Consider the following 245,742-nt stretch of genomic DNA (forward strand, 5'->3'; position numbering starts at 1 on the left):
CAGCTTCCTGGGGGACCGGCAAGGGCACAGGTGGACAGAGACCCTTTGTGCCTCTGCAGCCATGCTCGGCATTCACTCTTGGGGGAACTCCGTCCTCAGGCTGCCTTACTCTGACCAGTGTGGCAAGAGGAAGGTGGCCCATTGTCCACGCGTTGTCCATACGGGCCACCAGAAGGTCACCTTTATCTAAAGCAGGAACCGGGGCGACGGCAGGGGGCCGGTGGCCCAGTCGGTGCCGAGGTGCACACGCATGCTCTCGGCTGGAAGAGCTTCGCTCTCTTCCCTCCAGCCCCGCCTGCGTGTGTGCTCCGCCGCACGGCCTGTGGCCTGGCCAGGGCCGGCCGCCCCGGGGGTGCGACCCTGGCCTGGACACGCCACGCTTCCAGGCAGGGTGAAAGGGGCCCCGGTTGCCAGCTCAGCCTAGTTTACCTTCTTGTCTTTAAAATTCATTAGACATTTAAATCAAGAGATTGCAAGAACCACGAGAAAGGGCACGTGTGCCACGACGGCCCAAGGCGCCCTGGACGGCGCTGGCAGGAACCCGAGCAGGAGCTGGGTCAGCCAGGCTTCCTGTCCGGCACCCCCGCCCCCACGGTGCAGTGGCCCAGAGGTGTAATTCTGGGGCGCTCTGCCGTGTCCTGCTGCCGGCTCGATGAGATGGGGAACTGTCCTTGCTTTCGAAGGGTCTGTGAGTCCCCGCGTCCAGAGAGAATGGGGTCCTGCGTGCTCCCCGTCCTTTGCCTGGAGCCCGAGGCAGCTCTCATTTGCTCCTGCAGGGCCTTTATACATCAGTTTTACAGCAGAGAGGAAGCCCAAGTCCCTTACTGCTTCGAGTTCGCTCTGCGACTGGCCCGGGCTGGACGCCGGGGTCTTCTGTGTCTGGCCACTCGTGCAGGCGTTGGGCAAAAGTGAAAGGGGACGCCAGGCGCCAGCACGGACAATGGGGCCCGGCCCCGTGGCCTGCAGCTGTGGGCAGAGGACCAGCACGAGGGCCAAGGGTAATTTTTAAATAACAGCTTTAATGCGCTATCCCTGACACACTCTCAAATCCGTCCGTTCAAGGGCACAGCTCAGTGTTTTCTAGTGAGTTCGCAGAGCTGTGCAGCCGCCCCCGCCCCCCACTGTCGCCAGCACGGTCTCCTCACCCCAAAAGAAACCCATGCCCGTCCTCGCCCCCTCCCCCTCAGCCCCTGGCAACCGCTAATCCACTTTCCGTCTCTATGGATTAGACAAGGATAATTTTGTAAAAAAGAAATTCTCCCAGTCTGGAAAGGAGTGTGTAAACGAGGAATGTGGGACCGAGGCCTGCAACGCTCTGTCTGTGGGCCGCCTCGTCCAGACGCAGAGGACGCGCTGCCAGGTAGCCGGGGGCAGCGGCCGGGCCGCCGGGAGCCACGGCCGCTGGTCCTCAGCCTGCCAGACGTTTCATCAGCAGAATTTATTATTATTATTATTATTATTTTTTGAGTTACAGCCCGGCTTTTAAAGTCGCCTCTGGCCCCCTCTTGTCCGTCTGTGTCTGGGGTGCAAGGTGGCTGCCCGCACGGTGGAGACCACAGCCTTCCTTCCCATCTAGTCCATTCGATTAGGCGCCGACCTCTGGGGCTGGCTTGGCACCCACAGTGGTCGCCGGGAAGGTCCCTCATGAACTTGAGGGCCGCCCTTGATGCTCAGGGCCGACTGGTCCCAGGGCCACGTCGAGTGAGGTTTGGACCGTAATGCATTTAGGAGGTGGCTCAGTTCAGAAAGTGTCATTTTTGTTCCCTGAACAAAAAATATTTTTGAATTTAGCCACTTTCAACAGCCACCCTTGCCATGATCCCCTCCCTTCCTACAAGCCACACTCCTCGCAATCACAGCACTGTTTCCAACGAGTATCTTCTTGATTTACAGCAGAAACGAGGCGTTATCAGCTAATAACCCAAGTCTAAAATTACAAGGGATAGAGAAAATAAACCAAATTGCAAAGATCAGCTCTTATTAAATAAAGTCATTGTGGAAACACATACAGCAACAGTCTCAGGCATCGGATCAACGGCTCGCCGCTCGCGGCTGTGTTACCGATGCCACTTAGCAGCGCCGAGCGCGGACCCTGCAAACGCTTATGGGCCGTTTGTTAATCAGCTCTCGCCAGAGCCCGTCCAGCTACTTTTGCCCAGAGAAACTGAGGCAGGGCCGAGAGGCGACAGGGACAAGCGTCTCGGGTACCCGCGTCCTCCCCGTCCTCCTCCCTCCTGCCCCTTGCAATTTGGGCCCGTCCGATCGCTCAGCTTGCTCCTGCCCAGTGATGTACAGCGGGGCGGGGGCGGGTGTGGGCAGCGGGGGTGCTGGCTGAACTGCTCTGAAGAAATCCACAAATAAAGGCCGTGCTCAGGAATCACATTTTGCAGCCTTCGTCTTCTTAGAGCTGGAGGTCAGTTATAGTCCACCCGCCGGGGAAAAAACGTGAGTATTCGGTCAGCAGAGCATGGCGACGGCGAGCCCAGAGCGGCAGGGTCTGTGGGGAGAGGCAGCAGGTTTATGAGAAATGACACACGGGTTTGAGTCATTAACATGAGCTGGAGCTTAAACTAGCATCGCTGTCGATGGCGGCTCAGGTGGCCGAGGAGACGTTTAAGTTTAACTTCGGTCATTGCAGGTTTCCTTGTTCTGCGCCCCCAGACAACATGGGGGGTCCCAGGCCCTGGTAGGCGCACGAGAGACGGCTCTTTGTGGCTTGCTGTTGTCCTCAGAAGAGAGTGCTTTCATTCCTGAGACACCCACAGCCGCGGACAGGAGAGTGAGCCTGGGGGACCGGCAGGGAGGATGGGCGCCGGCCTGGGGGGTCCCTGCTGAGCCCGACAGCCCCCAGCGTCCCCGGCTGACCCGCAGATCCCCGCTGCCCTCCCCGGCTCTGCAGCCACGCCCCATGCTCCACCACGCCATTAAGAGTGGCCCGTGCTCAGAGGAGGGCCCTCAAGAGACAATCCCTCCATCTCGACCGGTCTGATCAGTGGCCAAGTGGCCGACTCGACTCTTGGGACGGGTCAGGAACAGGGACAGTGCGGCCGGCAGGGCTGTGGGGTGGAGGGCCAGTCACTGCCTGGGAAGAGGCCCCTGGAGTCCCGCGTGTCCCGGGGCACAGGGCCGGTGCGGCCCCGCTCGGGCGGCCGTCGTGACTGGGAGGCAGTGGAGCCAGCGGCAGCCCCGGGCCGATGGGCACTCGGCTTGTCTGTGCAGAAGCGCAGCTCGGGCTGAGGCGAGGGCGCCCGTCCCGGCGGCTCCCGACTCATGGAGGGTGCCCTCCCCGCTGAGCGGCTCTCCCTGGCGGGCGAGGACTACAGGCTTGAAGACAAAGAGACGGTGACGCCACACCTCCCAACAGGCGGACACGGGGGCAGGACGCGGGACCAAGGCCCAGGCGCCCAGGGCTGGAGCCACGGCCGATGGGGGAGGCGGGCAGAGGCCCGGAGGCGGTCTGCGCCGGGGGCCAGGGGCCGAGGTCAGGGGCCGAGGTCAGGGGCGCGGGCTGGGGGCGAGCAGGCCCGCGTGCTGCCCCTCAAGGGCGGGTAGGTGGTGACAACCAGCGCCGCCGCGGTGCTTGCCGGCGGGGCCCAGGGGTCCGCGCCGGGTGGGGACCGGACCGCCCTCCGCCCGGCCCACGCGAGGCGCCAGCCAGGCAGCGACGCCCCTTGGAACCAGCGGTCTTGACCTCGTGCCAGCGCCTGCAGCCGAGGGCTCGGGACACAGGGGAACGGGGGGGGTTCCGCGCCGGCGGCTGAGGAGGCTGCACGCCTGGGACCAGCTTCAGCGAGGTGGGGCTGGGGTCCCGGGGCCCAGGGGGGCGGGAGCAGGGCTCAGGTGTGCCCAGCTCTCCTGGGGACTCCCACCAAAGGGAGGGACGAGGTCGGCCAGACCCCGTGCGGGCGGGACGCGGTCCTGTGGCTTGCACGGGGACACTGTTCTGTCTGTGCTCAGGAAGAGCACGAGTGCCCCCCACAGCTGCCCAGAGTGGCCGAGTGACGCCGGCTCCGGGACGCTGCTGACAGCCACCAGGGCGGCGCCGAGGCCCTGTGGGCCCGGTCCAGGGTCGGGGCTGCTGGTCCCCTTCGCCAGCAGAGACGAGACACATGGCCCCGGCATCTGCCGGAGCCCAGGCCCCCGGGTCTCGCCGTTCGCGGCCACACGCCACTAACTCTCTGCTTCCCTTTAAGGCTACTTGGACTAGAACGGCTTCCTAAGTCGCCTCATCCTGAGACCAAAGCTGTGCAGCCCCGAGTCCCGCGTGGCCGTCGCGTGTCCTCGTGCACGCTGAGGTGAATGCAGTCGCGAACACGGACGCGCTGGTGCGTGCTCCCTGCGCTCGGCCCGCGCGCAGGACCCTGCCCTGAAGGACGCAGCGTGGCGTCTGCAGGAGCGAGCCGCCCTTCCGGGGGCCGCCACGCCCGAGGGGGCGGGAGCACCCCTGCGCCCTGCACCCGCCGCCTGCGGGTCGGAGGCTGCAGGACCAACCGAGTCCCCGCCGGCAGGGCGCGGTCGGGGCTGCCCCCCCAGAGGGCGGTCTCAGCTGGACCTGGGCACCCAGCTTCTCAAGTCTAGAAAAGAGGGCGCGTGGCCGGCCCTGGAGACACAGTGCCTGGCGACACGGGCCGGTCCCAGGTGACGCACACTGAGCGGTCCCACTTCTACGAGGACCTAGCGCGGCAGAGTCAGAGACGGGGAGGGGCTGGGGGCAGGGGATGCTTCGTGGGGACGCGGGGACGGGGGGATGGGGGGACGCGGGGACGGGGGGACAGGGGGGGACCCAGGGACGGGGGCTGCTTCGTGGGGACACAGCGACGCGGGGTCGCGGGCTCAATGTGGGAAGGGGACTTCTAGGAGGGCTGTGGAGACCCTGCGCTGCAGGGCCAGAGGGCCGCTGGCCCCGAGCTGTGCACCTGCAGGTGGCTGGCCTGGGAACCTTCACGCCGTGTTTCCCACAGTGACGAAAAGCCAGCGGGGGGAGGGGGGTGAGCCGGTGGCGGCGCCCGCCGCCGTGCAGGCTCCCCGGGGCACAGTGGACCCGCTCCACACCAAGCTGCGAGAGATGCCTCGGCCCTCAGGGGCAGCCAACCTCGTCCTTCTCTCTAGAGAAGACAGCGCCTCCGGGGACAGGTCTCAACGCCCACTGAGCTACTGCAGGTCTGTGCAGCCCCGTGAAGTCCACACAGGGGACCCTGCCGATGCGTTTTTAGGGCTTTCTTCCCTTCCTTCCATCCCAACGCATTTCATTCTGAATTAGCCCTTCGCAGGGGCCGGAGCTCGCCCCTCACCCTGGAGAGGCAGCGAAGCCAGTCCAGGAGGGCTCAGGACGCCCCTCTGAGGCAAGTGACAGTGCCCCGGGGACACAGGTCCCTGCTGCGCCCTCCCCGCCACAGCTCGGTGGGATGACTGCTCAGCCTCGCCTGGACAGAGGGATGCGGGGGCACGTGGCTGCAGCTGGGCCCGCTTGGGGAGGCTCCCTCTGTTGGCCCTGGTTCCACCGTGTTTCACCCCCAAGGGGCTGTGACCTTCTAGCACAGCAGAACGCTGGTTCCTGGCACCGTTTAAATTCCAGTTCAGGCATTTGGCGAAGAAAGCCGGCTAAATGAAAACCAAGCAAACCGCCTCTCTCTTGTCTGCTTTCATTCCCAGAATTCCCACACCTTTTAGAAAAGGCCTGGCCGATAGCCCCGCTGACCCCCCGGGCCAGATCCACTGGTGCTGGCGCCCTGGGCTCGATGCGCCACCCCCAGGCTCAGCAGCCCGACCCCTGAAGAAGGTGCCTCTCCTGGACGGTCCACCGCACCCAGAATTCCTCACTCGCCTTGAAGACAAGACTGAGGAGAACCTGGGCAGGCCCCGGGCAGGGGACAGGTAGGACTGCCTGACCTGGAACATGAGGTCTGTGCTTTCCTGGGGTGGGGTAGTGGCTCCCTTCATCCTCCAGCTTCCTGTCACAGGTCTGAAGGAAACACCGGCTGGAGAAAGGACGTCTTGCGACCGGGCGCGCACGCCTGCCAGAGCCGGAGGCCTGGCCCATGCCGCGGGGTCCTCCTGAAGCTCCCCCACCTGCCTGTGTCCTCTGGGGGCCGATCGGTGCGTTTCTGACACTCGTTAGTTGTCTCCCAACTTTTTTTGTACTGCATGAAAATATCTGAATAATTAAAAAGAAGCCAGCAAATACAGAGCATTAATGAGACACGCGAGACAGCCCCCGAGGCTCCGCGTGGGACGAGGCGCGTGTTGTGGGGCCGGCCTCGCTCCCGCCGGCCGGAGCGCTGGCCGGGGCCTGCGCCCCTTCATCCGAGCTCCACAGTCCCTAGCCTCGCCGTTTTATTAATTTTTTTTTTATCTACAATTCCAAACTACTATTTCATTTATTAGAACAATAGGGAAGCTTATTGAGGTTGTATTTTTATTAAAATTTCTATTAACTTTTGCTATCAGTGCAGTTGTAGATTAATTAATTTTTACTACTTTTCTAAAGCAAAAAATATTAGAGCTGATCCCAAAGTATTTCAGATGTGAAAGACGCCAAATCAGAAAAAGAACAGCTCGGCCCCAGCTGCAGACACGCGTGGGACCAGGGAGAGGGCGACAGGGGGCGGGGCTCGCGAGGGGCGGGGCCTCGAGGGGCGGGGCCTCGAGGGGGCGGGGCAGGGCCCCGCAAGAACGCTGGGCGGTCTGGGCGGCTGCTCAGGGCCTTGCTCGGCTTCCTCTTCCTTTCCAACCAGAAAGGAAACCCCAGCACTGCGGAGCAGGGGCCAGTGGAGGGGGTGGGGAGGCACCTGCAGCCAGGCCGGCAGGGGGACGCTGGCGCCGGAGGGGTCTGTGACGTGCTCTCGGCCAGCGGAGCAGAGGACTAGGGCCGCCCGCCTTGCCTCCGAACCTCCCTAACCTGTTAGGGAGCTGGTCCAGCACAGACCCCAGAAGGGATGGCACAGACGCCCCGTGGGCCCCGAGCCACCAAGTGGCCCGCGCTTCCTGTCCCACCCCGGCCAGCAGCACCCCTGGTTGTGGCAGGCTGGCCGGCCCGTGGCTCCTTGCTGTCCTCTGCCCGGCCGTGGCACGGCGGTCTCAGACGCGTCTGAGCGCACTGACCGGCTGCATCGCCCTCAGCGAGCTGTAACGGAGGGAGCCAGGCACCTGAGTCAGTGCCTGGTCTGGTGCTGCGCTGGCCACGAGCCGTCAGGCAGGAAGGGGTGCAGGGGGCCTGGAGGTGGGGGTGGGGGAGAGAGCAGCAGAGAGGAACCGGGGCTGCGGCTGCCCGTCCTAGGTGCTCCCCAAGGAACAACATGGTGTCGTCGCCTCACTAGATAACAGCAAAGGCACAGAAACTTCTGCCTGAAACTCCGGCTGGGCGTCCCGCCTCCTCCCTGTCGGCCTGCCTGTCAGCTCACGCTGGAACTTTCGGGAGAAAGGGCTGGGAGGCTCCGAGCCGACGTCTCTGGCACTCGGAAGGCAAGTTTATTGGCTAAGTAGAACATGTGGAAACAGGGGTGCCCAGATCCCATGGAAACCCCAAACCAATGGGAGGTGGTGGCTTCCTTAGGGACACGGTAGAGAGAGGCCTTCCTTCAGTCTGGGGACATTCCCACGCTCCAGGACACCCTTCCGGGGATCGGAGGGCTGGGACATGGCCATGGGGGGTGGGGGGTGCCATGCTCCCCTCGGCTTTCACAGACAGCCAGCACCCACCCTTCCCCGCCGCCGTACGGACGTCAGAAAGGGCGCCATATGCCGCCTCTGCACTTCCCCCTGGAGACGGAGCCGAGCCAGCCTGAGAGGCTCGGCTAGGGGGGAGCTGGCTGCGGAGAGCAGGCCCAGCCTGCCAGATGGCCGGCCCCTCCTTCGCGCAGGAGCGGGGTGGAGACGGGGACACCGGGGACCCAGGGCAATGACCTGCCTGTCGAGGCTTGGAAGCGTAAATGCAGTTATCAAAATAAGCACCGGCTCCCATGCATGGGACCGAAAATAAATCAGGACAGGCCGAAAAGACATCAGGCTGGCCGCCAATTGGAAACGCAGGTGGCCTCAAAGAGAAGTCCATAAACGTGACCCGACCTGCCTTCACGGGGTTCGCGGGGGAAACGTTTTCCAGTGGGACTCTGTATGTCTGTTCCTGACGGTTCTTAAAGCTAAGTCGACGAACGCCTCTTGGCCCCGCTCAGCAAGCCGGGCCTTGTAGCTGCTGTGATGGGGGCCGGCGAGGGGTAAAGCGGACAAGGAAGGAAACGGGGGTGACGACGCTTCGCAGGTACGGGACCGAAGGGAGGCAGGGAGAGGAGGGCCGCGTGCCCTGGGAGGCGGGCGCAGGACGACACAGGACGGGGCCCGACGCGCACCTCACGGGCAGGCGGGGGCGGCAGGGGGACAGGGCCGAGGCGGTGTGCAGAGTGTGCCTGAGAGCGTCACAGAGCTGATTCAAGACGGACCTTAGACTCAGAAAATGTAAGTCCCGAGCAGGCTGCATGAGAAGAAATCGCGTCCAAACACGTCTAGCGAAAACCACGGGTGACCAAAGACGCGGGGACAACCTTGCAAGCTGTCGGCGAGAAGAAGCCCGGTTACCTACAGACAAGTGACAGTGACAGCTGACTTCTCACCTGCAGAGTAGGACCAGAGAGACGATGGAGCGAGCCCTTCAAAGTGGTGAGAGGAAGCAGATTCTAGAAGAAGTGACAAGCAAGACGCATGGGCTGAGGTAGGAAAGAAAGGCAAACATGCTGAAACCTCACTAAGCACCGACTCTGCGTCATAAATAAGAACTCATCTGGGGGCTTAAACAAAGTCCTGGGTGAACAGGACGTGGCGCACCGGCAGCGCTGACCGCGGTGGACACGATCCAAGGCCCTGTCTCGGGAGGAGGGTCCGTTCTGACTGATTTCAGACTCTCTAAGTTCAAGTGCGTGTGTTAAAACGTAGGAGTGCTCCTGCGAGACGTGACAAACAGTTTCACTGCAAACACGTTTCCGTCAGCCAACAAGCCGACCGGTTCAGAGGAGAAGCGGCTGGGGGCGGCCGCAGGGCGGGTGACCGGAGGGCGCGGCAGCAGCGCGACGGTGGCACGTCAGGCCGGAATTTGGGAAACGCTGCCGCGAGGCGGGGGTGGCGCTGACGAAGCCTTTGTCCGAGTGCTGGGGACTTTTTCCTGCACAGCCCCAGGCCCCTGAATCAACTGATGCCGAGAGCCCCAAACTCCCTGTCAAATCTCCAAGTAACGCTGACACCCGTGGGTGGTGTTTAAAATGAAGCTACTGTTTGGTGCCCCGGAGACCGGCTCATTTCCTTACACCAGAAGGCACGGCTGAGCGCTTCCCTTCTGTGCCGCTCTTACAGACGCTGCAGGTCCTTGTCTTAAATGAGCACGGGCCACGAGGGCCTGAAACCCGGGCTGTGGCCCGGCCCAGCGGAGCGCCACAGTGCCCAGGAATTCACGGGGACACCTGACGCTCCTGAATTTGCCAAAGCAAATACTGAGCTCTTCACACGGCCCAGGAACACCCTGCTCCCCGGCTACAAGCGTGCGCCTCTCCATTAGGATCCGAGTGAGGGGACCACACCTTTCATGATGAGCTCAGCCGAGGACATCTCTCTCACGCACACACACACGCGCACATACATGCATACACCTGCACACACACGTGTACACATGCATGCACGCACACACATGCACACACATGCACACATGCACAGACACACATGTACATGCACACACACAGAGTTCTGGCGAAGCCCAGTGGCCGCCACGCAGAGGTGTGGCCATATGCACGTGCTGTCCCTGAGCCATGCGTCCAGCCGCCCGGCCGCCCCGCCTGCGAAGGCCGGGGGTCTGCAGCGGACACGGCGAGTGTCCACTCAGGGCCGGCACAGCCTGTCCCCGGGCCTCTGGCCAGCCCGAGGCCCCCGCCAGCACACTCACATCCGCTCCTGGAGTTCAGAACGAATGCCTTGACTAGTCTGCAGAGTGAAGCGACATTGTTAAGGGTCGAGCTGCCTGGACGCCATGGGGGTGCGGCCCCCCGCACTCCTGCTCCCTCTGCGTCACCAGACGGTGTGCACAGTGCCGCTGCCGTCTGAGCTGGGCGGCTTTCCCAGGTCTGCCCGGGTCTGGTGCGGACCCCTCCAGGCCGGGAGAGGCCGAGCTGCGGCCCTGCAGGTTACATGCACCTGCACGAGGTGGCCGACGTGTGCACAGGCCGGTGCTCAGCGGCTGCAGGCCGCAGCCCACGCCCCTCCCCGCTGTCCCGCTGTCCCCCGACCTGCCAGAGAAGGTCTCCGCTCCCTCGTCACGGCTGAGGACAGGGAGACGGGGCTCCATGGAACTGCGGTCCCCACAGTGCCGCGGCGGCAGTCGGGGGGCAGGAGGCGAAGACTGTATTGGGTTCCAGCAGCCAGAGCAGGCTTACACGCCACCCCGCACACGCCACCTCTGCACACGTGACCGTAATGCGAGGGGCCAGGGCGCCGTGATGGCAGTGGTGGCAAAGTGGTCACCAAGAACACGCACCGAGTCCCGGGCCGTGGTGCACGCCACCAGCGACAAACAGGGACGTAGAGAAGCCGCCGTGTGGGCCCTGCGACCTTTGCTCCCCGAGGCCTCCCGTCTCTCGCTTTTGCGCGAGTAAAGACGCCGCCCGGGGTGGTGGATGCGGCTTCCAGACCAGGGTGGCAAGTGCTGGCCTGGCCCGCATGGCCATCGAGCTGCCGCCTCCGCTCCCGCCAGCAGCCGCCGCGAGTCTCCGGCTTCGTCTCCGCGTCTGCGCACGGAGGGCTTCTGCTCTCCGTCGGCCGACGTTAAAGACCGATCTTAAAACCAACAGAACAAAACTGGGCCGCAGAGCGCATTCTCCTTGTGCGTCTCCCACGCGTCACGTCACGACGTCCCCATCTGGGCGGGGCCTCCCTGGGAACGGGAGACTGGCAGATTGGGAGCGCGGTGGGACAGGCCCACTTTGCATCTTTACCTTAATTGCTTCCCTGTGCCATATGTATCTGGAACGCGGTAGAAACAACAACCCGAAACAGCAGGAGGGAAGGCTGCGCTTTCGCGGGGGCTCCTTGCGAGTGGGAGCAGCGCCAGCGGGACGCAGGCGCCCAGCGCTCAGGCCTCCGGGGCTCCGGGCCAAGCGCGGGCCAGGGGCCAGGATGGGGCGCGCAGGCGCACACAGCTCGCAACAGGAGCCCCCTCTCCGTGGGAGACAACACGGTACAAGAATTTGGGGGGAGGGGTGAGTGTCCTCTGAGCTCTTCAATGCAGACAGTTTTGGTAGGTGAGAAATTTAGAAGAAGAAAAGCCCCGTGACCCAAACTTTAGTTTAGAAATACGACTATTCCTCGTGCAAAATAAACGCAGCACTCGCGTCTCCGGGTCGGGACATCCGTGCGCAGCCCGGTCTCTGCGGCAGATGCCCTGTGCCTTGCGCCCGAGAAGCTGCTGCTCCTCCATAAATATTTATGGGTCGCCGTAATCCCCCACATTACAAGGATTTCTGTGCTCATTTTACTACCCCAGCCGGCGTGTGAGTTTGGGTTAGAAGTCATTAAACCCGAGAGCGTTTCTGACGCTGGAGAAGCCTCCCCCGCCCGAGGAGAGCAGACAGCCGCCGGCAGCGCTGCCCCGCACGGTCCGTCGGTCCCCTGCCCGACTCGAAGGTACCTGGCAGCCTTCGTCGGCGAGATTTTCATGAGGAAGTTTGGGGTTTCTAGCTCCACCCAACTGGCCGCAGACCTAAGACTGCAGGAAAAATCAAGCGGCCGGTACAGTCTGCCTGTGCCTCGGAGGCGTTTGCGCACGCGCAGCCACCGAGGCCGCGTCTTTAAAGCTGTCACGTGTGGTCCTGTCTTCGTCAGCTGTGTGGTCTTCCCCACATTTTTCGTTCATTGGTCTGAGACCAGCTACTTTAATAGTTAATTCGACAGCTTACTATTGGCTGGAGAAAGAGGACAGCGTTTCTGACCACGTGGAACTTCCGTTTTAGGGAAGACGGACAGGAAGTAAAACAGTCGTGTGAATAGAAAGGCAAATACCGACCGGTACGAAGTGCGAAGAAAATTAAGGCGGGGCGTTCTGACTGCAAACGGGAGGAAGCGAGTGGCGCCTCGCTGGGTGGGGGGGCTCGCAGGCGACCTCTGCGACGGAGGGAGCCTGCGGCCCGGCGCTGCTGACAGAGGGAGCAGCGGGGCCGGTGGCCGGGGCTCCCTTCCGAAGGTCGCAGGTGTGGCCGGTGACGTGCTGCATGGGCTCCGCTCCCCTGCCCCGCCGTGCCCTTCCTCATCCTCCAGACGTGAATGGGAAGGTGGACCGGGAAGTGTCACCCAGTCTACACCCCTCGGAGCGGGCGGCACACAGCAGGGGACATGAGGCCGGCCGGGTCCTGCTGTGCACCGCGGGACGTGACCTCCCTGCCGGGTACCCGGAGGCCGGGCGGGCCTCCAGGTGGCAGTGGGCGCCGGGACCTACCTGGGCTGCCCGGCCTCTGCCGACCTTGGCGGCGCTGCGCACTGGGGTCCTGGCTCGGTATGGACTGAGGTGACACCGTGAGGACATTTTCAGCAGTTAAGTGACGTGATCTCGTGTCTGACGTGGGCGGCCGCCATAAGGAAAGACTTCACCAGGGTAAGAGGAGACGCGGGAAGTCCAGTGAGGAGCCTTGGGAGAGAGGACGGAGGCGTGGACGAGAGATGGGGACAGCCAACAGGTCTGGGACATTGTCGACAGGACACGCCGAGGGACAGAATGGGAGGGTTAGTGAGGAAACGCAGGTGCGAGCCGGAGCGGCGAGCCGCACACGGCTGGGGGGCGCGAGGGACGGAGGGCGCGGTCCCCGCGCGCACGGGCGGCGCCCGGCTGGCAGGGAAGCAGCTGGACGGTCCCCTGCGCAGGAAGGCTGGCGCAGGAGGCGACGCTCCCCGCTCTGCCCGGCCGCGAGCGGAGCCCCGAGTGCGGGCGGAGCAGGGACCCTGGGCCGGTGGCGCCCCCAGTGCGGGCGGAACAGGGACCCCGGGCCGGCGGCGGCCCCGACGAGCGGGCTCTGAAACCAGCGTCACAGCCTCTTGCTGGCACTGCCAGGTGTGATGTCACCGAGACGTCTGGTCCCGGAGAGCTACGCTTTGCAGAGCTAGGGGGCGGGGCACGGCGCTCGCCCACAGCCCTCCGCACGCGGCACGCGGCCGCACGGGCTCCCTGGGCGGCGGGCGGCGGGCGGCGGGTCCCCGTCCTCGTGCTCCGCGTGAATCTGCGGCTCCGTCCCCGAGTGCACGAGCAGACAGGCCGCCCTCAAGGAGCGAGCCTCCCGGGAGAGCCAGGAATCGTCTGGGCTCCACCAGCAGCACCCTCGAGCGTCCCAGGCTCGGGTGGCCAGCGCAGCACCAGCCCCTCCTCCTCCCTCCTCCCTCCTCCCTCCTCCCTCCCCCATGGGTCAGGCAGGGACAGTGCTCCGACCCTTGACCTACACGGCACCCCCCTGAACACTCAAACGCAGCAGCGCGAAGCCAGGAGCAGGAGCCACGGCCACAGACCACAGCAGTGGCAAAGCTGGAGGGTGGGCACGGGGCCCTGGCAGGGAGCCCCAGAAATGTCGAGGGGTAAGCAACGGCAGCCTCGGCCACCGACAGGGCTAACGGCCCGCGAAGGCGCTTCCCGGGGTCTGCCGGCTGCCACGTGCGCGGCGCCCCCGCATCTGCGCACGCACAGGACAGCCGCCGCGGACCGAGCCCCAGGTCCCCCAAGAGCGCTGCAGGACTCCCGGCCCTTCGCCTGGGACGGCCGGCGTGGGGCCAGAGCCTGGACGCTGGGGAGATTTCTCCCATTTTCCTTAAGTTAAACTTTTACTGTGAGACAATTCCAGACACATTCAAGTCTAAGAAATCACACTGAGAGACCCCACGCCCCATTTTCTCAGTTTCTCCTGAGAAACTGCAAAATGACATCTTGCAAACTATAGTGCAGCGTCGCAGCCGGGGCAGACACGTGACGTCGATGCTGGGTGGTGACAGTGACGTCCCCACCGGATTCAAGCTCCCGTTCCACATCTGCTCGTGCGCGCGCGCGCGTTTAAATCCGGACTTCGTCACGCGCGTCGGTCAGCGTGCCGGCCGCCCCCGCCCCTCCCGCAAGCCCCTCGCCCCCCGCAACCGAGAGTTACCCTGTTGAAGTCTGAGGCGCTCGAATGAGAAGAAACCCTGTACACCCCCAGAATCTTCAAAATCTCATAAAACGATACTTGCTTATTGTGTCTTCTTAAGAAACTAAGTCATCATGCAAAACTTCGGCTGAGCTTATCACCTCTTATTTTACTGCAATTAAATAATCTCTCCCCCAATACATTAAAAGTCACAGAAGTCACCTTTATTATTTCTCTTTAGAGTTATTTATGCACAGAATATAACTTACACCTTATTTTTATTTTATTTCCCTTTTCCCTGGGCTAAAATGCTGCTCATTTGTCTCTTCTATTGGCTTGTTTTTTATTGTGCTACTGGTATAATATATGGTCTTTAGTTTATTAGTTTATCCTTGTATTAAATTGTGTTCGTAAAAGGTTTGCAAGAAAAATGGCTTTTCAGTTTACTTGGGAATTTGGTGACTTAATTTTCGGAGGTTGATTCTCAAGAAAGAAACGAGTCTGAAAGGCGAAGTGTCAGAACCAAAGGATAGTCCCCGAGAATGCAAGCCCGACGCCAGGGACCATGTGGCCTCGGGGACCGTGTGGCCTCGCTGGTTCTCAAAGGTTTGAAGGCCCCGGGGACTTCGTTCTCATAGAGGGACAGGGCTGAGGCTGCCAGCAGGGGGAACCCACGGGGAGGGGCGGGCAGGGACGCAGGGCCCCCACAGTCTCCGAGTGTCCCTGAGGACCTCTGCATGGCCTCCTGGGGGGGTCTGCTGCTGGCTCAGCCCCACTAACAACTGCAATTCCGAGTGTCACTGCCCATCCCTGCGGGGGAGCGTCTGAGCCACTGCCCTCCCCTGTGTGGGGGGGGGCGTCTGAGCCGACTCCCCCCCCACTCCCCCCCCCCCACGCCCCAGGCCTGAGAACCTAACTGTCCTGCCCCGCCTCGTGGGGCCGCGGGAGGGCCCACCCGGCTCGCAGACTGGCCTCCTGGCTCAGGCGCCACCTGTCAGCCAGGCTGCGCTGCTGGAGGCTGCAGGTGGGACGGGCAGAGTCCAGGCCGCAAGGCCCCCACGCTCAGAACCGCCTCCCTCCCCCGCCCCGCAGCGCACCAGCCAGCAAAACCGCAGAGGGCGCCACCGCGGCACAGGTCACCGCGCTGGGCCGCGCTGTCGTGCTCCACGGCAGCCGGGACACTGCGGCAGAGAGGGGCGCGCAGCGAGGCGACGGCCGCGGGGCCTCCAGTGTCCACCTGCTGCTCCCGCGGCGGCTCCTGGCGGACGTGCGTGAGGGCGGGAACTCTGTCCCCCAGGACGGGGCCTCGTGCTCAGCGTACCCCCAGGAAATACTGTGGCGCGCGAGCCCAAGTGCCGCTGGCCTCAAACCACAGGCCGCAGCCTGCCCGGGGGACAGGCACGCGGGTGACTGCCGGCCGGCGGCGGCTGGAGTGCGGGACTCGCGTGGCCGGCAGCCGGGCGGCCGACACCCCCAGCGGCACGGGGCGCGGCACACAGCGACGAGGCGGACACACGGCGTGCGCACACCGCGCCCGGCGACGGCCCGGCTGCGTGAGGTCCAGGGCGGGCAGCGCCAGCAGAGCCGCGGCCCGGGCGCCGGGGGAGCCTTTGGGCCTCACGAGGGCTGGGGCGGGATCTCGCGGAAGGATCCCGTGTCGAAATCCACTAAGCTGCACGTTCAGACGCGCGCACTGCGCCGTGTGCCGCTTACACCTGAGTTCCAGGCAGTCGTGTGTTTCGGGGCGTCATGCCGACGGGGACCCTCCAGACGAGAGGACGCGCAGGTGAACGTTTTCTGTGCCTCTGCGACAGCCGGGGTCTCCGGAAACCTCCCTTGGGTTGTCTGGGGACGTTCTGTTTATCAGGGTCGTGGGTTTGTGAGCCGTTTTGTCGACTCAAAAGCCTAACAGAGTAGCCAGCAGCGGTCCCCTCCATCACAGGCTGGAGGGCGGGTGGTGACTGTGACCCGAAGGTCCTAGCAGGCTGTCCCGGAGACTTGACACGCCACACCATGGCAGGCCCTGTGACAAGAGGCGGTGCCTGAGCCCGCTGGCCACACTGTGGCAACATGGGTGCCGAGCCCTTCGAGGGGGACCCTGGGCTAGAGCAGGGCTTTTGAGGCTAAAACCAAAGCAACTGGAAAGCTTCAAACAAAAAGAGCTTTCTGGAAGGTGTGTGGCCTCCCTCAGGAGCTGCACACTAGGGCTGACTTCTGTGTTTCCGTAAGCTTCACATCAGGCAGTCACGCTCCTCTGTGTCACAAGAAAAGCCACATGTGGTCTCGATCGAAGGACCCTGGAAAGAGCAGGGGAAGTTCCGTCGGGTTCGTGAGACAGGCGTGGTCCTGTGTGAGAAGCTCATTAGCTGACGTTAGAGGCAGCCAACATCACGATGGCTTTCCACGTCCATCAGCCACGCGATGCGATGTCACTCAGCCACCAAAAGGAACGAGGTGCTGACGCGCACCACACCGCGGAGGGGCCTGGGAAACAGGATGCTCGGCGAGAAGCCAGGTGCAGAAGGACTCATGGCATGAGCCGCCTTCCGCGAAACGTCCAGAACTGGCACCTCCCTGGGGACAGACAGTGGCTTAGGCGTCGCCAGGGGCTGTAGAGGTGGGCGACGGGGACCGGCTCCTAACGGGAGTGGGGGTCTGCCAGTGGCTGAGACGACCTCTAGCCAGCCCAAGGCAGGCTCCCCCCTGGGCTTTGAGATGTCCTGGGCAGAAGGGCACACACACCACTCTCTGAAGAGGATGTGGTGGCCTCCCTCATCTGGGGGCCGGTCCCAGTGCGGACTGCTGTCATGCCTGCCTCTTACCGCTTGGTGGCAGGAGTAAAGAGGGTTTGACTTCCAGGTGTGCTGGCTAGATTGGGATCTGCTTCCCCAGGGCCTTCCAGGAGCGAACCAGAACGGAAAATTGAGCCTCGTAAAAGACAACTAGGGAGGGCAGCCTCCGAGAATGAGGAGCAGCCCCTGAGGGTCCCTGAGCATCGCGCGGGCGGCAGGCCGGACCCGCCTCTGAAGCAGCACCGTGGCCCCGTGCTGGGCACCCGGGTACCGCGGGTCCGAGCCTGGGAAGGTGAGCGGAGGTGAAGGCGGCTGCGCTGGGCAGAAGGCGGCGAGCAGAGGCGCGCGGGGGAGGGGGAGACGTGCGGAGGCGCAGAGAAACGACGTGCGGAGGCGCGCCGCGTGGACGGACCTTGACGACAGTGAGAGGAGCCTTGTGACGGAGCCGGGGTCCCGTTCATATGGCTCTCGGGGCACGGGAGGCAGACCCGCGGTTGCCTGGGGGGAGGGCAGGGGGACATGGGGGGTGAGTGGGGGCTTTCTTTTCGAGATAATGAAAATGTTCTGGAATTAGACACTGGCGACGGCAAGTATGCTAAAGTCATTGAATCGCGTACTTTGAATAGGGGGGTTGCACGACATGTGACACAGTTGTCTTTATAAATGACTATCTATCGAGCATTTCCATGTGCGGGTGTGTTTCATGGGCTGGGGACAGGCACAACACGGCCACCCAGCTCCGTCCCCACCTTCCAGGGGACGACGTCCGGCGTGTGGGATTGGTCAGCGAGAGGGGGCCCGGGAGACCGTGTGCGGTGCTGGGGATGAACGGGAAGGGGTGCAGGGGCTGTGGGCGCAGATTCTACACAGGGAGTCGCGGGAGGTCGGCCCTGAGAAAGCAGGTTGTTTTTTTAAGTCATAAACTGCACGCAACGTGAGGTTTCCCGTCTCAGCCGTTACGGGGTCTGCAGCTCGGCGGCGCCTCGGTGGACGAAGCCGGCTTTCCTCCTCCTCGTTTCCTTTTCTTGTCTCGCGGCGGCAGCGAGGACTTCCAGGACGGTCCTGAACGGAGTTGTGAAGGGGACATTCTTCTCTGGTCCTGGTCGTGGCTCACTCGGGCGACACGCATCTCTTCTGCGGCCGTCCACTCCCGACAGCTGGGCCGCCTGCCCGTGCTCGCTGGGAGACCCGGGTCTGCCCCGGGGCCCACGCGCCCCCCGCCCCCGCTGGGGGCCGTGGAGCACTGGGCGTGCCGGCCGGAGGACCTCCCCCCACGCCTGCCTTCTTGGCAGTGCTGCCCTCAGGTCCTGACTTGGGACTCCTGACCACCTGCCGAGTGTCCCGCACCCTGACAACCCAGATCCCTAGTGGCGGTCCCCATGTGCCCACAGGACCACAGTCCCGCCTCCTCCCCCTCGCCCTGCTCCCTGGGATCTTCGCACGCTCCCAAGTGGAGGTTCCCACCAGCCACCAGTGGCTCCGTGTGCCCAGGGGACGTCCAGCAGCCGTCTCTCCAGAGGACCTGCTCCCCGGGCTAAGTCTTCAGCAAGGACTCTGCAAAGCTCCGTATCCGTCACGGGAAGAAGTCCTTACGCTTTCCGTTAAGAGGACGAGTAAGGAGAACATTTCAGCAGCATGTAGCGGTCAGTCCTTACTGCTCAGACTTCCTGTTTGAACAGGTACTGCTGAAAAGAGATTAATCCATGTGCGCGGGCCCCTGTGAACGAACAGACGCGCCCCCGCCCTGTGCTAGGCTCCCCGCGCGGCGCCGGGGACAAGGAATGAACGGGTGTCACGTCGCCCCCAGCGGAGCTGGCAGGGACATCGGCACGAAGGGGCGGTGCTTGGGAAATGCAGTATTTCTCTTCTCATTTTTCCCCTTCTCACCTTCAGAACGAATCTTTAAGTAGAGAGCCATCAAGCTATCCGCAGGCGCAGGCTGCACCGAGCGTCCTCATGGTCATAAATATAACATCTCTGAAAATCTCCAGCGCGACTCGTGGGCATGTTTCCTCTCGGCTGCCTGTCTCAGATCAGATTCTGCTTTTCAAGCAATTTTATATCCAAATCCTCCCACATAATTTGTAATAGTAGTAGTTTCTTTACAAAGAACATGAAGCTAACTATGATCCTTTACTGACTTATACAGCACCCACCACTCTCCTGTTTTTAGAATCCTTATCCTTTTCAAGTGGAATTCTAAAAATATCGGTTAAGCCCCCGACTAATTTCTAATCCTTGCTTCTATTAATATTGACGGATGGGCAGCTCGTCTCCCAGCCTTTGTCCTTGCTTGATTAAGTAGTTCTAAGCTCTTCCTGACACTCTGACGGCTGGCAACATGACCGAGCCTGACTGGAACGATGGGCAAGAAGGCAGCCTGCACGTGTCGGTGCGGGGACAGCTTAGCCCGCGAAGGCCCTCGGGGAAGTCTCCTCTGTCCCCCCGCCCACTCCTTCTTGGAGCAAGGGACCGCAGTCCTGTGCCAGGTGCTGGGTTAGGTCTTTGCATCACAGATCGGTTTTAAATTCTGCGCCGTCAGCATCCTGCAGAACGTGGAGAAGGGCCTCGGGAGAGGTGCAGGGGTGACCACGCAGCCTTGGGCCTCGCCCACAAATGGAGGTGGCTTCTCTGACCAGTGGCTACCGCTCAGGTTCGAAGGACCGCGTGGCAGTGCCGTGGTGCACTGTCTAGGACCCTTCGAGGTAAGGTGCCCTCTGCCCTCGGCTGTGTCGCTCTCCAGGGGGTCCCCGGGGCTGCAGGGGACACGTTACTCAGGTCACGCCCCTTCTCCAGGCAGGTGGCAGGGGCAGGCAGCAGCGTGGAGCAGCCGGTTGCAGGCAGGGCACCTGGCCCCGCCCCTTCCTCTCTGCCGCAGCTCCTGGAGCCTCAGGTCCCGCTGCCACTCGCTGCCCCCCAACACACGCGGCTCGTGGGTGCACCCCGCAGTGAGACCAGCGCTCAATGCTTCGCCTCGGAGCTCGTTTCCGGGCAAGGGCAGTGGGCGTCAGGCACGAGCCCAGAAGTAAACAGAACGGGGCTCTGAGCTGGGTCGCTGGCCCGCGGGCGGCGAGGCTGGTAGGCAGGACCCTGCAGGGAGGCTGCAGGCTGAGCTCTGATCATCCTCGACATGTGATGTCGTTAAGGCTTCCATGTCCTCTGACTTCGAAACTTGCCATGGCGCCACAGCAGTCACGGCGCGCCATTAGCAAAAGAACAGACACACAGGCGGGTGGGTCGAGAGCAGAAGCCCGAACGCAGGCCCCCATGCAGGCCTGCACGTGCGCGGGCCCGCACACAGAGACCCACACACACGCACACGCGCAGACCCGCACACAGAGACCCACACACACGCACACACGCAGACGCGCACACGCGCAGACCTGCACACGCGCAGACCCGCACGCAGACCCGCACAGGCGCGGCCCACTGCCCTGTGACAAGGAGCAAGTGCAATTCATCGGGGGACGAAGAGTGTTTTAAACAAATGGCGCTGGAACAACTGGGCATCCACATCCGAAAAACTATGAATCTAGACACAAACTTTACACCTTTCACAAAAACTGACACAAAATGGATCACACGGGGAGTCTGTACTGTCTGCTCACGCTTTCTGTAAATTTGAAGCTGTTTTAGAAAATAAAATCTATAAACTATAAACAAATTTTTGAGGGGCCAACTGGGTGGACACCAGTGGGAGGAACTTGTCAGCTGCTGTGGTGCTTTGGGGGTTGGGGAGGTGGGGGCCGTACCCACAAGGACAGGGTGGTGGCTGCGGGGACCACCGGGAAAGGCCCAGGCTGGCTCGTCGCCAGCTTTAGGTGCAGCGTGTCCCCCAGTCCCGGCCCGGCCTCCTGTGGCAGCGCGGGACAGACCTCGTGTCTTGCAGGAGGAACAGAGTCAGGCCCAGGGCTCAGTGATGACAGCAGGGCCCCAGAGAGGATGAGCACCCCGGCCCGGCACGGCCCGCGCCCCAGGTCAGGGCCCCCCTGGGAGCAGGCCGGGAGCCCTGATGGAAACAGCCGGGCTGACGCGCTCGGGCGCCCTGACGCCCTGGGCCTGCGGCCGCGCCTCGCCTCCTCCCTGCACCCGGCTCCTGTGTGGCGGGCGGACCTGGGCGGGCCTGGGCCCTCCTCGCCGCGGGGGACCCTCGCGGACAATCGCACCGCACCCGCCCTCCTCTCGGCACCGGGTCCGGCTCTGCTGCCCGGGGCTAGACCGCTTTCCCTGAGGCCCAGGGCCACGTGTCTACGCCCATCCGCCAACTTTTATCTCACAGCTGATACGCCCTGAATTGAAACAATTTTTCCCACCGATTAGTAGGAATGATTTTAGCTCCAAAGAGGAAAACAACAAAAAACGCCCTCGACAATGAGGATAAGTGTTGCCCTGCCCTGCGTCGCGAGAAGCCCGGAGGCGGGGCACCCGGCCGTCATCGACAGCCCGGCTTCTGCCCCGGCTTCTGTCCTTAGCCCTTCCTGTTGGCAAGAAGGCTATTTCCAAGTGTCACGAAAGTACCTTCTAGAAGAGGGCTACGTACTAACAGGTGTCTGTTTTTTTTTTTATCAGGGAGGAAATGTGTCCCAGAAGGCTCTCCGCCCCCGAAAGACAGGACCCCACGCTCGGCCCCGCCCGCGAGGGAAGCTCGAAGGTGAGCAGGGGCCCCGCGCCTCTCGCTGCTCCCCTGGCTCCTGCCTCTCGGTCTGTCCTCCACATCCTGCAGCCAGACGAGTGTTTTAAAGCGCCCCGTGTGCGGTGAGCACAGTGTCACGGCACTTCCTCTCCGTGACTCGGGGGCTTCCCACCATCGCGACTAGGCCGTGAGGCGATCCACGCCGCTGCGTGCACGGGGAGAGCAGAGGGGTCTGCCTGGACCAAAGGAGTCACTGCTCGGTTTTGAGTTTTAAACCTAAATGTTTAAGAGCTCATAGCAAGCCACAGGCTTACAGCAAAGCTTCCAGGACTGAGGAGAGAGAAAGGGGAACCATGAACGGAAGCTCAGATTTACCTGAGGGCGAGAAACCCAAAGGAAGATGCCGGAGAGGAGAAGTTTCCTCGGCATGGGAAGAAGTGAGCCCCGGGGCTGGGGAGGAGTCCGGAGAGCTTCGGAAGGGGGGCACCTGGGCGATGCTGATGCCTCGGTTCCCCAGGAGGTGCCCGCGGCTCCCCTACCATCCCCAGTTGCAGGACTTGAGATGATGAGCATTTGAGAGCAGAGGGGGCCTCGCCTGGTTCCCATCCGCGCCCCCGGGAGGCGCAGGGCTCCCTACGCAGGCAGAGCGCGCAGCTCATGGGGGGGGGGCGCATGCTCAGGCACGGACAGGACCTGCGGTGCTGCCCCGGAGCCACGAGCTCTAGGAGACCCCAAATCCCCAGGGGCCCTGACACGGAAGGCCGAGCGGGTCTCTGATCCGAAACGGATGCAGCCTGTGGTCGGGACGGGCTCACACCGCATGTGAGGGAAGCAGGACCCAGAGGAAGACGCCTTGAAACGACCGAGATCTGAGCCAGACGGTGACTGAGGTCACGAGATGAACCCGACTTGATCGAACAGAAAAGGAAGCTCCAGAGCAGACTGGACACACCCCACGGGACAGAACACGTCGTCTGCCTATGGCAGTCTGGCTGCTCCAAAGGGAAGATGAGTCGAACTTCAGAAAACAGAGAACGTTGCAATTCTTTTCGGTACAGTTGTGTAAAGTACATTATATAGATTTTGTTCCCTGCCTATCCCTCAAGGTCATGCTTAAAACTTCTCAGCAACACCCTTCTGCACTCTATTAAGTCCAAGCCTTTTCACGCCGTGAGCTGGCCCCGGCAGCAGCCGTGGACAGTCAAGAATGTGGACTCGGAGCGGGGTTCAGATGCCGACTCTCCTCTCGGGCATGCTTCTTAACACCTCTGTGCCTCGGCTTCCTTGTGTGTAGAATGAGGATCACAAAAGCGACCTGCTGGCGAAGAACACTGATCCCTCGATAGAAAATCAGCGTGTCACTGGACACGCACGGTGGCCTCTCCAGGTTGACTTCCTGAGGCTTGCTAAGTCTCCAAGTTCTGTCGCGCTTCCCCCGCACAGCCACGACAAGGTCCTTCCTCGCCTGCTGACCACAAGGCAGTTCTCAGGATATTTAAGGAAGCCCGTAATCGGTGGCGTTTGTGTCCACTGAAGGCCTAGAAGCGATAACACCCTGGTGGCAATAAGCCCGCCACACAGTCAAACCCTGGCTTCTGAATCCCATCCCCCACTGAAAAGAAACAGCGCTCTGGGGGGCGCAGGAAGAATAGAAACGAACCTGGAATGTCTTGCGCCAAAGGCAGGGGACAGAGGGATGGAGCGTGTCCAAAGAACTCAGGAGCCAGCTGGATGGGGCTCACACTGACCAAACTTGGACAATGTGAACTTCAAAATAGATAATGATAGCAACAGAATAGTACCCATTGAATGAAACAGAAATCCATGAGTCCGTACTGACACAAACAAATAAGGAAACAGAGCAGGGCAATCTTTTCCCTGTATCGGAATGCCAACTAATAGATGTAGAACAAATAACGTAAATTTTAAAAAGCACCACTTGGCAGTGACCACAGTGAATCAGGCAAAAGTCACTGACGAAGGCTAAGGTTTTCAGACAGGGGCTGGTGAAGAACAAGGTAACAGTAGAATCTCAGAATAGCTAGCTCCGTATGAAATACCATCAACTTATACATGAAAAACATGCAGAAAACGAGTGGATATCAAGGTGACTGGCTCATCAGCATTGGTATTCCCCGTGGTAGGGATGGGGAGCAATCTTGGGCCCCCGATAAGCACAGTACCATTTGGTGGTGTTCCCACCAAGGAAACACGAACCAGTCTGGTCCTGAGGGACCATCGGTGGGCCCTGAGACTCATCCTGTGTTATGTGCTGTTGAGTCCACTCCGATTCCCACGGACTCTGAGCGATGTCCGCAAGGTCCCGTCCTCGGCAGCCCTGCTCACACCTGCAGACTCCTGCCTGTGACTCCTCTCACGGAGTCAGTCCAGCTCGTTTGGTCTTTCTCTTTCCCTATCGCTTCATATTTTCCCCAGCATTACTGTCTTTTCCAAAGAACCCTGCCTTCTGATATGTATGAAGTCTGTAATCTTTAATAAAAACTGAAACACCGTTAGGGACAGAGTGACCAAGGACCTGTCCCAGCTTGGAGGAGAGTGACCATGATTGTGGATGAGACCCTGGAGCAGGAAGGGAAAAATGGACATCGTTGACACACAGCTGGCGTGATCTAAATGGGGCCTGGGAATCAGTCCTTAATCTTTTTCAATAGTGACTTCCTCCCGCGGACGGCTGGAGGGCGGTTACGTAGGAGTGTCTGCTTTTGGGAAATACACGAAGTGTTTGGGGGTGCTGGGCAGATCATGTCCAGAGCATGCTCTCAAGGGGTTCAATAAAAAGACTAAGGAAAATGAGCATACACGGGTATACACACACAGTCGATCTGCATTTGTAGCTTCTGCCTACTTGCTAAAATTAATTCGTAATTCCCAAATCAATACATGTGCGGAGTGGTGAAACCCTGAGTTGCCTGATGAACACACTTCCGGCTGAGGTCGAACAAGATGACGCCTGCCTTCTTGTTCCAGCTCTGATACTGTAAAGAAGTGTCTTTTTCGCTGCCTATTTGGTGTGTTTTATTTGCGTGCTTTTTGTTTGTGGCTTGGCTGTTTAAAATGGCCCCCAAGGTGGTGCTTGAGCGCTGTCCGGTTTCCTGAGCCCATGTCAGATAAGACACTCATGTCATAAGCAGAGTTCAGGCACAAATTACAGTGCTGTCGGCCGTTCCAATAACAAATAAACAATACATATTAGATGAGGGATCTTTAAACAGAAACACACACAAAACACAATTAAGGCTTGATCACTTGACAAACACTGGGCCAGGGGCTCCCTGGGAGCCAGCCCAGTATTCCCCTAGGACCGCTCCCCTAGGAGCATTTGCTACTTGTGTCCGATGGGTCTCTATAAACAGCACGAGCGCCAACTCGAGGCAGCTCTGGTCCAGCAGGTCCTCAAACAAGGCGTTAGCTTTCCTGGGACGTCGACGCGGTGCCCGAGAACTGAACTGTTGTCAATCAGCTTGCGGTGACACTGGTTTTCTCCGACGGCCTCTGGCTTTAAGTCCGGAGCCCACACACCTTAAGCGAGGGCTTCCAGTACATACACGTGCGGGGGTGGGTGACGAGCGGCAAATAGGGGGCACATTCATGATCGGGAAATCTGGGAGACGCCGAGAGGGAATTTTTCGGTAAATTCTTGCAATGTTTAAGTACGTTTGAAATTACTACACGTTCTTTCTAGAAAGAAGGGGTTTCTCTTACTCTTCGGGGCGGCCCGTGCTCCCCTCAGGTCCCAGTAGGGAAAAGGGCCCGCACGACTCGGCCGGGCGCTCCTCGGACCCCAGCGACCCTCGGACAGGGCCGCCCCCGAGCCTCGCTTGCCCTCCCGGACGCGGGTAACAAACAGACGCGGCCCGCAGCTCCGGCCGTGACAGCTCCATACCTCGCTGCGGCCCCCCAGCCCCCGCCCTGACTCAGCTTTCCCGCGCCTCCGGGCGGCCCGAGTGCGCCTGCGCACAGCCGCCTCACCGTGACTCGGCAGCTCCGAGAAGCTGCGAGATTGTTGGAGAAGGGAGGCGGGGAGGCGAGGAGTGGGCGGGCCGCCGGGGCCCTGGCGGGGCGGGATTGGCCGGCCCGCCGATGACGTTTTAGGGCGCGCCAGGCACGCCGGGCCGCGGCGGGATGGGATTGGCCTGCGGGCGGTGACGTCATCCTGGTGCGCCGGGAACGCCCCGGCAGCGGTGGCCTATTGACGCCTGTTGGCTGCGAATAAATGGCCGGGAAGTCGGAGCGGCGCGATGCTGTGCTCGCCTGTGGGCTCGGACGGGTCTCGGCCGCCGCTCGGGTCCAGTTTTCCTCGTCCTTTCGGCCTTGTCCGCCGCGGTGACCACGGAAGGGAGAACCAGCTTCCCGTCACCGCCATTTTTCGCTCGCCTCCGCGGCTGCCCGGGCCTCCGACGAGAGCCAGGTGAGGGGTGGGGCCGGGCCGGCAGCCTGCCCAGGGGTCAGGGTCGGAGCGGGCCGGGGCGCAGGGGCCGGTGCACGCATCTTGGAGCGCGGTGCCCGGGTCAGATGCGGTCGTAAACCCCGCCGGCCACGCGAGCCCGGGCTTGTGTTAGCGGACGGCGCATTACTGCCCTTGCCGAAGGACCCATCCAAGATTAGGAGGCCCGCTGCTGTAGTGTCAAGGACTGAGGTCCGATTCTCGTCAGTCCCTTCAAAGAGAGATTTCGGAACACCTCGGTTTCACGCGCGTGTGATACAGCGGTGGGCAAACCCCACGTGGCCCCTGCACTCCGCAGAGCTGATCGTAAAGGAAGGATGTGCAATTGCAAGTGGACTGCGCGGGGGCAGAGAAAGGAATTACAGACTCCTTTAAGAGTAGAGGCTCTGTGGCCTAGGCGGGGCGCGGTGGGGGTGGTAGCAAAGGCCCTTTTGAGGAAGTGACGCTAAAGCGAGGCGAGGGGATGAGTACGTGTTAGCTGAGGCCTGAGTTTTCCAAGTTAGGGACAGCAGTGGCGACGCTCCCGGGACTGACTGGAGAGAGCTGATGGGAAGGGCTTAAAAGGCCCTCGGGAATTAAGTTATGGTAGGGACAAAATTTCGCGAGGTTGGGTGGATACCAGGTCATGAGGGGGGGCCCTTGTGCGGTGTGCTGTGGACCTTAGTCTTCTCTCAAGTGCAGTAGCTGCACCAGTTGTCTGCCTGTTTTCCACTGTGAGTTAACAGCTTGCCTTCTCCCTCATAACTCCAGGTTGATTGTCATTAAGGAATAAGTTCTCAGCAGAACTCAATGCATAAGGGAGTTAAAGAGTGCAGCGCGGGAGAGAGTTGAATCTCTTAGGGACAGTGTAGCCAACTAATGTGATTTAGCACCTGGTAACAGAATTTTGTTTGTGTCAATAAGTATATCCAGTAGATGAAATCGTGACTTAAACTTCAGCTTTCACAGCCAGCTGTGTAAATGGTCACTGTGAGTCAAAATTTGGTTTAATGAAAATCTGGATTCAGGGAGAGCTTCATAAATTAGGAATTAAAAGGATTGAAGAACAGTCCACCTCAATGGGGTCGATTCCAAATGAGCCGGTGCTAGTGCTGACTCCCATTTTTCTCTTTGCTGAAAGAAGAATTTGTGACGCTTTAGTCCCCCACAGAGGCCAGATTAACTTGGACGTTTAGTGCTCTTTACAGAACATGTTTGTTTACTTTCTTTAGCTGTAAGTTCTGAATCTTGGTGACTGCAATTAGGGCTGTCAATGCTTTCCTCCTAACTAGTCTAATTCTTGTAGGTGATATTGCATCTGCCAGCTGTGTTTTGGACACTGTCTCATAATGGAGTTCCCTGATTTGGGGAAGCATTGTTCAGAACAAACTTGCAAGCAGCTAGGTAAGTACTCTCAAGAGAATATGAATAGAAAATGGGGGTTTTTTTTTGGCTCTTTTGGGCGGGGGGTGAGGAGGGGGGAGGAGAACTGGCCATTAGATTAGTTGACAGGGCCAAATGATAGAAATGTGCTACTTACATAACTTGTGACAGCGCGTGAGATGGAACCACCTTTGAGGAGATAGCTTTGTGGATGCTTCAGCATTGCTGGCATTGTGAGATTCATGACCCACAATTTTTTCTCTCATGCGTGATACCTCAAAGATGTATTTGATAGGCACGAAGGACTTCGTGTAGGTAAATACCTGTTGGACATGATCTAGAATTTTCTTGTTGTAGTCTTTAAAAAAAAACTACTTTTTTGTTTTTGTTTTAGATTTTCTTCCATTTAAATGCGATGTCTGCAAACAAGATTTCTGTAAAGAGCATTTTACCTGTGCTGCACATAACTGTCCCTTTGCATTCAAGAAGGTAATCATACTTCACTCAAAAAACTAATTTTCACTCTAAAGCTGCGTTCTCCGAAATACTAGCTGCATGTAGCTAATAACAATTAAACTTACTGTCAGTTTCTCTGCCTCCCAGCCACATTTCAGGTGTTTGGAACCATGTGTGACGGTTAGTGCCGTATTAGACCGTGTGGGTACAGGACATATCCACCGTCGCAGGAGGTTCTGGACGGCACAGCTCTTAATAAATAAACAGATTTTATTTTCAGGGACTCAGGGAGTCAAATTGTTGCTGTGTTCAAACCTTCACAGTTTGCTTTACATGTTAAAATACTTAGTTCCTTTGATCCAAGGGAATACATAGCTATGTCTGCATAGCGTAGAGAAAGGGTTTAATACTTGGTGTGCAATCTAATTGGGAAGCTATTAAAATGGTTATGTATCTGGGTAACTTTGCAGCCTAAATGTCAGATTTAAGTGGTTCAAACAGTGCAGGATGGAAGCTGGAAGATGACTTTAAGAAAACTGACTTGCGTGGGCCAGAGGTGTAAGACTTGCGGACTTCGCAGGTGGCTCCCGGCCTGTGCCTCCAGGGGACTCGGAGATTATTCTCCTGAGCGCTGCGTCAGCACTGCTGCTTCCCCGCCAGGCAGTGGGAAGCGTGAACGGCTCAGCGTCACGTGCTTCGGCCAGCGTTTGCCTGGGGTCTGCCCTCCAGTGTTTTCCAGGTTATCACGGGGGCAGGAAAGGGTGACTCACACGTGTTACTCATAATTGCCAGGCATCGATGACTAGGCCAGCCTGTCTGGTTTATTTGTTGACGTGACCTCCCCATGTCCCTGGACAGGGAGAGTCTGTCTAGAGGTCATTTAGTGATGCTTTTTGGCAGACTTACCAACTGAAGGAGCACTCTGGGGTGACTTTCTAGCTCAGCCCCCAGACACTAGGCCCCCATGATTCTGCAATTACCTGTCACCTGTCTAGATACAGTTGTCGCGTCAGTGTTCTGATGTGTCTTCAGCTCCTGCCTGGCTCAGAGGCTGTCCTAACCGTGCAGGGCATTCAGCTGCTGGGTGCTCCGTTGTCCCCTCCAAAGCCCCTGGGGCTTGGGCTTGGACGATCTCATTGTCCCCGAGAGCTCAGCCTGGCTGACAAGTGAGCCTCCCTGTGGCGGGAGCCGTAGAAGGGTCAGAAAGGCTCCTGGCAGTCGAAGGGGCTGGAGGATTATGTGTAGCGCTTTCTTCTGTCAACTCCACTCTGCAGGTGTTTGGGCAGGTCCGCCTCTCACCTGATGGTGCCGGACAGACGGCCCTCTCCTGACACCCTCTCCTGACACGTCAGAGGGGTTTCACCAGCTTCCTTCCTGGCTGCCTTCTCCTGGCTGAGGGTCATTTCTGCATGTGGTTAACAGCTCATTATGTTTAAGTCCCATTAGAGGCCATGCAAGGCAACCTGATGCTCAGGTCCTGGGTGCCTCAGTGTTGATCCGTGAAACGAGGGCGCCTTCTCAGGAGTGGCCAGAGGGCAGCGTCTGCTGTGAAGTGCCCTGTACCATTGCACCTTTTTCTTTTGTGACTGTCGATTGTCTGGCTCTGGAACGTCATCTGATATCCATTGTTTTTAGGATGTTCAGGTCCCAGTTTGCCCGCTTTGCAACAAGCCAGTTCCGATAAGGAAGGGAGAGATACCGGATGCGGTGGTTGGTGAGCACATGGACAGAGACTGTAAATACCGTCCTGGGAAGAGAGAGAAGGTGAGGCCAAAAGGTCAAGTTCTGTGTCAGCTCTGGGGTCTGGCTGGTTTCCCTCGGGAAAAGGGGTGTGTGGGGGGAGGGGCTTATCTAACAGAAGATCGGTCCTAATAATTTCTGTGCAAAACAAAGCTCTAATGATATATTCGGTCTTCATGTTGTGGGTGGCTCGGGTTTTTACAGTTACATAATCAAAGTCTCTGAGTATTTGGGTTTACATTAGGATCTGCTTTCTTTGTGGGAATTTCATGCTTTTCTCCCAAGATGGAGAGTTAATTGTGGTTTTTGGGAGCCATTCTGCTAGTATGCACTTTTATCCTAAGCACCTCCTAGGGAAAGGTGGAAAGAGGAAACGCAAACAGGCGCTGTTCTTGGCAGCTAGTGCTGGTATTTTTATCAGAGGTCTGTGCATTTGGGGTGCAGCATGTTAGGAAGGCAGCAGGCCCCTGCTCCCCACAGCAGCTGCTTTCGGCCTCAGCCAGTTGGGTTCGTTTGGGGTGTCTCCTTTTTCTCCAAGTGCAAGATCGTCATGAGTTTGGGCATCACCTGTTTACCACAGAATGAGCTGAGCACTGAGCTGCTGCCTCCATCCTGACACTTAAACATCCTCTTCCCATCTCCCGCCCTCCCAGCCGATGGGGAGTGTGCCTTTGGGGGGGTGGTCCAGGCTCTGTAGCCTCGAGGACAGAGCCGAGAGGTCCCCTCCGCGTTTCTCTCTTGATGGATCCTAGTTTCCTGCATCTCCCTCGCGGCCCCTGGTTTCCTGCGTCCTGTGTTTTCTTTGTTTATTCCTTTGTTTTGGAGGGGGGCGTGCCCTCCACTGCGTTCCTGGGGGGAGGATGGCAGTTACATTGACATGTGTTTTGGGCTCTTGATTCTCGGAGTGTGCCGGGCTGGCTGGCTGCCTGCAGGAGCGGCCCCTCAAGGCTTCCCTCAGTGTCTGCAGTCAGATCTCCGCAGGGCGAAGGCCTCAGGTGCTCGCAGGCCCCCTCCCCCCCCCCTCCCTGGGCTCCTGCCCGCTGCAGAGCACAAGTCTGCTGCTGGCCTTGGGCAGGGCGTGCGGGTCACAGCCATCTCTCCTGTTGTGGCCCCACATCACCTGAGCTTCCGGCTCTGCCATTTTCTGATTTTGGGGGGCTTCATTTCATCAGTTAGGTCTTCTCTTGAGCTCCCCTACTAGCTCGTATCTGGCTTTCTCATATCCACTGAATGCACGACTGCCGGTTCCTGTGCTTTTTTCCCTAAAATCTAAAACATGTGGTTGTTGTCATTTTACTCTTTGCCCTCAGGGGTTTATCTCTTTTCAGAAAACCTTTTCTGTGATTTTCCTGGTTTCAGGAGAAGACAGAGCCAGTACCTGGGTCCGTCTCCGCCCTTAACCAGAGGTCCCGGGAGACTGGGCTGAACTGTCCTCTCCCCCGGCACGGTTTCCAGCCTCATGCCTTCCCCAGGGCACCTCCCCGGGGGCCGCTGATTTGTTGGGTTGTTTGCGTCAGCCGGCTGCTGCTGGAGACACCCCGTCCTCGCTGTCCTCCGCTCTCGGGAGTGGCAGAGCTCGTCCTCGTGCGGGGGCGGGGAGGGGGTCGGCTCTTGTCTGGCTTCAGCTCTCTCATCGTGAACCTTTGTGCAGTAGTTGTCAAGTGTCTTAACACGTCACATTAACTGCAGTATAGCTGCAGAGCACACGGATGAGGCCGTTCGCTCGGCTCTGTTTCCAGCCTCAGTGGAGACGGTGCGGTCCGCAGGCCTTAGGCACCGTGCTCGCCCTGTGCGGGCTGCTCCCGCAGCCCCTGCTGACCCTGTCGTCTGGCCCCCGGCTCCTGCTGGGCACCACACGCCCTGCCCCCGGCTGTCCGGATGCTCCCTCCGGACCTCCCCGCCTTCCTCCCAGGTGGACACGGTCCTCCTTGGTCTTCTCAGCCACCCAAGTCCTTCTCCCGGCCCAGCCCCTCGCCTGGTACCCTCCTCTGTCCTTCTGGAGGGCTTTGCTCCTGCTCCCTGCAGCAGACTCCCCGTGTTCTGCCGGCACCCACGACCCTGTGCTGTCGCACAGTCTCAGGTCACTCAGGCAGCTGCACCCCCCAGCCTTGCCTGAGGGCTGTCCCCGGCTGCGGGACAGCCGCCCTCTCCACTGACCTTCTCACCTGCAGACTCCGAAGGGCCTGGGAGTTTATATCCGCCACCAGGGGCCCCTAAGTTGTGGGCGTAGGCCACAGGTAGCACTCCAGCCCCTTGCCCCTGGTAGGGGACCAGCCCCACCGTCCCCAGAGCCCGCCACCGTCCCCAGAGCCCGCCGCCCTCCGGGACTGCGCGTGATGCCGCGTGCTTGGCCTCCTTCCCACCCACGTCTCCAGTCCCCACTCCCCTGGGGTTTTTCCCCGCTGAGGAAACCCCGGCTCAGTGTGCTGTGCTGCTTCTGTGTTCACCCCTCATCAGACCTTCCTGCACCTGACTTCGCATCCGTCACCTTAGCTGATGGTGGGATTGAGTGGGACCTTGACCTCCGCATCCCGCGTGGCTAAGCACTGTTTCGGGTTTGGTCGTTAGCGGTTTTGCTGGGGACGTCGTAAGCAGGGGCTCGTCAAAGCCAATGGGATACTGAAGTAACTTCTGTTTCCTCAGATTTTTACGTACCGGTGCTCAAAAGCGGGATGTAAGAAGAAAGAGATGCTGCAGGTGGCTTGTGACCAGTGTCGCGGCAGTTTCTGTATCCAGCACAGGCACCCCCTGGATCACGGCTGCACGCGCGGGGGCCGGCCCGTCGGCACAGCCGGGTGAGAAGCCGCTCTGCCGCGCGCTGACCTGACGCCCGGCCCCCACGGCGGGGCCGGAGCAGCGCCAGGCCCTGTTCTCTGTGACCTCGACGTTTACTGGGGGAGTTTGGAGGGATACAATCCAAATTAAAGTCGGATTCTAAATTAAAGTCGGATTCTAGTCGTGTTGGTTCCTGGTTCCCAAACAAACTGCTTCCCACTGGGCGGCTAGGACAATGGGAGCCCTGCGTCTCCGGGTCGGAGGCTGACGTCCGAGGTCACAGCGTTGCAGGGCTGCTCCTCCTGCGGTCTCGGGGCGGGGCTGGCCCAGGCCTGTCCCCTCGCTGCTGTGGTGTCGGCAGTCCTGGGGCTTCCTGGGCCGGTGGACGCATCGCCCCACCTCTGCCTTCGTCACGTGGCCTTCTGCCTGTGCCCGTCTTTTATTTTAAGGACATGAGTTATATTGAATTGGGGACCGCCCCACTCCACCAGGAGCTCGTCTTAACCAGTCACATCTGCAGGGACCCTACTTTGAACGAGGCCACATCCTCAGGCGCGAGGGTTAGGGCTTCAGCCTGCTGTTCTCTGGGGACACAGTTTAACCCGTTCACTAGTGTTAAGCACCTTCCTCAAGTCCTTAGAGACATCTGCCTAAAGTGGCTGTTGAATGAAAAAGGAAGTGGCTTCTTAGCTCCATTCGGTCGCTTCTCTGCTGCCGTGCCCTGTGAGCTGTGAGGGAGCCGGCCGGACAGAGATCTCACCTTCCCGTGCAGGTGCTCAGCTGCGAGAGCCTCGGACTCCAGGCCGTCGGGCGCCTCGACCACTCTGGCTTCCAGTTGGCTGGCTCAGCGGTTCAGGTATTAGTCGGAACGGCGTGTGGCTGTCGTTTTTGTATCGGATGTGGCAGTTCCGAGTCCCAGTGGTGAATGTTGAAAAGCTGCTGTCGTGCAGTCGACAGCTGACCGTAGAACTCACATGTGCCGCGAGTTTACACGAGCAGCTTAGTCCCGCGGACGTCCGGGACTTGAACTTCAGTTTTCCCAAACCCCGGATTACAAACACAGTCCTTTCCGGCCCCGGCATGAGCCAGCAGCGGCGTTTTATAGCTGAGGGGCTGTGTTTGGCTTGGCTCTTTTATGTGACCAAGCACTTCTGGTTAGTCATGACGACGCTAAAACATGAGATATCCTTCTGTTCTCTTTCAGGTCAAAAGTAAAGAGATGACGTGGCGTCTGCTCTCGCCGGCACGTCCGCGCGCTCGCGGTAGCTCCACGGGCAGCTCGTGCTCTGGTGCCTCCACGCTTCTCACAGCAGAGGCCCGGGACCCTTCACGGCTCTTCCAAAAAATGTGCAAATCCTTTGGGCGAAATAAACAGAAGGGTGTTAATGTTCTAAGGTGGGTTAAGCTACTATAACATTCTCCCCATGCAGCCCCCACACCCCAAATAAAGTGGGTTAAAGAGCAGGGGATCTGCGTGTGCTAGATCGGGGCGTGGCTCTGCCCTGGGCTCGTCGGCCAAGGACCCAGTCTTCCAGAAGCTTCACACTTAAACAGCAGACCGCTGGTGGCACTCTGTCCTCATCCTGCGGCTCCAGTAGTGATGTGGCCACTGAGCTCAGGACTTAGGCCCACCTTGTTAAGGGTCCTTGTCCAGAGGCGGCCCTCGCCTGCCACCCCCACCCCTGAGGGCAGCCCTGGACCGACTCCTCCAACGCTAGACTGAAACTGGCGGCCTTGGCACGTGTTGAGAGAGCTCTTGCTTCCTGGGGCCCTGGGTGTCAGGAAATGGGGGGGGGCAGAAGGCCCTCTGAGCGGGGGCCCGACCTTAACCCCAGTCCTGCCACACGCTCCAGATGTCCCGGTGGGCCTGGGTGAGCAGAAAGCCGGGCGACGACTCTCCTGGTGTCACAGCCGCGGAACTAGTGCAGGGAGGGCCCCCCCCCCCAGGCTCCCGCACCGCTGTCCGTGGTGCTGGTCCGGGCCGGGCGTCTCAAGCTTACGCGTGCAGCAGGGCCACAGCCTCTGATTCCGCGGGTCTGGGGGAGACCCTGCACGTCCAGTGGGTTCCCAGGCGGTGCCGGTGCTGCCGGTCAGGGGACCACACCTGGTCGGGCCACTTTTGTGGGTCTGCGCGGGCCGCTGTGGCGTCACCAGCCGTGTGTGCTGCAGAAGGTGAAGTGTCGCCAGTCAGCTGCGGGACTGGCCTTTGAGCTGTATTTATTTTAGTTTAAAAACGATTAACTTGATTCTGTTGGAAAACTTTTAGGTACGTTAGGACCTTGGGTATGCGAATCTATTTTTTAAATTGTAAATTTTATGAAAGCTAAATACAGAGGAGGTCTTCTTCAAGAAAATTAATGTCCAAATTGAGATGTATGTTGAGAATCTAAAACATTTGGCTTTGAAGATGATGCCAACAATTTAAAAAGAAAATTATCTCGTTAAAAATCTTATATGTTGAAATCAATATTTTGTATAGGATTGATTAAATAAAACATTAAAGTTAATTGTACCTGTTCATTTCCTTTGTAACTGGCTACGAGGAATTTTAGAGACGGGTAGGCGACTTGCACCGTGTCCATCAGGTGGTGCCATCCCTGGCCGGCAGGGGCCCACATTTTCCAGGAAGAACTGCCGGCCCCGGAGCCCGCTCCCGCTCCCAGGCCGGGCGGGGCCGGGTGGGACGCGTGTGTCTCGCGGGGAGCCTTCCCACGGCCCCACGCACCCAGGCTCCTCAAGTGCCGCGCTAGTGGCGTCACATGGCTCAAAAGGGTGTGACAGGTGAGGAGAGAGCAGTCCCCTCCTCCCGTCGCTCTGTGCAGAGCTAAGTCACCGCGGCGTTGTTTGCCTCCAGAAGCTTCTGTTGATCACAGACATCAAGGTCCAGGTCCACCTGCCACAGACCCTGCCTTCTGGCACCCCCGTGAGCCTCCTGCACCCAGGGCAAGGTCGCCGGCCTTCCAGGGCGCTGGTGCCTGGTGTTCGCATTGCCGGCCCCCGGGGGACGTGTGTTGTGCTTTGGATAGCAGGTGCCAAGTGCCATCCAGAAGGTCATACCGACCTCTTCGCCCTCAGTTTCCCCACGCCTTCCACTGTGTTCTCTTCTCGGTTAAATTTTCTCCTAATCTGGCGAAGCATGGTGTCACCTTGCTTTGAACTGAACATTTTCCTGAGAAAGGTTCATCCAGAGAATTCCAGTTGAGGGAGCCAGCTGGCACGGGAGCCACCGAGCAGCGCGCTGGGGGCTCGAGTTCATGGGTGGCAGAGCGCCAAGGGACGGGGAAGCCACGGCGCATTGCAAACTCATGGATTATGTAAGTTTTCACAAAATATTAAGATTAGCAGAAAGTTGGGAAAATTTTTAGTGTCAAAAGTCTGCATTCATTTTTGAGGAAAGACTTCGTACGTCTCGTGGGTCTTCGTCTGTCCAGGGTAGGAAGGGGTTCGCTTTGCTTCACTGCTGGGGTGCTTTGGTGGAATGTTCAAGAAGCACTAAGTAATGCAGGGAGTTGCAAAATACGGGATCAAGGCATGTCTCGAGCATTTGTTGAGTGAACGTGGGCGGGCAGAGTTGCCCGTTGGTCATAGTTTCTTTGTGTACAAGTGGCAGCCACAGGTACGACCGCCACGCGGGCTTCTCTGCCAGCAGACGTCGTAGGAAGCCCTGTGTCATGTTTACTGTGTCCCCAGCCATCGAGCATCTCCTCCCGGGGAGAAGCCTGCAAGCACTGGACTCCCAGACTGAGCCCCTGAAGCCTCCCTCGGGCACGGCACCCTGGTGTGCCCGCTCTGGCCCAGGGCGTCGCTGCCCGGCCCGTGAAGCACCCGTCCCCGCGGGATGAGCGGGTGCGAAGTCACCTCTGCGGGTGGCACCGTTTCTTTTGAGGGGCTTTTGGCCCTGTGGCCGAGGGGATGGCGAGCGAGAGCCCGTGCACGCCTGACCGCTCTCCCTCGCCGGCTGGTTCAGACTCGTCATCAGACGCCTCGAGGCTGCAGCTTTAATCCCCCCCTCCCCCCCAGCGAGCTCCACGCGGCGCCTCTCGCTGCTGAGGCTGCTCGTCTGCTTCTCCCGCACCGGGCTTGGGTGGCACCGGCCAGGCTGTCATTCTCCCGTGTCATTCTCCGTGTCCTGTGTCTAGTCTACAGCCCAGAAATGCTGCTCACTGCTGCCGTGCTGGTGTGCGGCTGCAGGATCAGACCCGCTCACAAGATGTCACCCAAAGGCCTTCCTGTGAGTCGGGAAGGGTGACCCGAGTGTTAGCTCCTGGGGAGAACCTGGTACTGGGTCACAGGAAGAACGGGTACAGCCACCCATCAGTCCTGAGTTGGGGTGCAGGTTACTCATATTAAGAGGGATGGGTTCTTTAAAAATATATTTTAGTTAACCTTCCAAATTCATTCTTTGCAATGAGCCGAAGACCAAACTTGAAAGATAGGCTCTGAAATGAGCTCCTGAAATAGGTGAGTGGCAGATGCCTCACTTTTCCAAGTTTTAAGCCGAGAATCAGGATCACCGACACCCAGACTAATGTCATGTGTGTGAAGGGTGGCACGTTCGGGGACGTAGTGGGAGGGAAATCGGTCTGGCCGTCTCTTCGGTCGGTTTGCGCTTTACCCGGTCAGTGTCGATTTGCTCTGGTTTATTTTGCTGAAAGAACAACGTACCATCACGGTTTGCTGGGCAAGGCGAACAGATCTCGCAGAGAGCAAAGAGGAGAGGTTTAGGCCACGATTTAGTTAAGTGTCTGTAAGGACTTATTTGCTGTTTGTTTTTAATTTCTTTTGTTTGGGTAGATCATCCTTCGGTTTCTCCCTTCATTAGGACGCTTGGGGGAGCTCTGCTAAAATCCACTTTTGTAGAATTTACACACTCCTGACCTACGCGATGAGATGTTCTCCTTAGAATGCATTAAGAGCTAAGATTTTCTTGCAATAAATACTACAAAAATGACTTTTTAAAATGGTCTTAAAATAAAACTATGCCAATAGCCAGAGAAGCTGCGTAGTTTTGTGTTCCAGAGACACTTTTTTCATTCTGCATTAAACTAAAGCTACGTTTGTAGATAGTTTTGCTTTGGCTCAATCTTAGAGGAGAAGAAGGCACAGTTAGAAAGGTGTCAATGTACCAATGCTTCTCTTTTCTGGTTCTACATAAACGTCCCCTGGAGAAACAAGAACAATTCGAAAGGCCACTGTAGCAATAGAATTCTAAAAAACACAGCTCTTTTCTGGAACTAGGCAAGTTGATGCTCAAGTTCACATGGAACACTAAACGTGAAAGCACAGCAAAGGAAACGCTGAAGAAAGCGAGGGGAGGGGCGAGCCCCCCCCCCCCCCGGAGAACCTCCGTGTCGAGCGGCGGCGTCTGCACGTGGAGAGGCGGACTGGGAGAACAGACCAGAAGTTCAGAAGCAGACCCAAGCGCTGCGGACACTTAGTACGTGACGAAAGACACATCTCAAGTCATTGGGGCCAAGAACTGGTGTGGGTTCAACTGCATAGCCATTCAGAAAGAGAGAAAATTGGATCCGTACCTTATGTCCCAGATGCAGAAGGACTCGCACCAGAAATCCGAATGTGAAAAATAAAACCAAATAAGTACTAGAAGAAAGTGTGGGTGAGTTTCTGTATAACGGGGCCTGGGGAGTGGCTTTCTCGCTGTGATTCTAAAGGCGGTGCCAACAAGCAAAGGGCTCGCAGCGCCCTGGGGGAGCGCTGGCAGGGCAGAGAGCGCAGAAGCAGGATCGAAGGACGGACAAGCGGGCAGGAAGTATTTGCAGCATGTATCACAGATACAGGTTGCTGTCTCTAACATGCAAGGAATGCAAACGTTGGGGGGGGAAATCGGAAACTGGATGGAGAAGTGGGTGAAGGGCATGAACTGAGACAGACATAAGCGTATCTGAGAGTGACCCTCTGAAACAAAGCGGTGTTCAACCTCGCGCATGTCAGGAGAGGTGCAAATCGAAGCCACACCTAGCTCCTGTTTCTCAGGTTAGATCAGCAAAACCGCAGCCGTGGACGGCATACGACGCTGGCGAAGCTGTGAGGTAGGCGGCCCCACTTCATTCTTTTGCAAGCCGAAGTCCGGTTGTCCCAGCACCATCCCTTGTCACTATCGTTTCTCTTGTTAGCACTTCCTAACCGGCCTAAGGAGACGCTCCAGGCTCGTCCTGTACTTTTCCAGCCCCGGCCCTGCAGCTGGCCGTTTGTCCCAGGAACCCTGGTTTACTTTCCCGGGGTTGCTATTGAGAAGACAAGGTCTCTTTGGGAGCGAGGAGTGCCCAGTGCTACTGAAGGCCATTGCTTCTAGGCCCTTTCACCATTCAGAGCTATTTTTAGTTTTCTGTATCCTCTCCCTATGACTTGAGGTGACTTTGAGGGGCTTGGACATGGTGGTAACCTTCAGAAAGTAAGCAGAGATGCCCAAACTGCCTTGCTAGGGCATATGGGAAGGTGCCCGGGTGCATGGGGAGATGGGCAAGTTAGAACACATTTACTGCAAGAGACCAGAGGACCCATCTCTAACTATACTCCCTGAGAAGGCCCACAGGACCTCCCTTTCACCAGAGTGATAAGGGACATGCTGCTGAGGGGACCTCAGCATTGTTGAGCTCAGTGATGGCTGTCCCCTGCAGACAGGATGCAGCAGGAGACACTGACATAGGACCGAGCACCCCAGTGTCAAGTGGGCACGTTAGATTTTGGAACAGCAGAGGCTAGGGCGTCACACCTTACTGTCAGAAGCACAGTGGATGAGATGCCATAATGGACAGCAAGGCCAGAGTGGCAACCAAGAGACGTGCTCCTACAGTGTAGTCTTGCAGGATTTCAACCCAAAATGGGACATTTACAAGAACCAGCCTTACTGGACCTAAAAGCTGTCAAAATTTCTGTTCAGATTCTCAGCCTTGCAGCTGCCTCTTTCAGAACTGACTAACTCCTAAGTGAATAATGGCTCTAAATGTAAGGTTTTCTCCTCTGAGTCAAATTAGTACTCTGCTATCAAACATTTTTAATGGTTATACTTTGATCAGCTTTTTCTGTTCTAAATGGGAGACTGATCTGAATCACCTATTCCTACATTACCAGAGCTAAAGATAAAAGCAAATCAACATATATTATTTGATTTTATATATCATTTAAGCTTATGTATGGATGAAAACTACTTTTTTCCAGCGGAGTTGTGAAGCCAGTAGGAGCAGTTTGAATAGTTTTTCCTGTAGTCATTGAAGTCAGACATGCTTTCCCAGTGGCCCAGAAATCCTACCCGAGTATGTGCTTTACAGAGACTCATATATGTGCATGAAAGACAGACGGAGTGTTTGCTCTAGAGTGTCTGTAATAGCACACAATTGGGAACAAGTTAGTTGTTCATGGATGGTGAAACCAGAGAGTGCTAGCCTGCTGTGCTGTCTCCCATCTCAGGGGCTCCCAGAGCGCGCATTCCCGCGCATTCCCGTCCAGCTGCCACCCCTTTCACTGTTCCCACCCTAGAAGCTAGCCACACACGCTACCTCCCTTCCTCCCATTCTCAAAGTGTCTAAGAACCGAACGAGGATACAACTCATGAACCTGCCACACCCGATGGTAAATTGTACCGGTTTTGCTCGGACACGGCGGTTAAGCTCAGCCCACTTCCATCCCGAGGTAGCCACTGATCCGACTTTGCAACGTTCTTGTAGGTACGGCTACTGCATTGGACAACTTCGCACATGTGTGATGTTGGTGACATTTAAACATCGTATAGTTTACAGCACTTGTAATTTGTATAAAATTACTATGTTTGAGACGAATCCTCGTGGATCCCGACAGGCGTCGGCCACCTGTTTAAGTCCAAGGGACCCCGCGCCCGGGGTCACCCAGACCCAGAACAGCCGCCCCCCGGGCCGGAAACCGGGGTGCCGAGCAGAACCCAGACAACACACAAGGGTGGGGTTGCCTGGCAACCGGCGGTTCTCCTCAACCCGCGGCGCGCAGAGATGACGCCACGGGCCCGCGCCCGGATCTGGCCCCGCCCCCTCGAGGCCGCCGCTTGCCATTGGGCGGCGAGGAGCCGGAGGCGGGCCTCGGCCGCTGGGCGGTGCCTCTGGGGGGCGGGGTCACGTTACCTGGGCGCCGCGCCTGCCGGAAGCCGACGTCGGCGGCCACGCGCAGGTAGGCGAGCGCGGCGGGCTCTGTGTCGCGGGGTGGCCCGCGTGTTGGGGCGCGGGCCTGGCGGGTGGCCCCGGGCGGGCGGCCGCGCGAGGTCGGCGGGGGGGGACACGTGGAGGGCCTCGGCGTCCTTCGCCTCGGGGCGGCCCTGCGGTCGCGGCGAGTGAGCCGCGGGCCGCCTCGCGCTTTCTGTCACGGCGCTCCGCGTGGCTCCCGCCGCCCCTTCCCGCGGCGGCACCCGGGGGTGGGCGTCCTCCTGCACGTCCGCAGGCCCCGGCCCGGGGCGCCAGCCGTGGAGAGGGCTGGCGAACTCGCATTCCGAAGGGAGGGACTGAATGAATCAAAGCGATGGCCGTGAGCGCCAGGGAGAAACAGCGGGCGGCGGGGCGCGGAGGGAGCTCGGCGGGCGCGCGGGTGGCGGAGCACGGGTGCGCGGGAACCGGACGCGAGCGCGGGGCGGCGGTCACGTGGGGCCCGCGGGCCTTGGCGAGGACCCTGACTGTCTCCCAGTGAAACGGGGGATCTTGGGAAGTGTTCCAGCAGGTGAGCCGTAATCCAACCTAGGTGTTTCAAAAGCCACGCAGGGCGCCGTGTTGTAAACGGGCCGGGGCGGGGTGCTGGGACCTGGGGGCCAGGCCGCGGCTGTTGAGAGATGCCGGGCCCCTATCTTCTGGTGTTGGCTGGATGCTTTAGGCCGCCTTGAGTTTCCTCAGGCAGGCAGCTTTTTAGGGGATTAAGGCCATCATAAGGATGGGGCCTCGAGTGGGTAGAAACTATGTTGGTGTTTTGTTCAAGTCTTTACAGGCCAGGCTGTAAAGAGGCCTAGTGGTGGCGACGGGTCCTTCTTGTTAGCACTCGCCGTGGTCGGTGCTCGTGGAGAGGGGCTGGAGTGGAAGCCTGATGGGAGAGGGGGCGGGGAGGAGGGCAGGAGAGCAGATAGAGACAGTGCAAATGCATTTTGCGGCAGCAGGTAGCAGAGACGGGTGAAGGGTACGTGGAATCGAAGGCGTTTTTAAGATATGGGAACTTGTGGTCAATTCAGTAGAAGGGAAGAATGAGTGAGGCAGGAGAGGGGAACTGCTTAGTGCAGGGGTCCCCACCCCCAGGCCGAGGACCTGTTTGGGCCTGTTAGGAACTGGGCCGCACAGCAGGAGGGGAGCAGCAGACTGTGAGCAAAGTGTCATCTGTGTGTCATCTGTGTTTGCAGCCACCCCCCAGAGCCAGCATCACCGCCTAAGCTCCACCTCAGAGCCTCAGGCACTAAATTCTCATAGGAGCGCTGGTCCCTGGTACCACAAAGGTTGGGGACGCTGGCTCAGAGCAGTGTCTGTCCTTGAGTAGGTGGTGGGAGCCGGGATGGTACCCAGCGTGATGGGTCTGGCCTTGACAGGCGCGTGGACAGTTTCCGTGTAAGGAGGGAGGAGGGGCAGGTGTGGGAACCCGTGGAAGCTGGCGACCAGGAGTGAGCTCGTCTGCCGAGAAAGGAGAGTGGAGGAGACGCTGGAGCTTGGGAGATGAGGCGAGGTGAGAGAATGGACCAGTCGTCTGGGCGAGTGGCTGGCATTGAGGGAAGTTGGTGGCATTACTGGGCAGCGCCAGGCCCCCTGAGGCTGGCGAGGGCTGGTCCTGGGTTTGCAGCCCGCAGGAGCCAGTGCCAGGCGACTGCCATGCAGGGAGCCGAGAGTGTGTGCAAGGGCGAGATTGTGACCATGGACCATGGACGTTACGCTGTGGAAGTGGAGCTCGAGAGGGGTGAGGGACATTGAAACGTGTAGGGACAGCGGATGGCAGGTGTTGGTGAGGTGAAGGACGATCGGACCCCCCGGTGCCAAAAGGCGGTGAGCTGGGAAGATGGGAGGTGGGCTCGCTGGACAGGGACATGGCGGCGTTGTCGTAGCAAGGTGGGAGGAGAGCAGGGTAGGCAGCGGAGGAGCAGAGGCTGGAGGCCATTCTTCTAAGTGGGCAGGTGAGAACGGGGAACAGTCCTGGGTCAGAGGGGACGGAGCGAAGCCGCCATCCCAGGGGTGGGCGCCAGGGCTGCACTCTTGGACCCTTGGACTGATTTGCTAGAGGGTTGTGGGCTGTGAGGGCCAGGACCTTCCTCGAGGGGGCTGTGCCCGGTGCGTCGGGCGGCGCCCTTCCCTACCAGCCGCCAGGACACCAGAAGTGACTTAGACACACTGGGCGACGGGACATCTGGGGCCGTGGGCGCTGTTTTCAGATTTTAAAAAATACTTTTTTCCTATAGGCGATTTATTTCTTTAAGGTCCCGTGGAGTTAGGTTTCAGCCTCGGACCCCTGGCAGCCTTGGCCTGTGGAGCCGGCCTGTCCTAACTGGGCCCAGCCCAGACTGGTAGCGGCCTTCTCGCGTCTGTCTGGTGGGCTTGTCCGCTTTCTGCTGATGGAGTGATTTGTTCGCTTCGCTGAACACTTTTGAGCTGGTATCTTAGACGAAGTGGTTTTCTTTTATTGTAGAAATTACAGAAAAGTATAACGGGAAAAAATAAACATTCTTATAATTCTATCCCCTAAAATGTTAACATTTTAATGTATGTCCAGAATCGTTTTTTCCCTTGTGCATATTTGTATAGAATTTTTCTTACCAAACGAGGGTCGTGTGGCATAGACCCCGTCTTTTCACTCTGGTGCTACGAGCACTTGCGCATGGCCGAAGGCCATCCCGTGGCCTCGAGAGGCCTCAGCGGTCTTGCCGTCGTCGGTTGATAGGTGTATAGATTGTTTCCGTGTTGCCACCTTTCGGACATCGTGACCCATGCGTCGCGGACATGCTGTGTGCACGTGCTGCTCGTTTTCTTGAGTGAACGTCTCGGAGTGGAACTGCTGGGTCACACACTGAGTTTAACTCCTGGAGGAACTGCCAGACTCTTCCGCCTTCTGTCCCACTGGCAGTGAACGAGGGGCGCGGGGGGCCCCGGTTTCCGCACATCCTCGCCAACATTTATTTTTATTGCCTGTCTTCGATGAGGCCATCCCAGGGGCGCGAAGTGCTATGTCGTTTGATTTGCACTTCGTTAGTGACGAATGACGTCGCGCATCTTTTCATGTGCTCGTTGGCCGTTCGTGTCTCTTCTTTGGAGAAACGTCTGTTCAGATCTGTTTAAATGGGGTCGTTCGGCTTGTGTTGAGCCGAACAGTCCATCGTACCGCTGCACAGAAGGCTTGCCAGACATGCGCCTTGCAGATATTTATTTTCCCCATTTCTGTAAGGATGTCCTTTTACGTTCTTGCTGATGTCTTTTGCAGCACAAACATTTTTAGTTTTGACGAGTCAAATTTATCTGTTTTTGTCTCGCTGCATACGTTTTTGGCATCATAGCTAATAAACCGTTGTCTGATACGAGGCCGCGAAGACTTACTGCTGTGCTTTCTTCTAAGACTTTCATGGTTTAGCTCTTAAATTTAGGTTTTTGATCCTTTTTGAGTTACATTTCGTATATTACATGAGGCAGGGCTCCAACTTCTTTCTTTTGCACGCGGTCATCCAGCTGTCCTAGGACCATTTGTTGAAAAGACTGTCCTTTCCCATGGAATGGTCTTGGCTCTCTTGTCGATAATCAATTGCCCATAAATGTTAAGGAAATGACATTCTCTATACAAACATTGTCGCAAAGTCATGAGTCACCATCTCTTGGAATTATTAAAAGAAACCTTTTTATAATCTGGAAAAGTCGCCCCACCCCCTTTTAGCAAATAGACCTAGTGATTAAACATTTTAATGATAATTTGCAGAGTGAATATAGATTTTAACTTTTATGGTAACTGGTGTGTAAACAAACATTTGTCAAACTTTTCTTACTTCTCCGACAAGGTAGTTGGCCGGCAGAGTCCTTCGTCTTTTCAAAGCCCCTGTGTCGACAGCATCTCCTTCTTTCAAGGTTTCTTATTACCCCGCTCATTGCAAGTCGTAGCCTTTGGCTTTGGCACTTTGTTTTAGACAAGGCTTAATTAAAGGACGTGAGCTTGGAATTTTCCGAGTCCACAGCAGTGATACCCTCCGGTGTGCCGTCGTCGGCCACAGCTCCAGGCGGGACAGAGGGCGGGCTTCATGCTGGCTCTGTGTCCTGGGCAGTGGCCTCCTTGGTTTTCAGCAGCTCCTCAGCCCCGGCTCATCTCCTGCTTTCCTGGCCCCAGACCTGGCATCCGAGGCAGCTCTGGCTCCTGTTTAGAGAGGCATTTGGAGCCCAGTGTGGGCGCTCGGCGGCATCGCTTCTGGGCCCTTTTCATTGTGACCGCCCTTTTTCAAGTCGCCGTTTCCATCATCTTTGCCTTTTTTTGCATAGCAGGTACTTCCTGCCGTAGGATGTTTACCCCATTAGACTGTGAGCTGCGGTTTCTGGACTGCCCGGTCCGGCCTAGAGCTGGACCAGCAGCTCCTGGCACAGGGCCAGCACTCTGCAGGTGGGGACCGGCAAGTGACACTATCCATGGAAGTGCACCTGGAGCGGGACTGCTGGGTGACAGCTGTACGCACGCTTAATCCCGCCAGCCGACAGCTGGGTGTAGTTTCCCTTCTGTCCCTGTGGAAACTAGTTTTGGGGAGTTCATGTCTCGGCGAGTCCGTCCACAGTGAGAAGGACGCCTAGGACGTGCTCAGGACACACCCCAGCCTTTGCACACCTTCGGTGGGCCTTTGTCCTTCACCTGCGCCCTCACTCCTCAGGACATCGCGTGGCCCGGGCCTCTGCCCCGCCCTTCCCACTGCGGCGTGTGCGTCCCTAGCTCGTCACGTGGCCGCCACCTCCGGCCTTCGCGGCTCTCAGAGAGGCGTCCCCGCCTCCCCGGCCACCCCCTCGCGTCTTTCTGTTCTGTTTTCGTAGTATCGCGCATCTCCGTGCGAAGTGTTTACTCATGTGCTCCAGCAATAGGGGTGTCATTCCCAGCAGAAGGGGCGCCCCCGGGACCAGGGCCATTCACTACAGCTGCCCCCTCAGAGCCGGGGGGCTCTCCACCGCGGCCACTTCTGGTCCCCTGTCACATGGGCCCACAAAGGAGATGGGTGTCGGGGTCGTGGATATTCCCGTTCTTGCAAGCGCAGTTGGGTACCACAGTACCGGTGACAGTGGCCGTAATCAGTTCCTCCTGGTGTCTGGGGCCGCATGTCCGCCCTTCCACACGGCCCCAGCCCTGCTGCTTCCACTGCCCTGAGAGGCCACCACAGACTCCTGTGTGGCCCACCAATGCCCTGGTGACATGGCGCGTGGCGGTCACTCGCAGCCTCCCTCGTTGGTGGGGAAGTAGAAGTTAGTCCATAGTAGCAGAAGATGAAAATAACCCAAAATACTCAGTAATTAGGGAACAGGGAAATCAATGTTCGTAATTTTCACTTTGGGGAAATTTTGATGCTGTCATCAGAAATGACATTTCTCTTCATCGTAAAAAGCTTCGTGTCCACGTTCGGTTAGAAATGCAGGCTACACGCACGGAAGCACTCAGGGCAGGAAGGGAGTTCGCCAGACTGTCACACTGCTGGTCTGGGCGTGACAGAGCCGGGAGACCTGCCGTTCTTGTAACTTTTATATAATTTCTGTATTTTCTAAAATACCCTCATATTTCACTCTGCGAGAGTATGAGACTATTGCATGGCTTAAGACCTTGTGTTTCCTGCGTATTTAGCGATTTCCTTTCTCTGTTGCAGGATGGCGAAACGGAAGAGAAAAGTCACTGAAGTGACAGGGAAGAAGAACAAGAAGTTGAAGAAGGTGTCAGCAGAGGAGAGAGTGCCGGCGCCGGAAGCCACGCGGGCCGCCGCGGGAGCACGCCCCGAGGTAGGCGCGCCGTCTCGCCGTCCTCACCTCGGTCCTTGCCCGGAGGCCCAGGCGGGTGGTGTCTGCGGGTGGCGCCGACGCTGGCACGGGCAACACGCGGACATACTCCGCGCCCTCTACAAGCAGTTGTAGGACAAAAGGAATTGCGGCGCGTTTTCGGACGGACTCCATGGCTGTCTTCGGCCACCAGACCTGCAGAGTCTGTGTCGGGTGCCACGTGTTAAAGCCTTCGATGGCTCCATAGAGGCTCCGGGGGCCGGGGCGGGGCCTGTGAGCGTTGCTCGGAGGAGCGGGTGGCGCGGCGTGCACAGCGGTCACGCGTGGAGCGTGGCCGGGAAGCTGTAGTTAAGAGCTCGCATCTAAAATGCTTGTATCTAGTGTAATGTAATCCGCCCCCCAAATGTGTACACGCACTTAGATTTGTTTTCTCCTGCCGCCTGGTTCCGAGTGGTACCTCTTTCTTCTGTACTGAGCTGTCGTTACAATCCCTAGCATGCCGTTGATCAAAACAGCATAAGGTGGTCCGCCGTGACAAATTATCGAGCATGACGTTTGCTTGGGCGCGCGTCACGGAGCTCTGCGGCGGGCGGGTGGACGGGACAGCGCCACGGGACAGGGTCGGAGGCGCTTCTGTTGCTGTTTCTCGACTCTCACCGTGAGCGCGGAGTGGCCGTGCTCACGGCAGTCGGCGAACGGGGTCGGAGGTGCTGCGGTGCGGCTCGTCCCTGCACTCAGGCTGTCCTGTGGTCCTGGCTCGTGCTGTCACATCTTGTTTGTAGAGCTCTCCCGTTGTGAAGCAGCCTGATTGGCCGCTGCAGTTTCTTTCCATGGGGAGAAGTGGAAACCGCCTGGCTGGCCAGGTCGTCACCGGCCCTCATGTCGCCGGCCTCCACGTCGGGATGTCAAGCTGAGCCGCTGGTCAGTGCCCCTGAGGCTTCGCCCAGGTGGGGCACCCCAGTCTGGTCCAGGGGCACTGGCGGCCATTCTTTCAGTCACGCAGAGGAGAGTGGCCTGTTCGGAGCCTCGTCGTGGAACTTCAGTGCAGCGTGGCATTGGGGCCCGGGAGCGTGTTCCCTGAGACCACCGTGCCTCGGATGCCTGGAGCCGTCCCCAGGGTGTGACAGCTGCTGGTCCAGACCACTCCAGGACTCCGGCCAGGCCAGCATCTCTGCGGCCGGCAGCAGGGCGCTGCGGGCGGGCGGGGCGGGTGTGTGCAGAGACAGCGGCCACCACGGGGGCGTGGGGAGGCCAGGCAGCACCCAGGACCCCGACTTGTGCCAGGCACCCCGTGCCCTGCGTGCTCTTGGCCAAGAACCCGCCAGGCCCAGGCTCCCTAGGGCAGAGGCGCGCCCCCCCCCCCGCCCTGTGCCGCTCTCCCTGGCCCCGCGGCTGTGCCAACACGGGCTCCCAGCGGGCCGCTTCCCTCTCCCCCTCCACCACCGGAGCCAGGGGCTCTCTCCCCGTCGGTCTCCTGATCCCAGACGGACGCTGGCTTTAGAGATCCACGCGAGCTCCCGTTCGGTGGCCCAGCCCACCCCGATCCCTCGGAAGCTCATGCGCTGTTTCTCCTGACACTGCCCTGCTTTCTAGGTCCCTGCAATTTCTTTATAATGAACGCCACACGATTACTTGGTGGTCTTTAATTTTGTCCTGACGCGTTTGTCCTGACGCGTCTAGCTTTCCTTCCGTAGTGACCTCTGCCTGCGGTGCCGGTCACTGTGGGGCCCACGGGACAGCGCAGGTTTCCGTTGAGCGCGGCACAGGTTCAGCTCTCTGCCTGGGCTCAGCAGTGTGTCCCTTCCGCGCAGAGTGTGGGTCGTTGCCCGTTGTTGACGTGCACGTCGCTCAGCATCGCGTGTTGGAATGCCGCGCTGTGTGACAATTTCCGCGGTTGCGAATGACTACACTTTGTAAACCACGTAGAACAGAATGCTATCAATAGCATCATGTGGTTTGTTTCCAAAGATGATCGATACACTAGAGCAATGCGAAAATAATAATAAAAGCGGGATTTTTGTGGCAAACTTTGAGGGTGAGGTTAGGCCCGTAATCCATGAGTTATGCGGGGTGAACGCCGCAGCCGTGAATAAGAAATGGGTTAAAAGAAATTCGGAAACCGAAAGAGAAAGGAAGCAAACACTTCGGTAAGTTTCTCTGCAGTCTCTTCTGCTGCCTAGGGGTTTGGCTTCTACCAGGGAACAGCGTTCCCCGTGCGGTCAAGTGCACTTCTGTTCAGTGCCCCGGCCACTAGGTGCTGAGGCCTGGAAGTGTGGGCGGGCCTTAACCTGCACCTGCTGCCTCTGCAGGGTTGTGAGTGTGGGAGGCCCGGCTGCGCCAGGCCCCAACTGGCCAGCAGGGGTCGCAGCCCCTCTGCCCAGAGCCACCAGCTGTCGACTCGCCCCGCAGGGGCTGGGGGGTGGGAGGTGGGGCAGGGAGGGTTTCTGCCAGTGTCCGTGGCTGGTGGCCGGGTGCCGGCTGGGGGGCTGGTGTCCTGAAGACCACGTCTCGTCTCACATGGCCTGCCTCCCTAGGTGGTGGCGATGGCTCTTCCTGGAGGATGTCCTGGTCTCTGCTAATAGAAATATTTCTTCACGCTCTTGTTCTCATGGGAAATTATGGAAAAGAGGTGCCCGGCATTTTTTGAGGAACAGAACATTGAGCGCTGCACCTAAGTTTGAGGAGGGCGGGTGAGCAGCTGGGCGGGAGAGCACGTCCTGTCACCCACCGGAAGGTGGAAAATACTGCGCCGCGCCAGCCACGGCGGAGGCCTGGCGGGAGCTCCGGACTCCAGCGGGGGGCCGAGGCGCCTCTGTCTCCGCTTGGGCCACTGTGTTGTCCTCTCGGGAATGTCCGTCCAGGGAGGCCTGCAGTTCCCCGTGCAGTCGCTTCCCATAGCACGAGCCTGTGTCAGGATGGCCGAGGTGTGCCCAAGTGACGTCACTTCAAGGACCCGGGTGGGGTGTCTCTGCAGGGCTGGGTCCCCGCTCCCCGGCCGGGCCGAGTGGCGCACACCCCGCTGCCGCTGTGCCTCGTCTGGGCACCTTTGTCTGGCACGACCGCGGCCACCCGTGCTGCGCGTGGGCAGCGAAGGGTGCCCGGTCGCCTCTCGCGCCTCTGTTCACTGGGCTCCCTGCCATGGAGCTGGCGGGCCCTGGGGGACAGTGCCGTGTGACACCCGGGGCAGGAGGGGCCTGCGGGGCCTTCCCGGACAGCCCCCCAAACCGCTGCATTTGCAGTCCTGCTGGAGTGGTCTGCGAGGTCCAGGGGGCCCGGAGCCCTCCTCTTCTGAGGCCGCTGCCCTCCACTGGGGGTCTTGGGGTCCCCCTGCCTCCCTAAGCATAGCTTCTTGAATCCGTGCCCTGTGAGCCGCGCTCCAGCCGCAGGGACCAGGGCCACCCACCCCCACATTCTTCGGGACTGGCTTCTGCTCGAGGCCGCGAGGACCCTGTTTCAGACCTCGTGTTGGGAGGAGAGAACCGCACGGGGGCCAGGGCGGCATGGGCACCCCGCGGCCCTGCCTTCCCCATCCCGTTCCCACGAGGGGACATGCTAGCTCAGTGGCCCCTCGCACGGCCACTCAAGCGCGTCCTTCGGGGACACCGGGGGAGCTGGCTGCCTCTGCTGGCTGGGGATGAGGCGGCAGGAGCGGCTGGTGTTTGACGTCGGCTCGGCGCCCTCGCTTTCCCCCGCCTCGTCCGTGAGCCCCTCGCCCCCGCGGGGTGGGCTCTGCTCGCAGCGGCACCTCGGCGGTGGCCCTCGGCAGCCCCGAGGGCCGAGGGGGGACCTCGCGCCTCACGGAGGGGTCGGGGCACCCGCACGCCCACCTGGGCAGCTGGGGATGGAGAGGAGACTCACACCTGGGTTTCCCGCCTCCGATCCCCTTGGGAGCGCACAAGGGGAGACGAGGGGCGCGAGGGTCACCTGCCCTGGTCCCTGTGTAGCTGGGCCGAGGACCGCGGCGGGCGGGTGGCTCGGCTGTCAGCATCCGGAGCACTGTGTGAGGGACACCGGCTCACCGGGGCCTCTGGCCTCCGCTGTGGCCGCGGGCGATGCTGGTGGACGAGGACCTCAGACGCATGGGCCAGGGCCGGGCGTGAGGGACGACGGCCTGGAGTGCGTGGTGGCGAGTGACTTTCGGAAGGGTAGTGACCCTTTTCCCCGGAGCGGCGTGCGCTCTCCGTGGCTGCTGGTTCCCAAACTCCCCAGGGCCCCGCGTGGTCCGGCCGCCCTGGTTGTTTTCGCGTCTTTGCCAAAGCGTGGCCCGTGGGACGGCGGGCTGAGGGAGGCCAGCGCTCGGCCCCGCGGCGGCCTCGGGGTCACGGGCGTCGTTTTTTCGGAGGGGAAGCAAAGCCGCGGGCGCACGCCCCTCCACTTCCGTCCTTCTGGTCCTGGAACCCGGGACGACCTTCGCGGCCGAAGCCTGCGGGGTGGTGCGGCCTGTCGCGGGGGCCCCGAGGGCGTGGGGGGCAGATGCTTCGAGCCAGCTCCACTTCGCCTCAAGCAATGCTCCTGGTTGGCCGGGGACTTTTGTCCTGAAGCCGGCGGGCGGGGGTTGCTGACCCCCCCAAACAGCCCCCTGGGGCCCGGGCTGCTTTTCTTGGCAGACTCTCCCCTCCTTCCGCGGCTTTGTTTTCTGCTCCGTGGCTGCTGAGCTGGCTCGGCTGCCAGGCAGTTGGAGTAAGTGTGAGTGGATGGACTTGTAGGGATTCAGAGCCTGAGAAAGCGAGGCCGGAGGCGGCCTGCAGGGTCCCCGTGGCCCAGGCGGTCTCCCCTGGAAACGGCGGTGGCGCCTCCGCACACCCTGTGCCCTCTGCACGCCCAGAGAGGGCGCAGCGGGCTGGCGGGCGCGTCCCACGAAGCCTGGCACCCAGTGCCTCCCAGGCCCTGCTCGCTGCCCCAGGGCGCCGTCTCCTCGGCCAGCCCTGCCTGCGTCTGCTCGTCGGGCCAGGCGGACTCTGGTCCTGCTTCCGTCTCCCTGCTCGCGGTTTTGTGTTCACTCCTCTGATGCCTCTGCCCGTGTTCGGGCGACGACGGCCAGAGGAGAGGCGGATAGCGTCCTGCTCTCCCGGGGCGCACGGTATGTGCCTCTGGCTCTGTCGACTCGAGAGGGTGTCGGATGGGCCGGTCCCGGTGGGTTCCTGCTTCGTGGCGGGGCCGTCCTGGGCCCACATCTGCGTGGCCCCTGCCTGGCCTGCTTGTGCATGACGGCCTTGTCCTTCTCCAGGAGCTTTTCGGGGGTGGCTGTCCCAGCCCCCTCACTAGGTGTCCTTCGGAGGAGGACGTGGGGACTGGGGTCACGGGACACGGTCTGTCAGTAGGCCGGCCACGGGCATGCATGCCTCCCGTCCCTGAGATGGGTTTTCTCGTCTCCCTTGTTAAATCGAGGAATCGCGGAGGAGCTGGACGCTGAGCAGCGTCGCCCGCTGCCGTGGAGACCCAGCTGCCCTCGCCAGGGCCGACGAGACAGCCCCCCCCCACACACTGTCTGCACGCCGCGGTCCCAGGCCTCGCTGCCGCACGGTCACCGGGGGTGTCTGTGAGCTCTGCTTCCTTGTGGTCAGCAAAAAATAACTCAACAAAATGTAATTTAAAAAAAGCAATGTTTATTATTTTTCCCAAGTTGTACATGACCAATGTTGGAGAGAGAGAGAGAGGCGGCGGGCGGGGCAGGGAGAGAGCGAGAGGACAGAAAACCGGACAGAGGAAACCAGGACGGCCGATCCTGCCACCCGAGGGAGCGCGGCCGTCGGCGCTGGGGCGCGTGTCCTTCCGGCGTTTTCACAGCGGCCGTTTCCCCGTGTACGTGCGAGAGCGCCCACGACGGCCCTGGGTCCTGCGATGTTTCGCACGTTTTCCCAGTACGACGGAGAGAGAAGACCACCCACGGCGGTTCTAGTGCCGGTTTCTCTGACGCCACCGTGAGCGGCCGCTTGCCACATAGATCCCGGCCGCTGTGTTCGTTTCGCGGGTGCCCATGTGTTTATTCCCGGTTCTGTTGCGAAGTTTATCTTCTCCGTATTGATTTAAAAATGGACTCTTTATACTAAGAGCTCTTTATCTTCCCTTTACGTTTCAAGTATTTTTCCAGCCGGGTTATTTTTGTTTGGCTTTTGCACCCCGGGCTGCAGGCCCTCCGCCCGCGCGGTGGAACTGGGCTCCTGCCCCGCAGCCAGGAGCCCCTGGGCCTTCGGACGTGAATGAGGAAGGGCCCGGGCGGCAGGAAGCTGCGGTGCGAGGGGGGCAGTCAGAGCCCCCGGCCGACAGCGGGGTCGTCCCAGACTCAAACCTGCGCTAACCCACATGGAGCCCCAGGCAGGAAAGGAGCCCGCAGACCCGTCGGCCCCGCGGGGTTTCTGGACTCTCCCCGGGGCAGGCGCAGACCCCCAGCAGGGGCTCCCAGGAGAACAGCTCTCCCCAGGGGCGTTGCCAGCAGAGAAGCAGTCGCGGAGGAGCACCTCCGCTGGAGGCGGGGGCGGGCGGGCGACAGACCACAGACTGCGCGCCAGAGCCGGAGCACGGAGCAGAGCCGAGGCTGCGGCGGGGCGAGCACGCGCTCCCTCACCGCCCAGCGAGGCACGGGCAGGCGGGCGTGGAAAGGAACCAAGTCGGACCCTCAGGGACGTGGCCATGGCGATCAGAAGCGGTGGGCACGTCGGCCAGGCTGGACGCCGCCGAGGAGTGTGCCAGGGCCGGCGGCAGAGGTGAGGGGTGCCGCGTGCGCACGCCGGGCGCTGTGGCGGGAGGCGGGGCTTGCAGCGCACCCTTGACCGGAGGAAGGCGAGAACGGAGAGGACACAGGACGGGCAGCGTGTGAAGGAAGCGACGTCCGATGCGCGTGCGGAAGCACATCCCGTCCCCCGCAGAACGGGGGACGGTGCATCACACCCGACCGCGGAATGACAGTGGCGCGTCGAAATGCAGGCGTGAAGCCAGCTGCCCGAAGGCGAGGCCGGCCAGCTGAGCAGGACGGAGGCGGCCAGTGGAGGGGTGACCCTGGGGGTCCCACCCGCCTGCGCCTCTGGGGGGGGCCTCGCAGCGCAGGGAGCCCTGGCCTCTGTTGGGGGGGAGCTCGCAGCGCAGGGAGCCCACGTTTTTCTAGTCCTTTTGCCATTTTTGAGATTAGACCGGATGTAGGCTGCCCATCCATCTGTGGCATTCTTAGAGGGCAGGGGCCGGGACTGTCCCCTTCTGTGCCGAGGACAGGCCCTCACAAGGCTGATGGCAGAACTCGCCAGGAACCCAGGTCTCCCTAGTGAATCTATTTTCGTCGTCTGTTTTTTTTATTCTTGGCTTTATAAGTGTGTGTGTGGGGGGGGGGATGTCACGTCATCTGTGTCTTAAAATTGTTGGTCGTGGTACAGATCGGACATTTAGAGGTTACGGGACGTTCTGCCCTGTCGGTGATGTGTGCCTGTGCCCCCCTGGGTAGCCATGCCCGGCGCCGGCCCAGCCTTCCCTGTGTTCGAACGGCCAAGCGTTTCCCTCCCGGTAGACGGTGCTCGTTAGTAAAACGCACACGCAGGGCCGAGCGCTTCCTGTCTCACCCTTTCTCCGGCCTGGATGATCCCCGCTTCCTGGCTGCTCAAAGGGAGCCACGAAATGCATTGTTCTCAGCAAACCGAGCTGACACCACATTCGTTTAAGGAAGCTTATTTCATTATAGCATTCACTGACGTTCGCGGAGAGTGTTAGTCACTGGCTAATCAGACAGTGTGCACAAGAAGGTTCTCCATTTTGGGGTCTGCAGTACCGCGATGGGCAGACGAGGCCGAGTGTTTGGCAGTCTTTCCAAAACTCTTCTGTAGCGGCAAGATTTCCCAGGACGGGCCGCACAGCTGGGAAAACAGCTTCTGCTTTGAGGGCGCTTTCCCAGGCACAGGCTCAGGCCCCCCACTGTTCAGCGCATAAACAGCGTCTGTGGGACCCGCCGGGCCGGTTTCTGTGACACAGGACCGAGGCGTCGTGAGCCCGGAGCGCATCTGGGTGCAGCTGTGACGGGGCCACCCGAACCGTGCTGTCTGTGCTTCTGTTGGCCCCCGGTCCTGTGTGTTCTTCAGGACTCAGTGGCCACCTGAAGCCAGGCATGCCAACCCCCTGGGCCACTGTCACGGAGTGCGAGGTCGCTGTGCAGGGCCCCACTGGGTCCAGGGGCGGGGACCTCAGTGTGTGACTGCAGGACATCGGGGACCAGGAGCCTGGCAGAGGCCGGGCACGGGCCCCCGTGCAGTGTGTCCTCGGCGAATGCCCGGGAGGGAGCCAGAAGGCAGGCCCTGGGACCCAGGGGTGTGGCGGGGCACCGCAGCCGGGCCCCCAAGCCCAGCGCCGCAGATGGGCGGAGACGTGCTTCACGGTCCGAGCCGAGGGCCCGCCGGGCGGCTGTTTTGTGGGCTGCGTGGGGACCCGGGCTTCTCGCAGCCTGCTGCCCCTGCCCATGGGTGCTGGCCCCTGGCTGTAAGGTCAGAGGGCGCCCGCCCCCCCGCGCACTTGTGTTCTGTGGCAGGGACAGACCAGTGGGCCACGCGCCTTCATCCTGAAGGGGAGGGCTGGAAGGTGCAGACACGCTGTCACTCACACCCAGCTGACCCTCCGCAGTGTCCCCAGGCCAGGGGCCCCGTTCTGGACGGCAGGAAGGGGACAAGCCCTGGGCTGTCTTTGTCGTGGGCTCGGTCGCCTCGCCGTCCTGCTCAGAGAAGGGCTGGGGGCTCAGTGAGCTTCGCCGGTGTGGGCCGGGTAGACCGGGTTTGGGCAGGATGGCCAGGCGGCTGTGACCTTGGCGCCACACTTCTCTCTGAGGCTCTGCACATGGGGCGGCCATGGGGTACCACAAGGGGTGTTTCAAAGTAGGTGACATGCCTGCCACGAGCAGTGGCTTGGTGAGTGACGGCTGTGTCCCTGCCGAGGCTGTGGGGACGAGTCAGACACGTCCGCGTGTGTGGGGTACAGGGGCCGCCGCGGGAGCGGCACACGCGCAGTGAGCGTCTCTGAGCGAGTCTCTGTTCACGCTGCCGCTGCCGGAGCCGGGCGACTCCGCGCTCCGGGTGTGAAGCCTCCGGCGCCCCCTTACTAGCTCCGCGGCTCGAGCGGGGCCCCCTCTGTGCTCCCGTGTCCCGGCCGTGAAGTGCAGGTGATCATGGCCCCGTCTCAGGTGCCAGGAAGGGACGTGCGGCTCCATCCCGCGGGTCGAGCCTGGTCCCCCAGCGGGTGGGACGCGGCCCGGAGCGCACGCCGGGCCGGGCTTCGGCGGCGTCCCGTCGGCAGGCGCCTGCGCTGCGCTCGGCTCCGGATTGTGCGGCTCCGGCCTCCTCAGCCGCAGACCTTCCGAGGTGACCAGGTTCTGTGTGCTGAGATGTCATTCTGGGGACGACGGATGGCGCCTGACACCTGGGGTTTTCGTAACTGCACGGCGTGAGCCCGGGCATCCGCCGGCAGGCTCGGCTGGCTTCCCACCCGAAGGGCCCTTCACGCCGAGGGTGGTGCTTGCACCCGGCCCAGTGTGGACCCTCGTCCTTGCCCCACAGGCCGAATGTCGTGATCGCCCCAAACGACTGACTTCCGGTCAGTTGTGAGCACCGAGCCGGGGGCGTGCCGGCTGCGCTGCGACATGGCTCTGCTTCTGGAATGTCTTGTTTGACGGCCACTTGAGCGCCCCTGCCAGCAGCCCGTAGTGTTATCACCTCTGTGGCGGTGTCTGTCCACCTCGCCAGACTGAGCGGGCTGAGGACTCCCGGGGGGCAGGCTCAGGGGACCCCAGGCCAGTCAGGCTGTGGAAGGCACGTGGGGCGTGTGAGCGCGCTCCCGTGGGTGTGCGCGTGCGCGGCTGCTCGTCTGCGCACCTGTGCGTGTGCCGGTGTGTCTGCATGTGTGCACAGTGTCCCCCCCCCTGGAGCAGCCTGGCCCTCGGCGCTGTCCCCGTGGGCGTGGCTCCGGGCCGCCAGCCCAGGCTGTGTCTCGCTGCGCCGGGGCACGGCCAGCACCGCCCCGCGGGCCAGCCCTGGCCAGGGCGACAGGCAGGTTTTGCTGGGCAGTGCTGTGTCCCGGGGGTCTGCTGGTGCCGGACACGTGACCTGCCGGATGCGCGCCCCGTTCTCCCCCGTGACGGGTTGCCGCCAGCATGTCTGAACAGGGAGTGTGACAAGGCCGGAGGCCAGGGACGCCTCTGAGTCGAGTTTCTCCGCAGCCTGTGCTGCAGGACGGGGAGTCTGACGGGGCCTGTCCCTCCCCGCGGCCCGCACCCCCAGCTCCCACACCGCCGTCCCACAGGGCCATCGAGAGCGCCCTCCCGGGGGCACGTGGGCTTGGCAGGGCTCTCAGAGGACGCTCGGCGTGAGTCGGAGGAGCGTCTCGTGCGTTTTCAGCTCTCGGTGCTTACCTGTTTGGCGGGGCGGACCTGACAGAGGCAGGGGTGCTCCTGCGTGTGCAGGTCGGGGCCGGGCCTCGTTCCGACTGTCCCTCCCCGAGCCCGTTCCCCTCCCCCGACCGGCCTCCATCCACCGCTGAGGCCCTGACACCCCACCGAGAGCCCCACTGAGCCCCCACTGAGTCCCCACTGAGCCCCGCTGAGGAACCACTTAGAACGTCCGGAAGAACCAGCACGCGACTGTTTCGCTGAGGAAGCCTGAGCGTTGCTGGAATCGTCAGCTCTGTCTTTACACGTCGGTGAGACTGTTTGCACTGTCCCCGCCCCCGTGCCGTGGCGCCCCAGCCTCGCCGGTGTGGGCGCAGAGAGGCCATAAACAAACCGCGTCTGGGTCGTCTGGGTCGGCGTCTCAGGCTGCTCGTGGCCGGTCGCCGGAGAGGAGCCTGCGCATGTCAGGCGGCCCGAGGGCACAGGTGTGACTCACCAGGTGCCCGCGAGGCGGCCGTCCCGAAAGGTGGAGGGTGCGCCGCACGCTGCTTCTCCCCCCGCGCCCACGGCACCCTGCGCAGGCCCGCGAGGGGACCGCCACGCCGTGCGGGCCAGGCGGCGCGTGCCGTCTGCCTCCAGGCTCCGCTCTTCCTCCAGGGTGGCAGACGTGCTGCCCGGGAGCCCAGACAGGCCCTGCGGAGCGCCCCCCGCGTGCTTTTGCTGGCCAACCTCGGAAACGTCGCCTGCTGGGAGAGGCTGTCCGTGCAGAGGGGACGGGAGAGCCATGGGACGCCCAGGCCCCCGGCGGCCCCTGGCCTGCCACCGCCCTGTGCGGGAGCGGCGTGGGGTCTGGGCGACCGGGGGTGGGGAGGAGGCGGCGCGGTGGCACCCCGCCCCGGCCCTCTGTCCCCGACGCCCTCGGGGCGGGGCCCGTCTACGCCACGCGGCTGAGCCTCACCTCTGACTGCGCCGAGCTGTCTGGGAGGGCCGCCTTCAGGGTGGCGTGGCAGAGGCGGTTCAGAGCCGACGCATGTGTCTTCCGCTCGATGTACAGCCGCAGTTTGTCCCTGAAGGTCTCCCCGAGGAAGCTGTAGATGAGGGGGTTCAGGCAGCTGTTGGAGAAGGCCGCGAGGTTCACGATGTGGCCCACGAGGGGGTGCGCGTGGCGGAAAGACTGCTGGCAGGGCGCGGCCCCCGGCGGCGGGCGCTGCAGGAGCTGGACGCTGATGAAGACGTTCTCCGGCAGCCAGCAGACGAAGAAGACCAGCACCACGGCCAGGATCATGCGCAGCGCCTTCTGCCTGCGCGGGCGCAGCACGCGGTGCCGGTGCGCCCTGGCCAGCGCCCGCACGGTGAGCGAGTAGCAGAGGCCGATGACGGCGAAGGGGATGATGAAGCCCAGGGTGACCTCCAGCCACTGGATCTCCCTGACGTCGGCGAAGCAGAAGCACACGTCGCCGGCGTGCTGCAGGTGCGCGGCGGTGAAGGGCAGCAGCGTGGCGGAGACCGAGGCCATCCAGATGAGGCCGCAGCTCAGCCGGGCGTGCTGCTTCGTGCGGAACGGGCCGCAGCGCACCGCCCGGGCCAGCGCCAGGTAGCGGTCGAAGCTCATCCACGTGAGGAAGAAGACGCTGCTGTACATGTTGACCTGCAGGAAGAGGGACATGAAGGTGCAGAGCGCGGTCACGTCGTAGTACTGCTCGTGCAGGTTGAACACCTCCACCAGGGAGTCGGCCACCAGGATGAGGTCGGCCGCCGCCAGGTTGATGAAGTACAGGTCGGGGATGGCCATCTTGTCGCGGAAGCTGATGTTCACCACCAGGATCAGGATGTTGCCCACGAAGCCGATGGGGAAGAGGAAGACGGTGTAGACGCAGGACAGGAAGAGGCCCAGGGCGTAGTGCTGCTGCTCCGTGTGGTTGGCCAGCGCCTGCGGCAGGCGGAGCTCCGCGGGGGTGCCGTTGTGGGTGCCGAGGCTCGTCTCCATGCCAGAGGCGGGCGCTCGGGGTCACGGCCACGTCCCCTCCACGCGCGACGCTCAGGGTTCTCCGCAGGGCTCCCCGAGATCTGTGCTAAGCCACAGCGCCATCCTCAGAAAGGAGTGAGCCGGACGGCTGTGAGACCAAGGCTGTCCCCGGTAGCCACCGTGATGGTCCGGGTCGGGTCGAGCCGAGGGTAGGGTCACCGGTGTCCGCACTGCGAGCTGCCGGCGTGCGCCTCTGCCCGGCCCAGCCGCTGCGTCCACGCCGCTTCTCCCTCCGGGCACCTGGGGGGCGGGGGGAGCGTTAGTCCTCACGCCAGGGCCGCAGGGCTTTCCGCCGAGGCCTCGCCACGACAGAGGGCGCCGGGCCGGCCAGAATTGGAGGCTTTTGTCCTCTGGGCGACATGGTGGTCGCCGAGCCGGGCAGAAGCGTGAGATGCAGAGAGCTCCCGCGTCCTCCCCAGGGGCTCCCGGAGCTGCTGGCGGGCTGGAGACGGACAGTGAGTCACCCCCACACCCCGCGGACGCCTTTTTTGTTTTTTTTTAAGTGGTTGAATAGCAGGCTTATGAGGTAACGTGGATATTGGGCTTGGAGATCTTAGGAAAACTACTGTTTGTCAGCAGAGGAAATAGAATTTATTTCAGCAGCTGTTGGAAAGGGAAGCAGAGGAAGGGGGAAACCCGGCTTTTCCAAACGATTGTGGGTCCAAGACCTCGTGGAAATTGGAAGAGAGTCTTTTCTCTTATAATAAAACAGTAAAAGAAATCTAGCTTATTTGCTAATCCTAGTACTAAGTTTGGATGGCGAAGGTGAAACTTTTTTTCACGATATGGAAGGAAAGAGAAAAGGGCTAAAGATGGTAATTGCTTTTGAAAATGTTATTGAAATTTTATTCAGATGTTTTGACAAATTATTGTGAAACCTAACGTTTTTGTAATGCTGTTTGTAACGGGGAAAGTCGGCGACCTAGCGAGCAGGTCAGGGCCGCCTCCCTCCGCTCGCTCCTGCCGGGGCTGGCGTGTGGCTGCCGCCTGCGGTGGGGTGCGCCCGCTCTGCCCAGACGGGGCCCCGGCTCCCGGGCTGCGTCTCCGAGCTCCACAGAAGTACCCCGTGGCGTCAGCCAGGGTCGGTGGGCAGCACTGTGGTATTTGGGAAGTCTCAACCTGGGGGGTGGTGCTCCTGGAACCAAAGACACCCTACGCTGCCCAGGACGGCCCCCCAGAGAGGGACCCAGCCCAGAGGCAGGGGCGCGAGCTCAGAGACCCAGCGCAAACCGACTGGTCGCACTGCAATGAGCTCCAGCTGTTTTCCTTGGGGAGCTTTTGTTTTATCCTGAAAGGTCATTAGGAATCATTTTCGTGTCGCCAAGACCGGATTAGGCGTTTATCGACCTGTTGCTTGAAAATACCATTTTAAAAAAAGAGGAAAAACGAGAAAGGCTAATCACAGCCATGGCGCCAGTTACTATTGTAAAGTGTTCCACACCCTGTGCTTAGCCGGGGTCGGAAAATTCACTTTTAGGAGTATTTTGTCTGACGCCTCAGTATTTAATGTCTTGTTAAAAACTGCGCAGATCGTTTCACTCTTTAAATGCAGAAGTTCTAGAAGGTTCGGACTGCGTTTCAGAGGAACACTTGAAGGTGGGTGGAACCCACCCGAGGCACCTGTTGCCCCTGGTCTGGGGGATGGAACGCAGCCGCGTGCCGTCCCATGCCCACGGGGTCTTCGCTCCTCGGCAAGTACCGACAGTGGTCTCAGGGAAAGGAATGGGGACTTAGTCCTAAGCCCGCTTATTGTCAGGCGTCCCTGGCCAGCGAGCGTTCAGCTGCTTGGCATTTTTCCGGATGTCCCCATCTCGGAGAACGCGCGTTTTTGTTACATCTCCGGGGCGTGTGTCCGTGAAGTACGTCTGTCTACCCGGGACTGTGCTGGAGGGTGACTGAGGGCTGTGCCGCGAGGCAGAGCAGGGTCGTCTGTCTCTCGGTGAGACCTGCCCTGGCTTGGACAAAGGACAGTACGTGCTGGACAGTGGTGTTTTGGCCACGTTGTGGAGAGAGCCCGCCTCTCGGCCCCACTGCTGCGGCCTCGCCGGGACTGTCTGAGCAGAGCGGGGTGTCCTCACATGGAGCTGGAAGCCGGCCCCCCCGCCAGAGGTGCCCGGCTGACCCACGCCCACGCCCAGCCGTGAACCCCAGCAAGCCGCCCTCGGGCGAGGGCCCACCATGGCACCAGCCTGCAGCAGGACCGAGAGCCCAGGACACACTCACCTGCGCAACGGCCGGCCCTCCGCTCGGTGTCACCTCACAGCAGGCCCCGCCTGTCCTCAGCAGGCTGCTCGGCCAGTGGCAGCCTGGCCGTGCGGGTGGGACTCAGCGCCTGCGACTCCGCGTCTGCGAGCTTGCCATCGAGGAAGCGAAAACCTCCCTGTCATTGTCACTAGCAGCCAAGGCAGGGTGCCGGCAGCCAGCAGGCTTTATAGGCTCCCCAGGGCCGCCGCCCCTCCTGCTCTGGCGGCCTGGACTGCCTCCTAGGAAGACTCGTTAACCGTTTTTTTGCCGGCCCTTTTCCTCCCACGCTCGCGTGAGCTCCGCTCCGCTGAACGCTCTGACGGAAGCTCCCAGTTTGCTGCTTTTCCTCACCCACTGATGAATGTCGTCTTACGTTTGAAGGGACTGCGAATAGGTCTCATTTACCCTTCAGATGATAACTTGTCATTTGTCGAAACTTAAATACTTTTGCTTTTTTTAGCAACTGATTGGCTTTTAGAACTAAAGAGTGAATTTCCCACAGTTTAGACAGTGGCATGTGAATCACACACAAGAAGTTTCACCCGGGGATTTTACAGGAGATTCACAAAGAGATGTAAACCCCAAAGAGAGAGCAGGCATCGGGGGAAATAAACGAGGAACTGGTCGTTCTGCCGCTGTCAGTGTCAGCCACGTCTCAGCTTGCCCCTTCCCTGTGCCCCCCAGCCCACCCGCACGCGCCCATCTTGCGGTACAGGTGCCGGGGCCGGTCCCGAGAGGCCACCTCCTCACATGGCGCCCCACCTCCTTGCCCAGCGCCTGCCCCTGCGAGGTCAGGACGGCAGGTGCTGCCCCCAGGGCCCACCTGCTGCTGGCTGGGTCCTGCCGTCGTGCTGGAGAAGGGCTGGGGGCGGGGGGCGGCCACTGTCCCCAGATGTGCATGGCCGGGGCCCGCTGGCACCGCCGCCGCAGCGCCGACAGGTCCCTGAGCTTCGCGTCTGAATCGATGCCACCCTCCTCCTGCTGTCCCTCTGCCCTCTGGCTGCGGAAGCTGTGAGGCTGGATCCGAGCGGCCGCCGTGCTGAGCGGGAGTAGAGCAGGCCGCCACCACGCCGACGGCCCGGGCCACGCTCCCTCTCCCCGCGCACCGGCCGGGCGCAGCCTTGGGCCGAGGCGCGGGGCGCGTGCCGTGAGCTCCCTTTCAGGACGGGCCCATTGCAGGCGAGCCTGGAGGCCGCCGGGCGACGGCGACTCACCATGGCGGGGCCCGCGTTGTGGGGCGTGCACACGTAGTTTTCAACAGAGAATTCTGTGTTAAGTCTCTTGCAGGAAAACACTGACACTGAGGGTTCTTTCCAGCCTCGGCATCCAGCCCCGATTCCGACACGGCAGCTTCTCAAACACCTGCGCCACGCGCAGCCTCAGCGCGGCCGGTCTGATTCTGGACGCATTTCTGGCCGGCCGCAGCTCGCCGTGATTTCAGCGCCAAAAATGCCTGAGCCACCATTTTGAAAGGAATGAGTCATGAGAAAGTGCAACTTCCTTTTCAGTTAAATAAATAAATAAAATAGAACCCGAACCTTGAAATAGCCAAACATGTCGCTTAAAAATAGCCGCCGGCCGCTCACGCATGCCGGCCCGGGCGTCCCCCCGGCCCGTGGCTCGGGCGGCCCCGGACACCTTCGCACTCCCGCTGGACGCGCCTCAGGATGCGTGCCCCCGCCTGCCCAAGGCTTGGGGTCAGCTGAATTGGGGCTGCAGGTCTTGGGGTCCCACCATCTTGTTAGTGCGCTGGGAGGCGGAGTGACCTGTCAGCCCCCGTGTGACCAGTCAGTGTAAGGACAGGACCCCGGGTTCGGAGTTTCGGCCCAGTGAGCCCCGGCCAGTACCGGCGTGAGCATGGACGGATGGCACTCACCAGCTTCTGCCCCAGCAGGGGCCGTCCAGTTCCCAGGGATGTTTATGCATGGAATGTTCTGGAATGTCAGGCGAAGACCAGATCCCAGCCCCACCTTAAGTGGTCCCCAAGCTCTGTCCACAGGAAGTGGCTTCCGCCCCATCCCCCGCAGTCTGATTTGCCGTTATGCTAAAGTCCCCCTTGGGTGTCCTTCGGGACGAAGGGCCCGCCTGCGCGGGACAGCCACAGCCCCGTGTGCTCTGTGCTCTGTCCACCCCACTGCTCCCCCCGGCTCTGTCCCGGGAACCGTCCTCCGTGTGTCCTGACCGCCTCAGGGCCGGGGGCGACTGGGTCAGAGCCACGGGGGACCACGGCGGGGGTGGGGGAGGTTCTGGGCACGTGGACGTTGTGGCAGGCAGGTGTCCCACAGCCCAGTCCTGTCAGCCAGACCTCCTGCATGCCTCGCGTTGGGTGTGTGCTTAAAGAAAGGGCCCTCCCGCCCAGAAGAAGTGCGAGAACCGCCGACTTGCATTCTGGGGGCTGGTTCTGCGGTCACCGCTGTAGCTGACGCGCGCGGGAACTCAGTGGGGCCAGACTCCCCGGGCCCCGGTTGGGCCGGCCGCGTCTCCGGGGAGCCCCGTGCGCACGCTCGCGACCTCCAGCTCAGCTCCGAGGCCGGCGAGCTGTCGGCACGTGTGGCCATGTTTTCCTCAGTGGATCTGGGCCCTTCCACTGCTGGCCGGGCACGAGCAAGGCAGGGCCTGGCCCTCCCGCCAGAAACCTCTGGAATCGGATGGAACACGGGAGACCATTGTTCTTCAGACAGTGTGGCGACAGGCCCTAGAGAAGGGGTCAGTGTGGAGGACCCCGTGCCCCCAGGTCTGTCCCCCAGCACGGCAGGATCTGCCCACCACAGGGACAGCGATGGGCTTCCTGGGGGCTGAGGGAGCTAGTGGCCGGGCTCAGCACTGGGGAGGAGGGAGCCAGGCTGAGAAAGGGCTCTCGGGGGCCAGCAGCAGGCCCCGGGTCTTCGTCGACAACTGTTGGTGGCATGAGCGCGGCCACCCCAGAGCCCAGAGCCTGAGGCTCCAGCCCCCAGCCTGACACGGGATGTCCGACATTTGTGACAGTGAGCAGAGACCCCAGAGAGGCACCTGAGTATTTGGGCTGCTCTGGGTCCCAACTGACGAGCTTGACAACAGCTCTCAAAAGCACCGCGCTGGCCCGCAGCGCTCCCCCGCTTGCCTGAGCAGACGCCCGGGAGCGTCCACGACGAGCAGCACCCAGTAACGATGACCACGCATGGGGAGCAGCAGCTCGCCATGTCGGCCCCGGCGCCGCTCACCCGTGCTGGACCGTGCCCGAGGAAGGTGCCCCCGGCCGCTGCCCGGTCGCCCCGCGGGGGCCCACGTGAGCAGACCCTGCCTTGCGTGTGTTCCGTGAGAAAGGCTCTGCGCCGCGTGAGCAGACAGGGAGGAAACGGGGAGTTTTTTTTAGAAGATTTGATGTTTTAATGGCATATGACAGAAGCTACTTGGATGAAGAAGAGCTAGGTTCCTTTTCTTCAAAGGAGTAATACAGACTCGTAAATATGGAAAAGGTGAACCCACAAAGCCTTCTTTCTTCCTTAGTTTTCAGATTACTCTTAAAATATTCATTAAAATAGACAATCCAGACAATGGAATATTACTCAGTGATGGGAAGAAATGAGCTATCGGCCATGAAAAGACACGGAGGAACCTTAAATTCACACGACTAAGTGACCAAAGCCCATCCGAGAAGCCTGCACACAGCGCGACCCCCCGTATGACGTTCTGCTGAGGCCAAACCTCGGGGCGGTGAAAGTGGCAATGGGGTGGCGGAGCCCGGGGATTTCAGGTCCCTGCCTGCTCGGTGTGACATAACGGTGACCAGGAACGACCCCCGAGTGAGTGACAGGCCTTGGGGGACGGGGGCGTGGCAGGGCCGATGCATCGCTCGGAGCACGTGCGCCATGTGGCCGAGGCGCTGGCGGCCGGGAGGAAGCATGCGGGGGTGTCTAAAGGCCTCTTAGTTTAGACATTGATCGTGAACCTAAAAATGCTCCGAAAAAGTAGTCTTAATTAAAAACAGAATCGAAGCTCTCAAGGTGTAGGTTTCACAGAGCCTGAGACCCTTTCCTTCCCTTTCCATCTCTTCTCTCGTCAACCAAGACGATCCTGAGATAAACCCAGCTGTGACGGCGCGTGCAATTTGGGATAAGGCCATTACTGTACCTCGTATCTTTGCATTTCACGTGTTGGTAGCCCTTCCGCAGATCACGTCACTTACATCAGAGGGCGCTTTTCACTGACCTACCTACCTGGAGCACCTGGAGGCGGCACCAGCTCCCTGCCAGGTCCCAGCAGTGCGATGCTGTAGGGCAGTCGGGAGGCGGACGCGGTCAGGGCGACGGCCAGCACTGCTGGGTGGGGGTGCCGGCGTCCCCCTGGAGCAGAGCCGCGCACCAGGCCCGCTGGACGACACGCGTGGCGAGGAACGCCAGCTGCAGGACGAGCGCGAGCCCGAAGCCCAGGCCGACCTTCGCGGCTTCACCCTCAGGCCCGGCGGTCAGCGGGGCCAGCTGGCACAGAGGGGCTTTGCGCAGCTCCCCAGGCGTGCCCAGCAGGGCCCCCACCCCCGGGGAGCTGTGGAGGGCACGGCCCCCGAGGGCGGCCAGGACCACCGCGGGCCTCTGGGCCCCCCGGGTGGCCGGCGCAGACAGGACGAGCCGCCTGCAGTGGGAGCACAGAGCGTGGCCAGCTGCACACCCTGAGCGTGGAAGCAGCAGACGCTGGGCGGAAGGGACGGGACGGCGCAGCCCAGGTGGGTCGTGGCCAGGTCGTCTGGCCGGCTGGCGGCAGTGCGCGAGAGCAGCGCGCCCAGGCCCCACAGCTGGACACGGCCGCGCGCGAAGGTGGTCAGGGGGAACAGCCCGCTCAGCAAGCTCCCCGGGACAAGCGCGGCCACGGGGGCGCGCACGCACCTGGAGATGCGGCTCTGCGAAGCGACCACGTCCTACCAGCGGGGGGGACGCGGCTCGGGCACCGTGCCCAGGACGTGCTGTGGGCGGTCATCTCGGACAGCGCCGGCCGGCGGCAGACACAGCCCGCAGCGGTCGCAGGGCCCACCGGTCCCGTGCCCTCGCCCCGGACCACGGGGCCGGAGCCTGTCACTCGCAAGTGCCGGCGCCTTGCCCCGCACCGCGCTGCCCCCGAGCCGCCCCAGAGCCCGCGCTCCGGAGGCCCCCCCAAGAGAAGGGCTCAGCGAAGGGTTTCTGGGGGCTGGTGTCCGAGGACTCAGATTTTGAGCCCATCCGGTGGGTCCTGCCTATGTCATTAGGGCCTCCGCCCTCGTGGAGGGCACGGCCAGACCCTGCACTGCTCGGAGGCCCGGAGGGGTCGAGTTTGCCTGCGTCATCAGCTTTTGGATCAGGGCAAATTCCAACGGATTCTGGCCTCTGTGAGGGTTCCTGCTCTACAGGTGGACGGGAGGCCAGGAGTGGCCCGCTCGCCTTGGGGGCACCCCGAGGGGTGTGACACCCTGCCCCCGCCGGGCGCTTCGTCGTGCGCTCGCTGCGCCGGCCTCGCTGGTCGGAGCTGCCACGTGGCGAGCAGAGGCGCCGCGCTGGCCCCAGCTCGCTCGCTGGCGTTGGCGCACGAGGGCTTTGTCCTGCCGCCCCTGCCGTCTGGCCCGCAGGCCCTGGCCGTGGTCTGGGCACCGGTTTTCCAGGCGTGTGTGGCCGTCCTGCTCTGAGAGGCACAGCGCGTCGTGACGTTTCCATCTGCCAGCGCTCAAGGTGATGAGTAATGCCCCGGACACCGAGTGACATCGAAATTAAGAGTAGTGACTGGACCAAGAGGAAGTGGTCTGGCATGTTTCTCTAATTGGAAAGAAGCTTTTGTGACATTGACCCCAGGTCGGGAAACAGCATCAGGCTGTCCCAGCCTCCAGCCTCTGCAGCCGGCCAGTGTTGCTGGCGCTCCCTGGGGCGTCGTCGGGGGCCACCCCTGTTGTGACGGTCAGCTCCGCTCTGCTTTGGTGGGCAGGTGCTGGGGCTCCTGGCGGGGGAGAGGGCGGGTGCGTGTGGTCCAGCCTGGCCGAGAATGGACCCTGGACTCCAGCCCGATGGAAGGGGCCTCCTGGGGATAAAGGGGCTCCAGCTCTACGATGCGTCCTTCTCCCCCGTGGGCACAGGCCCTGGCCTCGTGGTCCGCAGGCAGGACACCCCCTTGCCGCGCATGGGCTGCCTAAGCTTCGGGCCTCAGCTCCCCCCGGACAGCGGGCACCGGGACGGCCGCCGGCCAGCGGGGGGCTGCTCGCGGGAAGCGGGCCTCGCGGAAGCCCTCATCCAGGGTGGGCGGCGGGCTCGCGCGCCGGCGGCGGGGCTACCTGTGCTGCTCCAGCCTCGCGTGTGTCCGGTCCTGCTGCCCGGGGCTCTGCGAGCAGAGGCCAGAACGCGTGGCCCAGATACTGAGCCAGCTCAGTCCGGACCCTTTGCACTTCCTTTTGCCTTCAGAGTTGGGCCCAGGAGCGAGGCCCAGCAGGTGAGGCCGAACGCCCCGGAGCCCGTGGTCTCAGGGAGGCGGGGTGAAGGGCGTCGGCGGGCTCACTCGAGTTGCCCCTGTCCAGGTCCCAGTCCCAGCCCTGCGCCCCGGGCACGCCCACCTTCCCGGGGCCCTCGTGCGCTGTGCCGCACAGCCACCCCCACCACTTTCGAGTTCTAATCGGGAGGACGGCACACCATACCGCGGACGACGTCTCCTCGCGAAGCCGCCCCCAGTCCCGGTGTTCCACCCGTTCCTGGCCCCCTTGCCCCCCGGGCTTGTCCTCGGCCCTGACAGTCTCCCCCTGCGGCCCCGAAGGACAGAGAGGGCGTGGCGGGGCGCAGCGCTGAGGTCAGGCTGGGCCGCCGGGCCTGGGCGATTACGAGTGAAGCTGCCTCTAATGCTCGCACACAGGTTTCCAGCTTCGTTCCTTTTCTGGGGCGCACACCTGGGAGCGGGGCGGCGGCCGTCACAGCGCGTGTGCGCTTCGGGGTCCGCGAAGCCGCAGTGTCCCCCGCGGCCGTGCCACGGGCACCTCCGCCAGGCCTGCGCCGCACACTCCAGCAGAAGCGGGGCGGGGTTCCCAGGGGAGGGGGGCTGGCCCCCCACGCCCACCCCGCGGCTCGTCTGTGCCAGCTGCAGGCTGGGAACCGGGCTGCCGGCGTCAGAGGGCTGCCGAGGTCCCGCCCGGGCCCCTGGGGCTCCCCGAGGCAGAGCCCGGAGAGCACTGTGCTCGGCGCAGCAGCTCCTGGCGGCAGCCCCCCGGCCGTCCTTGCCGTGGTCCTGGGGGCTGGGCCCCCTGCGCCAGGACTGCTTCCCCGCAGCTGCCTGTCCCCACAGAGAGGACCGGTGTTTCCCGGGAGTGGGGGGTCTAGTTTCCGCAGCTTGAGGCCCCCGCCCAGGGTCCCCTGTCGCCCCGGGACCAGGCCGTGCCCCGCGGACCCCGTCTCGGCAGCCTGGCAGCCGCCTCCTGTGTGCCGACCGCGCTCCGGTGCGGGCCCAGGGGCGCTGTGCTGAGTCCGCGTAGCCGCTTGGTTGCCAGGCGTCCTGCTCCTGCGTCTCCCTGTCACCCTGGCGGGAGGGCAGTGACCGTAGCGCCTGACGGTGGTTTGCCCCCGCCGCCCCCTGCTGACCCGCCGGGCAAGTTTTCTTCTGCGTTTTCGCCACCCCTGAGCTGGACCCCAGAAAGACCCATGGTGGTTCTGCGCAGAGGGCGGAGCCGTGAGGCCGGGACTCTGCGTGGTGACCGCTGTGTCCTCACTGCTGGACGGCGCGGTCTCTGCCGGGTCTGTGAGCCTCCTGTGGCCCCGCGGTCTGGATTCCGGCTGTCGTTCTGGCCTCCGTCATCTTAAGGTCCTCGGCACCAGCTCGGGCGTGGGAGGCGTGAGTGTGGAGACCGCGTGAGCACCCCGCATTAAGCCGGTGGCTGGCGGCTGGACGTGGCGGGCGCCGCGCTGGGGCGGGCAGGGCGCCCAGCGGTCCTCCGCCTGCTCTTCCGGGCACCAGCCCTCTCCCTCTGCCCCCACCCTGCCCCCCGGCTGGACTGGGCTATTTTAGCACCTTCTGGCCTCGGCCGCGTGAATGTTTCCATGCCAGCCCCCTCGTCCCCGCAGACTGGGAGCCGAGCGGCCAGATGAGTCACCAGGTCAGCCCCTCAGTGGCCGGGCATGGGTGTGACCTGGGGCTGAGGTCAGGGTGGCGTGTGGGAGCCCCCCCCGGAGCCCCCGCTTCTGACCACCACCCAGGTCCGTGCAGGGCACGTGGCGGCCCTCCGCCGTCCCTCCGTCCTCCCCCTCCCTCTGGACGTGAGAACCAGCGCTGTCCCGAGCTGCCTGCGGCCGCTGGGGAAGGAACCGTGGCGGCGGGCGAGGATGAGAAAGGCGTCTGCTCTGCCCCCTCGAGACTCCCGAGCCCGGCAGCCCCTTCTGCCCCGCCCGGACGCGCGCGCACGCCTGCAGGGGGCAGTCCGGGGTGTCCGCACCCTGCCGGCCCTTCCTCGCCGCCCCCCGCAGCCTCCGCGGGCACACTGCTTGGCCGGGAGCCCCGAGATGGTTGTCGTGCCCCGCGACACGGGGAGGCCCGGGTCTCGCTCCAGGGGCCTGTGGCCCCAGGCGGGTCTGAGCCCTGGAGCGCGCCCACCACGGCAGCTCGGCACAGCTTCCCCGACGCGGGAGGTCGCCGGAGGTCGGGGACCCTCCCTTCCAGCCGCCCCCTCACCCTGAGCGTCAGCTGAACACAGCCTGCCGTGCAGAGAGTGCGTGACCTTCCCCCCCGGCGCCGGGGACGGAACCCCCCTGTCCAGGGTCAGTGCCCACAGCCGGGTCCTGGCCGTCCTGCCGCGCAGCATGTGCCGGACTCTGCCGGGTCCCAGCCCCTCCCGCCCCTGCCGAGGGCGAGTCCGGCCGTCGCGAGTGACCGGGCAGCCCCTGTCACCGCCGTGCATGTCCCCTGACAGCGGACGGTCGTTTCTGGCTCCGTGCTTGGGAGACAGAAGAGGGGCCACTGGTGGCCTGAGCCACCTGCTCCGCCATCTCCAGTTCAAATGCTAGAAAAATACATTTCTTTCTTTTTCTGTTGGAGCCAACTGATAGTAAAAACAGACTTTGGTTTTCAGAGAAAAACTTAGCAGTTAAACGGCTTCCGTCTCCCAGCTTGTTTCCAGCGCCAACGGCCAGAGAACCCAGGCACGGGGGTTGGGGGCTGCCTCCGGGGTCCAGGCTCACCTGCGCCGGGGCCCTGCTCCAGCCCTGTCTGGGGTCGTGCGGCATGGCTCAGGGTCTCGCCTCGGAGGGAGAGGGGCCCGCCTCGCCCCATCCTTGCTCTGAGCTCACGGCGCACGGGCGGGCACCGGAGCCCACAGTCTGTAAGGAAGACAGGAATTCGGCCTCGACTCATTCAGACCGCACACTGCACGTTGAGCACAGTCTGGTCTGGCCACGTGACCTGGAGAACGGGCCTACGGGGAGGTGGCACTGCAGACAGAGGGCAGCGTGCGAGCCGTGTGCCCTGTGGCTGGGGCTCTGCGGTTTTCCTGCAGAGACACACGCTGGCCGGCTCCGGGACAGGTCCTCCCAGACAGCGGGCAATGTCTCCGCTTAAAACAGGACCGCAGACCCCACCCAGGGGGCAGGGAGGTGCCCACGGCCTGCCTGGCCGGGCAGAGCCCCTGGCAGCTCCCCAGAGCACCCAGCTCCAGGGCCAGCTGTCGCCCCTGCACTCAGGAGGGCATGGACGTCAGGCAGCGGGGTCCTGAGCGCAGGGCCAGCGGCTTCGCCCTCACCGGCCTGTAGCTGTGCCTGGAACTTCGCCTGCCCAGCACGTGGCTGTGGTGCAGCCGCCCGGAAGGGCCGTCAGAGCCCGCCCTGCGTCTGTCGCCGGCACGCGCCTCGCTGGGCAGCTTAGAGCTCTGGAGGGCCGGCTCCGCGAACGCCCAAGCGGCAGGGCCGCCGGGAGAGGCCTGGGCCCTACATCCCGAAGGAGGGGGAAGGCTCTGCCGCGAGGAGGGAGACCATGGCCACGTCTGGAAACCGGCCCTGCCTGCCAGCCTCCCGGCCACGCCTGGGCGGGGGCTTCAAGTGCTGTCCCTCTGTTCCCGCCCCCACCTGGCGCCCGTCCAGTTCACGAGTCTCCCCCGTGTGAGATGCAGTCCCACGCAGGCGGCGACTTGTCCGCAGTGCCCAGCCCGTTGGGGGTCACTGACGGCGTCCTCTTGCGCTCCGGCAGGCTCTGAGGGCCGGGCTGGGGAATGGCCTTGCTGCCTGCTCGGAGTGGGGGCGCCCGTGGAGACAGAAGCTTCTCCCGTCCTGGGCTCTCCTCCCAGCTTCCCAGCACCCGGATGCCTTGTTACTGCAGCCTGTGGACAGCAGCCAGGGAGGACCCGCTTCCAGTCAAGACCGCCCTGGGCCACTTGCGCTGGGGCGCCCCCCTTGGCCTCCTGGCCCCACAGGGAGAGTGAGCGAGCTGGAGCGGGGGTCGTGCATGGCCTGGCGAGGTCAGGGGGCTCCGAGCCAGCATATGCAGCCCTGCCCGGCGCTCTCGAGCGTGTGACTGCAGGCCTCGCCTCTCCTGTTGCTGCACTCGGTGGACTGGGGGGCCACAGCGTGCCTGGGCGGGACCCTCCTGGGGACGAGGCGGGACGGGCCCTGCCACAGCCCCGCATGGGTGGGGCCAACTCTGCAGCATCTTCTCGGTCACAGGGCCTTGCTGTCCCATGAGCGGACAGAACCCAGGCACCCGGGGCGAGCGCCTGTGGCAGGCACTTCTGCACCCTGCACTTGGGGGCCACCCCGCCTCCCGCCCCCACGAGCTCAGCCCTGGGCTCTCTTCCTCCCTGTGTCCTGGCTTAGCAGATAAGCGTTCCCAGTGAACCCAGCCCTGAGGGGACTCGGCTCCTGGCAGAGCAACAGGCCTGGCCGGCTCAGCCGCCCTTCCCGCCCTGACCCCGGCTCCGTCATTCTGGGAAAACCACACTGTGTTCTCTGGCTGTGACCCTCAGGGGCCTGGCGGGGCCTGCGGCTCCTCTCGCGTCCAGAAGGGCTGAGAACGTGCTTCCTTTGCGTTGCGGCCGCTGCGGGCAGAAGGACAGTGGGGCCTCAGGGCCGCGAGCCTGGGCCGCTAGCCAGTGGCCGCCGCGAGCCACCAGTGTCTGTGTGTCTGCCTCCTACTCTTGTGGGCACTGTCCCCACATGGCCTGGCACTGCCGTCCCACAGGTCCCCGCCGTCTGGGTGTCAGTGGGCCAGCCTGCGTGCAGGCGTGGACGCCGGACACACGGGCTGCCGGGGCAGCCGCCAGCGCTCACCTGTCCTGGACGGTTACCCCCCGCGTGGGGGCCGTGCTCAGGGTGGGCGCCCCCGGCTCCAGGGCAGGTGCCCGTCCTGCCGGCCACAGGTCCCGTCTTCCAGCTGCGGGTCTGACGTCCATCCCCACTTGGACCGCCTGCGCCCAGAGCTGCCTGCTGGGGCTTGGGGTGGGGCTGCCGGAGGACAGGGCCCCCTGGACGGTGTGCAGAGCCCCCGCCGCGGCCCAGGGCCCTCGATGCCGGGGTCCCGCAGGGACCTTGTGGCTGTAGCGCGGAGGCGACGTGCACGTCAGGTCTGGTGGAGGGGTCAGTGGGGCCGCATGCAGCTTCACTCCCTCCCGGCCCTGGAGCTGCCGTGGTCCGTGTGGGGGCCTAACGCGGCGTGGGCGCTGTGCGCCAGGGCGCCCCCCACACTCGCCCTCTTGTGGTCTGGCCATTGGGAGGGCAGTGACGGCTCCTCGTAAGGAACAGTGGGTCTCCCTGGCCCGTCCGTGTTCCCCAGGACGCACGGCGTCCCTCTCGCAGGAGCCCTGGGCAGTCTGGCACCGCAGGAGCCCTGGGCAGCCCAGCCCCGCGTCGCTGGCACAGTGCGTGGGCGTGGCCGGGGCACCGCCAGTGCGCACGTCTGTGCTGCACCGCGTGGCCGTCGGGTGGCCTCGGCCACACCGCGTCGCTCACCGCAGCCGGCGGGGCAACCCCAGTGCCCGTGGCTGGGCGAGGGGGAGCAGAGTGGCCAGTCACGCGCGGAGGGTCACTGTGCCATCACGAGGGACGAGGGGCCATTGCCTGCACGGCCTGGTCGCACCTCGCAGACACGCTCAGCGAGAGAAGCCGACGCAGAGGGCCGCGCGCGGTTCCGCGGGAAGCCGATGCTTGCAGCCGGGGCGCGGGCGCTGGGCCGGGAGGTCAGTCTCTGTCGCGCCTTGTCGTCGTACCAGCTCCGATGACTCGCCTTCACTTTGTCACTCGTGAGACGCGTTTACACGTTTAAAAGTAGTTCAATCTGAAGTACGCTCTGCATGACAGGTTATTCACTTGTTTTAAAAATGGAATTCAGCGATTTTTTCGTAAATTCGCAGAGTTGTGCGACCGTCGCCACAGTACACTTTGCGAACATCGTCACCATCGCAGAAGGCTCCAGTCAGCCCTGGTCGCCAGCTCCCGTCACTGCCCGTCCTCGAGTGGGCGGCTCTGCCTCCCCTGGCCTGCCGCCTTTTCCTCAGCACAGGAAGAGGGGTGCGGCTGACCACGACTCAGTGATCAGTTCCAGGCCAGACCACGGCCTTGGGGCGGGTTGTGGGGCGGAGGCCTCTGTGCAGTGCTGACCGAGGTGCTGACTGGCCACCCTGCCTGGGGCCCCGGCCTCGGCCCAGCCTCGGCGGGCCTGTGGAGTCTCGAGCTCAGGGTGTGTGGATGGCCCCAAAGCAGGGGGCCGGCAGTGCCTCAGGGACAAGGCCTTTCCAGACGACGCTAGGGGCATCTCGGGTTCTTGAACAAATGTTTTCCTGCCGAGCACATTTCAGGGCTGTTTGAACGCCTCTTGCCCCTGCTTCTGACCCTCCCACCTGGTCCTCTAGCCGCAGGCTGTGTGGCGGCCCCAGCAGCAGAGGCCAGCCCGGCACCTCCCAGCCGGCCTTCGCGAGCGGGCCAGGGCCACAGCCCGAGGACGTCCCGGCACGACACTCGCCGTCCACCCTCGCCTCTTTAGATGAACAGTCGTTCACGAAACCCCATCGTTTGTAAAGGTCGTGTTATCTTACAGCTGTTTCTCCTTTACCTGTCTGGCCGTGGCACTCACAGCCCTGACCCCAGCACTGCATCACACAGTTGCCTGGGAGACGAGAGGCTGCAGGTGGGGTCGCCTAGTACGCATGCAGCGCCTTCCGCCCTCTGCTCCTACCCCTGGGGCTGTGCGGGCCTTTCGTGGCCAGCATGTGTGCACAGCGGCACGAGGGGACCGAGCACCTCTCCGCTGCTGCCGCCGGTGGGTGTGTGAGCGCAGAGCTTGCGGGGCTCCTGAGGGCCACGTGGACGGGGGTGCTTGTGTTCTGAAGCACAGCCCGCTGCGCCTCCTGGCGGCCTGGGAACGGGACGGGCGAGTGCTGTCTGTTGTCCCGCGGCCGGCTGGGGCGAAAGCCTGGGAAGAAATCACTGGCTTCTGCCATGCAGTGTGACCCCCCGGACTCGGGCAGCTGCGAAGCCTGTCACCAGGCCCTCTCTCGTGGAGCAGGCAGCGTTCCCCGGCCCCCCCTCCCCCGCCTCCTGCCCTCGCAGGCCACGCCCCCTCTTCGGGCTGCTGCGCCCTGAGAGTGAAGGTCCGCCAGCGGCCACTGGGTGGCACCCCACAGACACCCCGCTCCTGGGGGGAGCGGTGAACCCGGAGCCCTGTCGTCCGCTCTTCACTTACACACCTGCTGTGTCCCGAGCTGGCTTCTGTTTCCACAGGCCCACGTGGCGCTGACCGTGACGGGCCCAGAACAGCCCGGGTGGGTGGCAGCAAGCCCCCTCCCCTCCCTTCATGGGACACTCGTCGTTGAGGCATGATTTACACAGTGACTCGAGCGCTTAGATTTGAAGTGTCCAGTTCGATGCGTGTTGACAGATGCGTACACCTGTGTAACCAACACCTTGACCACGGTCCGTCCTTCTAGGAGGTCCCCTGTGCCCCTCCCTGCCCTGCCCCCCATGCCACCTCCGGTCTGCTTCCTGCCACTGGGGTGGGTTTTGCTGGCCTAGAACTGCCTGTGGGGGCCAGAAGGTCGTGCCCTCCAGGGGAAGCAGTGGCTGCAAACCGGAGATTCGGCCGGGGTGGCAGGGCCACAGCCACGGCCCCTTCACAGCGCGGACACATGCTGCACCCGGTTGCTAAGGGCAGCTCACCCGTGGGCGCAGGGCCCCAGAGGCCGGGGCCAAACGGGGCGAGAAACAGCCACACTCGCGTCCTCAGGCACAGGCGTCAGGCTGCCAGACGCGGCCGCGCTGCCCGCACGTCACCGCGAGGCCGGGGCGGGGACGGCCCGTCCTCACTCACCTCTTCTCAGGGGACCCCGTACCACTCCTGGTCATTTTGCCGCAGGCGTGAAGAAAATCTGCTTTTAGGGCTTTTTGGGTTTCAAAATTGGGATCGGGGCTGTGGGCTTGTCTTCTAACCGTGAGGACTGGGAGGGTGTGGAGGAAGGACTCTCATTCCCACGTTTTGAAAGTAGCTGTTTACAGGCTTCGGGGCTGATGGAGGGAGCAGGGGACCCGTGCTGAGCTGCCGACACCGCGGGCAGCCGCTTGCAGCGGGTCGGCAGCCTGGGGTCACCGCCACACAAGGCAGCGAGGGCCTGACGGACGGTGGCGACCACAGCCGTGCTCGGGGGCTGGGGCCCGCCTGTGGTCCCAGCCCCAAGCAGCCGGCGGCGAAGGTCGTCTGGCCCCTCCCCTGCGGGCAGGCTAGAAACCCCGCAGCCTTTTCTCCAGTGTGTGCACGCGGCGGGAGCTGGTTTGGGACAGGTCCACGATGACCGGTCGGCTGACGCCACCTGTGAGGTGGGGCGGCAACCAGGTACGCTAGGCGTGTTGGGAGGGCTCAGCGCTGCTCTGTCCCTGCCGAGGACCAGCTGGCCTGACTCTGCCCTCGTGAGGTACCTGACCACTCGTGTGACGTGGCGCCTCTGCCCACGCGGCCACACGGCCCCGGCCGCCCACCCCCACCGGCCGTGTGCGTTCTCAGACCGTTTCCTTCATTTTAATACGTTGCGGCTTTTCTTTCAAACATCTTCCAAAAACAAGGAAAGGAGAGGGGGACTCAAGTCACTTAGCAGTACGGACGGCGTCACACTGGCTTCCTCTCCGTCGCTGCGTGTGGGGAGCCCCGTGGGGGCTCAGGAAGTCAGCCAAGGGCACGTGCTACCGCGCGTCACGCCAGCACCTGCGGCCTTGGCCTGAGTGGCTTTTTTTGGAAAAACACAGAAGATGTCAGAACAGTGCGTCCCGTGCTGTTTCCTGTCCTCGCCTCAGTGCGTCTCCTTCTGGGGACGAGCGTGACAGAGCGTGCAGGCGGCTCAGTGCTGCGCGTCCGGCGAGAACGCCAGGCACCGCGCCGCCCAGGACGCGGGGCCCAGGAGGGAGGGGGCCGCCGCGGACGGCGCCTGCCGCGCCCACACCCGCGGCCCCAGCACCGGCGCTCAGGGCGGCCCGGCCGCGGCCGGCACCTGCTGCGCCCCCACCGGGGCCGCGGGGCAGCTGCGGTGCCCGCAGGGCGCCCTCTTCATCAGCCGCTGCAGCTTGCCGGGGAAGCTCCTGCTGAGGTGGCGGTACAGCAGCGGCGTCACCGCGCTGCTGGAGAAGGCCAGGAGCCGCGACACGTCCTTGGCGAGCAGCAGCGCCCTCAGGGGCTGCCCGTCCGCGGGCTTGCCCCGCAGGGCCAGGGACGTGTGCCCCAGGAGCGTCAGGTAGTGGGGCGTCCACAGCCCGAACTGCGCACACACGGTGGCCAGCAGGAGCCTGTGCGCCGAGGGCTCCAGCCTCCCCGAGTCCTGGTCGAGGGGCGTGTCCTCCTTCCGGAGCCGCGAGATGAGCACGAGGGCGTAGAGCGCAGCCAGGCCGGGCACCAGGTACCCCACGAGCAGCATGATGGCGTCGGCGGCCTCCGTGTCCTGCATCTTGGCACACTCGACGACCCGGGCTGCCACGTAGCTGCAGATGTAGAAGAGCAGGGAGGAGAAGCTGGCGAGCAGGGCGCCGCCCCAGACGAAGCCGCACACGTGCCTGGCGTTGTACACGCTGGACATGTAGGTGCGCGGCAGCGCCCGCGCGATGTAGCAGTCGAGGCTGAGCAGGGCCGCGGAGTACATGGTCACCAGGGCGCACACGTCGAACAGCACCAGCAGCGTGACGTGCACCTCGCCGCTGAAGCGCCACAGCGCCCACCCGGAGGCGCTGGGGCCCAGCAGGTGCGCGGGCGCCAGGGCGCTGAGGACCAGCCCCGCCACGGCCATGTTCACGAAGTAGACGTCGGGCATGCTCATGCCGCTCTGGTCCTGCAGGTTGACCAGGACCAGCAGCGCATTGTAGCCCAGGCCCAGCGGGACGCCGATGGCCAGGTAGAGCAGGGAGAAGGCCGACAGGGCCAGGTGGAAGTGCGGGCAGAGGGGCTGGTCCTCGCCCCTGCCCGTGCCGTTGAGCGGGCCGCAGCTCCACATGGCGCCGGGCGCAGCAGGGCTGTGGAGAAAGCAGGGGAGTCAGTCTACTCTGTGGGCCCCGAGCTCCGCGCAGGGAGGGCACGGCGCCGAGCCCGGGCGCCTGGGGACCCGGGGTCGGAGACCTGAGAGGGAGCCTGCAAGTGTTTTGCGCGGCCTGGGACGCCGGGGTGACCGGGGACTTCCTGGGGGTGGACGAGCGCCTGTGGGAGCCTGAGCCCACCAAGTGCCGCACGGCGAGAGGCAGACAGGCGTGGGCACAGCCCGCGTGCAGATGGAGCAGGACGGTGGGCTGTCCATCCCAGCGTGGGGGGGCCTGTGTGTGCCGCTCGGCATCGAGAACTGAGTGGGGATTGGCAGGTGGCCGCGTGATACAGAGGAGGAACAGAACTGTCCCGCCTTTGGAGGACAACCTCACATCAGCGTGAGGTCTGGCCCAAGCACAGCTGTGTGCAGACCAAAGCCCCCTCGGCAGGTGTGCCCAGGGCAGACGGCCCAGGCCACAGCGAGGCCACCCATGCACGTGGGCACCACGCCGCCCCACCCCGGGGGGCCACCACGTGACAGCCATGTGACGTGGAGGAAGGGCTGTGTGGCCTGCACAGTCTGGTCAGTCGTGCAGTACACTCGCAACCTGTAGCGCCGTCTGCCACCTCCCGCCTCCACGGGCTCGGGGGACAATGCAGGGAAGCAGGGGGCAGGGCCCTGGCAGCGTCCTCCACCCCTACCATGAGAGTGCGCCTGTGTGTGTCCAGGACATCCGAGCCCCGGGGCGGGGAAGGAGTCTGTCCAGGGGCAGATGGGAGGGACACCGAGTTGGTGGGGACATCTCGCAACCCTAATGAATGCTGCCCAGCAGCCTGTGACGATGGGTGTCAGACGGTAACGAAGGTGCCGGGCACGGACGGCTGGGCCGGCTCTGCCCACACGTGCTGGTTATGTCACCTGCAGGAGCAGCGTCTCAGCCACAGTGAGCACACAGGCTCTTAAATCTGGCCGGGGCACCTTGGCCTGTGGGGCTGGATCCCAGGGGGCAGGGCGTGCCAGGCCAGGGGGTGTCCCCAGGACAGCTCAAGCCCCTCCCGGCCACGGTTCCGTGGGAAGCTTTGGTTTCCAGCTGGCCTGAGGGAGGGGTCTCGTCGGTCGTCTTTCAGCTGATCTCACGGTGGCCTCCTGGCCCGTGTCTCCTTCCTGAACACCTCGGAGCGGCCGCAGACTGCAGTGCTGTCTCCCGTCCCTGTGTGCTTGGTCCCCTCCAGCTCGAGGCTCCTGCCTGCTGAGCCCCGGGAGCCCACAGTTGTGGGGGCTCCCATCAGACCTCATTGGCCACGAGTCCCCATGACACACAGCATTTGTGTGGCCTCTGTGAACATTTATCACCCCAGAGTATCCTGTCCATGCTGCGACCAGCCCACAGCCAAACCCCCGCCACTCTGACCTTGCCTGGCATGCATGGCCTCCAAGGAGTCCTGGGGTCGGCCTGGGGCGTCCCCAGCAATCTGTCAACCTTCCTCCTCCTGTGGGGACAGGAGGTGGGGGCCGCAGCCCCTGAAAAGGGGAGCTGTCCTCGTAGCAGAAGAGGGGCCGTCTCCTCGGGCATCAGCGGAAGGCTCGGGCTGCGCAGGGACCACGGCGGAGGAGGGCGCGCGCCCCAGGAGCCCGGATCCTCCTCCGCCCAGCCCTGGCACCCTCCCTTCGGCTTCACCGGCCAGTGGGTGCATGGCGCCCCTGCCGCCTTCTCGGCCTGTCCAGCTTTCAGCACATTCCGGGCCCACCAAGCCACAGCCCCGTACCTTTATCCCATGTCCCCCGTGACCCTGTGCCTGGACCGCAGGCCCCGGGCAGGAATGGCAGTGCAGCGGCAGCGGCTCGGGGACGCGGGGAGGGTGCGTGCGCTCCTGGAAACCCAGCCTCCCTTCAGCGCAGCTGTGCGGCGTGGGCTTCCTGTGCGTGTGCACGCGCGTGTGTGTGCGAGAGCCCGGCCCGGCCCGTGTGGAAGCGCCGGTCTGTCCCCTTGTGAGTCACTCCCGGCTCCGCCTCCTTTGGCAGGCGCGGCCCCTCCCGCCTGTTTACAGCCGGTCGCAGGGGCAGGGGCGGGGGCAGGGGCGGGGGCAGGGGCGGAGCCTGGCGGCCCCGCCCCCGCGGGCAGGGCCAGGCAGGGGCTCCCGGGAGACCAAGGACAGCGCCGCGCGGAGTCGGAGGAGAGGAGTCGGAGGGGTCGTTGCTTTCGCTCGGGCGGGTGGTCACAGAAAGCTCTGTGAAGCTGCAGTGGTGGCCGAGGGCAGCTCAGAACTGGACGTCCTGGCGGTCACTCCGAGAAAGGAGCGCAGCGGCCACGGGCCCCCCTGAGGGCAGAGTTGCCCGCTAGGCCTTCCTGCGTGGCTCCTCGGGCAACCTGGTGAGGGTCGCCAAGGGCAGCCGCCGACTCTGTGCGTGGGCCACCGTCGCAGGGGGCAGTCTGCTGCGTTTCCTTCCAGCCTCCCGGCCCGTGTGGTGCGGGTGTAGGTGCGGGACGGGAGACCAAGGCCGAGGCGCGGGCTTCAGATCAGGAAAACGCCGAGCGCCCGCTGACCCGCCACCCGCAAGCCTCGCCTCCTGCGCGCGGGCTCAGCGGCCCGCTCGCCATTCTTCCCGGGGACCTTGTCTCTCCAGGCACTCTTTAGACATCTTGTGACAAGTGACACGTGTTGGAGGAGCCACTTCATTTTACAGTTGCAGGTGTCTGGCATCTTCCAGTGTGGGAGATGTTCACGCTCATCCAGATGAGGTCGCAGGGTCAGAGGGATGGGACAGAAGGGGACGCCTCTGACCAAGCGAGAGGCCCCCGGGGACACAGAGGGGCCGTGGGCTGGCCCTCTCACCCCGTTTCCTGTGGCCACCCACTCCCCTTCTGCGGCCCATTTTGTGAGTCCAGGTGGGAACAGAGACTTCCCACCAGGCTGTGGGAAGAGGCTGGGCCTTACGAGGGGGTCTGGCGTCCCCCCGCGGGCACAGGCGTCGAGCGGCAGGCGGCTTCCCGTTGGCAGGTCTGTCCTCCTCCCTGAGAAGGGGCGCCCGGGGCGCAGAGCTGCGCAGGGCTCTGCTTCTCTGTGCCTTGAGACAGCACGGGCCGCGGGCAGCCCTGCCCCGGCCGGGGCCCCTGCGCGAAGCGCTGCTGTCTGCCGGTGCGTCTGTTTGCCGAGGAGCCCCGCCATCCTGTCCGTCACCTGCCGCACTCCTCAGCTGAAGGTCCAGGCCCGGCGAGGACGGCGGGCTCTTGTGCAGCCTTAGGGGCAGCATGCCCACCCCTGGTGCTGTCCACACACCCCCTGGCCAGAGCCGCCCCCCGCCTCACTGCACTGCCCGCTGGGCTTGCCGCCCTCTGGGCCTGCCTGCCCAACCCCACCCCAGCACCCGGCGCTGGGGCAGCCAGCTGCTCGCCCCTCCCCTGGCCCACGCCTTGGCTCCACCGCCTCCGCCAGGCCACCTCCAGACTCACCAGCTGGTTTGGCCACCTCCTTCCCATTCTTATTGCTGCCTCGCCCCCGTCCCGAAACCCTCCCCCACGACTCTCAGGACTGGCGTCCAGTCCACTTGCAGCGTCCAGGCCCTCTGCCAGTGACCACAGCGACAGCCCCAGCCACGCCCCTCATCAGACAAAGCACCAGGAGTGGCCAACCTGCTGCCCTCCTCCCCAGGACTGCACCCCGGTCCCTCGTCCCCATGGATTCCTCTCCCGCCAAGCGTCACCTCAGCTGGTGCTGCTTCTGTCCCCGGGCCTCTCCTTCTTCCTGGCCGGGTCCTGACCCCCTCCCAGTGGCTCTTCCGAGCTGGAACCCCGTCCAGACCTCGCGCCGCTGGGGCTCAGGGACACAGGAGATGCCCGTGCGTGACCTGGGGTGCGCTCGCCTCCCCAGAGCAAACTAGCCCAGAGTCGCTCTCCTCCCTGCCCCGTGATCTCCGTGGGGAGACCGACCCCGTCATCTCGGGGTCCTGGCCAGAATGGGGTCTGTGCTGGTCCTCTTCTGCAGCGTGTTCCCCGGGGGAGCTGGCCTGCACCTCAGCCTTGGTCCGCCGAGCAGGGCGCACCTGGCACGTGCAGGTGTGTTGCTGCTGGGATCGCAGCAGTGCCGTCGGCTGGGCTGCAGGGACGTGGCCCTGGGCCCCTGGCTGGAGACAGAAGCCCCGGCCAGGGGAGGAGCTGCCAGTGGGCCTGCTGTGTCAGGCCCCGGGCGTCCGGCTGGGAAAGGAGAGAGCGGTGCCCTTCAGGCCAGGGCCCTGTGCCTGGGGCTGTCCACCGTGGTCCCGGTGATCGTCTTCCTATGAAGTTATGCATTAATGATTTGAAGGAGATTCACACACCCTCTTTCGTTCTGAGAGTTCTTTTGGTCTTGTTGTCTAACGCCTTGAGGCCAGGGCTGGCTTTGTCTGCCCCCTTTCCCAGCCTGCGTGGCTGGGGTGCACAGGTCGTCACAGCTTCAGGGCAGGTGGTTCCAGGCCTGTGGGGCCGCAGTGCACGGGACAGGGGACAGAGGACGAGAGGCAGTTGGGCGTTGCCGGCAGGTGCGCGGGCTTCGGCCCCGGCTCAGGTCTCTCCCTCTGCCTCCCCCAGGCGTGGCCACATGGCAGACCCGCGGGAGTGCCGGGGCTGGCCTCCTGGCTAGGAGGGTTCTTTGCGAGGGGACTGAGAAGGGCTGAGACCTCCCCGCCCACATGCTGCTCCCAGGGAAGCAGGGCCCGAAAGGGCCTCTGCAGGGAGCACAGCTGTGGCCGCGGGTGGCGCCTGGCCCAGCAGCCCGCCCTTCGCAGGGAAGCTAGGCTGCTGTCGGCGGGGCCAGAGTTTTGTAGCCAGAAAAGCTGGAGGCCCATTTGTGTCATCGGATGTGGTGGCATCGTGATCCGGGTCTCTCTGTGGGCTTGTGGGGTGACCTCAGGCCAGCCTGTCTGAAGGGCCTGGCAGCACTGCAGCCCTTCAGACAGGGTGGGCGGGCCTGTTGAGGACTAAGGGACAGGCCATGGCGTGTGGGTCAGCAGCCACCCAAGGCCGTAGGGAGCAGAGCCCTTTGGGGACCGAGCTGTTGCCAGAGCCCACGCTCCTCCTGGGTCCTTAGCTGGGGCCCATGTGTCACCAGCCAGATGAGAGCCACTCACCCCAGATGCTCCCGTGCGTAAGAAATGCGGTCTTCTCCAGGACCCCCCTGGCTCCAGCAACGATTTCTCAGGAAGATGCGCCCCCAGGCCGGCCACCTGCTCCTGCTGCCCCGGCAGAGGCGGGGGGTGCAGAGCTGCCTGCGCCGGCCCCGGCGTGGGGAAGTTGCAGAAGCCTGAGAAAGGAACATAAGCTCCAGTGGTGACAGGAGAGCGGGCGGGCACTGGCCTGAGCGCCCCCGGGCAGCTCCGTGCCAGCGTGGAAACCCGGGGAGGTGCCGCCTGCACCCTGGGTCTCCCTCGTGGAGCCTGCCACCCCCTTGAGCATGCCGCCTCCGTGGGGGGGCTCCCATCAGACCGCCCAAGGCCCAGAAGCTGAGGCCCCAAAGCCGCACAGGCCCAGGCAGCTGCCAGACCCACTGCGCAGGTGACCAGTGGTGACCGGTGAGTTAGCATGCGCGGCAGAAGGGGCCCCGTGGACGTGGGTGTGGAGGGAAGGCAGCTAGCGGGGCAGGGTCGGAAGCTGGCCACACATAGCACATAGTTCAGCAGCCAGGTCCCAGGAGACCGAGGGGCTGGGGCGTCCCCAGCGGCAGGGCTGCATGGGTGCAGAGGCAGCCGGCCCTCTCCCAACCAGGGGTCAGCGGTTGCCTGGATGACGCCGTGGGACAGGTGCACAGCGCCCCCCAGTGGTGCTCTGAGCCTCACGGGGCCCACTGCCAGGAGGGTGCACGTGTCCACAGAGGCTGCTGACCGCCAGGAAGCGGCTCTGCTCTGGCATCACCTTGCCCTGGCCTCACCCACCCTGCCCACAAGAGGAACTCCGGCACCCAGTCAGTGCCGGGGGAGCTGGGCAGAGAACCCCCCCCCCCACTGCCTGGCATGTGCACGTGGTTAAGAGTTCAGGCTCCTGAAACAAAATACAGAGAGGAAACGTGTACTAAACCTGTGGACCTTGGTCTTAGAGAGGACTGTATGAACTTGACCAAAAAACAAGGGAAGCAAAAGCAAAACTAAGTGAATGGGGATACGTCAAACGAAATAGCTTCAGCACGGCAAAAGAAATCATCAACATCCCAAAAAGGCAACCAGCAGAGTGGGAGGAAATATTTGCAAAGAACATCTCCGATAAGGGGCTGATATCCAACATGTGCAAGGAACTCATACGACTCAACAACAAAAAGCAAACCACCAAACTGAAAAATGGGCCGAGGACTTCAACAGACGGTTCTCCTAAAAAGACAGACACGGGGAAGATGCTCAGCTACTGGGGAAATGCACATCAAAACCACTGTGAGCCACCACCTCACACCCGTAAGAATGGCCGTCATCAACAGGACAAGTGCCAACAAGCGCTGGAGAAGATGTGGAGAAAAAGGAACCCTCGTGCTCTGCTGGTCATTCCCTAACTGGAAAAGTCACTATGGAAGATAGTACGGAGGTTCCTCAAAAAATTAAGAATAAAATTATCATGTGACCCAGCAGCCCCTCCTCCGGGTATCTACCCCAATGTCCACTGCAGCATTATTCGCAGTGGCCAAGACATGGAACCAACCAGCCACGTGTCCTCCACTAGATGCGTGGACAAAGAAGACGTGGACGCAGACACGATGGAGTGCTCCTCGGCCCTAGGAAGAGGCAGCTCACTGCCCCTTGCAGCAGTGTGGCGGGGCCTCGAGATGATCAGGCTACGCGCAACATGTCAGGAAAAGCTGAGGACCTCGTGCTTTCACTCATGCGGGCAGAAAACCGAAAGCAACAAACACGACAGAAATACAGACAAGCTCACAGGCATGACGACAGCGTGGTGGTGACCAGAAGCGGGTGGGGGGCGGGGAGAGGGTGCCAGAAGGAGACCAGACTCGGGGCGGCAAGCACACAGTGCGACATGCAGATGATGCATCATGGCACTGTGGACTCGAAACCTATGTAACCTCGATAACCAATATCACTCCAATACGTCTAACAAACTATTTTTAAACGAAAAAAATAAAGCTTAAAAAAGCAGCCCGGGCTCTGGGGCAGGCGCGGGGCGGGCGCCCAGACTCCAGCCTCGGCGTCCTGCTTGCCCTCCCGGCCCGTTGGGGATTGAGGAGACACAGCGCTGGGCGCAGAGGGCGCCAGCCCGTCCCTGTGCCGGGGTGAGGGGGGCACGGGCCTCCCGTCCCCCGGGGACCCTGTGAAAGATACACGGGGCAGAGACCAGGGCCAGGAGGCATGGGGACGGGAGCCAGGCACTGCCAGGTGGAGGTTCTCACGGGGAGAGGGCACCCTGGACAGGGCACGGGCTGGGGACCCCGCTGTGCACTGTCACCAAGGCTCTGCGCTGGGAGGACCCACCGCCGCCTTCCCGGGGTTGCACTCGGCCACATCTGCAGCTGGCGCCCGAACGGGGACAAGCTCGGGTCCTTTCTGGCTCACGGTTAGGACATTTGGCACTCCTGCACACGGGGTCCCTCTGCAGCCCCTTGCCTTCCTCACGAGGGCGCCTGGCAGCCCGGTGGCTTTAGCGCCTGAGGTGGGTCCTGGCCTCTGCACACCTTCGTGAAAGGGCCCCACGCAGCGTGACGTGTCCAGGAGCAACTAAAACCACTTTGCCGAACTCCGGGACCAAAGGGGAGCGAGATCTCCATGGAAACAGGCACCGGGTGTGGTCAGAGCAGCAGCCTGGCAGTGAGTGCGAGCCTGGGTGACATGGGAGCGGGCCCCGCCACCCCAGAACCCTGTGTGCGCGTGCGTGAGCGTCTCAGTGTACACGCAGAGCCAGCAACATGAGAAACCACGGAAAGGAGCCATCGTGCCCCAAGGGAGCCGGGCCAGCGTCACCAGCCTTCCCTTTCTGCCTCTGCCAGTCAGGAGGCCCTGTCCCCGTGTTCCCACCAGGAAGCGTCTCACAGCTGTCTCTGAGCATGCTGACCCCTGCCCGGGACCGCCCTTCCCCGCATCCCTCAGTGCTGGGCCGGCACACACCCCCAGCCAGCAGTTAATTCAGACAGCCACCCTCTGTACACCCACCCCCGAGTCCTTCTGTCTTACCCACAGAGAACTCGGAAGGGGGGCTTCTAGAAGGGTCTGTGCCCGCAGGCTGGCTGGCTCTGGCTGGGGCAAGACGCGTTAGGGGGCGTGAGAGTCTTCGCCCCGCGGTGAGCAGCTGGACCCGCCGAGGAGAAGCGAGAGCAGAGGGTGGGCGAGCCTCCAGGGACCCCGATGGTGACGTCCCCTCCGACACCTCGGAGGCCTGGGTGTGGGCCCCGGTGGGCTGGGCAGGGCCCCTGTGGGGCAGACAGTCCGGCCTGGCCGGTAGTCCTGTAGGCTGCCTGTGCACCAAGACTCCACCTCAGACCAACCTTCTGGAACAATCAAAATGCTCTGAAAATGTCTCCCGGATGTTTGTTTCCTTTGTAATAATGGGCAGAGGCCGCGGCTCCCATTAGCGTCCAGCCGCAGGAGCCAGGCGCTCCGGAAACGCTGTGTCTTCGTGGGTCTGTCAGTGTAGATGGCATCCGCACACTCGTCCCCACCGCAGACTGTGCCTTCCCGGGTGTGAGGGGGAACGGGTCATCACACTGGTGGCCTGTTCTGAGTTTTCGTGGCCTTTTGCTTTTTACGGTTCTAAACTGCAGAGCAGTAAGAGAGAGAGCGGGACAGCCCGGCTCAGGTGGGCAAACGAAGAGCTGCCTCGTCCTCTCTGCGGAAGGGAGCAGCATGTTTGATGGCTCAGGAGGGGACCCTGGGGGACCGAGACCGGGTGGCCGGGTCCTGGCCAGCGGGCCGGTGGGGCACCTCTCCCTGGGGAAGATGGGACACGCGCTCTTCTGTTCACAGAGCCCTGGTTACTCGGGCCTTCTGTTCCTGAGTGCCCGGGTCCGAGGCTAATGCCCCTTCCAGGTACACCGGAGCAGGGACGGCACCAAGGGAGGCTGGACCGAGACCGGCTCAGGCCTCCATCTCAGACTCCGGGCCACTCCCACCTGCCCCAGCTGTACCTGGCGAGCTCTTACCTGCGGGCAGTGCTCAGCCCACAGACCCTGTCGCCACCTGCCGTCCCTTTTGAGGGAGGAGCCAGACAGTTATTTTTATCTGTAACAGTTGCTTCCTCAGTTTGCCGGGCTCTCAGCAAAACTGGGAAGCTCCTGGGCACGCTCCGCAGGCATGTCGGGGCCCGGGCGGGCCTGCCGGGGACACGCGCCGCATGCGGAGGCTCCCGGGCGCCCGGACTCTGCTCCTCGGCAGCACCGCCTCTTGGCGACTCGAATTAAACAGGAGCCTGCCGGCTTACTCTCTAGACTGAGCTCTGTCTGCTCTTCGGTGCCCGGGCGGAGTTCCGGGGTGCTGGCCGGTGAGACCCTGTGGCCCGCTGCAGCCCGGTCCTGCCATCACGCGCACTGGCTTTAGCTTGAGAGCTTAGGAGCCAGCAGCCACGCGGAGGCGCTGGGGACACCTTTCGAGCGAGGAGTGTGATTTTGTCACGCGCACTTGCACAGCAGCCCCGAGTCTCTGGGAGGCAACCTCCCCCCGCCCCTAAGACAGCCTGGTGCGCGAGGTCCTGAAAGGCCAGGTGGCAGTTTTTTGTCAGGGTCCCAGATGACATCCTCGGGGCTGTGAGAGGGAAGCAGCTCGCTCAGAAGCTGTGCTGTAGACCCGACACATCCTGTGTGCTGTAACCTGAAACCCCACACGCCCCACGTTAGGGGGGTGGACCTTGCCTTCTCTCATCGCCCTGCTGGGGCTTTTGATTCACGGGGACATCAAGCCAGTGTTGACATTTACGTTCTGCCCTGAAGCTGTGTTCCTCCGTCCTCAGGCTGTTTCCATACTCACTAGAGGCAGGACAAGGCCTGGTCAAGAGCAGGCCAGACCCCGCCGTGCGTGTGGCCCCGAGCAGCGGGCCTCCCCGCTCCTGCCCCGCTTCCCCTCTGGGCCATGGCGCACCGAGCACTCACGAGCGTAAGCCAGGCTTGTTAAAAGCCCGTTATCTTTAGAGCCCTTGATCACTTAGGCAGGTCCCTGACACCTGGTTTGGCCAGCTGGACCCCACAGCAGCTCCGCAAGGAGCTGTGCAGCGGGCCGCGGGAAGGGTGACCGTGCACTCGCTGTAATTATGAGCAGTGCCTCTCCTCCCTGTCGGCGGTGACCCACCGTTTCGCACAGCCTGGATTCATACTCCTGTATTTGCAGGCCTGTGAAGGAGGCCTCTGGCCACTTGGCGAGTGACGGCCAGCCTCTGCTAGGTGCTGAAGACAGGGGACTGAGGGGGCACGCGCCGCCAAGATGAGGAGCCGCTTATTTAAATGAAGGCGGCAGGATGGCGAGTGAGGGCGCCGCCAGCGGTGGGGGAGCCGAGGGACAAGTGACAACCTCAGATACAAGAGCACCCTCGGGTCCTGCACAGCTGTGCACTGCAGATAAACACTCAGCTGAAGAAGAACCCAGTGCAAGCCTCAGGCAGTGACTCGGTGTTGGGTTTCTGGTGGCGAGGAGAATGCGCCATCAGCAGCCGGGGCACTGCCTTCGCCTCGAGTCCCAGAAGGAGCCTGGGGGTTGTACTTGTATCACGCGACCGAGACAGCTAACAGACCCGATGTCTCCACTGAGACCTAGTTCCAGAACTTAGTAAAAATGCTGTAATCGTGAAGGGCCACGGGAGGACGGTGGGCCCCACGGGACACGTGAGGGACCCGCGGCGCCGCTGCACTCCTGCGCGGGGGGCAGATGTCAGCTGCCCCTCCGCAGGCTAATGACCCCGGGCGGCAGCCAGGCCCTGGCCGCCCCGCCGGGCTCAGGGAGGCCACAGTGCCCTTCACCCCTGAGGAGGGCAGTGCCCTGCACGGGTTCAGCACCCGCTAGAGAGGGGGCAGTGGCCCCCACCCCTAGGGGACAGTGCCCCACACGGAGGACAGCGCCCCCACCCCGAGGGGTCAGCGCCAGGGCGGGGCCGAGGGACCGGGTGGAGCACCGGGCCAGACAGGGCCACCGTAGCCCGGGCTCGCACTCCGCGCGGGCGAGCCCCGGGGGCGCCCGGCCGCCCCCGACCGCTCGTTCGGCGCCCACTCACCCGCTCGCTGGGCCGCGGGCCGCGCAGTCGCCGCGGGGCGGGCAGCTCGGGCTCCGAGGCGGCGGCGGGGCTTCGGCGTGCGCCGCGCGGGGCCTGTGTACACACGTGACCGCCGCCGGCCCCGCCCCGCGGCCCCGCCCCGCCCCGCGGCCCGGCGGCCGCCCTGTGCGGGACGCGAGTGCGCGCTCGCTTCTGGGTCCCCCCACCCACCCGGGCCCCGCTAAACGTGCTGGCGGTGCCAAGTCACAGGGCTCTAATCTGCCGGGGACAGACACCCCACCCGCCACCCACCCTCGAGGCTGTAATCGGGCCCTTCCAGGCGCACCTGCTCCTCTGCGCGCCTGCTTTTCCCAAATTCACCCTTTGCTGCCTGCTTCCAGGAATTTCTTTGTAAACCGAACTGACCGCAGCAAACTTTTTAAAGAGACAGCGCGCTGTCTGCGGCCTGATTAACTCTGTAGCTGTCGTGACAGTTAAACGGTGGGAAAGCCTAAGCCACCGCCGCGGGATCTGGCTCGGGATCTGAAAATGTTTCTTGTGAAAGTCAATGTGTGCAGGTTGCAGAATTTACTGCAGAGTTATTGCGCGGCCAGGAGCTGGATGGAACAGGAATAATAACAGAAACCACGGCTGGCCTTGAGCTCCCCACCGGGGGCCACCTTGTGTGACAGGACAGCTCATCGGCCATGGATAGGAGGGGGAACTGGGAGTCCCCTGGGGGACCAGACTATGGTCGAAGGGCAACGCAGAGTCTCACTGTGCCCCGGTCATCTGCAGACCCGCTGTGCCCCCACCACCCGATCGCCCCGTTATCTTAACTTGCCCTTCAGCCTGACACCAGCCTTTGTAGCTGTGGGCATCCAACATGGGGCCACCTTTGTCCCGAAGGCAAGACCAGTCACAGCTGGGGAGGACTAACCTCCGGGCCCTCAGAACCACCCTTTAGGGTGTATGCTCCCACATCTCATCAAACCCGAGACACCGTGCAACGTGCACCGTAACGTGACAGACCGCTAATCAGGAAACCATCCGCCAGTTGCATCCTGACGCTGTCAGTTACAAGCCACACGTGATTTCAGAGATGTTCAAAGGACAGGGGACGTGGGTTCCATCGATGAGATAGTATTTTCACTTTCGATTTTTTTGAGCCTCAGAAACTTTAAGGAACTTGGCAAGGTCGCAAAGCAGATAGAGCAGGATTTGAACCCAGGTGGCTTTGGCTTTCCAGCTTAAGGTTATGGACTTTGGGTTCTCCCAGCAACATGTTTAAATTAGCATCGTTGTGTCCTTCGAATGGCCTCAGACCCTGGAATTCCTAGTCAGAATCCCGGAATGCCAAGCTGGTGGCACTCTGCCCCCTGGGTGCCCTCTGCCCAGCAGAGCTTTGTTGGGCGCCGACTAAGCCACTTAGCCCTCAGGGCGCCCCCACCGCTTTATCGGCAAAGAAAGACTTCGCCTGCGAGCAGGCAGGCAGACAGTGCCAGGGAGAACGGAGGGTCCATGTGTGTCCCCAGGCCTTCCGAGGGAGCCCGTGCTCCAGCTGAGCCGAGACCGGCATTTCGTAGCCTGGACGTCAGTGTGCTGCAGGGGGCTGCAGCTGTGTGCCTGCTGCTGGCTGCTCCCCAGCTGCTCCCCTGCTCCTCTGCGAGACCCAGGTGACTGTGGGGACAGCTGCACCGCCCTGGGCACACATGGACAGGGCTGTCGGAGGCATGTGAAGCTGGACCTGATCACAGTCCGGTGTCAGTTTTTGCAGACCAGGAGGAGCCGGCGTCCCCTGCCTTGCTGGTGACAGGAGGTGCCTTCGTGGTGCACCGCTGTGCTCTCAGAAGGGGGACTCCAGGCCTGTGCTCCGCCGCGGTCACGGAGTGCTGCTCGCTGTATTACGGGACCGCCATGCTCGCCACAGCTTTGAGACGCGGCGACTCTCACTGTTTGTCCTGGATGGCAGGCGATAAGATCGTCTGCATTCCGCACGCAGCGACTCTGGCCTGCTGGCCAGAATGTGTTTGCGTTTGGTCTTCCTCGTGGGGGCTGGGAGAGTGACGTGGGGGTCTCAGCTGCCCTAGCTAAAAGGGCAGGCTGGTTTTCCTTCCGGAGGTGTGCCTTTTAGTCATGGGCTTTACAGGGTGGCTCTGACCCCGTGCGGCATGAGGGTCAGGAATGTTTAACGTGGGGGTGTTAGTTTTGTGAGCACGGTTTATCGTAAGGCCCTGTGTTTTGACCTCTGTGTGGCTATGTGTTACTTAATGTCCTCTGGGGCCCCAGGAAGGTGTGGCGAGCTTTGATGGGGAAGTGTGGAGGGCTTGGAAGGAGACGGAGGCCAATGGGGTACCTGGGAAGCGGGTGTCCCGTGTCTCCGGTCAGTTCAGAGCTGGGCTCTGCTTCCTAAGTGGTCATGGTAAGCACTTTATCGCTGCAGCTGCCTCAGGGCCCTCCCCCCCAACCCCTTACTCCTTTCTGAGTCCCATCCGGTCCAGCTCCTGCCAGCACTCCTCTGTCCCTGTGGAAGCAGACCTCCCCGTTAGTGACACAGGAAGCATGTGTGCCCAGAATTCTGCCCTAGTGATGATGCCCAGTGGCATTTCAGCTGGCAGCCACAAGAGCTTCCTGGTGTGCAGGGCTCAGCACGCTGGCCACTCACGGTCACGTGAAGTGTGGGGTGTCTGCCGGCCGTCACCTCTTCAGTCCTGCCGTGCCTCCTGTGCTGGGGCAAGCTGAGTGTGTTAGAGACCGGTGGCTGTCACCGAGCATCTGGCTCTGACCCGGGCCCACTCGCTGGGAGCGGCGGGGCTGGGGAGACGGGCAGGCAGGTGAGCAGGTGCTCTCGTCCTCTGAGTGGAGTCAGCATGGACACCGGGGGTGAGCACGGGGCACGAGTAGGAACGTGCTGGGCTGCGGACCTGCCAGAGCGGGGCCACCCCAGAAGACAACAGCGAACCCCAAGTGAGGTGCGGGCCCAGTCCCAACACCCTTTCCAGCCTGAGGCTGCTGGCGCTCCGAAGGTACTTCAAAGGGTAGGAAGGGGACCTCTCCCGGGGACAACCACTGGTGGCAGGAAGTGTTCTGGCTCACAGGTGGTGGTACACGGACCTTCCCTCCCCCCACACGACCGTCTCTTCTTGGCCCAAGGTCTGCATGTACCAGTGGGCCAGGACTTGGGCCAGGGACAGTGAGGACCCTGATGAAGAAAGGCTGGCTGCGTGTGCTGCATGACCGTGTCGGCAGGCCCCAGCGAGCACCGTGACCGTGAGCACGCTCCGTCGGGAGGGCGCCAGCTCCCTACTGGGACCGGGGCCCCTGTGGGTTCCAGGTTCCTGCATTCCCAGGCACAGTGGGGCTGAGACCAGCGGCGCCCCCGCCAGCCTCCCTTGGCTTACTCCCGACCGCACAGAGCCCACCTTCACTGGAGGCAGGGGGAGAGGGGCAGCCGTCAGCTGTGGGGCGCCGGGGCAGCCAGTGGGCCGTGCTTGCACCGTGTGCGCTGGGACCGGCGCCCGGGGCGCGGCAGGCTGGTGCCGGAGTCGGTGGAAGCGGCTTCCTGATAGCTCGCGCCTGGGGGCTCGTCAGCAGGTGCGGGATGTGGTCGTGCGCTGCGCATGCCCTTGGCCCCTTTTCTTGCCTCACCGCGCCGGCGGGACCGCCAGTGCCCGCTGGCCGGGGTGCCCGGCGTGGGCCCGCGCCCTGGTGCTGGTCTCAGGGGAGGCGGGGCCCACGGGCCTCACCCGTCAGGTCGAGGAAGCCCCCGTCCTAGTTTTCTGAGAACCTCCATCCTGAACGGGTGTGGGTCTGCCAGATGCCCCTTCCGCGTGGGCTGAGCCACGTGGTGCTCCTTGAGCCGCGGATGCGGCGGGGCACGTGGGTGGCTCCCGCATGCAGACCCGGCTTTGCCGCCGGGACCGCACGCCACTCGCCCCGGTGTGCCATCCTGTCCACATGCCGCTGGGGGGGACTTCACATGTGTACTCCTGAAGGGTTTGGCTCTGTCGTGTCCTTTTTGGCCTGTTTTGTCTGGTTTTGGTATCAGAGTGTGATACTGGCCTCATGTTCTGGAAGAGATCATAGAGTTGGCGTTAACTCCTCAAAGTGTTCCATAGAGGTCTAGTGAAACCGTGGGGCTCGGACATAGGTTCTGGAGTCGGGGACACCACGGGCCGACCCTTCCCAAGGCCCTACACGACCTCGGGGTCGGTGACACCCAGCCCACCAGTGAGAAGGCAGGGTCCAGTGGGCAGAGACGAGAGCCGGGCTGCTCTGGAGGGGCCGGTGGGCAGCCGGGAGCCTTCAGCAGGGTTTTGCTTCATCCCTCTTGCTGGTGGCTGGCAATAGGCCCCGCTCCCCTGGGGCGGGGGCTTCAACCTCCCCTACCTCCCCCTACCCCCGCCACCAATTTCTACCTGCCAAGCGCTTTGCTTCTGAGCAGGGCCGTCCCCGGCGGCAGGGCCGCGTGGGAGGGCCGCGGTGTGTCCAGGAGCTGTGCCGGCTGGGAGCAGCTGTCTGCATCCGGACGTGAGCCCCTGCTGCACTTCCTGTGGATGTCCCCGCTGATGGGCTCGTGGGGGTGGTGCCTGCCGGGGACACTGGGCATGCTGACCAGGCACCCTTGTTCAGAACATCCACGTAGCACATGTTTATTCTCCCCTAAATGACTCAGAATGGTCCACATGCTCTGGGGGGACCTGGTGCCCTGGTTTTGAAAGCTAATTCTCATTGCCTCCGGGGGAAGGTTTTTGGTGGCAGTTTTGTACTTCCAGAATGCCCGCCTGGCGGGGTTGCTCTACACCCCACCCCCATGTCCCAGCCACCCCGGCTTCTCCTCTGCCTCACGTGGGCCCCCGCGCCCCTCCCCTGTCTGGACCACCTCTTTCCCAGGTAGCCCGGGGCTGGGCCCTCACCTCCAGGTCTCCGCTCAGGTGTCGCCTTCCTCGCACTGTTCTCCTTGACCTCCACCCTCCCACGGCCACTCGACATTACACAACGTAAACGGCCTGCTCCCCGTCTCGCCTGCCTGGTCTTTCTCCACACTGTAGCCTTGCGAAGTGCTGTCGCTGTGCAGGTGTCTTAGTCCCTTCGGCTGCTGCAGGAGCACACCACAGGTGGCTCAGGAGCGACACACACTTCTGTCAGTTCTGGAGGCGGCAAGTCCAGCCTCAGGGTGCCAGCCGCTCCCATGTCTGGTGAGGACCACTGCAGACGGCCAGCTTCTCGTTGTGCACTCACGAGACCCACCAATCCCACTGACGAGGGCCGCGCCCACGACTTAGTGCCCCCAGAGCCCCACCTGCCGCCACCGCCCCACAGGGGATTGTGGGTTTGGGGGACGGAACGCAGCCTGTGGCCGCAGCCTGCGCGCGGTGTTCCCCCAGCGTGCTCGCACTTGGGCAAGCTAACGTGAAGACGCTGCCCGGCAGGTAGCCCCGGCACGCACACAGGTGCCCCTCGTCCCCGCTTCCTGGCGGGGCTGCCGGCCGATCCGCCTGCGTGTCTGGCAGTTGGTTCCAGGCTCTGTTTCCCTCGTGGTGGACCCAGCCGCTGCCTCCGGGTTCTTGCAGTTGGTCAGCCTCTGGGTCATGCCCTGCCACCCCACCAGCTGGACCTAGTCCCCAAAGGCCCTCGGGGCTGGAAGAGGTACCCTTACTCTTGGGGCCCCTGTGCTGAACCCCAGGGGTGCAGCAAGTGTCCCAGTCCCTCAGCATGTGGCCGGGGGGGGGGGGGGGACAGAGCACATCCTGCAGGCTGGTCCCAGGGCAGAGAGGGGCCTGTGCGGGAACACAGGACGGGGAAGAGGCCGCCCCGGCACCCTTCGCGCCCTCCCTGAGCCTCGGCTTCCTCGTCCGTGAAGTGCGGGTGGCAGGGGGCTGGCAGCAGGAGCGAGGGCCCGCTCGGAGCCACACGTCCCGCGGGTGGCACCTCAGCCAGCAGCGCGGCGCCTGTGCGCCCGCCGCCAAGCCAGCCGTCCCCCTTCTGTGTCCCGCGACAGCCCGTCAAGTCACCAGAAGACGACCGTGGAGAAGGAAGCACAGCAGAGGGCCCTTGGGACAGGAGACTGACAATGGAGAGTGAGCCACAAACCCTCCAGATTCAGTTCCTTCCATGAAACCGGAAACGTTGGAACCTTTTTTTCCCAAACATTTCCGTGTCTGTCGCCTTCTCTGTAGAGTGGGGGCACTGATGCCGGCATCGCAGAGATGAAGCAGGAAAGCACCATGGGCCAGCCGAGCCCAGGGGCCGTTGTGGCGGGCCAGCGCCCGCCCTGCCCTCTGCCGTCCCTGTGTCTGCCCAGCGGGGGCCGAGGCCTTGGCGCTCCCCGGAAGCCGCCCCCACTGCTGCGACTGAGCCAGCCTCTGCGGTGGATCTCCGCGGGCAGCGGGCAGCGGGCAGGCGGCCAGGAGGAAAAGCACAGGAAGGCACAGTCCTGGCGCCGGAGCCTTGGAGATCCTTATCAGGCTGGGGAGCTGGGGCGCCCACACCCGGAGCAGGAAGCCCACACCCACCAGTGGGCCTGGGGCGCAAGGGAAGAAAGGGCTCTGGAGCAGCCTCAACGGCCAGAGTACAGGGTGTCCTGGGGCGCCTGGTGGCTGGCCTTTGTCAGAGCCTGCTGTGGGTCCTTGGGTGGATTTAGCAGGCTCCTGGCTGCTGGGTGTGGTTTTTCCTTGGATTGTAAAATTGATCCACAGCGTTGCCTTAGGGGAGGGAACAAGCTCTAGGAGAGGTTTGGGGTGTCCATGTGGTGGGCAAAGGGCGGTGTGACCGTTCGTTGATCCCGTGAGCCTTTGCCAAGTGCCTGCTTCTTGCTGGATGACATCCATGCCGTGGTGCAGACACAGCTCTGCCTCATGGAGTGCAGTGAGGGGCTGGACACCAGGCAGAGCTCAGCGGGCGGGTTGCAGGGTGCAGCGCACCCCCCCCCCCAGCCCTGGCACTGGCCGAGTGCTTAGCAGGTGAAGCGGAGGTGTCCCTGAAGCTGACAGTGACAAGGATGTGGAATGAGGACGAGCTGTGAGCGCCATAGGCGGCGAGGGCGGCATGTGCAAAGGCCCTGGGGAGGAGACAGCAGGCCAGGTTCAGGGAACCTGGGGTCCCGTGCCGCAGGTGGTGATGTGGGAGCGGGGACAGCACGTGGGCCCAAACCTGATGGTCACACTTGGGTCTCTGTCATGTGCAGAGAAATGGGGAGCAACTGGGGCAGTGCAGCCGCTGGTTTTCTTGCCTCCCGTGTAGGGGAGCTGCCGGGAGTCTGGCAACGGGCCGATCCCTGGGCGTGAGCTCCGTGTCTGCCACTTCCAGGCCGAGCAGTGGACAAGAAGTTGCCCTAAGCGTCCGCCCCGTCTCTCGAACAAGCTCATTAAGCAGGGAACCCCGCAGGGTAGTTGTTGGCAGGTGCGCACGCATCACCGTCCCCCGCCCTGCCTGCAAGCGGGCCTATGGCAGGCCCGAGCTGAGCCTGGCGGTCGGCGCCCAGGTGCGGAAGCGCGGCCACGCCCACCGCCGGGGCCACGCCCACACGCCGAGCGCGCCTGCGTCACCTCTCAGCCGGCTGGATCTGGTTCCAGCCGCGCCAGCCTGACATGCGCAATGCGCTGGGCTGAGGGCGGGGGCGCGGGCCTGGGCAGACCCGGCGGCCAGGGACGCGGAGGTCAGTGCGCCGAGCCCGGGAGCGGGGCCCAGGGACGAGCGGGGGTCCTGCACGTGCGCGCGGGGGCGGGGCCGTACCCGAGGAGTTGCGGGGGTCCTGGCCGGGTGGTCGCCCCTGCGCCGGCCTCCGCTCCGGAGACCCCAGACCCTGGCCGGGCGGCGTCCCCGTTGAGGACGCGGCGGCCCTGCCCCACGGGGTCGTGCAGGCGGTGGGCTCCGCCGTGGTCTTGGGGACCCTGGCCCGGCTACCCCATTTCCCGGTCCCTCGTTGCAGACGAGGAGGCGCTCCCAGCTGAGCTTCGCGGCCGAATGGCCCTGCACCGGAAGGAGGGCGCTGGCCGAGGGGCCCGCGGACCCTCGCGCTGCGCCGTGGCCCGAGCCGTGCGCCCGCGGCTTCCGCGTTCGGCTTCAGGGCGCGTGACCCCAGGCTCCTTGACCGTCCCCGTGGAACCGGAGAGTGGTCTAAACCACAGCTTTGCCCTCCACCCCAGCCTATCATTACTGTTCTTCCCCAGGAGGAGTGTCGAGGGCCTTTGGGGACCAGTATTCGGGGCCTTCCATGCCCAGGGCGTTCTTGCCTTTGCAAGGCCCGGGCTCACATAGCACGCTAAACAAGTGTTTTCAAGCAAAACCCGCAAGGGTATTTACCGTTTTGCTTGTGAAATAATCTATGGATGTGATGAAATCATTTTGAAAATGACATTCAACATTAATGAGGTTGACATGAGACCCTTTCAAGAAATTTAGTGAAACATTTGGTCTGATTTTGTTGTTTATTTTGGAGCCAGTAACATGTTTTGCTTTGGTTTTTTCCCCACAGCTGAAACCTTTTGCGAGTCCCGAACAGCCTGAGGGGATGGTGCCCTTAATTCCCCCGGGTAAAGGTGGGATGGGAAGGGGCCCTGGGAAGAGATTTTCGTTGCCGTGTTTGCTTTGCACCCAAAGAAATGAGTTTTCTAAGAAGACAGGGCACAAAGGCCGCTGAGGAAGAGTACAGTGCAGAGACGCTAGAAGGAAACGGAAACGAGAGGAAAGCGTTTGGAAACCTCGTGCAAACTTTTCTCTCTGACGGAAGCCGTGCTGGTCGGAGGCGGCCGTGGCCCTCTGCGCTTGCCCGCGGGGCCCCCGCCCCGCCAGGGTGGGGAGCAGATGTCTTTGTGGTTTGGGAAGTGTTTTTCAGACGATAAGAATCCAATTGTCATTAAATGCCGAGTTCAGCAGTGACCGCCTGCTGAGTCTTGGACGTTGAGAAGCACGTCTTCTGCACGTGAAGTGCGCTTCTCCACGGGCTCACGGCTCCGTCGTTAGTGTCCACTCGGCTCTGCCAGGCGGCCTGCCGGACCCGCCTTTCCAGAGCGAAACGCGTGCAGCTTCTGGGTGCTGGGCGGCCCTGCAGGCCCTGCGTTCCCGGGAGGGAGGGGGGCAGGAGGTGGGCGCCGCCCTGCCCCAGTAGCGTGCTGTGAACTTGAACTTTGCCTTCCTTTAAGCGGCCATAACTGACTCCACATCCGGCTGCTGGCCGTGCAGAACGGAGCCGGCTCCCAGCCTGCCTCTGCCGCTCCTAACGATAGAAACGGGAGCACTGTGAATCAGCGGACGGTGCCCCGGGCCCCCGGCCCTGCTCGCGGGCGAACAAAGCCCATGCACAGGGCAGCCCGCCAGGGGCCTGTGTGCGTCCCCCCGGTGGGGGCAGCATAGCCGCGGCTGAGCTGAGGTGGTGGGGCTGGCGGGGTCCCTTGGGACCTGGGCGTCCAGGAAGACCCACCTGGGGGCAGGTGCTCAGCTCAGGGTCCTGCTGCTGCCGGCCGTTAGCCATTTCCCTTCAGGTGGCAGTGCCCAGGGTCTTTGTGGGGGTCCTGGGGTGTGTCCTCTCCCCTACCCCCGCCCCCGCCCCGGGCTAGGGAAGGGCACAAGCAGCGTCCTCAGGCCTTACAGACCTGTGAAGGAGTCACCTCCTGCCAGAACGCCCAGCGGACAGCTGCTCTCCACCGAAGTCTGTAAGAAACGCTGACCCCTTAGCTCATCGGGGCGTGGGGCTCTGGGTGTGGAGAGGCTGCCAGGTGCTGAGACCACAGGTCCCTTATCGCAGGGAGATGTCCTGAGGCTTGTGCGCCCTTCCTGCCTCCCCCCCCCATGTGATCTGTGGTCAGACCTGAGACCTTACGGCCCTGAAGAATGTGCCCAGCCTCTCAGCGGCACAGGGCAGGCGCCACGCGTGGGGGACGCTGGCCTGCACCCCGGGGCCACGGCCTGCTTCCGCACAGGAGTCCTGTGACTGCCAGAGCCAGTGGTCCGCTAGCCCCCGGCCCCCCTGGCAGCGTGGCCGTCCCGGTCACCGTCAGCACCCCGCCCACTGGCTCAGACGGAGCGCCAGTCACTTCAGCATGGTCGTGTGTCCCCTGAGGCTCCAGGCACAGGCTTTGCCCTGGACGACTGCCCTGGGGTGCATAGGTGGAGGGGCACCAGGGCCACCGCACTCCTGCTGGGAGGGGCGGCTTGTTGACATGTCAGCCCCAAGGAGGGGCTGGCTGCTGCCCACCAGGCAAAGGGGCGGTGACGTGGTTTGTGTTCGTGTGGACACCTGTCCTCGGGGGTCCTCCACCGGACAGCGAGTCCCGAAAGGACAGGGCTGGACACACGGTGACTTTGGGTGGGCGGCCTATGAAACGATAATATGTGTCAAAGGAAAATAGAGACTTGCAGCGTCTTAGGACTTGTTTCCGGGAACTCATCTGGTCTGTGTGGAAGGTGGTCCTCAGGGCGGCCGAGCGGGCCGGTGTCGCCGGGGGCTCCCGCCGTGGGACACCGTCTCACCTGGCAGGCGGCAGGGTGCTTCCTGTCCCTCAGTTTGCAGAGAGCCTGTCTGCTGGCTTGGCTCCACACTGTCCCCAGAGGAAGTGAGAAGGAGGTCACACACAGCCTCGGGAGAGCTGTAGGGCCCAGAGGTACATCTCAGGCATGAGCTCTGAGACGTTTGGAGGTGTCTGTGGGGCGGTCCCCTCCCACTGGCCTTCCCAGGGCACAGTGGCATTGGCAGTTGGGTCAAGACAAGGTCGTGTGCCCCAGTTTTTTCAGAGACTCAGCCCCTGCTGCCAGAGGCCCAAGGTGTCCCATTCGTGCGGTGTGCTGCAGATGCCCTGGGAGGTGGCTCTGGCCCCACGTGTGGCCTTCACCCTGAAGCAGTCTTAGGGACGGCCCTCCCAGAGCACTGGCCTGCCCTGCAAGGGCCACTGTCCCCGCCCGCCTTGCACATCTGCTGTGACCTGACAGGACCTCACTCTGCAGTCCTTGTCTCCAAACCAAGGTTGGCCCCGTGGGGTGCTGGAGTCTGAACCCTTTGACGTGTGGGCCTGTGCGGGCACGGGTGTGGGGCGTCCAGACCTGGAAAAGAAAAAGGTCTGTGTTTCTCAGGCGGAACCGAGCGTTTCCTCCCGTGGTGCACGTTGGCAGAGGCCCCGGGGGTTGGCAGGAGCCGCGGAGGGCATGTGGCGCTCAGCCAGTTAGTTACTGGTCAGGCCCAAGGGGGAGGGGACGCTCGCGTGGCACAGGTGACCTCTGACCTTCCGGTGTCTTTCAGTGCGTGTCCCGCGGAGGCCCGCGCCCCACAGCCGCCGGGACGGACCGTGGCAGCCGCCCTCCCTGTCCTCCGGGAGCTCACTTATGTCTGCCGTGAGCTCCTCGGGGCCAGAGCCCGTGTCTGCCGCAGGGCCAGCGCCAGCGCCGCCTGGGACCGCCACACGCAGCCTCCCGGCTCCGTGACTCGGCCATGTCTTCGTAGCTGTCACGTAGCTCGTCAAAGCAGCAGCAGCCTCCTGAGCCGCCGATGTTATCTTCCATGTTCGGGATGTCGCGGGGAAGGGCGCTTAACCTCTGCCCAGGCGTGTGTCCGCAAGGCGACTCATGTCACTCACGAGTTGGGCCGAGGTGAGAGGGAGCTTGGGGAAGCAGCCCGTGAAGGGTGTAACGACCCACACCCGCGTACCCTGTCACGAAGTGTGTGGCGCGTTTCTGATCTCTGCACAGGCTGCGACACTGGCGTGGGCCTGGCCGGGGCCTGAGCCCGGGGCACAGTCACGTGCATCTGGTTATTTCAAAATAAATGGCTTCATTAAAAAGTCATGGGAAACACTTTTCCATTTTCAGAAAAGGGGAAAAAGTAACTTGCTACCGTGAGTTACCCTTTCTGGATTTTAATAATGGGTGATAAGTCTGGTCAAGGTTTAGTCTTCAAACTGGAACTTATCTCCAGCTGTGTGCAGGTGGGGACATGGGCTCCGTGCCCGAGGAGCCCCAGGCCCTGGGAAGGAAGGGGGCCGTGAGGCCGGGGAGGCGCACGGGTCTGAGACCGGCTTGCTTTAGGGCGCGGGTCCTGCTTCTCTGCTCCAGACCTGTCTCGGCTCTGCTAGCCCTGCCTTCAGGGCGCCAGGTCCCAAAGGGGCAGCGGACAGCAGCCACGCTAGACGGCTCATGAGCAGATGCCTATGGCTAAAGGTCACCCCGCGTGAGGGCCTCGTGTGCAGGCCAGGCGCTGCCCAGCCCAGGCGGGTTGCTGTGTCCTTGGGACTGTCGGCGTCTGTAAACAGGGCTGAGCCAGACGGTGTACCTCTTCGGCGCCCAGGCCTCCACTGGCAGCCTCCCCGCCCCCGACTGCCCCCAGGTGGAGAGGGAAGGAGAGGACGTGCCTGGGTCCTGGCCCACACTCACCATCACTTTCCTGCTGAGTGCGGCACGCCTTACAGCAGGCATCCCTGACCCCCAGACCATGGACCAGTACCGGTCCTGGCCTGTTAGGACCCGGGCCGCGCAGCAGGTGCGTGGCGGGCGAGCGAGTGAAGCTGCATCTGCGTCTGCAGCGGCCCCAGCGCCAGGCCCCCAGCGCCACCGCCTCAGCTCCGCCTCAGGTCCTCAGGTGCAAGGTTCTCCTAGGAGCGCCGGTCCCGGTGCCACAAAGGCTGGGGACCGCCGCCCTGCAGCACACACCTGTTTGGGGTGCACGTCGCTTATTTTCAGTGCCCTCCTAACCCACTCACCCTGTGGGCTTGGCGATGCCGGGCTTGGGGAGGTGCTGCCCCTTCCCGTCCAACAGCAGCGAAAAAGTCCGGTCCTGTGAACACTGGGGACAGGTCCGCGACGCCACAGTCCGCTGACCTGGGCTGCGTCTGGCTTTGGGGTTCGACAACCCCAAGCCCTTAGTCAAAGCAGCACTCAGGCAGCCTCCGCGTCCCGATGACCCTTTCTAGGTGACAGCAAGAGCCCAGACCACCTCCTGATGTGCAGTGTGGTGCTCCTGAGACCTTCCCGGTCGGGTCTAGTTCCACCTCCACGAGCGGAAGCCGCCTGGGGCCGGAGCCGTGCTGTGGTCATGAGCCTCCCCACCCCAACTGTCTGTAGCACCTGGCTGTGCAAAGGGCTCTGTGTCCCCAGGAGCTACACAGTCCTGACCTCTGCCCCCCGTTTCACACAGCCCGGGGTCCCCACGGCACCAGCCTGCACGTGCCCCTCCTAGAGGTGCTGGTGGACGGCAGTGACGCCCAGGTACCAGGTGTTGAAGTCGGGGTGGAGAGGAAGGAGGGGCCCACCTGCCCAGGAGCCGCTGCCGGCTAGAGCCTGCAGGGGGCTCGGGGCACAAGGGGATACCCGAGACAGGGGTGTCGAGAGCGCCCGGGCCTGCCCACCCGGCTCCCTCGCGGCGGCTGGGAGGCAGGTGTACCAGTGAGAGGCCCTAGGTGGTCGGGGGCTCCGGGCTGGGGGCGGGAGGCACGCACACATCGAGTGCCCCTCCGCGTCCTGTCTGGGGCCCCTCTTCAGTGCTCACAGGTGCTCCCGGCGCGCAGGACCCCGGCCCCCTGGCTGACCCCGCGGGCGCAGTGGGCGCGCGCTGCGCCTCTCTGTCCAGTGTCCCATCCTCAGTCCTGGATCGAGAGCACAGCGGGCACAGGCGGGACGCCCCACCGCCGGGTGTGACCAGGGGTGTGACCGCGAGGGGGTGGCCACCTCCCAGGGTGGATCGGGCCCTGCCCACCTCTCAGGAGGAAGAAGCCGAGGCTGGGACGGACAGGCCCCCAGGCGCCCGCCCCCTGCGTCCTGGCCGGCTAGGGGCGGAGGGGGGTTCCCCTGGCCCTTTGGGGTGAGTGGCAGTGTGGGATTGAGGAAGGAGCTGGTCCTGGTGACTTGGCGCGGAGCCACACCCAGCCGTGGGGCGGGTCACCTCCTGAGCTGTCTGCTGCTCCCGGTCTGTAAAGACCCAGGACGGTTCCCAGGGACCCCCACTTCGCTGCCGGAGGGCTCACCGAGACGGGTCCGTAAAACCACAGAGGCGAAGACTAGTGGGTGACCTGCTGTTGGTCCCGTGGAGGCGGAGCCTCCGTGCCGACAGGGTGGGCACGCCCAGTGCCACCGGGACTCTGAGTGACCTACTGTCCAGTCTCGTCACTGCTGCTCTGGGCCAGGGCCGGGGACATGGCCGTGGTGATCACCCAGACTGGTACAGCGGGCGTCGGACCTCAGACGTGGTGGGAAGGCCCGGAGCTCACCGCCGGCCCCTGCGGGGGTCCCACGGTGTCGCGACAACACCCCCCAGCAGCGCTGCCCTCAGCCGCAGCTTCCCCTGCGTGCTGCCCGCCAGGGCCCAGGGTCCTGCTGAAGCAGCTCGAGACAGCAGGACACAGCGCGGGTGGGCACACACAGGCCCACAGGCGCACGTGGCCGGAGGCTGGGCTGGGGGACTTGGGGACGGCCCCTCGTCTAGAGTCTGGGTCTTTATTTAAATTAGGCTGAACTCTAGGTCCTCCGTCTCCCAGTCCACTTATTTTTCCTGTATCCCACATTTTAGAAAATAAAACGTCCCCAAATGTCAGGAGGTGTCACTCGGGCGTCGCATAGATGGGCGAAGGTTGGAGCCCCCCATGTGCCCCACACGCTGGCCTCGGAGCTGGCCTGCCCACCGCCCATGGTCGCCCATGCCTGGGGGGGGTGGGCCCCACCGGGGACGTTTCCCGGGCTCTGAAACCCTCATAAGCACTGAGTCACGTAGCTCCTGTCTTCAAGAGGAACATCCCAGAGGACCCGTCCTTTGTCCCAGCTTCCCGCCTCAGCTACCACCTCATTCCAGGGACGCTTCGCCCAGCCGCCCAGCCGCCTGGCTGCCGCGGGCTCGCGCGCCCTGGGCTGTGGCAGCCCGCCCACGCTGTCCCCGTGTCCCTGGCTGGCAGCCCCCTGCCCACACGGACAGGGTGTCCAGGGCCGTGTAGAGGAGGGCACTTTATCTCGGCTCCCAGGGGCACTGGGAGAGACAACGGGCCCTTTCTTGGGGACACAGAGAGCCACTGTCGCTCGTCATGCAGCCAGCTCAGGGCAGAGGTGATGGCTGGACCCCGGGCCGGGTGGCCGTCCTCCCAGCAGCCCGGGACTGCGGTGCGCAGAGCCCCCCTGGGGCCCTGAGGTGCAGGAGGCGGACGTCTTACCCCAGGCGCCCGGCGCGTGCTGTGGAGGGCCGGACCCCCGGGGCGGCACGGAGCTGCATGGACAGTGCCCGCGTGCCCCCCGCCCCCAGCGTGCGCCGCGCACGTCACCGAGTGCGTGCGTGGCACCTCCCGCTGGGCAGAACCCCAAAGTGGACAGTCCGAAGCCCCCAGACCATGCGGACGGCCAGGGCCCTTCTGAAACCCCACACCCAGACTGCACCCAGGGCCACCCCAAAAGGAGAGCGAAGAGGTGGCGCCCGGGACTGCGGGTGGCCCGTGTCACCGTCTTTGGCTGGCCGGAGCAAGCCCTGGCCTCCCACGGGGGACGTGGGGCATGGTCCAGACCCGCCAGAGGGCAGGCCTGGCGCGGCCACGTGCCCGCCCGTCCCCAGCACCATGCTCTGCCTGGCGCTTGCCAGCAGGTGTGGACGCGGACTCGAGGGCACTTTGTGCCGTGAGCGCCCGAGGGTGTGCAAGGAGGACAAGGGGACAATCGGGCCGTCCAGCGCGAGAGTGGAGCGCACACTGGGCGTCCCCAGGGGCTGGAGGAGGGGGGTGGGGTGGGTGCCGCCCTGTGAGCCTGCAGGGCAGAGGGGAGTCCAGCTGGCGGGGAGGGCCAGTTGTCGCCCGGAGGCCCGGGGCAGGGGGCAGCGAGGGCGCCAATGTCCGCTCACCGTGGGAGGTGACCCAGCCCCTCCTCCGTGTGCGCCAGCCTCTCAGTGGCTCCTGCCGGCGCCAGGCTCTGGTCCCCAGACAGAGGCTGGTCCTCACCCCCGACCCAGTCCTGGCATTGCCTGCTAGAGGGAGGAGCCGGGAGCTGTGTCGTCCTTGCGGAAGGTTCCAGGAGCTGAGTGGGAACGCCGAGGCCGCCACGGGACTGGCATTTGAGGAGGGGCCTGCTGGGCATGTGGGAGCGGGGAGCAGGGACGAGGGAAGGGGTGGGGGGCCTCTGGGAACCCGAGGTGCGCGGCTGGGGGCCATGGGCCCTGGCCCTTCCCGGAGGCCCTGGGGCGGGTGCCCGCAGGCTGAACTGGGTACACGCACTGGTGCTCCAGGTCTTCGAGGGAGTGGCCGTGCGGAGCGTGGGGGCTTGTTAGCGGGGGAGGGGGCTGCGTGTCCCCGGCAGAGGCTGCCTGGGGAGGCCACAGTGCGCTCCCAGCCCCTAGCCCGGGGCAGGATGGGCACGCGGGCCCCGCCTATCACCCGTCACCGCGGAGCGAGGGGCTCGCGTGCAGAAGGCTCAGGAGACCCCCCAAAGGAGGGCTGGACCCCCGAGCCGGTGTGCCCTCCGCCGTCCCCCGACGCGCCGGCAGCGCACACCAGGGCCCTGCGAGCCTCAGCGGCCGCCCACGCCGGGCGGGCGGACTTCGCGGGCGCGAGGGGTGAAGCGGTCGAGCAGCCCCTTCCTCCTCCACCGCTGGCCTCGCTTCCGGGGTCCTGGGGGTGAGGGTGGCCGGGGAGCCCCGTGCACACGCCCGCTTCCTGCACCCCGACACGTGCGCTCCCCTTGACTTTCAGGAAGGAGCACCGTGCAGGGACCCCGTGCTGTCCCCCGAGGAGAAGAGGGTCCTCGAGAGGAAGCTGAAGAAGGAGCGGAAGAAGGAGGAAAGGAAGCGCCGGAGGGAGGCGGGCGCGGCCGCCCCGAGCCCGCAGGCCCAGCGCTCGGGCGCCCAGCGGGCCCTGGACTACCTCTGCAGGTGGGGCGCTGGCCGCCAGGCTGTGCGTGTCCGGCGGCGCCTCCGGTGGTCTGGGGCAGAAATGGCGGTGCCGCCATCACCAGCCCCGGGGCGTCCGCAGGAGGGCAGAGGTGTGGGGCGGCGGAGGGGGAGGGGAGCTGGGCGGAGGTGCCGGTGGGGAGGAGAAGGTGCGGGGAGGCCTCCCACTCTGTGGAGTGCACTGCGAGGCGTGTCACGGGACCGCAGGGCTGGAACCCTCAAGGTGGCAGGTGACTCTGTTTCACCCTCTCACCAGAACTCGGGGCCCGTTTGGGAGCACCCAGGGGGCCCCCAGAACCAGGCAGAGGCTGGCCCGTGCTCGCTGCAAACGTGGAGGTTACAGCCCTGCACAGGAATCTTCAGGAGCTCCTGGGCATGACCCCCCCCGTGAAATGACTGATGTCTGTTTTCAGGGACACGGGAGGGGGGTCGCACCCCACGACGTCCCAGCAGAGCCCCTCCTGGTTCCCCCACACCATCCAAACCATATTCCCGCTCCCGACCAGGGCGGCGGGCCCCTGGCGGCCCTCCGTGGGTGCCCGGGTCGCCGTCTTCTGGTGATTTGGGGAACGGCGTTGCTGAGACCGCGTCACATACCCTGCCGGTGTGATCGCAGGGGTGTGGCTGTCTTCGTGGGTGGCTTCACAGCGTGTTCATCACCCTCGAATGGACCCCACGCCCTTACCTGCCCCGCACGCCCTTTCCTCTCCCTGCCCCGCCTGGGGTGCCTGTCCCGCACAGCCACACGCACATGCACGCTCGGGGGCTGGCGGGCAGTGTGGCCGGCGCGGCGGGAGCGGAGGCCCCTCTGAGGAGGGAGCTGGGACACCGGGCTCCTGTCCACCTTCACGGAGGTGTCCTGTCCCTCTGCTGTGCCCAGCAGCTGACCGTGGCTCCTCACGCAGCCGCCAGTGGCCACGCCCTGCCTGGCCCCCCGCCCCAGCATCGTCCCCCGGCCCGCTGCCTCCTGTCCCCATGCCCTGACGTGTTTCCTCCAGACTCCTGAGGTCACTGTGTCTTCACCCCCGGCCCCTCCGGCACGGGCTTCACCCTGGCGCTGGTCAGTGCAGGCTGGGCACCGTGATGGGCACGGGGCTGGCGCGGCGAGGCTTCTTGCTGTCGTCTTCCCGACGTCTGAGCAGCCCAGACCAGCCTGGCCCTCCAGCTCCGGGCTCCTGCTGGCTGTTCCCCCGCCCTGACACGCAGCCGGGTCCTCAGATGGCCCCCACTGCAGCGGCCATCTCCGCCAAGTGCACGGAGCACGCTTCCGGGAGAATGATGGGGTTCACAGAATTCAGGGCGGTCATGCTAGAACCATAAAATCATGCAGTTGTAGAGCCGAAGGGACGTGGTCCTGGGGCACCTGGTCCTTCGTCCTGGTGCAGGTGGGCCTGGCTGGGCGAGTGCTCATGCGGGCGGCCCCAGTGGGGCAGCCTCCCAGCTGGGCCCCTGACCCCTTCTGCTCCATGCCAGCTGCCCTCAGGCTGCAGAGGGTCCCCCCCAGAACCGAGACACCCATGAGCCTGGACACACCCCTGCCAGCCAAGAAGGGGCCACCCAGGCCAGTGGGTACGGACAGCCCCTGATGTCGTGACCTTGCTTCCCCAGCTGGGCCCAAAAGCAGGACAGCTGGAGGTTTCAGAAGACGAGGCAGACCTGGCTCCTGACGCACATGTATGACAGCGGCAAGGTGCGCCCAGCGTGGGGGCGGAGTCTGCGTGGGGCGGGGGGCGGGGTCTGCACCCTGGGAGACGCCCCCCGCGGGGTCTGTGCTCGCAGGGTTGGGGCGCCCACTGCTGCCAGGACACCCCAGGCCCTGGCGTGAGGACGCTGCAGCCTCGGAGCCCTGGGGCCACACCGCCGACTCCCCGTTCTGCTCTGCCCTGCCGTGTGCCACGTGCCAGCCCGCCTGGCCGCTGACCAGCTCCCCTGCCTTCCGTCCAGGTGCCCGAGGAGCACTTCTCCACCCTGCTGGCCTACCTGGAGGGGCTGAAGGGCCAGGCCCGCGAGCTGACCGTGCAGAAGGGAGAAGCCTTGATGCGGGAGCTGGACGAGGCGGGCGCCGGTGGCGGGGACCCGCTCCTGCTGGAGAGGACGCAGCGCATCCGGCAGGTGCTGCAGCTGCTCTCCTAGGGGCGGCCGGCGGCCAGCAAGGGCCGCTGCACAGCCGGGGTGCTCCTGCAGCCGAGGGGCCCGAGAGGGTCAAGCGGGGTCGCCAGCAGGTCGGGGGCGGGGCGGGAGCTTCCGGCTGAGTCCCTGTGCCTCCAGGCAGCAGACCCTCGGATGGACGCCCCCGGACCCTGCTGGGCCAGAGCTGTCATAGGCGAAGGCGGGCTCCAACCCCCTTGAGCCAACCAGAGGCGCCGGTCCTGGTCCCAGCTTCTTCAGCCCCCAGGAAGTTGCTTATTGAGGGAAATGTCTGTTTTTCTACCCGGGCATCGTCAAGACTGGCCAGAGCCGGCCTTCCCGCCACTGCGGCCCATCCGTGCGGGCCCCCCAGCCCCCGCCCGGTGCAGGCCGCACGTTTCCTGGCCGAGGCTCCTGGGCTGCGGCTGGCGCCTCTCGCCCCTCCCCCCAGACCTCGCCGCCGGCCCGGGGAGCTGTGCTGTCTGTGGGCGCCTCGCTGGCCGCCACACCGGCCGGGGCTCCCGCACCTCGCGTCACTGCCGGGACACCATGTCGAGGGGCGCTTCTGAAAGGCGAGGTCGGGGCCTCGGGGAGGGGGCGTCCCCATCCCGAGAGGAGCCCACAGGTCCAAAGGGGCCTGGGCAGGTCCCTCGCTGGCCACTCTAGGTCCTTCCCTCCTCTCACCTCCCACCCAGCACGGGAGTCTCATCGGCCCACCCCACCCCCGCCCCTAGGAGGGGACCCGTCCCCCACCCGCTGGTGCAGCTGGCGTCCTGAGCCCGCACATGCACACGCTCGCCCACGCCGGGCGTGGAGCCAGGGTGCTTTGGGACTCAGGTGGCCCCTGGGCCAGGCTGTGCTGGCCTCACACTTATCGCAGGTCTCCCCGGGGAGTCCCGGCAGACAGGGCGCGGGTTGGGGTGCCCACTGCTGCCACGGGGGAGCAGAGGCCGCCGCCTGTGTGTGCCCTGGACAGTTTGCTTACAGCCTGAGGGTCTGTAGCCGCGTGGTCGCGGTTTTCCGCGTGCCGGGGTGTGGGGTGGTTGGGGTCCAGCACTGGAGCCACACGCAGGTCTTGAGCCAAGAACCGCCCCCCATCCCCGAAAGCCTTCTCCTGGGACCAAGAGGCGAGGGCTAAGCACAGATGTTCAGAGAGCCCGCCTGCCCCCTCCTGACCCACAAAGAGCCTTGTCCATGAACCTCACACGGGGCCCACATCTGTGCACCTGGGGGGCCGGACCACGTGCAGTTTTGAGGACCAGCAAGTAGACGGTCCATCTGGCCGAGGAGGACGCCCCACACACCCCGTCTCCGCACTGGCGAAGCGAAGCGTGACGGCTGCTCACTCTGCTTTTATTATTAAATCGTTTTTCATCCTTGAGGAGCGCGCGTTGATGCCGCCTGGCGGCAGTGGGGCCTGGACCCGCTGTGGAAGTCCTGACACCTCATGGGCAGCAGTTTTTTGTGGGCAAAATGGGGTGAGAGGTCATGGGATCGGGCCCAGGGCTGTGGGGTTGGCAGTGTCATGGTCAGAGGGACGTGGAGGAGGGATGGTGCCACCTTGGGCCGGGGGAGCCCGGGGGAGTGTGGCAGGGGGCCTGGGGGGACGGGGTCGGTCATGGGAGGCAGGGCCCCGGCTCTGCACTGGGGGGGAGGAGGGCAAGGACACCTGCACAGGGGCAGGCCCTGGGGACGGCACACCCCCAGACCCCACAGCGGCCACTGTCTCCGGGACTGAGGCCAGCGAAGGTGAGCCCGGCCCAGGGCCGGCTGCCCTCGGGGCTGCCCAGGCCCTGGGAGTTTGTCTGCAGTGCAGGCCAGAGCCCCCTCAGTCAGTGGCCCTGGGGCCTGGGCACGGCGAACAGGGCCTGGGCAGGCGGCCGCTGGGTGAAGGCCGGCACGGGCGTGGTGTCCAGGCCGGGCAGGGGCAGCAGGCGGAAGCTCTGGAGCAGGCCGGTGAACAGCAGGAACAGCGTGGTCCTGGCCAGGCTCTCGCCCGCGCACACGCGGCGGCCTGCCACGGGAACCCGGGCTGGGGCGGGGCCGGTCTGGCTCGGGAGTGGGGGGGAGCAGGTGTGGGGAGGGGGCGCCTGTGGAGGGGACCCTGAGAGCCAGGCCTGGAGCTCCTGGCTCCTGGGACACAGCTCTGAGTGGCCCGGAAGGGGCCGGGCCGGTGGGCCTGAGCTTCGGGCGCCCCTGGTGATCGGGCTACGCGCCCTCAGGGCCGCGGTACCTGTGGAGAAAGGCAGGAAGGCCGCCCGCTTCACGAAGTGCCCGTTGGCGTCCAGGAAGTGGCCAGGGTTGAACTGGTGGGGGGTCTCCCACTGCGTCTTGTCCAGGAGCACGGAGCTCAGCAGGGGGATCACGGGTGTGCCCTGCGGGCGGGGCAGCAGGTGGGGCGGGCACCCTCTGCACCCCAGCAGGCCGCGGACGGGAGTGGGGGAAGGGGGGAGGGCGGGAAGATGGGCGGGGACCCTCGTGGACCCTGCCTGCTGCAGGTCTGATGGGGGACGGGTGACCCCTCAGGCTACAGGACGAGGACCCAGCTCTGTGGCTCTGAAGCCCCTCTCCTGCCTCCCGTGGGAGCCCAGCATCAAGCACCCTGGCGTTCCCCACACTCCGAGTAAGAGGATGACGGCCGCAGCAGGCCCGGGGCTATGGGCGAGGGGCCACCCCACCTTGGGGAACAGGTAGCCGCACAGCCGGGTGTCGGCGGTGGTGCAGCGGGGCACGTGGGGCAGCGGATTGACGAACCGCTGGACCTCGTGCACCACGGCGTTGGTGTAGGGCAGGGACCCCTGGTCCTCCGGCCGGGGCAGCCGGCTGCGCCCCAGCACGCGGTCTAGCTCCTCCTGCACCAGGCCTGCGGGCGAGAGGGTGGGCAGCCGTGTCCTCCCAAGCCCCTGTCTCCTGGGCCTGAGGGACCCCGGCCCTCGGGTGGGAGGGGCCGTCCTGCCGCACGCCGGGACAACCTGCGTGCTCACCCTGCACACTCAGGTGTTTGGCCATCAGGAGGGCAGCCCACTGCAGCGTGATTGAGGTGGTCTCTGTGCCGGCCATGACTATGTCCAGGACGCAGGCCATCACATTGTCCTCAGTGAACAGGCCATCTGGGTCTGCTCCCTGCAGAGGCAGGCGGGGCAGGACTCAGCGGCAGCTGGGGGTCCGCGGCCCCCACCAGCTTTGGCTCAGAAAAGGGTGGAAGACAGACTTGGCTGCTGGGACCTGCTGAGCCCCACTGCGCCCTGGGCTCACGGCGGCCGGCCGACCACCTCCCGAGGCAGGCGCAGGAAAATCCCATTTCACAGGCGAAGGGACCGAGGCTCAGAGAGCCCTCCCAGCCGGAAGGCGGGCAACTGTGGGCCAGGACCAGCTGGAGCCCGCCTGGAGTGGGGCCCCGGCCGCTGCGGCCTCTGGGGTGCTGCAGGTGGGATGTGTCTGGCCCACACCTGGCCCTGCTGGATCAAGGCGTCCACGTAGCTGTGCGCGGGGCCTCCCCTGGCCGCGGACGCGCGCCGCGCCTCCAGGAGTGGCCTCAAGATGCCTCGCACCTCGGCGATCTTCCGCAGGACGGGCCGGTGCAGCTGCAGGAGGGCCCCCAGCCAGGGGTAGATGTTGAACAGCTGGGGAGTGAGGCGGCGGGTGAGGGTGAGGGCGGGTCCAGCCTTCTGTAAGTGCGCGCCTGTCCTGCAGACGTGCGGGGTGGGTGCCTCCCGCGTCCACAAGAGGGCGCCCGCACGGCGCTCGGGGCCGCACAGCCCCACCTGGCGCGACCCGCGGCCAAGCACTGGGAGGACGCCGCCAGCAGAGGGCAGGAGGGAGGCGTCGCCTAACGCGTCACAGGACTGGGCGTGCAGTTCCAGTCGCAGCAGGCGCCTGTGACCGCGTCTCTGCTCTCGTCCACCAGAGCTGAGCCCACTGCAAGCCACTAAAAAAGGAGGACTCTGCAGCTTCGGCCTCGGCTCGCGCCGCTGAGAAGGGGTCTCGCAGCGGAGCGGGACGGGCGTGCAGGTGTGCTCAGTGGATGCCGGGCGCTGCCTGCTACACCTGGCACTGCCTGGGTCCCCGGAACTGAGCGACCCTGGCCGCAAACTGCACAGCGGCTCACCGGTGAGGAGTCGGACCCAGGCGCCAAAGGCCGAGAAGGTTCTGCTGTCCCGGGAGCTGCCAGCTGTGGAGCGGCCCTGACCCCTCCGCCGCCAGCCTCCTGGGGGCTCCCGGCGCGGCGGGCCAGCCTGGCCTGCAGAGCGGGCGGAACCTTCCCGCCCCGGGGACAGCAGAGGCTCCTCCGCCCGCTCCCTGACCAGACTCAAGACCCGAGACGCACGTTCCAGGGATCACGGCTGCACCCCGGGACATCGGGCCGTGGAGGGAACGGGATGGAAAGCCACTGAGCTGTGACACTGTGCAGACATGCAGGCTCGAGCGCGTCGCAGTTAGAGACGGGGCAGTAGCCGGACGGCTCGGGGAAACGTGGTCAGCAGTACCGAGTAGCTGCGTGCGTGCGGGGCCGGGGACACCAGCCTGACGAGTGGGGGGCGTCACCCAGTAAGTTACATAAATGTCTACCCATCACGCTCTACGTCTGACACTAATATAACATCGACCGTCAACTGTAACTGAAAAATAAGAATGACAAAAATTAATTAAAGAAAATCTTGAAAGAAAAAAGGAACAGTACGGTAGCTGCAAACACGGACGCCCTAAACACGGGGAAAATGGCGCGCATGCGCCCCAGAGTGCCGAGCGTCGGATGGGGCCGGTGACCCCCACTCCCCCACGCAACGGAGGAAAGGGCTGGCTGGGGAGGGCGCCCGCGTGACCCGGTCCTGCCCAGTGCACTGCTGAAGGGCGGGTGTGGGAGGGGAGATGGGGCCCCTGCCCTAGCCCTCCTCTCTTTTCGAACTGCACAAGGGACCGGCCTGGGCTTGCGCCACCAAAACCAGACCTGCGCGTAAAGCCAGGGAGGCTCGGCAGACGGAGCCCGCTGGGTCACCTGCTCCACCCCATCTCGGCTGCTCTCAGCAACCTGCCCCCAACTCCGAGAACTGGGAGCAGCGACCTCTCTCACCTGCAGGCTGGGAGTCCCCAGGAGGACCATGACCTCATCAATGAGGTCCAGCAGGGCCACAAAGACAGGGTCCCTGTAGTCAAACCGCTGGCCGAAGAGCAGTGTGAAGGTGACGTTGGAGGAAGCCCAGCGGAGCAGAGCCAGCGGGAAGGGGCGGCCTGAGGGGAACAGTCTCAGAGGGCGGGGCCCCAGGGAGGGGCGTCCAGACCCCACTCACCTCCGCTGGCCCAGCCAGGCAGAGCCAGGGGAAGGGCCGGCCTGGGGCGTATAGTCTCAGAGAGAGGGGCGCCCAGGCCTCCGACTCACCTCTGTAGCTGTCCAGCTGCCCCTTGAGGCAGCTCAGCTCCTGTAGGACCATGTCAGCCACAGGCCCCCGCCCCATGCCCAGGCTGTGGAGGGTGCGGTCGGTGAACTGGCGGGCAGCTTTCCAGCGCGCCCCAGAGGAGAAGAAGATGCCTGCGGGCCGGGCCGGGTGAGCAGCTGAGGATGGGGCGGCAGGGGTGGGGCCTTCCCCCTGCCCCCAGCCTGCTCCCCAGGAAGCTGGCCTTGGCTGGCCCTCTCCCCGTCCTGGTGTGCCTGCCCCTGTGCACCTCCACCTCCCTCGCCTGCCACAGGAACACGCTGTCGCTCCCCAGGAGCCACTCTGTCCTGCTACCAGGAGGGCGGGGCCCTCTCCTTGGGCCCCCTCCAGGGGCCACGGGCCCCCCATGCGCACCAGTCCCCAAGAGCAGAGCTGGTGACGGTGCCTCCCCCACCCCTGGCAGAGCCCCTGCCACACGACACACCTACCCCCGCCTCCCAGGATGAGCTGGAAGATGGCGATGGGGGGCCGGCCAACCAGCTTCTGCCCAGTGCCCACCAGAGCCTCCCTCACGGCCTCGTAGCCGGCCACCACCACTGTCTTCTGGCGGCCCAAGTGGACGGTGAACACCGGCCCATACCGTTCTGAGAGCTGGCGGGAAGGGCAGGGGTCACCTGATGGTCCCCTTCCAGGTCCTCCAGGGGCACCTCAGGCCACGCCTAGCAGGGGCAGCACAGGCGGGGTCTGTGGAAAGGGGCCAGACCCTGGGGGCCACACAGCAGAGGCCCAGGAGCCACAGAGTGGCACATGTGGTTGTCTGGAGCGGGGATGGGGGTGGTGTCCAGCGGGACCCCGCTGAGCCCTCCCCGCTCCAGGAAGGTGGGGCGCCATTTGGTGCTGGGTGCGGCTGTCTGGGTCTTCTTTTCAGGGAACACTCCAGGGGGCTTTTTAGAGCCGGGAGGCAAGGCAGAGGGACCAGAGGGCCGTCTGCGGGGCGGCGCGGCCCAGGTCTGCACGGGGCAGGCGTGAGGTCTCGCCCCGGCCGCCGCCCTGGCCCCCCGCAGAGCCCGCGTTGCCAGATGCCTCACTCGGGCCTCCCCCGCCGGCGTGAGGACGGAGCGGTCAGGCCGGCAAGGCCTCTGGGGCCTTGTGCACCCCCGTCCCTGTCCCCGCAGCACCCCTGCCTGAGGCAAGGAGGGCTGTACCCTGCCCACTTCACAGGTGAGGGAACTGGGGCCCGGAGGGAAACGCATTGCCGTGGCCTGCGTGTGCTGAGTGGCACAGGGGGGAACCGGGCCCGCCGGCCGCCCCCTGCCGCTCTGCCCCCGGCAGGCCCGACGGCCGCCTCTGGGGCCCCAGAAACTGGGTGCAGTCGCCGCGTGGGGCGCTGCCCAAGCCCAGGCCCCTTGGTGGAGCAGGCCGCAGCCCCTCCTCTTATCCACCTGCAGCCTCCGGCCCAGGCCAGAGGCGCCCCGGCCACAAGCGGCCCAGCTGCCCCTCGGGGGCTGTGGCTCTGTGTGCTGGTCCCTTCTGCTGCTCGGTGCCACTGGCAGGCGCACCTGCCTCCTCCCCGCCGCTGCCCCAGACCTGGCCGTTCTGCAAGCTCTCTCCTCCAGGAAGCCTTCCTGGGCCCCTGCTCCTTGGATGGCCCATGTGCTTCTCGTGGGGTGGAGTGTCTCCCTCTTCCCTCAGGCTGCGTAGGCCCTGGGGCCTCCTGTGTCCCCTGCCAGGCCAGCGCCAGGCTGGAACACGAAACTGCTACCCCATGGGGGCCCCGGAAAGTGGGGGCTCGGCTTCTGCCCGGACATGGATGGGGTGCCACAGTCGTCGGTGATGGTGGGTGCCCGGCGCTGGGTCCCGGTAGGGGAGTCGAGCCCCAACTCACCTCCCTCAGGGAGCGATCCTGCTGGGACAGCCGCAGCAGGTGCAGGTTCCCGATGAGGGGCAGCGGGTGCGGCCCGGGTGGCCAGTGCGGGTCTGGGCGGGGGCCACGGGGGCCTGCGCAGAGCAGCACCCAAAGCCCCACGAGCCCCAGGAGCCCCAGCACCAGCGCCAGCAGGGCCATGCCGACGGCCCTTCCCGGGCCCCCATTCTGCCCCGCGCCTTATAGGCCTCCGGAAGGGTGTGTCGGCACCCCACCCACCCCACCGCCCCGAGAATGTGGAACAAGCAGTTTGCAGGGACAGCCAGACAGCTTAAAATAACAGGCGTGTGTGGAATGCGAGGTCGAGTCTGTGCAGGGAGCTGGCCCAGGTGCGTGTTCCTGGCACGGCTGAAGGGGACGCACCCTGCTGGTGGGCTCAGCCCTCTACCTCGGTCTCCCCAGGACTCTCTGGCTTCAAGACCCGGCCCAGCCCCAAAGGGAGGAGCCTGCCCTCCCCATGCTCTGAGCGGGGCCCGTGGGGCACGAGGCCCATGGGTCCCTCCCAAGCCCCCCGCCCCCCGTGTGCACCCAGCTGCCCTGCGACTGGGCAGTGAGGGGGCAGGTGTGGAGACCCCCAGGGGGCACAGCAGATCCCAGGGGTCGCCAGCAGGTCTCCAGCGGGGCCTGGGCCTGTGCTCAGCTTCAGCGACAGTTTGCTCTTGGGCAGCTCTGGAAGTGCTGCTCCCTGGGGCAGGACGGGTGGGGCCTGGCCGCCTGGAGGGGCCCTCACTGGGGCAGGGCCGCCGGGCGACAGGTGGCTGGATTTACGAGCCTAGCCTCGTCTGTCTGTGCCGGACTCCAGTCTCCTAAACCCTGGTGGCCCCACTGTGGGAGGGGCGGGAGAGGGGCAGCGCTTTGGGAAGGAGCCGCAGGGCTGGGAGCTGTTGGCACCAAAAGTGGCTGGGCCTGCCTCGCGCCGCCTGCCCTAACATGAGGCAGGCGGAACCCTGTCCCCGCCGACCGGGCCCCGCGGTGAGGGGCCCATCCCCCGGGGTACTGTCTGTGCCCCTACACAAACTCCAGAGCCAAGGCAGCCCAAGGGCCCTCCCTGCTCCCAGCCCGGCTTTGCACACCTCCCGCGACGGAGTGCTCACTGCGCAGCAGGCAGCCTGTCCCGTTGCACACCTGTGGGGCTGCAGGGGCAGGGATGGCTCTCTGACTGCTGGGTCTCAAGTCATTCATGCTGCAAGCTTGGGAGCAGGGCCGATGCTGGGCGTACAGGCTGGGGGTCCCGCCCGCCCAGGAAAGTTAGGGAGTTAGTTCTTTCCATTTGCTGAGGGCCTGTGTGTGTGTGTGTGGGGCCAGGAGGTGGGGCCACAGAGATCGGCAGGGGCCCCACCGCCCAGTGACGTGGAGGTTGCTTCACCACCGCAAACACCGGGGGCGCGGCGGGAGCAGGAGTCAGAAGGGCAAGGGTCCCTCCAGCAGACGTGGTTTCCCAGTCTCCGGGCTAGAGCTGGGGCGGTGGCGAAGGCGTGGCCTGTGCGAAGCCCGGGAGTGGGAGCAGGCAGGGCCCCGGGAAGGGCGTGGCCGGGCCTGGGGGCACAGCGGTGGCCCGTGGCTGGAGTGGCCGGAGTGCTGGCGGCTGGGAGCTGGAGGCAGGGGTCCTGGGGCGGGGGCCTCGGGCCTCTACGTCTCCTCCTTCAGGTGGGTGAGACCTACAGGCCGTGCTGGGCCCCAGGTGCAGATCCTGCCCCACCCCCTGCACCCAAGCCACCCCCGCCCCGAGGCCCTAGGGGGACCTCTCCTGGGGCTCCCGGTGGCCCCAGCCCCTCCATCTCGACCTGCGTTGTCATACAGACACCTCTCCCTCTCTTGTCACAGGATGTAGGTCCACCCTAAGCCAGGATGACCTCCTCTGGGGTTTCTTACTTTAGTGACCTCTGCAAAGACCAGGTGGGCGCACCTCCTGTGGGGGCCACAGGCTGGCTGGCTACAGCAGCCGGCACTCTTATATGGGGGGACATTCGTCTGTTCACAGGGACAAAGACGCATGCCAGCAACGGGGTCCAGAAGTCCACAAAGACCTTCAGTGAGGTGCGCCCCCTCCCCCCGCGCCCCCCACCTCACGGTGCCCCCATCCCCCACCCTGCACCTCCTCGCAGCTCGATTCCCAGGCGGTAACCAGCGGCCAAGGTACATACGGCGCGGTGGCTCAGGCGCGAGCGAGACCTCATGGGCAGCTTCGCAAGCGCCTCCGTCAGCCGCGTCCTCCCGCCGGCACCTGCCTCCGCCGAGATCACGCAGGAGCCTCCACCGGGCCGGCACCGACGCCCTGCTCGGCCATCCGTGTGCACGTCTCTGCCCACAGAGGCGAAGGGTGCTGTGAAACAAAACCCTGAAAACGGACCCTGAGCCCAGGGGTCGCTGCTCACTAGACTCCAAGCAGATGGTCCCCCTGGGCCCGCGAGGTCCTGGTTTTCCCCGGCTCACCTGGGATGTGGCCACATATGGGGGGGGTGTCAGGAGGGACCCCTGGCTCTGGGTGCCCACTCCCCTCTGCTGCTCCTGCATTTCCTTCAGCCTGAGGCTGGGCGACCCCAGCTGAGGCCAGGTGGGCCATCTCCCTCTGGGCTCGCCCACACCACAAGTGCATGAACGAAGCCAAGGGCGTCACCCCACTGTTCGGCAGATTGTGTGCACAGGCCTGGCACCCGCAGGCAGGGGGTAGACCACCTCACTGGGTTCACCCTTCAAGAAACATCGATTGGACGCCTCCTGGGTGCCAGGCACTGCTCTCAGCCTGAGGGACCCACGTGCAATGGCTGGGCGCACGAGAGGGGTTCCAGACATGTCAGCACCCCACAGCTGCTGTGTGCACTGCAGCTGGAAGGCCCTTCCCCCTCTTGCAGCTAAACATCTCGAGGAAAGCAATAATCGCTGCCAGCTACAGATGGTCACAAGCTAGCTGTCACCTCAGGTCAATGGTCCCTCAGGGCTGCTAGGCCAAAGGCTGTGAGCAGCCTGGCAGGGAGGGGCTGTCCCTTTTGCTGCTCAGGGTGTGATCTAGTCTAGTGGAAAAGTGCTGTTTGCTGGGTAAAAAAAGCCCCATTGTTCACAGTCCTGAAACATTAATGAATAACTGTGCCGGCCTGTGCCAGCCGTGGGAAATGGCTGTCTATGCCACGAGAGCAAGGTGCACGTCTCCTGCGGCAGTTTTAAATGGGCCCATAGCCCCGGGCCCATCAACGTCACACAAGCTGAGTGGGTTTCCAGCCCCCCCGGGCTGGCCGTGCATAGCCCCCACTGGACACAGCGAATGCAGCCTTGGGCACCAGGTCCAGGGGCGGTCACTGCGGTGGGTCAGGCCCCGGGGTGTGGCTGCGGGGACCTGGTGGCAGGCCCTTCTCTGGAAGCCTCTCAGCGTCTGCAGCGGGCCCTCTTCCCAACCTTAGAAGGAGCGGGGTCCAGCTGGTGAGCTCTGTGTGGCCGAGGCCTGGCGCAGTGACTCGAACAGGCAGGACGGAGCTCATGGCAGAGTCGCAGACAGCTGGCGGTACTGGGAGGGTAGTGACACACCTTCCCATCATCTGGAGGAAAACGGAGGTGCAGAGTGGGGGCGCCCGGGGTGCAGGACTGGGAGGAGGCTCCGCTGGGGAGAGCGGGGGAGAGCTGGGGGCTCTGGTGAGCTCTCACTGCTGTAATTGCCATGACAACAACGAATGACTGCCCGTGGTTTAATTGTTTATGACGCACTTTCACTGGGTTACAGGTAGAATTGTGTCCCCGGAAAATTCATCGCTGATGTCCTAACTCTTAGTACCTCAGAATATGACTTTTCTGGGAATAGGATCCCTGCAGGTATAATTAGCTAAGATGAGGTCACTGGGTGGGCCCTGACGCAACAATCAGTGGATTTTAAATCCAGACAGACACGCACACAGGGAGGACTGCAGATGAGGATGGAGGCAGAGATCCAGTGACCTCTGCCATCCAAGGACCGCGGAGGAGTGCCTCAAAAGCGGTAGCAAAGGTGAGGGGCCTGGAGCAGACGGAACCAGCCCTGCGGGCACCTTGTCTAGGACTTCCGGCCTCCAGAACTGAGAGAGATTAAATTTCCGTGGTCCTGAGCCGCCCCAGGAAGCTCATCCATGCTCCCGCCTCTGCTGGTGAGCACCTTGAGCGGGCCCTGGGCGCCCATGGGGAAAAGCCCTGCGGACACCCGTGATGTAGACACGCCGGCTCGGCCAGCCAGGACGGGCCAGCCCTCCTGCCCTGGGACTTGTTGCGGACTGAAGCTGTGTGTCCTTGGGCAAGTTGCTGAACCTCTCTGGGCGCGCATTTCCTCATCCCGAGCCGACTGGGGCGTGACCTGCGCCGGGAGGGGCGGGGCCAAGGCGGCGGGGCTCAGGAAGAGGCGGGGTCTGCGCCGAGGGGGACGCTCGACGTGCTCGGCGCTCGGCGTGCTCGGCGCTCGACGTGCTCGGCGCTCTCCCGGCCGGCCTGCGTGCGGTGCACGTCGCGCGCCGCGCTCGGGGTCCGGCGCCGCCATCATGTCCACGGCTATGAACTTCGGTTCCAAGAGCTTCCAGCCGCGGCCCCCGGACAAGGGCAGCTTCCCGCTGGACCACTTCGGTGAGCGGCGGGAGGGCGGCGGCTCCCGCGCCGGGGCCTCGGGCCTCGGGCCCCGCCAGGCTGTGCGGCTCGTGAGGAGAGGCCGTGGCAATACGTTCGTTCGCCGGTGCCGGAGTCTGCCGACTGTTAACCTTGGGACTTGACCGGCTCGCTGTCCGAACAGCGAGCGCAGGACCGAAAAGTGCCGCCGCGGCCGTGCGGCCGGCCCGCGGGGCGCGGGGCGCGGGGGCGGGGCGGGGGGGGCGGGGCGGTCCCCGCGGCGCGGCGGCCTCGCGCTTGCCGGCGGCCCCTGCGAGCGTTCCCAAGCGCGCCGCAGAGTCGGGGCCCGGGCCCTGAACGCCCCGTGCCGGCCCGGTTGGCCGCGCGGGTCGGTTTTTCGTGTCGTTTCCAGCGCGGCATCGCCGCCGCGTTCGAGGCGGCTGTGAGCTTTGAAATGAAAACGCTGTTTTCTCTTTCGTTCTAGGTGAATGTAAAAGCTTTAAGGAGAAGTTCCTGAAGTGTCTCCGTGAAAATAGTTTCGAAAATGCTTTGTGCAGAAAAGAATCAAAAGAATATTTAGAATGCAGAATGGAGAGGCAAGTAGCGCGCGCGCCGCCGCGGCCGCCGCCCGGGGCTCCGGCCCCAGCAACCCTTCCCAGAGGCCCTCGCGGCCGCGCTCGGCCCGGGCAGCGCGGGGCGGAACCGCGGGGCGGCCTGGCCCGGCCGGACGAAGAGGGTGTGCTGCAAGCTCATGCCCGGCGTCGTTCCTCAGGGTGTTTTCTGCCCCAGTTGGGTGCTGCCGACCTGTCACTAAGGTTTCAGAGTCGTACATCATAAAAATGCTGACTGAGTGGAGAGAGTTGGAGGCGGTGCGTGCGGGTGAATTTCTTTTCACCTTCTCAGGCCGCGGAAATCTGCGCTGTTTTGTTCCACTTGGACTCAGAGTTGTTTGGACTGTGACGGGGAAGTCGGCTGTGTCAGAAACCGTGAAGGGTGATGATTCTTCCTGTCTTGACCAGAATTCACCGGAGCTCACTGTTAAAACAAAGATGTGTCCAACTATGACCCATCACGATTCTACTTAAAATGAGAACAGCCCTCAGCCTGATGGGAGAAGCGTGTGACATGTAGTTACACGGTGTGGTGGGGACTGTCATTTCTGCCTTTTGAGCCCTTCATTAGCTCGCTGAGGAATCCAGTCAGCCTTGTCTGAGGGTGGGTTGACGTAAACCGATCAACAGACTCCGTTGTGCTTTTCAGGCCCACAGGCGCGTTCAGGGCACCTGTGGACGTTTGGGACCCTGAGATGTGCTTTCTTCGCACGTGGCCTTCCCAGTCGCCCAGGTTCCCAGGGGCTTACCTTTGACAGGGGCTCCCTGAGCCCAGCTCCTGCCATCTGTACGGCACACTACTGGGATCACAGGTTTAACTTGCCATCTCTTAAGTCAGTGCATCTTTAAAGAACTGGAACCCAGGGACTTTCTTGGTGCTGCCACACGTTAGAGACAGTTTGAAGTTGGTCTTGCCAGTGTGTGCGTGACAGGCCGACTGCCTCTGAAGCTCAGGTGTACCCTCCCTGTGTCGACCGCAGTGTGGCAGCTCCTGCTAGGCGTGGCTCCAGAGCGTGGGGCTAGTCTGGGTCCCCAGAGGCCCTGGCTCGCCTGGAGAAGGGCCAGCGGGAAGGGAGGGCGCCGCCCTGGTCCCTATGTGGTGGTGCCTGGCTCAGCACAGCGTCTGCAGACCAGCCTCCCTGAGGCTGCCGAGCATGGCAAGGGCCGCAGCCAGCCGCTCCAGGGGTTCCACGACTTTAGGTGGCTTCACTGGGTGTTTGGGCGATGTTTACATGAGTGCACCAGAGCAGGGTAGGGGGCGTTTGTTTTTGATGTAGTCACTTATTTTGACCGTAGAATTTTGGTTTGTTTTCAATAAAAATTTCACAACATACAAAAGTAGAGAATAGTCTGGATCTCCATAACCATTGTCCAGATTCCATATGAAAATTTTGCACATTTGCCCTTCTTTTTGATAACCTTTTCCTTTTGTTTTTTTGTGCTAAAATCACAGACGTTAATGTATCTCTACTTCCATACGCATTTAAAAAACAAAAAACAGACCTCAGAGTTTTTTAAGTTGCCTTATGAGGGACTTGGGCCATTTTAGCCTGATGTAGAAGCTGTTTTAAATGTGAATCACATTTTCTCATAGAAAAAAATGTTAAAATTGAGATTACATTGTTGGCAAAAACAACAGCAAATACGCTTAGCATCCATGCTCTTCGGCCTCTGTAAGGTTTAACCTTCAGGTCCCGCCCAGTGGGGCATTGGGTGGTCCTTGGACAGCACTGGGCAGAACTCAGGGTGAGGCCAGGAAATAGCAGTAGTAAAATGTTCAGTCACAGTCACAAATTTAATGTCTCTAAAATGATGGTAAGGTAATGAGCAGTTGAGAGGAATTTTGCTTTCCATGAAGATTCCAGGGCAAGCTGAATGGCTCAGTCCTTAAAAAACACTGACCAAGAAATGGAACATTTTTTGATCTGTTCCTTACGCTAACAGGAGGCGCTGAAGTCCTTTTGGTTCTAGAACTTGATAAATGTCATAGTTGTTTTGGTGACTTTGCCAGGGAGCCGGATTTTAACAAAGATTTGCAGGTTTGTAGAAAGAACATTTCGAATCGAATCGCTTGGTTGGTAGTTTTTTCCTCCTTTTTCTTCCTTGTGCCGCGACACAGGCTCAGTGTCAGAACCACGTGTCAGGAAGGGCACCTGTTCCTCCCCGTGACTGCATAACAGATCACCTCAAACAGGTGGCTTCAGCAACACAGTGTGTCACCTCACGCTCTGTAGTGGGTCTCAGGATGCTGGAATCCAGGGGTCTGCAGAGCCTTTTCCAGCCCCTGGGACTCCGCCTCCTGTCCCAAGCCCCGACCCGCGCTCCGAGCCCCGCCCACTCCAGTGTTCCCTCTGGGGGGGGGGGGCTGGCGGAGGCCCTCGGGTGTTGAGCTCCTGTGGTTAGTCGAGGCCGCGTGGGGCGTCTGTGAGCCCCGCTGCTGCGGGACACTGCTCCGCTGCCAGGCTGAACTGCGCCGACAGGTTTGCCAATCTGGTGACGTCCTTCGGGTTAAGTGACAGACCTCTTTTCCGGCCTGCCCTGCAGGGCCTGTGATGCGTCCTCTGAGCTCAACTCTCCACCAGGTTGGGGACACTGCCCTTTGGGGTCTTCCTTTGGTTTTCCGGCAGCCCGCATGCCGAGTTCGGAGCCCGCGTGCGGGAGGCGCTGCTGGGAGGAGAGCCTGCCACCTTGGCCTCGCTCGGCCCGCCTCGGCATGTCGGTGCCCACCTGGCGGCCCACGACTTGCTGCCAGCGCACCGCCCCAGGGGCACTGGTGCCAGCATGGCAGCGAGGCTGCTGCTCAGGAGGCCCTTTCAGCTTGTCGAGTGCTTTTAGGGACACAGGCAAGTCACTCACTCGCTCCGCCCAAAAAGTGGAGTTTTTACCTTTGGGTGAATTCCGGCTCTTTGTAGTGGAGATTGTCGCGCACCCGCAGAAGCGCAGAAGCGCAGAAGGGCAGCGAGCGGCAGGTGCCCGTGGGGCTCCCCCTGGTGTCACCGGTTGCTAGGTGTCTCCATTTCTTTTGTTCCCTTCTTCGTTGTCTCAGTTATCAAAGTCTTTGCAAGCAAGTCCCGGACATCCTAGCTGTTTGAAAGGTCACATGTGGCTTTCCGAGTGGGGATGGCCTGGGGAGCACCGGAAGTGTGGACGACAGGTTGTTTCCCGGTCGCGTTTCCGTGGAGTGTGGCCAGCAACTTCAGAATTGTGGTCGTCTGTGCCGCGCAGAAGTCCCTAGGGTTCCAGCGTGTCCGGGAGAACTCTGGGTCGGAATGTCCTCGCCTGCTGGGGTTGTGGGGGTGCGTGTGCCCAGCGGTTAGAAGGTGGGTGTAAAGGGTGGTGCCAGCGTGTGGCAAGGTGCCCCGTATGCCCGGCACGGGGCTGGCCTTCCCATTCGCTCCCCCGGCACGTCCGGGAGGTGAGCGGGAAGGCCTGGGAAGGCTGCCCCGACGTGCAGAAGAGCACATCCGGGCTCTCCCGGGAGCGGGCCGTCGGAGGCTGGCGGGGAGGCCCCCGGAGCTCGGCACAGGGCCTGTGCGGGCATCTCGTCTTCATGGCTCCGACCCGAGCGGACCCCGGAGGCCGGCGGGGGGCTGGGGCGTGGGGGGGGCGGCCCGGTCGTGCGTGGACAGGGCCCCTCGTTCTCGTCACTGCGCCCCTTGACAGCCGTCTGGTTTTCTTTTAGGCAGCTGATGGCACAAGAACCCCTGGAAAAACTGGGATTCGGAGATTTGATAGATGGAAAATCAGAGACAAAGACTAAATTTTGATGGGAAGAAGACTGTGTTGGGGGGTCGTCTGGGATGGAGCGCTGGTGCTGACCTTGTCACCATGACGGCTTCCTTACGAGGTGGTGCGACTGAAAGGGGGCATCCAGAATGCCCTCGAAGTACCCCACGAGATCAGAGCAGACGCGCCTCCTCGGCGGGGCTGGCGCGTAGCTGGGGGCGCGGCTCGTCCTCTCATCCCGAGTGTTCAGTTTTCTCTCCAAACCCACGTGTGTGGCGGAGACCCCGGGGAGGCCCGCGGCAGACAGGAGGGGAGCATGCCGAGTCAGGTCTTGCCGGCTGTGGGCTCCTCGGGTCTCGTGAAGTGGCGGCTCCGTGTCATAGCGTTCCGAATGTCTTTTCAGTCCCTTTGTGCTAAATGTGCGTGAATCTCAGCCTGTTATGCGGACAGATAGTGTTAGAAAACCATTCTCTGGCGAAAGAATTTCCTTGTCTGTTGGTCTCTCCCTCTCTCCTCTCTCTCTCTCTCTCTCCCCCTCTCCCCCCCTCTGTCCTCCTCCCTCTCCCCCCTTCCCTCTCTCCCTCCTTCCCTCTCTCCCTTTCTCCCTCTCTCTTTTAACAAAGTAGAAGATAAACCAGGAATTGAGAAATCGTCTGGCTTTTGACATGTCCAACTTGACCTTTTTGAGGTAATGCCTGAACACCATGTATCTTTCTAATCAAACGGTCGTTTTCTGACTCGTATCAGACTATTCTTTATTCTAGACATTTAATCTCAATAACTCATTGTCATAACTCTGAAAACGAGTCCACACATCTGCAGTGTGACTTCCACAGCTGCCTGCACGGCCCTCCCTCCGCGAGGACACGTGCCCGCAGGCGTCCGCCAGCGGGTGCTGGGGTCACGGGGCCGCGGCAGCTGGCCTCTGACCACAGTTGCCTTTGGGTCAATTAAACCTCACAGGAGTTTAGACACTGAGCCAGGATTTCGGGGTGATTTTGGTATGTGACCAGGGTTCAGAACCATAAATGGAACACGGAGTGCGTCTGGGTCGGGCCTGCTTGCCCGTGGTCCTGTCCCCCGCTGCCTGAGCTGCCTTCCCTGGCTCCTGGTTAGCTGGTTTTTGTCCCATTGTGGCCAGTGGGAGAAGATGATGGGAGATTCCAGGGCATGTCCCTCAGACGATGGCTCTGGTGGCGGCCAAGCCCTCTCCAGGCTCACAGGCAGGACACCCAGCCTTGATCTAGGCCGGCCTGGGCTCCGGGAAGTCGCTGCTCTCTGCTCCTGGGCCATGGGCAGTAGAGGCGACTCCACTGGGCCCAGTGCTGAGCAGCCCGGTCCCTGTGTTTTCAGTCGGGCGCTGGTGGGCGTGTCCCGTTGCTTCCGCCCTGGATTAGGCCCCGCCCACAGCCGGTCCCGCCCCACTGGGCTCTCCAGAGCCCTGCACCAGGTTGACACAGAAGCATCCGGTCGGTCGCAGTTTGTCACTTTGTGTGGTCTCATCGTACGCCTTTAATTGTGCTGCGTATTTTTTGTATGTTATCATCAGTTTATGAAGTCTTGGTTTTTACCATCAAACCAAACCACCAAACTATTGTGTTTTTCAATAGCACAAAATTACATACACATGAAGTTATTTATTGCAGCATTGTTTGTAATTACAAAACACGAAGTCACCCAAGAGCCCGCCCCGAGTGCTTGAGCCCCCCAGCTCACCCACAGAGCAGGGTGCGCGCGGGGAGGGTGGGGACATCTCCAGCCGCCGCGGAGCGCCCGGTGCCGTGAACACACTGCTGAGAGGAGAGGCAGACCTTGCACGCGGATCTCCAGGGTGCCAAAAAGAGATGTGAGAAACTCTAACAATATCTGTGTGTCCGTTCAAAAAAGAAGCCCCGAAAGGGCGCACCAGAAACTGGCGAGCGGGGTCACAGCGCACAGTCTAGTTCAGGCTTCGAGCCGTGTTCATGCTTTACATGCACCAAGCATGCGCCAGGCGGGGACCCAGAGCGGCCTGCGCGCCCGGCGCGGGGCAGAAGGCGGGACCTGCCGCTGCACGTGCGGCGTCCCCATCCGCGCACAGCGTGTGGCCGCACCGTTCCTCACCTTGTGTCGACGGGAGACACGTTTGCAGTCGGTCGTGACTGGCCACACGGCTCTCCTCGCGCATTTCATGGCAAGCGCGTCGCTCTCATAGAAACAATAAAGTCGTTAGACAAGCTCATTGTGCTCGTGTGACTTTATAAATTACGTGTCCGTGGTTGTGATTTAATAGTGCCCATAGATGGAGCCCGCTCTGTGTGTGGGAGCGCAGCGTGGCCCTTGGTGGCGTCTGCAGAGTGCAGGGCTGGCTGGCCCAGGGCCTCCTGGAGCGAGGGGCCGTGTTGGTCAGCTCTGGTCCCCCGCAGGGAGCTGAGAGAGGTCGCACGACCCGCCCTCGTTGGCCTCCCTGTCCGCGGCGCCCGCCTTCCTGCTCTTTACCTAGAGAGGGCGAGCTGCTCTGTGAGACCCAGCATTCCGCCCGGCTGTCGCCTGGAGTCAGTCCTGTAGGGAGTGGGCATTTCCAGATGAGAAAGCAGAGGGCTTATGATTTCAAGAGACTGAAGAGCTTTCTGTTAGGCCAGAAGACACACGACTTTGTCATGACACTGTAAATCAGGTTGCGAGGCTCCGGTCCCTCATGGATGGAATCGGACCGCACAGCTGCGCGCCAGGGTAAAGTTAGGGGTGCCACCCCGGGAAGAAGGGCCGGCCTGTCCCGGCAGGCTTGGGAAGCACTGCTCGTCACTTCCCTTTGTGAGGGAGCGCACACTATCCTGGATTTGGGGGTGGGGCACACAGACCCACCCTGCCCCCCAGGTGAAGCGTGAATGTGCCTGCAGTGGGCCCCATACTTAGGGGGCCAAAGATAGGACCAGAGCTGAGCATCTCTGGGACCCCAGTTCTGATACACTGGCCAGGCTGGGGAGTTGGGGACAGGGGCCCAGCTGAAGCTTGTCAGCACCCCCTGACCCCACACCATGTGCCAGCACCCCTGTTCACATCAGGGCAGCACTGAGCTGGTGCCATGACAGCCTGGTGGCCGGGGCCTCGCCGTCCACACCTGCAGACAGTGACCAAGATGTGGGTGCAGCTGGAGTCCCGAGAGATGGTGCTGAGGATAAGGGGCTGTGGGGTGGGGGGGCTCGGGGGGGGCTCCCGCCAGGCACAGGCCCCCTGCCCTGGGGTCCGGTGCTCCCTGCCCTGCCCCCCACCAGGGGCTCCTGAGGCGTGTGGTGCCCGTGGGGCCGGGGTTCCGGAGGCCACCCTCACTGGGTTGCAAGCCACCCCAAACTAGGCTTACACAACTGTTTTGTGGTGACCGTGCTCGCCACCGCGGGTTGGCGGTACCCAGCCGGGGCCTCGCTAGGAGGTGGCTGGGGCTGCTTGGCTGGGCTGGCGGGCGCCCCGCTGCGGTTCACGGAGTGGCCCAGGCCTCACAGGCGTGCGGCTCTGTCCCCAGGTCTCTGCCGGGTCACAGCCTCGGGGGAGCTGGGCTCAGGCCCAGGCTCTCGAGAAGAGACAGTCGAGAGGGAGGGGGAAATGCAGACGGGGGAGAGAGACGGAGGGGGACAGACAGGATGGAGAGTCGGGGAGACAGGGAGACGGGCGGGACGGAGAGAGTCAGACGGAGGCAGTGCCTGCTCCCCGTTGCCACCTGGCTGCAAAGCCGAGTGGCGTCTCACAGCCGTCCGCCACCCCCGAACTGGGTTCAAGGTGACAACGCAGATCTCACTCCGCAGTGGGAGGTGGGAAGAATGTCAGTCTGTCACGGGTCAGGCAGGAGGGAAGAGGGGTGGCAGGTGGGTGACGGATGGATGGGCGGTGGGAGGAGGGACAGAGGGACCCTCTCGGGGAAATCCAAACCCCGTCTAATGCCCCGTCCCATCGCGCCTGGAGCCTGGTAAGACGTGCCCACACCTCCTGTGCCCTGTGAGGCTGCAGGGCTTCCGGGCCCCTCCGTCTGGGCTGGGTGGGGTCCCTCGTGTTGGTCTCTGGCTTCAGGCTGGGCTCCGATCCTGGGGACAAGCCCCATGAGATGTGCGACCCAGCCCCTCCCAGCCTCGGTCTCCTCATCTGCTGAGGGGCGTGATACCAGCCTCTCAGGGCGAGGGGCGCCAAGGGATGGAATTAAGGACCCCTTAAATTCAGAGGGGGCGTGTGGGCCCAGCGCAGAAGGCTGTGACTTCATGTCAGGCCCAAACACTCCCACGGGAAACACGAGAAGCCGCTCAGTCCTTGTTTAAACATGACAGGAAACGCTTCAAATCTGAGGACTGAGCGGGACCGAGGCGGAGCTGCACGGGGTGCGTCCCTCGCGCCCCGTTTCCAGCCTGCCCCTCCGTGCGGCGTGTGGCGTGTGCCGGTGCCCCTCGGCGTGGCTGCTGCGACTCCGTGGCGCGGTCGGTCCGGGCGTGCTCGTCGGTCATCCGGCGATGGACACTGGCTCGTGCCCACCCTCTGGCTGTTGTGCCTGGGTCTGCCGTGAGCCTGAGTGCACAGGTGTGCGCTCGTACTCCCGTTTTCCATCCTTCGGGTCCGTACCTGGGAGAGGGCCTGCTGGGCCCTGGGGGGACTCGCCGTGTGGCCACCCTTTCCCCACCCCCCAGCTCGTGTGCCGAGTCTGACCCCCCCACACGCTCGCCAGCATTTCCCGCTTTTAAACTCTAGCCGTCCCAGTGGGTGTAGGGCCGCATCTCACAGTGTGTGTGTTTTGTTTTTGAAATCTTTTTAAAATTAAATTTATTGGGGTGCATTAACTAATAAAATTACATAGGTTTCAAGTGTCCAGTGCAATGGCGTAGCATTTCACGTCGCGTTGACCTCGCGTGCTGATCTGCATTTCCCGACGGCTGGTGCCGTCGAGCATCTTTTCCTGTGCTGCTCGGCCACTGTGCGTCTTCCTTGGAGAAATGTCCACCCGGACCCCTTCCCCAGTGTTTCGCTGGTCCCTTACCTTTTTATTACTGACTTGTGGACGTTCTTCAGAAGTGAATTTTTTTGAGCTGCACCTTTTGCACGTGAACTTACAACCCAGAGTGTTGTGGTCATTGCCGGGAGGGGACAGGGCCAGGGAAAGCGAGTGGGGAATGAACCCCAGTGTCCTATCTCGAGGCTCACCCTTCTTTCCAAGCCACACACGTGCACGGCTTGGAAAGAAGGGTGAGGCCCTACGGCGGGTCCCTGCCCCACCCCAACGAGGGTGGCCGCCCGCGCTGCCCGCCCTGCTCAGACCGTCGCCAAGGGGCCCGAAGAGACTTGCAGACCACCGTCCTCCCGGGCCGGATGCCATTTCTCTTTGAGAAACCAAGCAAAATCCATTTTTAAATGTCTCGAAGCCCACTCAGCAAACATGAGCAACCCTGCCCCCCTGGAGAGGCCCCACCTGTCACCTTTGGGGACACTCCTGGAGACTCCCGCTTGAGGAGGGGGTTTCTGGGGCTAGCGCGGCTCCCAGGCAGCGGGTGTGGAACCCTCCCTGGTCCCCGCGACCTGCGGCTGCTCAGACTTCCTGGCGCCGCTGGCTCAGTGGCGGCTCGAGCTGGCGCGTCCCTGCATGAGTCCCTCGGACCAGGCTCCTCTCCTTCACGACGGAGTGTGCAGTGCGCCCTCTTTCCCTTTGTTTGTTTGTTTGTTTGTTTGTTTCTGTCGGTAAAAAAAAAAATTATCCTTTTCGTTGGGGGCGGGGCCAGAGGCCAGAGCAGGGCCGCAGGCAGGCACCGTGGCGGGGGCAGGCTGGCTGCAGAACAGGAACCGTCGCCGCCGCTGCAGGAAGCCGCCCCTGGGGCCAGCGCAGCCCTCTCTTGCCTTTGGCCACCCTCTTCAGCCGCCTTCGCCCCTCCGGGTGGCCCCTCCCTGGGGATTGTGCTTCCTTTCCTCAGCCTCCCACTCCTGTGTCCCTCCTGGGGGCCTTGCCCACAGCTGACACTTGGGCACGTCCACACACCGCATCCCAGCTCCCCACTCCTGGGAAGACCCCCGGGGTCCCTCCCGGGCCTGGCATGGCACATGCCCGGGAGGAGGGAGGGCGGAGGGAGAGATGTGGCCACGGCCACCCGGGAGGGTGGGGGGCGGGGGCGGGGGCGACGGTATGAGTGGGTCCGGGCAGCCCGCCCTAGCTCCTGCGCTGCCCCCCGCTGGCCCGAGGCCACCCTGCGACCTCATGGCCGCTCAGCCAGAGAGCTGTGGAGTGTCTGCAGGGGCTCGTGTTGGGGTCTGGGGTGGGGAGGCAGTGCCTGCTCTTCTGCCCGGCCAGGGTCGGGCTGGTTCGGCTGGAACCACGGGGGGGTCTCGTGACAGCAGGGGACGGACCATCTGCTGGGCACCCCATCAGAGCCTGCGGGGGGCGTGTGCAGCCTCTGCTCGGCAAAGGCTGTGGAGGGGAGGGTCTGGGCCTCCGCCTCCTCGGGCCAGCGGCCCAGGAAACCGGTGCGTGACCACCGAGGGCCGCCGGCCGTCACTGAGCACCTGCCCTGCAGGGCCGTGCTGGGCTGGTGTGGCGGACGGCCTCCGTCCCATCCCCCGGCCCAGGCAGTCGTGCCCACCCCGCCTGCTTTGCAGAATTTCCGCAGGAATGGCAGGTGTCAGGCGGAGGAGGAGCTGCCGGTAGCAGGTGGGGGCGGCCGGCACCCCCCGGGCGCGGGGGCTCCGGGGAGGGGGGGGAGAGGGGCCTCTGCAGGGCCGGGCACCCTGGCCCTTACGGCACTTCCTCGTCTCGTCTCGGCGCGTGTCCTCTCTGCCCCCCCACCCCACCCCGGCGCCCCACATCCTCCCTGCAGCTTCCCCTCTCCGTCCTGTCCTTCCGGCTTCGTGGCAGCCTCTCTGCCCCTCCAGGGACCCCGTCTTCCCAGGCCGTTGGTGCCCAGGTCGCCTCAGGCCCTCTCCCCTGCCCGGCACCCTGGGCGGGCTGGCCTCTGCCGCCTCTGGGCTGTCTGGCCGCCCTGGGCTCTGTCCCCAGCCCTCCCTGTCTGCTCACAGCCCCCAGGTGTGTCTTCCGTGGGTTTTGGTGGCCGCCATCCCCGGGGCCCTGCATCCTGGGTGTTTCTACCTCTCCCCAGTGTGAGTGTGGTCACTCCTCAGGGACCCACAGGGCAGACCTGACTGGTCACTCTCCTTACTCCCCAGCCGCCCTCCCAGGCCCAGGCCAGGACCGGGGCTGGCCTTGAGAGCCCTCTAGCCCCTCCCGGGGCCTGTGCCCTCCCGGATTCCCTCCTCCAGCTGGCCCTCGCCCACCCTGGTCACCTCAGCTCAGGGGCCAGCCCTCAGGAAGCTCGTGCTGACCCGTGACCCCCACTGGCTCAGCCACCCTCCCCCGTCCTCTCTGATACACTGTCCCTCCCTCCCCCCGGCTAACGCAGGTGACCGCCCATCACAGTTTGCCTCCCTGGAGCCCGGGGCTGCCGGCCAGGGCACGGCGAGCAGCAGGTGCTCCGTAAGTGTTTGTCGGGTGAAAACACACAGGTGGGACCCTCCGACCCGAAGGGAGGGGGCAGGGGAGGCCCGGGAGGGAGCGAGGGAGAGGACAAGCCGTGAGGTTGGGACCCCGTGGGCACTTGCCGGGGAGGGGGCCCCGCGGGCTGCGGTTGTGGCTCCGACGGGCAGCGGTCCAGGGGGGTGGGCGGAGGGTGCAGCAGCGGGCAGCGGCCAGCTGGAGGCAGCAAGGGGGCCGTGCGAAGGGCACGTCCTTTGGCTTCAAAGGGAAAAACACGTGCCCGGACTTGGGCGTGAGGTCCGCAAGGCCACGGCCCCCTTGCTTTCATCTCCCCACATCAGGCGGATCCAGACGGCCGGGACCCCAGCCCTCCAGGGCAGAACCCCCAGAGAACTGAGCCCCGTGGGGGCGGGGGGCCCCGCTCCCGCGGGTGCTGAAGGAGGCCGGCGTGGGCTTCCCGACTGCGTGGAGAACACGGCCGGGGAGCCGGTGTCGCTGTGCCCGGCCCGGCCGCCTTCAGAAAGTTCCACGCAGCTCGTGGCTCGGAGCGGCGGCAATGGGCTCTCTCCGCCCTGGAGGCTGGCGGCTGGTGTCCGGCCCCTGTGGCGCAGGGCTGGCTGGCCCCCGGCCAGGCACCAGGCCCCCTGGCCCAGGAGCACATGCCCCTGCTCCGGCTCCTCTGCGCAGCCTTCTCCGTGTGTCTGCGGCCAGCTCTCCCTTCTGTGAGGACACTGGTCATGGGGCACAGGGCTCAGCCCAGGGGCCTCTCTGTCACTTGGCAGTCTGCAAAGACCCTGTTTCTGGCCATGCCACAGCCGCAGGTCCGGAGTTAGGACCCCAGCATGCCTTTTTTCAGGAGGCAGATCAACCCATGTCACCGGCCAGCAAATACAAACGCACCGGGCAGGGAGTGCTGCAGGGAGCGTGGCCGTCCGTTTGGGGGCCGCCCCCCCCACCAGACACTGCTGCTGGCCCTGCTCCTCTAGCCTGGGCCTCCGGCCTGGCTCCCCTGCCCCGGGGCAGACGCCCCTGCCTGCGGGAAGGGCCGCCCAGCTGTCTGCTGCACCTGGCCCTGGCCCACTTCCCTCCATCAGCACCTGCTCCCTGCCCCACGGGGACCCGGGCCTCGGCCACGCAGGCCTCGCGCTTCAGGGTGCTGTCCGGTCCCCCTGCCCAGTGTGCGCCAGCCCAGCGCCTCTCGGGACCCCTGCCCCCACCACTCCAGGAAAGCCAGGGACTTGGGTGACAAGGCCTGCGTTTCAGGCCCAGAGCATCCCCGCTCTCCTGGGCACTGCCACCAGCCCTGGCATCCCCGAGGAGGGGCGAAAGTCGACCTCGCGCCGCCCACCGTGCGCCCACGCAGGACGTGTGGGCGGCGCTGCCGGGCCACAGGCGCTCTCGGTGGTCACGCGTTGGGAATCCAGGTGAGAGAATGTCACCTGTCAGTGAAAAGAAAGTGTCGCGAGGCAGGATTTCTTTTGTAGTCTCAAGGGGGGTTGGGATGCGGGGCCCTCCCCCTCCCCCATCGTCTCAAGGCTCTTGGCTGGGAGCTGGGCGCTCTGGGGTCCTTGGGCAAAATCCTGACCCTTTTTCTCATCTGGGGGATCCCGCCTGGGCCCAGAGGGAACAGGGGCTCCCTCGGTGTCCTAGGCTGTGGACCATTCCGGAAGGATGCTGCGGGGTTATTAATAGTGGCTGGCTCGGAAGGCGAGGGGCGGGGGCGGGGCGAAGCCGGTGCTCCAGTCTGGTGCTGTTTCGGTTTGTTCCTGCAGGATGTATCGTTGCATTTGTAATTTAAGATGAAATGGAAAGAATTTGGAAACCTGCAGGGGCGCGGAGAGGGGCACCTTTTCTGTTGCCCGTCCACCTCCAGCTCTCTCCATGTCACCCTTGCTCTCGGTCCTCTCGATACAAGAGGCCTTTGTCCTGGGCAGTCTGACCCACCCCTGTCCTGCGCCTGCTGTGCGCGGAGGCTGGGTGCCCTTGTGCGGCCTTAGCACCCACGCACACGGGGGGCCTGTCGCTCGCCTGCGTCTCCTCTTAGGCCAGGGCGGGTGAGCCCCCAGTCCCCAGTAATGGGCAGCACCCCTTCCTTTAACAGGGGTTTGCGGTGTGCCACATGGTGCTCCGCGGGAGGGAGCGCAGTGGGCGTCCACGGGCATCCCTTGCCCGAGTGACTGCAGGGACCGCCCCGCCTAGGCCAGCAGTTGTTGGGCTCGCCCAAGCTCCCCACCAGCGTGGCTGGTGGCATCGTGCCGAGCAAGGGGGATGTTGGACTTGGATGGGGGTGGGGGGCGGGGAGACCTCCCTGGGCAGGTTTCTGGGGCGCCCGGGCCGGGGCGCCTGGCGAGCTCCGGAGGAAGCCGCCAGCCCTCCCTCCCGCCTGCGCCGCTGGGGGCCGCCCGCGGGCTGCGCTGGCCAGAGCGCGCCGTGCGCCCCAGGCCCCGCGCCCGCACGCTCAGCAGCCGCGGCGGCGACAGGAGTGGCGGCGGGCGGCGGGCCGGGTGGCAGGAATGCGGAACCGGGGCGCGGGCTGAGGCCTCCCAGGATGGCGCAGGGGCGGCGGCCTCAGCGGGCGGCCTGCGTGGGATCCTAGCGCAGTGGGGTGGACACTCCCCGCCCCCGCCCCGGCTCCGGCATCTCGGGCGGGCGACGTCGCTGCCATGGCCAAGGAGCCGCGCAGGGCCCTCCTGGAGCTGCTGCGGCGGCCGGGGAACGCGCACTGCGCCGACTGCGGCGCCCCGGGTAGGTGCGGGCCATGGGGGTGCGGGGCCGCGCGGATGCGGCCCAGGGCGAGCGCGGGCCCCGGCGGGTGCGCCGCGCGGAGGTGCGGACCGGTGGGTGCCCAGCCCAGGTGGATGGGGCCTGGGGCGGGCGCGGGCCCCGGCGGGTGCGGGGCCCGGGGGATGCATCCAGGGGAGGGTACGGTCGCGGGTGTGTGCGCCCAGGGTAGCTGTCGGTCTGGGTGGGTGCCGGTCCGGATGCCAGCCTCGGGGACCGCGGCGGTGCTGCGGCGCCTGCGTGGCTCCGCCGCCGGCGCGCGGCTGGGTCCCCGGCTCGGGCGGGGCGCGGCCCGGAGCGCACCTGCTGGGACCAGGACATCGCCGCCTGTGGACCCCTTGGCCTGTGGCCGTCGCCTCCGCCCCGCTTCTCCCCCCGACCCGGCTGCTTGTCTCACTGTGGCCCGCGGACCGCCGCTGCGTTGCGAAACCGCGGGCTACGCAGAGAAAAGAAAGAGGAAATCGCTCGCGGCGACAGGCTGCCGGGAGCGACGGCGCGAAGCGGCCCGTGGGTGTTTGTGAGTGGGTGTGGGGTCCATCTGGCTCCCCGCCAGCTGGAGGTGGCTGACGTCATGGGCCCCCCTCTGGAACCGCGCGCTCGTGCACCCTGCAGAGAACGGGGAGGGAGCGGCCGCCTCCACGTGGACCCGGCGAGGGCGCCCCTCCCCCAACACAGCCCGCCTGCACCCTGCCCTCCCAGCGAGCTTCTCCCGGACTCTGGTCCTGGGGGCCCTGCTCTGGGTGCTCTCTGGGGCGCCAGCGTCCTGGGGTGCTCCCCCTCCCTTTCTGGGGCTACTTGTCCTGGGATTGGCGGGCAAAGGGATGGGCAGGGCTGTGCTGGGCCAGCAGGGGTGGGGCCGGCGCAGCCTCTAGAGGCTCACCTGCTCAGGTCCCCAGCATGGAGGGTGGCCCCACCCCAGGGCTGCCACTCAGATGCCCCAGGGACTCTCACTGGGGGGGAGGGGGCTCCCATCTCGAACCTCCCAGAACAAAGCCAACACACACGGAGTGGCCAAGGTCCCCAGAAGGAAAGTAGGAAGACCCTGCATTTGTCCTGGGACAGTCCCCAGATGGGTCCCCATCCCCTGTTCTCCCTTCTCGCCCACCCCTGGGCTGGGAGGGGTCTCCGGCAGTCCCAGGCGCTGTGAAGCTGTTGGTCAGTTGCAGCGTGGCCACATGGGGCCACACAAGGAGCTCAAGTGTCCCACAGGGGAGGCAGTGATGGGCTTTTCCAGAAGCTGAGTGTGCTGAGGTGGCCTCTGCCCAGGCCTCCTGAGGGGGGCGGGGCGGGAGGGGCATCTCTGTTGCCTCGCCTCAGGGTACTGCTCTTGGCAGGGGTCCAGCTCTCCACAGACTGCCTGTGGCCCCCTCTCCGGCCTGTTTGCACTTGTCGGGAAGGCTGGAGCGGTGGCAGGAAGGGCAGCCGCTCTGCTCAGGCCTGGCCTGGGGCGGCGGCGGGGGGTGAGGGGCTGGCCCTGTCCCTCTCCTTCCTGGCCACTGCCCAGGAGTGGCTTCTCCAGCTGTCTGGGTCCCTCCAGCCTGGCACGGGGACAGGGGTCTTCCTTGGTGTGGTGGGCCCGCCCTGCCGCCATGGCCTGCCCAGCACCCCGCTCCAGGGGCCGTCGCCCATGGCGAGCTCCGGCCGAGCCCCCGGTTCTCAGTCCCGTGACGCCCGCATCTCGCTGTCTACCTCACAGGCAGCCTGTGGAGCAGGCAACGTACGCCTGTCGCCTGCATTGTACAGCCGGGGGACTGAGGCTGGCGTAGAGGACGTGGTGCCTCAGACGCAGCCCGGCCTGCTCCACCGTGCACCTCCCGGCCTTCGCCCCCATGCCCGGAGTGTCGGCCGGCGGCCGCGGCCCTGCCTGCCCACGAGGGCCCAGTGGAGCACCCACCCACGGGCTCTGCTTCTCAGCTGACGCCCTGCTGGGCTGTGCCACTGGGGCCTCCAGGCCCTGCTGTGGCCCAGACGGGCAGCCGGGGCCCACACTGGCGTTGATGGGGGTGAGGGGGGCTGCGTGATGCAGGCGTCGGCACACCCCTGATGCCAGCCGGGACCTGGGCAGCGCTGGCCAGCTGGCCTGCGAGGGCTGCGGGCGGGGGCAGGCGAGGACCCCTGCAGCCCCAGGACCTGCTGCGGACCCCCCACTGTTTGCCGCAATGGCGGGCTCCCCCGTGCCTTGTCTCATGGCCTCCCAGAGAGCTTTCTCCCGTCACAGGCCGGGGTGGGGTGGGCGGGGAGGGAGGAAACGGCGCCTCCAGACTTCCTCCGAGTCGCCTCCCTAGGTGGGACGGGCGACAGTCTCCCCTTGAGCCTCAGTGCTGAGGGGCGTGGGGGCCCGAACCACCCCCTCTCTCCCGTTTCTGTTCGCCTTTCCCGCGTGTGTCGGGCGCGCGCGCTCATTTCAGCGCTGACGGTGAGTGTTTCTGAGCAGAGGTCGGGGTGACGCCGCGGGACGCGCCCTCGGCTACCAGGGGACCTAGGGGGCCACCGCTCTCCTCGCGGTCACGGTCTCCGGGGGCCGCCGCCCCCTCAGCACTGACGCGGAGCCCCCGGGCGCACGTGCGGCGTCCCCGCCGTCCTCCCCGACTCTCGTCCTGTAAAGCGGGACCTCCTCGCCCCTCGGCGACACCCCCGCGCGCCCCCAGCCGGGCCCCATGTGAGCGGCGCACACGGCGCGTGTCCTTCCGTGACTGGCTGGCCTCGCTCGGCGCACTGTCCTCCGGGTGTGTCCGAGCTGCAGCAGGTGGCAGAGTCCCGTCCCCTTTGGGAAAAAACGCGATATGATTGACAGGTAACGTGGTAGGAGCCCCTGGGGTACAGCACAGCGGCTTGGTGTTTGAATGCGCCGGGCCTGGGACGCGCCGGCCCGGGAAGCGTCCACCACCGCGCTCAGCGACGAGCCTCTCTGGTCCCGGGAACCTCGGCCCCGCGCGCCCCGCGGAGCTCCTGCGGCGGCCCGGTCAGTCCCCAGGCCCGCTCGCCTGGTCGCCGGAAGTGGGCGCCTTCGGACCCCCTTCTCTGTTTCCTGCCCCCTCCGTTCTCTCATCTGCGAGTTTGGGGGTGTTCGTTTGTTTGTTCTTAGACCCCACATCCGGTGCTTGTCTTCCTCTGACTTACGTCCCTGAGCATAATGTCCTCGAGGCCCATCCGCGCGGCCCGCACGGCCGGATCACGCCCCGATGTGTCTGTGCCGCACTCGGCGACCGCCACCCGCCCACGGACGCTCAGCCGCGGCCCCGGCCGGGCCGTCCTCAGTGACGCTGCGGCGAATATGGGCTGCGGACGGCTTCGTTGGTGTTTTCTAGCGTTTTCGTTTTCTCTGGATAAATTCCCAGGAGTGGGGGTGCTGGGTCTCCCGGGAGCTGTGGTCTCCTGCTGCCCTCCACGGCCTCCGACAGCGACAGCGGGGGAGGCGCCCTGCGCTGCACCTCCGCCCCGCCCGCCGGTTCTCGTCCTGTCCTTCTGACGATGGCCCTGACGACGGCCGCTCTGGCGGGTGTGGGCAGGCGTCGCACTGTGGCTTCCGGCGGCGTCTCCCTGACGGGCGGTGGTGTCGAGCTCCCTTCCAGGGTCTGTTGGCCATTCGGATGTGTTTGGGAAAATGTTCAGATTCTCTGCCCATGTTTTAATTAGATTTTTTTTCCTTGTTGAGTTGCATGAATTCTCGATCCGTTTTGGACATCAACGCCTTATCAGATACAGATACTTTCTCCCGTTCGGCCTGTTGTCTTTTCACTTGTGGACGGTTTCCTTTGCTGTGCAGAAGCCTCTTCGTGTGATGTGGTCCCACTTTATTTCTGCTTTCGGGGTCAAATCCAAAAAACCATTGCCGAGACCGATGTCCGGCAGCTCCCCGCCAGGTTCTCTCCTAGGAGTCTGATTGTTCCAGGTCTCAGGCTCAAGTTTTCCACCCGTTCGGGGTTGATTCTGTGTTTGGTGTGACACGGTCCAGTTTCATTCTCGGGCACGAGGTTGCCCAGTCCGGCCAGCACCCCTGACTGACGAGAACCCCCTCTCCCTGCCACGTGTCCTCGGGCCTCCGTCGCAGGCTGACTGACAGCCCGGCGTGGCTTTACTTCTGGGCTCTTCCGCCGGGGCCATCCTGTTTCGGTTACTCACACAGTCTGGAATCAGGCAGTCTGATACCTCGGGCTTCATTCTTTCTCGAGTTTGCTTTGGCTGTTCGAGCTCTTGTGTGATTCCATACAAATTTTAAGATGCTCTGTTCCATTTCTGTGAAAACTGCCGTGAGAGTTTTGACGGGGATGGCACTGAATCTCTGCTGGCCCCGGGTGGTGTGGACACCTCAACGGTGTTAACTTTTCCAGTTACGAGCATGGAATATCTTTCCATTTCTCGGCATCATAGTCAATGTCTTTCTTCGGTGTTTTATAGTTTTCAGTGCATAGGTCTTCGACCTCAATGGATAAGTTTATTCCTAGGTATTTTATTATTTTTGTTGCAATTACACATGGATTGTTTTCTTAATTGCTCTTTCCAGTAGTTTATTAGATAGTTTGTAGAAACACGAGTGATTTTCATGTGCTGAATTTGTACCCCGTAACTCTACCGGATTCGTTAATTAGTCCTAACAGTTTTTTGGGGGAGCCTTGACGGTTTTCTATACGTATAGCACCATCTCGTCTGCAAATAGTGACAGTTTTACTTCTTCTCTATGGTTCGGGTGCTTTTCATTTCTTGCTCTTGCCTGGCTGCCCTGCCTAGGACTTCCGGCCCCGCGGCGGGTGGCAGCGGTGGGAGCGGGCGTCCGTGTCTCGTTCCCGATCGCAGAGGAAAAGCTTTTCGTTTTTCTCCGTCGAGTGTGATGTTGGCCGAGGGCTCGTCCTGCGCGGCCTTTGCTGTGTCAATGTGCGCTCCCTCCGTGCGCACTTTGCCGAGAGCTCTTCTCGTAGACGGAAGCTGGATTTTGTGAAATGCTTTTCCTGCATCTATCGAGACGATCCTATGATTTTTATCCTTCGTTTTGTTAATGTGGCGAATCACACCGGTTGGTTTGTGGCTGTCGAACCATCTTTGCATCCCTGGGCTAGATCCCACTTGGTCACGGCCTATGACCTTCGTAATTATTATTGAAATCAGTTCGTTAATATTTTGGTGAGGATTTTTACATCTCTGTTCATCAGGGACATCGGTCTGTAATTGTCTTGTGTTATCCTGGTCTGGCTTTGCTATCAGGACAATGCTGGCCTTGTAAATGAGTTTGGAAGTGTTGCCGCCTCTTCTATGTTTTTGGAAGAGTATAAGAAAGATTGCCATTAATTCTTCTTTAAATGTTCGGTAGTGTTCCCCAGTGAAGGACTTCTGTTTATGGAGAGGTTTTCGATTACCAATTCTTTCTCCTTACTGGTAATCAGGCTGCTCCGATTTTCTGTTTCTTTATGATTCAGTCTTGGGAGATTGTGTGTTTCCAGGAACTCACGCATTCTCCTAGGTTGTCCAGTTTGTTGGTGTGTGAACGTCCACAGTAGTCTCTCACACCTCTTTATTTTACGGTATCAGTCGTAACATTGCTTTTATTAATTTGTGTCTTCTCTCTTTTTTTTCTTGGTGAGCTAGCTAAAGATTTGTCAACTTTGTTTATCTTTTCAAAAGACCAACACTTAGTTTCATTGATCGTTCCATCGTTTTATTAGTTTTATGTCATTTATTCCCACTCCGATCTTTGCCGTTTCCTTCTTCGCACTAACTCTGGGCTCCATTTGTTCCTTTGATTCCAGTCCCTTGAGCTGTAGAGTCGGTTTATCTGAGATCTTTCTTGTTTCCTGACGCAGTTCTAACTATGACCTTCCCCCTCGGAACTGCTTTTTCCGCATTCCTTAAGTTTTGATATGCTGTACTTCCATTTACATTTTTCTCAAGGTAGTTAACATTTTTCTCCCTTTGATCTATTGATTGTTCAGTAGCACGTGGTTTAAGCTGCATATATTTGTGAATTTTCTAGTTTTTATCTTCTAATTGATTTCTAGTTTCATACCATTGAGGTCAGAAAATTTATCTGATGTGGTTTTAATCTTTTAAAACTTTTTAAGACTCTTTTTGTGGCCTAATATATGATTTATCCTGGAGAATATTCCATACGTGCTGGAGAAAACTGTGTGTTAATTCGCTTTTTGGTGAGACGTTCTGTTTGTGACTGTTAGATCCGTCCGGTCTCTCACCCTTCGCGGCCAGAGCTTTCCCACTGATCTCTGTCCGATGGTTCATCCACTGACGAAGCGAGGTAGTCCAGTCCCCACTATTATTGTATTGCTGTCTGATTCTCTGTTTAGATATGCTCATATTTGACTTACATGTTTAGGTGCTCCTGTGTTGGGAGCATAAATATTTATAAATGTTACATCCTCTCATATGACTCGCTTCTCCATCACTGTGTAATGACCCCTTGTTTCTTATTACGGTCTCTGTCTCGAAGTCTGTTTTGTCTGATAGACGCACGGCTACCCGAGCTTCTCTTGGTTCCCACTTCCTTCCTTTTTAAAGGCTGGATGCTGTTCCACTGTGTGGTAGGGTCGCATTTTACTTCTCCGTTCATCCACTGACGGACGCTCGAGTTGCTTCCATGTCTTAGCTCCTGGGACTAACGCTGCCGTAAGCGCAAAGAACGCTGCTATGTACAAATGTCTTTTCACAGCCCTGCCTTGGGTTCTTGTGGGTCTATGGCCAGAAGTGCGATTTCTGGATCATATGGTTATCGCATTGGTAATTTTTTTGAAGACCACACTGTTTTCCATGGCGGCTGCACCATTTTCTGTTCCCGCCTAAAGTGCACAAGGGTTCCAGTTTCTGTGTGTCTTCACCAACACCAGTTTTCTGTTTCGTTTTGTTTTAAATAGTAGCCATCCTAATGCATGTGAGGTGCTATCTCGGTGTGGTTTTGATTTACATCTCCCAAATGATTAGTGATGTTGAGTATCTTTTCATGTGCTTATTGGCTGTTTGTAGCTTTCTTTAGAAAAATGTCTATTCAAGTCCTTTTCTCATTTTTCAATCATATCATTTGTTTGTTTTATTGTGGTTTTTAGGAGTTTTCTATATATTCTGGCTATTAATTCTTTATCAGATATAGGACTTGCAAATGTTGCCTTTTTACTCTGTGGCTAGTGTCTTCTGCACAAAAATTTAAAATTTCTCATAAAGGCTAATTCGTGCATTTTTTCTTCTGTAGCTGTTCCTTTGGTGTTACGGCCAAGAAATTACTGACAGATCCAATGCTGTGAAGCTTTTGTCCTATGTTTTCTTCTAGACATTTTGCTGTTTTTAGGTCTTAGGTTCAGATCCATTCTGAGTTAGTTTTCGTATATGCTGTTAGGCGAGGGTTCTGTTTCGTTCTCTGTGTGTGGACATCCAGTTGCCCCAGCGCTATTTGTTGAAAAGACTCTTCTTTCCCCAATGAATGGTCTTGGCGCCCTGTCAGAAACCACGTGCCTGCGCATGCAGAAGCCCATGCCGGCCTCTCTGTCCCGCTGCACTGGTCTCTACGTCCGTCTGAATGCGGCACCACACTGTCTGGATGACTGTACCTTTGTAGCAGGTTTTGAAAGCACGAGGCGTGAGTCCTCCAGCTTAGTCCCTGTCTTTCAAGGCTGTTTGGGCTAGCCCGGATCCCTTGCAAGTCCGTCTGAATTTTAAGATGGGTTTCTGTATTTCTGCGGAAGGTGCCCCTGGGATTTTGATGGGGATCGCACTGACTGTGTGGACCACTCTTGGTAATATAGATATTGTAACACTGTCAGGGCCTCCAACCCACGGACGTGAGGTGCGCTTCCGTTTATTCATATTGTCTTTAATTTCTTCCGGCAGCGTGTTGTAGTTTCATTGCGTTCCTTCTTCGTTAAGGTAATTCCTAAGTTTCGTATTGTTTTTGATGCTATTATAAATCCAGAAAAATTTTCGCATTTCCTTTTCGGATCATTCATTGTTAATGTATAGAAACGCAACTGAATTTTGCATGTTGACTTCGTACCCTGCTACATTGCTGAATTTATTCATTCCTTACAACAGTCTTTTATGGAATCTTCAGGATTTTCTACATAAAGAAATAGTATCTACTTCTTCCTTTCCAATTTAGATTGCTTTTCTTTCTTTTCATTTTTTTTTCCGCTTTTTGCCTAATTGCTATGGCTAGAATTTCAGTATTAAGTGGAATGGAAGTGGCGGAGGTAAACGCCCTCGCCTCGTTCCTGCTGTTAGGGGAGCGTCTCCCAGGCGTCCACGGCGCCGTATTCGCTGGGGGCTTTTCGCACATGGCCGTCACGATGCGGAGCTGGGTTCCTGCTCTTTCTGTGTTGAGTGTTTCCGTGAAAGAGCGTCGAGTCTTGTCAAACGCTTTTCCTGTGTGGACCGAGTTGTGCGCCTGGGCGCTTCCTCCTCGTCCTGTTCATGTGGTCATTGCACGGGTCAGTTTTCGTGTGGAGCCGCCCTCGCATCCAGAACCGAATCGCGCTCAGTCGCGCTCTGCGACCCTTCGGTGCGGCCGGCCAGTGCTGGCTGAGGATTTCTCGTGAGTGTTCGTTAGGGTCGCCGGTCTGCAGACTGCTTCGCTCGCAAGTGGCTTCATCCCGCTTTAGTGTTAGGGTCACGCTGGCCTCGTAGAGCGAGTTAGGAAGTGTGTCCTCCTCCTCGAGTTTCCGAATGAGCTGAGAAGCATTGGTGTCAGTTTTTCCTGAACTGTTTGGTCGCATTCCCCAGCGCAGCCGTGAGGTCCAGGCCTTTTCTCTGTCGAGAGGTTTTTGATTCAATGTCCTCACCACTTACAGGTCCATTCAGATTGTCTGTTTCTTCACGATTAATCCTGGTCCATGCTGCGCTTCTAGGAACTCGTTGGGTTCATCTCCGCCATCCGCCGCGCTGGCACACAGCTGCCCGAGGGGCCCCCTTCCAGTCCTTTCTGTTTCTGTGGAATTGGTAGCTATGTCCCCACTCTCATTCCTGATTTTAGGAAATTGAGTCTTCTCTCTCTCTCTTTTTTTTTTTTTTGGTCCATCTAGCTAAAGTTTTCTCAATTTGTTGATCTTTTCGAAGAATCGGCTTTAAGTTTTATAGATTTTCTCTATTGCTTTTCTGTTCTCTATTCTCTATTTCATTTATCTCTGCTCTAATCTTCATTATTTCCTTTCTTCTGCTGGCTCTGGGTTTAACTTGTTCTTCTCTTTCCAGTTCCTTAGGTTGTAAGTTAGGTCGTTGCCGTGAACGTTCTTCTTGTTCTTTCTTCGGCGTGAGCCTTTCGCCCAGGAATCTCCCCCTCGGCCCCGCTCCTTTTGCGTCCCGCAGGTCTGCTATGCTGCATTTTCGTTTTCTAAGCAAGAATTTTCCGGCGTTCGCGGCCGGCCACGTGCCGCCTCGCGGAGTCCCCCCCACCCCCGCCGCGTGGCTGTGCGGCTGGCCGTCCGCGGCGGGCCGTGTCGCCCGCAGGAAGGCCCGAGCCTCTCTCGCAGGGCAGGCAGCTCCGCTGGGCGCAGCGTCCCGGCCCCGGGGGTCTGGGCGGCTCTGCGGGGCGTGGGGCCCTCGGGTGACCGGCGTTTCCGCGGTTGTCCTCGGCCTCCCAGCTGCCGGGGCGGGGGGGCATCTGCTCGCACCCCACTCCCCACTCGGGGGGGGGGGTCCCTGGTGCGTGACACGTCTCCTCCCCCTCCCTCTCTCCTCGCCGCTCCCGAGAGTCACCGTCTTACCGTCTTTGGCGTTTGACCGTTCGATGGCGATGGTGTCCGGTGGGCCTCGAGTTCATTGAGCTCGTCCGGTGTTTGCGTTCACTTCTTTCATCAAACTTGGGAGTTTTCTGCCGTTATTTCTTCACGCGCTCTCCCTGTCCTGTCCGCCCCTCCTTCTGGGACCCCGCGGTGCTCCCGCAGGTCCCCTGGGCGGGGTCCCTGTCTCCGGCCTTTCCCTGCCTCGCAGCCCGCTCCGATCCGCCCGTGCATCCCTCTGGTGAACCTTCCAGTTCAGTCGCTGTCCTCTCTGGGTTCCTTTGGGTCTTCCCGCCCGTTTCCTGACGCCCGCGTCCTGTTCCCGTGGTGGTTTCCCCTCTGCGCAGGGCCCCTCAGCTCCGGGCGCGTCTCCCGAGGCTGCGTGTGGCATCTGCGCTGTCTCTTTCAGGGACGGATTCCTTTTATCAGTTTTTCCTTTGAAAGGCTAATTTCCTGTTCCTTTGCATTGTGATCCTTTGCCGAACACTGGACTTTTGAATCTGATCATGTGGTGACTCCGGGAATCAGATTCTCCCCGTGCCGCTGGGTGATGGGCCCGTCGGGCCTGCTCCAGCCCAGAGTCCAGCAGGGAGGCCGGACCAGCGGAGGAGGCGGAGGCCCGGGAGGCGGGGCCGCGCTGTGGGGCGGGCGCCGGTGCCCGCTCCCCCTGCTGTAGCTGCCCGAGCCGCTGGCACCGCCGGAACTTGGCCTTGGGAAGGGCCAAGGTCTGGCGCTGGCCGCAGGCCTCTGCCAACCCACAGTTCCACCGACAGGATACACCGCACACCCTCCCCCGCCTTGCTGGGCCTTGGCCAGAGGGACACACCTGTTCTGCCTGGCTCAGCCCCACCTGCCTCACCTGCCCAAGCCCCTGGAAACGGAGAGGGGGTGAGTCACCTTGGGGTGCCCCGGGAGGAGGCGGGGCAGAGGCGTGGATGGAGGCCAGTGACAACCAGGGACTCTGGGGAGGGCCAGAGGGAGCTGGTGGCCTGGGCGGATCTGCCCTGAGGGGCAGGCACTGTCACCTGCTCAGGGTGGCACCTGGGCCGCCCCTGTATCTGTGGCACCTGGGCCGCCCCTGTATCTGTGGGGCTGGGGCAGGGGTGTATATGGAAACTCAGGCCTGGCCCCTGTCCCACCCCCGCTGTGACTGCACGGTGCCTGTCCACTCACCTGGACCAGCCTGTGCCCTTGGGCACCCCGGGGGCCCATGGGTGCGCGTGCTGACCTCGTGGTCTGTCCTGGGGGAGCTCAGGCCCTGGAGACCGACTCTGGCCCATCGGACAGGGCGTTCCGGAGCCCTGGGCGCCCACGCGGGGACTGGAGGGGAGGGGCAGGCCTGCGTGCGGGGGTGCGGCTGGGGTGCAGCCTGGGACCAGGGTGTGGGGCTCCTGCGGGACATAGGGGGTCTCGGCCCCCCGCCTGCTCTCCCACACCGAGGGGGCTCTGCGTTCAGGATGTGGGGTTTTGTCTACAGGTGGACACGGCACGCCTCCTCCCTCTCTCCCGGCTCTGAGTGGGGGCTGTGATGGGGGGCTGTGATGGGGGGCTCGCGCACAGGTGGCCAGACCTGACTGTGCCCCAGTGGCCCACGGAGGAAGCGCACCGCTGCAGCCTGGCCAGCCCGCCCCCTCTGCCTCGGGCACCTCCTCTCAGCCTCCGTCCTTGTCCTGCGCCTCACCCCCGCGTCACACACGCTCACACATGGTCCTCGGCCACAAGGTCGAGGCGGCAGGGCCTGGAGCCTGCAGCCCCAGGCTCGCAGCGGGCGGGAAGGCCACACCTTCCCAAGGTCAGCTCCTCCGGCTCGCTTTGCCCAGCCGCGCCGCGCCCACTGCTGGCCGGGCCTGGACTGGCCGCCTGGCCTCCGGCACTTCCCGCTTGTCCCCCAGCGCCCAGCACTTCTGCTCGCCTCCTCCCGGCAGGCCTCCCCCTGCAGCCACCAGCCCCGGGCACCTCCGCGGTGGCCTTCGCCTTGGCGCGGTGCGAAGCCCTCTGCGTGCGGGTGGCGGGGGGCTCTCCCAGGCGGCCCCAGGCCTTCGTGAGGGCTGGACGAGGGCAGGGTGCAGGGCGAGGCCGAACTCTGCCTCCCCCACCAACCCCAGGGGGAGCTCAGGAGGGGGACGGAGGGCGGGTGGACAGGCTGTCACCTCTGGGGGTGACCAATGGGCGTCCTCATCAGCCTGGGCCCCAAGCTGGGCTCCCGTGGGCCCTGGCTGACTGTACACGTCCAGGAAGGTGGGTCAGGGAAGGCACTGGGCCCCGGGAGATGGTCCACGGTCTGATCCCAGCCCTGCCACTGTGTGACCTCAGGCAACTGTCCGACCCCCTCTGGGCTTCATCTGCCGTACCCTGTGGGAGGCGGCTGGCTGCTCGCAGAGGGGGCCATGGGGGCGGCGTGAGGCAGCGTGGCGTGGTCAGTCACCGGCCCCGAGGACGAGGGGGGAATCGCGTGGCCTGGGGGGTCTGGGGGTGCCCGTGGCGCTCCTGTGCTTCCGGCCCCTCTGCCAGGCCTCTGGGGGTGCCCGGGAGAGTGTGGCTGCTGGGCCGGGCCGGGGGCAGGCCCTGCGGGGGAGGGCCGGACGCCCCGTTTTCCTGCTCCCCCGGCCTCAGGGACGCGCAGGGGTCACAGCCCGCCAGCTTCTGAAAGCCCACTTCATCGGGGCGTGATTTACGGGCAGAGAAACACGCGCCCTGAGTGGCCAGCAGGGGAAGTGGCCGCGGCCACGGCCCCAGGTGGAGTGTCCGGTGACCACCTGGGTCACCGTGACGGCCGCCGGGGGCATCTGTGGCCGAGAGTCTGCTCGGGTGTTTTTCCCGCTCTTGTAACTGGGGCGTTTGGCGTCTTGTTGCTGAGTGTGAATAATTCCGTGTGCTCCGCGCACGGCTCCGTTCCCGGCTGTGCAGTCACGTTTCCCCGCGTGCGGCTGGCGCTCCCCTTCCCTCGGCCAGCGTCTTCCAAGGCGGATGTTTAAAAGCCTCCGACGAGGTCACTTTACCGCTTTTTCTTTTAACGCGGGCTCTGCTTTGGGGTTACAGCTCAGACGCTTTTGCCTAGCCCAAGGCCAGAAAGATTTTTCTCCTGTTTTGTTTTGTGGGGGGCGGAGCTTTGTGGCTTTAGGGCGGCGAGAGACTTGTGGGGGGCGGGTCTGGGTCCAGGCGGGGCGTCCGCCCCATCCAGCACCACAGGCCGCTGACCTGCCCCGCACGGGGTCCCCGGTGCCCCCCGTCCTGAGGCCGCGGCCCCGCATGGGGTCCCCGGTGCCCCCGTCCTGACGGCTGCGGCCCCGCACGGGGTCCCCGGTGCCCCCCCGTCCTGACGGCCGCGGCCCTGCACCGGGTCCCCAGGCCCAGCAGCAGGCCCGTCGCCGTCGCCAGAGCCGCGTGCTGTGTCGGGCTCCCCGCAGCGACGTGCGAGTTTCGGAATCCGCTGGCCGATGTGCGTTTCGGGGACGGCGCTGCTGGCATTCCGGCTCAGGTCCACGCCCCCCCCCCCCCCCCCGCAGGCTCACCGCGCGGAGAGCTCGTGTCTTCCCAGTGCCGCGCCTCGCGACTTGCTCTCTCTCTCCACGTGTTTCTCGGCAACGTCTCGTAGCTTCCAGGGTGCTGTTTTCCACACCTCTTGTCCTATTTACCCCTAAATTTCATATTTTTATGCTATTTTAAATGGTGTTTAAGATTTTTTAATTGTAGTAAGTACATGTAACAAAATTGACCATTTTACTCACTTTTTAAGTATACAGTTTAGTAGTTTTAAGAATACTCACATTATCACGCAAGAATTCCTCGAGGTAAATGGTACTTTTAAATGCGTTATTTCCGCTCGCTTGTTGCTGGTGTACAGAAATGCAGTCGATCTCTGCGTATTTATCTCGTGTCCTGCAACCTTGCTCGTCAGTCCTAGCAGCGTTTCTCTGGAATCCATCGGACTTTCTGCGTAACCACGTTGTGCGTGAGCAAGGGCAGGTCCGTGTCTTCTCCGCCGATCTAGATGTCCCGTCGCCCTGACCGCGGGGGGCACAGCCAGCCCTCCTCCCTGGGGTGACGTCAGCCGCAGGCAGTTCGCGGACGCCCCGTGTCAAGTTAGGGGCCTTCCCCTCTGTTCCTAGTTCTCTAAGAATTTTTATCAGGATATTTCACTTTGTCAAATGCTTTTCCTGCATCTATTTTACCAGTCCTGGTTTTTCTTGTTTAATCTATAAACGTTGTGAATTACACTGAGTGACTTTTCAGATGTTAAGCCAGCCTTGCACTCCTGGTATAAACCCACGAGTCATGATTTTTGTATTTTTTATATATCTTTAGATGTGCGGGGGTGCCCCCCAGTCGGTGGTCAGGTGGTCTGAGGTGAGGCAGACGGGGAGGTGCTGGCCAGGCGTCCTGGGGTGCAGTGCCTGGGGGGACAGCCCCTGGGCTGCCAGTGTCTGTGAGAAGCCCCTCGAGTGTCCTAACAGGAATTCGGTGTGATGTCTGCCTTACAAGTGTGGCTCCGGCTTCTGGTGGACTGTGGGCTAGACAAGCAGGGGGACTCAGGGGAGTAAGTCGGAAGCCAGGAGTGGACAGATGGGTGCCGGGCGGATAGATGTGCTAGTGGGGCCTGTCCTGTCCCCCTTCCCCCCTCCCCGCTGGGGGGGCCCCCAGAACCAAGGCTCTGAGGCGTCCTGGTCTCTGGGCTGCCCTTAGCCTGCGGGCCTTGGTGAGAACCATGGATTCAGCCAGCCCCAGGACAGGGAGGGGGCTGGGCAGCGGCTCCTGGTGACCTCAGAGTGCCAGCCTCTGTGTCCCCATGTGTGGGGGAGCTTCCCCTGCCCCTCCACCCCAGACCCGCCAAGCCCCGTCCCGCCCCGGCGGGCCCCACCCCATAGACAGCCGAGCCCACGCGCCCCGCCGGCCACAGGAGGCCGAACTGCGTGTGCCCACAGAGCCCCTGGGATGACGTGGCTGCTTTTCTCCCGAAACCGCTCTGTTCCGAGTGCCACTGAGAAGCTGTGTGTCCTGGGCCGGCGACCTGCCCCCCGGCCTCTGCTCCCTGCACTAGACCATAGAACAGTCACACCCTTCCGGACGGGGGCTGGACGCCGCGGGCCAGGCTGGGTGGAGAGCGCACCGCAGGGACCGGCCAGGACCGGCCAGGACTGGGCCCTCTGGCTGATGCTGACCCTTGGTCTCCCTACACCCTGCAGGAGGCGACCTGGGCCCAGGGCCTGGCGGGTGCCCTCGGGGACTGTGAGGCTGGGGCGGGGGGGGCAGGTGCTTAGCCTGCCGCCTGCACACCCCCACACACTCACCTTTGCACACCCTACACTCACGCACAGCGCACGGCCGCGTGGCCTGTGGCCTGGGCGCTTGGTGTCTGAGGACGGGCTCAGACCTCCTGGCACCGGGGCGAGTCCTCTGGGGTCCTCGAAGGGCCAGGGCTGGTCCTCGGGAGGGCAGGGGTGGCCTGTGGTGGCTCATGTGTGGGCACGGCCACCTCCCAGCCCTGTCCGATCGCAGAGGAATGCGTCCACCCAGACGCAGGGCCTGGACGCCTGGCCCCTCTGGCCACAGGGCCTGCAGGGCGGGTCCATGCCGGCCCGCAGGGCGCGGGGCGGCAGTGGCTGGTTCTGGCCATGGCTTCCCCGGGGCTCCCAGGAAGCCCGCCCAGGCTGCGGCCTCAGCTGAGCATGTTGAGTTAAACCTACCCGGTCGGGGGGGCGGTTCTGTGGGGTCTGCTGAGGACGTGGTGACCGCGTGGCTGTGCGGGGGGCACGGCCCGCCCGCCCCGGGGGGCCGCGTCCGCTGGGATTGGCGGTGTGGTTCCCACGCGCGCCCCGCGTGGGCAGGACGGCTTTCGCGCGGCTCGGCTGCGTCACGGGCGTCTGCCTCTAACTTTCAGACGCACTGGAAGCCGGGACGGTCGCCCGGGGCGTCCCCACCGCGCCCGGCAGGGGGCGCTGGCCACGCGCTGGCCGCGCTGCAGCGGAGTCGCCGCCACCCGGTGCCCCCCACGGCCGCGGCGTGTCCCCGTGGTGTCCAGGGGAGTCCGTCCCAGGGCGCTGGGCAGGGCCCTGCGTGGGCGCACAGAGCGGCGACCTCAGGGACCTCTCTGCCAGGCCCCCACTGCGCAGGTGGGGGACGGAGGCCAGAGAAGGGCCCGTGGGGCTGGGGCTCCCAGCATGACCCGGCCGTGCACCGCCTGCCGCTGACCGGCTGGCCTTTGCCTTCCAGATCCTGACTGGGCCTCCTACACCCTTGGGGTGTTCATCTGCCTGAGCTGCTCCGGGATCCACCGCAACATCCCCCAGGTCAGCAAGGTCAAGTCCATCCGCCTGGACACCTGGGAGGAGGCCCAAGTAGAGGTACGGCCTGCGGGGGTGAGGGGGGACCCAGCAGCTCTGTGGGCCCCCGGGGCCCAGCCCAGCCCTGGACGGCTCTGCACCCCTGGTGCCCTGGGCTCCGGGCCCTGAGGCTGGGGGCGGGGGCCTCGGGCACTGGGGGCCCCCCTGTGTGGCTGCCTGCCCACCGCCCGCAGGGGGCAGCCGCAGAGCCAGATGGCGGAGGGCCCCTCCCTCCGACCCCTGCACCGCAGCTCCCGGGCCTTGGTCCAGGCACTGTGTTCAAGGCAGCCGCACGGAGTGTGCGCTGGAGACACTTCTCAGTTTGAGAGTTTTATTGCCAGTCCTCGTGGGCCGTGAGGGTAGCAAGAGCCGAGCCCCCTACCCCCCACCTGGCCCAGGTGCGTGGAGTCCTCACTGCAGGGGGGCTGGCAAGGTCGCCGGCCCCGAGAAGGTCTTGGACCGCAGACGGCAGGGATGGACCCAGGGGCGGTAAAGGGTGGTGATGGGGGTGGCGGGGGGGCCTGCGGCCAGGTGCAGCGGGCCGGGGTCGGGGCGGGGCCGGGGGAGCCGCTTCTAGACGAGGGACGCGGGCCGGGGACAGGGACGGGACCGGCACACCACCCGGCAGAGGCGGGGCGCGGCTGCGGGCCAGCGGGCAGAGCGCCCGGGAGCAAAGGCCGCCAGCTGCTCGAGACTCCGCCGCAGGGACGAGGGTGGCAGGGGGCACCGTAGCTGTGGGAAGGAAGGTGGCACCTTGATTGGGGGCGGCCGTGGGGACAGGGGCGTCCGAGGCTGGTGACCCCTGTGCACTGTCCTCACCTGAGGGCAAGTAGTTCACACTCCCTCGGTAACCTTGGTGGCATCGGCCTCCCCGGGGGTGTGTGAGGGATGCAGAGTCCCGGGCCCCCGGGCCCGCCTGAGGCAGAGTCTGCATCAGCGAGGCTGCTCTGTGCGAGGGCCAGTCCCTGGGTGCTGTGCGAAGCGCCCTAAGCCCAGCCGGCCCGGTGGGACACAGGCCGAAGCCGGCTCCACCCCGTGCCCCCGCCACCCCGGCCAGGAATGGCACGCGCGCTGTGACTGACACTGGCGTGACCCCAGGTCGGGAGCCCTTGCCGTCTCCCCGCCCGCGCTGACGCGGTCCGCACAGACGGGCTAGTGCCAGCCCGGCCCTGGCGGGCGCTGCACGTCCTCTGTCCCGTCTGGTCCTCTGTCCCGTCCCTACGACAAAGGTGACTTCAGGCTTGGCCTACAGGGCGCCGGGCCCCACACTAAGGGTCTGTCCAGCTTCCCTCTGAGTCTGTGGAGGGGGCCCCTGCGGCCCTCCGGCTCCTGGGCCGGGGCTCAGCGGGGGGTCCACGGGCCACCGTGCTCCCGGCCCCAGGGGGCGGAAAGCTGGCCCTGGCGGCGGCCCCGCCCCAGGGTCCTCCCTGCCCGTGTTTCTGTCCTGCTCTCCACGGCTGTGAGGACTTCGCGCTCCCCCGGGACCTCTTTGCAGAGACCCGGCCTCACAGAGACGGGGCCCACATGCCACAGTCACCGTTCAGAGGCCACAATGAGCCCTCCGTGTGTGCCGAGATGTGCAGCCGTCACCATGGTTGATTTTAGGACATTTCTGTCACCTGGAAAGAGCTGCCGCCTGGCTTCAGGGCTGAGCAGCCGGCAGGCGGCTCGTCCCGGACGCTTGGGGCTCTGCTGCGAGCTCCCCGTGGCCGCTCCCTGCAGGGGCCCTGAGCTGGCTGTGCCCGGCGCGCTGCGGCCTTCTCACAAGGGCCAAGCAGGACCCGCGGTATGGCTGGGCCCATCCCGCACTGGGTGATGGGGTCGCCTGCGCACCAGGACGCGCCACGTCCCGCGTGGCTTTGGCCGGTCCGCAGAGGACGCCCGGTCCCTTGCTGTGGCCGCGCACTCGTCCTGTGCGGAGTCTCACCAGCCCCCCGCCCCCCGACAGACACGGGCAGGACTCGTCCCCTCCCACCATGACCCCGGGCCAGTGAGCAGCCTCCCCGACACGCCACCATCACGTACAAAGGGGGTTCGTGGGAGCCCCTGAAGTGCACCGTCAGAGGTCACTGTGACTCGGCAAGCCCCGGGCAGACGCCCTCGGGGCTGCTCCCAGTCTCCGTGGGCGCCTTCCCCGGGCCCTGCCCCGCCGGCTCAAGGCCACCCTGCCTGCCGAGGACGAGGCGGGGCGTTTTCTTGCCCTGAATGAGACCAGGCGTCACGGCGATGTCTTTGGTCGTGTGGCTTCCTTGCCCGTTGCTGGTCCCTTCCAGTCCCTTAGGGTGCGGCGGAGCGGGCGGCGCCCTCTGGGTGGGGACTGGAGGTGTCCCCGGGCGCCTGCGACCCTGCTGTGGCGGCCGCACAGTGGAAACTTCATGCTTTGTAGTCATCAGCTCTTCCTTTTGTGGTTTCAGGGTTTACAGCTAACTTAGACGGCTCTCTCTGCCCAGGGTGGTTTTGACTCAGAACCGCCTTACTGAGGCCCGTTCCCACGCCGCCCGACTCACCCTTCAGAGCGCGCAGTGGGGTCGCAGGCCGCGCAGCCGGTGCCACCATCCAGTTTCAGAATAGTTTCACGTCATGGAACAAACCGCTCCCTCGGCAGCCACACCCCAGGGCCTCCCTCCCCCCGGGACCCAGCCCACCCCCCTGGTATCCGGCCTCGCCCTGGACCCAGTCCTCCACTGGCCCCGAGCCGCCCACCAGCACCAGCCCCGCCGAAAGCCGGGGGCCTGGGTGCCCGTCGTGGACGCGTCACGGCGGCGGGGCCCGCAGGTGTGGCCACCGGCGCCTGGGCCCTCGTGGCGGCTCATTACATCACAGCAGGCGCCTGGTCCCCGTCGTGGCCGCGTCTCGTGTGCCCAGCGCAGGCACCCCCTCCCCCGCCACTGCGCGGGCCGCCGCCGTGAACGCGCGTGTGCAGCCGTCTGCGCGGGCGCGTGGCCTCCCCTCTGGGCCGCAGCGGCCCTGGGGCCTCGCGGTGGCCGCTTTCCCAGGGCGCCACACGCCGCTGGCAGCGCGTGGGGGTTCGGGGCCCCTGCGCCCCGCGCTCGTCCCACACGTGCTGCGGCCTTTGACCTCGGCGGCCGCGAGCGGCACCCGGCGTCTCGCTGTGGACGTGACGCGCCTCTCGGTGGCCGAGGGCGTCGGGCAGCCTCCCGGGTGCCCGTGGGCGCCTGCGTGGGACGCGCGTGTTCAGAGCCCGCTCCCGCTCCCCAGCGCGCCATCTCCTCGCTGCCGGGAGGGGTGGGCGTCGTCCGGGCCCCTCCGCGCTCCGCACGCGAGGCCCGTGCCGGCGCGTTGTTTGTGAACGTTCCTCACTCTGCGGCTGTCTTTCGGTTTTCTTCTTTCAATTACGTTTTTCAAATACAAAAAGTGCCGTTCCTGGTCCGAAGGCGCTGTCCAGGTAAGCTTCCACCATCGCGGTGAAATGCCTGTGGCGTACATACAATTCATCATTTTACAGTGAACGATTCGAGGCATTGGGCACTTTCACCGTGTCCTGCAGCCACCCCCGGCGAGGTTCCAGAACATCTCCGTGCCCCCTGAGGCGGCCCCTCCCGCACCCCCAGAAACCACCCCTCTGCCTCTGGTCCCCGCGGGGCAGCCTGTTGTGGACATTTTGTACAGATAGAATCACATGATACATGCATGACCTGTGTGTGTGGCTTCATGTCGCCTCATGTGTGTGAGGTTCACCCCATCTCCTCGCTTTCTCGGGGTGCCCCCGGACGCACAGGAGCAACCGTTGCTTTCCGTCCCGCGTGGAGTCCCCCGTGGAGTCCCGCCTGGCGTCCCGCGTGGCGTTTGCCGTCTGTCTGCGTCGAGGGCCGTCAGTTGCTGCCGGGCCGCTGTCCCTGCTCTCGGGCCTGCGTCCAGGGCACGCCCTGTGTCTGGCACACAGCCCGGGCCCCCTGAGTGAGAAGCCAGGCCGCTGTGTGAGGCAGCATGGGGCGTTTCTGGTGGGGGACAGCAGGGTGACCGCTGTCTCGGGGCGGCTGCGGGGCTGCACCTGGGGCACCGCCCGGAGGACGTGGCCCTCTCCGCAGCCTCTCCAGGGCCCCCGCCTGCTGGGGCAGGCAGGTCCATCCCTCCCAAGGTTCCGCGGACAGGAGGGTGGGACTTCCCGCCCCCGGCGCTCAGGCGCGCTGCCCGCTCACCGTGTCCTCTCTCCGGCAGCTCCTGGCCTCCCAGGGGAACAGCGCTGCGAAGGCCGCGTACGAGTCCAGCGTGCCACCCTTCTACTACCGGCCCACGCCCTCCGACTGCCAGTGAGTGACGGGGCCGTCGGGCGCCGGGGAACGGCGCGGGGGCCCGGGGTCCCTCCCGGCCGGGCTCGGGGCCGAGGGCGGGGCAAGGGGGGCCACACCACCCACGCACCTGGGTCCCACCCCAGGGCCACCCGGCCGCACCAGCCTCCCTGCCGGGGTCTGGTTCTCGGCGTGGGGCTGGGGCCAGGGAGGGGCAGACGGTCTGCTGTCTGCAGCTCCCGCCGGGGCCCCAGGCCTCACTATGAACCGGCAAGGCCGGGCAACCACCCCGAGACGTGAGGGTCTCCCCCACCGCAAGCTGTTCTGTGAGCCCGCGTCCCGCCCATCGGAGCCTGCGACATGGGCAGACTGGCCCACCGGCCTGTGTCCCTGTCAGGATGCGCGGCAGGTCCTTGACGTCCTGGTCCCTGAGACGTGCCCCTTGCGGCGTGTGTGGTCAGGGCCCCGCCAGATGACCGGGCATCTCCCAGGCAGGCCCTGCCTTCCAGAAGCTTTCACTGGGTGAAGGTTCTTGGGAGCCAGCCTGACACGTCCCCACACGCAGCAGACACGCAGGCCGGGCCCCGAGGAGCCCTACCAGGCGGTGAGGCCTGGGGCGTCGGGGGCGCCCAGGCTCACTGCAGCGCTGTGCATGGTGTGGGTGGGTGCGGGCGCGAAGCCCGTGCCCTGCAGAAGGCAGGGGTGGCGGCAGAGGTGCGCTGTGGGGCGCGGACCCCGCGTGCACACTTCACAGGGCTCTGTGCAGGGCAGGCCTGCAGCGGCCCCAGCGGGCAGGGGCCCGGGGGTCTCCGTGACCCCAGCTGTGGAGTGGGCGTCATGGGGACGGAGCGAGGTGCGGGGAGGCCTGTGGCCTAGCTGGCCCAGGAGGGTCCCCCGCACACGGTGGTCCCTGCCCTCCCCCGTCTGAGGCTCTGAGGCCCCGTGACGGGACCCTTTTTAGCTGGCTGGCTCCTTAGGGGGGCCGGGGCCCAAACTTCCTGTGTCGCTGTGTCACCCCAGGGCCCTGAGTGTCGAGCCTGACGCGGGGCGAGGCAGTCACACTGGCCCCTCTCACTTCCTGTGTCCCGGGCGGCGGCGGGGCCCTGGCTCGGAGGTGCGGAGAGCAGCCCAGCTTCCTGACAGCGCGGCCGCTTGGTGCCCCCTCTCCCCGGGCCCCGGGGGTGTCCTAGAGCAGGGGTCCCTGACACCTGGGCTGGGGCTGGTCGGTGGCCTGTTAGGACCCGGGCCGCACAGCAGGAGGTGAGCGCTGGGCGGGCGAGTGAAGCCGCAGCCGCCCCCAGCGCCGGCCTCACCGCCTCAGCTCCGCCTCAGGTCCTCGGGCGCTGGACACTCACAGGAGCCCGGGCCCTGGTGCCACCAGCCGCTGCCCTGAGCACACAGGCCCCGCCCCGGCCCCCAGTGGGCAGCGTGGCTGTGGTGCTGCTGCCTACGGCCCTGGGGACAAAGCGCCACACAGCAGCAGCTCACAGGACAGCCCGTTGTCCCCGGGCCAGGAGGCCGTGAGCGCAGGTCAGTCCTGGCCCCTCTGGGGCGCGTGGACGCCGCCTTCTCCCGCGTCCTCGTGCGGCCGGCCCTCCACGCCTTGTGTCCAGGTTTCCCATGGGTCAGGACACCAGGTCGGGGGCCGGCCTGCCTGGGATGACCCCGTCTTTACTCATGGGCCTGCGCCAGTCCGTTTCCGAGTTGGGGCCAATCCGAGGGCATGGGGTTTGGGGCTCCAGCGTGACATTGGGCGAGGGGGACACAGTTCAACCCATAACAGCCTCAGAATCACACGGATGGACGATGGGTCCCCGGGGCACAGGGTGGGCGGGGATGAGTGCCAAGCGTGAGGACGCTGTGTCCCCACTGTGGTTCTAGAGTCGAAAGGAGCTGCCCAGGCTCCCTGCTCACTGGGGAGCAGGGAAAAGCGAGGTGCCACAGGGTCACCTCCCCAGGGGGCACGGCCGCCCTGACCTCCGGACAGGGTGTCCTGAGACTCTCCACTCGGAGGATGGTCAGGTCCAGACCGAGCGGGGGCAGCCGAGGGAGATGGGGCCACTTCGGCAGGTGCCCACAGGAGGCAGTGTGGGAGTTGGTCACCCCACACACCTGGCCACCCCCTGCCCTCCCAGCTCTGCGAGGCAGCAGCCTGCCTACACCCGTCCCAGCCCTGGTCTGCTCTGGGTTGAGGGGTCCCACCTTGACCCCAAGCCCCGATGGGGGGTGGCGGGGGCTGTGAGGCCTGTCCCCACGGTGACCTAGGGGCTCAGGATAACCCTGCCAAGCGGGATGAGGACCCCCTCCTCCCCCACCTGTCATGCTTGCTTCCCGGGCCTCCAGAGGCTGCTTCTGGAAGCATCTGTGCCAGGCCTTGGTGTTCCAGACAGAAATGGGGCAGGAGGGGCTGAGGCCCTGCGGGGGGGTGGGGGAGACACCCCCAGAGACAGGCCACGTTGTTGCCCAGGCCGTGAAGGGGCCTCATTCGCATTTGGAGTAGAGAATCTCGAATGGGTTGGGCAGCCCAGAGTCCAATACCGGTGTCCTCGTAAGAGGCGGGAGAGGGTCACCCAGGGACGCCAGGGAGGCCACGAGAAGGGGAGGCAGACCGAAGCGTGCGGCCGCACACCGGAGGCCGGCAGCCCAGGAGCGGGGGAACCGCGGATGCCAGGGCTCCTGGTGGGGGGAGGTGGCCCGTGTGCGGTGACGAGTCATGGCAGCCCAGGGCTGGGGTCCCCAGAGCCTCCGCTGAGGGTGGGCCCTGCCGCGGGGACGGGATCGGCCCCATCGTGCCTGGCGCTGGGCACAGCGTCCTGGCTGGCAGCAGCTGGTGTGCAGCCAGAGGGTTCCCGTCCCACCTGGCTTGTCCTTGCCTGGGCACAAGGAAGCATGAGGCCACGCCCATCCTCGACCTGGGGCTGGCAGCCCGGGCGCCGTCGCCCAGAGCGGGAGGGGCGGCCCGTGCCAAGGCCCAGTGCACGTCTGCATGGCGTCGGCTTAAATTTACGTGGGTCAGAGAGAAACAAAGGCCACGCGGCCCTCTGTGGTCGAGATCTTGGCGCCTCAGCTGACGGTGATGCCACCGCATGCGCAGCCCGAGTGCTTGCTTGGCTTGGAGCCGAGGCGGGGGCGGGGGCGGGGGCGGGGGCGGGGGTGGGGGCCGCAGAGGGCGCAGTGCAGAGCGCAGAGCCGGGCGATGGGGAGGAGGCCGCTAGCTCAGAGGGGGCCACGTCCGCGGGCGGCGCGGAGGGTCTCGTGGGCACTGGAGGGAGGAGGGTGGGGCTGGGGAGGGGTTCGAGGGCACAGGTGCCGCGTGTCCACGTGGCTGCCTGGGGGGTCCAGGCCATGGGGAGCAGCCTGGGTCCCGAGTGGCAGGCGGGGCTCGCGGAGGGCCTGACCTGTGAGGACAGCTGTGGCCTCACGGGAAGGGCAGGTAGCTGGAGGCGGAGGGGCCCAGAGGGCTGTGTGGTCGGGGTGCCCCGCAGAGCAAACCTCCTGGGCCCACCCGGCCGTCAGAGCCCGAGTGCTGCCTCTGGGCCAGCGCCACTGCCCGATGGGCCGGCGTCAGGGGGTACAGAGGCCGAAGGGGCCTTGGGGTTCGGGGGTCCAGGGCTACGGACTTCTGATGGAATGTTCTGGAACTTGACAGTGGTGGTGGCTACACGTCTCGTGAATATGCTATGAACCCGTTTAAAGGATCACTTTAAACGGGTGATGGTATGTGAATTATATCTCCATTGTTTAGAGAGCAGAGGTGTTGTTAAAACTGATTCAGAAACAGTTTTAAAACTCAAAGTCGGGGGCCCAGCCCTGCCTCCGCCAGGCCGGGGGACACGCTCAAGGCCCCCTGACCCGTGGTTCTTCCAGCGGCAGGCCCGCAGGCCGGCTCGGGGAGTGTCCCCGTGGGCCCGCCGGGCGGGGGCCGACTTCCTCTCCCCTCTGCCCAGCCTCCTGCGGGAGCAGTGGATCCGGGCCAAGTATGAGCGGCAGGAGTTCACGGACCCCCAGAAGCAGGAGCCGTACTCTGCAGGTAAGGCGGGAGCCACGCCCACGCTCCGGCCCTCCGTGCCGCGTCTCCGTCTCTGCCCCCCCCCCCCCCCCCCCCCCCCCCCCCCCCCGCCCAGAGCGGCAGAGCCGTCAGGGACCTGGGTGACCGCGTGTCAGGCCCCTGGGCCTGCTGATGAGTGGGGTGGCCTTGTGCTCACACCTGAGCCCCGACGGAGGGGTGCGTGGGGACCCTCGGGGCTGCGGGTGCAGCTGGGCTCCTGTGAGGCCAGTGGGTGCCGGCGGGGAGGATGTGGACGGGCCTCTGGGCCCAGGTGTGGGGCGAGGAGGGCCCACTGGAGGGGCCACGCAGTCCTCCCGGTGCCCTGAGGCTGGGGGCTGTCAGTGCCCAGGCACCCGGAGGACCGCACGTGGCTGGCTGGGGCTCCGTGCGTCTCTGGCGGGGGTCCCCCAATGCCGTCTGCACGGGCGCCCGGAGCACGTGACTGGCCCCACGTCCCGCCCATGGTTGCAAGGCCGGGAAGGGCTCTGCCTGTGGCCAGTGCTCCTACAGAGCAGGCCCTCGGGGTCATCTCCCCAGCGTCCCCTGCCTCGACGAGTGGCCGCGCTGGCGTGTGGGGTGGGAGCGCGCGGGGGGCGCGGGAGCGCGCGCGTGCGCCTCTGCGCCTGCGCAGCCCCCAGGACCCTCCCGCGAGCCCCGCGAAGGCGCGCCCCAAAGCCCTTCGGTCCGGGCATCAACCTCTTAGCAGCCGACAGCGACATGGCGCGTGGCCTCACACAGGGCTGGGCCACGACCGCTCCGCGCGCCTTTTCCCTCAGGGCGCTCTGGCCGTGACACACCTGCCCAGGTGAGGGAACAGGGCGGAGGGTCGACGGGCGCCGCGTGCTGCTCGGCGGCCAGGGCGCTGTCCTCGCCTTCCCTCTGCCGCTCCGCCGGCCCCGCCGGCGGCAGCGTCACTGCAGCGGGACCGAGTGTTTAACGCGGGGCTGTGAGGAAGGTCGCGCGGGTGGCGTGTGGCCGCGTCGTGACGACCCGGGACACCTGGTGCCTGCCTGACCGGAGAGGGCGGGGTGGGGGGGGGAGCGCGCGCTCCCCGGTGTCGGTTCCAGGCGCTGGGATGGCCTGGGCCCCGGCGGGGTTGGGGGGGGTGACATCGGGGGAGCTGGGACGCTGATGCCCCGGGCCTCGACCCCCGCGCCCCGTTCCCCTGCCGCCCTCCCAGCGCCAGCTCAGCTGTGAGCACCTGGCCCCCTCGCCACTCCCCAGCACCCCCAGCCTCGCAGTCACCTCCTCGTGGGCCTCCTGTCCCCACAGGGGGGCGGCAGCCGCTCTAGGTCAGGCCCCACGCAGGCCGGGACAGGACAAAGCGCCCCGTTCCCGCCCACACCCCACCGGGGGACACAGCACCCCGGCCCCGCCCCAGCCCTGTGTGCAGGAGCTCGGGGATCCCCGTGGACACTTCCTGCGCCTGGCCTAGCCACAGGAGCACCCTCACCGCCAGAATGCAGAAGTCCCGGGGTGCCAGGGAGGAAGGGGGGCGGGGCTCGCGAGAGGCCCCTGGAGGTCGGGGCCTGGGCTGCTGGGGGCCGCGGCCGCAGGGCTGGGGCTGAGTCCTGGTTTCGGTGGGGCCCCAGGGGTGCTGCGTGTGGGGGCAGTGGGCCACCACAGTGCTGGGGTGCACGGACCTGCCCGGGAAGCTTGTCCAGGCGCCCGGGCCATGACCCTGCCGGGCCTCAGCCTGCAGCCCGGCGTCTGAGGGGCTGCAATGGCCACAGCTGGGCAGTCTGAGCTACGCCACGTGGCTCTGACCCTCAGGGCGGAGGGATTTCCGTGGCTAGGGACGGGAGCAGGACGGGGAGGAGGAGGGACGATGACCAGCAGCTCGCCGGAGGGAGTGGGCCGTCCCTCCGCAGGGCGGGAGCCTGTTTCAGGTGAGGCTGGAGGCCTCCGCTGCCTTCCCCGGGCGACCGGGTCCCTGTCACCGTCGCAGGCGTGACGCACACTGAAGGCGCATGGCCTCGCCTCGGTTGCGAGGGCCGTCGGACACCCTCTGAGGGACGCTGGACGGCCCGCCCGGCCAGCAGCCTTCGCGAGCAGCGCGGTCTTGGACCAGGCCGGCGGAGAAGCCGAGTGCAGGGGACAGGGCAGCCCACGGGTCAGCAGCGTTGCCCGAGGCAGCAGCCCGCGCCCTGGACAGTGGTCCAGGGCGTCCTGGGGGCAGTGGGCGTGGGCGTGCTGTGTCGGGGTGGGCGTGGACACTGTTGGGGTGGCTGTGGACGGGCTGAGTGGGGGGGCGTTGCCCCGGCGCAGGGCCCGCCCCCTCTCCCTCTGGGTCACACCATGTGTGGTCTGAGAGCTGCTGGCCGGGCAGGACCTGGCCTCAGGGAGCACAGCATGTGCAGAGGACACCAGGTTCCACGTGGACCTCAGGCGGGCAGAGGCCTGCACCCACCCCCCACCAGTGCCCTGTGCTTCTGCCTCGGCCAAGGCCAGGCTTTCTTCGGCCCTTGCCAGCCAGGGTGGCCCTGGGCAGCAGCTCTCTGGCTCCCTCCGGCGCCTTGAGCCGGAGCTTCAATGGCTGCCTTTCATGGTGGACAATGCCCCCCGTTGTCCAGAGGGCCAGGCGCCCAGGCCGCCCCCGTCACTGACAGACACCACACTTCCTGCCAAGGCTGTGGCCCGTGCTCTGCCCCCGGGGTTTCTTCCCGTCTCCCTGCCCCTCATGGCACCCCCAGTCTGGCAGTGCGGAGAGGTCAGGCTGCCACCTGCCCCACCTGCCAAGGCACAGGCGGGGCTGAGCGCTTCCTGAGGGAGCGGCGGGGCCCACCTGCTCTTGGTTTCCTGTCTCTGCAGTGGGGCATGTGGTGCCCGGTGTGTGGTTGCCGTCGGAAGCATTACATGGCGTCAGCAAGGGGCCCACAGGGCCCACGGCGCCCGCAGGTTGGCCGGCGGGCCGTGGTGCCGAGCGGTCCAACCAGGCGGTGGGCGGGGCCAGGCTGCTTCCTGGTGGCGTTTTCTGGAGGGTTTGCTGTCGTGCTGGTGCGTGTGTGGGCCTCGGGGTTTGGGGTACGTGGATGTCTGTGCTCTTGGGGGTGCCCCCAAGTTCTGCCGGGTGCCTAGACAGCCGGGCGGGGTGTCTGCATGTCTGGTCAGGCAGGAGCCGGCGAGCCTGCCGGTGAACACGGGGTGTCCCCGCGTGCACGCCCTGTGCCGGCTGCTGGGGGTGTGGGGGTCTCCAAGGGGTGACACTGACCCTGGGGGCCTCCGGCCCTCCAGCCTCACTGTAGCTATCTCCCTGCCAGGGACCGGGACCTGGTCCCCAGTTCCCTGCTGGCTCCCATGTGACCTCTAGCAACCAGGAAATGTCTCTAGGTCTTGGATTTTTTTGTGCACGAAATGGGGGCATGGAGCTGTGTCCCCAAACAAGGACCCACGGAACAGAGGCCCCCCCCCCGCCCCCTGGCGGAGGCCCGGCCCAGTGGGCGCGCTGGGCTGCTGCTGAGCGAGGGAGCGACCAACCAAGAGGAGAGCGCACGAGGCCACGTGACGGGGGCGCCGGTGCCTAGGGCCCAGGCTGGAGCCCCCACCACCCCTGCCTTCCCGAAGGTGCTGGTCCCCGTGGGGAGGGGTCGGCTGCCCCTGGACAGCCCCAGGACACGCACATGCACACTCGCACATCCGCACAGCACACACGTGTCCGTGTGCACCCCACGTTCACGCACGGTTACGCGCCCTCTGGGGTCGCGCCACCCCGCACCTTCCAGCCTGCGTTCACGTGTGCTCTTGGGTACACCTGGCCGTGTGAAGTTGGTGCCCACACCCCCACCGGCACCCACCGCGGGCGCCCCCTCAGAGCAAGGCCGCGTGGTCCCAACAAACGCATGTGTAACTTGCACACGCGACTCCCATGCCTGTTGGAGGTGCAGTCTGTGCCATGACAAGGCAAGGCACGGGGCAGGCCAGCACCCCAAAGTGCAGCATGCGCCCCCGTCCCCCGCCCGCCGGTGTCACCGCTGGGTCCTGCATGGCCGCGCGCAGCCGGGGCGGGCCCTCGTGGGACCCAGCGGGCAGGAGTCGTGCGGGCTGCGGGGCAGACACCTCAGGCCGGGGCCGCGCTGCTGGGCACTGCGTGGCGGGGCCGGCGTCCACGTCCCACGCACGGGGAAGCTGAGGCTGAGGGAGGACGCCCACTTCAGGCCAAGGCCAGACAGCCGCCCACCTGCAGGGGCCCAGCGGGGCGCCCTGGCCAGTGCCCAGCCACGAACACCGCTGCTGCTGTTGCGGTGCCGGGGTCTAGGCGTCCGGGGGCCGGGGGGCCGGGCAGGCGTTTCCTGTCTGGCCGGGGCAGCCGCCTGCCTGTCCCGAGGCTCTGCTGCCACCTGCTGGGCCTGGGCAGTGCCGGCGGGCGAGGGCTCCAGGCCTGAACGCTGGCTTCCCGCCAGGGCTCCTGCTGGAGCCGCTCCAGCCGCCGCTGGTGAGGTGACCTCAGACCAGGGACTGAGCCTCAGTTTCCTCTTCTGCACAATGGGGACAATGACAGACTGTGCCTCAGAGTCCTTCTGGGGATCAGACGCGATGACGTGTGTCCGGCGCTGGGCGGGGCTATCTGAGTGGAGCTCAGGGTGCTGGCCGGACCGTCGGCCGCACCTGCTTCACGAGGACGCTGTGCCTCGGGCTGATCTGGGGTCGGCAGCCAGCCCTGACCCCGAGGCCCAGGGCCTCCCAACACTGCCCTCCCTGGGCGCAGGGTTAGCAAGCATTCCGGGTGGGGACACAGTGCTGGCCGCTACCCCAGGGGGTGAGGCCTGCTGGTGCTGAGCGCAGGAGGCCAGGATGTCCTGGGGCTGCCCCGTCGCCCCATGGGCTCTGAGATGCGGGGGGAGAGGAAGCTGGCCCCATCTGGCACCCGACCCTCCGCGACACCAGAGGGCAGAGGAAATACCGAGCCCCTTGCCTCTGGTGCCGGGTGGGAGGGAGTCCCCCAGGCAGCGGCGGGGGTGTGTGTGAAATGCCATGCTGCTGTCGGGGTCTGGGGCTGCGGGGTCAGCGTGGGCAGAGGTGGCACCCCGGTCCAGACTGCTCTTCCTCCCAGCGTGGACCAGCCCTCGGGGCACCTCACGGTGCTCAGCGCCCGAGGCCACAGGCCTGTTCCCCGGGGAGCTCGCACTCCAGCCCGGGGCAGGAGCAGAGGGACGGCCGCTGGGCAGTGCCCTGGGAGCCCACATGCCCTGGCCGTGACCCCGCAGCTCTGCCCTGGGACGTGCCCTGGGGGGCAGGACGCCCAAGGGTGACATGGGTGCGCTGGGCACGCTGGCGTGCTGGGCACGGCAGAGCTGCTCACCACCGTGGGCCTGGTGTGGCATCCCTGGGTCCCCTCTGAACTACTGGTCCGGAGCAGCTCAGTGACTCTCCCCCAGACCCCGGGATGTGGTGACGGCAAGGGGGGGTTCAGCAATGACAGGGCGGGGGGCACCGTGCTCCCGCCCAGCGGTTACGGCCGCCCAACTCGGCGGCCCACACTGGGTCTTGGGGCCTGTGCTCTTTCTCCCCCTTCCGAGGGCCCCTCCCAAGGACACGAGGGCGTCCGGGACGTGCGTCCGAGACCCCTCGTGGGTGACCTGCCGGGTGCCGAGGACCCGGCGGAGCACACGTGGGTCCGGACGCCCTCCTGCCCCAGAGGTGGTCTCGCGGGATCTTCTCATGCCAACGCTTATAGCCCGTGCGCTTGTCACGGGTCCACGCGGGAGCCCCCCACGGGGCAGAGGGACCGGCACCTGCGGGCAAGTCCGGCCCGGCCCCAGGGAGCTCCTGGTCTGTGCACAGGTGGCCCCGGCCGGGTCAGCGCAGACTCCGCTACACCCAGCCGCGCACCTCCTGAGGGGGCCGCGGGGTCCCCCTGGGGACCGGAGTCCACCCGCCACTCCTCTGGGGCTGGGCTCCGGTCAGCGGACCCCGCGTCCCCTCCCCTCTGACCCCGTCCCCTCCCCCAGGATACCGCGAGGGCCTTCTCTGGAAGCGGGGCAGAGACAACGGGCAGTTTCTAAGCAGGAAGTTCGTGCTGACGGAGCGAGAAGGGGCCCTGAAGTACTTCAACCGAAGCGACGTGAGCTGGCTGGGGGGGGGGGGGGCGGGCTCGGGGGGGCGGGGCTCAGGCGCAGCTCGGCCCGGCCATGCGCGTGGGCTGTGCTGCTGGCCACGGGCCCCTGGCCAGCAGGGCCGTGTCCCCAGCTTCTCCCACGCCCTTGGGGATATGGTCCTTGGAGACCCTCCGTCCACTCCTGGGCCGCAGCCCCTCGTGGGGGCCGGGCCTGGGTGGGCCTGAGAGGGAGGGATCTGGCTGTGGTCAGCAGGAACCCCACCACGAGCACATGTTGGGGGGCCCTGTAGGCTGGGGTGGGAGGGCCCTGGAGGCCCTGCCCCAGGCAGCTGTGGGCAGCTCGTGTCCACAGCCCACGCGCCCTCACCTGCACGAGGGGAGGCGGAGGGCGGCCGGCACTGGGTGGGCGGACCAGGTGGACGGACCAGGTGGACCAGTGCCGAGGGGCCTGGGCTGGGGTGGAGTCTGCCCAGATGCTGAGTGCCTGTCCTCATCCCCCGGGGGGAAGGGGGCACCGTAGACTTAGATGAGGAAGCCCAGGCCCAGAGAGGGCCAGGGACTTGCCTGCAGCCAGCGCCCAGAGCTGCCCACCTGTGCTGAGGCCCAGCCTCGCCTCCCAGGCCAGGGAGCCCAAGGCCATCATGAAGATAGAGCACCTGAACGCCACCTTCCAGCCGGCCAAGATCGGCCACCCTCACGGCCTGCAGGTCACCTACCTGAAGGACAACAGCACCCGCAACATCTTCATCTACCACGAGGACGGGAAGGTGGGTGCGAGGCGGGGCCGTGGGGCTGGGGCAGCCCCGCCGGGCGCCTCGGGAGAGCTAGAGGCCACCGGCCCGCCCTCCATGGCCCGAGGGCCGCCGGCCGGCCCTCTGCTGGGGACCCGGAGTCCATGGGGAAGGGAGGTGGCCGCAGGCTGGGGGGCAGTCACAGCGTTCTGCCCCGCGGCCGACCCACCTGCCCCCCACCGAGCGTCTCGGGGCGGGGGGCCAGGAGGAAGCCCTCACCCGCCCTCCTGTCCCTGGCGAGCCCCTCCTCGGCGGCTTCTCGCCGTTTCTGTCACACGTGCACCTGTGCGTGGTTCAGAGTGAAAAGTGCTGAGGCCTGAGGTGGGGGACGCAGGCTCCGCGCCCCACCCCCCGCCCCACCCCCCGCCGGGTTCCCTCACTGGCCGTCGTAACTGTCACGGGGCAGTGCGCTGCTGCCAAGCACACCCTGCTGGCCGTAGCCGCGACCGCCATCATCCGCACGTGCCGTCGTCCCGAGCTGAGGCCGCCCTCATCACACGCTACCCGCCCGCCGCCCCGGGCTCCTCGACGTCCGGTCCCCGACTCCGACGGCTCCTGGTCCTCACGCGAGTGGACTCACACGGCGTGCGTCCTTTCGTGACTGGTTTACGTCACTCGGCACACTGTCCCCGAGGTCCGCCATGGTGCGGCAGGTGTCGGGGTCCCCTCCATCTCCAGGGCAGGGCAGCACCCCACTGCCGCGTGGGGGGCACTGTGTCTCAGTCGTCACGGACACCTGCACAGCCCCGCCTGGTGGCTGCCGTGAGCTGGGGGTGCAGACGCCTCTCGGAGACCCGACTGGGCACACAGGCCTGAGTAGAGTTGCCGGAACGAGTGACTCCACGTTGGTCACTCGGCGACGTCCACCTGCTGCCCCAGCGGCCAGCTGCTCACGACCACCGGCCACACCAGCCAGCGGCCCCGTTTCCCTGGCGACCAGTGACGTTGTGCCTCTCGTCCTGGCCAGTGTCCAGCCCCGTGCGCGTCTGGATCGGGCCGTGTTCCGGCCGTGGCGTTGCTGTCCTCCGCGTCGTGACCCCTGGGCAGGTGGCCGAGGGGCCCTGCCGTCGGCGGGAGCCTCGACTCCGTCCGGAGCGCCTCTGGCGCACACAGACGTCGACCCGTCACGAGGTCTCATCCGACCCCCTTTTCGTTTGCTTCCTGCGCCGTCGGTTTCACGATCAGGGATCCCTGCCACGCCCGGCGCCGCGAGGCCTTCGGTGTTTTCTTCCAAGACTTTTACCGTTGCGGCGTCACCTTCAGGTCCTCGATCGCGCCCGGGCTAATTCGCGTGTGCGGCGCTGCGCGGGGGTCCAGCCTCGCTCCTCCGCACGTGGACGTCAGCCCCCGGCGCCGCGCGCGAGGGTTGCTCCCGGGCCCGTCCGTCTGTCCGTCCTGCCGCGCTGACCGCTGGGGCTCTGGAGCGCGCTTGGAAGCCAGGGCGGGTCGGGCTCCGGGGCGCTGGGGTTTTCCCGTTCGGTTGAGACCGCGTGCGGGTCCTGCCACGTGCCAGTTGCGGGTCCCTGTGGTGTGTCGCGGTGGCCGACCTTAGCTGGGGGACCAGCCCTGCGTCCCAGGGTGCATCTCACCCGTCCGGGGTGCGGGACCCCGGCGAAGCAGCCGAGGCGGGTCCGCGGGCGCCCTCAGGGGGCTGCGTGTGTTCGCCGGGGCGTCGGCTGGCGGTGTCTCCTGTGCTGTCTCTGGCTTTGGGCCAGCGTCGTGCTGGCCTCGGGGAGCTCGGCAGCGTCCCCGGCAGGGTGCGGAAGAGCCCGAGGGCCGGCAGCGGCCTCGTCAGGGGCGCGGGCCCCGGCCTGCCGTGCGGGCCGGCTGCCGACCGCCCGGGCTCCGTGCTCGCCGTGGGTCTGGTCAGCCTCGGCAGGCGTTGTGTTTCTAGGAATTTGTTTTCCATCCAGGTTTTCCAGTTTCGGGGTGTGCCGTTGTTCACAGCAACTCTGTAACTTTTTGTTTCTGTGGAATTGGTAGTTATGTCCCCACTCTCATTTCTGATTGTAGGAATTTGAGACTTCTCTTTTTTTTCTATCTAGCTAGTTTTCTCAATTTGTTGATCTTTTCAAAGAGCCAACTCTAAGTTTTGTTTTCACTATTGCTTTTCTGTTCTCTGTTCTGTTTCATTTGTCTCCGCTCCGATCTTTGTCATTTCCTTCCTTCTGCTGGCTTCGGGTTTCGATCGTGCTCTTTCTAACTCTCCGAGCCGCAGAGCGAGGCCGTGGATTTGAGGTCGTCTTTGTTCCTTGCCGTCGGCAGTCACCGCTGAGAGTCCCCGCTCCGCACGGGCGTCGCGGCCGGCGGTTCTCGCTTGCCGTTTCCGCTGGTCCCCAAGGAGCTTCGAGTCGCCCTCGCGGCTGCTGCTTTTAATCTGTTGGTGGTTTTATTTCCACAACTGTGACTTCTCCGGATTTCTTTGTGTCGCTGACTTTTAACTTAATCTGCTGAGGAGACCGTGCATGAAGCCCGTCGTTTAAGGTCCACGGAGATCTGTGCCGTGGCCTCACAGCGGCCCGTCCCCCGAGCGCCCGAGAGGACTGGGCACCGCGTCGCTGGAGGGCGAGCGCGTGTGGCCCAGGTCGCGGTGGCTCGGCGTGTCCGGCTCCCGCCTGGTCCCTCTGCGTTGCTGGCCACGCCGTGGGCCTGGCTTGGCGGGAGCCGCAGCGGCCCGCGCTGGGGCTGGCCTGGCTCGGCCTGGCTTTCCGGGTGGTGCCTCCCGCTGCGCTGTTCTCGGTGGTTCACGGGAGGGCCTGAGGGACATGGGCGGCCAGTGCTCGTGCCCAGGCAGGGGCCCGTCCTGGCCTAGGGGCGGGGAGCAGGAGCTGGAGGCCCCAGTGGCGCAGTGGGGGGCGGGGGCACCAGCATGAGTTGGGGCCCCTTGCGGGGTCCGGATCAGAGGGGGACACTGCGGCTCTGCCTTGGGGGGGGGGGAGCCTGGGCACAGGGCTCCCCAGGGCCGGTTGCCTCTGCGCCGATGGGGTCTGTGCCCAGGGTGTGCACAGGAGGCTGCTCGGGGCCTGGGGACCAGGGCTGACTGGCATGCGGGGTCTGGCTCTGGCCGGGTATTGGCAGAGGAAGCAGGCTGGGTTCATCCAAAGCCGGGGGACCCCAGCACACCAAGGCCTGGGAGGAGAGGACTGGTCACCTCTGTGTGCAAAGGGCAGGAGCTGGGGGCCTTCACAGGGCAGAGGGCGGAAGGGCGGCTATGGGCAGGCAGGCTGGAGTGGCCGCCACATGGACACGGGGCCTGGGCGGCGCCAGGCGGCCCCCAGCGCAGTGTGACCTGCCGTTCCCCCGCAGGGCAGGGCAGGCTGGCTGGGCGGGCTTGAGCAGACAAGCTGCTTCTGGAAGAGGCCACACGGGTCTCAGGAAAGTCCTGTGAGAAAGGCCACTTGCTGTCCCAAGCTGGGACAGGGCCCTGCCTGCTGTCCCCCGCCCACCCCGACAGCCCGGTGCCCGCCCAGGCTCCCCCGGCGGGGCTGTGCCCACCTTCCTGCCTGCGTGCATGGTGGCCGCCACCCAGCATGGGCGCACCGTGGGGCTGGCCTGGGCGGGCGGCGCAGCCTGTCCTGGTCCCCGGCCCCGAGGGATGGAGGCGGGCCTGGAGGCACCCCAGGGGGCAGGCTCACCCACAGCGGCCCACGCCCCGCTCTGCCCCCAGGAGATGGTGGACTGGTTCAACGCGCTGCGAGCTGCCCGCTTCCACTACCTGCAGGTGGCCTTCCCGGGCGCCAGCGACGCCGACGTGAGTGCCCGCTGTCGCCCTGGGCCCTGGGGGCGGGTTGGGGGCGACCCAGGGCCGCCTGGACTGCCTGAGGCCCCTGAGGCAACCACAGTGGGTCAACCTGATTCTGGGGCCTCGGGCTTAGGGGCGGGGTTCGTGGAGGGGGGAGGGCGGTGGGGCGGGGCCCTGAGCCTGCGTCCCACCCCAGCTGGTGCCGAAGCTGACCAGGAGCTACCTGAAGGAAGGCTACATGGAGAAGACAGGGCCCAAGGTACGTCCAGTCGGCCGCCTAGCCCCAGGGCTCAGTCCGCGGTCGGCGTCGGTCACCTGGGGCCGGGTGGGGCCGGGGCGGCTGTGTGCGCCAGTGGCACTCCCAGGAGAGGCCACAGCTGGCCTCTGAGTGCCCCTAGCGGGTCACCCTGGCGTGGATGGCCTGGCCCGAATCACGGCCAAAGAGCAGGGTTCCTGCTGAGCCAGGACCTACCAAGGGGCCTGGGGCCCGCCCGCCCCTCCGCACCAGGTGCTGTGTCCTGCTCGGCCCAGGCCCGGCCGCAGGGCGACTCCGAGCCCAGAGCCCAGGTGGCCCCGCAGCCCGGAGCCCGGAGTCTGCGGAGAGGGCTCGGTGCCGCTGGCCGGTGCAGGGCGGAAGGCAGCATGGCCCCCAGCAGCTGGCCCCGGGAAGGACGGTGTGCGCCCTGCCCCCCTGGGGGGCCGCGGTCAGTGGGGTGGGGCGGCCTCGGGCCCACCGGCCGGTGTCCGGCACTGTCCCACAGCAGACGGAAGGCTTCCGGAAGCGCTGGTTCACCCTGGACGACAGGAGGCTCATGTACTTCAAAGACCCGCTGGTAGGGGGCGCTCCGGCACCCTGGGACGGGGGTGGGGGGTGCTGGGAGGGCGAGGGCCCGTCGGCTCAGCCTGTGCCCGCCGCAGGACGCCTTCGCCCGCGGGGAGGTCTTCATCGGCAGCCGGGAGAGCGGCTACACGGTGCTGGACAGGCTCCCCCCGTCCACCCAGGGCCACCGCTGGCCGCACGGCATCACCATCGTCACGCCGGAGCGCCGCTTCCTGCTGGCCTGCGAGACGGGGGCGGAGCAGCGCGCGTGGCTGGACACCTTCCAGCAGGTGGTGGACAGGCCCATGCTGCCCCAGGAGTACGCAGGTGAGGCGGGCGGGGCTGGCTTGCTGCCCCCCGCCCACCTCACCTGCGCGGGGCTGTGCTGAGGCCAGACGCTGTCCCTTTTCCAGTGGAAGCCCACTTCAAGCACAAGCCCTAGCGAGAGGCGGTCCTGAGGCCCGAGGAATCTGCACGGCACGAGATGCGGCAGGACGTGGGGCCCGTGGACGGAGCGGGTGGCCGCCAGCGCCCCGAGCAGCAGTGTGGACGTGGCCACTGGGACTCTTTTTCTCTGGAACTGCACTGTGGGCCAGCCTGGCCCAACCTGACCTCTGACCCCATCATGCTGCTGCCCTGTGACCCCGCCCTCCCTGCCCCGCTGGGGGCCTGGCCACCCCACTCAGGACAGCACAGGGCCCTCCCCTCACTGCCCTGACACCTGCGCCCCCGAGCGGGACCCTGCCCCCACCAGGCCGGGCTGTGGGGACGGCGGGCGGCCCACCCTGCATGCTCCCCGGCCCCCCCACCTCCCCATGGCCTCGCCCCCCCCCCAACAAGTATTTATTGAGCATCTGCCGTGTGTTCATCGAGGGTCCTCGGGGCTGACCTGGAGCGTGCACGCGGGTCCCACGGCCCTGGGCGCCCGGCTCAGGCAGGGGCCTGGGGGTTCTGCTCGCATCCGCACCCCCGGATGCCCCCCATGCTGGGTCCAGGGCTCGGTGTTGACCGGCATGACCTTGCTGCCCGTGATCCCTGGAGGGTGGCAGTCCCCGGCCTGCTGCTACCCCCCCAGCAGTTCCAGCCACCAGGACGTCCCCACGTGCCCGGGTCCTGCCGTCCGGGTCTGGCCCGAGAGCGTGTGGGAGTGGAAGGGCTGCACCGGGGCCCCGTCTCCCCAGGAAGCTGCGGTGCCCACAGCAGGGGCGTTACCTGCCGCGTCCCCATCCTGCCGAGACACAGCCCTCAGGGGAGCCCTGGACCGTGGGGGGCGAGAAGGGGCTCCCAAGGCAGGACGTCCTGGTGTCCTCCTCCAGCATAAAGGGAGCCCTGGTGCGGCTCCATCGATGCCGCAGGCTGGGGTGGGGGCTCTGGGCCCCAGGAGGGACTTCCGTACTGGCCTCAGCCACAAACCCAGCAGAGGTACTGAGGGCCTTGGCCTAGTGTCAGGGGCTCAGCTGCCACCCCGCAGAGCCGCCCTTCTTCCAAGCCCCCAGTCCCCTCTGCCCGCTAGCTCAGCCCTGCCATAAACCTGCGTGGGGCTTGGGGGTGCACCTACCGTCAGATGGCAGCACGAGATCCCCTCCTTGCAGGGGGCCCTGGCACCCCCATCGGCCCTGTCCCGGCTGAGCTAAAGCGGCCAGGGCAGGGTGCCCAGCCAGCCAGGCGGGGGTGAGGACAGCTACAGGGCCGTGCCCACCTCAGGGGAGGCTCCGGCTCACGCCTTCCCTCCGGACGCCGCCGTCCAGACACCGCCTCGTCTTTGGCTCTCATCCAAAGCAGCAACACTCGTCCTGGGTCAGGTGAACCCCGGGTGCCTTGGACCCCCCAGCAGCCCTCCTGTAGGGGGCCAGACGCCCCTGACCCTGGAAGTGCAGGCACACCCCCGTGTGGACCCAGGGAACAGCCCTGGCATTTAGAGAGACCAGAGAACACTCACAGCTGGGGAGTCTCCCAAACGGAGGGGGCGTCTCACAGGCGGTCACGCTGCCGGCTGCACACCCGGGGGGGATCTCACACGTGGTCACACCGCCGGCTGCACACCTGGGGGGGATCTCACACGTGGTCACACCGCCGGCTGCACACCTGGGGGGGGAATCTCATACACGTGGTCACACCGCCGGCTGCACACCTGGGGGGGGATCTCACACGTGGTCACACCGCCGGCTGCACACCTGGGGGGGGAATCTCATACACGCGGTCACGCTGCCGGCTGCACACCTGGGGGGGGGAATCTCATACACGCGGTCACACCGCCGGCTGCACACCTGGGGGGGGATCTCACACACACGCGGTCACACCGCCGGCTGCACACCGGGGCGTCTCACATACCGGTGGTCACCTGCGTGTGGGGGCCGCTCCCAGTCCTGATCGTTGGGTGGCGACGGTGGGCCACGCGGTCAGCACAGGCGGCCACCCTGTCCCGCTGACTGACCTCGGCCTGCCTGCCCCAGGCTGGGGAAAATGCTCACGGGGGGGCGGTGCCACGCAGGCCCCACCCGTCCGAGCCGCCGTGCGGCTCCCAAGTGCTCAGGGGCTGACAGCTGTGAGCGCCATCTGCTCGGAGCCGACACGTGCGGGGATCACCTGAGTCGTCATCACCCGAGTCGGGGGCAGGCCACGGGCTCCCGCGCGGCTGTTCCGCAGGCCGCTTCCGCGCGTGCCTGGTGCTGGCCCCGGGCGAAGCGGGCACCGGCATGCACCGCGCCCCACCTGCCCACGCACGGGTCAGCTGTGTGCCATTCACGGTTTCAAGACAAGCAGGACTCCGTCAGGGGTTCAGAGCCCCACCTCACCCTTCCTCAAGGCCCCCATGCAACACCTCCCTCCCAGACAACCTCCTGGCGTGTGGGGGGCTCCAAGCGTGTGCGGGCCAGCGCGGTCCCCACCGGCCCCTCGCTATTGGGGGCTCAATGCAGCACCCCCTTGTAGCCTTAGCCTGTAGCAGATCTGGTTTCTCCAGATACAAAGGAAGCGAGACTTGGCCAACACTGGCCCCAGGTGGCGAGCACTGCCCAGCACTGGCCGCTCCTGCTCCCCACCTGGGGCTCCGCAGCTGCTCCCACACCTGCTCCGATACCCCGGCCGCTGCCCCGCCCCGGCTCACTCAGAAAGGACCAGCGCCGCAAAGCCCAGTATAAAGGATTTATTTAAACGCAACAATGAACACAAACCTTTAAATTCCGTTTTTACAGTAAACAAAACCATATGCTTCGCCCCTTCTCATGCATGATCGCTGTGCACCAATCTACAACTCTTACTTTAATTGTGAAAAAATAAAGCGTCCCCCTTTGTAACGGCCCTGGGAACAGCTGCTGCAGCATCAGTGAGAACGGACACACCTGCTCATTCCTGGACTGCGCATTTGGAAGAAACCTACAACAGGTCGAAGGGGTCGCCACCCAGTGAAATAAATATTGCATCTCAAAGGTGAGAAGCCCTGCGCTTCCCTTCGCAGGAGGCCGCTGCGGCGGCCCTGTGCTCGGCGGCGGGCCGTGGTGCCCAGGGTTTGGCACAGAGAGGCACCGGGGTGCTCTCCAGGACACGGGGGGCCAGGCCACCACAGGGCGCCACGTGCACCGGGCGCCTGTGCCAGCCGCGCCCTCCCCAAGCAAACCAGAAACAGAGGACGGGGAACGGGTGGTGGCGCGCAGCCTGTGCTTTATTGGGGGTCAACCCGAGGCGCCCTGCGTGGCGGGCCCCGCGGCCCAGCCAGCGCGCACGCGCACGCTGCCGCAGGTCCCCGAGCGCGTCCAGGCTCGCGCACGAAGCCGCGCCCACGGGGCGGGGCCTCCAGGCGCGGGCGGCCGTGGCGGCCCGGCCGTGGCGGCGTCAGTCCAGCTCGATGGGGCTGCCGTCGTCCTGGCTGTCCTCGCCCTCCTGCTCCGAGGAGCCCATGAGGCTGCTCAGAAGGTTCCCTGGAAGCAAAGGCGCGTCAGGGCGGCTCCTCCGGGAGCCCGCGGCGGCCCCGCCCCCCGGCGCCCCACGTGGTTTCCCCGAGGACCGCCTGACAGCAGAGAGGCCTTGAGTGCGGTCGGCGGGGACACGGCTCGGCCACCCGGAGAATCCCGAAGAGGTGTCACTCAACAGCGTCGCGGACAACGGGGGCAAGCAGAGGGAGGGCCGCAGCCCGCGGCAGGTGCGCGCACGGACACGTGGCGCCCCCACGCGGCCATGTCCAAAGGGTGCTGCCACAGCTGACACTTCCCTTTCACTCATAATCCTTATCCAGAGAACAATTACGTCGGTACAAGATCTAAGTGTGAAGGTCCACACGAGGGATTAGGCGCAGAGAGACCGTCACGCAGGTGTGAAACCTCCCCTGGTCTGCAACTCGGCTCGGGCACTGGGCACACGGACCAGTCCTGACGGAAGTGAGTGGGGTGAGGAGGGAGGCCCGGAGCCCAGGCCTGGCAGGCGCGGAGGGTCACGCTACGGGGCCGAGGCGCAGTGCGAGGCGCGGGCAGCACGAGGCATGGCCACTGCAGGGCCCGAGAGAGGAGTCGAGCGGGTGACCTCGGAGATGGCACACCGTCCTGGGCACCAGGTGCCGCCGCCCACCTGGCCTGCTTGGAGCCCCGAGCTGTGCCGTCTGCGCGGAGCTTCGGCACATAGCGGCAGCGCCCTCAAGCTCTATGGACAAGTCCCGCCCGGGCCTGCCACTGTGTCTCCTGCAGCAGGCCCCGTGCATGAGGGCACGCGGGGCGGCCAGGATGCACGGCACGGCGCCCCGCGGGGGGCGCGGGCCTGCGGGGAGACGGGGGGGGGGGGGTGGCAGCAAGGCAGGCCAGGGGCGCAAGCCTGTGAACGCTCCACCCTGAAACGCGACTTGCCAACTCAAAAATAAAGCAAAATGTCAAGGGCTGTCGAACCCCACCTTTAGACACAGGGCCGTGCCGGCCTTGGCCCCAGGGGAGAGCCGTGTCCGAACCCAGCTGGGGGCAGACAGGCCAGATGCCGGGGATGTGGCCTGGCCTTGAAGGCGGGGTCAGAAACCTGGCCTGAGACGCCTCCCGAGGCTGACACGCAATGACACGCAAAGGCTGGCCAGACCCACGGCGAGCACGGAGCCCCACGGCGAGCACGGAGCCCGGGCAGTCGGCAGCCGGCCCGCGTGGCAGGCCGGGGCCTGCACCCCTGACGAGGCTGCTGCCGGCCCTCGGGCTCTTCCGCACCCTGCCGGGGACGCTGCCGAGCTCCCCGAGGCCAGCACAACACTGGCCCAGAGACTGCGCGGGAGACACCGCCGGCCGATGCCCCGGCGAACACACGCAGCCCCCCGAGGGCGCCCGCGGACCCGCCTCGGCTGCTTCGCCGGGGTCCCGCACCCCGGACGGGTGAGATGCACCCTGGGACGCAGGGCTGGTTCCCCAGCTAAGGTCGGCCACCGCGACACACCACAGGGACCCGCAACCAGCACGTGGCAGGACCCTACACTCACAAACACACTCCATAAAACAGGAACACAAGCCAACGACCTCCACGTGGTAAAGGCCACACAGGAAACGTCCTCGGCGCATACCGCGCTCACGCTGCTCCTCTGAGACCAGGAGCCAGGCCGGGCGCAGGGTCTCACCACCGCACTGGGGTCCTAGCCGGGGCCGTCAGGCAGAGAGAGAAGGCGTCTGAATTGGGAACGAAGAAATAAAATGATCTCTGCTCGTAAATAACGTGACTCTCTATATAAAAAAGCCCAAGGATTCAATTTAAAAGCTGTTAGAATAAATGAATTCACGAAAGTTGCAGGACGTAACACCAAGGTAAAAATTCCTCTGCACCTCTATACACCACGAACCACTGAAAGGGGGCTCACAGCGGCACCAAAACCGAGACACTCGGGCGGCGAGGGGCCGGGCCCCGCGTCCAGTGCCGGACACAGGCCGCTAAGACGCTGATGCCGCACAGCGACCTACGGAATCGTGTGGTCCCTTCCGAACTCCCAGTGTGCTCTGCAAAACAGAAAAATGTCTCCTACAACTTGTGTGGAATCTTGAGGGACCTCCAAATAGCCAAAAAGATCCCATAAAAGAACAAAGCTGAAGGACTCGCGCTTCCGGATTTTAAAACTCCCTACAAAGCGAAGGCCACGGACGCAGTGCGCGCCGCGTGGAACACGGAGAGCAGGCGCACGGGGCACGCGTGGCCGGGTGGCTCCTGACGCTGGAGCCAAGGACACTCCACGGGGCGAGGGCGGTGTCCTCAAGAAACGGTGCCGAGAACACTAGGCATCCGCGCGCGGGAGGCCGGACTCTCGTTTAACACCGTACATAAAACTAAAAACGGATCTAGAACTAAACACGAACTAAAACCATTAGGAAAAAACACAGAGCAAAAGCTTCGTGACCTGGGACGTGGCACTAACGTCTTGACACCAAAGGCACGAGTGACGAGGAAAATCGACGGGACGTCACGAAAGGTTTAAGTGTCTGTGCATCGGGACGCCAGCGACGGAGCACAGCGCCGCGGGGAGGGGCCGCGGGGAGGGGCCGCGGGGAGGGGCCGCGGGGCCGCAGGCAGGGAGGCTGCTCCGTGAGATGCTGCGTCCGTGGGTGCGTCACTGTGCATCTGTCCGAACCCACAGCGCGCACAGCGCGAGTGACCCCGCTGTCCCCCGTGGACGCTGGGCGACGCCGTGATCACAGCCCACGGGGGCCGTGCGTGCGGGGAAGGCGCACCCGGGACCCTCCGCCCCTTCCTCTTCATTTTGCCGTGAACCTAAAACTGCTCTAAAAAAGTAACCTCAAGAAAAAAAAAAGGCACCCCACAGGACAGAAAAAACATCTGCAAATCACGAATCTGAAAGGATCAACATCCAGAAAATGCAGAACTCCTAAAACACCCGATTCAAAAATAAGGCAGTGATCTGAGCAGATGCGCAAGTGGCCAAGGAGCAGGGGGCAGCACCCTCAACGCCACTGGTATCGAGGAACTGGGGTCGAGACCTCGGGGGGCCCCACCGTGCACTCAGCAGAGACCGCGAGCTGGCTGAGGGCGTGGAGCGGTGGGCGCCGCAGGGCCAGCACGGGGTGAGCGGCGCGGCCACTGGGGACGGCGTGCAGGGCCCGGTACTGAGACGGGGTCGCCACGCGCAGTCCCGCCGGCCCCAGGAGCCCGCTGCCGGGGCTGTGCCCAGGAGGGGCGAGTGCAGGGTCTCCGAGAGCCGTGTGATGCCCACACTCCCAGCAGCACGGCCCTCAGGGGCCAGGACACGGGTGGCGGGGGGACAACCTGCGCCCATCGGCGGGTGGCTGCCCGGCCGCACGCAGCCATCCACGTGAGTCACCCAGCCGTGAGAGAGAAACCCACACCAGGAGCGGCGTGGATCGACCCTGAGGACGGTGCCGCGTGAAAACGGCCAGGCACGAAGGGGGGTGGCCCGTGTCATTCCCGACACGCGAGGCCCCTGAGGAGGCAGTGTCGCAGAGACAGCGGGAGGCAGGGTGCCCGGGGCCGGGGCCGGGGTCCCTTTGGGAAGACGGGATGATCGTGGCAGCTGCACAGAGTGCACTTCAGGCCCCTGAACTGGACGCTCGGAAATGGCTCCGGCAGCAAGCGTCATGCCACGTGCATGTGACCAGGACGACAGGAGCGAGGGCGGCGAGCTGGCCGCGTGCTGGGAGGGGCCCTGGGCGGGGGCCGCGGGTGCAGCAGGGCCCAGGAGCGGGGCTGGTGGGGGGGGCCTGGGGGTGCACGCGGCCCTTACCGAGCAAGCCCCCGTACGCCGACGTCTGCTTGGGCGTCACGCCGAAGAACAGCTGGCCGATCCTGTCGAGGTACTGGGGCGGGGGGCGGGGCGCTCAGCGCGGGCCGCAGGACGCCTCCCCCGCCCCCCGCCCCCCGCGCCGCTCACCTCGTTGTACATGGGGTCGCGCCGCAGGGACGGCTGGTACTGCTCGCACAGCACCGTGAACACCGTCAGCTTGCCCCTGAAACGGAGACGGGAGGGGACGCCGCTCACCTCCGCTCGGCCCGCGCCCCGCGCCCGCGCCCGCGGCGAGCCCCCGCACACTCACCCGTCCACGGCCAGCAGCAGGAACCAGAGGAAGTTGAGCAGCGGCTGCACGAAGGGCGGCCCGCCCTCGATGGACGGGTGCTTCCGCGTGTACGTGGAGAACACCACCGACGCACTGCGCTTGTTCTTCAAGCAGAGGAACCTGCGGGGGGGGGGGGGTGGGGGGGCACAGGGAGCCCGCTGTCAGCGGCCGCACGCGCCACGGCCGGAGGACACGCAGTCGGCCTGGGCGGGTGACGCATCCGAGGCCCAGGTGGGTGCACAGCGGGGTGGCCCTGGATCACGCGGCCCGCCTGGTCCCCGCCCCGAGGCCACCGCGCTGCTGGACTTGGCCAACGTGTGCGCCTCGTTCAGGCCACTCTCATGCAGAGGGACCCATGACGAGGACATCAGGCAAGCTCGGTCCAGAGAAAAGGCCACAGAGCCAGGGGCAGCGGGCGCTGGACGCTGAGACACGTCCGGCTCGGGGGTGCGGGGGGTCTGCGGGTGTCCGGGACCCACCCCGTCAGTGCGGACGCGCCCTGCCCCGCGCCACGCGGCTGCCTCCATTAGGAAGGGCAAAGGCCGGAGCTCGGGGACGGCAGGGGCGTAGGGGCCCGGGCCTTCCCCCCGCTCACGTCTCCACGCTTTCGAGAGGAGGAGGAGGTCTGACTGGGACAGAAGCCAGTGGGGGCGGAGCTGCTGCCAGTGCCACACGGCGAGACGTTCCAGGCAGGGAACATCTGGAAAGGCCGCACGGCCCGGGAAGCTGCCTGCGAAAGCACGTCCCTCCGCCAGGACGCTGCTTGAGACCCCCAACCCCGCTGGACAGAACTGCTGCCTGACACTGGAAAACCCCCCACGCGAGCGTGGTGATGGGGCGGGAATAACGGCAGCGCAGAACGCTGCCCTCGTGAAGGCCAGCTGGCATGTCGCGATGTCCCCGAGCCGCAGTGGCCATGAGCACAGGGCCACAGAGGGCCGGTGGCGCGTGGGCTGCGCGCGCACGTCTTGGCCGGGCGACCATGGGTACCTACTGGAGGACGGCCTGGGCCACGAACATGTCCACCTCGCTGCGGAAGCCCCGGGAGGTGGAGTACTCCACCAGCATGTTGGCGCAGCCTTCGCCGTCTGCTGAGTGCAGGAAGTGGTACCGGGACTCACAGTAGTTCTGCTCTGCGAGGGGAGACAGGCCGTGAGCCCCGCGGCCCCGCACACGCGGAACGCAAGGGCGCCGCCTAACCCAGCTAGCCAGCCGCCCGGTGTCCCCACAGCCACAGGGGCCTCAGGTGCAAGCGCCGCCCCCCCCCCCACAAGCACTGCGACCCTCAGGCGGCCCCTCCCATGGGCCATGCCGTTTGCCAAGAGCCCTGAGACCCCGCCACGCTGGGGGCTCCTCCCGCCTTCCTGCACGTGCTGGGCCTTCCTCTTCGCCTGTCCAGTCTGTCTGCCCCACAAGGAGGGAACCCTGGGGACCCGGCACGGAGCAGGCACTGGAGAGAAGCCTCCTGGACGAAGGGACAGGGACAAAGCCCCTGGGAGCGCCGATGGGGCCCGTGCGCCCCCAGGGCGGCAGCGAGCAACATGCCTATCACTGCCACGCTGGGCAGAAGAACCCCGGCTATCTGTCCTCGGGAGAGGCCAGACCGTCCCCAAAGTGGGGCCACCGGGAGCCAGTCAGGGACCAGTCCCGTGTCTTGGCAAGTGACTCATGTGCCTGAGGGTCTCGGTGGCCCGTTCTCGGCCCACCCTCGGCGACGCCTGTGACCCACGCAGCAGGTTGTGGCCCACAGAGCCTGACGTGGAGCTGCTCGGCCAGCCTTGCGGTCGGGGGTCTGGTGATGACGCCGGGCTCCACGGGCCGCGTTCGCGGAACTGACCAGGCACCCACTTCCGCTCGCCACCCCGCTTCCCCTCCACGCTGCGCACCGTGCCCCGATGGCCGTGCCCTAGAGCGACTTGACTCCGCTCTGGACCCCCGCCCCACTGGTGGGGGGCGGGGGTCCAGAGCCCTGGCTCCTCCTGGGCCACCCCCAGAGCACACGGGGTCACGCCTCACACGCGCACCCGTCCCTGCTGCCGCCCCGCCCCGGCCCTGGCCCGCCGGCTGCCGCCTGGAGAACGCCGCCACGGACGCAGACCAGCAATTCTGTGGCTCCCTTCGCTCCTCTGACCCCCGACGACCTTCTGGTTTTAGAGCGCCCACTTGAGAAGATCAGCTGAGGACCCCGGCAGAGTGGCTCTGGGCCTTCACGCCCGCCTGGAGGCCGCCCCGGGGAGCATGCCCCAGCCCCGGTCAGGCCCTGCCCCTCTGCACATGGCCCTCAGCACAGCCCTGTTGCTGCAGGAGGTGGCCACTGACCAGGACTGCCCGCGTCGGCCTGGGCCTCGGGCAGCACGGGGAAGGTTGTCTGCCATGGGCTCTCGAACCGTCACTGCTAAACCATGGGCTCTGTGGCTCCTGCGCCACAGAGGCCTCTGAGTGACCCTGGGGACCACGCGGGTCGGGCCCACTCCCCGCCTGCCGTCACCCACGGACCCACCAACACGGGCCGGGCAGAGCAGGTGCCCTGTGAACGCTGGCTGGCAGCACAGGCCCGACGTGGGTGGGCGTGGTGCTCCCCACCGCCCCGCAGGTGGCCCCACTCCTCCACGGGACGAGGCAGACATCATGGGCGGAACCCTAGGGACACCCCACTCCTCCGCGCCCCCCGGCAGATGGGACATGGCTCCGGATGGCTTCCTCGGAGGTGCCTCCTGGGCGTCTGCGGTGAACGAGCCCAGTAGGCCGTTGGCGGGGACACACAGAGGAGGAACAGGAAGGGAGCTACGACCGGGCAGGGGTCACGAGACGCCATCTGTGGCACAGTGGCACGAGGCTGAGTTCTTAGGGGTGAGGGGGACCGGCCGCAAGCACTAGGAAAGGGCCGAGTTGGGAGGGGGAGGAGCCCGCGGGGCTCGCTGGCCACTGCTGTCCCTCCGTCGTGTCCTTCCTCCGGGCCACGTTCCAAAGGGACTTTCCTTAGCTGCCCAGCCTCTGACCTCCCCTGGGTCTGACCCGGCGTCCTCGCTGACATGCCTCTGGAATGGGGGCGGAGCCAGCACCCGGAGGGACGGCAGGCTGACTCCCCAGGGTCCTGCCGCAGCAGGTGGGGACATGGCCCATGAAGCACCACTGGCCCCGAGGGAAGGGGTGGGGCCAGGCGGGCAGTGGCCACTCGAGGCTGGGTGATGCCAAGCCCCCGGCCGGAGCCCAGAGCCACACTGTGCCCCACACGACTTCACCACGGGGCAGAGCATGGCGCCATCAGAGTCGGGGGAGGGGGGGCGTCCCAAGGAGGAGGCCTGGAGGCGGGACGGTGTGTGCTCCAGGACGAGTGACAATCCGTGGACAAGAAAGGGACGGGCCAGGCCCACCGCAGCCACCCTGGCCTCCCAGCGCTGCGCCTTCGAGCCAGGTGCCTCGCCAGCAGGGCACAGGTGTCCGTGGTACCCAGACCGAGCAACCCCTCCTCGCTGGCAGAGGCTGAGGAGCTCTCCTGGGGACAGCGGACGGGGGCACACTGGGGACGTGTGGTCTAGAGCCCCCCGAGGCCCCCAACAGCAGGCTTACCTTTCCACAGGGTGAGGGCCAGCAGCTGGTGCAGCCGGGGGTGGCCCAGCTTCCCTGAGCCACCGCTGGACCACTTCAGGGCTCTGGAGACGAAGGCCACACGCTCCGGGGAACTGGGGTCCATCAGGCTGAACAGTTTAGCCAGATTTTCTGAAACGGCACAGCAGACCCTTACCCGCAGGGCAGGCAGCCTGCAGCTCTCTGTGCGAAGGCAGGCAGACGAGCGACCGGCCGTGTGTCCCGTGGCCTCCCACGGCGCCAGTGCCACCCAGGGCTGCCCCGTGGACCTGGCGCAGAGCCAGCAGCCGTGCGTCCCTCCACCGCACGCAGGGCCCCACGCAGGGCTGCCCGCACCTGGGTCTCTGGGATGGCCCAGCATGGGTTCCCAGGCCCGTGTGCTACATGAAAGACCGGCCTTGAAACTGTCCCATAGGTAAAGGGACCCTGTGTGCCTCAGAAAGCCTCACCCAACAGCTCGTCGGCCACCTCCACCTCCGCCTTCTCCAGTGACTCCAAGACCAGCATGGACAAGTCTGCAGCACTGTTTTGCTACAAAGCGTGGAAACAGACCAGAGCCGCAGGGTCAGAGACACAGCTCTGTGTTCGGAGTGACCGTGCAGCTGCGTGGTGTACACTCGTGACAGAACGACCCTGAGAGACCAAGTCACTCAGCAGTGCTGCTGGGGTAAGGGACCCCGGCCTGGGCGCGGCCGGCGGGTGCCGGAGCCGGTGCCTGGACCCTGGGGTTCGAGGACGCTTGCCCAGCCGTGGGAAGCGGGGCCAGGGCCAAAGACCGTTCAAGGTTGCGCTTAGGCCTCTCCCTGGGTGTCCCTGTTCCGGCCCACAGGCCTCGAGCTGAGACACCTGGGGACGCCCGCAGCTTACCTGGCCGTGGCTGAAGAAGAGCAGCGCCCCCGAGCACATGAGCTCCCGGGCCTCCGCGTGCCTGCTCTGCGACGTGTACCTGCGCGGGGCGGGGAGCCAGTGAGGCCAGCTGCCCGCCCCCAGAGAGCCCGCCCCCCAGAGAGCAGCCCGCGGCCCGCACTGCTGCGCACGCGCGCCTCCCACGAGGCTGGACAGCAGTGGGCGGTTCCCGGTCCGCGGCGTCGGGGCTCCGCGGGTACCACGTGTGCGCACGCGCACACACCGCCTCCCGCTCCCGTCCTGCACGCTCCCTGGCGCCACGGTGTTTGCTCTGAACAAGCTCGTGGGGACACACAGGGCTGCAGGTGGTTACCCTGAGTGACAACCACACCGCCCGCCTCGGCTAGACCCCGCAGAGGCCGTGACAGACGACTTCTCAGAACACCAGCCGGAGGAAACGGGCCCCTGCAAGGCTAGCCGACCCTGGGGATGACACAGCCCGTGGCTCCCCCCAGAGCACCGGTGCCTGGGTGGGGGAGGGGAACGGGACAGCGCCCAGGGCTTCCCCCTCCCCGCCCCCCTGTCCTTCCCCAGTGACCCCCGACGGCCTGCGGCAGGCGGAGAAAAGCTGAAAAACTACAGAACGGTGAAAGGCAACTGTGCCTAGTGAACTTGCACGGTTCTTTTCGGGCAGGGAGGGCACGTGGGTCCTGGGTGACCGAGCAGGGAGGAGCTGCCCTCCAAGGCCTCAGGGGGCAGAGCGCAGACGGAGCGGGCGGCCTGCAGCCTGAGGCACAGGCAGGGGCGCGCTGTCACCCACACGGCGGGGCGCCTGTGCGGCGCCTCCTTTATTCTGTCCTTATTTGAAAAGAGCGCCACGTGGAGTGAGACGCCCCTTTGCGTCTCCTTGTAACTCCACAACTAGTCACTCACCCCTAACCCTGCAAAAGTTCCCTGCTCAACACGCCGGGGCGCGGGAGAGACCCACGCGGGGCGCGAGGCCCAGGCGGCCCGCCACAGTAGGGCACCCAGGCGGCAACCCCCCTCCCACCGCGGCCCGGAGCCGCACGTGCGCAGGTAAAACGAAAACTGGGCCAGAGCGCCATCTGCTGGAAAACGACGGAAGGACCTCCAGTGACCCCCGCGGAACTGCTCCGATTGAACTCAACCTGGGGAAGGTGCCGGCGGCTTCCGACCGGCCGCAGCGGCTGAGCAGGACCCGCCCAGCACCACGCGCGCCCAGGCAGATCGGCAGCAGAAGGGGAACGGCCGGCTCCAGAAACCCAGAAACCCAGCGCGGAGTCAGGGGCGCTGTGCTCTGGGTGGCGGAATTCCCGGCGGCAGTCACGACCAAGTCAGGGGGCCACGAGGAGGCGCAGGAATAAGCTCCATGAGCAGGAGGACTGCAGCAGAGGCCACAACGCCACGAGAGGGGCCGACGGACCTGGGTGGGGACAGGAAAGCACGGGAAACGCGGCGGGCGGCGGGCAGCAGGCAGAGGTCTGGGGGTGCCGCGCGGTGATGGGGACTGGGCCCGCAGGGCCACCCGCCTCCACTGGCAAGGGCGTCAGGGGACAACGGGGATCCCCAAAGAGACGGAGAAGGGGGCAGCGCCCACGCAGAGAAACAGTCGCCCGGACCGTCCCAAGCCTGGGCACAGGACTGGACATCAGGATCCGAAACGCACACAGACTTCCTAGTTATCTCAACGCAAAAAGGCCGTCTCAAGACGTCACCCTGAAACTCCCAGGAGCCGGTGACGGAGCTCTGGGGTGGGGGGGGCACACCCCCCAGCCCAGCGGGCTGTCATCGGCCTCCTCAGCAGACACTCTCCAGCTGAGAAGACGATGTCCCGCAAAGCTGCCCTTCGGCCGTGGGGAAGGCAGGCTGTCCCAGACGGACGGGAGCGGAGGGGGTGGCCGCGGGGCCCGCGTCGCAAGGAACGCCGAAAGGGGCTCGTCTCCCGACGACAGAAAGACAGAGGTACACGGCGCTTTAAGGTGACAGACAGAAGCAGAGGATTACGGCTTTTTCAGAGTAGGGTGTTAAACAATTACAGCATGAAAATTTTAAGGCAAAAAACAACAAAAAATAACTACATCCGCCTCGTTTAGTGACGAGCACACGGCGTGGGGGAGGCGCCGGCGGAGAAGGGCTGCGCCGTCTGTGAAACACGCAACGCAAACCTCGGCGCGACCACAAAGCAAACGCCCAGAGCCGGGCCCGAGCACGAGAGGAAACGGAGGACAACGCCACAGAGAGCCTGCACCCCAAAGCAGCAGGCAAAACACGGGGGGAAGAAATCCTGGGGACACAGCGTGCCCGGAAAGCGGACGGCGCGGTGGCCGGGCTCAGCCCTCGCGGACCGGCAACCTCCCCCAGTGCGCGCGGACGGCCTCGCCTGCCCGGAGGCACGGAAGGTTCTGCACGGGCCAGGAGCCGGCGCCCGGCCGGCGGCTGCCGCTGGGAGACCCGCCTCAGCTCCGAAGGCGAGCAGACTCGAGCCGAGGACGTCCGGGGGAAGCCGCACTCACTCCCGCTGAGACCGACGAAAAGGGTAACGAGAGGCGGAGATTTTACGACGGGAAGAGGACACTCCCTCGGGAACATCTGACGAGCCGCGTAGGAGCCGCATAGGAGCACGAGAGTCGTCAGGCCCCCGTGAGCCGCCCCAGAGGCAGACAGCGCAAGGCGGCGACAGCAGCGGACTCTGCGCCCCGAGGACGCCGCGGAGAAGCAGAGCCAGGGGCGGCGCGCTCCCCGGAACAAACCCCCGCACGCGCGGGCACCTGGCGCGTGAGAGGCGCCACGCACACCCAGCGAGGGAAGGCGGCTCTTCACCAAAGGGCGCTGGGCGAACGGACAGACACACGCGAGGGGGTGGTCTGGGCTGCCGCGCGACACCGCGCACCAACCTGAACTCAAAACGGACCGCAGGCTTGAACGCAGACCGGAACGAGGAACACCGGAGGAAACGCGGGGCCGGGCTCCGGCCTCAGTGGCGTTTTTGAGAATTTGACGCCAGCGGCAAAGGGAACAAAAACGAACAAGTGAGGCCACACCCGACTGAAAGGCTCCTGCCCGGCCAAGGAACCTGTCATGGGCAGAAGGACGAGCAGCCACCAAAGCGGGGAAGAGACCTGCAGGTGACATTTCTCAAAGGAGTCCGCGTCCGAGAAATACAAAGAATTCGTGCTCAACACCGCCGATTGTCAGGGGGGTGTCAATCACAGCGAGCTGCTCCCCCACCTGTCGGAACGGCCGTCATCCACACAACAGCAGCGCCGGCGAGGAGGCGAGGGAAGGAGCCCCCGTGCTCCGCCGGAGGGGGCGTGCGCTGGCGCAGCGCGGGGAACAGCACGGAGGTGCCTCGCGAAACCAAAGCAAAGCTGCCACACGACCCCGCAGTCGCTCTCCTGAAGTATGACGCGGCTCCGTGGGAAACAGGAAAACCCTAACTCAAAAAGACGCACACACCCCGATGCTGACCGCGGCGTTGTTTACAACAGCCGAGACACTGGAAAAGACCAGTGTCCGTCGAGGAGGTGGTACACGCGTGTGGCGGAACATGCCTGGCTAGGCGACACCCCACAAAGACGCACAGGCGGGGCTCGGTCGCCCCCAGACACAACCTGAAGCGGGAGGCACAGCCACCCGAGCCCCGGCCGTTCCCTCAGGAGACGGCCATCGCAGCCGCGGGGTGCAGAGCACGCGCGTTTTAAGGTTTTCCTTTAAGATATTTCTCCACTTAAGAGGCAAATGAGGCTCTGGCCACAAGGGCCACATGGACCCCCGGCCCGGGTCTTGGAAAGGGCCCAGCAGGAAGGTGAACGCAGCACCGGCCCAGGAGGCCCCTCCAGCTGATGGTGGCGGCACGGGGCCACCCTGCAGAGGGTTACTGAAGCGAACAGTGGGCGGGCTACCAGACTGCCAGTAACGGATGCCTCCTCCTCCTGGCGAAGAAAGGTCCGACCACACGAGGCGGCCGCCCGCCGCCGCCAGCACCATCGACCGGGCAGAGCTAGACCCCGACATGATGCTCCGCCTCCGGCCGGCCCAGCGCACCAGCGACTCCTGCCCACGCCTGCGGGACGCCGCCCGCCACTGCGGTCAGCCACTGTGCCCAACTGCTCTCCTGCCCCGTACGCTGCCGTGGGCCACGATGGAAGTGAAGTGGAACAGACTGGCGGCGGGTGGACACACGAACCGAGCTCCGTCCGCACGACGGAACGCCGCTCCGCGACGAAAACGAACTGCCACACGCGAGGACGGACCTCGACGTGACTACGCTGAGCGAATTCAAAATGTCACACTGAAAAAAGAGGCGACGCCCTGAGTCCGCGTACACAGCACTCCGGGAAATGCAAACCGAGCCACCCTGCCAGACCGGAGGCTGCCTAGGGGTGAGGGGCGGGACCCGGTACCCACGAGGATGAGCGCACGCTGGGGGTGCTGGATGCCGATTCTCAGCGTCTTAATTGGCGACAGTTTCCTGGGTGTATACAAATGTCAAAATGCATCAAACCGTACGTACACTTTATGTAAATACGTGAAATATATGTATGCATTTATTAGTGAAATGACATTAAAAAATTAGCATGATTTGGTGACTGTGACTTCTCCAGGAGCCGCACACGCACGGCGGGTTCTAAACCAGGACTGGACTCACGCGTCTCCACGTGGACTGTACCCTGGAGGTCAGGGACAAAGCCAGGCTATCTTAGTTAGGCCTCCGGGATGGCCACATGGCCAGTGCCCACTCGGTCCCCTGCGTTCCCCAGCGAGGCCAATGGCACATCACTGACTTGTCACCATTCCTGAAGAGGTACAGGAATGCCCCAAGCGACCCATGAGGAAGCGGGGCTCAGAGAGGCTCTGCAGGGTGTCCTCGGCCGGGTCACGCTCAGGCTCAGCCACAGCCACCCTCCTCACAGCGACTCCTGCAGAACCGGCTCAGAACGAGGAACGTCGTGTCTGGGGAGATCCAGTTTTGCTGAGTAACCACTGGAGCAAATACTTCTCTGCAAAGCCCAGGAATAGCAAGCACCAGGCAAAATCCTGAGCACCAAAAAGGCTCCCCATCACCTAGACTTCGGATTGGCTGAGCTGCCAGGCGGACACAATATGGTTCAATGCCCCCTACATCTTTGGCTAGTTCCTTGAAGAGCAGTCAGCTCGGTCCCACCTGGTCCTCTGGGCCACCACCAAGCCCAAGCGCCGTGGGGGGCATGTACGAGTCACAATGTTTAAGCTGAACATAAACTGGTAAGCTCAAGCCAAAGCAGAAAGCACCCCAGAATGCCCGAGAGTGATTCAACTTGCTATTTCAAGAAAACTTCAAGTCTCTGCCCAAACGGTGTCAAGGCCAGACCCCGCCGCCCTCAAACGTAGAAGTCTGCTGCTCTCCGGCCTGTGGACAGAAAAGGCACACACAGAGCGAATCAAACCCGCTATCTTTAAAGCGCCAACGGCCCCACTGTCTTCCGCCTCGAACCCTAAGGGCCCTGGACCCTGTGCGGTTCGCAGGGACGCCCTACACACACGCAGCGCGTTAGACATTACGGCAGATGGGAGCAGAACAGTGACACGCGGCAGCCCGGGGGGAAATGATCAATTAAGGCAGGCCACGCGGCACTCGAAAACGTCTGCGGCCGCCCTAGTGAAACGAGGCGCATCTGACTGAACCCAGGGTGCGCCAGTGTCACTCGACACGCGGCCGGCGCCCGTGCGAACCTGCAGTGTCCGAAGCCGCGCTCACGCCCGCGGCGCGGCCCGGCCCGGCCCACCCGCCACGGAGCAGCTCGGCGCCGCGCGGCCGGCTTGGGAAACAGCTGCGTCGGGACAGCACTGCGCGGGCGAGCAAGGGCGACAAGGCGGCGACAGCACAGGCTTAAACCCTTACGGCTCCGTGCCCAGGGGGAGGAAAACCGTGAGACGCCGCGTGCGGGTTTCAACCGAACGGCCCTCGGGGGTCCGGCCACCGGGTGCTCGGCGGTGGGCCGGGCAGGGGGAGGGGACGCCGGACGGGGCGAGGGACAGGAGGCGGCCGGGACGGCCGGGTGGTGGCGGGCTGGGCACGCGGAGGCCGGGGAGCGGGAAGCCGAGGTCCGGCCGGGGTCAGGGCGGCCGCCGGAGCCCTCCGCCCGGCCGCGCCACGGCCGCCCGCCCCGGCCGCCCAGGCGAAAGGCAGCGGCGCGGGCCAACGGGGACGCGGGGCGGCGCGGCGCGGCCAATGGGAAGCGGCCGGGGCGGGGCGGCGGGCCCGGCGGCCGGGCGGAGGGCCCGGCAGGCGGCGGCGGGGCGCAGCGGTACCTGAAGAAGAGGGTCCGGTACATCTGGTGCGCCTCGTAGTAGTCGCCCTTCTCCACGCTGGCGCGCAGCTTGCCCTCCACGCGCTGGACGCCGCCGCGGTTGCGGGCGCCGTTCCGGGCGCTCTCCTGCTCGGCCATCGCCGCCGCCGCCATCGGGCCGGCGCTCCGCGCAGGGCTGACGCTGTCGCAGGCGCGGTCGGCAGCGCCTCTCGGCTTCCGTCCCGGCGGCCGCCCGACGTCCTCTACGGTGGCCCGCGAGGATTCGCGCGCGGCTGGGAAGGGCGCGCCGGCGCCGGCCACGTGACGGCGGGGGCGGGCTGCGGAGGGGGCCACGTGACCAAGGGAGGGTGGGCGGCTGCCGGCCACATGACCGCGGGCGGACCGTGGAGCCTGCGAGGCCACGTGACCGCGGCGGCGCGCTGACGCCACAATGGCGGCGCGCATGAGGGCTGGGCGCTGCCCGCGGCTCCGGCCGGGGTCTCTGCTGTCCAGGGCGCGTCCGGGAGGGAGGGCGGCCCTGGTGTCACAGCTGCCAGCCCCGCGATCGTGGACATGTTTAAGAGTTTAAAAACAAAAAGGGTGTTGTAACCATTTCCGTGGCCTCTAGCAAAGTCTAAAGGCCTCACGGTGTCTGCGGGCGGCCGCTAGGTGACTACAGAACCAGGTCCTCACCGCCCCCTTGGGGAACGGGCTCCGCTTCCTTCGGGGAGAGCTTTGAGCCCAAGTAGGTGCGAGGGGCCCGTCGATTTCCAATGGCAGTGGACTCTGATTTACAGTTACTGATGATAGCTAGCATTGTGTGTGCAGTTTGTATAGGAAAAAAACGGAAACAAATGTCCATAAACCGGTGACTGGTAAACTCACGGGGTGCATCCATGCCCATGAGACCTCGGCTGTGGAAAGTTCCATACTGATAGATCTTCAGGATAGTTTAATAATTGGAAAAAATATTTCCACTCCAACTCCCAAGTCATTTTAGATAGGAAATGTCAATTTATATTATGAAACCTGTGTACGTTGTATCCAACTTAACTGCATAGGCATTAGTTCCGATTGTGAGAGTGAAAAAAATGCTTATGTAGTTTTTGTATATTTGAAGATTGTTGTGCAATATACATAAAACTTCAGAAAACCAGTCAGCACCATTTTATCTTTTTCTGAAAAACACAGCTGCAAAAGTGCTGTGCCATCATTTGGGCGAAAAGTGTACGTGTTACATTTTTGCCCGGCGGGCACACCTGTTGCCAGAATAAAAATGGCATTAACAATGGATGGCCCTGAAAACCAACGGCTGGGCAGGGAGGTGGGAGGGAGACTTCGCAGCTCCTGCTCTCTCCAGCGACCTTGGCGCCTCCAAGGTCTGCAGTCTGCCCAGTCCGGCTTTGACTCAGCAACACTTCTGTCAGCGGCCTCCGGTGTTGCCTGGACAGACAGAGCCCTGCTCCAGCCACTTGTCTCGGCTCTGGTCTGCCTCTCCCTGCTGACTGCTGCTGCCCTCACTTCCGCTCTGGAGAGGCCTTGTTCTGCTCACGTGGGCTGCGGCTCCGGCCTCCCACACAGCAGGTGGCCACAGCACGTGTGCTGGGCTCCAAAGCGAGCTCGTGGCAGCATGCGTGCGTGGTGACAGGAGGCCGTGGCGGGGTGTTCCTCTGAGGAGGGCCACCTCCTCTTGGCCTGATTTTCTCCTTGTCAAACACGTTCCCTGCACTTCAGCCTGCTGTCCAAGCGGGCCTCCCTACAGAAGAGGCGCCCTGGGAAAGGCACGGGCCTCGGGTCAGCTCTGAGCAGGGGTGACCATTAGATGCCAGGCCTGTCGTCTCCCCCACAGCCCCACAGCAGAGACAAGGCAAATTGAGAAAAGAAATATACTGTTTATTAACCATTTGAAATTTCACATGCACTTTTAAAAATTAAAACTCTTTATTTAAACATTTCAATAGCATCTTATCAATTTGGTGGCAGCAAAAGAAAGACTACCAAAGACAAATATTTTGAAAAGCATTTACAAAAATACATTGCACAAAGTCCTATCTTGCATCTTTAAAAATAAATTAATATTCAAAATATTTCCACCCCAACTCCCCAATTGTTTTATATAGGAAATTTTGATTTATATATTTATCCCGTAATATATGAAACATCTGTGTACATTGTATCCAACTTAACTGCATAGGCATTAGTTCTGATTGTAAGTGAAAAAATGCTATTTTATGTTATGTAGTTTTTGTATATATGAGGACTGTTGTGCAATATACATAAAACTCTTCAGAAAACCAGTCAGCACCATCATTTTATCTTTTTCTGAAAAATACAGCATTTATGGTACACCAAGGAACTGTCTTAACCCAATAAAACTTAAATAATTTTAAGATAAAACATCTGTAACACTTTTTAAGTGCCTTGTGGACATCTCATTTATAAAGTCTGCTCAGTAAAATAGTCTCAATATTAAATATTAATTATAACCAAAATGAGCCTCGCGGGACTTAAGTGAGAACAGCTGACGGTCGTCACGCGCGGCAAATCCCCGCCAGAGCCGGGAGAAAGTGCCGCGGTAAGGAAAGTTACAGCACGAGACCTAGCGGCTCTATGAATCTGCCGCACTGGACGGTCCCCTTTGATCAGCATCAGTGGAATCAAAACATAAGCCTCTGGGAGAGCCGGAGCAGGTTAGTGTTTGCTTTTCAGCCAAATTCAAAAGAAAACCTAGAAACACCCAACCATTGGATTCCTCGGTTCCCACTCGAGCTGGGAAGTGGACACCCAGGGCGATCCCGACGGGATGAGCCTGGTGGACCTGAGAGCTCTGTCCCCGGGTCTGGATCCGGACTGTCCCCCTTCAAGTCAGACCCACTGCAACCCGCAACGAAACGAAACCAAACTCCCCCGTGGTCCCGCGTGGAAAGCAGCATGCCGAGCCCTGACCTTGCAAATCTTGCTCAGAAGTAGAGCAAACTGAGCAGAACAACGCGTTTTAGGCATTTCCCCACCTGGCAACTTAAAACAACTACGGGTACTGAATAAAGGAAAACCCCCGCCCTAAGGAAAGGAGTTCATAACTCTGAAATTTGGTGACATTGTTTCTCCCTGAAAGAAACGTATGCTGGACTGAAAAGGTAGGCCACCCCCTCCCCCCTGCCCCCTGCAAAGTCCTTTAAAGGGCCAGTGAAAGTTTCAAGAACACTTTGAACCTTTCAACTTCATTTGCTTTGCTCCTGATGTCAAGGAAAGACAGGTATAAAGAGCTTTACGTTTAAAAACAAATCCCCAAAACGAAGTTAAGTGTCTTTGTGAACCATACATTCAAATGCAATTCTGAGGTCACCGCTGCTGTGGCCCCCGTAAACCCGAGCACTCAACATGCAGTGTTTCCCGCGGACACGGCGGCCGCCGGACGCACAGCGCCGCCGCTTCAGCCCCAGGCCCGCCGCTGGCGGTCAGCAACGTTTATTTAACAGACGACGTCACGCTGTGCGTCCCACGCCTCGTTCGGGGAGGATCCAGTGTTTTGGGCTGTCCCGTATATACAGAATGTACAAGAGGAGCGAGGGGAGGCCTACTTGATGGGCTCCCCGTGGACTCTGAACCGGTAGAGACACGTGTACTCGGGGTGGCCCCAGTTGGACAGAACTCGAAGCTCCACGATTTGGAAAGCTCGTTCGGGTCTTTTCTGAAATCAAAGGGGAGAAATAAAAGTCACACTTGTTTTCACACGAACACCCCTAAGCCCAGTCACTCCCCCGACCGTGATACTTGACAGAAGCAGCCGAGTTGGCGACTAAGTTTTCAACACGCAGAGTCATCTGCCAAGGACACAAAGCTCAGGCAAGACCAAGAGCTCGTCACACGCCAAAGGCTAACTTTCAGTCTCAGTCACAACGCACTCAGGGAGCGAAATCGAGACTCGAGGGTTCACTGAGGACAGATGCCAGCGCTCAGCTCCGTCGCTGGCAGAGGCCGACCCTCGGGGACACGGGCCGGGGGAGGGCGCAGGCTCACCGGGGCTCGGAACACCTGGAGCGACTCCCCTTCCTGGTCGTACACGAACTGGCCCAGCAGCTCCCCTTCTTCCTCATACTCGTTTTCCAGCCCCTGAAACCGAAACCACATGGCCGGTGAGCCAGGGGACGCGGCACCGAGCTCGTCAGGACCGCACCCCTTCGCCACGAGGTGGGGGACCGCCCTGCCATCCCCACAGCGGTGCAGCCTCTGGAAGGGGGACATTTCGTTACGGGTCCAGCGAGGGAGGTTCCACTGCTCCCATCGCTGACGGGGACACTGAGGCTGCAGGAGGCCCAGCCGACAAGGCGCAGAAACATGACCGTCTGCGGGCAGGCCCCTCGCTACCTCGTGGCACACCGCCGCCCACGACGCTGCAAGGGCCCCGTGCCAGGGGAGAGGACAAGTCAGCGGGAGGCAGTGACAGGGGGCGTGGGGGCGCCACGTTCAGCAGGGACAGCCTTTCGGTTTGGGCGATAAGAAAGCTCGGTGGATGGGCGCCTGCGACGACTGCACAGCAGTGCGAACGTCCCTAATGCCCTGCACTGCACGCGTGACGTGTGAAGACGGCCGACTTTATGCTCCGTACTTTCCCGCAGTAACGGAGGACGGTGGCCTCGCCGTCCTGCGCCCTTCGCAGACTGCAGCTCTGCGGAGACCCTGCGCCCAGGGCCAGTCTCTCTGCCATGTCCCCAGCAGCACCTGCTCACCTCGAGTCTGTCACTTTTGGGTGATTCTCGCAATCGTTCCCATCTGTCATTACCGTACTGACTATGGTGACGTGTGATCAGTGACCTTTGATGTTACGAGTGTAACTGTTTTGGGGTACCATGAACTGCACCCACAGAAGAGAATGAACCTGACTGATACACGCTGTAAGTGCTCTGACTGCCCCACCGACTGGCCGGTCCCCATCTCTCTCCCTGTCCTCGGGCCTTCTCTGTTCCCTAAGACACAACATTACTGACATTAGGCCAATTATAACCTGACAGTGATGTCTACGTGGTCAAGCGAAAGGGAGAATCGAGTCCCTCTTTTAAATGGAAACGAGACGTGGCTGCGCTGCGTGGGGAAGGCACGTCGAAAGCCAGGAGACGAGAGCTTGGCCTCCTGTGACAAACGGCCAAGCCGTGACGTGAAGGAAAGTTCCTGAAGGAAATTAAAAGTGCTGCTCCAGGGGACACGTGACCGGTGGAGCGGAAGAGCCACCGCGGAGTTTTGGTGGCCTGGACGAAACCGCACGACACGCCCTCAGCCGCACCGAGACCCCAACTTTACTCTTCGACCTGCAGAGGCCGAGGGGCGCGGGGGGCGGGGGGCGGAGGCAGCATGTGCCAATAGAGACGCTGCAGCCAGCCCCCCAGACGGTCCGGCCAGATGACTGAAGCAGTGGCCGCTTTAAACAAGACTCGCGATGTGGACGAGGGCCTCGCGTTGGAACGAGAGGAAAAGCCAGCCTGATTCAGCTTCCCGGCACAGGCCGACTCCCGTCAGGGCCGAGCGCAGCCGCCGCCTCGAACGCGAAGCCAGCGCTCGCGCACCATCCCCACGATCCGGGGCCCCGACAGTGGCGCCAAAGCTGCCCTGCGGGTGCTCCGCGAACGGAGCCGGCCTGGACGGTGCCGCGTCCGTGTCAAACGTGGCTGACGGAGTATTTTAAGCTCACTTTCGAGACCTACTGCTCAGAAAAGATTCCTTTCAAAATATGTGCACTCGCCGACGAGGCCCTGGTCACCCGAGAGCTCTGACGGGGATGGACACTGAGATGGGTGTCCTTCTCGTGCCTGCGGACACAGCGTCCGCTCTGTAGCCGGGAGACCAAGGAGGAAGTTTGACTTTCAGATCTCGTTATTTAAGAAGTGCATTTCGTAAGGCAACAGCGGCCATGGACCGTGGTCCTTCTGATGGATCTGGACAAAGCGAACTGCAAACCTTCTGGAAAGGATTCCTCATTCTAGGTGCCATCAAGAACATTCGTGATTCATGGGAAGAGGTCAAAATATCAACATTAACAGGAATTTGGGAGAAGTAGATTGCAACCCTCAGGGGTGCCTGAGTGCTCCCGACTTGAGTGCAGGAGGCGACTGCAGACAGTGGGGACGGCCAGGGAGTGAGAACTGGCGGCGGAGCCTGAGGACGTGGCTGTCCTGCTGCCGTCTCATGATAAATCCTGAGCGAGGAGTTGCCTCTCACGGATGAGCAAAGAAAAGGGTTTCTAGAGATAAAACCTACCCCTGCTGAAGACGCTGTGAAGACCGCCGAAATGGCAACGAAGGACTTAGATTATGACACGAACTCGGCTGACAGGGCAGCGGCAAGGTTTGACAGGGCTGACCCCGGCTGTGACAAGCTCCACTGTGGGTACGACACTATCAAACCGCACTGTGTGCTACAGAGAAGTCGTTCGTAAAAGAGTCAGCCCACGAAGCAAATCTCACTGTCATCATAGTTTTAAAAACAGCCGCCCAGCCTTCAGCAACCACCGCCCTGAGCAGGCAGCAGATGCCATCGAGGTTCTCCGCCAGCAAGATCACGGCTCGCTGAAGACTCGGACGACGGTTAGCCTTTTTTCAGCAATGCGGTATATTCGATCGTGTCTGCGCATTGTTTTTCAGATGTAATGCTATTGCACACTTCACAGACGGCTGTACGGTGTGAACATAACTTTCACATGCACCAAGAAACCAAAACCTTCGTGTGCCTCACCGTACCATTAACGTTTGCTCCACGGCAGTGGGTACCTCGGAGGTAGGCCTACGCCAGTAGGAAACACAGGCGACCTTCTGAATGAACGTCTGTTTCATAATGGGCAATGACTTCCTAGGCAGAAAGAGCCCCGGGAAAAACCACAGGTAATGGCAGATTTAACTAAATGCAAAATTAACACTGACACTAGGCAAGACGTCTGCGACAGAACGACTAACGAGTAAAAAGCTCAAAGATTTTTAAGGAAACTAAGATCCCAAGAGATGACAAAAACAAAACCAGAATCCACAAAAAAGTCAACGTGCATGTGAAACACGTGGAAATGTAGATTTAAGTAAGATGTTTTTTACCTATGAAGCTAGAAGACTTTTTGTTTAAGGACTCGGTTAGAGAGGGAGCAGAGATAAACGCCACCGGCAGAAACGGCAGTGCCGAGTGTGGCGCAAGGAACGGGCGGCCCCAGAAACGCTCCCCCCCTCGCCACGCCCGCGAAACAGCCAATGGCCCTCCCGAGGGTCCAGCCTAAGGAAACGGCGGAAGATGTGACTGAAGATGTCGCACTTCGTTCTGAAACACGGACAACTGGGTTATTCGGTAACAGGAGAAATGGGACTTCGTGCTGCTCTTCACAAAGATGCATATAAAGAGTTAAGTGCCATAGAAAGATAAGGTAAACATTTTTTAAGGTGGGAAACAAAATTTTATACAGTGTTGACTCAACTATGTTTTTTAAAAGAAAAAAAGAGACCAAAAAATGCCACCACGTCAACGGTGCCTTGTCTGGGTGTTGGGATTCTGGGTGTCCCTTTCCAACTTCCTTGTTCTTTTCTGGAAATTCTACACCATGCAGTTGTCAGAACCTCCTTTACCCGCAAAGAGATGAGAGAGAGGAAACAGAAGTCTCCTCCTGGCCTAGCGCGACACATGTCCCAGCGGAGTCCACACGCCCTTACGAGTGGCCCTCCCTGGGAAGAGGACGAAACAGTGCCCTCCACGAGCAGCCTGCTCACTCAGAGTGCCAAGGACGGGAGACCGCCCTGGGCCCCCGGCACCCCCGGGACCCCCCGGACCGCCCACTCACGTAGACGGCGAAGTCCTTGGGGGCGCTGCTGATGTTGCCGGTGGGCGACAGCGCCTTCGGGATGTGCTCCAGGGCGAAGCCGGTCGGGTGGATCTTCATGGACAGCCGCACCACCAGGTACCCCTGGGAGCCTCGGAACGCCCAGCAGTTCCCTGGGTACATGTCAGGCTGGGGAAAAGGCGAAACACAGGAGCTTAACAGTCGAACGAGCTCTTGGCCACATAGAAAACAGAAGCTGTGAGCAAAAGGCCTGACAGCACTCGAGTAAACAACAGAACTTCCACGTGGAGAAAACACCGCCACGAGCACAGTCGGAAAGCACACTGGGGGAGGGGTCTGCGGATTCGGCCCCGAAGGGTGACCGTCCCCGGTACGCAAGCAGGTTCACACAAGGTAAGAGAACCAGAGCCTTAAAGGAAAATGGGCGAGACACACACACACTTCAAAAAACAAGCTTCAGTGGTCCCCAAACATAAGACGAGATGTCCCACCTGACAACAAGAGAAATACAAATTTAAATGACAGCGTGTTGCCATTTGTCATCTGGGACATTACACCATCTGGAAGTTTGACAAAACCAAGTGCTGACGCTGCGGGGAAACCAGACCCTCACACGCCCCTGGTCCGTACGTGACCTCCGGCAGCACGCGGCCACGGCTCACGCGCGGTCTCCTGCACGTGCCGTGCGCCCGGCCGGAGTCGGTCTGAGCCAGCACCATGGCCACGCCAGAGGACCCGCGGTGCGGGGTGGCCACGGAGCCTACGCGAGGGTGCGGCGCGGGCGGCCAGGCGTCCTACCTGGATGACGACGCGGGGCGACTGGGAGAAGTACCAGAGCGGCACGCCGAACAGGCTGACGAGCGCCGTCTTGGTCTCGTAGGTCTCGGAGCAGCGGGTGCTCAGGACGCTGCCACCTGCAAGGAGAGCGCGAGTCTGTTTCAGCGCCCGAGTTGGCGCTTCGGGACCGGCACCGGCACCGGCACCCAGCTGGGGATCTGCCCGAACCGTCTTTATCGCGTACAAACCAACCCGCCCTTCACACCGGCCCTGCTCTTAGCGTCCCCTGCTCCCAGCGTCATGGGTTCGCGCCTGCCGTCGGGGGCACACCGTGGACCTGCCGACAGCGACAGACCCTTACGGCGCGGGCTGTGCCCTCCCTGTCTGCAACTCTGGGGACGGCAACTCTGAAGGAACTGTCGTTCATCTTCTTGAAGAACGGCGAGCCCGGCCGGCACTGGCGGGGCCCGGCAGGGGCGTTTCGGGGGCTGGTGAAGAGGCCGACGTGCCACGCTGCCCCCCCCGGGCTCAGGGCCGCTGTCTGGGGAGGGGCTGTCAGACGGGACGCAGCGGTGGCGCGCGGCGTGCCCTGGAGGCCACCGCCTTGTTCCCGTGAGATGGCGATGGTCACACCGTATCGATCGCGTCTCCGCGGGAGTGAAAAGGCGGCACCGAGAACAGGCCGGTTCGCCCCGCAGGACACGGGGCGGACGGGACGGCGACGCCAAAGCCGGCAGGACAGACGGGTTGGTGGGCTGAGCGGCAGCGGCAGCGGCAAAATAAGTTAAAAACAAACAACAAAGTAAAGAATAAAAATAAAGACTCCTGGGGACCCTGCAAGTGACAAGGCAGAGGCCGCCGTGGCCCTCGGGGCACCAGCATGCCATCGGGTGCGCGGGAACGTCCGCCTTAAACAAAAGCGAGGCACTTCTGACCTGCTGATCAAGACCTGAACCTCTGAACCACCGAGGTGCCTTAAAACACTCTAATCGCTCCACGAGTCCAGAGCACGGCGACCCACGTTTCCAGCTCACACAGACCTCATAAGCACCTCGTTTACTAACAAATCCTTCAGTTCAGCCTCCTCGGAATGAGCAGACTCTGAATTAATGACACACGGGTCCCCAAGGATCATCGTGCTTCCGAGAAAAAATGACAACCATCAGTCTCAATGAATATTTCAAATGTCTTCTGATCTCTCCGAACTGAAAAGAACTTCCTCAGAAATCACTGAATTTCAAAACACGTAACTAAAACACCTTCATGTTCTAAAAAGGCATCCCAAACAAAACGTACTCTGAGACGGTCCTCGGCCTCCTCGGCGTGTGACGCTGGCCGTCTGGCTGCTGTGACGTGTGACAGAGGTTCTCCCCCCACGCTAAGATCCTGCAAGATGGCGAAGGGAGCCCAGGCCAGCGGCCAGCGGGGACCAGTGCATGACCGGGGTCGTCATTCGAGGCTGACACAAGCCGTCGCCACAGTTCCTAAACCTCTGGGATCAGGCACGCTAAGCAGCCTGTGGTTTTAAACCAATCCGCCCGCACCCTTTTGCCCAAGGAGCAGTGCTGGCCCGCCAGCCTCGTGACCCCTGGATTTTAAAAGTTCAGGAAGACGAGCGGAAGGTGAACTGTCTGCAGCCCAGGCCGGGGCGCGACCTCCCCCGAGCAGACACGACGCCCCTCGCGGTGCCCCTCCCGCCCGCGTCTTAGCAGCGCTCAGCTGCTCCTCCACAGGACTGTCCCTGTGTCGGGCCCAAATGTCACTGAGGGGTCAGGTGGCAGAAAGTATAGACTTGGACCATGACACTTCACTAAACTCCAATTCTGATTTTTCAAACACAGCTGGTTGGCCCTGGAAATCCTGGCCCACGGCCTAGGACCGGACGCGGCCCCCGACACCTTCTGGCCGCTCTCTCCCGCCTCCCCCACCGCTGGCCGCACGGGGCGAGCACCCCAGCACCCGCCACGCACGCCTACAGGAGCCCGTGTTCACACCACGAGAGCCACATTCTGGGGGGCGCTGCCCTGCTGTCAACCCACTGCCGGGCCCGTGCAGAACTGCGGCCGCACTGCTGTCGCGGGTCTAGACCGCCGCAAAAGGCGAGGACCCCGGCCGAGCGGGTTGCCCTTCGTGCTGGAGGGCCTTGCCTTTCATTTGTGACAAACGTGGCATCTGGGAGGCGCAGTAAACAGGGTGCACCTGTGCTCGCTTGTGCACACATGCACGCACACGCACCCGACCAGCAAAGAACCACCATCCCACGGTGGTGAGCTCCACTACGGCCCAGAGATCACCAAAGCCACCGACTCGCCCCAAACTGGAGTGTCCCGACTCGCGCCAACACGCGGGCCTACCCGCAGAACCGACGGGTGGCCGTGAGCACAGCCACCGCCCCTCCAGGGCGGGGACCTGACTGCTTCCTGAAGCCAGCACACGAGGGACCTGCCTCGGGTCTCTGAAAGCCCCTGGGAGCCCCCGGCGCCGGAAGGGGGGCGCCGACAGGAGTCAGAGGCCTCCACCTACCGCCGGACTCCAGCGCGAAGTCCACCATGCCGGTCTTGTCCTGGGAGTAGAGCTTCAAGGCGTTGTTCACGATGACGTGCGCTTGCTGCAGAGACCGCGGAGGGGCGAGACGAGACCCGGGGTTAGTGACGGCCACACAGGCGCACGCTTTCGGCGGCCTGCGGTCGAGGACGGGCGCGGGGGGCGCCGCAGCAGCTGCAGACTGCAGCCCCAGCCCCGGGCAGGGCCGTCGGGTGCGGATGGGGGGCCAGGGCCTTTTCACCGGGTTTGGCGGCCTCAGCACTCTGAGCCAGAAAACCCTCTGGGGACACAAAGTGAGGGCAGAGCCAGGATCCGAGCGGGGACAGTGTTACTGGGAGAGTTCTGTGTAATTTCGGAAGGTATGTGGCCACCGGGCAGGCGGATCTTTGGGACGAAAAGCCAGGTGGACTATGAGGGACTCCCAAGAAGTAGCTAAACTGCGCAGAGCGCTGGCCCTTCTGCACGGCGCGCCCTGCTGAGCGCGGGGACGTCACAGCCACACGCGAATGCATCCTTAGGGCGAGACGCCAGCATCGGCGGCCCGGCCAGCAGCACGCCGTGTCCCCGCCCCGCGACCGTACACGCCTGTCTACATACCGCTTCTGTTATTCCAGAAATCCCTGCCTCGTTCACGGCGGACATGATCGTTTCAGATGTAGGGGTCTGTTTTGTCACGGAAACGTGGTGGGTCACCTCCTTCAGGATCCGCAGCTCCAAGTCTCGTAATGACACCTGCAAGTCGTCCTTGCTGACGAAGTGCGGAGACAGCTTCTGGAGCAGCCCTTCCAGCTCGCCGGCCCACTGCCCGTCCGACACCAGGAGCCCGAGCGTCTCCCGGACCCGGGCGTCCACCTAGAGCCAGCACAGGGAACAGACCGTGAGTCACCTGACAGCCCGCTCCCGCCGCCTTCAACGCCTCGCAAGTGCCACACAGCTTCTCGGGATCCGTGACGGACGTGCAACACAATCTTTGCCGTCACGTTAACCTGCCGAAAACGCTGGAACAGACTGAAAAGAGCAGGAAGGGAAAAGCGTGGCGTGAACGAGGAAGGAGACGCTCCGTCCACGGTGTCCCCCGCACGTGCCCCTCGGCACGCATTCCGCACGCGGCCCGTGGGTGGGGAGCCGAGACGAAGGTGCCCCGTCCACCGGCCAGAGGACGCCAGTGCGACCGTGAGTGTGCCAGAACTGTCCCGGCACGCTAGCTCCACACACGCGCATGAGAGGACGTGCTCGGGGAGCGGCACGGTGGCCCATGCACGTCGGCTGTGACACCCACGTGGCTGCCGTGCCCGCCGGCTGCACAACACCCCGCGCCCGGGTGTCCGTCCGCCCCGCTGCGCGCGTTGTCGGCGGGGTCCCCACAGGGCGGCTGCGAGCTGCAAAGGGCGTGCGCCGCTGTGACGGGCTCACGCCCTCAGCCTTCCCCCGCGTCGGCACTGCGCGCTCCTGCCGCCGCCCCGGCCCATCTGAGCGTTGCTGCCGTTTGCAAACACAGGGAGCGAGGCGGCGGTGCCTGTCCCTGCCCGCGCGCTCGCCCGGGCCGCACTGCCCTCCCGTCCACCCGGGAGCCCGCGGCCGGCTCATCATTTCGCGCGTGCGGCAGGTCCCGCCTGACGCCTGCTGCACGTCCACCGCTCTGAGTTTCCATTTTCCTGCAGCTGGAAACGTCTGCACTTCCTCTTCTGAAGCTGTGTGGCTCTGACACGAGGCAAAGCTTGCAGAGGGCAGTGGGAGTCCACGTTAGTGAACAAACACAAAAACACACACGCCACCCCCAAATCGGCGCCAGCGCGTGCCTCACGCATGGCGGCACGGAGGGCGCGCGAGGGTCGGCGTGCTGTGCTCCTGCAGTGGGGGAGGCGAGGAGCGGTGAATTTTTAACTATTTTAAGTGTTATTTTAAATCTTTAAAATCTTCAAATGTAGTTAACTGAAAGTTTTTAAAAGAAATAGAAATTAACTTAATGAACGTTAAGACATCAACTCAAGTGCTCTTTCCTCTGATAAAATGAAACAGAGAAACCAGGGAAACGTACCTTTTCGTGGATGGCGTCCACCTTCTCGCAGCTGGGGGTCAGGTGCTGCCCCTGTGACAGCTCTGACCTCAGGTGACTCAGCTCCAGCTCCAGCTGCTTCACCACCGACAGGAGGCGCTGCTCTTCCTCAAGCCCGCTAGGGAGGAAACGGCCGGTCAGCACACGCGCACGCACACGCACACGCACACGCACACGCACACGCACACGCAAGAGCTGAGCCGGCGGGCCCCAGAGGCATCTGCGCCGTGAGTCTGTCACCCAGACCACACTGCCGTGCACGCGCAGCGCCAGCTCCCGGCCGAATTCCCAGGGTTCCCGCGTGAACTCACGCCTGCACGACCTGCACTCACTGGAGGGGAAAGAGCCCCCCGGACGGGCCACTACGTAGGAACTGCCTCCTGAGAATCACGAAACAGACTCGGAGCGGACACGGTACTTATCAGCGGCCACTACGAAGCTCACTGTGAGCTCTTCATGCTAATGGAAGGTACGATGATCTAAAACCACGTGGCTCCAGGTCAGATTCAATAATCCTGGTTTTCTGGGGCAGCTGTGTGACAGGAAACGTCGCCACACAGCCCTAGGTCACGGGTGGGTAAGCTGCTGCGACACCACGGATCCCTGGGCCAGAACCGGATCCCTGGGCCAGAACCGCGCCCTGCGGGTGAGCGCCTCGGGGTAGGGACACTCGCGCCCGTCCTCACGGAGGACGCGCCACCAAGCTCACGGGAGCCGGAAACAAGGTGTGCGCGGGGCGGGCTCAGGGATGACTGAGTGAGACCCGTGGGCCATGGCCAGGCGGGACCAGGCAGGCCACCTTCTGAGTGTTGGGGCAGGTGGTCTCTGCGGCAGAGGACACAGGGAGGCACAAGGCATGGAGCCGCACCCCAGCCCCAGGGTGACAGCTTTGCAGAGGCCCAGCAAGGAGGGGTCTTGCCCACCAGATAAGGCGGGGCTCCTCTGTGCCCTAAGGGGGCCCCCTGAGCACTCCCGGTCAGCGCGAGGGTGCCACTGCCCCTGGGGTTCTGCGTGGAGGGAAGTAGATACAACAAGCCCCCGAGGGCCCCGGTGTCCTCAGGTGGCTCCGAAGGGTCTTCTCAGAAAGACACAGAGCTGGGAGCGCCCCGCACAGAGCCTGTCGCCCCAGAGACGGGGGCTTCACAGCCAACAGACGAACGGGAGCTTGCTTGGATTCTCCTACCTTGTCGTCCTGAGCTTGGTCTCTTCTAGCTCCTTCTGGATGACCTAGAAAGTACGAGGAACAACCTGTTTACACGAAGGCACACACTTGATTAACTCCATGTATGCACGTACACAGCTGCATGTTCTCGTCTGGAATTCTTTCCCCCTGATGCAAAGCCCACACCTGCCTGTGGCTGACAAGCACGGGATGTTTACTGTTCAAAGTAAACGTTTAAAAGACGTACGAAACATGCTGAGAGAGCTGCACGAGGCGCAAGGAACAGCTGGATGGATCTGCAAGATGAGCAGCTCCGGAACCAGCACCCAGGCCACAGGAACCTCAGCACCACCTCTGGCAGCGTCATTTCAATGACGGAAAACAGGAAAAGGAAACGGCCAGGGCATGCATGAAGAACTAGCTGGCTGACCTGCTCTGTGTACCCGGCTGAACGGCCACACCTGCTCCAGGTGCGTGTGGGCGGAGGCCACCCTCCCTCTCGCCGCCAGGGGACCAGCAAGCCCAAGGCCACGATACCAGCTCCTGGCGAGAAGCTTGCTTCCTGCTCAGCCCGCCCCAACCCTGCCCCAGCCCAGGGGGTGTCTCATCAGCCAACACACTGCTCTCACCTGATTCTGACACTGTCAGCAACACGGCCTCCATCCCGAGGTCACCAGGGGGTGGGGCCGTGTCTGACGCTGAGACCGGACGACAGAGACCCCGCCCGATGTGCCTGCTCTGGGGGAGCACCCCGTGGCCCCACGGCTTAGCGCAAAGCAGGCCCCTTGATCCCCCTACCCCCACCTCATGCCTCTACCAACACCTGAGAATGACAAACTTTCCCACCAGAAAAGCAACTTCCTGTCACAAGATGCGGGTCCTTCTCCCTCTAGGGACAGCATGGTGGAGGCTGTGTGATGGCCTCCTGCAGCCTGGGCTCAGACCTCCCCCAAAAAAGACACCTTGGAACCAGTGCGTGGGACAGAGTTACGAAACGCTGGAGCAATCAAAGGGGACCACGAGGAGAAAGGGAACAGTCCCAAGTCTCGTTTTCCAGTCTACGGACAGCAGCAAACACCCTGACCGAGGCGCGGCAGAGGCCGACAACCCGAAAACGCCAGCCGCAGTGGGGGTTTTCCCATGGCTTTGTCGGGGCTGCAAGGGAAAGGTCGGGGCGGGTACCTCAGACTTTTCCGTCAGTTTTCCGAGAACAGCTTCCAAGCTGGCGATGCGCGCTGCATGGTCCTGGTGGGAGGTCATGAGGTCAGCCTAGAAAAGGAAGAGGAGAGACCCGATGGCGGACAGAGTCAAGCAGCAGATGAACACCCGGCGGGCGAGGCCGGGCTGCCTCCACGCAGAATCTGGTGACAGTCCGGCAGAGCGCCCTGGAGGGAATGGCCCGCCGGGTGTCCCCACCTTCCTCTCTACCTTCAGAGAGCTGAAACCCTGAGCTTGGTCTTAAAGCACCAAGAGCTTCTCCGGCCTGTGAGAACAGCAGGTAAGCCCTGCGATACCAGCAAATTCATTACTATTCATTCAACAAATGTCATCGGGCACCCACTGCGCTTGAGTGATTTAAAATAAAAGAATCACGGACACACCGTACATGTGTCTTCTCATGACACACAGACGCTCACTAGGAATGAACCTATCCGAACCCTTCCACTGACCAGAGGACACCCTTCAGACAGACGGGCACAGGGGACTAATTATTCAGCAACTGATCCTGAAAATAAACGTCATTTTGGGGCAAAGCACGCTGACGAGTCTCTCCTTGCGACTTCTCGACAAGCCAGACCTTCATGCCCAGGCTCCTGTCCCACGTGGGACACCTTGGATCACAGATCTGAACTGGTCGCACTGATGACGACAGGACCCGCAAACTAGACCACTGCTGACGGCACCCGTAAACTTCCACCAAAATACGCTCGAGCCCTTCTCAAACTGAAACGCGGCCCAGGTCGGCCGCTCCGCCACCCCCCACCGCAGCGCCGCCTCAGTGGGCGCCACTTCTCACTGCAGAGCCGCCCCGACTGCGCCCCGCGAAAGCACACAGCCCCCAAGGGCTTGTTGGGATTACCTTGGGGCCCAAGAGTCCGTCAGCGCTCATCTCCTTCAGACGCTGGCTCACCGCCTGTCTCACCAGGGATGAGACCCCCTCGCGGCCATCGTCCATCTGGTCCACGCGCAGCTGTAGCTTCTGCAGCGAGGCTGCCAAGTCTCTGAGACGCTCGTCGTGGCTCTGACACTGTCCAGACAGAGAGGCCATCCACCTTTCCACTTCGCCCATCCGACGCCAGCCAACGGTCTCATCGCCACCCTGAAACAGGGAGGAGACATTCAAACTGGGACACAAATGAGACGTTAAACCCGGGGCCAAATGACCTGAAGTGCAGGGTAAGTTCAAACCACCAGACAGAACGCAACGGCACAGTGGCGCCGGGCACACGAACACGCTAATCAAGACGGGACGCGCGCTGCACCTCCCCTGACGTGGGGACCGCGGCGCTCCGTGCCCCTCTCTATACTTTCTGTATTTTCAGAAGTAACGGATACCATTATTTTTAAATCAAAATGAACTGACTAATGATTATGTGCGTTACCGGAACAATTCGAGAGCATTTAAAAAGCTACTGGCCGTTCTAGAACGTTTTTGAAACAGGGCGCCCAGCTGCGCAGCCTGCTCGCAGGCGGCACGAGCTGTCGCTGGGAGGAGCCGGGCCACGGCTGGCACGAGGGCTTGCTGGTACCTCGAGGGGTGGGCTTGGGTGGGGACTGGCAGGCGAGAAACTGCTCTCGGGGCCGTCCGCCCTCTGCGCTCTGTACACGTGTGTCCAGTTCACCACGGGCAGGAACGACAGGGGGCCGCCCTGGCCCCAGAGTGAGAGGCCTGCACCTGGAGGAGACAGGGCGGTGCGGCTGAGTCCGCGTGCACGCTCCCCGCCCTCCTGAAGAGCGCCGGCGCGCTCAACGCTGTCACCCGCCCACACGCCCGCGTGTGCTAACCACCTAGGTAATGAAGTCGAACTGGACTCACCCAGTAAAAGCAGTAGTGGAATGAGCAGGAGTAAAAACTTGCAAATATTTCGAAGGCACCTAGGAAGAAAAAGGAAAACGTTCACCTTGGAAGAAGCACACGGCAGGGGTCACCATTCCATTCCATCTTTCTAGATGACGTCAGCCCCATTTTAAAGGGGCGGTCCGCAGCGTGAGCGCTGCAGTCACAACCTCACCTACGAGGTGAGCACACACGCCTAGGAGAAACTGTCTACAGCATGGCATCTCCTGGGCCCACGCTGACAAACACATCAATCACTACCACCAGGCCAGGTGCCATGCTGTGGCCACCAGAGGGCACAAAAGCACTCGGTCATCGGCCCGTGCAGGGGACCTGCAGCCATGGGAACAGCACTGGAACGGGAGCCCAGGGCCTGACTCTGGTCCTGACACCCTTCCCAGCTGTGACCATCCACGCGTCCCTAACCGCTTTCCTTTAGGAATGGTGCCTCTCCATTCCCCTCGGAGCGGTTTGAAAAATTAAACAAGAAAATGAGAGCATTTTACAAAACATAAATGATCATGTAAACGCAAGACATTAATATACCAAATACAAAAACTAGGTGTATATATAAGCTAAATCACTATGAAACAGTAAATCAAATGACACCCTGCAATTGGCACAAAATCAGTTCTTTGAGACAGCAAGCTGATGTGGTATCAGTTTCCTTACCTTGTAAGAAGAAACACATTCAGCCAAGAAATCAAAGTAACAAACTGGTACCAGCCACTCCCCAGCCACCAGAATATTCCGGAGGCTGCCTTCCCTAAAAGAGAAAACACCAGACAGGCTCAGGAAACGTTCTTAGGAGAACCAGACTTTTAACGAACTGTTTTTATGAAGGCCAAGCTAGAAGCACAAGGAAATTTACTAACACATTTTGAAAGAAAATTAAGATGCAGTTAGGGATAAAGTATATTGAGATGATGCTAGTCAGCAAAGCGGGAATGTCCATCCACGCACTCAGACACAGAAACAAAAGCAAGCCACGTGGCAACACGCAACACTGATAAATACACCGGAAGATGCAGTGCGGTGCGGGGCACACTGAACCCACGCGCCTCGGCTGCAGCCTGGCCAAGCGCGCGGACTCACGCGGGACCCCGACCACTGGCGAAACAGAGTGCTCATGCAGCCCGAAGCGCGGAACGAAACGTGTTATGCCAAGGGTCAGACGCACGTAAACCTGAAATGAAGTTTTCATTTCGCTAGGTAAATCATTAATGCAGGCGCTTAACGGGCAGAAGCCTTGAAGAGAACGGCGTGGCAGACGCCAGAATAAGCACCTGGAGCCGTCACGGCCGACCAGAGAGCCGACAACACCATCTCCGACACACACCACCCCGCCGCTCGGGTCCTCTGCAGCATCTGCATCAAGAAGCGACCTGTGACACGTGAGATGTGTGCGAGGGGCACGTTCAGACACGGCCACCGGAAAACCGGCTCTCCGTAGCTACGACACAACAAGAAACGCCCACCAGCATGATTTGCCCCAAATTCTCTTATACCAGTAAGTCAAGAGTCTCTGCCCAAGGGGGGAAAAACAACTATGTTAAATCCCAGCAAGGTACTGAAGTGAACTTAAGAAAACACTGCTGTGTCTGAACAGTCGCCCGCTCCCGCCCTTCTGCCTGCAGACACTTAAAATGGTCAAGCGGACGTCCCGTGAAGCCCAGGGCCTGGTGGCTGGCAGCTGCCCCTGCAGGCTCGCGGTCAGTGCCAGCAAGATTCATGTGGGAAAGATGAGATAAAATTCCATAGACACCAGCACTTAACATGCTCCAGGTGAAAACATGATCATTTGAGAACCAAAAGGAAGATCATCCTGCAGTCATTGTATTTTCCAGCGAGAAAGCATCGGAACTGCAGGGGGCAGTGCCACTGTGCGCAGACTGAGGCACAGCAGACCTTCCCTCGAACAGCGCGCGTCACATGCAACAGAATTGGTCAGGCGATCGGCTTTGCTGCAATTCCAAGAGGGACTGCTGAACGCTGCAGGCGCGTGTTAGTTAACGCTCGTGTCCGCGGACAGCTGAAGCCATCGAGCGGTCCCGGCGCGGCTGATGTGCAAACAGATATGGTTTAGGACGAGTCTTCTAAAATCCTATTGTTTTATGTTTATTAATTAACAACTATTTTTGAAGCTCAGCTTTTTTTAAAAAAAGGCAGCCTAAAAAAAGGTGCCCCTTTACCAAGAAAGTTACAGGTATAAACTGGACACATCTAATCTGCCACATAAACCTCCATGTTGCAAAGGTCCAGGCAGCGGACGGCGTCGCTGGGGCCGCTGCTCCCCGCCGAGACGGCCAACAGCAGAGGCGCCCAGCCCGTCCTGAGCCTGCAGCTCGCCTCGAGTTCTTCCTCATACGCCCAGTTTACGTTAGACACACTCACAAAGCAGCTTTTCAGGGGAGACAGTCTCCAAAGGTAGCCTGAACCCTGTCATTTTCAAAGAGCGCTTGAACTCCAAATATGAAGAACAAGCATTTGTGAAGAACTCGATAAAAGCAAAACAAAAGTGCAAGAGACGACCTGCGTGAGAAAAGGCGTGCCCAGCGGTCCCTGCCACGCTCCGTGGCCCGGCAGACGGCCAGCGGCTGGCCGTGTGTGTCTCAAGGCGCTGCTTCCCCTGATAGTCTTCGCCTGCGGGTGGTGGTGACAAGCAGTTAATTGGACAGGTTAATATGTGAACCTTGTCGATCTGAACTGTGCACAACAATGGCAGTTTGAAAAAATCAGAAACCCAATTACGAAAAAAAAGGATACAGCAAAGCGAACACAGCCCGGTGGCGATCAGTGTCCACGGGCAGGGCCAGTGCGGCTCCCTCAGGGAGAGTCCCCGGGGTTAGTGGCCTGACGGTGGCGGCCTGTGCGAAACCGAGCGCAAGGCTGAGACCGCCAGAGGTAAAACGAAGCCATACTCACTCGACGCCTCGCCATCTGCACCGAGGCGGCCGTCCTCCCCAGGGAAGCCTTTCGCAGCCGTCCGCCCGCCGTCGCCGGGCCAAGCTGCAACACACACAAATGGCGCTCAGGGCCCCGGGCGCCGGGGGGCCCCGCGGCTGGCCGCCTCCTGTCTGGGGATGGCTTGGCTCGCACGCGAGGAGAGGACCGGGAGGGCTTCGGCTGGGAAGGGATTTCAAAGCCCCAGCGGCTAACCAGCACGCCCCGCCCACACGAGACCGAGACGTGCCTGCTTCGGATTTTTGAAACATCATTCTTAATGTCATTCAGATACATTGTTTTTGCTTTAAAAAGCTGGTAAGAATTGAAAGTTGAGTACATTAGCTTTTTATTTAAAAAGCAACTTAGAAATGTTTAAACATTGATCAGCTTTCAGAAAAGTGAACTGCACACAAGACACATTGAAACTTTCACAAGCTCCCTTCTGGAAAAGTCCAGCGAAAGTCCGCATTAAGGCCGTGAGAGGAGAAAAGTGAAAAAGCAGTGCTCTCTCCACCTTGAAAGCGTTATTTGGTGGAAAAAGGAGGAAAGAAAATTTAATAAATACCTTTTGATTCATGGCTTTTTGAGTTATAGCTTTCTGATTCACGATCTTTTGATTCGTAACTTTTCAATTTGTAATTTTCTGATTCAAGACTGAGCTTCATTAAAACCACTTGAAAAAGTTGAACTAAGAATGATGAAAAAGATGACGAAGTGTACTTGGCCAGCCACAGAATCCTATCCGTGTAGAAAGCCGCGCCGCCTAGTGGAAAACCGTGAACAGTTATTCCCTGCCACACGGCCAGCGGTCACTCCCGACACGCGGGGCCACCAACTTACTCGTTTCGGGCCAGGCAGACTAACTTTTTAAATGGACGCCAGAGACAATCTGGGGAGTGACGCAATGATAGACGGCACTCCGCCTGGAGTGACACACGTCACATCCTGATGGGGGCAGAGCTGCAGGGCGAACCTGAACGGGACGGCCGCCAACACCGACTCCCCCTCGCTGGCCATCTCCCGCAATATGCCCAGTTTGAGGGAATTTCACCAACACTGTGCACACAGGCGCTACATGTGCAGATGCTGAGCTCCCGCCCACCCGCCTTCCTGGACTACCTGCCTGGAGGAGAACTATCAGGTGAGGCCCTGGCCACGCCTCCGAGGACGTCCGCCACAGCATTTGCAACAGGGCACAACGGAAACAAACAACGTGGCCTCTGGAGGCACTGGCTCACTTTTGGAGCTGCTGGACCAGGAAGACCTGGCCGCCCTTCGCTGCCTTTCATCCATGCCTCTGCCTCAGAAAACACTCGTGACCCCCGATGCGTTTTCTGGCCACCTAAAATGTGTGGGATGACCCTCCGCGAGCCACGGTTGCTAGACATTCTTCTTCTTGAGAAAAAGTTCCCTTGCAGAGTGGCAGACAAAGCAGGCTGGCTTCTCCAGGGGCAGGCCCGCGGGCCCAGGATGCTGAGCCCCGCTCTGCTCAGCGAGGCCGGGGTGCGTCCGGACGCCCGGGGCCAGGCCAGTGGGGCAGCGACGTGCATCTGAGGTGGACGGATTTGACAGAAAGGGAATGAGCACCTTCTTCTCAAACCACATGGGCGAAGCAGGCTGTGTGTCTGGCGCCCTGCTCCGAGGACAGAGGATGGGCCCACTGTGCACTTAAGAGGCTGGTAAAAACTGAGCCATCGTTAGGAGGTAATAAGTAGTCAGTCTCGCTAATGACAAAAAAGGAAAAAAAATCCAACTTTTCATATGTTAAATTGACGAAATTTTAAAAGCGCAATACCATAGAGAGAGTGGCTGGGTCAGTGCTCCGGGAGCCGCCTGGAGGGCTGTTTAGACTGGAACTATGTGCCCTTCACCCTCGGCAGGGACAACTATTACCTAGAAGCTGCTGGCGGACAGTTTACACTTTGCAGGGACCATGACATCTCCGGGAGGCGGCCTGGGTGACCCCCGGGTGACCCCCTGGAGCTGCTCACCAACACCAGCCTGCAGACTTTGGCCACTCAGCCATCCCCCAGGGGGCGGCGGACACAGGGAGTCCCCAGATCTCCAACTGAGGCTGCTCCAGTAAGCTAAACTCTGGACACCCGGCAGGTTTGCCAAGGGACAACCCCCTTCCTAGGCTAATCCGCACCTTTCACCGGGGGACACGAGTGTTGCCGCGGGCAGGACAGAGACGGCAGAGCGTCTGTGGATGCCGCCTCCCTGGCTGCTTCTGGGCGGACGCTACAGCAAGCCATCAGCCTGAGGCGGGGCAGGCACCGAGGACCGCCACGCGGCAGTCTGCTGCGGCCCAGCGGCCGCCTCCAGCCTCACAGGCTTCGGAGGAGAGCCTAAGCCCCAGGAGAGGGTGCGCCCTTTCCCTGCCCACGCGCGTCAGCACCCACTTGCTGAGGTCTGTCTGAAGTCCCAAGGAAAAGACTTTGAAGCCTTTTAAATGCGAACCAGCTCGACCTCAAAGGGTTCAGGACTTGGAAACGGCCCGGTCCAAGCGGGGCCCGTGCCCTTTGACCTGCCTGCGCACCTCTGGTGTGTCGACCAGAGAGGCTGGCACGTGCACACAGCAGACAGACAAGGAGACACACCCGAGGCGCTGTTCACGAAGCACACATGCAGAACCGCCTACGCGGCGCCCACACGGCGATTACGAAGTTCTCTGCGACTGTAAACGCGACAGCACAAGGCATCGAGAAGGCCAAAGCGCACCTCCATGACCACACGACGTGAAGACAGTGGCAAAGGCATGCAGCGCCCCGCTGGCACTGAAGACAGGGCGCAGACAAAGCGGCAACTGTCCTGCGTGCCCCCAAACAGGTCCCTGCCCAACGGCTGAGGGCTGGCCTATGTCACAGGACTCACCACAGTGACAAAGCGGAAGAGCCCACCCTGAACCCACCACCAAAGGACATACGAACAAAGTAGAGGAAACGCGGGGAGTCCGTTTACGCCTGAGAAAAGCTACGTGTGTTCCAAGAGACGTGGTCACGCGGACGCTCGGGCCGTGAGCACCCAGGTCCGAGGGGGCTGGGAGGCCGGCCCCGTGGGAGTGCTCTCTGGCTAGTATGTGTGGGGACGCCAGCTTTCTTTCTGGCACATCTCTGGTTTCCGTGGTTCTTTCGTAAACGCTTAACGATTAGGAAGAGACTGTTTAAGAGCGGTGAATCGGTTTGATCCGCAGATCACTGCTGTGCCCTGAGAGGATGCGGGAGATGATGACAGACGACGAGAGCAAATGAAGACGTGACCTGAGCTCCCCTCCACGACGGCCCGGGCCGTTTAAGCCAGGGAAGGGGGGGGGGGGTCTCCAGCGGAGTCTGCCAAAGGCCCGGCAGCACCGTCCTGTCTGAAGACACCGCGCTGCAGAGCTGGGGACCCGCGGGCCCAGTGGTCCTGCACCGCGCTGTGCCAGTTATGAAAGGACGTGCCCCTTCAATGACACGCGTGAGGAGGCCGCAGGAAGGCAGAAAACGTCCCCCACACCTGTGACATCACTGGTTACAGCTCCGGACTGGGCTTTTACTCCGAGAACGACGTCATGTGCAGCGCAGTGACAGCACGCCTCCAGGCGCAGCCGCGACACCCCCGCCCGCGGGCGCCTCTACGCGGCCACGCGGAGCCAGGCGGGGGCCCCAAAGTGGTGCCCAGCTAGCTCCGAGAGGAACACATGCTGCAGGCCACGCCAGGCCCAGCCCAGGGTCCATCCCCGACGGCGAGTGTCGTGAGCCTGTACGCCGGGGACGGCCACAGCGCGGGAGCGGGCGAGCCCTGGGCCGCGGGCGAAGCGCCGCGAAGGGACGCTCCGTGCGGGCTCTGCCCGCCCCGCCTCCTGTGCCGCTGCGCCAGTGCGCACGGCGCCACTGATGCGCCAGCAGACGGACCGGGAGCGGCAGCGGCAGCAAAGCGGGACGCTGACCCGCGAAGCCCCGGGGCCCTGGCCCCGCCCGCACTGCGCGACAGCCGTCTCAGGACAACGGCGTGCCCTCACGGCACTGCCGGGCACCGCCGGGCGCACGGCGAGTGGACACGCGCGGCCTGGCCCCCTTGCTGCTCCCCTGCCCGTCTCGTCCCTCCGCCCGAGTGTGTCCTCCAGCCTGGTCACGCGGCCTGGCACTCACATTAAACAGACAAGGAGCCAAGGACTGAACCCAGGCGACGGGCGTTTTCAGTCACGGGTCGCCTGGCCTCTCCGGGCGTGTGGGAGCAGGGACGGGAGTGGGAAGTCGTGGACGGCGTGGGGTCCCGGGGCCAGCGGGACCTGGGAGGGTCCTGCAGCCATGCTCCCACTGGGCCCCGGGCAGCAGCGCCCAGGAGGCGGCGTGTGGGCCCGTCTGGAAGGCCGCCGCAGCCCCAGCGGCTCCGATGGCCGCACGCACACCTCCAGAGCCACCTCCGAGGACCTCTGTGTCCAAGCAAGCGCACCAGGACCGACGTCCATCTCAGCGGGCTAGCAGGGCCATCCTGGGACATGACTGCTGCCATCCCAAACAGAGCCGAGGCTCCACGTGCCCCGCCCAGCACCTGCACAGTCCCACAGAGCCACCCCTAAACCTGGCATTCCCTCGGGCACCTACTCCTACGGCAACGACAGGGCCCGGAGAGAAGACACTGCTCTCTCCCCGGCAGGCCCGCCCTCTGCCGCAGAGGCGGAAGCGCCGCCATGAAGCTACCCCTTCACAAACGTCTGTGTCTGTGTGTCTGAAAGTGACCGCACACTTCCACTGGTTGCCTATAAGTAGAAATTTTCTTTTCTTACCCGAAGTCTAAATTTATAGAATTTCAGACACTCCTCGGGACAAAAATACCAACCCCCTGAAACGGGAGTCGAAAGAGGACAGGAAGGAACAGAGGCAACTCGGTGCGTTTCTTAAACCTTCACGCGATAATTCCGAGCCCCAGTCCGTGGCAAACAGTGTGGACGCTGAGGCTACGAGGCCAGGCCACGGAAGGGAAAGGGGCTCCCGGGCAGGCGGCCCTGTCGACCTTCGGAAGCACGAGACTTACGTCTTTGGTTCCTGTCCCTTGAGTAGATGCGGGACACTGTGCCCTGGGAGGCGGCGCCCGCCGTGAGCGCGCTCCTGCGCTCGGCCAGCAGGCTGCAGTCGCTGCAGGTGTAGCCATTGCTCCTGGCCGCTTCCGCCGCCACGTCGCCGTTCCCCTGAGTGACAGCTTTACTTCCACCTGAAGTTTTCAAACAGCAGACGGAGCAGGTTTAGCACAATCTGCAGGTCCCTAACTAAAACATCTCTCTTGAAAAGCACAGGGAAGAAAAAGCACTAAAGTAATTACCTTTCAAATCTCCATCATCGTCAAGACCTAAAACACACACACATTTTTGCTGTTGAACTCAAATTACCAAAACACAAAAAACTCATACAAAAAAAGTAAAGGTTACAATGGTTAATAAATCAGCATTACGGGACTGGTCAAGAATTATTTCCTAAAATGCCTAAAATTAATAGAAATTTCCCTAGATACATGCAAATGTTATCTTGATGGGAGGTAGAAGGCCTCTCCAAGGAAACTGTGTGCGTGTAGAACACGGTACCAGTCTGTCCTGAAGGGCAGGTGGGGCAGACAGCAGTGGCCCACACCTCAGGCACGATGTCACGCGCACACACCCTTCCTGGGGACCGCGCCGGCTGGCTGAGCAGAAACAGAGCCGACGCTAATCCCAGTGCCCCCAAAGCGAGACGTGCGACTACAGGACAAACCTGGGTCTTCTAGTCTCCTTGAAGTGGCCAGCTGCACACCGAGTGGGCACAGGCAGCACTGTGTCCCCCTCAGACTGGCTCCGCTGCAGGTCTGGGACCCTTGCCGGCCACCCTCGGTCAGGCAGCTCGCAAGCCACACTCCCCCCCCCGGCACCTTGTCTGCGGGAGCGCTTGCCAATGACTGCGAACTACTGTGCCTGCCCGGTGGCTTACAGCGGTCTGCATCTTAAAGTCACGCAGGAGACCGTCACAGAGACTTTGCTTAAACAGCCTATGAAAGTCACTCATTTAGAACAACAGTTACCGGCTGACCGCCTGGATGCTTCATCTTCCGCTTCACAGCAAACGATGATGCATCGGCCCAGCCACTCGAGGTGACCGCTGGAAGCCGCTCCCTGCGTTTCCCACAGGTGGGTCTAGAGCAGCTGTGACTTTCCTGGGCCCCTCCCGCCAGGAAGGGCAAAGGGACAACCTGGCCTGACTCCCTCCTTCCAGAGCATCCCGAGGGACAAGCAAGCGGCAGAGGGCTCACCCCAGAAGTGGTCCACTCTGGTCTGCTCACGGATCAGGGACGCGTCCAGTACGGGAGGCCGCAGCCCGGCAGTGCCTGGCGGGCCCGCTGCGACCTTCCTGGACGCGTGGTTCATGCCCGAGGCCGGCTTGCCTGCGCCTCTGCGCTGCTTTGCTGCTCTGAAAAGGAAGGAACAAGGGAGGAGTTCACAGACTTTTTCTAGTAAATACAGAATGATGACGTTTTACCAAGACGAAATCTTTAAGAATGAACACAGTGTTTTAAGGCAACATTTTTTTATGCCTTTTCTGCTATAATGAAACAACTGTTATTAAGCTAAAAAAAAAATGCATTCTTAAGCTAGGGTCTAAGGATTCCTTCTAAAATTGTATAAACAAAACAGTTTTCAGATTATTTTTGGCCCTATGACTCAAAAGTAGCTAAAACTTAAAATAACAAGTATAAAAGTGGCTGGAAAAAAAATTATTTTATATTTATTTTATTTTAAAATTGGCCTAATTTATAAATTTAACCACTCTCCTTTGTATAACAAGGAGGTGCACACACGTACACACCCACGCTATTTCTCAGTCACTAGCAAAGATGAAACTACACTAAGCACAGCAAGAAAAGGCTGTAATCAAAACTGACTTCCGCATCCGCACGGCCCACAGATGATACACGGGGAAGGCCCTGCAAACGAACGCCCTACGGACGGTCCGGAGCGTCGGGCGGTAGGCACAGAGGGCCGACAGGAGGCCCTCCCGCTTCCAGGGGCCCGGCCGCAGGTGGGAGGCAGGCGGCAGTAAGCGTGCCAGTCACGGCATCGCCTGGGGGCCGAAACCAGCCGTCGAGCAGCCGGGCTGAGCGCACGCCGTGCCGCACGGGAACCACGGGCGTTCTCCGCTGCACCTCCGTGAACCACCGCCCTGCCACCTCTCAGGCGGAGGCCCGGGAGCCTCGTTCTCGGGAAGCTCCGAGGTGGCCGGGGCGCAGCGCGCGCAATGCACGCGGCCACCGGACGGGAGCGTGGGCGGCACCACGCCAGCCCGCCCCGGGACGCGCGTCCTCACTCCGGCGTGGCGCCCCAAGGCGGAGTCACCGCCTCGTTCTTCACCTCTGACGGCACAGAGCTCGTGCGTGCAGTGACTCCGGGCAGCCAGCGACACGCCAATCACGAGGACGGGTGAGTGCGTGAGCCCCGCCTGTGTGTCTGCAGCCCACGCGGACTCCGGCCGTCTGCAGCGAGCCCCCCCCACCCCCACATGGCATCTGGCGGCACGGCCAGGGTTCGGCTCAGCTGCGGGGGTGGACCGTGAGTGCCGGCACTGACGGCGTCGTGCCCGCGTCCCCTCCAGGCCCATCGGCGGCGTGGCTGCGGCCCATGTGGGGTCGTGTGCACGCACACACGTCCCGAGTCAGGACTGTGCTCTCCTGGGCCGCGAGCTCGCACGCTGGTTCTAATAGGCGTGAGGACATGCGCTGTGCTCACCTGGCCGCTCTGTCCTTCAGGGAGGCCATGCTGCTGTCGCAGGAGCGAATGTCCCCGGCCTGGCCGCCATCGGTGGTGTACGCTGTGGTGACCAGACGCAAACTACGGCGGGACATTCTTGGAGAATCAAACACAGGATCCAGCTTGTGCTCAGTCTCAAAGTCCAGAGCATCGGAAGAATAGCTTGAACTAGAAAGAAAAAAGCTTGTCGGACGTGAACAATACTCGGAGCACCACATCTGACACAAAATGAACAGGTGGTGAACAGAACGTGTAACCTAGTGTGAACTTAAAAAAAACAGACGCTACTGTGTGACAACTTTTCCACAAAGCCACTCGAGCAGTCCCGCAGGCCAGTCGTCAGCGGGTGCTGCCCGCAGGTGCTCCGGCCACGTCCGCCCTGCGCCCGGTACCGGGTCTGGAGCCGACCCCAGGAACTGCCTCACGCCGGGCCCCCGCCTACAAGCAGCTCTGCCAGCTCCGCGAAAAACCGGAGCATGTTCACAGTGGACGCTGCCTGGGGCACAGTTAACGCGACAGCTGGTCTGACGCACCAGGCAGTCAGGGTGAATCGACGCACAGGAACAGGAGAAAGCAAGTGACTGCGCCGTCACCGCCCCCTGCATGGGACTCTCCACAGAGCTAGACCGATTTGTGACAAAGAAGCCACTCCAGTACCCTTCCACGTAACTGTCTTCAACTGTGCCATCAACAAGTTTTCCAACTCAAGAACTGCTCATGAAGCACCTACTGTGTGCCTCCACAGGGCTGGGGGTCACAGCGACAGCCCTGCCAGTGCAGGCAGCCCGAGCGCACCTGACAGCCCCCTTCACCAGGACGCATGCGACATGGCCACCCTCTAGCGAGGGGCCCACATCCGCGGGGAGATGAGCTCACGACCCAGCGGGGCGGAGGGAGGTGAGCACGGGGCTGCCGGAAGGGGCGGGCGAGGACGCGGCCGAGGAAGCAAAGCAGGCGGGGAGACAGGCCCGAGGCCCCCGCGGCCCCCGCGGCGCTGAGGGCAGGGTGCGCAGAGGCCGGGCGGGGGCTCCATGCGAACACTGGGCCAGCTCCGAAGGGCCTGGGAGCCCGGGAGCGGGGGAGATGGGACTGTCACCACTGTTCACGCTGACCCACAGCGAGGTGGGATGCTGGGGGACACAGACCTGGGGGACCGCTCCTGGTGTGCCGGGCGGGAAAGAGCCGGGCAGGGTCGGGGGAGCCGGCCTTCTGCAGCGTCAGGGCAGCAGGTGGCTGGGGACTGTCAGCCGGCCGCGAACCAGACCGGGACTTGTCCACACTGTGTGATGCCGCGAGGCTGTTAGGGGCACAAACGACCTGTACCCACTTTTGCAGAAAGACCTCACAGATACACTGCTACGTGGAAAACAACCCTAGCATCCTCCTATTTATGTTAAACTACCGAACAGAACCACAAATCTCATGCACCTGCAGAGAGGCAAAAGCACAGGGAAGACCTGGAAAGCTCCCTTCAGACCAGGGACAGTGCTACCTCTGGAGCTTCCGCTTTGAGCGGCGCCTGCTGCTCTCCACAGCGGAGCCTTGGTGTTCACAGCGGGGCGCGGGGGGCCCAGCGGCTCCGGGCTCTGAGCTCAGGCCTGCTTCTCCCGGGGCGGGGCGCATCTCAGCTGCTTACCTAATGTGTTAGGTGACGCCAAAGGTCTCCCCCGGGTGCTGCAGTCCAGGCACATCGCCAGCTGCCCCCGTGCCCTGGGCTAGGCCCTGACCGCCAGGCATAACGGGTTCCTACAGGCGGCGCGCCCCAGTGTCCGCGGGAGACGTGGGCGCGTGCACCGCCCAGCAGCACGAGCGCGTCCAGCGTGGCGTTCAGGCACTTTATTAATTTCCTACGAAGCGCGGGGGAGGCGTCACAGAACCGCACACCAAGGTGCCCAATCCAGACGCAGAATTAAGTGACGTGACTAGGACATTAAAAAAATGTATAGACAAAGACCCCGGAGATGTAGTCGCTTCATCCCCAAGATCGCGAGGTGTCAGTCTTGTTCTCAGCGCGCATGAGTTACGCGCTGTTACGGGCGGCATCGGCCGCGGCTGCAGGCTGGAAGCGCGCACAGACACGAGGCGCGACCCGCCGGGGGGGCGGCCAGCCCGGAGTGCGGACCCCCGCCGACGCCGCGCCCCGGGCACGAGCCGCTCAGTCACTGCGCAGGGGCGTGTGGCGAGGGCGAGTCACAAGCAGTGACAATGCAGATCCGACCGTGGTCCGACGTCCAGGTGTCGCTGCCTGAACACCGACCCCAACAGCTGCTCTGACGTCCTCAACGCGAAACGCACACTCTGATGCCTCGCCACCCGGCACTCAGGCCGGTCACACGGCGTCAGTCCCGGTGAGCGCCACGGCCCCCCCTGGCTGCCGTCCCCCCGGCCCACGACTCCTGCCCCAGCGGCCCGGCGTCGGCCCACCTGGATGGCCCAAGGGGTTAGAGTGTGCGAGTCCAGACCGCTGCAAGCCCCAGAGAACCACGCCAGGTCGGCGCACCCCCGTTCCCCGCCCAACCGGTCGCCCCTGCCTGGCGACGTGTGGTGGTCACCTGTCCCTGGTGCTCCCGGCCATCGCTCCCTCTTCTCCTCACTTCCAGCTTCCCCTCCCCCTCCCGCCCCCCTCCCTAGTCTGCTCCCCAGACAGACACTTGCCATCGGCGAACTGGGGCAGGCTCTGGGGGCCCTGGACGAGGACCTACCATCTGCTGCCGTGCTGCCGTGGGCAGGGACCCCGAGGCCTGCCCCGGGGGCACCCCAGCCCTCCCGCTCTCTGGTGTCACCGCTGGGAACGGCTCCTGACTCCTTCCCACTGACACCTGCCACCGGCAGCCAGACGCACCGTCCCCACGGCGAGGCCAACCACCAGCACAGCCACGTCCCTCCCTCCCGCATCAGCCGCACCTGTTGAAAAGGCGTCTACGCTCCCTCCTCAACCCGCTTCACTCTGACTGCTGCCCAGGAGTCGCTGCGCTCGGGCCGCTTCTGCCCAGTGCCCCGTGGGGCCGAGCTCACTGGCCGGGAGGCCCTAACCCTGCGTGGCCTTCTGGCGGCTGCGACTGGCTGATCGCTTCCTCCTTCTCCAAACGCTCTCCTCTCTCTCACTTTCTTTCAGGCTGAAGATCGACTTCCCATGGGAGGCTGGAGAAGCCAGACACCCAGCACCACAGCCTCGCCTGCCTCTAGCGTGGGAGTGCCTGCCGCCCCAGGGGGGCCTCTGAAGGACGCTGGGAAGTTCCTCCCTGACCGAGGCCACGGCCAGCAGTGGCCACTAGGCCCCAATGGGAGAGCTGATGGGATGTCACAAGGAGTTGGTCAAACTAACAACTGACCAAACGCAACACCTAGAGAGACAACAGACGCCACGTGCCAGAGGACAGAGTGCGACAGGACGTGCCACAGGCGCACACGCCTGCAGCGGGCGACTCTCCCCAGCTAACTGCCAGCTCACAGGAAACGCAGACTAAGACTTAAGAGACAAATCACTCGGACAGAATGTGAGAATCCGGTTTAGGCTGATTTCACGGTTTTTAAGAAACCGAAGATCTGGAGATCGGAGCCCTGACTCAGCCGGTGTCCGCCGTGTGGACGAGTTCTCAGGTGTGATTTTAAATCGCTAGGGGCTTCCTGTTCGATGCTGGGATTTGGGAAGGTTGTTTTGAAGAGTCACGTTTTAGAAACGTGCTTCGAAACGACCCACTGGGGAGGGGGCGGGAGGGGAGGCGCAGGGCTGGCAGCTGTCGAAGCCAGGTGCGAGGCGCAGGGGCCCGGCGCCGCCCTCCGAACTTCCACGCCGTCCGGCATTTTCCAAAGCAGAACAGTTTGGTGGCGCACATGGAAGCCGCAGGACGAGGAAGGCGCCCCGCGTGTTTGCTAGACCGCTCAGGAGGAGGACAGGACCGGTGCTGCACACGGAGCGGGGACCAGGGCCACGGGCCCCGCAGACCGGGGTGTCGCTGGGAGTGGGCAGGGAGCGGGGAAGGGCCTGGAAGGAGGCCGGCGAGGAGGGCGACTCCCGCCCACGGAGCACCGCCCGCTGCGCTGCTCCGGGCCACCGCGACCTCGCCCACCGGCACGGACCCGAAGGGAGACTGCGCCGCGCTCAGACCAACGGTGCCGCTGTGCCAGCAGAGACGTGGACACACGCAGTTCCAAAAACTACATTCAAAATACGCTATAAAAGATAAATTACCGAGAGTAATTATTTTTCTGCCCCCCACGACAGTGTAAGGAACGGTTCTACCTGAGCTGGCCTGCTCGCCGAGTGCCGGACGACTACGGGACTTTGAACACAGACACTGCGTTACCACGGAAACGTGCGCCGCGGTCTAGGGCTGTGAACAACAACTCGATCATTAAATGTGAGATGTGACTAACGCTGTTAAAAGGTTTTTCCCTTCAGTACCTCGGATTTGCTTCAGGTTTGTTACGCTTCCCGCTTTAGCAGGTGGGCCGCTGGGGAGCGTGCGCACGCGCCGCTCTGTAACACCGCGGCTTCGTCCCGACCCCCTCCTGCTGCGGTACTGCGGCGCCACCCCCTCCTGCTGCGGTACTGCGGCGCCACCCCGGGACACGGCGAGGGAGCGGGGCCCCCGGGGCCTCGCGCTGCAGATGCGCCGGCCGTACCTGTCACCCTGCTCGGCGTCACGCCTCCTCCCCGAGGCGCGTGGTCTCCCAGGGTGTTTCTGCTAATGTCACAGCAGCCGTTACTATAAATCAGAAACGCGGCCGCAACCGCAGCCGCCGGGTGGAGCCTGAGCAGCGGCTTCCTGCGCTGAGTCACCACTGAGTCACCAGGAGCGGAGTTTCCACAACCACCTCACTCACACCTTCCACGCCAGCTCGGCCACGGCACTCGATCGAGTTCACGGGCGTTTTCTCTTTCGAAACATAACATTCGACTGCGGGCCCCATGCAGCGCCCGTCAAGCCCGTGGCGTGAGGAGTGGCGGGGCAGCGCCACGACCGCACACGCGCACACGCGCACACGCGCACACGCTCACCTGAGTGCGTAAGTGTAGCCAGTGTTCTCGGGCACACACTGAGGCGGCGTGTACATGTGGAGCCGAGAAAAGTCCATGTTCGCGACGTCACATCATACTGCAGGGGGGAAGCAATGCGGGCGAGAGGTTAGACGTGCAGACGGCGCCCCGCGGGGCCGGCCTGCTCCACGCCCACCGCCGCCCGCGGGGCCGGCCTGCTCCACGCCCACCGCCGCCCGCGTGGGGCCGGCCTGCTCCACGCCCACCGCCGCCCGCGTGGGGCCGGCCTGCTCCACGCCCACCGCCGCCCGCGGGGCCGGCCTGCTCCACACCCACCGCCGCCCGCGGGGCCGCCTGCTCCACACCCACCGGCCGCCCGCGCGGGTCGCGGCCCGGGCAGCAGCTTCTTGTTCTTCACTTTGTAAACAAGGGGGAGAAGCGTGCTCACAGTTACAAGTCCGGGGACACCCCTGTCACATCTAGTTCCCTAAAATGGTACGTCCATAAAAGCAGCAAGGGGAAATCCCAGGTCCACTGGCTCCCTGTGTAATTTGGGGAATTTCAAAACCGTGAGGGTAACCCAGAACGCTTTCAAATAAGTTTTTAAATTCCCAGAGACATCAAATGTTCTCATTCTTCTGAAACAAGTTTTCATCGTTACTAATTAAAATAGAACCGATTCTCGCTCCACGGCTGAGAAGCACCGACGCCCCTTCCCAGACGGCCGAGGCTCTCGCGCCGCTGAACGTGAAAACTGCGAGGTGAGCAGCAAAAGGGCTTACGGCGCTGTTCATACTTTTGCTTTTCCCCGAAAGAAAACACAGATTATTTTTAAATTAAAAAGTGTTAAGCAGACTGTTTTTCAGGTTGTCATCTAGATTTTTTTGAAATGACTCAAATTTTCCACTGGGTAAAAATATCCTCTCTCTCACACACACACTTGCACTCTAAATGAAAAAACAAACAAACAAAAAAACAAGCGTGCTCATAGTAGTAATGTGAATCAATCTGTTATTAAATAATCTAAGGAAGACAAAACTAAAAATAAAGACCATCCTGGACAAAAAATATTTATATATAAACCATTGATTTCCACAGAAAGAGAACAATCCTAAAATTTGTAGGAAACCATAAAAGAGAAAGAACAAAGTGGGAGGCATTGCACCCCTGATTTCAAACCATATAAAAACGTTAATGTAATTAAAATACATGGGATTGGTGTAAAAACCATAGACACACAGATTAAGAGAGAGCCCGGAAAAAACCACCCACGTATGGGCAACTAACTTACAACAAAGAAGGCAAGAATATACGGTGGGAAAAGGACAGTTTCTTCAATAAAGGTTTTGAAAAACTGGAAAGCCACATGCGAAAGAATGAACGTGGAACACCATCTCACACCACACACAAACGTGGACTCTAAATGGGTGGAAAACTTGAGCCTGAGACCTGGAGCAATCAGACTCCTAGGAGAGAACCTGGCGGGGAGCTGCCGGACATCGGTCTCGACGATGGTTTTTTGGATTGACCCCGAAAGCAGAAATAAAGCGGGACCACATCACACCAAAAGGCTTCTGCACAGCAAAGGAAACCGTCCACAAGCGAAAAGATGACAGGCCGAACGGGAGAAAGTACTTGTATCTGATAAGGCGTTAATGTCCAAAACGGATCGAGAATTCATGCAACTCAACAAGGAAAAAAAACCTAATTAAAACATGGGCAGAGAATCTGAACAGACATTTTCCCAAACACATCCGAATGGCCGACAGACCCTGGAAGGGGGCTCGACACCACCGCCCGTCAGGGAGACGCCGCCGGAAGCCACAGTGCGACGCCTCCCCACACCCGCCAGAGCGGCTGTTGTCAGGGCCATCGGCTGTTGTCAGGGCCATCGTCAGGAGGACGAGAACCCGCGGGCAGGGCGGGGCGGGGGTGGAGCGCAGGGCGCCTCCCCCGCTGTCTCTGTCGGAGGCCATGGGGGGCAGCAGGAGACCACAGCTCCCAAGAGACCCAGCACCCCTACTCCTGGGAATTTATCCAGAGAAAACGAAAACACTAGAAAACACTAACAAAGCCGTCCGCAGCCCATATTCACCGCAGCGTCACTGACGACGGCCCGGCCAGGGCCGCAGCTGAGCATCTGCGGGCGGATGGCGGACGCCGAGTGTGGCACATACACACCATGGAATATTATTTAGCCATAAAAAGGCTGAAATCTTGTCATTTGGGACACTGTGGATGGACCACCAGGAAATTATGCTAAGTGAAATAAGTCAGAAAAAGACAAGTACCATATGATCTCTTTTACAGAAAATTAATTTTTAAAAAATGTTTAATGAAAAAAGTAAATTCAAAAAAAAGGAACAAGCTCATCAATACAGAGAACAGACTGGGGAGAGAAATGGGTGAACTGTTATTTTTTAAGTTTAAATAAACTGAATTTAAAAAATGAAATAAAGCAAATGACTTTTTTATAAGCTAAGACAAAAGTACTTCCATTCACACCATTTTCTTTGAAACTGTCCATATATTCTTTAAAACATTAAGCATACAAAGACCATTGTTTGCATACAAAAATTTAACTGCGCCTACTAACTTCGACAAACACCACGAAGTTCCTGCATCTTGAAAACACTCTGGGCCCCTCGGCTCCTGCCAGGAGGCACCCGTGGCCCACGCAGAGCCACAGTCCGCGAGTGGAACTCCCGCTGGCCGGGCCCGCCCGGTGCCCGCCAGACCTCTCTCCCCCGCCGCAGACGAGGGCGGCTCCGAACGAGCGTTTGACACGTGTCCTCGGCCGCCTGCATCCACTCCGGCCAGCGTGGGCTCCACGCACACCCCGCAGCGCAGCGCCGGCCAGGGCCAGGCCCGCGGCGGGCCCCAGCACACCGCCATCCCGGGACAGGGCCACGCCCCGGCGGCTGCGTCACGGCAGCTCTGGCCACACGGAGGTTCCACAGTGACTTGTAAGCAGCAGGAAGGGCCGCAGAGCAACAACCCTGACCGCCAGTGTCACTGTCGTCCCACGGAGTGGGTCACGGACGCGCCTTCCACTCCCTCAGTTACGCACTGACTGACAAAACCCGAACCTCCTAAGTCCCTCCCCCTGGCTTCTCGCCAGCCCTGCGTCGGCGACCGTCGTTAAGCCCAGGGTAAAGCTGTAGTGACGGCCGCTAAGTAATCTCCACCGACTCCCCCAAAACTGGCGTTTGACGTGCACTCTGCAAGCTGAGTGTTTCTTGGATTGGTTTATGGAAATCAGAGTTATAAACGAGTGAGGCTGATGCCCAAAGCCAAGTGCTCCAGCATTTAATTTAGAGGTCGTGACTGTGGCATGAGCCACCAGGGCGTCTGGCTAATGCTTAGGGACAGAGCCCTAGGACCCCGAGCTCCATTCAAGCTCTGCGCCGCCTGAGCCGACTGCCAGGAGGCTGGCTCGGACACTGGGGAAGTGGCCGGGTGGGAGTGCCACTGACCAGGCCCCGACAGGACAAAGGAGGGCGGGCGGGTGACTCAGCACGGGAGCAGCCGGGAGGCGGGTGAGGGCGGCGCAGGAATGTAAACTTACGGCCCTTCACTGTTAAGTTTCATTAATAGTTTTCACATTTTTATCCACCTAAAAGAGATGAACCCACTACTTTCTAAGCCACCAGAAGCCTAAGACCCACTGAAACCACACTGGTCAGCCTGGGTTGTCCGACGAGTGCGACAAACAGCGAGGCCGGCCGCCCCGGCTAGCACAAGGTTCAGCGGAGGCCTCATGTTTTGACTGTAAACAATTCACCTTCCTGCCTCTGAAACAGAACTCTATCAGAGAACCAAGCGCCATTACTGGCCATGTCCCACAGGCATGACAGGGTCACAGCAGAGTGACCCACTAAAGAACCCTGCAGGTGACAACAGGGAGACGCAGCTGTTAGCAGACGCAGTGGAGGGCGTTGGGGGCGGCGCCGTTTCAGCAAAGGCGCTGCGAGCATACTCAGATGCCCAGAGCGGGCCAGCGCAGACGCGCGCGAGACTCCAGGGCGACAGGGAGCAGGGGCCCCTGGTCCTCACGACAGCACGGGGCGCTGCGCCACCGTGAGCCTCGCTGCCTCCAGGGAGACGCACCCGCGCGCAGCAGGCCGGTGGCCCCGCTCAGGGCCATCGTGGCCATTATCACCCCGCAGCCCGGAGAGGAGCGAGAGGCCGGGGCTTGGGAGGCCACGGCAACCCTCGCGGCCATCAGGATGCGTCCCCACCCGGCTCCGAACTGCTGTCCCGCCGCCCTGCCTCGGTCTTCCCTCCACCCTGCTTCCCGCGACAGATCACGATACGGATGCAGAACACTTTAAAATTAATCTTCAGTTCCCTCTATAAAACGGGAGCATGAAGTAAAATTATAGGCTGAAATAAAAAGAAATCAAGTTTAAAAAAGGATTAAGTGAAATAACGCAAGTAAGGCCGTGGCTGACACAGGACAAAACCTGTCTTTCAAATTACCTTTAATTTTGTGGAATAAAGTTATAGAGCCTGTGCTCTAAATTGAAAAAGCAAACATATTTGTGTCTGAGTTACTCCCTGAGATGGACAAGTCCCTCACCCTCGGCCTAAATAAAAGGCAAAGTCACCAGGAGCTGGTTCGGCTCCAACTCAGCCGACGGGTTAGAGCCGGCTCCGGCCTCTCTCAGACGCCCGCCAGGACACCCAACGGCGAAGCGCAGACCAGCTCTACGGCCAACACACAGCGCCAAGCGCCCCCCAAACGCGCCTGCAGCCTCCTCTGCCGTCTCTGCGCACTGAAGTCCACGCGGACACTAGAGCCTTCCCGTCTGCATCCCCGCCGCCTCCGCCAGCCCGCCCCTGACTCAAGGGAGATCTGATTGCATTCGAAATCCAGACGGCATGGAAGCAGTAGGTGAAAAAATGGATTGAAAACGTTCTCAATGGCATCAGAAAATCTCGGAAAGCCTCCGAAGCTAACACATTGCAAACTGATGTGTGACAGAGACGCCCCGTCCAGGCTTCACTGTCCTCCTCCTACTCCCTGCCTTCCCCCCAAGCACTGTGACTGGTGTGACCTTGACCTCGTCACAGGCCAAGTTCCTTGTGAGTGCCCCGGGCTGAGGCTGACAGGTACCAAACACTGCCCCGGGCTGCTCTAGAGCTGTCCTCACATCAGGCCCCAAGGCGAGGCCCCAGGCAGGATTCTCCCAGGCTGATGGGCCAGAGTAGCGGGAGGGAGGGAGGAGGTGAGCAGAGAGCCCCCACAGCCTGCCCTGCCCTGTAAGAGCGGCTGTGTTAGGGTGGACGGCTTTCGATTTTGAGCTGCCTGTCCTAACAGGGAAGAGGCTCGCACCTTAGGAGATGGTGGGCCAATGGGAAAGAAAGCGCTATTGTTGTAAGTCACCCCAAGTACCTCCTGCACGTCTTGTTGTCACTAGCGTAAACATGCAAGCTAGCAAGCACGAGCAGGAGAGGTCCTCTGTTTAGGCTGCAAACTCTGGTTACGGACCTGAGGAATTAAGTGTCTTTACAAACACACAGGTCCTAGGACGGCTTTAAAATTAGAGCTAAGATTCTTCTTAAATTAACCAGGCTTTTTCCTTTAATCCCCTTCATCTTTTCTAATGCATTCTGTAACATTTACGCCACGTGGTAAAGATGAAAATACAAAGCTCAGTTTTTGGTCAAAAGTGGAAGGTAGCCCTCCCTCACATCCAATTTGAATCTTTACTCTTTAGAGTGTACTATCTAGTGATAATCGAGGGAACATGTCTGAAAAGTCACAAAAATTACAAGTCACATGGCGTTGAAAACAGAGCTTCAAGCAAATGGCTAAACCAATGAAGAGAATAAAACTGTAAGGTTCTGAGTAAAACTAGCACACGCCACCGCCTGAGGACGTGCTGCCCGTCCCGAAGGGCTACGGGAGCCGGGAGCCGGGGCGGCGCTCCCTTCCCCGCCCCACCATCCAGGAGTATTTTTATCAGACAGCGAGAAGGCATCGGAACTTGCTCCAAAGGCCCTGTGGGTAAAGGCTGGCCTCAGGAATCGGACTTTGCCGGCCGACTCAGTCACAGATGAAGTGGGGGGAGACTGGACTCGAGCCCCAGCCAAAACCGGCTGCCGGAGCTTTGCCACTGGCCGCGAAGCAACGGGCCGTCCCCAAGCCCCCTTCAAATGGCACTCTACCCCCGAACCGACCGCCAGGACCTGCGACTCTCTCTGCAACCTGCCCACAGAGAAAACAGCAACCTAAGGAGCCGGTGACAGACAGGACCCTCCTCCCGGCTCCGGGCACAGCTCCAGACGCCGCCATCTGCCACCAGCACTGTCGGGAGGGGCTAAGCTGCCAGCACTGGGCACTTCCTGCACGGCTGCACGGGCCTCGCCGGCCGGACGCGCAGTCCCGCAAGGACCTTCCAGAGGGGGACGCAGGCGCAGGCAGAGGTGACTGCGCTGCACTCAGGCGTCTCACTATCACGTCGCTGTAAAGAAAAGTATTTTTTAAGACTAAAATTCCAAAGTTCCCCTTTAAAAATTAGTACTGAATCCTAACACGATGACTCTGACTCTGGTTAGAATCTTAATTCTGTTAAAACCAAATAACGTAGAGACTAAAAACATCAGTTATTTTTGCCTATCAATTTAAAAATCGTAAACTGAGTTAGAAATGATTGTTTCCCAAAGACCGTGTTCAGTGTAATTACTTCTAGAACATGAAAGTTGGAATTGGCATCACGTCTCTGTTCTTGTTTTAAAGCAGCAAAGCTACTATGAAAAACTATGATTTATATTGTCAGAATCCATAAAAATCAACTGATTACTTAAAACGGTAAATCAGAAATAACCATAACCTAAAAATATTTGAAAAGGCTTTATAGGATGTTATTATATGTATACCTGAGTGTTTTTAGAACAGGCAGAAAAATGTTAAATTTATGGTGAATTACAGAGAATGGGACTTCTACTTTTCAGTTACCCCTCTGTACTGTTTGAGACTTTTTTAAAGAGCCGGCATTGGTTGTATAAACAAATAACCCAACAGCTATTTTTTTCAAAAAGAAAAAAACTAGTCTTCATTAGTGAAGCAGCCGGGGCAGCCAGACCCCGGGTCAGTTGAGGCCCCGGCACCTGCCTACACGCCGGGGCGCTGTCCCTGGGGTCTGCCCAGGGCCTAACCCTGCCCGGCTGCTGGCAGACCCACCGCCACTACCCTAACCTGCACACGGGGAAAGCAGTATTGTAACTGTAACAAAATAAATTCCAAAACCAACAAATCAGCAGAACAGAACTACAAAAACACAAGTCGGCTATCATCAGCAGCAACTCTGCACTGAAAGACAGTTCCTAGCCAAGCCGCCAGGCTCGTCCTCCCAAACGACAGGAAGAGGTGGCCACTGGACATGCTGGTTTACCTGAGAGAGGAGCCAAGTGTCAGGGAGACCGCAACCGCCAGGGGAAGGCCCGCTGCCGCACACCTGCGCGCCCCTGACCAGGCTCCCGACCCCGCTGCTGACCGAGCCGGCAGTCCCGCCGCTTCCGCAGAAGCCCGAATCCGTACGTTGCACGCGCTCCGGCCCCGGGGCCTCCTGCGCGGGCGTGGGTTCGGTGGGGCTGCCCACAACCCTGCGCCGGGAGCAGCTCACAGTCTGATCCCCGGCCCGCGGCGGACCGTGACCCGCGCTGCGCTCGTGGACTCTGCGGCCCACGACAGAAAGGACCCCTGAGCGGTCCTTCTCCTGCTGCGGGACACAGCCGCAGAGGGTCCCGGGTGCCAGGGACAGCCCTCGCCAGTCACTGGGCTGGCTGCCCTGTCAGTCTGTCCCTGACTCCCAGTCCTGCTGGGGAAGGCCTGCCCGAACCCAGGGACCCACAGATGCACGCGCGGTCTGTGACAGGTCTGTCACTCTAAGCAGCCAGCCGACTTCACTAGCCCAGCGGAGCGGCAGCCCCTCCGCAGAGGCCGAGGTGGCCCCGATCCTGCCTCCTGTCCAGCGTCTCGGCCTGGATCGCCCCCAAGCAACGTGCCCCTCCCTGAGACCGGCAGCGCCTCCTTCCTCCCAGGGCGGTCACCCGCTCCTCTCTCCTGCTCCCGCCACACCCTCTCCTGCTGGCGCCCCTGAGTAGTTTCCTCCTCTCCAGCCCTGCCCCCTCAAGCCAGAAAGGTGCCAGAATGCACCACCTACAGAGACCTGCCACTTCACTCCCTCGGAAGCCGCCGCCACGGCGCCCCAGACTGGAGGCGAAGGACCTCCGTCCGAGAGCCCCACTTCTCCACCCCCAGCTCCCATGGGTCTTTGCTGAGAACCAACTCTAGTCCTCTGCTGAGAACACTGGGGCCCTCCCCGCCATCGGGGAACCCCGCCCGAGTGTGCACCGCTCGTGAGGCGCGTAAGGGCCACGCGCGTGTGGGCCTCCTCACTCTTCTTCCCGGTGCACCCACAGCCCCTCTCCGTCCTCAACTGGTCAGAGCACACTGTCAGCTCTGTCCCGCCCCAACCACAACTGGGAGCAACTAGGGACCCAGCCAGGAGGCTGTGTTTGTACTACAAATGCAAACAGTTGGTCCTCACATTCCTCCACCACGCTTGCAATGCCCTGTCCTCTCAAATGTGAGCGACAGGCTAAAGGCGAGTGCTGTCCAAGACTAAGAAGGTGTGTGGTAAACAGCAAGAAAAGGAATCATTACACTGATCTTTCTCGTATTCTGGATGTAGCTCACACCTTCCAAAAGTATTAATTACAGATCAAACAGAGGAAACAGACTGACTAAAACCGAAGCAAGCAGGCAAAGCCGTGCTTTGTTTTCAGGCCACCCAGGCCCCTGGGAGAACCGTCTCGGTCCCCAACGGGGACCACTGATCTACGCTTGATCACTTTCACGTCACTTAAGCCTGGGACCTGCAGGTTTGCTTGGCACGAATGTCAAAAGGCATCTGTTGCATCGTTCTTATGTCCTATACTAAAATTCACAGCCAGTGACCATTCACTGTGTCCCCACACGACTAAATGAAAAACACAGCACCCAGCTACCTACCATGCTTAATTACAGATGTAATTCAAACCGCAAAATCAGCTAATGAATTATACAATCTATGTAATGAAGTACAGCCAATTATAGCATGCGACTATAATAAACAGCATGTAATAAGCATCAACATCCTCTTCTGTATTTTTCCTCTGTCAATCCTCTGGCCCAATGGAAGTAAACGGTTTCAAACAGATCCAACAGGTCTAGGCTCCTTTATCTGAAAATCAAGTCGGGTAAGCAGCCCAAAATAGCAATGTTTACTTTACTCACACACACACACACGCAAACACACACACGCAGAAAAACAAAACTAAAGGGAAAAAAAACAATAGCAAGAAACTTGGAAGCTATAAAGCAAATGAATGAACAAAACCTGACAAGTCAGAAAAAGCTGAATCATAAGCCTGCAATGTGGAACGCTGAGAACTATTCCAGCTTTCAAAGACTCGCGATAGTGGCCCCGGTGCACATCTGCAAGCGCGGGTGCGATGGAAGCGGAGCGCAGGAGGACGGAGGCGCAAAGTCTGCTTAGGAAGCAGCTAGGCAAAGCCACGCGCTCTTCCGAAGCTGCGCGAGAAAAGCACGTGTCAAAATCCAACACTCCTTCGTGATAAAAACACTCAACAACCTAGGATTAGAAGGGAGCTTTCTCAGTGTGGCAAAAAGCACTTACTAACACCACGGCGAACGTCACGCTCCCTGGGAAGACCGAGAGCTTCCCCCAGATCCAGACCGAGACCAGGATGTGGCTCTCACCCGGGAGCTGGGCAACGAAAAATAAAGGGTATCCAAACTGGGAGTGGTAAGGACACCTGTATTCGCAAGTGACACGAGCTCAAGTGCAGAAAATCCTAAGTAATTCACAAAAAAACTATTAGAGCTAATAAATTACCCAGTTATAGGATACAGAGTCAAAACACAAGTCAGTTTTATTTCTACACACTAACAATGAACAACCTGGAAACGAAGTTAAAACATTCCTCTTAAAATAGTATCGAAAAGAGTAACAAACTTTGAAATAAATTTAACCGAGGAATGCAAGATTGGTAGGCACACTGAAAACTACAGAACACTACTGAAAGACAACCTAATGGGAAGACAACCCCTTAGGCCTGAAGACCCGACACTGTTAGCACAGAGATGCTCCCTTAGGTGCTAGGCAGTCAACGCACCCTCCATCAAAAGCCCGAGGGCCCTTCTTATAGATATGGTAAAGCTAATCCTTAAATTCACATGAACCGAATGGATGTCAAAAAGCCAAAATCAATTTTGAAAAAGAACAGCAAAGTTGGCAGACTCAGATGTCCCAATTTCGAAACTTACTACAATATAGAGTGTTACATGCATAAGGACAGACGGACAGACTGAGGGAACAGAACTGAGACCCAGAAGTAAACGCGTACATTTATGGTCAATTGATTTCCTACAAGTGGGCCAAGACCATTCCATAGGGCTAAACCTGTCTCTTCAGCAGTGGTGCAGGGACAACTGGATGTCCACATGCGGAAGAATGACGTTGGGCCCCCACCTCGCTCTTCTACTCCACGTCCAAAATGAGGCAGGAACTTGGAAAACCCTTCTTCAGGAATCTAAAAAGCCCAATAAAAGAACCTGAAGATAATAGTCCCGAGGGTTCCTCTGGGAAACCCAATCTGTCATATCACCCAATGGTGACAGCGAAGCAGGTGCATGGGAACTTTCGAAGGGCTGTGCAGGGTCTCCTCTCAGATACACCTGTTCGACCAAGATCGCTAGACAGTCCAGAAAACACAGACCCAAGCAAGGAAGAAAAAGAAGGCCATGGAAGGAGAGTGAGAGGCTACTGCATTCATGAAGTAAGAACATCTTAAAAAAAAATTGCTAAATTTTAGAGGGAAAAAGAAACACCAAAAAGGCTCTAATAAATTTAAAATATGATGCTCAAAATAAAATGAATATTAGAAGACTGAAGAACCCCCAGAAAGTGGACCAAAAGGACAGAAAACGGGAAAGACGAAGATTAAGAAAAAAAAAAAAAACGACATTGGGCCAAGAGGTCCAAAGCCCAAATAGCGGTATTTCCAAAACACACTGAGAAGAAAACACTAAGGAAAGAGAAAACAGAGGAAACTGTCAAAGAAAACGATTTGCGAAAATTCCCCGGAACTAACCATCCTGAGTTCCCAGACCTAAAAGAACTACGAAGCGCCCGAGGAAACGGGCGGAAGCCGGCGGGTGGCCGCGAGCGGGCACCGCGCCCGCCCCGCGCCCACGCCGGGCGCACGGGGGCCGGAACCGCAGGCCGCAGGGCCGGGGCGGCGGGCCGGCCGGGCGTCCTCCCGGGGCCCTGGGGACGGGGACCCGACGCCGAGCCCCGCGTCCCGGGGGCGCGGGCAGCCAGCAGGGCGGGGCGCTCGCGCCGGGGAGCGCGCGGGCGGGGAACCCGCTGAGGCGGGCGCAGCGGCCGTTGGCGGCCCGGGCGGGGCCTGCGGCTCGGCTCGTCCCCGCAGCCCCCCGCCCGCCGTGAGAGGCGCCCGGGCCCCGGCCCCACCCCACCCGACCGGGCCCGGACCTCGACCCCGGTCGCGAACCCCGCCCGGGAGCTCACCTGCCTCGCGCTGTCGCCGCTACCGCTGCCGCCACCCGAGGCCTCGTCCGCACCGCCCAGGCCCGGCCTGGGAGGAGACCGTTCCGGCGCCAGCCAACCGCGCGCTGCGCCCGGGGGCGGGGGCGGGAGCAGCGCGGACGTTCACCAATCCCGGCCGCGCTACCTGAAGCTCCTTGGCCAATGCGGGGGCGGCCTGCCTAGAGGTGTGGCCAATCACGAGCCGAGGCCGAGCCGCGGGGCGGGGCACGAGCGGGGCTGAGGGACGGTGCGCTGCGGGGAGGCGGGGACGGCTTCTCGCCGCGGGCCGCATCTCGCCAGGGACCCGGTCTCCGGGCGGGACCCTCCCCATGTCCAAAGGCGGCAGCCAGACCTCCTCGTGTCTGGCCCAGTGGCCACTGCCGCTACTATCCCTAGCCTCGTAGCTCGAGAGAGTCCCCGTTCCCGTGAGCACCTTGGCCGCCCCTGCATGGCCCCCGCCGCACACCTGTGCGGTGCTGAGCTCCACTGGCGCCCCCACCCCAGGAGGAGGGCAGCGCCCAGGCCTCCAGGTGTGCGCTGCCGCGGGTGGGCCTCTCTCCCAGCGCCGGGCTCACAGGCCTGGTGTTGGCAGAGCCAGGCTGCTCGCTCCACCACCCCAAAGCAGGAGCTCCGGAGCCGCCGTCGCGCCTCCGCCTGCTCCTGCGCCTGCGCTCTGGAGCGTGACACCTACGCGTTTTGAATTCATCAGTGCCTCGCGAGGGAGATAGGAAGTTATTATTTATTATCTTGCCTTTACAGAGGAGGAAACTGAGGCGCCAGTGGGTTAGGGGTCTGATCAGGTCAGAGGCCAGGCGTTTCGTAAACCCCGAGCCTGCCGCGGCTTCCTCGGAAAGACATCCGTGCTGCGAAGACCTGCTGCACAGTCATGGTAACGAGGACGCTCACGCACAGCAATGGCGACGGGCTGAGATGTCGGCCGTGTCTGTGTGGGGTTCTAACCGTCCTTCTGGCGTCTCTTAGTTTATAAACTCTCACAGCTCAGGGCTGTGTCTTTCGGTGGGCTTACAAAGTCTCCTCCATGGTATAAATTTTACAGATGCCTTTTCATGGGGAGGGGCCAGGAATGGAAAGGAGGGCGGAGAGATGGTAGTTTGTGTTTTTCAGCGAAGCAGGGACGGAGTTGGACTGAGGAGAATAAAGATCCTGATTAATTCTGGACCTCGGTAGCTATTAGCCACTTGTAACTGGCGAGTGCTGGAAATGTGGCCAGCCCAAAGTGAGATGTGCTGCGCAATATGAAAGACACACCAGATTTATCGGACTAAGTACGGAAAAGAAAGGGAAATTATCCCAATATTTTAAACTATTACTTGTGTGTTATCTTATAATATTTTGGATATATTGGTTAAATAATTTGAGCGAATTTCATCTGTTTCTTAATATATAGCTACTAGAAAACGTGAGCGGCCATATGTGCTCTAATGACGGACAGGGGGACTCCTGGGGGGGATGCGCCACACTAGAGACAGATCGCAGAGTCAAGCTCCCTCCTCCCAACAATTGCGGAGTAACCAACGACAGTTTAAAGAAGGTTCACCAACAACAACGAACAAGGAAGGCGCAAACCCACACGACGTGAGGCTGGGGGAGGAGGCATGATTCTGGTGAGGCTCAGTGGGACCCAGGTGATGAAAAGTAGTCAACGAAATCCCGAGAGGGCTGCGGGGACACGCCGAGCGCCGAGCGACCCACACCCACCTGGGCTGCTGGATGGTTTGTGCCTAGAATTCTTCCCTCATGGGGCCTGGGTCGCCCCGACTGGCTTCCATCCGGTTCGCGGTGGTTTCACCTGGATCCGGCTGGTAGCTATGGTACCAGTCGGACCAGTGGGGCTGGAAGTGGTCTGTGCCTGTAAGTCGGTTTGAATGAGTCTGGTACCTCAGCTGCCCCGAGCCTCGCAGCACAGGACACAGCTGGAGAGCACCTGGTCCAGCTGCTCTGAAAGAGGCCAAGGGAAAGAAAAGAGAATTCTTCAGGTGACAGCTCGTCATCGTGAACCCATTACAAGATCACAATAGGGAATGTTACCAAAATGTGACCTCACAGAGCCTAGGGCGTGAAACAACTTGCTGTTAACTGGAAATGTATGTGCGGCATGAGTCCACGTGTGTACAGCTCCTGCGCAGCTGGCCATGTGACACTCAGGGCCGTCACCTGCATGAAGACCAGGGCTCACCTGTGCAGCTTCTGGGATGGGTCAGGTGACTTCTCCTGGCCTCACCTGCCTGAGCCAGCAGGAAGGGTGGCCTCCCAGGAACTGGCTCTCGGTCCTCCAGAAAGCATCTTCAGAGGCTACCCCGTGTGACCTCTCACCAAGCCCAGGGAAGACGTGTGGCAGGGGGGGCACTGTCGCCGGCTCACTCGTCCCCGTGCCGGGGACCACGCCATGCTTTGCGGGCATCGCCTTGTTCTCGCGATCTCTGACGCTGGAGTTGAATGCACACGCGACGGGAGTCACCCCCTTAAACGGTTCGGTTCAGCGTGCTCTGACGAATACGGTTGTGTAACGCAGCCCGACACCCCCAGGGGCCCTGCACCGTCGGTGCCCAGTCCTACCCCGCTATACAGGGCCGCACGCCGTGAGCCTCGAGCCTGGCTCTTGCACTCCGCAGCCGGCTTTGGGGGCGTCTGTGTCGCTGCCCCTCGTTCCCGTTCATAGCTGAGCAGGATCCCTCGTAGGGGTGGTCCACAAATTACTTGTCCACCGGTTCAGGGATCAGAAAACATTTCTCTGCAAATGGGCCAGGCACTGACTCTTTGAGGCTTCGCAGGCTGTGGTGGCGCAGACACCACGTAAGAGCATGCTCGCGGCCGTGTCTCAGTGGAACTGTACTGACACGAGCGGGCAGCCGGCTGCACAGGCCTGTAGCTGGTTTGCAGATCCTGCCTGAGTGGGGCGTGAGGCTCATTTACAGCTTGCGCTATCATGAATAAAGCCTCGCGCAACGTCCCCGCCGGGTCTTCGTGTGGGTGTTTCTGTAGGTGCACTTCTTTGATTTTATTACCTATTCTTCACTTTTCTCTCCAGAATAGTTCACATATAGGAATTCTGATTTCAGGGTATCAGCTTTGATGGCCTTTAAATTGCTCTTAAAGGCCTTAAATTTGATTGTTAAACAAAAAATTTTTAACTTCCACAGCTGAACGTCTTGTTAAAAGAAAGGGCTTCCTCGGCCATTGCTGGCGGGAAAGACCGGGCCCAACCCGCGGCATCCAGGCACCCGGCAGCATGGTTCGGGAAAGACAGCACACCGCATTTACGTACACCAGGTCGGGGCACAAAGCTGGGGGCCCATCGGAAGGGACTCGCTTTAGCTGTGGACATGTGGCCAGTCCTGAGCTGGGCACAGCAGGGCCCACCAAGCTCTGCAGAGCCCAGAAGCCCGACCCCCGGGCTGGGCCTGCCTGGCAGTCCTCTCTTGGAGATAGTGGCAGAAATTCACTCTAAATTCTAGCTGACATACAGGGGTATGAACGGTCTTGACAGAGCTGGTCCACGGCTATTAACAGGCTGTTAATTTAGAGCATCTCAGAATTGTTTTCTTGTCATGAACCTTCATTTAAACAATCAAATCTACTCTGGGGAAGGTTCTCACAGATAGTGGAGCCCCCTCTGCACCCAAAGCCTGCCGCCTGGGCTCCCACTTGAAAAGCTGGACAGCGGCTCTGTGTCCCTGTGCCTGGGAGGCAAACGGCCTGGCTGGGTGACACGCCGCACTTCTGCAGTCTGTCTGCCAAGCAGAAGGAGCAGCGTGTTGCCGCTGTTTCACAGTGGGGAAACCGAGGCAGGAGTCACCGATAGAGGGCAGGCCGCCGGCTGGCTAAGCTCCTGGGAGGGGCAGCCCTGTCCTCTGGGCGAGCTGGCATCTCAGTAGGGCAGAGCGTCTCCCTCTCAGCTGTAAACGGACCCGACCCCAGAGGAGCAGGAGGCGGCTCCGAAACCTGAGCCCGGGGTCACCTCTAGATCAGGCGTCAGCCGGAGGCCAGCGGCGGGCGGGAGAATCAGATGAGGAAAGTGACCAGAGCTCAAGGCCCCCTTTCCGGTCAGGACACAATTCCACTTGTCTGTGTGCTGGGTCCCCGCCCGGTTCCAGTTCCCCTTTTTTTGTGGGGCGGGGTGGGGAGGGGAGGCCACAAAGGAAACGTGGTTTCTGCAGCCGCGGTGCACCCTGCGGCTGGCGGCAGCGGCGGCTCCCGGGTGCTGGTGTGGCTTGGCCCGGCGGGACTGTCGGGGTCGCAGAAGGACCAGATGCAGGGAGAGCCCCAGCAGTCCCGCGGCCGCCGCTTTGCCACCGCCCAGAAGCCCAGCGTCCCGTGGGGCTCCCGTCTCCGCGGGCGCCTCGGGAAGAAGGGCTCGAGGCCTCTGTGGGCTCTGGTGGCTCCTGCCGCTCCTGAGCCATCCCCGCCACCAGCTCGCCCGGCCTCCCCCGTGCCTGTGTGTCTCCTTTTCAGTCTTCCTCCTCCTGTGGGGCCACTTGTCACTGGATTTAGGGCCCACCCTAAGCCAGGGGGACCTCATCTCAAGGCCTTTCCTTTAATTAGACCTGCAAAACAAGGTCACATTTGACCTTGGTGGCACATTTTGGGGTCACTCTTCAACCCGCTATGGTTCCTTAGCAACCCGCCGAGGGACATCCCACTCCGGTTCTTTGGCGAGCAAAACAGTCTGCATCCCACAGAGCAAAAGTTGAAACCGCTCCCGAATACCCCCGTACCCACTTCTCGCGTCCCTGCTGGACGGACTGGCCTGCGCCCCCTGACTCGGCCCCCTGCCACTGTCTGCACCCTCCTTACCACCCCACCAGCCCCCGCCCACGGGACCTGCCGGCATTTGACCCGGCGGCCACGCTCTGCTCCCGACACCCTCCCTCTCGGCTCCGGCGCCTCCCCTCCCGGGCCCTCCTCAGCGCCTTGGCGGTTCTCCCTCTGGCTTCGGAGACCTCGGCCGTCCTCGGATGCGCTATTTCTGTCCACACCTCATCCCTTCCACACCAGTCCAAGCCGATGACGCCCAAATTCACGTCCGCCGCCGGGAACCACCGCTGAGCTCGGGGTGCAGACGCCCTCCCTTCCTGGCACCCAGTGGGCATCTCTAGCTGCGCGTCCCCCAGATGGCTCCTGGCCTGGCCCCACCTGCCCATCCACTGGACGCAGTCAAAGGCAACCTGCTCCCCCGGCTCCTGCAGCCCGGAGGCTGCCCTGGGTCTGCTCAGGTCTCGGTCAGCAGTGCAGATGCTCTACCTTTAACACAGACCCTGAGCCGGGGCGGGTCCCTCTGCTCCCGGCCACAACCCTGACCAGCCTGCTCGTCCGCCTGCTCAGGTCACTGCCGCGGCCTCCCGGGGCGGCTCTCAGACCCTCCTGGGTCTCGTGACATCTCCATTCACAACTGCCGGTCCTTGGCATGGCGCCAAGGGACCCGCACCCCTTCTATTTCTGTTTAATTGCAGCAAAATTCACATAACATAAAATTCAGTATTTTATGAGATTGCGAAATGATGTAGTTGCTGTTGAAAACAGTATGGCGGTTCCTCGAGACATCAGACAGGATCGCCAGGCGGCCCAGCAGCCCCACCCCTGGGGCTGTCACCCAAAAGAACCGGAAGCGGATCTTGAAGAGATGGACCTTGGGGACTGTGTGCCTAGTGAAATCAGCCACATGTACGGACCCAGAGGAGGCAGGAAGTGGAGGGAGGGCGCCCGGGCTGGAGTGGGGGTCCTGTTCGATGGGGACAGTGTCTCAGTCTGGGAAAACAGAAAGTTCTGGAGATGATGGTGGTGAGGGCCGCACACAGTGTGTGTGCTTACTGCCCCTGAATTGCGCGCTTAAAATCGTTAGGACAGTCAATGTCACGTGAGGCGTGCCCGTGAGTACGCTGCGGGACACCCAGGAGGCGACCACCCCGGGGTCTGCCCGTGGATGGATCCCCCCCAGCCACAAGCCCCACCTGTGCAGAGGAAAAAGGGCAGCCTGGAAACAGTGGCCAGGAGCCCCGGTGAGAAGCAGGCTGCTGCTGGGGGGCCCCTGGGGAAGCCGGAGGGGGAGCACACCCCGGGGGCGCGCTGGGGGAAGCCGCCCTGCGGGTCTGGAGCAGAGGCTGCCTGCGGGACGCGCCCACTTGGAGACTTGGAGACGGGCTGATGGGGGGCAGCTGTCGTCACAGAGGCCATCTTTAAAGTTTCTATTATTTTTTTATTCCACAAGCCATCTGGGTGTTGTAGAAAAAAAACTTGAAAAAATAGGATAGAGGAGGAAACCTACCACTTTAAACATTGCTATGGTGACCCACAAAAAATAGCCACCTATTTTAGAGACTCGTCTGACACACCTTTTCTAAACAAAACGGAATCGCACCGCAGGGCCGTCCGTCGCCTTTGTGACCTGCCTTTCTCACTGCCGCCCTCTCAGTTTGCCGTGGCTGGAGGTGTGTGTGCTGTGAACCAGCCTCCCCCCGCCCCCCGCGCCCCCGTTGTCCCAGCCTTCACTGAGAATGCCCTAGAACACCCCCCTGAACGTCACCTTTGCCCTCCGTCCTCCTATTTCCTTGAAACCCGCCCCTGGAGGTGGAACCGCTGGATCAGAGGGGACGACGGTTTTCCTGCATCTGTCCCAGTACTTCCTCAGCCAGGGACACGCCCGCCCTCTGGGGGCTGCCGCGCGGTGACCCTGAGGGCGGGGGACGCTGATGCCCTCGAACGAAACATGTTTACACTTCACTTCAAGGATCCGCTCTGAGGAATGAGGGCCATGGGCCGAGCGGCTCCTGCGTGACAGGACCTGGTGTCTCGGGGAGCTGGCACGGCACAACTCGGAGCTGAGTAGCCGCTGTGAGCCAGAGACGACAGGAGCCAACACGAACAATTCCTTCGCACTGAGAAGGGCCCCCAGACTTCTGCCGGGCGCGTGTCGGGGGACACTCACAGGCGCCCCAGGCACGCAGGGCGCAAGGGCTAGGGCCACACAGAAGTGCCCCCTGCCTGCGGCCCACCCGCCGTGATGGCAGTTACTTTGTGTGAGAGCCAAAACCCCCAGCTTTATTCTTAGTTGTTAACTGTTCTGTGTCGTACCTTGGGGAGAACGTTTAAATGCTTGCTGTGCCCTGGGAGGGAGTCTGTGAAGATAATTTTTCATTTGAGAGGAACCCGTGGATCACTCTGATTTGTGGAAAAGGGGTCTGGGGCAGAAGTGTGGTGTGGCCCCTTGTCACAGAGGTGCCCCCCAAGTCCCCACCCGACATCCGGCCCAGCCTCCTGCACCCACGTAGCTGCAGGTGCGCCTGAGCACCTGGAATGGGCGCAGGGGACAAGTGTTTAGCGCGCAGACCAGGACGCAGCCGTCCCAAACCTCTCCACGAAACACGGACAAGGTATAATTATCCACAGGTGTTGCTATCACTTTAACATAAAGAATAAAGTATGTGTTTCCTTGAAACTGCGCATTATTCTGTGTTATTTCCTCTTCTGTTACATAAATGCTATTATTTAAACAAAACCACCACAGGACTAGTTAAGAGCGTAATTAGTAGCAATGAGTGGCAGGCATCATGAGGGACAAATAACAATATTTGGGTAATGTTTCTGTCCCTCTTCCCATACGACGGATTGTAAAAAGTGATACACCGGCCGCCATGCACGCGCCTTCTGCCTCAAACCTCTGGAGAGTCAAAACAGGACAAAATAACCTCTGGATGGGGCCCAAACGCACTGTGTCCCAAAGAACTGTTTGCAGCATAAGGGGAAAGCAGAGGTCGTGACCAGAGAACTGATGCCGGCAGGCCTGGAGATCAGAAACACAGGGGCCGGCGTCACTACGTCACCTTATCTGCAGCAGGAGCAACGCCTTCCTTCTGTGGGTGTCACTGTCCCCTTCCCTGTCTCACACACACCCGCTGCCACTGTCCCGCGATTGGCATCGGCCACCGGGGCCTGGCCCGCCCCAGGGCACCAGGAGCTCAGCTGTCTGCGGGACCCGTGGACTCCAGACCTAGCACTGCGCAGACACCCCGAAAACCCCACGTCAGGTCACATTTTCTGAAAACCTGGTAAAAGCTGCACGTCAGCATCTGCCCCGGAAGTGCCAGGCTCGTGTCCCAGTCGCGTCCCTGAGCAGAAACCCCGCAGGCGCCCAGAACAGCGGCTCCACCTCCCGCGGCTGCACCGTCTCCAGGCAGAGAAATCTGCCGGCGATTACTCGATGGCCACTTAAGCTCTCAGCAGCTCTTCATCGGCCCTTCATGTCACGTCCAGGAATCCGGCATGGGATGAGTGATGTAACAGAGGAATCCTGCATCCTAACTCAGTCTGCGAGGCCCGGGCCTGGCGGCGCAGCACCGAGGGACCAGAGACAGCTGGCTGCGGCACGGCCGCGGCGTCTCCCCGCCTCCTGGTGCTGCGGGGACTGCCCTAGACACACTGGCTGCGTGTCCCCGGCACGGAGGCCTGACGGCCACTCGGAGGTCACCTCGGCAAGCAACGGGCCCAGGCGGCCAGCGACGACCTGCGACTGTGCTCCTGGGACCATGCTCAGCACTCTCTCTTCTCAGACCTCGGTCGGCGGCGTCCAGAGCCCGCGCTGGCGCACGCGCCCCGTCACCAGGCAGCACCTCGGCCAGCTCCTTCTCCCCGGATGGTGCCCAGGACCACGACGCACTCACAGCTGGACGGTGGTGAGTGTCAGTGCTGCTGTTTGAGCCGAAACAAGCAGAACAATAACGGCCAGTCCTGGGGGCACTGCCCTGTGCGCCTGGCCCTGCTGGGCTCTCTGCGCACGCAGCCTCTGCCTCTCAGCGGCCCTTACGATGCAGACCCGGAGGCTGGGGAGAGGGGCCGCCCCGCTGGCGCAGGCTGGATGACCACTGAGAAGTGCAGATCAGCGACTCCACAGCCTGAGGCTTCAGCCACTGTGCGAACTGCCACACTCATAACCAAAGTTTGTAGAAAACAGGTGAAAGTATTTAAAAATGTTAAAACCCGTAGACCACTTTAATCCCATCGCTCAGAGGTAAACTTTGTAAACATTTTCTGTCTGTTCTGTCACTTTCCTATGCATGCATACGTGTATTTTTGTAAAAGTGACACACGTAAGCTATCTCACAGTGCCCTTCCCTGCCACACATGCCCTGGACATAAGCCGAGGCCTCCGGCCTGAGGAGCACAGGCGGTCTTGTCCCTGCGGCCTCACTAACACCGTCAGTGCAGAAACAGGAAAGCGGAGAGTGGGAGGCGAGGCATCAGGAGATGAGCTGTCACAGGTTGGGGGGGGAAGCAGGGGAAACAGCAGGTCTGGGCGGAGGAAGAGGCCCCCCCCCCCCCCGCCCCAAACAGGCGCTGGGGGCGGGGCGCTGGCAGAGGCAGGTGCGGGGTGGGGCTGCGCGCAGGGATTAACTGAAGCTGGCCCAGGGACAGCTGCTCCCGCCCACGCCCAGGCCGCAGAGCAGCTGGCAGCGGGCTTGTCTCCCTTGTCCAAAGCCAGACACCTCCAGAGGAACGGAACGAAGGGCTGGGGAGCACTGCCGGGGGGGGGGGCGGGGGGGAAGGGGCGGGGAGGCGGGGAGCTGGGCTCCGGAGGCTCCGCCTCCCCAGTCTGGCACCTGGCAGCTCTCCAGCGGCCGGTCCCTGTCCACGCCTCACGCACCAAGCTGGACGCCTGGGACACGAGCTCCCGTGAACCTGCCCACGCAGGAGAGAGGCCTGTCAAGGACACTGGAACGGCCGTGCGTTCCCGCCGCGCTCCGCGCTGCGGCGTCCGAGCGCGCGGGACTCTCGTGCGGGTCTGGCGGGAACGTCGAGCCGCACGACTCCTTCAGAGAGCGGACGGGTCAGTCGCGCAGCCGCACGTGTCCGCGTGCGCGACCCAGCCCTCCCGCTCCGCGGATCCGCCCGGGCGAGACACCGAGATACGTGCGCGTGAAGCCTCGTGCGCCAGCGTCCCCGCAGCCCTGGAAAACTCAAGTGGAAAAACCCGAATGTCGCTCAGCGGACGGACAGACAGGCCTGCGCGATGTCCATTCCGGGGCATCATGAAGGGAATGAGCCGTGACACTCCCCGAGAACACGCCAAGTCTCACGAGCATGTGCTGAGCGCCACAGTCTAGAAAAGTCGGCTGCGACTGCCGTGACAGAAAGCAGAGCAGCGGTGGCCGGGCCGGGGTGGGAAGGCGCCCGAGAAAACCTTCGGGGGTGTGGCAGTTATTCAACTGTCTATGTTTATCGAAACTTGTCAAGATATACACTTAAAATGGGGCCATTATATGTAAATTAAATCTCAATAAAGTCCACTTAAAGAAAAAGAGATTTTTAAAAGTAAATGAAATCAAAAGGTCAGTAGAAAGGTAAAGTCAAATAACTCTCAGGACATAGGAAAAATGAGCAAAAAAGGCAAAGAGGAGGGAGGAGGATAAGAAGGAGAAAGGAGGACAGGCGGGGGACGGCACCAGCCCAGGATGCTCAGCACCACGGAAGTTCCAGAAAGAAAACGGAAGGAAAGTTCTTAAAGAAAACTATGAAAAATTATAGATGGTGAAGTCCCCTCAAGCACAGAGCAGGGCACATGAAAAAAAGATGCCCATCTAGACTGTTCTTGGGAAATTTCAGAACATTGGGGATAAAGAAACGATCTTAAAAGCATCTACAGATAATACTTGGGACTCCTACGAAGGAATGACCATCACACTGTCAACTGCAAGACGAAGGCAGAGCTGTGCCTTTGAAACCCAGAGGGAAATTGGGGATCTGGAAATCTATGCCTGGGGAAAATTAAAGGCCTTCCGAGATAGGCAAAGACATCCCTGTATGTGGAAGCAGGTGTGATGTGCTTCGGCGAGGGAAGGACACCATGAGCAGGGGCAGCGTGGGACCAGCGAGTGGCAGGAGGGCCATGCAGGGCGTCCACAGTGGTGCTGGGCAGCAGGCCTTCACAGCAGAGGCCAGACGGCTTTGAGACGGGCCGCTGGGGGAGGGGAGGGCGATCGGGCAAGGGTTGGCATCCATGGCTGGGTCGATGCGAGGATTCGGTGAAGACACTCCCTTCTTTGGCCAGTTAGAAAAAAATAATGGCAATCGGAAACTCAGCAAATGAAATGAAAGAAGCTGTGGTCCAAACAGGAAGCAAAGCAAACCACGGCATTGTTTTGTGCAATTCCTGGAGTAAAATCACTTCTTTAAGGACGCTGAGCCTAAAGAGGAACGTGCTGGCTCAACATGCAGTTCAATAACTAACGAGAGCCGTAATCAGAACATGCCGCGGGTGGGTCTTGCCTTTGGAATCAATCTACAAGCAGTAAAAAAGTAGATATTTCTAATCTGCTCCATCTGTACATAGTGACCTTAGAGACTTGCAAGCGGGAGTCCAGCCTGCATGAGCTGGGAGGGGGTTGGAAAGGGCAGGGGCAGAGGAAAGGGTGGGGTCTCCATCTCCTGCGGTGGGGGGAGGACCGGGACACTGTCTGGGCTGGTGGCGCAAAACAGAGGTTTAAGTACGGGATGTCATTTAACGCTGTGCAGGTACTCGAGGAAAACCTAAGAGAATAAATCATCATGAAGGAGGGAGGAGACGTGAAGGGGAAGGTGAGACCAGCGGCCCCAGCGACCTGATCCTGTCTATCCAAGCTTGCCCGCTATCTTCCTCAGCTCGTCCGATGCTGCTGGCCTGGCATCCTCACTGCCCTCAAGCTTGCTCCCGCCCAGGGCATTTGTGCCTGCTACTCCTGGACAGGCTGGGACAGCTGCGATTCCACGCAGGGGCATGCACCCCAGCCTCCCACCAGCTGGCTCCTTTCCGAGCCACGAGGGTCAGCCCCGATGCTCAATGTCCCTTGCTCACCCAGCCCAGAAGAGAGAATTCACCTGAGCCCACCTGTATTTTGCAAAAATTGTATGGAGACTCCTTATATACTCTTTGCCCAGTTTCTCCTAATGTTATGTAATTATGGCACAAACATCAAAACTAGAAAATGAATTCTGGTCCAATACTGCTCAGACTGTTAATAAAATAACATGGGCTTGGTGGCTTAAAAAGTGAACGGTTGTCTCTCAGAGTTCTGGAAGCTGAAGTCCAAAATCAAGGCACCTGCCACTTTGGTGTCTGGTGACAGCCCACTTCCTAGTTCGTAGACGGCCATGGAAGGGACAAGCCAATTCTCTGAGTCTCTTTGATAAGGGCACTAATCTCACCGGTGAGGGCTCCACTGGCACCCTGCAATCGCCTCCCAAAGATCCCACCTCCAAATGCCATCCCATTGGGGATTAGGTTTTAACATGTGAATTTTATGGGGACACGAACATTCAGCCTACAGCAAATATTGTTAACTGAACCACAGACTTTACTCAGATTTCACATGTTTCCACTGTCTTTTACCAGGTCTTGGCCAACCTAGGATTGTACATTGTGTTGTCATGCCCCCTTAGACGCCTCCGACCTGGGCAGGTGCCTCAGAATCTGTCTTTCAGGAGCTTGACCCTTTTGAAGAGCCCTGCTAAGTGATGTAGTACCTCCTTGTTTGGGCCTGCCCGGTTTCCCACCATTGGATAGAGGTCGTGCATTTTTGGCAAGACGACTGCAGACGTGCTGCCGGCCTGGGCGCGTCCTGTGCGAGGTACGTGCGGTCACTGTTGTGCTTTGACCACTCGGTCGAGGTGAGCCGGTTGTTACTACCTGTCCCTTT

General features: G+C 62.7%; 10 protein-coding genes and 1 long non-coding RNA gene across 27 annotated transcripts; 5 read left to right on the forward strand and 6 right to left on the reverse strand.

The window, feature by feature from the left end:
- The first annotated feature begins 25,770 nt into the window (after positions 1-25,770).
- ZFAND2A (zinc finger AN1-type containing 2A) lies at positions 25,771-33,815 on the forward strand. Of its 2 annotated transcripts, none has more exons than XM_016119098.2 (7): positions 25,771-25,980; positions 27,302-27,399; positions 27,773-27,867; positions 29,470-29,598; positions 32,218-32,369; positions 33,122-33,205; positions 33,554-33,815. In XM_016119098.2, the coding sequence occupies exons 2-7, from the start codon at positions 27,345-27,347 to the stop codon at positions 33,570-33,572; spliced, it is 534 nt and encodes a 177-aa protein (XP_015974584.2). In that variant the 5' UTR covers positions 25,771-25,980; positions 27,302-27,344; the 3' UTR covers positions 33,573-33,815. The 2 variants fall into 2 exon arrangements, with proteins under 2 accessions (XP_015974584.2, XP_036080591.1); XM_036224698.1 differs by lacking the exon at positions 25,771-25,980 and adding an exon at positions 26,059-26,601.
- A 6,611-nt stretch (positions 33,816-40,426) lies between these two features.
- Positions 40,427-108,812, forward strand: CUNH7orf50 (chromosome unknown C7orf50 homolog). Of its 5 annotated transcripts, none has more exons than XM_016119097.2 (5): positions 40,427-40,506; positions 46,160-46,289; positions 105,108-105,286; positions 106,913-106,994; positions 107,249-108,812. In XM_016119097.2, the coding sequence occupies exons 2-5, from the start codon at positions 46,161-46,163 to the stop codon at positions 107,435-107,437; spliced, it is 579 nt and encodes a 192-aa protein (XP_015974583.1). In that variant the 5' UTR covers positions 40,427-40,506; position 46,160; the 3' UTR covers positions 107,438-108,812. The 5 variants fall into 5 exon arrangements, with proteins under 5 accessions (XP_015974583.1, XP_036080150.1, XP_036080148.1 ...); XM_036224257.1 differs by lacking the exon at positions 40,427-40,506 and adding an exon at positions 40,685-40,857; XM_036224255.1 differs by lacking the exon at positions 40,427-40,506 and adding an exon at positions 40,897-41,046.
- GPER1 (G protein-coupled estrogen receptor 1) lies at positions 56,798-61,096 on the reverse strand. The gene is made up of 2 exons (XM_016119093.2): positions 60,884-61,096; positions 56,798-58,900 (listed from the first exon to the last, which is right to left on the reverse strand). The coding sequence occupies exon 2, from the start codon at positions 58,619-58,621 to the stop codon at positions 57,569-57,571; it is 1,053 nt and encodes a 350-aa protein (XP_015974579.1). The 5' UTR covers positions 58,622-58,900; positions 60,884-61,096; the 3' UTR covers positions 56,798-57,568.
- On the reverse strand, positions 75,843-88,527 carry GPR146 (G protein-coupled receptor 146). 6 transcript variants are annotated; one of them, XM_016119073.2, is made up of 3 exons: positions 88,492-88,527; positions 82,440-82,612; positions 75,843-77,331 (listed from the first exon to the last, which is right to left on the reverse strand). In XM_016119073.2, the coding sequence occupies exon 3, from the start codon at positions 77,310-77,312 to the stop codon at positions 76,296-76,298; it is 1,017 nt and encodes a 338-aa protein (XP_015974559.2). In that variant the 5' UTR covers positions 77,313-77,331; positions 82,440-82,612; positions 88,492-88,527; the 3' UTR covers positions 75,843-76,295. The 6 variants fall into 6 exon arrangements, 5 of the variants coding, with proteins under 5 accessions (XP_015974559.2, XP_036080146.1, XP_036080145.1 ...); XM_036224253.1 differs by lacking the exon at positions 88,492-88,527 and adding an exon at positions 85,784-88,405; XM_036224252.1 differs by lacking the exon at positions 88,492-88,527 and having other exon boundaries at positions 82,440-88,405.
- A 422-nt stretch (positions 108,813-109,234) lies between the features above and the next one.
- On the reverse strand, positions 109,235-114,868 carry LOC107497371 (cytochrome P450 2W1). Its single transcript, XM_016119089.2, has 8 exons — positions 114,689-114,868; positions 113,292-113,454; positions 112,809-112,958; positions 112,503-112,660; positions 110,881-111,054; positions 110,416-110,554; positions 110,110-110,294; positions 109,235-109,806 (listed from the first exon to the last, which is right to left on the reverse strand). Exons 1-8 carry the CDS (start codon positions 114,866-114,868, stop codon positions 109,264-109,266), a joined length of 1,692 nt encoding a protein of 563 aa, XP_015974575.2. The 3' UTR covers positions 109,235-109,263.
- A 1,456-nt stretch (positions 114,869-116,324) lies between these two features.
- LOC107497381 lies at positions 116,325-116,748 on the forward strand. Its single transcript, XR_001593795.1, has 3 exons — positions 116,325-116,374; positions 116,552-116,623; positions 116,709-116,748. It is a non-coding gene; the product is annotated as an uncharacterized LOC107497381 (long non-coding RNA).
- Positions 116,749-119,164: 2,416 nt separating this feature from the next.
- LOC107497380 (cytochrome c oxidase assembly protein COX19) lies at positions 119,165-125,839 on the forward strand. Its single transcript, XM_016119099.2, has 3 exons — positions 119,165-119,302; positions 119,766-119,877; positions 123,575-125,839. The coding sequence occupies exons 1-3, from the start codon at positions 119,221-119,223 to the stop codon at positions 123,657-123,659; spliced, it is 279 nt and encodes a 92-aa protein (XP_015974585.1). The 5' UTR covers positions 119,165-119,220; the 3' UTR covers positions 123,660-125,839.
- Positions 125,840-133,546: 7,707 nt separating this feature from the next.
- On the forward strand, positions 133,547-170,459 carry ADAP1 (ArfGAP with dual PH domains 1). 2 transcript variants are annotated; one of them, XM_016119091.2, is made up of 11 exons: positions 133,547-133,831; positions 149,785-149,915; positions 154,074-154,165; positions 158,092-158,174; positions 164,141-164,253; positions 164,868-165,014; positions 168,706-168,789; positions 168,977-169,039; positions 169,542-169,613; positions 169,699-169,927; positions 170,014-170,171. In XM_016119091.2, exons 1-11 carry the CDS (start codon positions 133,750-133,752, stop codon positions 170,040-170,042), a joined length of 1,125 nt encoding a protein of 374 aa, XP_015974577.2. In that variant the 5' UTR covers positions 133,547-133,749; the 3' UTR covers positions 170,043-170,171. The 2 variants fall into 2 exon arrangements, with proteins under 2 accessions (XP_015974577.2, XP_036080985.1); XM_036225092.1 differs by lacking the exon at positions 158,092-158,174 and having other exon boundaries at positions 133,557-133,831; positions 170,014-170,459.
- Positions 170,460-172,730: 2,271 nt separating this feature from the next.
- On the reverse strand, positions 172,731-188,619 carry GET4 (guided entry of tail-anchored proteins factor 4). 2 transcript variants are annotated; one of them, XM_016119094.2, is made up of 9 exons: positions 188,380-188,619; positions 182,089-182,167; positions 181,671-181,752; positions 181,204-181,353; positions 178,628-178,766; positions 177,613-177,753; positions 177,450-177,525; positions 177,303-177,375; positions 172,731-173,517 (listed from the first exon to the last, which is right to left on the reverse strand). In XM_016119094.2, the coding sequence occupies exons 1-9, from the start codon at positions 188,529-188,531 to the stop codon at positions 173,432-173,434; spliced, it is 978 nt and encodes a 325-aa protein (XP_015974580.1). In that variant the 5' UTR covers positions 188,532-188,619; the 3' UTR covers positions 172,731-173,431. The 2 variants fall into 2 exon arrangements, with proteins under 2 accessions (XP_015974580.1, XP_015974582.1); XM_016119096.2 differs by lacking the exon at positions 188,380-188,619 and adding an exon at positions 187,390-187,477.
- On the reverse strand, positions 183,541-187,395 carry LOC107497375. The gene is given in 3 exon segments (XM_016119092.2): positions 183,541-184,864; positions 184,866-184,996; positions 184,998-187,395. Coding segments are annotated over 3 exon segments (1,104 nt in total). The 5' UTR covers positions 185,169-187,395; the 3' UTR covers positions 183,541-184,062.
- A 1,610-nt stretch (positions 188,620-190,229) lies between the features above and the next one.
- On the reverse strand, positions 190,230-233,177 carry SUN1 (Sad1 and UNC84 domain containing 1). 5 transcript variants are annotated; one of them, XM_016119100.2, is made up of 23 exons: positions 233,042-233,150; positions 221,460-221,556; positions 216,437-216,625; positions 214,966-215,123; positions 214,009-214,035; positions 213,724-213,900; positions 209,273-209,470; positions 208,687-208,770; positions 208,294-208,404; positions 207,048-207,146; positions 206,434-206,527; positions 205,741-205,799; positions 205,454-205,599; positions 204,784-205,023; positions 203,886-203,972; positions 202,725-202,768; positions 201,524-201,659; positions 200,083-200,337; positions 199,465-199,549; positions 196,963-197,078; positions 196,165-196,332; positions 192,378-192,470; positions 190,230-192,048 (listed from the first exon to the last, which is right to left on the reverse strand). In XM_016119100.2, exons 2-23 carry the CDS (start codon positions 221,534-221,536, stop codon positions 191,935-191,937), a joined length of 2,757 nt encoding a protein of 918 aa, XP_015974586.2. In that variant the 5' UTR covers positions 221,537-221,556; positions 233,042-233,150; the 3' UTR covers positions 190,230-191,934. The 5 variants fall into 5 exon arrangements, with proteins under 5 accessions (XP_015974586.2, XP_015974587.2, XP_015974588.2 ...); XM_016119101.2 differs by lacking the exon at positions 221,460-221,556 and having other exon boundaries at positions 233,042-233,177; XM_016119102.2 differs by lacking the exon at positions 209,273-209,470.
- Positions 233,178-245,742: the final 12,565 nt, after the last annotated feature.

This window comes from Rousettus aegyptiacus, unplaced genomic scaffold, assembly GCF_014176215.1.
Source record: "Rousettus aegyptiacus isolate mRouAeg1 unplaced genomic scaffold, mRouAeg1.p scaffold_m13_p_7, whole genome shotgun sequence".
Classification (NCBI taxonomy): Eukaryota; Metazoa; Chordata; class Mammalia; order Chiroptera; family Pteropodidae; genus Rousettus; species Rousettus aegyptiacus.

Coding starts and splice junctions, on each gene's coding strand:
- ZFAND2A (XM_016119098.2), top strand. CDS start 27,345: ATGGAGTTCCCTGATTTGGGGAAGCATTGTTCAGAACAAACTTGCAAG. Junction 27,868..29,469: donor GTCCCTTTGCATTCAAGAAG/GTAATCATACTT, acceptor CATTGTTTTTAG/GATGTTCAGGTCCCAGTTTG. Junction 29,599..32,217: donor GTCCTGGGAAGAGAGAGAAG/GTGAGGCCAAAA, acceptor CTGTTTCCTCAG/ATTTTTACGTACCGGTGCTC.
- CUNH7orf50 (XM_016119097.2), top strand. CDS start 46,161: ATGGCGAAACGGAAGAGAAAAGTCACTGAAGTGACAGGGAAGAAGAAC. Junction 105,287..106,912: donor GCCCTGGACTACCTCTGCAG/GTGGGGCGCTGG, acceptor TTGCTTCCCCAG/CTGGGCCCAAAAGCAGGACA. Junction 106,995..107,248: donor ACATGTATGACAGCGGCAAG/GTGCGCCCAGCG, acceptor CCTTCCGTCCAG/GTGCCCGAGGAGCACTTCTC.
- GPER1 (XM_016119093.2), bottom strand. CDS start 58,621: ATGGAGACGAGCCTCGGCACCCACAACGGCACCCCCGCGGAGCTCCGC.
- GPR146 (XM_036224251.1), bottom strand. CDS start 77,880: ATGGCTGTCACGTGGTGGCCCCCCGGGGTGGGGCGGCGTGGTGCCCAC. Junction 77,332..77,434: donor ACTTGCAGGCTCCCTCTCAG/GTCTCCGACCCC, acceptor CTTTCTCCACAG/CCCTGCTGCGCCCGGCGCCA.
- LOC107497371 (XM_016119089.2), bottom strand. CDS start 114,868: ATGGCCCTGCTGGCGCTGGTGCTGGGGCTCCTGGGGCTCGTGGGGCTT. Junction 111,055..112,502: donor TGGGGACTCCCAGCCTGCAG/GTGAGAGAGGTC, acceptor CTCACTCCCCAG/CTGTTCAACATCTACCCCTG. Junction 110,295..110,415: donor CAAACACCTGAGTGTGCAGG/GTGAGCACGCAG, acceptor TCTCGCCCGCAG/GCCTGGTGCAGGAGGAGCTA.
- LOC107497380 (XM_016119099.2), top strand. CDS start 119,221: ATGTCCACGGCTATGAACTTCGGTTCCAAGAGCTTCCAGCCGCGGCCC. Junction 119,303..119,765: donor CTTCCCGCTGGACCACTTCG/GTGAGCGGCGGG, acceptor CTTTCGTTCTAG/GTGAATGTAAAAGCTTTAAG. Junction 119,878..123,574: donor TTAGAATGCAGAATGGAGAG/GCAAGTAGCGCG, acceptor GTTTTCTTTTAG/GCAGCTGATGGCACAAGAAC.
- ADAP1 (XM_036225092.1), top strand. CDS start 133,750: ATGGCCAAGGAGCCGCGCAGGGCCCTCCTGGAGCTGCTGCGGCGGCCG. Junction 133,832..149,784: donor CGCCGACTGCGGCGCCCCGG/GTAGGTGCGGGC, acceptor TTTGCCTTCCAG/ATCCTGACTGGGCCTCCTAC. Junction 149,916..154,073: donor GGGAGGAGGCCCAAGTAGAG/GTACGGCCTGCG, acceptor TCTCTCCGGCAG/CTCCTGGCCTCCCAGGGGAA.
- GET4 (XM_016119094.2), bottom strand. CDS start 188,531: ATGGCGGCGGCGGCGATGGCCGAGCAGGAGAGCGCCCGGAACGGCGCC. Junction 181,753..182,088: donor TCTTCTTCAGCCACGGCCAG/GTAAGCTGCGGG, acceptor CACGCTTTGTAG/CAAAACAGTGCTGCAGACTT. Junction 181,354..181,670: donor GGTGGCCGACGAGCTGTTGG/GTGAGGCTTTCT, acceptor GTGCCGTTTCAG/AAAATCTGGCTAAACTGTTC.
- SUN1 (XM_016119100.2), bottom strand. CDS start 221,536: ATGGACTTTTCTCGGCTCCACATGTACACGCCGCCTCAGTGTGTGCCC. Junction 215,124..216,436: donor CTGAAGGACAGAGCGGCCAG/GTGAGCACAGCG, acceptor CTTCCTTTTCAG/AGCAGCAAAGCAGCGCAGAG. Junction 192,471..196,164: donor CCAAGGACTTCGCCGTCTAC/GTGAGTGGGCGG, acceptor TTTCGGTTTCAG/GGGCTGGAAAACGAGTATGA.